Below are 288,358 nucleotides of genomic sequence, written 5' to 3'. Positions count from 1 at the left end.
CACCAAGCATGTCTTGAACACACAATATGGGATTTACAGTAATAATATTTTGGTGTATTTGCACCAAGTTGAATTTGAGACAAAGCTCAATACTGATTGAGCTATCTTTTTTGAAGAAGCCATATTGATCTGACATTTTTTGGTGTCTTAATGCACTGTACATATTTTCTGTAGCCTATTCTTTGTTTGTGTCTTAATAAAGAGACTGAGAAATAAACATTAATGTATTCTCATTACAGCTTTGCTGAAACAAAACTAGTCTGGTAGCCTAAAACCTTTGCACAGTAATGCAGTCATTGCACAAAGTATCTTGTCAGTCTCCATTCTTGTTCTTTGTCGGCAGAAACTTCAGCCTGAGCGGATGATTTGGTGGAAAAGTTGCGCAGGGACTCCCCCGCACGGCCACTTTTTTAAGCTGCATTTGGTCCCCAAGAAATGTCCCTTGGTTCTTGTCCCTTGGCAGTCTAGTACGCCTGGAGCTGCTGCGTCAAGATGAGCTGGCAGCCGCTGTTAACGTGGTCCATGACCTTTTGCTTGAGCAGAGCCAGCTCGTCCCGGAGCACGTTGGCGGAGGAAACCAACTCCGTGTTTTGGCTCTTGAGGTTTTTGACCCTGTCTTCCAAACGTGAGATCCTCTCCAGCTTCCTTTTCCGGCACTTGGACGCGGCCACTCTGTTCCTCATGCGCTTCCTCTCCGCTTTGATGCGCTCCTGGTTCTCCATGTTGATGGGGGAGAGCGGAGGAGTGTCGCCGGACATCTCGGGCACCGTCTGCGGCTCCTCTTTGAGCGCGTGGAGACGTGAGTGCTGCGCCGCCGCGAGGTGCTGGTCCATGTGCTGCGGGGCGACTGGGTAACTTATAGGTGGGTGTCTGTCGGTGGCAGGTGCAGAGCCAACGGCCCGGCTGAAAGCCCCCAAGTTTGTGTACTCTGGAGGGTCCGTGCGCACCGTGCAGCTGTAGGGGCCGCTCTCGGACGCAGCAGAGCCGGATGCCATGCTGCTGGTCTGCGCGTCAGGGAGGACGGCGGGTGTCTGCTGGTGGTAGTGGAGCTCAGCCAGTGCCCGCACAAACCCCTCCGCGAAGCCCTCCTGCTCGTCGGTGATGTTTTTGGGACACACGAACTGGGTCGGGGTGGGAGTTGTGAGCCCGCTGCAGGACTGGATGATCAGCCGTTCCAGTTCAGGCGAGGCCAGCTTCAGTAAGCCCACATCAGGAGACGTGAGGATGTCCAGGGCCTTGGCGCTCAGCTGGGGTTTGAAGTTTTTCGGGTCGTTTAGGTTTAGCGTCATGGTCTGTTTGAGAGTTTTGGGGTTAAAGCCAAACACTGTCTGTGCGTCATGCTGAGAGCTGGACGCACTCACCGATTCGTCGTAAAAGGTCGCTTCCATTTTTCTGGACATAAAGTAATTTTTTATTAAGTCTATTGTCCGTTGTTATTAAAAAAATAAAAAGTCCAAAATCGACTGTTTACATGTGTCCTGAGACTCCCTGTCTCTCGACTGTCTTGTGATAGAGTCCGCCTATTGTTGAAGTTCAACTCACTTGACAACTTCGCGTCCTGCGAAAACTTTTACGAACCGCGCGATCATCAAAAAGATGTTATTCCGCCGCAGCCGAGCCTCCGTGTTTTCACACCTCAGGTATCCGCTTTGATTGATCCTCCTCCCCAAAAAGCAGAAACAGCCTGAACAGGGATAATACTTTCTATCACTTCCAACGTGGAGACGAACTTTATCCACCTCTAAGCTGCAGCTCTACTGAAAATAACAATGATGTCATTTCTACGGCCCCTGATTGGCTGGAGATGATATAGTGGGTGGGGGATGTCTAATGACATGCAGGTTGCTCTGACAACTAGCCATATCCCCGCCCCCCCGCGATGGTTTCTGGGATTAGGTAATGCAGACGGTGGAGCAATGTACTCTGGGATTACGTAGTGTTTTTGAATATTTAGTTACCCGCTCAATTATTAGTTACCCATCCTGGAGTCAGGGCTGCTCCAGATGGCCTGTGCGGTTTGACCTTGATTAATACAAAACAACAAAACATTTTTTTAAAACAGGTTTTTAATAGGCAACACATAATATATGAAGTTCTACAGACATCTACATAAGAGCACATGAAAATTGATATCAGTATGCAGTGATATGAAATTATCAGTCTACATGAATCTAGTTATAGGGGAGCACTGCTGGCTGAAAAAAAGGAGCTGAAGGGTTAAAGGCAGAAGAAGGAAAATGAGGTCACACCTGCACCAGGAACTCTTTTGCTGTAAACACCAGATTAAAAATAATAATAATAATAAAAAGTCTTTCTACAACAATATATGTTTGAAGTGTCTCTTTCAGTTCTTGCAGAGAGTGGAGGAGATGTTAGAAACACAATCAACTTCATTAGGCAAGTATAATAAGTAGCCTACAAGAAACATGGACTGACTATGAGACAATGGACCCCTGGGCACAGATATGCAAAAGCCCTCGTCGCCCCACATTCAGTACATTTACATCATGTGAGAAAAAGTTGAATCACTGTTAGTCCAATGAAAACTGGACTTTTAAAATACATATAAACATGTTAGCCAACTGAAATTGTATGAAATTGAAATTTCTTGAAGTTAGAGTAACACACCTAATTCGGTTCCCAATCGAGCTGCTCTTTCACGTATACGCCTCAGTCGTACCTGAGCTGGCTTAGGTGTTCTGCACATGCTCCTATATTAACAAAACAGGAAAGGCATTTCTAAAAAAAAAAATAAGCACTGGCAAGGGACCTGTGTTTTTTATTTTGGCTTAGGTGAGAGACTTTAAATGGTACTATTCTGTATTTCTTTTAAATTAAAAAAAAAACCTCACACCCGAACAGCCTCAAATCCCTGTAGGTAAGGAATGTTTTTTATAGCAAAGTGGTGAAAATATTCTAATAATAGCAGCCAAAGTTCTGTGGATAAATCAGTTTTCCCCTCATGTTTATGTACTACAAGAACAGTAGTCCATTTAAATGGCCTAATCAAAGTATAACTGTAGCTCAACTTATCTGTGAATGTGTTGTTGTTTTTCGTCTCTGTGTAGTGGTTCTTTGTCTTATTGAGGTCATTTTGTGCCGTCTTTGGTTTTATTGCATCCCTCTGCAGTTCCTTTGTATCTTTTTGTGGTCATTTTGAGTCCCTTCCTGGTCAGTGTGTTAGTTTGAGTGGAATTTTATAGGTGAAGGCTGGGAGGGCACTTTGGGCCCCTGGGCCTGTGTCCAATAGGCCCATTCACTAATCCATCTATGATAAGAATTATGACTGTGGTTTTCAGTGGCTCTTAGTATATTTACTCACAGGTACATGCACACAGTGTACAGAAATGTGGATGTAAAATAATAACCGATAAAAATGTAAATAACAAAAACATTTAAAAAATCACAATGTACATTACAAATAGCCTATGTAAAGCAAATTTAACTGTAATTTTTAAGGTTTATATTGGGTTATAGTAGTTACACTTGCCACTGTAGGATGAACAATTAATTCATATTGCTAAAAGGTGCCCTGAGTCTAAATCAGGGGTAGGCAACCTGAGCCACAGGGCTGATGATGGCAATTTAGCTAAAACGCATCCATTTCGGTTCATTTTTTGGCATATCTTTGCCTAAGATTTTTAGAGTTGTGTGCACCGCTGGTTTTCATTAAAAAAAATACCTTCAAATGAATTGGTTGTTGTTTTCTTTAAACATTTTAATTTTCATTAATCATACTTGTAAGCCTAAAGAAATTCTTACATTCTCCAGTTGTAAAAATGTGTGGCCGCACTAAATAAAAAAAAAAAGTATAACCTTTTGTCAATTTCAGTGTGCGTGATACATCCACAGCCTAGCATCATTTCCTCTACATTTTTTAAATCTTGAGTCTCCCTAGTGAGACGAGCTATGGATTCCAAATCCAAAAAAGGAAAATCGTCAGAGGAATAAAGAGAATTTAATGACTGGACAGATTCATTTGCTTTCACCGCCAACGCTGTAAAGTTAAAGTAATGGATAGTCATAAAGAGCCCACTGCAAAGCAAAATTTATGAATGAATAAAACATATCAGTGAATGCTCATTTGGACCTGTTAGTAATGTTGAGAGGTAACATAGACTTCAGAGGCTGTGTTATCTTTATTATAAGGCTCAAATATGTTTTGCAGCTCCAGACTGACTTTTTTAAGAAATCTAAATAACTACAGTCATAATGATTTTCTTAATGTCCTAAATTTAAATTATATTGCATTTCACAATAAATTGTTCGAATCCCATTATTAAAATGGCAATACTTGCAACAAACAACATTCTTACATGTCAACACAATGAAATGTTACTGCATTTACTGTTATCAGAGTAAATTTATCATGATATAGATTGTAGCTCTAAAACCAACAGGCCATCCATGCGTTTTTTGGCCACTTAAAGGGGAATTATGCTCATTTTTAAAAATTCATACATGTTATTCCTGTAAGACAGTCCAAAACATATAAGTAAACAAGAGAAAGTCTTTCCCAAATCCAAAAACTTGAGTGTGAAAACTCCTATTTGTGATGTCATAGGGTTTAAAGTCTGGAGCTGCTCCAAAGACAATAAATTGGGAAAAATGTTACAAATAAGACTTTGAGCAGCCGAGGGAACGCTTCGAGTACATGGGGACATTTTCTGTTTCAGAACTGGGAACAGTACAATAGAATAATGCTCATTTGGGTATAAAAATAAAATAAAATCAGGATCCCACTCATTATGGAGCAGACTTTATATCCTATGACATCACAAGTTTGAGACTTTCTTCTTTGGTTTCTGGCTTTGACGGATAGTAGCTCATGTTCACAAATATTAATTAAATTTTGCAAGGCCGTGGACATAACATATTTGAATTCTTAATTTAGGTGGTGTTCACCTTTAATCTTTCCTTGTGCTCGTATTTTTTAGACCCCTTTTATCATTTTTTTCTTTCTTTTTTCTAACCATCTATCTCTTTAAGAAGCTGCACTAATGACTGAAGGCTCTGTACAGCTGCAGTCCAGTCTGTCTGGCCTCCCCCATTGTATTATTCAACATGTTCTCCTCAAGCCAACTATAAATAAGTTAACAGCCCCAGACAGCCTGGGAGAACCAGAGCTGCCTGAGGTCAACACTCTCGAGATGACACGTTGTCCTCACAACACGGTGGTGGTGCAACACCCTTTTGGAAGTATTTGACACCCTGAGGTAGAAATCCAGCACTGGAATGCTTCAGAAACTTTTGCGTCAACAGAGGCATTGGTGGCAAAAATGATTTTCTCTTGTCTCTCTGGCTCTCTGAACACATGAACCAATGTAACAATAACTTTCTGAGCCACTTTGCTCTGTGTCTCTCTGAACACCTGTGTTGAGATCCACTGAGGAGTATTTTCCTATAAAACTACCGCTGTGTCCCGGTCTGTGCTTCCTGTTTCTCTGTCAGCTTTTCCCCTCTGCTGGCCTGATGGGGTCGCTTTTAGATAACAGCGCTTCCCTCATCCCTGCTCGGGCCAGCTGTTTCCACTGCATGCAGTTTTCTAATCAGGAGCTGGTCCTGCCTACCTCCCAACAGGCCTGCTTTTGTTGTACAGAGGTGGGACAGTCCAGGGTTCATGGAAACACTCCCCACTCTTTCATGAGAGCAAAAACACAGAGAAAGACTATATATGCATGTGCTGATGTATCAACAGAGCAAAGTTTTGATTACCTTCAGACGTGGACCAGAGGGACACACACACTCACAGATACACACACAGATACACAAAGCAGTGAGAGAGACAGATGAGATTTCAAACACTGTCCGTGCAGTGTTTGTTAAGGACCATCTGTTTCTTCCTGTCCTGCTGCTTGGTTTCTCTCTTTACTCCATCTCTGATGATCGTTCCTGGTCCAAACACGCTGATCACAGCCAGCAGCGCTTCCTTTGGACAGCTGTTGATCTCCTCTAAGAAAAGAACACAATAGAGGAAAGTGACCGGGCAGGATGCACACTAGAAAGTTTGATTACTGTTCGTCAGAGCCAGTGTTTTTAACAACAGGTTAATGTCACTGTCTTCATGCAGCAAATTCCCAGGGTTGGCCCTCGACTTGTCCTAAACAAGATTTGGTTTTCCAGTTGCCACAACACATGACACTAAAGCAGCTTGCTTATTGTAATATGAATAACTCACATTATGTACAAATAATCAAGTATAGACTTAACTGGACCTATTGGCAGCAACACTGTCTTTAAATAGACAGTAATACAGTTCTTGTATATTTTCTGGAAATAAAAATGCACTAAATGCTGTAAGTTTTTGTGCAGGACATTTAATGTTTATGTTGTTATTGTCTCGTTTATTTAAAAAAATATATATATATATATACATATATATATGTATATACATATATATGTATATATATATATACATTTTGGGGGCGCAGAAAATAGAGGGCACTAAGCTTATAGAGCCGGCCCTGCAACGCCCATTTTGCAAAACTACACTACTGTAGTTAAGTTTTTTGACAGAGGACATTTTGACACGTCCCAGCAGGAAAAGCACAGGCGAATTTCAAATAAATAAAGATGGCTGCAGTGCATACTATTTAGTTAGCTGCATAACCCTTGCATTGTGCATGCGAGATTAATGACTTACCATGTGCCACGTTATTAACATTGTGGAATTCAGTAACACACAATGTTTAGATGATTTCTAGATTTACAGAGGATTTATAGTCGTTTTGCATCCTTTTGCCCTTGTTTTGTGCATCCTTTGTGCATCTTTGCATCTATTTTTGGTCTTTGTGTCTCTTTGGGGTCATTCTGAGTCTCCTCCTGGTTGGCACATGCAAATTAAAGATAAGATAATCCTTTAATAGTCCCATAGCAGGAAAATTTGCATTATTACAGCAGCAAAGTATGTACAAGATAAATACAGCAAAAGAACAACATAAGTAGTAAAATAAACAAGACGCAAAACTCAACAGTTCAAAAATTTTTACACCAATTAATATTTACACCAATTGCACATGGAAATAATTGCACATTGTGATAAATAGTCCATTTGGTGTGTGCGGTCTACTGGAAGCAGTGCTGGTTTTGAACATGCTGACAACAGCAAGGAGGAAGAACCTGAGGAATCACTTCTTTTCACACACTTTGGGTGAAGCAGTCTGTCACTGAAGCTTTCCAGTGCAGTGAGGGACACTTTGCAGGTTAAGGCCAGGGAGGACCCCTGACACTTTGGGCCCTGTGCCCAGTAGGCCCCTACAGTTATCCATCCATGATCACACAATTAATATGTATTGAAACTGAAAAGATGCAACAGTGCAACTTTGATGACTTGCGTCTGTCTAAACTGTCCATCAGCAGAGTGATCACACTAATAAAGACATTACTTTCAGTCTCATATTGTGATACAGTTCATATCATGTCCACCGGGTGTCCACACCTTGCAGGCTTACAAAAGGACACATCTGTGATTAACCAACTATACTTTTTAAAAGTATATGCAGCAAGGGGTCAAAATGTCCTGTCCAAAATTACGTTTTTGTACCTTCTTTTTACTCAGAGTTGGTCTGAAAATTTCCCTTAAACACTCCCAAGCTAGGACTCCTTGCCAAAAAAATGTAGGAGCTGTCTGAGAATATTCTGCTTGGACTTTACAAACATTAGTCTACAACGGCGAAAGGACACAGAGAGAGATAGAGAGACACTAAATTAACCATTTCGAGGTGCTGATTGGATCTGCCTTGGACCGTACACGACTCAGCAGAAAAAAAACAAAAACTCGACTTTACCCTTTTTGGCTGCTTTCGCGTTCCGTCGCAGCCACCGTCTCCAGCACAAAGTACGTTTATCCCAAACTCTGAGTGATGTTTTCAGCGCTGAAATAAGAGTTTGATCTGCCGGTAAGGTCCTGAGATTTTATTGTAGTTGGTGTACAAACGTCGCCTGTGTCTGACAGCGTCTGTGATGTGTATTTGAAATGCTATTCTGTGTGAATCATTGGTGGAAAATCTGGGTTTCTTTGCTGCACTGTAACGACGTGCAGCGTTATCACATTCAGCTGAGAAAACACAAACAAATCATCCATTTGAAATTAAATGTACGGTATGCCTGCGTTAATGTCTGTTTTACGTCCAGCTATTGGAAAGAGTTTATTAAATGTGGACACTGACAGTGTAACCTGGTTAATAATCAACCTGTGGGTCCTCTGCTCCCCCTCCTCCTCCTCTCTCTGCTCCCCCTCCTCCTCCTCCTCTCTCAGCTCGCCTCCTCATGGCAGAGGTTTATTATATTGGGGTGGACGTGGGTACTGCCAGTGTGAGGGCTGCACTGGTGACCAGGGCCGGTCTGCTGAAGAGTACAGCAGAGGAGCCCATCAGCATCTGGGAGCCCCAGTCTGACCACTATGTCCAGTCCTCCACTGAGATCTGGGACAGATGCTGCACCGTTGTCAAGGTAGGCTAACCTCAGAGCACTGAAACTTTTACCACCCAACCTGTGCGATCAGATACACTTAAGTACCCCATCACAGACCAGACCCCAGTCACCATGTCCAAAATGTGTTCATTACACTTTGTTTTTATGTATATGTGAAGTAACACAAGACAAAAATATACATTGTCAGCTATTTTTTCATGCAAGATGTGCAATTTTTAAGGTCAAGTTTGGTGAAGTTTGTATTCCCATAATAACCACTGGAGAGAGTACAAAGCTGGGCCCCTATTTAACAGTGTCTTATAGCTAGACCCCATTATTTATATTGACTCTATCAGTTGAATGGCACCAAAAGCTTACTGGCATATTTTTAGAATCTGTTATTATGATTATAAAGTCTTTTGATTTAGGTTTTTAGTGTAGTTCGTATGATAATTACTCATTTTAATATCTCATGCAACATTAATTAAATATAGCTTTTAGTGTATTTACGATGCACTTTAAAGCACTAAAGATTTTGTTCTTTTTGTATTTTTAATATGATAAGCCGCAAGTCAATCTGAATCTATATCAGTAGTTTATTACTTTAAGCTAATATTTCAAACACTTTATCCATTATTTTACGCCAACTGTTAAACATGATGAATTAACTTTAAGGTAGGTTAACCATTGCAGCGGTTTATCCATTACTTTTAGCTAACTCTAACATTACTATTTCACGTTTTTATCAATTACATTTAGCTGATATTTTAACTATTTATCTAAATGTTATCTAAAATCAATTCATTATTTGTTTTTTAGCTCATATAGCAGTAAGTAGTAATACATTTAGTAATTCTCAGTTTCACACCAGATCGTAACTCTGTAAGGGTACTTTTGTTTGCTGTGAAATGTGATTTTATTTTATTTTTTTTAAACAAATTCTACTTTCTATTTTCAAATTGGTTGAGCTGCTTCACGGTCTTTTCACATACCACCTTGCAACTGCAAAGGTAGTCAGGAATAACTTGTTGAAAGGGCAAAGTACATCTGTTTCAGGGTTATTCAAACATGCTGATCATTTGTGAAAATGAATGAGGGCTCATTCCAGTCATTGTAATTATGTCACGGTAACACACACCGTACATTTAACCATGACATGGTGCCTGCTAATTAATTTATAGTGTACATAACCTCTTACAATCACTCCACAGATATTATTTATAAGTATAAGCAGTGATGTAATCTCAGACAATATTTTATATCTGTTCCAGAGAGTAACCCAAAGTGTAGAGAAGACTCAGGTACGAGGAATCGGTTTTGATGCCACCTGCTCACTTGTGGTTTTGGACCAAAGCTTCCAGCCTGTGGCCGTCAGTCAGGATGGTAAATGAGACATTTCTGTCCTGACATTTGGACTTCCCACATCTCTCATATTGCTTGCTTCATGAAGAATTATTTTGAAAACACCATTTTTGTACTCTTTCTGTACGTTTTCTTCAGATTACGGGTTATTAAGGGTGGAATTAATTCTGCTTTTTGAAATGCAGATGGAAAATTTTCAGGTTGTAAAAAGAATGGATTGTAGGAGCACTTTTAGTGCTGAGCCTTTTAGTTGCTGATTTTTTTCTTGAGACAAGTTGTTTAATTTAACAGGATACTTCATTGATCCCTGAAAGTAAAACCACCTCCTCCACAGCAAGGTCAGAGTTCAGGGTCAGTTACTGAACATAACCCCTAGATAAGTAAGGATTCATGTTTTTTTTTTGTTTTTTTTCCAATTGAGCAAGATGCTCCAGGGGTCAGGATACCCAAGTTAACCCTTTAACTCCTGGGGTGCCTTTCACAAGCATTTAAACCGCTGAAACCTGCGAAAATTGGTTTGACTTCTTTTGAGAACACGGGAAAATGCAATGGCCAACTTGGCAAGAAATGCTGTGCAAATTGCAACAAAAAGAAAGTAAATGGTGGGGAATAAATGACCTGAAAATTAGCTGGGGGTGATTATTAGATTTAAAATAAAAACAAGGGAAAAGGGTACAGAAAATATAAATCTTATAATTATACATTTAAAGTGATGTCACACTCTCTTTTGTCTCTCTTTTTAAAGAATTTTCTTAAGGTCATTCAAAAAATTATTTTTATTTATTTATTTTATTAATTCAACTATTTTTCACTTATGTTCTTGTAATTTTCTTGTAACTTTTTACTATTTTCATGCCAATTTTTCCAGCCGTTCCTTATCAAGTTGCTTATTTCCATCTTGCAATGCTTTTGAAAGAAATCAAGTCATTTTACTCAGGTTTCAAAGGGTCAAATGACTTATTACATGCTGCCTATGGAATTACATATATACATAGCAGTCAGAGTTTTGTTTGTCAGCTCTTAATAGACCAGTTTAAATTTAAAATTAAATTAGTCATATTCAGTTTATTTAGTCCTAAAAGCTGATATTCCCCCTCGCTCTCCTGCCTCTCCCAGGTGACAGACAGAGGAACGTGGTGATGTGGATGGACCATCGCGCTGAAGAACAGGCCGCTCGTATAACCAACACCGGCCACCGGGTCCTGAGCAGGGTGGGGGGGGTCATGTCACCAGAGATGCAACCCCCTAAACTGCTCTGGCTCAAAGAGGTGAGAGGTGAGCAAGGTCACCAAAGGACCACCGGTGTTTTATAGTCACCGTGTGTATTGGCCAGTCAGCATGTGTGTGGTGATGTTTTGGTGTTTCAGTCTTTTTCTTGATAAATGGAAGCTTCCTGAAAGCTTTTTATTGTTAAAGAGATATTGGATTTTTTGAAGTGTGGTTGTAAGAGGTACTTACCCATAGACAGCATATTACATACATCACTTCCCCAGTTTGGAGACTCAGGCAGGAGTACCACCATGGAAGCAAAGCAATGTACTGCTGTGGATGGGGGCAGCATCAAACCATATTTATGCACATAAAAAAATCAATATAAGTTTAAGTGTTTTCTGTATTTAGAATATTTTCATGGCTTTACCGTGCTGTCAGACAGTCTTCTCAGACAGGGAAATGAAGATATTATCTATGCTCTCCAAAGTCGCCAGACCCCCTTGAAAAAAACAGCAATTTTACCTCACAGAACATGGGAGTTGTGGGTCTACTGCTGCCTCGATCGGTTGGTTTATTTGCGTTATTGTATGATTTTCATGTTTTAAAGCGTTAGTTTGGATTCACACTGTAACACAAAGAAACTAATGGATCGAGGCAGCAGTAGACCAGCAGCTCCTGTGTTCTGCAAGGTAAAATTACAGTCAAAGGAGCCTGGTGGCCTTGAAGAGAGCATAGATGTTATAACTGCCTATAGGGGCGAAAACACCGAGACCCATCGCACAAAGGCGCGGCCGCTACAAAAACTCCTTGAAAGCCCATCCTGAAAAACAGCTAGAGGCGCCTGGAGAGGGGCTGCGTGTGCTTGACCAAAGGTGACATTGGCGAGCAGTGCAACTCCGCGTCTTGAGCTAAAAAGTTGAAAATACTTTTCTGTGCACCCAAAAAAACCCAGAAAAAAACACATCGCGCAGCAGCAAGATCGGAGCGCCAAACAGGCGCACTGTACCATAGGGAAACAATTGTTTTGCTTGCGACGCTTTTCTAGCAACACATCATGGTGTAATCGGCCCTTAAGTTCCTTGTTTGACATGGCTGACTGATGTTCAGTGTTAAAACTAATCAAAATACAGAGAACATTCCCTTCATTTATTGTTTTAGGTGCCTAAAACTGGTTTTATTGCTGCCTCTGTCCACAGCAGTGTATTGCTCATATTTGTGGTGATACTTTTGTCTGCTTTCCGAAACTGACTGACTGCCATCTTCTGTAGCTCATACACTGGATAAGTTCCTCTAAAAACCCATTAAAAGAATCTGCACTGTTGCTTTAAGATATGTCAATAAATGCATGTGCTGTTTTTACTCACTAATTTGGGATTCATTAGCACATATGTCTCTTGTCTTTTAACCAGAATCTAAAAGAAAGCTGCTGGAACAAAGCTGCCCACTTTTTCGACCTTCCAGACTTCCTGTCTTTTAAGGCAACCGGCTCTTTGACACGGTGAGCTTTTTTGGATGATGGTCATAGTGACTGTCTGATTGTTTTAACCTTCATCTGTTAATTATTTACATTAGTAATGTGTTAAATAGATGAATTTGAGATTAAAAGGGTTCACCGTTACAGTGACCTTCACATTGTTGGTGACTGCAGTGTCATAATAGGGTGTTAACTGTGCCGTCCTGTTTTAAATTCTATCCTTGTATCAAACGTCTGTATAAAAGAAAGACATGAGCTGTCCTCTAAAGCAGGGGGATCTTAAAGATATGTGTCTTTTATGGTTTTGATACTGTAGCCTTCACCTGTGTTTCCATGGTGTACTACTATCACTTTTCTGTAATGTTTCACAGGTCTTTATGTACTCTGGTGTGTAAATGGACATATTGTCCTCCAGAGGGATGGGATGCTGGTTTTTGGACTAGCATTGGACTGGAGGATCTCCTAGAAAACAACTTTTCCAAAATAGGTAAAAGACATTCAAAACAAGATTGTAATATATTTTTATGTTGTAAGTGCTCTAAGAAAATCAGAAAACTTAGAAGAAAACCACACATTTTACTCAGGAGTTCTTTAAACATGAAGCTGTGCTGTTTTGTGTCATCCAGGCAGCATGACGTGCTCTCCAGGGAGCCCACTGGGAGACGGCCTCACCCAGGAGGCAGCGGCAGATTTGGGTTTGGAGCCAGGAACTGCAGTTGGTGCTTCTCTCGTTGATGCTCATGCTGGAGGCCTTGGTATTACATCTTGAATTTGTTAATTGAACCAGTCTTGTTTCCAAATAAATTATTTTTGCCACATGAGGTAACTTTGCAGGTTCCACACAGCTTTAAAGTTAATACATACATATATGTGTAACTCGATGAGATACAAAAGATATCCTGCCAGACGTTGGCAGTTCAAAAGGGAGGAAGGAGGCAGGCAATTTAATGTGTATGTCCAAAGCTGACATTTGGTCTTGGGCGAGTGTGAGCTGAACCCCCTTCAGTGTCAAAAATAAAGATGTTCATCCCCTGGGCAACATAAATAAACACATAAAAACTTCATATCTGGTTAAATGAGGATATTTCTTGTGCAAAAACATAAAATTTAGTATACTTTTCCAAAAGTAAAGGGCTCATTTTTTGCAGTAAATGCAGCCCAGTCAACTGAGGAAAATGTTGGCATGTACATTTCTGCAAACCATGAATATGTTACATTTGCACATTTCACATGCATCATATCATTGTTTCTGAAGTGAAATGGTATTGTAGTATTGATAGGGTGTGTGGATGGTGGTTGGCCTGCCAAACTACAGACAGTTCAAGACCACCAAAAAACAAACTAATTGTAATTTAGCTGCTGTGTTTCTAGTGGCTTTTTAGCCCCCAGTTAGGAGTGTTTTTAATGACCCGTCGCTCTTTTTCCAGCAAGAAAAATACCACAAAAAAGGCCGTTTTTTTACAGAGACATCACTGCTTTTCTTTCCTGGATAGTGCCCCCAAAACCAAATATTTTAAGCCAAAAGATAAACTTTTCCTCACCATAAGCAAGTGGTTTTTGTGCCTAAACCTAACCACAGGTTAAACTTAAAGTTTTAACATATCCACTACATAATAATGTGTAAATGTAACATATTCATAGTTTGCTATATATTGCTTTATACTGTATCTGCGTGCTCGTTTGTAAGCCTCCGAGCAGCAGTAAGCCAGTGCTGTGGCTCAGATATCCTAACCATCTGGTTTTGTTCTGGGAGATAAACTGCTCATGAACTCTGACCTCTGCCCTCCCACTGTGACCTCTGCCTATCACACATTGTTGTATCGGTCGGAGGCTAAAACACTCTGCACTTTTAGTAGTGATGCATGTCATAGTGAAGCACACCCTCTGCCCCCACGCACAGATGAACCCTCCACCTTAAACTCAAACCAGCTTGACAAACATTATTCCAGCAGTTAGTGTCACTGCTGAATTCAGTGTGAAAGTTAGAGAAGCACTTCAAAAGGATTTCAAGCTTTTTATCTGCAAATCACAGTGATTTGTCGCTTGATGGGGCTCCAGCAGGAGTTTTGTGAACTTAAAAATACGATTAATTTTTTCCTTGCAAAATAAAAATGCCGATATTATCAAAATATGATTAAAATGTGTCATTTTGCTCTTTCCAGGTGTGATAGGTGCAGATGTAAAAGGCTTTCACTTGCCCTGTGAGGACCAGCCGATCACTTCACGTATGGCGATGATCTGTGGGACGTCGACCTGTCACATGGCGGTGAGCGGTTTACTGCTACATTTCACATGACTTTTTGAAAAGTGCTCTGAAACATAATATATTATAGATATGGTTTGAGCTTCATGAAGACCTTTCTGACACTTGCACACTTCCTTTCCTGATCTTGGAGGTTGTTTAAAACTTAGCTAATACTAAAACACATGTATGAAGTCTGTTAAAAGTAAATCTCGTTTCCCATTCATGCTGATGACGGGGACACCCTGAATTTTTCCCATTCCATCATTTTACGTGCATCATATTTTTAGTGATTTTTTTAATTGTATTATACTTACATGATCCAGACTGCTCTGGCCAACAGCAGTAACTGTGAGTACTGAATAACTGTAAAAAATAATGGATGCAGCAACCGTGAAGTTGTCCATAGACCTCGAGTTTGGCATTTTGTCCATCACCATCTTGAATTTTTGGAGCCAGATTTTTGAACAAGAGGGTGGAGCTAACCCCCAAAGCCAGCTGCTGGCTTGGTTTGCATGCTGCGTATACAGCTACACTTAACTCTGATAATGCCATTGTTAATTTTTGCTAGCATAAAACAGGCTCAAAACCATTAAAACAAAATGTAATAACCAGGAAAACTGAACATCTGATTTGGTAAAGGGTCTTTTAGTAATAATAAGCTTTATTTGCTCATTTAATACATAAAATGCAGCTCAAAGTGCTTTACATGCAAGAGTGCTAAGATTCAAGAAACAATTTATGAGAAACGTGTATATAAATACATATATAATCTCATACAAACACACAAATACATACGTACATATACATACATAAATCCACATATATACATATACACAAATCAAATCAAATCATTATACAACACATGTATACCATAACTCTGGCAGTAAGTTGCAGAACAGGTCAGAGGTGGAAAACAAATAAAATAAATAAAAAATATAAAAGAGATATTAAACAAGAAGAGTCAAAATTACAAAAGTGCATAAAAAGCATTAAACATGTTTTTACTAGTAGTAGTAGTATCAAACAACAGTTACAGTTAACTTTGGTGAACTGAAAACACACTGAAATAGCTGCAGCTATGGCTACGCCTTTACAAGAATATACTAGGATTACATCGTGGTTATGTAGCCTGACTAGTGTTGTTGCCGTGGTAGCCACCTAACCTGACCTGACCGGCAGTCACCTGTCATTCAAGACTTAATAACGATCAAACAGGTGAACGATCTAAAAATTCTCCCCAGTGCATTTGTCATAAATGGGGAATTTAGTTATAGAGACCAAAACTGTTTGTTTTTTTTTGTTTGGTTTTTTTTACCAGGCTGTAAACATATTTATTTCTGATATAAAGTTGGGCATTTTAACATACGGGTCTATGGGGATTGACTCACTCTTGGAGCTTCAGCTAGCCATTTGAGAAACTACAGTTTTTTGCACTTCCACACTGGCTTCATTTTTGGAGGTTGCCACATGGCAGTGAACCAAATTGTTAAACTGTTGAGCAATGAAAACAGCTGTGGTTTCTAGTATTTCTGTATGCTTTTAATTTCTGCCATAACGGCCTCTTTGTATAATTTACAACGCAACTAAAACATTTAATATATATTCTTGTGCATCAGATCAGCGAGCAGCCGCTGTTTGTGCCCGGAGTGTGGGGGCCCTGCCTGTCTGCCATGGTGCCTGGTTTGTGGCTCAACGAGGGAGGACAGAGTGCAACAGGACGGCTGGTCAGTCCACTGTCGAGCTTTATGCAGGATTTCACTCACATGCTTTTCTGCTGAGCTGCAGCAGAAAACTGGATGCAAAATGTAAACAATCCATTTGTAAATAAACCCAGAAAAAACACCCAGATGTGAGCAACTCATCTGGCAACATAAAAAGTCTGGCTTTTTCATAACATCACTTTGAGCTCTTTATGTGGGAATTTGTAAATATTTCATAAATGAAATGTTTGACCAATAATCAAAAACAATTGATAAACTAATAAAAAATAATCAGTAGTTGCAGTTTCACAAGCTTTACGTCATCAGCTGTGGTCAGCTGTCGCTCTCTCCTCCCTCAGATCGACCACATGGTGAAGGGCCACGCCGCCTACACCCAGCTCCAGGAAGAGGCACGGCAGAGGTCAGCTGATGCTTTTAGTGTTGCTGCTCCTCCCAAAAATGTTTTAGTGCAGCTGTCATCCCTGTTGAGCTGACGTTTGATAATGTTTGAAAAGCTTTGGAAAAGATTATAAGCTTAGTAAGTTTGTGTTTTCTATTCAACTGGATTAATGTGTAATTTATTATTCAATTGTCCATGCTTGCCCACAGATGTGGCCTAATGAAGCATTTAACGAGCCATTGTTAATGTTTTTAATAAAAATCTGTGCTTTTCGTGCTTTGTCCTCTTTAAAAAAAACAGCCTGTAGCACACATACAAAAACATCTTTAATGTTATTTCATCAGACTTCATTTGCTTACTGCTTTTTTTCCCCAGGTTTCCTGTTACGGGCGAGAATATTTACAGCTACCTGAACAGCCATCTGAGCTTAATGGATAACTCCGGTTCTGCTGTTGACCTGCTGGGCTCCAGTCTTCACGTGTGGCCAGACTTCCACGGGAACAGGTCACCCTTGGCAGACCCCACTTTGAAGGGAATGGTGAGGGGACATGAGTCAAGGCTTCATGTGACATGTTACACATCAAATCATTGGTTTTTAAAAGTGTATTCATTGAACTAACCTGCAGAGGTGGAGTGGTCATCATCCTGTAATTTTTCAGTGTGCTAATTTGTGATAACGGACCCTGAATTACACATTTGCCTTCACCAACCATTTTGTTGGTGAATCTCTTATTATTCAGCACTGAGGTATTTTGGCATGAATGGCTCCTAACTGTTTTGCAGGTCATCGGACTGCCGCTCTCCCAAACCTTGGATGACTTGGCCCTGCTCTACTTGGCCACTGTACAAGCCCTCGCTGTGAGTCTGCTGTATTTTATTGGTTATTTGACTTCCTCTGAGTGTCAGTCGGACAACCTTGTACCTTAAAGTGAGAAAGGGAGTTGTATTTGTTTACTAGTTGCCCGACTTCCCTTTTATCTTTGTTTCTGGTTTGTTTCAGCTCGGTACGCTTCATATTCTGGAGGCCATGAAAGAAGCAGGACATGACATCAGAACCCTCTTTCTGTGTGGTGGTTTGAGCAAAAACGCCCTGTTTGTCCAGATTCACGCCAACGCTACAGGTATAAAATGCTAACAATGGACAATGACAACAATGGCTTGCTGTGAATGACTATTTAGATATATAGACATTTTACCCCAAGATATCAAATAACTGTAACCCAAAAGCTTTAGGTTCTCTACAATTACTATCACATATTGTTATGCAATTTTTTTGTTGAAAAGTATCTCCCATGGACGCTTTATCCAATGATAATTTTTTTTTAATCTCGTCTTTTTCAGGATTGCCTGTAGTGTTGCCAGACCAGATGGAGGCTGTGTTAATAGGAGCAGCAGTCCTGGGTGCTTGTGCGTCACGGGACTACAGCTCCATACAGGTGAAGTTGCACACTGACATATACAGTATATAAAATAATGTCAGAAAATTGACAGAGTTTTAGGCAGAAACGGCTTTTTAGACTTACATTCTTGGGTTATATTCGGCCCCGATAGTTTGGAGTATCACTGTGTGCTTTTAAATACATGTTCTTAATGAGTTTTTAAATATTCACACATGTAATTGCAACATGGGCAACTACTGATGAGTCAATGTTACAAATAAAAAAGCTGAAAAATGTGAAGCGCATGTTTTTTTGTACTAGATTCCCAAACGTGTTTGATCTAGTTTTCAAAAAAACATCACATAAATCCTCAAAAACATCATCAATGTCATTAGTCAAAATTTTCTTTGTGTTTACTCCTAAAACAATAACTCACTTGGAAATCTGGTGCACATCTGCAGTAGTCGTGTTTCAGTTGAAATACAGATACATAAATCGTCTTAATGTCTGCACTAACTATTTTATGCAAGTGGGGAAAAAAATTAATAACCAATATCTTTTATATATTGCATGAGAAAGGAGGTGCTGTGTGTTTTGTACCTCAGAATACACTGCTTTGTGCATGTTGTATTATACCCCTTCCTGGACACAATGCAAGTGAGCGACCACCACATTGTTTTAGTTTTTCCCAATAAAGATGTCCTAACCTACTCCGTGTGTCAGCAAACAGGCTAATCCACATGCTGCTTGCTTGAAAAGCAGCTTGCTCTGTTTTTCTGAAGCCTTGTGCATCTCCAACCTATTTTCAGAGCAACAGCAAGCCGTTCCTCAGTGTAATTAGGGCTCTATAGGCTCCATGAATGTTGCGTTTATATCTGTGCAATTTTTTGCACTCCATCCGCCAGAGTTTGCTGGCTAACTAAGTTAGGAAGAGGTATTAAGGCGTATGTCTGTATGTTTTTCTTTGACAGAATAGTGGTGGCAGGGCACTGGAGAGAGCCACTCCCTTTTTTTAATGACGCACAACATGCAGGGTTTGTTTCTATGATAACAATATATTTAAATTAATCTATGTTATCAGAGGGTTGACTACACAGTTAACAACAAGCTTACAGTGCATACAGTGTTTCCATGAAGTTTCTGACTAACTTATCATACAGTTTGGGATAGACACGAGCTAAAGGAGATTTTCAACTACAGCAGGTGCACAGAAAAAGATGCTGGGTGCAGCACTTTTTCTCTAGACGTGGGAACAATTGAAAAGCAACGCCTGCGCTCAGGAAAAAATGCTATGTGGACACCGATCCTTAAACAGCTTGGTTCCCAAAAGCATAAAACACTTGTATATGTTCAAAAACACTGTGGATCCTAAATAGCGCCTTTTATTAGACCGCCTCTGCCTTCTAAATTCCCACTTTTTGCAAAACACACACCTCCAATATGAAAGCAGGCTTGCTGTTAAAATGTTTGAGTCTCAAGCCAAACCCAAAATAACAATTATTTTATTTCCAGAGCCACAGAAGACTTTATACAGTTGTTTCCACAGTCTGTAATACTCCTCATGAGGAGAAAATTGAACTTCATGGGTGGAATTGGTGGCATGCTCCTTTAAAAAGTGTTTATTTTGTAATACATGTTTTCTTATTATTTTGTAGTCTAATAAAACTGACCTCAAAATAACAAAAAAGAAAAACCATTCAAGGCTGAGCCACATGCACACAGCAAGGATCCCAGTATCTGACTCAGTGCCTCCATCTGCTGGATGGAACCAAAATGCAAAGTATTTGTGCTTCAGTCACATAGAAGATTTGTGCACAGTGTGTTTAAGGTATAAAGTGATGATTAAATATTTTTGCTGGGTCAAGCTATCATCCCTCTGTGTCTCAGTCCCAGGGTTCGGAGCATAAGACAATGGCAAGCCTTTAAGCCAGATACTAAAAATAAGACGTTATTGTTTGGACTAGGCTGCACCTGTCAACCCATTTTCAGCCGTAACTACTGCAGGCAGTTGTTGTGTCTGATCCTCTGAGCTGCACACAGTCAACTGGCTGCATTTGGTTGGTTCAGACAGCTGAGATGCCCTGCGCTGCATTAGTCATAAACTCGGCCACACCGAAACCACTGTGGTTGGCTCGTGTTAATACTATAACTGGGTCACGGCTGGACTCAAACTGAATGTGCATAACATGATTTATTAAGTGATCTTTGTCTTTGCGATTCATGTTTTAGGAGGCGATGGAGAGAATGGCTAAAGTGGGGAAAGTTGTTCAGCCTGACCGTGAACTCCAAAGGTGAGAAGTTGTGGTGAAAATTCATAGTTGCACTAATCGTCTATATAGCACAAATATATATGAAGGTCAGTTTAATAAGAATGAAATATATTTACTATTGTTACCAAAAAATAAGAGTTGACTTCTTCAACAGCTTGCCTTTTCATATGAACCATTCTTATAGTAAGTGACAACAAGGAGATTTTAACTGGTCATGAAACATTTCCAATTCAATACTAATGTCTCTGTATGACCTATATAAGCAAATGAGGCCATCAGCAACAATACTGTATATTATTATTTATTTTAAGTGCCCATTCTGCGCCAAATCGGATGACATGATTTACAGAAAATACACTGGAGGAGCCTTTGTTAACATTTTTCTTGGCAAAGTTTTGCAGTGAATCATACGTTGGTCAGTTAAAAGAAAACAAGAGGAGATTCTTCTTTAGAGACTTACATTTTTTTGGAGTCACATTTTGTGATTATGGCTAATATTAGGGCAGGATCAGCAAAGAGAAAGAGGAAAACAATGTCAGAAGAAACAGAAAAAAGCTTAAACGGACAGTGACAGAGTAGCTAAAACAAAATTTACTTTGTTTCACCATTATATTTATTTTATTTTTAATACAGTTACTAATCTTGCATAGCCAAAATAAAACACACATTATGTTATAGCTATGCATCCTGCAATATACATCAGCTATAATTAAAGAAAACAGTCTAATATAAAAAAGTATATTTCCTTCAAAAAACTTTCTTTCACTAGTTTCCAAAACAACAAACAACATGCACGCACCAGCCAGATTAAGATCTTCAAGAGGAAAAAAAAACAAAGCATGGCCTCATTACACAGAAAATATGATAGTGGTGCTGCCTGTAATGCCTGTAAAAAAGATCATTTTGAGTCAGGGTGGAAAAAAACAGCAATATGCTTAAACATCATTCTTTGAAACATGGGCTTAAATTCCAGAAATGCAATGTATTTGACACTCTGCGCACGTTTAGGTTTTTTCTTTGAATGGAAAACCCAAATGAAATCTAATGCTGTAGAAATATTCTTTTATTTCATTGACACTGTGTTCAGAGCTAATAAGAAAGTTGCATTGACGCTGAAAGCCTGTGTAGGCCTACAAAAATTAGAAACATAATCAGTAAGGGAGTTGCTAAAGAATCAGAACAATCAGACCTTAGCGCAGAGCCTATATGGTATTGACATCAGATAACCTTAATAATTCCCTTTCCTATAGATTAGTTGAGTTAGAAGTAAGCAATATGTACAATATTGAACTAGCACACTCAAGTTCAAGTTATGAGGAAACTTTACTATGTAGGAAGTCTGCATGTGTTAGCACAATCAAAACTGAAACATGCAGTTCTGTTCATCATCTCTGTGTAATTATCGTCTGCATTTACCAACTTTTCTCAGCTTCTATGAGAGAAAGTACAAAGTGTTCCTGCGACTGTTCGCCCACCAGAGGGAGTACCAGGCCCTCATGAACCAGAGATGTTGACGCTGCTGCTGGGAGGCAGCCCAGCTGGAAGTGACTCTCTGTGACATAACAGTGATGACAAATCCGCACACTGGAAACCTTGCTGCTTTCCCTGATTTTATTAGTGGTCCAGGTTTTTTGTTTTTTTTTAATTTTCTCAATAACCTCACGGACAGCAGAGTTTAGACTGCACACATGCAGGATTTCAGATCACCAGATAACAGTAGAGAAGACCTCTGTAGAGACTCTCCACAGCTGTCTGCCTTTTAGATGCTGCAGTTTGACCCCAAAATGAAGAGGAGGCTGCAGGAGTGAATGTGGCGAAATCAACTGATTTTACAGCCACTGACTTGCGAGCGGCCCCTCAGCTCTATCCAAAATACTGTCACCTTCAAATGTATTCTTAATGAATAATTAAAACGATAGAGCTGTGCTCATGCCTTTCGCTCTCACTCCAGCCTCGTGTGTTATGATATATAATTTATTGTGCTTCAACTCAACAGTGACACTCATTCATTTTTAAACACTGTATCTTTTGTTCCGTCTTTATTTTTTTTTTCATTCTACCATCTCCTGTTTGTAACACCTCCACTGTCCTTACCCTCCCCTGTCTGCTGGTCACAGAGAGGAGTCTGTCGCCAGCACTTCCCGGGATCACAGTTGATAAGCTCTTCACTGATGCTGTCGACACAGTGAGGGGGGAACGCCAAATCCTGCACAGCTGAGTTAACAGCGGCCTTCAAACAGAACTACCGTATGATAGAGAGAGGACAGGGTGAGCGCTGCTGCGGAGCTAAACCAACTCATGCAGGTGCTTCTCAACGGTAGTGTGTGTTGAGAAGTCAGAACAGAGCGTTTTCATTGTTTGCTAATCTTACTTTAGGCTAAAAATGAACCTTAATGCTATTATTGATACAGTAAATTCAGAAGATTATATATTTAGTGAAATTTATAGATTGGCCTGCCAAAACCACTGCAAGTTCTAGAAATCGGTTAAGTAAGAGTAGATAATTCTACATGTACTAAACAGTCTGTAACTAACTGTTTAAAGGGTCAGTTCACCCCCAAATCAAAAATACATGTCTTTCCTCTTACCTGTAGTGCTGTTAATCAATCTGGATTGTTTTGATGTGAGTTGCCGAGTGTTGGAGATATGGGCCATAAAGATTTCTGCCTTCTGCCCTGTATAATGGAACTAGATGGCACTTGGCTTGTGGTGTTCAAATTGCCAAAAAAATACATTTGAAAACCTCAACAAACCAGAAATCATGACCCAGTTACTAAAGGAAATCCTCAGAACTTGTTGTAAACAGTTTCATGTAGGAACAATTTTCTCTCTACCAAAGTAAACCTGTCAACCACATCACTGCGCAAAAGGCAGCATGCGTCTACTCACAGACGAGAGGGTTTTGCAGTAACGTCAGCTAACTTAGTGGTGCTAGGTGAGTTAGCAGTAGATGCTAACTGTTCATTTATTGACCCCTTAGTATCACTTGCAAAATAAAAACTTCTTTTGCAATACTGCCTTTAATAATTGTTGTATACATAATAATCGTCACTTGGTAGTAATTAAAGGTTAACTGTGTAGGATTTAGTGGCGTCTAGGGGTGAGGTTGCAGAACTGGAACTTCTCCCATGTGCCCAGCATGTAGAAAAACTAAGGTGGCTGGTGCAAAAACACAAACAGCCCTGTCTGGAGCCATTGTTTGGGTTGTCTGTTCTGGGGACCCACTTCAAATATAGAAATCAAAGTGAAGAAACAAAAACCCAACAATTCTTATTTTCAGGTGATTTTAAACTAATAAAAAAATAGTTATTAATACTAAATCGCATATCTGCCAAGAGACGACCCCAAAATCTACACACTGGACCTTTAATTATATGTTCATGGAAGGATTTTCTAGTACGCAGACTCTTTTTTTACTACTTTTCACATGTTCTTCTGGCCAGTGCCTAGTACATATTGCGTGGATGTTCGTGCTTTTGTAAACTTTTTCGCCCATATCACCCCGTACCTCTCCAAAAACAACCCTCCTTTAGAAAAGTAGGTAAAATACTGCAGCTTTTATTTTTGGAGTGTTGTAATATTTAGAAAAGTCCTACATATTCCTGAAGGCACTGGTTTTTACTCCATCCATTTAGTCACAACTGGAATGTGCTGTGACTTGTTTATGACAGAAACTAGCAGTACTCAGAGTCCTTAAGGTCCATGTTCGAGAGCCGCTGTGACACAAGTGAGTGTTGAACAGTGTTGTCTGTTGGTGCTTATTGATGGGGTGTGTAGCGCAGGTACTTCTTGCCAGAGGGCAGGTCTTTGGTGTAGACGCCAGCTGGGAACAAAGAGGCGGCCTCCTCTTCAGACATGCTGGGAGGGACCATCACACAGTCTCCAGGCTGAAAGAGAGAAGAGAAACAAGGTTATTCTGCATAGCAGCAGGTCACTTCCTTGTTTCTATTATCTCTGTCGTCAGCTGCTGGACTGATTGGCACAAACTGAGGTCACTTTCAAAGGTGTTGACATACCCTCCAGTCGGCAGGTGTGGCCACTCGTTTCCCTGCTGTGAGCTGGAGCGAGTCCACCACTCGTAGAATCTCGTCAAAGTTGCGTCCGGTGGTGGCGGGGTAGAGGAGTGACAGCCTCAGCCTTTTGTCTGGACCAATAATAAACACCTGCACACAGGCAGAGAGATGGAGCCAGATAATATCTACTCTCTTGAACATAGAATAATAATTAACCTTGATGCGATAAAATAGGGAAATCAGACTTCGATTATGAACTCTTACACAGCGGGCAGTGAGCGGCAGGCCATCTTTGTCTTTCTCATCTGGGTCCAGCATGCCCAGGGCCACTGCCAGATCCCGTTTACTGTCCGCTATGATGGGAAAGGGCAGCGTGCAGCAAGCAGACTCCTCACAGTTGTATGCCACTATGTCCTGGTTAGTACAGAGACACAAGCCCTTTGTCAGTTATTTCTACCAAATCAATGCTACACTGATATATACTGTATATATATATATATATATAATAAAGAACAGTATTGTGGGTGATAAAATGCATTAGGCGCCATACTAGTTTGAACAATCCATAACTGTTTCTTTTACTTTATTGTGGAAACAGACAATTTTTCACCCCTACTATTTCCAAGCGGAATTTACAACTTTAACTGCATCTTATGCAGTCCAGATTAAGTACCTGGAGGAAAATTTTGCTGCTCACAGTAGTCTTTTCTCTACCTCTTACTTACTAAATTCTGATCTGTTTCTCCTAACCGTTGTTAAGATTGTGATATTCCACATTCAGAACCTTCTGCTCTCCTCGTAAACATTGGGAATTTGTAGGTCACAAGACATCAAGATGTCCATGTTAACACTGGTTTAACACATTTTTTTCAGATATAGATGTATGTTATACATAACCGTATATATAACCATAGTTTAAACAGCATCAACACAGCTGTACTTCAGCGTGTAGTTAGCGCCTGCGACACAAAGTAGCCATTGAACTGTGAAAACAAATGTGTAACTTGTCTAATTCCTGTGCAAAATTAGAATAGATTAAATGTGTCTGACTCGTAGAGCTCACTACATAGCGCTTATACCAGCTGGGAAATCAAAACTTTGATGTCCTGAACATTCCTCCAACACTAGCACACCTTGGTCCAGCCGTGGTGATCCTCCAGGCAGTCGATGGACAGGGCGATCAGTTTGATGCCGCGTTTACTGAACTCACCGCTCAGTCTGGCAACTCGACCTAGCTCTGTGGTGCACACTGGGGTGTAGTCCCTGGGATGGGAGAACAGGATCCCCCATCTGGAAATGAAAAAAGAGACCAGTGAGTTTGTGTCAGGTGCATGTGTGGGTCAGCAATTCTGTGATTTAGCCTGAGGTTTTATAAACAGGTTTCAATCTGACTCATTTTTGCCTCATGATGCTTAAAATTCTAATATTAAGGTTACTATTGCTGTTTTTTGTTTGGTTGCACAATAAGTGATGCACCAAACTGACAGGATGTGATGTCTATGTCACTTAAATGAGTCAGAAATGACAGCAGAGGGGAGTTTTTTTTAATGAGGTCAGCACTGAGATTGTGCACCAATCATGAATTGTGAATTAGGATTGGCCTTTAGGTTGTCTGGTCTTCTTACTGATGCGTTGACTTGAATCGTCTCACCATTTGACCATGAGCCACATAATGGGGTCATAAACAACTTAGTTTGTTATATAAAATTGTCCACAACATGACATGTATCATAGATTTAAGTTTGGATGCTACAGAAAATCCTAGTCAAAGGCCTAAAGCAGAAGTCAGAAAGCAGTAACAGGAACCAGATGCAACCTCACTCTACCTACTCTCTCTCCCTCTTTCTCTCCTGTTAACTGAATTTGAGATAAGCCTACAAATCAATAACCAAAAAAAATAAAATAACTATAATCAAGAAGCCTACTTACGATTCACCGAGAAATTCGTGGAAATTAATTTTGCCATCGGTGGTCTCTGCCTCGAAATCAGGAAATACATCTCCGAGCAGCAGTCCCGGCATGTTCAGTGGAGGTGTTGCGTCTGTTCAGCAGCGGCTCTGATGACAAATGAGAAAAAGAGGAGGCGGAAACTTCCCTTTCTGTGGGCTACTCTGTTGAAAAAGCATGAACTGCACAGGACAGCATATAACAGAGCCGAACTGTTTATGCACGTTGGCAGCCCGGTTTCCCAGGGGCGTAAGTTTGAAAAGTGAGGGGGTGGGGGCACTTTATGAGGGCCAGAAAAAATGTGCAATTTGAATCCCTTTTTTGTTTGTTTTTTGCATTTCTGCATACGTGTAGGAAGTACGGTAACCAAAATAAAATCTGAGATATATTTAGGTTAGATATTAGACTAAATTCTAAGTATGCTACTCTTCTGTGGTAATTTTTTTAGTATATCAGAGCAAAATCAGCAGCGCAATTAATATTCTTAGCTAGAATCTGATGATTGGACAAACTACTGGTAAGCACAACGAAAATCAAAACTCAGCATAGGGTTTATACAATTTAAAGTTAAATTTAAAGTGCAGCACTAAAAAACTTTTCTAATAGAATATGCTCATAAATGAGCAATTTATCATAAAATCAACATTTTAACATTTATAGAAGCAGTGCATTTGTATGTAAAGCAGGGCCATAATCATCTTCTACAACCATATACGGCTGCCCAAAATAATCTTTAGCAAATGTAATCTTGACCATAAATAAAAGTAACAAATTGCCCTATGGTGCAGTTCTGCATTTGGTTTGTCCTGGTGGTGTTGCCATACCCTAGCAGAAGCTGTTGCTCAACAGCTGCAATGTCAAAAACTTTACTGTCTCACTGATTAATTACCTTCAAATGTATTAAAAAGTGGAAAACTAGAGTGTAATATGAATGGTACATGGGCTATATCAGTGTCAACTGTGATATTTCTTGAAAAAATGATAGTATGTCATGAAAACATGTTAAAAAAAATCAGTATTGGCACTTTTCCCATGTGGCTGTTAATCATATGCTGGCTCTCTAAAATGGCACTCAGCCATCAAAACTGTGAGAACCCCTGGTCTAAGAGTTTTGTTTCAAAATGCTTTAGAATGGTCAGTTTTGCTGATAAAGTTTAAAAATAAATTCTCCGGAGGGGGGGGTTCCCCCAGACCGCCCTCAGAGGTTGGGTTGCAGGAGATGTAGATAATTATGGTACTGTGAAATACAATAAGTCAAACTACTAAACTCCCTCCTTACATTCTAGTTTTCCACTTTTTAAGATAGACAGTCAGTAGTGTTTGTCATTGATTGTACCCATAGCAGTAAGCAATGGCTTCTGCTGGGGTGCCACAACACCACCTATATCCACATTGCAAACTAAATAGTAGTAATAGTCAACAATTTTATTTAATTATTAATTCAGTATTTATTTATTTATGGGGTTTGTATGATATGTGCCCCCCATTAAATAAAATAATTTATGTCACAACTCCCAGTTTATTAGTTAGTGTCCCCTCTATTGTTGAAACGAAATCTACGTCCTTGTTATTGCCTATGGTTGAGAAGTTACACTTCAAAAAAGAAACCATACATTTAAAACTCCATGCTGGTTTAATTACATGTGAATTGGGAGGATAATATTACCACGTGACCACAGCAGTCCAGTTCTGAACTGGTCAGGTTTTAACCTGTATCCGCTCTCTCCAGTTTGCGGGATGTTTTGCGTCTGAGCGCAGCAGGATTACAGTGTAGACTGAACACAGGTGGTCGATAAAGAAGGGCGGATACATTAGTGAGTTCACTTTGTCAAACCAAAATGTCCTCACCTCCGTCTAGACGGAATAGCTGCCGTGGAGTCGGGTGTGGAAACCGGGCATCTTCTGAGTGCCATGTCCGCCGCCGGGGCTCCAGCTGCTCTTACTTTTCCTCCGGAGGGCCACCTGAAGACTTTTCCGTCAGTCTGAGCCAGCCGATGATCACAATAACGTTTCGGTTTCTGCTGGCGATAGATCTGTGGCTGTCCAAACGGCTCGGGGTGTGCGCCTGTGAGGAGTCTCCGTGGGGCAGCATACGGCCCCTGGTGCGGCTGCTGGAGTTTTCTGGACATGTCATCCCGTGGCTCGTCGGCACCGTGTACACTATACTCCGGGGAGAGAGTGAGGAGGAGCAGGAGATCATGCTGAATCTGGCTTTGGGTAAGTGTCAGTTTTCCTAAATTTTAGTTATCAAGGACGACTCCAGTAGGGCTATAGACTGTTTGTATTTTTGCTTTCCGGTTATGAATTCATTTTATGCATTATTCTGCTTCTTAAAACAACCACCCATGACCAAAAAAGTATCATTTATTTATTTAGTATGCACGTTTAGGGTATAACATTTTATTACATGTTTCTGCCTCTAATCTCTTGTGTAATTTTACCCTTAATTCTTGGCATTTGTCCGGCATTATTGTCTGGCTTCTATTGATGTATTGCCTCTGGGGTTTCTGGCCTCTGCTTTGCTTTGGTTGTCAGAGCACTTTACAAACTCCTTTAAAGATGCTATATGAATAAAGTTAGCATTATTAGAACATTTCCAACATTTTCACTTGTATTTCACTTACATTGCCTTGCATTTGGCACGTCCGTTTGGACGTTTATAGTCTTTAAAGACGTCTTTTTGTCGTTGAAAAATCTCTTTTCATGAACGCAGCAGTCTTATATGAAAAACATAGACTAATGTATCAACCTGCTATCATTGATGTACCCGCTTATTACGCACTTTCATATTTATCACCACCTAAGCTGCGCGGAAAGCCGATGCGTTATTACGCAAAATTGTGGCAACTCCAAAGTGAACCCTTTGGTCTCCAGACGTGTTTTTTTATGGGAATAATTTTAATTGCTATTGAAATAGCACAACATAACAGGCCAAAGCCGCATCAGTCCGCCCAAGTGTAAAATAATGCATCAGTAGACTGTTGGTGCGCCCCCGTGACCGAGAGACAAACAGCATCAGCTCAGTCATGGAAAGTTTTCTCCTTTGAGCCACAGCTGATAGCACCTGTGGCCACTGAGAGATACGCACGTGACATGGTTGGTGCTTTATTTGCATGCGAAGATTTTATATGTTGACTGACAGCTTTGAGAATAAGTCCTGTGTTGTTAAAGCCTACTGTATTGTGTTGTGGTGAAATGCTGGAGCTATTTTTGGAACATAATAGCCTATAGGAAGGATGCCACTGTGCTCTGGAAATACGGGGGCTGAGATATGAGAAATTAATGAGCTCAGATGACTCATTTAATTATTTCCACAGGAGAGTACTTAGATAATTAAATCAGTGTGTTATTGTCGCCATTTACATTTGTTGCAGTACTCATAACCAAAGTCACACACACTGAATAAAACATATAAACACAGCACTTTTTTTCCATCTCATTTGACATGAGTTGGAATGTAAGAGTATTTTATGCACACAGAAAGCTTATTTCTCTCAAATACTGGTCACAAATTTGTTGAAACCTGTGTCGAAACATTTATATGATACATACAGTATGTGCAAATGGAACATATTTGTAGTTGAATGTACAATGTCAACATTTTCTTTTGGCCACCAGACTGGTTAGCAACAATTAATAAGTACAGACTTAACTTTTTTCATAACTATGAGACCTTTTCTTGTAAATACAACATAATTACAAAATACTGAAAAAATCAGTTGTCTCTCTCTTTCCACAGCTTTGTTGTTGGACCTGTTGTTGGTCAGAGCAGTGAAGACTCTTGTCAGACGTCGCAGGCCCGCCCAGAACCGCTCTGACATCCTCTCCAGCTTCTTCGTGGAGCGCTACTGCTTCCCCTCAGGCCACGCCACACGGGCTGCCATGTGTGCCCGCTTCCTCCTTGCCCAGCTGGTGGACACAGCCTCCATGCGGGTCCTAGTACTGGGTTGGGCCGCTCTGGTGAGCCTGTCCCAGCTGCTGCTCGCCAGACACTATGTGACAGATGTGAGTTTTGGCTTGGCTATGGGATACTGCCAATACAGTCTGGTGGAAAGGCTGTGGGTGAACTGGGACTGCCTGCAGGACCTGCTGCTCCTGCGACTGGCAGAGAGACTCAACAGGGCTTATAGTGGACTCTGGATGGCAGATTGGAAACATTAGGGAAGTGTCAGCCTATATGTGGGGGAGATGTGTAGCATGAGTGTGTTTAATACAGAAATTTCCTGCTGTTGCATTTGTTTATTGGATTATATACAAATGTCTTTGGTACGCTTATATTTTGTTTATCTATATCTGTTTTTATGTATAATTGTGTTTGTTTCAAAAGAATGAAGAGGACATTTTGAAATGGATGGCTCGGGTAGTCACTGAAGGTTGTAGTATTTCCTGTGAAGATGCATATGCATATTGTTTGCACATGATGATAATGCATGGATATAACTTTACAATGCTGAAACCAAAGCTGAATTCAATTAAAGTCTTTTTTTGTAATAAAAAGATGTTACCTTCACGTTGAGTAAGCTTGTGGGTGAGTGTAAAAGGTTACACTACCGTATGTAAATGACACTAGCACACTGCTTCCTGGTAAAGTGAGAATTTCATCTCAGTGTGTGGTGGCAATGTCTCATAAGAGGTATGTGGTTTTGTATTGAGCCAAAACAATCCACAGTGGGTTTACTGTATGCATATGAACACTGGTGGGGGGAAGTCAACTCACACTCACCCAAGTTTCCATCAGCTGCTGCTGAGTCTCCTAACAGCCGTTATAGTACATCCATCTCCTCTTACAGTGTTTTTATACTGCCACTATCTTTAACATACCGCTGCAATATCTAAGCTGAACTGTGCAAATGTGTGGTGATGATTTTTCTTTGCCTTTATATTGCAATATCAAACAAGTAGAATATTTTTGCCAGTGCATGACAGAAGCAAAATAGCCTCATTGTGGTGGCGACGATAAAGTCATGGTACTGTGATGTTATAGACTTTTATAGACTAACATTAGCTTTTTACTTCTGGCAATAGCACTAAGACTCAGAAAATCCAAAGAAATGGTCTTGATTTGTGATGATTATCATGCTGAACAAAACATGTTAGTGTCATTAACTTTTTTTTCATCACAGGGTTTATTTTCTGCAGTAATCCAAAATCCAAAAGCTTTTTGTCAAGGGAACCAGAGTGATAACTTCCAGGTGGGTAACGGGCCAACAAAAAAACTGGCATCCCTGCAGCACTCTATATAAACTCCAGCAAACTAAATTAACACAGGCTTACCAACTACTTTAGTAGTTAAATGTGGGTGAAATTTCAAACATGCTGAAGAAATATTGCATAACAATGAAAGGTGTGCAAACCAAAGCTAGCAACTTTCACACAGCCTAAATTATTGCATTTAAAGAAGTATTTCATTGCTGAAAAGATGGTCTCTTTATGTCAATGCAGATGCAAGAGACAAATACTCTTGAAACTTGTTCTAGAAAACAGAAAAAAATGGCTGTGGCATTTACTTTTCCTCAAAAGGTAGAAAACCGGCAACTACCAGAATGCACAACACACTCCTGGCCTCCTTCTGGTGGGTGATGGGCTGATAATAAACCTAACTCAAATTACAGTCAAACGATAAGCTAAAATGTGTTTCTGAAAGCATTTCTTTGTAAGAAATAGGCAACCCAGTAACAGAATCTTGCTTTATATTAAATCAGCACAGCCTAGTTTTACAGTTTGACCTCAGAATTTTCTGCTTCCGTTTTTACTATACAGAAAGCAGTATGGCGCCCACTTCTTGTTCACATATTCTCATATGGTAGCCAAAATAATGCAATACAATATGTTTCTGAGGACATTTTACATGATAATTATGCAAAACAGTAACAGAATCTTGGTTTATATTTGATTATTACTGCCTAGTTTTACTGCTTGATCTGAGTTTGAGAGACTGAGAGAGATGGAGGCGGATCCTTCTCTTGGTCACTATGTACTCTTTGTTTCTGTGTTGGCGGGAATACGAAAATGCGGAAGTACGATCGGTATCTCGAGTAGCAGCCGAGCACAAGCACAAAGACGGCAGCGGATTTGAGCTGAGAGATGAGCAGCAGGGACACCTGGCCACTGGTAAGAAAGGGAGAAGTTTACCGCAGTTCATTTACACATACTAACCACATGGTTTAGATAGAAAGCTGGCTGAGTATCCCTTTAGCAAGGCTCACTAGCCTCAGCTAAAACCACCAAAACAAACAATAACAATCCACATACTGTACTTTCGGTCACATATACATTATGTTTGGCTGACTGTTGATAACCTCCAATCCGCCAGATGTCTGTTGCTATGGTGATTAATTGGCTCCTTAAAGAACATCTAAGTCTTTTTTTTTTTTTAATAGTTTTGAAGTAAAATGGGAAAGTATGACACAAGCAAGTTTGTATTCTTTTTATTGAGAACTTAAATAACATAAACATTATTAAACTGAACACAAAAATACATCCGGTACATTACTGTTTGAAATAACCACTGAGATCATAAAGGGCTCTGTCATAGCAACATTAACCCTTGGAAAACTGGAACGGCAGCAGTTTTGTTGTGCTGCATTTAGAAGCCTTTCACGTGCATTTAAACTTTGAACCATGAGCAAATTGGTTTGATTAAAAAAAAAGTTTTAACATGGCTAAAAAAGCAATAAACAAGTTGGCAGGAAATGCCCCACAAACTGCAAGAGATCAAGAAAAGTTGACAAGAAAACCTCCAGAAAATTATTTTTAAAAAGAGAGAGTGGGGATTGTTATTAAAAGTTATATTTTTCTTTCGATTATCTTAAGGGAAATTGTTCAGAAAACCATATTTATACTAATTATAATAATGATTAAAAATAGCAATAATAATAATAATTATTATATTAACAATTTTATCTTATTAACCTCTTTTTGTAAATCCTTTTTTTCAGTCTGAGTTTTTTTGGTGCTAAATTTAAGTCATTTTCTCGTAATTCTTACCTTGTAACTTTGTTCTGTGTCTTTGAAAGATATGAAGCCAATATGCTCAGGTTTCAAAGGAATAGTCTGTTTCATGACTACATTTCTGTTGCCATAAGACATCTTATTCACAATAGTAATAAGAAAAAAATATGACGCAACATTAGTACAATGCAAACTATTACTATATTTTATCTCATTCACTTGCTCTCATATCAGTACAGTCCTGTAAACGGCAGCATGTCTCCTCTTTAGCTGCTGCCTTGGCTCGCTCTGCCCAGCCTGATGTCATAGGTGACCATGTGGAAGTTGTCCCAAGCGAACAGCTTCCTCTGAGCGTGGTTGTAGTCCACCATGCTGTTGTAACGGTACTTGTTCTTGAAGGGCACAGCGACAGCCCGCCCCTCGCTGGTGGCTGTGTCAAACACATAGTTGATGGTGGTGTTGGGTGCGGTGTAGCTGGCCACCGTGTACAGGCGTCCACACACCATGAAAGCGTTGGCCACTGTGTTCTTCCTGATGTTGGTCTCCCAGCTCTTCTTCACCTCCAGGCTCTCTGGGTCCAGTTGGGAAATCACAATTGCACCCTTCGCCTTGCTTGTGCTGTAGATGGCCCATAGGCCCTGTTCATCTGCTGCCAGGTCAATGTCGGTGTAGCCGCCCCATGAGTAAGGGTGCTGGCCGTGGAAGCCGGCGTGAGGCAGCTCCCGGCGGGATGCCAGGCTCTCAGAGGTCAGGTCGTAACGGATCAGGGTGCGGCTACGTTTACGCTGGTAGTAAAGCGAGCCGTGGTACATGGTTGCCCCTGTGCTCTCCATAGGCTCTGGCAGGACCAGGACCTTCATAGGGAAGCCTTGGGATAACTGATTCATGTCTTCGTATGCAAAGAGCTGACGGACATCTTTACCAACCGTGTCGATACGCCAAACAGTCTTATTTGAGTAATGATGGCCCTGAGGCTCCGGATCCTGCAGCCACACTCCATACTTCCCTGTGATAGTGTCAGCCTTCCTGTGCAGCACAGGATCTCCCACCGACTGCAGCTCTCCACAGCCTGGAGGGAAAAAAAGAGAATTAAAGGGACGGTTTACCCCAAAATCAAAAGTACATATAGGCCCCACTTAGGTTTTTTTGGACCGCACTGTAAAGTGCCTTTATAGGAGGTTTAATTTTAGGTATCAGTGCAAAATTTGCGAGTGTGGCCATCAGAAGCCCCTTTTCCAACATTTGCCTGGTTTGCCTCTCCTGATGGTGCACCCCTGCTGGAAAGAGACATTGCTGTAGGGATTTACAAAGTTTTTACTTATTTTATTCATTTATTTTTTGGCGGGAGTCACCAAGTGCAGTCTAGTTACATTATATTCAAGAGAAGGCAGACATCTTATGTTCACAATGACTGCGATGAGACACCCCACCACTAGGCGGATACACTTGTACCTGTAAAGTTGTGATTTCCTTCAGGAAGGAGGCGGGATGCTGGAACCTCTGTAACCTCAGCCTTCATCTCCTGGTACGCACCATTCCCAACATCATATGCAGGATCTGGGAGAGATGGAGGGAAGGAGAAATGTGTGTAAAAAAGCAAAATATTACAAAAAACTACAGACCGGGGATGAATGTTGAGTAGAGCATAAGAAAGAAATATCAGTTTATATATATTAGTATTAATCTACAGTTAAACTCATCACACAGACAACATCAAAGTCTAAGTGTCTAATTTATTTGCATGAGTGCACAGCAGGTTCACCTTATAACCGTGCCGTTGCTCTCCTGAAAATGATCACATGCACATAAACAGACACGCATGAGTGACAAAGCCATAAAGAAGAGTCAGTGTTGTAAATTCCAATCCCCTTACCCAACCTGGGCCTGCTAACTGCACCCTGACCTGTTGCCCCAGAACACTTTTCAGAGCTGTACTCAACCACAAATACATTTATTAGAAAAAAAAGCTTAGAAGAGTAGCAGAACATATTTGTTTTCCCACCTTGTTGAATGCCCCAGTGAATATTTAATTGTTAAGCTTGTTTGTGCATGCAAGTCAACGTTCACATTCTGATTTGTGTGTTTTCCCCGCACTGATGTACATACCACTGGCAGGTCTGTTTTCACGCTGACTCCCCCCCGAGGTGTGTGTCTGCTGGCAGGGTTTCTGCCTGAGGCTCTCTGCCTCCCGACCCAGCTCAGCCAGCCTCCTCTGCAGCTCCTGGACCTGCCCGTTCAGACGCTCCTTGTCCTGCTGCAGCTGATTTCTTTCCCTCGTTACCTGGGAGTACGCTTCCTGGAGACCTTCTTCTCCACCGCTTGCCCTCAACCCAGTCCCTGCACCTCCATCCACTCCTGCTATCAGACGGCTGACTAAAGCCTCCAGCAGGGTGAGTCGGGACAAGACTCCATCCATCTCTGGTTTCATGCCGCCTCCAGAGCAGCTGGACTCCTCTGGACTGGCCACAGTGAAGGTGTAGTGGCAGCGCCCGGCGTTGTCATTGGAGCGGCGGAGGGAGGCTCGGTCTTGGACCTGGCTCTGGCTGGGCAGAGTTAGACAGGACAGACAGAGGAAAGACACCTGGAGCCACATTCTGGAGAGTCACACTGAGCAGATGATCTTCTGGTTTGGGGAAATTTTCTGGGAACTGTTTATCCTCCTCTCTTCAGTTGAGAGTGTCTCCACTTGCTTTATATTTTGTCTTTCTTTAGCTGGTCTCTTCCCACCTGAGTATCCCTGGTTAGTGTCTGAATCCCAGCAATGCTGAGAGTGGGATATTTATACAGTTAACTGTCAGAGAGTGGGAGGGGACGACGAGTGTGGCAGGGAGGGAAATAGCCAGGGGGGTGTAGGGTGAAGTGTGTGTGTAAATCCTTGTGTGTTTTCTTTTAAGTTGGGGTGAGGTGAGCTGAAAGTGGAAAAAACAAAATGAAAAAAAACAGTATCAGTGGAAAAATACACCATTTGTTTTTTCCTGTTGAGAATTCTTCATGTGTCTGATGTTTGTTTTGACTGGACAGCATCTCTTTATGTGTCTACTGGCTGTCAGCTGCAGAGCTGTTTACTTCCTGATAGTTTCACTATTAAAGCACCACGTGATTAACTGTAAACTCAGTTTATTATCTGCGTACCAGGTGAAATTTGGGCTCCAGGGTGAGTGTGTGGGAGCCCAGGAATCTGAAGCCACTGTTTCAAACAGGCAAACAGGCTCAACAGCAAGTCAACATGGTCCTTTAGAGGACCTGAGAGCACACTAATGCCCATCTCTCTTTTTCATAACTGGGCAGGATGTCTGGCATATGAGGATACACTGACAGTCTGCATAGGAATGGCTGCGGTCGAGTCATTTTTGATTTGGAAAGAGGTTCCTAACTGATTGAGATGCCCAGGAGTGTATCTGTGACAGCTCTGAGAACAGCTGTTTGAATCCTGTAAATGCTAAGGAGAAGGCCTTCAGTGGTTATTCAGTGTAAGATAACAGGAGTGTCTGTAATGATATCCTTCTTATTCATCAATTGAGGTACATTTCATGAACCTAAAAATATATGGTTATTGTCCACCAGTGGTCCCTGTGACCAGAGGTGCTGTAATGAGAGGAAAGGTAGGACTAATTACCTAGCAAAAAGTCTGGAGTGAAAAGTTTAGTTTAGTTTGGTTGAAAGACTGAACCTTATATAAAAAAATAGTGGAAGCTCTATGAGGCCCCTCTCACCCCTTCGAGATGCGAAATGGTTCAGTCAGCATAAAGATTCATCTCAAAACTCAGTCAGAGCTGAGTGGTGACTGTTGTAAACAGTCATGTATTTCCCTAAAAAATCAATATCAAGTTCCAAAAAATAAAGCAAAGAGAGGAAGGAAAGGGAAAGAAAGCAAACTGACTTAATAAAAAGAAAACTCTAAAGAAGCATGAGAGAGACATGGATCAAGAGAGGACGGGCAGGGGCCCACAGACACCGCTTATGTCTCAGAGAGCCGTGAATGAGAGCAAGCGGCAGGCAGGTGTCAGATCTGTGCAGAAAACCCGAACAAAACCAACGACACATTACCTGCAGAATGATAACAACATCCAGCAGTTTCTGTGACATGATAAATACTTGTCAATTTCAACATGGATGTGTCAATGGACACATTGATAGCGAGTTTATTGCATCCTTTCAGATTTCAGTGCATCAGGGACACAAGATGGTACATTGCAACATTACTGGTCATTAGGATTCATTCTCTGGACACCATGGATATATGCACCAAATTGGATTCCAGTGATCTAATGGTTGTTGAGACACCTTATTAAAAATCTATCATGCCGACCTCATGGTGGCGCTATAGGGGAAGTCTGCAGATCAACACAGAGTCAGTAGGCTTCATGTTCTGGAGACTATGCATTTCTGTATGAAATTTCATAGCATCTCATCCAGCAGTTGTTGATTTATTTCAGTCTAGACTGAAGTAGTGAACCGATTGTCCAACCAACAAACAGATGGACAGACATTGTTAACCCCTAAAGCCATTCTGCTAGCATGCTTTAAGACAGGGCTTGAAAAGCTGATCATAAAAGCCATGGATTTTTATTTGACAGGACACATTATAGTGGAAACTAAACCGTTTTTATAATAAAAACCATCTCCTCCGGCTTTCCTTTCTCTGTTTACAGGAGGCATGGGGTCCACCTGTGTTCCAACTGACTCTGCGTGATACGTCTGGGACTTGGTGATGGACAGAGCGGGCAAAAAGCAAAAACATCTCCGCTGGAGTCCAACGCAAGTGTCTGCATTGTAAGTGTGCAAAGAAAACATTCTGGTCTCTTGGGGGGTAAAGTTGTGAACTAGTAGCCCTTCCTCTCAGTTTTTCTCCAGTCTTTTCAATTTGTCTTTTTCCTTAATTAACATGCCGTGACTGCCTTCTGTGACAAAATATTTCTTATAAATACCAGTAGCAGTGAACCAGTTTCACCTTAAAAAACAGCTAAAAGTGCACATCTGTGTTTGGTTCCACAAGATCAAACTGCTGCAGTTAACCTGTCTGTTTTATGGCCGGTGGAAAGTCACCAGTATTCCACAAAGTTTTTACCACTGAGGTGTGTTTTTCTTATGTAACATAACGACTCTGACAACCAGTGAAAAGAGAACAGGGGATCGTAATGTGCACACAGCCTCTTCCCCAGGGAGCTAAAGTAGCTCTACTGTGAGCTGGACTCAGTGTTTGTCTGCTGAAATGCTCAACATGTACAGCTTGAGCTGAGAATACAGCGTTATAGCGCTTTGGATGCAATACTTCTCTCAGGTTTCTAAAATAATGGACTTCCATGTTACAGCCCAGTGGCCAGAAGAAAATGTTACAAACCACAAAGACTTTACCTTTGCATGTTTCATATGTATTATATCAGTGTTTCTAAAGTGACAAAATCTATGAGCTGACTTTTTCATCACGTAGAGCACTGTTAGAGATCAACAAAGAACAAAACCAGTGGTGATTGTGGTTGATCGGGTTGTCCCTGTACTGTAGCTGCGTTCACATACAGTACAGTGAGATTTCTAGCATGTAGGATTCCTTTAAATATTAAATTTGACCTTTTTTCGAAGTAGCTTTATTACACGCTGTCTGATCGTAACAGATTTAGTATCAGCTTGGTTTTCATCAGAGCTAATTGCCATTTTCAGTGGATATTCAAAACCAAAAATTAATTTCACACTAAGGTTTTTATGGGTAGATTGTTCCATTAAATAAAAACATTATACGTGGCTTATTCATTATTTTATACACTTTACCCAAACAGAGGATAAAGACATTATTGAGTGGAGGGAGACTCCAGCAATTAAGGAGCACTTAACATTAAATTGATATTTAGAGGCCAAAAAAGGTTAGAGTACACTGTATTACCTGAGAAAGGTGTGAAAATTAAAGAGAAGTAAGAAAACAGAAAAAATATTTTTGTGTAAAAGATTACTTTTCTATCTTATCTCTCTAGTCTAGGTGGTGACCCTGCTCTTCATATTTAGAACCACTGTCTTAAAAATACATAGCATGGTTCTCACAAACAGCCTCTAGACTGTAGCATTCATTTCTCAGATAAATAACACGTTTTCAGCTGTTAGCTAATGGAAAAAAAAAGATGAATAGGAAATGAATAAAATAATAAGATGGAAAAATGAGAAAGACACTGTTGACATCATAGTTATTTTGGCAGTCATTTCAAAAAGCCTTTCAGAGTACATTTCCAGGATTCTTGGCAGTTTAGGTTTTCCGATATTTTGTTCTGAAGGGATATTTTACTGCCGCATTTATTTGAATATGAATTACACGATATTATGCAACAGAAAGATGGAGGAGGGGGGATCGACATCACAGAAGAAATACAAAAGAGATGAGAGAAACAGTGTGACTGCTGAATCAGGACAGACACGAGGAGAATGAAAAGCTCACCGTCAGAGTTGTTTTCGTCTGATCAGGGATTCAGAGGACATCAGGCAGAAGGGATTTCATAGGGCAGGAAAGTGGGCTTGGTAGATGACGTGCCACTCCTCTCACTGAGACATTGACGACATAAGTTTTCCGTCGGCCGAGGAATAACAAATTTCGCAGAACAATCATTGGCTGGCCATACTTGCAATTACAGGTGCGAAGTGTTTCATAACGGGCATTTACATGGGTGCCAGTCTGACTTGTTGATTTGAAATGTCATTTAGACATGAAGCATTGAGCGTTCAGCTTGAACATAACCTGCTACCTCAATGTGTAGGTGACATTTTTACGACAGTGCTCAGCCAGAGTTTGAGTCTGAGCTGAACTTTATGAGACACAATGGGGAAAAAGATGGAGGCAGGCTTTGCACATGTTGTGATGTAAGCTACCGAAGCTCAAACGAGTCATTGTGCTCAACTCATAGCGAGCAATCGATGACGTACAATGAAAACCAGTGTTTATATTTCCATAGTGCTCACAGGGGGTCAGATGGAAGTGTTGAAAAAGTGTGAAAAGCACTAAAAATGGCGTGCCGTCTACTACGACTGTGAGGGTATAATCACAGTGGGTCACACGCCCACACACACGAAACCACAGCCTCACAGCAGCACAGTGGGTGTTGTTCGGTCTTTGACGACTCAATACAGGTGTTAACACCAGAGGTTCTCATTACTGACACAGACGTGGCACCAGTGTCTTTTTTGAAAACACAGTCGCACACACAAACAAATAAGACGCAACTGACGTAACACAGCAGTGATGCAACCTGTGAAACACTCTGTCCAAGGAGTCATCTGCCTCACAGGAAGGGATGTGGCTAAGATTTTGGGGGATTTAGTGGCATCTAGTGGTAAGGATTGCAGATAGCAACCAGCTGAAACTTCTCCTGGTTAGGATTCCTACAGTGTTCATTATTAAGGAGGTTTTTACCAGCTGAATTATCCGCAGAGGTCTTTTCCTCTCTAAAACAAACGGATCAGGTGATTTAAACTGTAACAAATCAGTGTTTCTCCTGCACTGTTTGGCTCTTCGCAGACCAGCACCAGCTAATGTATGCTCACTTAATTTCTGATCAAAGCATTCAGGAGGTTTTGAATCAGAGCCAATTTATCCACCAGGGTCTCTTGCTCTCCAAAACAAATAGACCCAGTGATTACAACAGGTAAAAACTGAGATTAAAGCACTTGCATGTGGCAGATGCATTTACCAGGACCCACTCTGTAATTACATATAAACCACACGCTGTCTAAACTCTTGTTTTGAAGCCTCGAGCTCAGCATTTCAGCCAACACTATGTTGGTGTTTTTGGAGCCAGAAGTGACCATATTTGAGCGAGATGTCGGAGTGATGAGTGGATCTGGCACTGTAGCGAAGCCTCACAGACAGCCAGTCAAATGGCCCTGCCCTTAAATGCGTTTAACTTTGGGCCATAATAAAATGTAAAAGGGTGAGTTATCCACCCACCCCCCTCGTACAGTTGTAATGATTGTTGAAATTAGCTAGAGACTTTTTGTACCAGGCTGTAAATATGTTAATTTCTGCTGTAGAGTTGGCCATTTTAACATGGGGGTCTTTTGGGATTGACTCTGTTTTGGAGTCAGCCTCAAGTGGCCATTCAGGGAACTGTAGTTTTTGATACTTCCACATTCGCTTAATTTTTTCAGCTTTTGAGGTTGTCAATTGATATAAACATCCCATTCTAAGGTAAAGAAAACACAACGATTCTTATTTTTTAGGTGATTATACACTACAAGAGGGTACCTATTATTATATTATATTCCATTTTTGCCAATATCCTACACACTGGACCTTTAAAAGTCTCGTGGATTGGTATCATCACCACCTTGTATTTCCAGGTTGTTGATGTTGGAGACAGTAAGTCTTAAGCAGAGATCACTGGGCTGTTATAAAACGGGAATCAGTTTGAATTGATAGGATGTTCAGAAATATGTCATTCTTAAAGGAGTAGCTCGAGAATCGTTTATTCACTCTCTCAGTGTAAGTTAGATGAGGAGATGAAGCTACAACTACTAGATGGTTTAGTAAGCTTAGTTTTGCATAAAGACCGGAAACGAGAAAACAGCTAGCATGGCTCTGTCCAAAGGTAACAAAATCTGCCTACCATTGCCCCTAGGACAGTATAAGTTGTTAGTTTGGACAACAGTGGTGGACTAATGATGATCTTAATTCAGAGAGCTGTGTTAAAAGCATGACTAGTAATGACTATTTGGCTTAGAGGCAGAAAAGATAGCAAACATAATTGATATTTGGCTGAGAAAATTAATATTTTATATTCTGAGGCATTGCCTTGTAAACTGTCCTTAGCTAATGTCCTTGTCTGTCTTCTGGGACATTTCGTCATCTAAATACACAGTGTAAAAATCATGGACTTCCTGCTCATTATAATTCCAGTAATATTTGTCCAAGCATCACCCTCCAGGCATGTTGTTTTTATAAGTATGGGTTTACGGGATTCCTCGGGCTCTAATGTGTACATTCACCAGTGTCAGTAAATTCCTCTTTTCCTACTGTACAAACTGTCGTTCCATCTGTGTGCTGTGCAGTAAGGAGAAGGTGTGCATTACGTAATGGGGCCACTGGTTTTCCCCCATTGATGACAGTTAAACAGCAGGGCCACTCCGCTGTGGTGCAAGTCAAGCTGAGATTTGGCACACCAAATTAGCTGAAAAGAGGAAAATAAAGAGAAATGCCTTTTCATTAAAAAATGTCCCTCAAACATTTGAGCTATGAATAGTTTGCAGCCGTGCACAAGTCAAACACTGCTCTCTTTTCATCTCAAACTGTTCGCTTATTTCTCGGCTTGTCTCACTGGCTTTGTAATCTTGTTTTAAGAAAAAGGAAGAAAGGGCAAGGTCAAGTGAATTCCTTCTTTTTAAGCAGATTGAAATCTAAGGCTGTATCAAATTCAACGGCTGTGTCTGCAGGACTGTCTGGGCTTTGCTATAAAGAAACAATGACCTTATTTGCAAACAGCAGCTCGTGTCCTGGTACCGCTCAGAGTCAGACTGGACACAGCAAGGTCATTTAGTGGTGAGCAGACGGCATCGTCCTGTCCAAACGCTACGCTGCAATGAAGCATGGGTAATGGATGATTCAGGGCGATGATGGGGTGGCGCGTAGAGACCAACATGTTGATAACTACTCTCCCCGTCCTCCCTTTGAGCTGATGCCAATAATTTGTTTTCCACCATCTGTCTCAAAAACACACGTACAATGACAAACATACACACACTAAAGCACAATGTCTTGTATTTCATTTAGTGGATATTCATATTTAACATTTCCAACCCTTCCTCCTGATGAAACCTACAGCGTGCTATACATCTGTTTATACTGCTGGATTTACTGTTCTGGACATGGGCCAATGTAGACAAAAGTAATAGAAGCGCCTCATGGAAAGGACATAAACTCTGAAAGAATTTATTTGCAATCACAAACACACACGGAAACCCGGTAAGTCATGTGCATGTTTTTAGAGCTACATGAGACAACAACACGTTCTCACTCCCAACTTGTTGAGGCTTGATGAGCGGACCTACACGTGTGTCTTTTCAAAATAAACTTCCGTTTTCACATAAAATGTGCAGTTTCTGCTCATTAAATGCACGCAGTCCCTGTCTAAATAAACTTAGAATATAGGGGGAAAAAAATAGTTTTTAGGTTCACTTTCTTAATTTCAGGCAACAAAAATATGTGGTTAGATTATGGGAAAAAACATCACAGTTTAGCTTAAAATAAGTACATTTGTTAATAACTTATGTAATGTCACATGACATACGTCACTAACATAGCATGCTTCACATATTAGCACACTACGATGTGATTATAAATAATTCGATTGACTTTTATTTTCACAAAGTCAGGTGTTTGTTTTGGAATTTCTTGCTCCGTATACTACAGCAGCTGCTTGAAGCGTTAAAAAATGTTTCAGCTCGGGGTGCTTCAGGGAGCCTCAGTGTGTTGCTATCTGACGTCAAGAGCCATTGACCAATTGCAGTAATTGAGTTTGAAGTGAGGCCTAAATCTTATGCATTTGTGTCCGCATTGCAGATGCAAATGTATGCCAATCAGAACCAAAAAAAACCTATAACATTAAAGGGACATTTCACCACCAAATCAAAATACATATTTTTTTCTCTTACCTGTATTACTATCTATCAATCTAGGATTTTTCGGTGTGAGTTGCCGAGTGTTGGAGATATCGGCCGTAGAATAGTCTGCCTTCTCTTCGATATTATGGAACCAGATGGCACTTTGCTTGTAGTGCTCAAAGCACCAAAACTATACTTTTATAAAACAATACTTTTGAAAAACTCAACAGCAATATCTCCTTCCAGAAATCATGTCCGGGTTACTTAGAATAATTCACAGACCTTGTTGTGAGCAGTTTCATGCAGGCGCTACTTTCTTATCTACCGAACTACACCCAACAACCCAGATACAATGCAGATACGTTGTTAACGTTAATCTGCCCGGCAGGAGAGAGTGCGAGGTGGCCCGGCAACCATTTTCCAATTCACAGTGAAATTAACTGATTTACACTGGGATTTTTTTTGTACTTTTAATGTAAATAAGTTGACAGAGTGCATGAAAAAGCATCAAGGTAGAGCTTTTATATCAAAAAGAGAGTGCCACTAAAGGATCACCTTAACTGTTGACAGGGAGCTAATTATTATATCTGTAGTTATACATTAATTATTACAGCTCCTCTCCTTATTACAGCTCATGTTCTCCTCTTCCTTGTAGCTTCAGATGGTATTACCACACGCAAACAAAAGTAATTCAGTTAAATTCAACAGGAAGAAAAGGGCTGTTATTTGGTTGGTTGGGATCTTCAATGATTCTCCTGGCCTTTTTCTCGCAGCGTCTGGTATAAACATCCTTTATGAAGGGTAAAGCAGCGCCTATAGTATGTTCAGCTGAATAAAGAACTCTTTGCAGGGCCTTGGGGTTCTGTTCAATGCTGTTTCCATGCCAGGCAGTGATGTTTCCTGTCAGCACGTGTTTAATGGTGCAGGAGTAGAACATTTTTCAGTATTTGTTTAGCTGTGAATTGAGAAAGTTTGTGACCAAAGGCACCGTGTTGGAAAGAGTGGAGTCGAAAACTCAGCACCACAGACTGGCCGGAGCAAACATCCTTTTACAGCTAAACAGTACATTCAGATATGTCTCTGAAAACATTTGAGAACAGAATCTTGATACTTTTCTTCATTGTTTGTGACTGCAGTTCACAAACAATGACTAACCTGACTGACAGCTGTGTTAGAGACTCCTCCGCTCTGATTAGTTTCTGTATCATGCGCATCTGTGTGGATGTAGCTACAGTTTCAGCAAATATAAGAAAAAGTTATTTTTATTATATTATATGATTTTTTAATTTATTTTTTGTTTTAATGTTCGAAACACAACATTGCAAACATTAAAGTATAAAACACACACATACACACAAACAGTGCTGCTCAGCATAAAAGGACATAAAAAATCAATACAAATTTATATTATATTATTATTATTATTATTATTATTATTATTATTTATATTATAAATTATATTATACCCTCCTAGCACTTCTAATAAAATAGTTCTCACCAATATATCCTATACAAAGGCTCTTATTTATATAGCAGACAGGTTTACATTGACATATTGCAAAAAGGGTCACCATGTTTTATAACTATTTTAGAATGTATTATACATGTTAGAAAGTCCAGTGAAATGTACTTTATGATTAGATTACACCAACCCGAAAGTCCATGGGCCTTATCAGATGTCCAGCAGAGTAACATGTTCTTCCTTGCACAGAAAATCAAGATGTTAAGTTTTTTTTTTCTGATGTGGACTGACAATACAGTTACTGGGGAGGCCTAGGGGGAAAGACACTGGATCAAGTTCAGTATTTATTTTCAAAATCTTGCGTATTTACCCCAGAATAATCAACCAATATACCTTGAGTTTGGGGCAAGTCTGGTAACAATAGGTCATTTTTAGAAAGGTTACTCCAGATTTAATAATGTTTGTGTATTAATTGGCCTCATGCCATTTTGCAAAGTGGCCCCCGGAAAAAGCAAGTTGAGTAAACCTGCTGTATAGTATAGAAATTGATTGAAATGCTGCTGTAGACCATATTACATATAGGACATTGTCCTCTACTTTCATATATAATATGCAGCATCAGATACCATATCATTCTGAGCTGTATCACTTCTGTCAACTTCCAAACTAGTCTGTTACAGGAGTGATCGTCTCATTAAATGCAACCAGCTGCTTGACTTTGAGATACTTTCAAATAGAAGTGTAGGCGTCGCTAGTATATCTAACCCCCCTGAAAATTAAACATAATAAATAATTCCTGGAATGACTTTGAGAGCACATCCAGCTCTGAGACCCTTGAATCATCCTGGGCCTCATTTTAACATTGTGTCCCTGCTGCAGGTGGACATGTCACCGTTGACTCCCAGGTCCCTGTCTAAAAAAAAGCCCACTTATATTTTTAAGCTTTAAAAACTGACTTGAAAACCAACTCTCCTGTTACCCCAGATACCTCAGGAAACAGGATCTTTGGCGTGTGATGAAGGGGATGGTTCAGTCAGAGAGAGTTACTGGATACTTCTGCTCAGGCATCTTGTCTCTGTCCGGTAAGGTCAGGGGTTGAGCAGTCCAGTCAGACAGTTTTTACATCAGTATAACTCTTTATAATATTCTAATGACAGATTTGGTTACTTCCTCTTCTGTTTTCTAAAATTTCTGAAATATGACGACCACCAGACACTTCGCAGCATTTACACAGGCCCAATAATGTTACAAAGATTGCTTTTTATCATTTAAGAAATATCACAAGTTAGACACTACCTCTTTTTTGAAGATGCTTAAAAGCTGACACACGCCTTTGTATTTTCTCACTCAGACTACTCTAATGCACTCCATACAAGATTACACCCCACAAAAACACTGATGGGTTGCAACTGGCTCAAAGTGCAACAGCAGGAAATTTAACACACAAAAAAACAGAAACAAGAACAGGACTAATGTCATTACACTGGCTACCTGTAGCATTAAGGATTGATTTTTAAAAAAAATGTTTTACTTGTTTAAGGCCCTAAATGCATAGCACCTTCATATCTGTCCGATTGCAAATAATATGTCCCAAACCACTCCCTGAGATCAATTAGCGCTGGCTTGCTCAATTTATGAAAAATGAATTACAAAAGGTATGGTGTAGCAGCTCTCTGTGGTTATGCACCAAAGGTTTTATTTTTACAAATAAGACAATATCTTCTTGCTTTTACATTAAAATTCTACCTTTTTATAATATAATTGGTACCATTTTATATTTCTGTTATATTTCTCATACTCGTCTTATAAAATTTTAATGCCTCCGCGATGGCTGTGACCAGAGGCATCATGCTTAAGGCTGTCCTCCAGTCCCATCTCATGAATACGATATTTAAAGAATGCCTTGAGGGAATTTCTTAAAATTTGGCACAAACATCCAATTGGACTCAAGAATGAACTCAAATATTTTGGTGGTTATAGGGAAAAGGTCAAGGTCACTGTGACCTGGTCTGTCCCGGTATCGTGTACACAATATCTAAAGAATGCCTTGAGGGAATTTCATTAAATTTGGCACAAATGTCCACTTTGAATCAAGTATGACCTGATTAGAATTTGGTACTCAAAGATAAAAGATCAAGGTCACTGTGACCTTGCATCTGACTCATTCTTGTGAATGCATATCTCAAGAAGGCATCAAGGGAATTTCCTCAAATTTGGCACAAAAGTCCACTTGGACTCAAGAATTAACTGAATAGAGTCGCTGGTCAAAGGTCGAGGTCATTGTTACCTCACAAAACATGTTTTTGGCCATGACTCAGGAATTCATATGCTAGTTAAGACTAATTGATGACAAAGGCCAACTTTACTGTGACATCATAATGTTTTGCAAAAACACTTTACTGACCATTACTTAATGTTGTAAGTCAGAAACCAAAGGGGAGACATTTGGTCAGATACTGAATTGGTGACTCTTATCTTGGGTGGCCACCTTGAAACCATTTTGACTGCATAGATCTACTGTGCTGCCAGGTTGAAAAATGTGTGTGAAGCATCAGGCATATAAAATATAAGCGCAACTTTACTGGTGTGTGGAGGCATACAATCACAAGGCTATAATTCTAGTTATATCTTAAAATTGTGTTTCTCATTATTAAGTGGATTTATAATTAGTATTTTCCTTTTGAAAATCTCTTTAGGATTATAGTATTGTTGTGTTTTCGCTCCTTATGTATCCTGTTTTTAAATACGTGTGTTATTGGTGTGTTGCTCTTGTTAAGCTCTTTGAGCTGCAAGGGTAATGTCATTAAAGGCACTTTTTTATTGTTACTTGAGTTATTTCTTGGGATGATTGATTGCAATTATTCGACTAATCAGTCATTAAGAATTTAATTGAACATGTGACATTTAATTTATCAGTCGATAGGCTTTGCAGGGCTATCACAGTATATATGTTGCTGCGATCTTTGAGAACAAAAATGCATTTAGTGTTGTTTGAAATTATTTTTTTTTATGGATTTTTTAAAATAAAAATTAATCAAACATTAATGTTACCAAAAATTGATTGAGGTAAGTGCTTACAATTTGTAACCCCCCCCCCATGATTGTGATTTCATTGAACTTTAAAGTGTGTTTACATAACTATATTCCCTCAATATTTTTGGAGGGATTCTGATCTAAAATGTTTTTTCCTCAAATAATGGCAGATAACCACTGCAGATTATAGCAGATAGTAGCATATGGGCCCCCAAATGCAGAGCAACAGTGGTTAGGTCTTTACTGCCACCCAGTGTTCGTCCAGCTCACTACAGCATGATATAGAGCCATCTCCAGAGGCCTGACCATAATGAAAAGGGCAAATACTGACTAAATCGATCAGATTTGACTGTCACAGGCAGACGGAGGGGGTCGCACAGAGTCTGCCTGTTATGTCCTCGGTACATATTGCACATCTTTTCAAGCTCTATGCAGAGAGGCCTGAAAAGCTGATTAGATATCTCCTCACAGATCAACTAATTATGGCGATTTTCACATCCAGCGGAGGAGAGACACTTGTTATCAGACACAGGTTGTCCTGCGAGAGGTGAAGGAAGAATGGCAGCGTCCTTTCCACATGACCGCCTCCACCAGCCTCGGCCTGCAGTGACAATCTGGGACCCAACATCACACTATTTTATTTATTTATTTATTTATTTTTTAAATGTCCACGAGCAAATCCTTTATGTTTTCAAACGTGTGCCGATGGTGTCAAAATCACAACGGATGCGGCTCATCACAGCAGTGTTTGAATATGCGCAAAGCAAAAGGCGACATAAAATGCCTGCACTATGTATGAAATGGTAGTGTATGCGATTTACGACAGCTGCTTTCTGCTCCTACTGCAGGGATCTGAAGGAGCGCATCCACCTCTTCTGTTGCAGCGATGCGCAGCCGTGCCGCATGACTCACAGCGGCACAAATGGCACGGATGTAAACAGGAGGCGGGCTCAGGTAGGCCTAACCTGTACCTGGACAGCCAATGAGAGGCCGCGCTCCTCTGGCTTCGTCTCCAATCCCGCGGCTGTCATTGGTCCTCCGCCGCGTCGCTTTGCTGTAAAGAGCGAGGCGCAGCTTCGCAATTACACCGAGAGGAGAGAGGGGGAAAAATGATTAATCTGTCAAAGGCGAATTTGTGTTCGGGATGACACCGCTCTGACATTCAACCGACCGGAACGAAGCTCACAGACGAGCACAATTAAATGCACAGGAAATTGACATCAAGCCGATGTAGCAGGTGGCGCTTGTATAATCGTCCGGGGTCTTGTCACTTGTCTTTGCTGCCTGATCTGCGCGTCGTTTCAGCACCGGACAGCGACCGGGACCATCGGACGCTGAAAAGGGAATCCTGAGGCGGGGTAAGCTCACAACAACACAGTTATCACCATCATGTATTCACAAGACGCTATTTTATATTGTATATCAGCGTGCTTGTGATTGCAGCGAATGATGCATTGTTTTGCTTTAATTACGCGTCATTCGTGTGTGATTTTTGGAGCCTGGAGCGCATTGGTCTGTTCATATGGAGCCTATGGAGCCCCACGCACCAAATGCCCTTCAAAATGCTTCGTGCTGCTCGCTATGTGTGTGTTTGTGTGAGTGCAGAGAGAGAGAGAGAGGGAGAGAGGTTATGGTGGTTGTGGTAAGCAACTGCGCAATTGTCTGTACAGTGGCGTAAGGTAGTTGCGACGGGCCCTGGTGCACACTATTATGATGGGCCCTAGTGCACGCTATTGTGCACATATCGTTTCGTCACATGATCAAATAGCGACTTGACATTGGACACCAACGTGCATATTACCCAGCAATCATCACTGCATATCTGTATGGCAAAATCTGTAAAAATGCCATACAAAACAAGAAATTATTTGTTTAATTCCATTGTTTGCTTGTGTTGTGTATGAAGAATATGTATCATATTTTGTTATAGATTTCTAATGACTATTTTACAAAAAACAAAAAGAAAACAATGACAGAGTTAGAGTTGCTTTTTGAGGGCAATTATAGCAAAGACTTACTGTACTTATTTAATGGTGGTCTTTTGAATATAGCGTTATTACTATGAGGAAGCTTGTTTTAGTATTCTCATTTTCTATTCAACATATTGTTGGAGCCCCCCCACCCTCCCCCTCACCTCATGGGCCCCAGTGCAACCACACTGCCTGCACTGTCTATATTTACGCCCCTGTGTCTGTCCCTGTCTGTTCATATCTCTTTTCTGCACCTCTCTCTCTCCTCTTGCTTCCACAGTCGGTCCGACCCTCGCTTGGCTCGGGGCAATGCGCGGCTAGATGACTTCACTACATCAACAAGCACCGCGGTATCCTGGACTAATATAGCAGCGCCACATCCCCCCTCCTCCTCCTCCACCACCTCCTCCTCCTCTTCCTCCTCTCTCTCTCTCACTTCCATTCGCTGATCCTGAGTCCATCCGTCTAAAGGCACCATGGGAAACCGTGGCATGGAGGACCTGATCCCGCTGGTCAACAAGCTGCAGGATGCCTTCAGCTCCATCGGCCAGGCCTGCAACCTGGACCTGCCGCAGATCGCTGTAGTAGGCGGGCAGAGTGCAGGGAAGAGCTCCGTGCTGGAGAACTTTGTAGGCAGGTAAAGTTGACCACCAGAAATAGGATAATCCCTGCTCCGGTTAACCTTGAGGATGACATAAGAGGCCTATGGGGCCAATCTCTCTGTGCAGAGTTCAAACAATCTCTCCCCCAAGCTTTAAGTCACTGCTGCTGCACCTTGTGATGAGTTATGTTCTGTGCAGTGTATATTTTTTCAAACACACAACACTGTCTTGTGGCTACTGGCAGAGAAGGGGAGCAGTATTTGGGTTACAGCAGCACCATGGGGAGTTCAGCCCAATCAGCAGCAACTGCAGTCCTTCACAGTCCTAGAAATATCTGTACAGTTCCCAAGCATCCTTTGGAAGGCATTAATATGCCAGTGACCCCTTAAAGGTCCAGGATTTAGGGGGATATATTAGCCAAAATGGAATATAATATAATGTAATACATATTTTTCTTTAGTGTATAATCGCCTGAAAATAAGAATCTTTGTGTTTTCATTACCTTTTTTCATTTTTATTTACATTGGTAGCGAGTCTTCATCCATGGACCCAGCTATGTTGCACCGCTATGTTTCTACAGTAGCCCAGAACAGACAAACCAAACACTGGCTTTGGATAGGGCCTTAATCTTACACACTGTTCTTTTAAAAAAAAAAATTACAGTCTCATTTTGTGAATGCAGATTGTAGAGACACATTGATGCATTTTAAAACACCTTCCTACTGTACATGTCAGCAACCACTCCTGAAATCACATGAATATTCAGTATCTCGCCCTGGATTTTGGTTACTCTCAACAAACATATTATGAGCAGATGAATTGATTTTCTTTTAATGTAAGTATCAAGCCATTCCCAACCAAGAGTGTGGTACTGTTCATCACTTCCATTGTTAAAAGTTGGGTAGGAAACATGGCCATGTCTCACAAAAACTGCCCCACAGCTACTATGTGATGTGTTTTGTTTGCTTCAAGAAGCTTATTTGTTTCCTTCTCAGTAATATGGCACTATTCTGTCATAGAGAAAATGCATTTCATAATTTCAGAATTTTTCAAAAAGTTAACTCTCTAAATTGGTTCATTTACAGTAGTGTTTCTTTTGCAATGCAGTATCTGTACCAGTCGATATAACATGTAGCAAATTAAAGAGTCACTCCAATGATTTCACATGTGAAGGTCAGTATAGTTACCATGGAGAACAATACTCAGCCTGTGAATCCAGCTGTTTAATGTTATCTGTTGCTCTGGAGGGAGCTGATGATACTGTTACTTATGATGTCATCAGAGTTACTTGAATTAGACAACAAATATTTGACGAAAAAAAATGTCTTATGAATATAATATAATATAATTTAATGTAATATAATTTAAATTCTGGCATTGAGTTTGTTTGAGTTTGGTATGTTTAAAGGTCCCATATGTCATTTTCGGGTTCATACTTGGATTTGGGTTTTCTACTAAAACATGTTTACATTCGTTAATGTTCAAAAAACGCATATATTTTTTTAATATTGTCTGCCTAACTATATATCTGTAGTCACCCTCTGTCTAAAATGCTGCCTCAAAAGGCCTGTCCAAAAATAAGGCCCCATCTCATCTTCTCTGATTGGTCAGTGTTTTTGGGTTGTTTACATCTGCGCTCTCAGAGTCTCTGCACCCTCATTTTAACCAGGATATGACTGTAACGTCACTGCATCGTCAATTTCTGCCTTTATATAGAAGAATTGTGAAATCACAAATTCACCTATGTCCTGCGGCACGGTGGCTTTGTGGTTAGCACTGTTGCCTCACAGCAAGAGGGTCCCTGGTTCGAATCCCGGTTGGAACAGGGGTCGGTCCGAGCGGGGCCCTTCTGTGTGGAGTTTGCATGTTCTCCCCGTGTCCGCGTGGGTTCTCTCCGGGGTCTCCGGCTTCCTCCCACGGTCCAAAGACATGCAGCTCAGGTTAATTGATGACTCTAAATTGCCCTTAGGTGTGGTTGTGAGTGTGTATGGTCGTTCGTCTATATGTGTCGGCCCTGTGTCGGCCCTGCAACTGTCCAGGGTGTACCCCGCCTTCCGCCCGATGACAGCTGGGATTGGCTCCAGCCCCCCCGCGACCCTTACGAGGACAAGCGGTTACAGAAAATGACTGACTGACCTATGTCCTGATTAATCATTTAAAGGCACAGTTTCTTAATACAGACTGTGCTCTCTATGGACTGAGCATTTTGAAACGTTCACAGTATTTACATAGCACCTACACCTGCTTTATAATTATTAATGGAAATAGCTGGGGGTTTTTTTACAATGTGGGAAATTAAAATGAAGGGTGCTATTGAATTGTGTTATGGGAAATGTAAGATGCAGTGTTTTGGGAACTTGACTTATCATAGGGACTAAAAATCAGAAAGTCTCGGCCTCTTTTGCTTCAATTTCGACCACTGTTTTTTTTCAATCTGTTGCTTACAAGTCCCCCAAATCTGTGCAAGTGCAAAGCTGCATTAGCAAGATTGCCTTCAGTGTGACCAAACCGGTTCTTTCTTGTGTCGTTTTAGCATGCATGTGTGCATTCCCAGATGGATGCATTGATTTTGTCCTGTTCCATCCTTCATTGAGAGTCGTGATGCTGAGTAATGGTCCATCTGTCTAGAAACTGGCTAAGCACAGCGCTGAATGGACAAGTAGTGGGCTCGTCTTTTTTTTAAACCCATCCCACTTGAGGGAGCTCCGAGGGTCGATATGTGCTAATAAGGTTTTTACGGAACAGACCTTTATCCTAGGAGATGGTTGTGATGGCTGTCAGGTGTTTGGCGTGCTCATACGTACACGCTCACACACATAAAACAAGTTGGTGTGGAACCCCTCAGGAAATGGCAAAGTCATCGTTTTTAAATGAGAGAGCTCCTTGTCAGTGAAGCAGCTCTTCATTTCGACCTGTTGTTTATCAGGTCAGATTGTTCTGTGCTGTCGGAGCACTTAGTTGCAGCAGCAGGAACTGAAAGTACAGGAGGTGCGGCCCCTATTTCACTTCATTTATTGAATCAATGTGCAGTGTACCATATTAGTGATGTTCAAGGGTCTATAGTAGCTGGCATGCTATAATTATAATACATTTGCCCTTCAAGAGTTCAAAGAAAGAAAGCCTCAAGATGAAGATATCATTAAGACCCCAAGAGTCTTTGATAAATGTTTTCATTGGCTGCGATGTGATGTAATGAATTATGATTGACTGTCTTTTCTCAGGGACTTTCTGCCCCGTGGATCTGGTATTGTCACCCGCAGGCCCCTGGTCCTGCAGCTTATCAGCGCCACTGCAGGTGGGCACACTTACACACCCACACATGCTAGCATGCACATACACACATACAAATGCTGCCTCCCCCTCTCCCCTTGTTAAATTGTGCTGTTTTTTTCCTCCTGGCTTTTTTCCTTCTCACACTGGCATTATTTTTCTCTAAGACACATGCAGCACAGCCTCCTCTAATCCCTGCTATATATTCTTCATCCTCTCAGAATGGGCTGAATTCCTTCATTGCAAAGGGAAGAAGTTCACAGACTTCGATGAGGTTCGCCAAGAAATCGAGGCGGAGACAGACCGTGTCACGGGGGCCAACAAAGGCATATCTCCGGTCCCCATCAACCTGCGGGTTTACTCTCCTCACGGTATGATGCTAGACCTTTCTTTTACTGTCAATTAACAGCACATGATGACACTTTTTAAATCAAGCGTGCAAGCTGTGAGTGTGTGTCATAAACCTTAAGCCCTTTGTATTATTAGCTGGGCAGAAAATGTTAAAAACTTGGTCATGAGAAACAAAGAATAGGTTCAGCCAGCAAAATTATTATGAATAAACTTTTATGTTGTTAAAGGGGTTAAAAGGAGGCAGTCAAACAGCTCCTTATTAATATGGCTAAATATGGGTTACGCATACATTATACTGATGTCCTTGTTAGGTGAATGCGGTCTTTTATAACCAAAACCTTGAAATGAAGTGAATTCAGATTCCTGGACTAATTAATTGAGCTTTCTACCATCTTTATTCCTCTACTAACATAAATGGTTTGGAATTAGCTCATATTTTTTATGTTTTCTAGTTGAAAACTGACAGCATGTACACTAAATATCCAAGGACATTGGAATTACATACTGAAATGCTAAGAGAAATATGACCTTAAATGCTTCAACATATTAAACTAAGAACTGGAAAGGATTTTATCCTATTGATGAAAAACCCCACCAATCAGATGTATAAATATATATATATATATATATATATATATATATATATATATATATATATATATATATATATATATATATATATATGAATGAATGAGTTTCGTAGCTTTCTAATGATTTCTACAGTATTTTTGGCAATTTTGATCCAGGGGGTGGTTACACCAGCTGTGAGTAAAAGCAAATGTTGGCAAGTGTGGTTAAGTGATTATCAAATGGAGATTTACGCATCAGTGAATTAAAACAAATTTCATCATACAAACTGTAACATATGTCATCACCAAGGCTGCACCCCCTTTTGCGAGAGAGAAACACATTGTCGCATAAAGATAAAAACAGGAAAATGCTGCTGTGTAGCAGGTTTAGGTTTTCACACTTAGATCTGAGGCACATAAGATAAGATAAGTGAATATTCACTGTCATTGCTGTAAATGGCTAAATGATGCTGGTGGCAGTTAGTGACAGATAGCTCGAGTAGGAGGCTGCTGCAGTTCAGTTATACAGCACAGCGGCTCAGACTGTTGTCTGCACCTAAATCTTAGCCTGTAGATCAATGAGCTGGCTGTTCACAGGTTGGTTATTTACAGACAAAATGTAGCAGAATAAAACCTAATGATTCAATCAAATATGTGGATATTTCTGGATTAGCAATATCTGGCCGCTGTGTTGGGCCATTGAGCCATTTGGATTTGGAAGACTGAACGGAGCATGGTGGTGATCAACCTTAACTGTTTAAGGTATTGCAAACGCTCAGGTGCAAACAAGGTCTCAAAACAATTATTAGATTTATCTATAAAACATATCAAACTCAAAAGGGGTCATTTAATGCCCTTTTTTGCCTTCACCTCTGTGTTTTCGTAGAAGTACAGAATAAAGATCAGTGGAATTTATTGTAATGTGCTGTTTAATAAGTGCCTTATGCTAAATGGCGTTCTATGTCTCTCCAGCTCTGTGATAAAAATGCATAAAGGTGAAATATAAGTGTAGTAACAGTACACACTTTATGGGGGTATTTCATAAATGCCAGATGCATAGAACGCTACATGGTGTACTGTACTTATCTGACAGCGCATTGCAATAAATTGCGCCATTCTGTGTGCAGGTTTTTTAATGAAAACCTGACTGGTGAAGGCGAAAAAACAAACTTTTAAATGACCCCTTTGGCATTTGATATAAAACAAATGTTTGTTTAACACATTAATTCATTTTATATTATATTATTTTATCATTCATACAAACATTTTAAAATCCAAACACACGTCAGATTGCCCTGACATCAATCAGATCTATGGATTTCTATCAGCCAGAAAGGGGCAGGGCCTAAACATTTTGGGAAATATGTGCTGGTCTGGTCTTTTTTTTTTTTTTGTTACTTTATATTCACACTAACCTGCTGCCAGGTTTAGCTAACTGATGTGGTGCCTGGCTAATGGAACCCACTGAGGAAACATGCTAGCTAAGCTAACCTGTTTATTAGCGAAGAGAAGAAAAGGTAACTAATATGGTCAACATATCTGACTAAACTAGATCAACATGCTGTTTAAACTGGGCAGATTTTAATAACCTCGAACTTTAAAACGTTATGCCAACGCCGTTATCTTAAATAGACAAATGTTGCTTAAGTTTACGTTACCATAGTCCTGCTAATCTGCTTTAATACTAGCTGAAAAAAACAGCTAAACGATACCTATATTTACAATGAATGGTTAGTGAACTAGGTTCATAACATAGCTTGTCCCACTAAAACTCATCACTAATATTGACACAAACTAGGATATTTAGTCATAGGTGCAAGCAGACTGTAGCCTAATGACTAGTTTGAAACTAGTCAGTGGTTGCCAGGATCTTAGAAAAGACCCAGATTTGATAAAAAGTTTACAAAAGGCTAGTGCAACCAAATCCTGCAGTTCCATTATTAGTTTATAATTGACTGCATGATATTAATATAAAGATATTTTGGGCAAACAGCTAAAAGCTTCAGCTTCATAGTTTTTCTATTTTTCTTGCTGTAGGGGGCAAAGTTCAAATTACAGGGGATCATCTCAGCTAAAATAACAACATAAAGGAAGTAATGAAGATCCCCTTTCAATAACAATAGGGCCACAGAAAATTCATATAGGCACAGTTACTTTATTGCATTCTGTCTGTGCAGTGCTGAACCTGACTCTCATCGACCTGCCGGGGATCACTAAGGTGCCGGTCGGAGATCAGCCCGTGGACATCGAGCAGCAGATCAGGGAAATGATCATGCAGTTCATCACCAGAGAGAGCTGCTTGATCCTGGCCGTCACTCCCGCCAACACTGACTTGGCCAACTCTGACGCTCTTAAACTGGCAAAGGACGTTGATCCACAGGGTAAGGCGGCCGCATTTAAAGGATAATGAGAGTAAAGAAGGCGGTAGGAGAGACGTAGTAAGAGAAAGGTGGACTCGTGGTTAGTGAGAACAACCTGAACAAGACATGGAGTCTCCATCAGCTGCAGCCAGGGACGATGCTCAGTGTCTGACCTTGTTCTCTGACCTCTCTGAATTGGGAAACAGAAGTTCCCTGCAGGGATCGATCAAGTGTCATGTTATTATTAGAAAGGAGGGGCTGAGAGAAGGGGAAAATGGAGGATAAGGAGGACATTAAAAGATAAATGAGGAGAAGTAAGGAGAGAGAGGAGGAAGAAAATCAAAAAGAGATAGGTGGAGTTAAGGAAACACATATGAGGTGATGCTAAAGAAAAAAGATGCTGGAAGTGGGATACTGAGGAAGGGTAAGAAAGGAATCAGCTTAATTGAATGTTCAAAGAGTCTGACCTTCAGACAGGAGAGGGAGACACAGGAGAGGAGGACAAATTAGCTGGGAATAGGAGGACTTGGACAAAGTGACCTTGTGCAAGGGAAGAATAATACCAGACCAGGAGAGTGAGGTGAAAGTATACAGAAGGGAACAGGGAGAGATGGGATGCTAACAGTCAAAGATGCTTAGGATGACATAGCAGAATTAAATAAAGAAGAAGAAAGAAGTGGAGAAGAGGGACTGAATAAAGGAGAGGAAAAGCAGGACATCTTCAAAGTCCTCATTTTGCTGGAACAGCTGTTCAAAAAAAAAAAAGAATTTGCATTGAGAGAAAACAGAAAACACTGACATTTAAGAAACACTGCATGGCATGTGTTGTATTTTTAGTGAACCCAAAAGATTATGAAAATGGATCCCCTAAAAGAGCCGTATGTTGGACATGGAACTTCGGCTTCTTGCTTTCGGCACCCGTGTTGAGCAGTCAGACTGTTCACGCTTGATGTGCCATGGCCCCGAGCTCTGTGGCAGGCTGACGATCTGCAGCACTAAATACTCAATTATGAACAACATAAAGGATATATTACATGTGATATACATGATGTGACCGCGATAATGATAAAATATGCATCCAGTGCTCCCACAATGCTTGTCAGTTGTGTCTAAACACAGAGGGAGGGGGCAGACACAAAGAGACAGACAGGCACACAGAAATGCACACACACACTCAGACACACAGACACAGATACACAACCAGAGACACACAAGCAAGCAGTGACAGAGAGACAGGGGCAGAGCTCTCTGTGTGATAAGAAAGGAGCAGAGAAGGAGAATCACTGCTGACCAGCACAGAGAATTGCGCTCCTGGTGTGAATGAACAGGCGACTGCTGACGTGCGGTGCCGTGTGGCAATTAACATATCAGGATGCTTAAACATCCAGTGTGAAACCAGCGTTATGGGGCATTCAGAACCTAAATATAGCAGCAATCAACCATTTACTATGAAAAGATATAGAAAAGCATGACACCTATAACCCTTCAGTCATGTATGCTAGTCAAACGGAGGTCTATTAATTCCTATGAGAACCTCCTCGAGGCGTAAGATTTCAGACATACCATATGCAGTGTGCCACAGGAAAACAAATTAGCTAACAGACTGATAAATATGATAACCCTTTCCCACTACAACTAGGGCATGCAGGTGGGTTTTTCAAACACGAGTAAACCTGCTAAAATTGGCTATAGACTACTTTCCAGCTGCCAATAGGAGACCCGTGAACAGGACGCTGCAGCCATGCAGCAGACGAGTTTGCCTTAATGTGCAGTGGGAATGAGGCTTAATACAGCTCCATTCGCAGGGTTCCTACACATTTAAAAACTTTTCCATGACTTTTAAAGGACCCATAATAATAGAAGAAAAAAATACAGACTCACTGTGGAAAAGAGTGTTAACACCATTAGCTTTGTCAGCATTGTTGCAACCGTTAGCTGTTAGCTGCCAGGTCATCAACTTCCATGTTGAAAGCCATGCACAGACAATCCGAACTCAGACTGATAGATGTGCTCTGAATGTGGCATATATCTCCTTTAAACATTCAAAAAGCATTTCTAAATTTCTGTCACATCCTTCCCCCCTCTTTTTGACTCCTTTTGTAGGTTTGAGAACTATTGGAGTAATCACCAAACTGGATTTGATGGACGAGGGCACAGATGCCCGAGATGTTCTGGAGAACAAGTTGCTGCCGCTGCGAAGAGGTGTGTGTGCCAGCCAGATTCACTTCGGCTCTTGTACTCACTCTTTCTCTTGTAACTGTTCACTCTCAGATTCTCTAACCTGCTTTCTTAATCACAGCGTCCAATAACTGTCCTTGTTCTACCTTCTTTCACCTCCACTGCTTATTTATCTCCTGGGATTGCGATTCATTGTTTCTCTCAATTTGTGTCTTTGTTTATTTATTCGCAGGTTATATTGGAGTGGTGAATCGCAGTCAGAAGGACATTGATGGAAAGAAAGATATCAAGGCAGCTTTGGAGGCTGAGAGGAAGTTCTTCTTTTCACACTCATCATACAGGCACATGGCTGATAAAATGGGCACCCCACGACTGCAGAAAGTGCTCAACGAGGTGATCATAGATTTACTCCCGTTGCATTCCCACAAAGCACTTTACATAATTAATAAGAGGGCGGCCTTGTTTTTTTTTTTTTCACTTCCATTGTACGGCACATCAGTGTGGGTGCTACAAGACTGTCAGTAGGTGGGAAATGTGTTCAATCTTTCTAGTTCAGCTCCTAATAATTTATAGTTTCACTCAGACAGGCATTCCACATTTTCTCTGCATTTTTACGCTATGAATGTCACATATTCTACAATTACAGTGAAATGTACAGTCTTAATGGTTAAATCACTGTACAGCCAAAATGCCAATAAAATAATCTATCAATTGATGCTCCTGTGTGATTATAAGTTGTTTCATTTTCCTGCTTTGTGTCTCCACAGCAATTGACCAACCACATCCGGGACACCCTGCCAGCTTTCCGCAGCAAGCTGCAGTCCCAGCTGTTGGCTTTAGACAAGGAGGCTGAGGAATACCGGGGATACCGACCTGATGACCCATCTCGCAAAACCAAGCAGCTGTTGCAGTCAGTGCCCCATTTTTCTCACAAGAGCTTTTACATTAGATTTAGTTCATAAAATGAAGTATCCTGAAAAATATCTAACCGCCAAAGATAGAAATACATTCTTTCACAGGCACCTATTGCTCAGAAGCTTTAATTTTAGATGTCAGAAGCTGGTCTTTTATTTAGCATATTTATTTCATCATTATTTCAGGATGGTGCAGCAGTTCTCAGTGGATTTTGAGAAAAGGATCGAGGGCTCAGGAGACCAGGTGGACACAGTGGAGCTTTCCGGTGGAGCGAAAATCAACCGCATCTTTCATGAGCGTTTCCCCTTTGAGCTGGTCAAGGTGACATGTTGCACATAGAAGGAGATGATGACGTGGTAACAAAACAGCTGGGGAGAAATAATTTAACTGTTTCAAATACAAATGGCAACCCAATCGCCAGAGAAAATGTTGGCATTGTATGTTTCTGCAAACCACAGATATGTTACATTTGCGCGTTATTATATAGCAGATTTATTGAAACTTAATGTTCCAACAATGCTGTGGTTAACTTGAAGCTAAGTTTAGGCACATAAACTAATGGGTTATTGTTAGGAAAATGTCATGTTTTAGCTTAAAATACCCAATTTTGGTGGCACGAATCACCCACACTTGATGCCCAAAAATCTGTTGGAAAAACAGTAATGAGTCGCCACAAAACACCCACGTTTGGTGGCTAAAAAGCCGGAAAAACAGTGATGGGTCTCCAGAAAGCACATATTGATGGCTAAAGAGCTGCATATAAAAACAGCCATGGGTTGCTACAAAACCTGTCATCCATGTTTGGTGGCTTAAAAGCTGATGGAAAAACAGCCACAGGTAGCTACAAAACAACCAAAAAGCTGCTGAAAAAAAACAGAAACAGACTATTAAATCATAACCATTTTTTTGTCTTTGGTCACAAACAGCGGTGACACGCCATCCAACATGATCTCCAAAGCCCACTGACAAAGTCAGCTCATACACTACGTTATTTTAGAAATGATATGATACTTATGAAACCCTCAATGTGTGTGCAGTGTGTATTTACCCTCATCTGTTGTTTGCAGAATCGTACAATGCCAACATTTTTTTCTGGTGACTGGGCTCACAAATGGCCTTTTTGTTTTTTCATTTTAAAGATTTGTTGGCTTAAAGTGGTCATTTTTTGAATATACTGAGTCTTCACTGAAATCCCACCATGAGTCATTTTTACTGTGCAATTGAAACTCTTCTCAGGTTGCTAAAACTCCCAAATTCCCATAAAAATACAGAGTTCATTGTCCTCAATGAGAGCAATGGCAGTGAGTCATCTGCCTGTTATTCTGCCTTGTTCAAAGATACCCTCATCTCTAGAAAATTCCTGATACAAAGGAAAATGTGCAGGGAACAGTGAAATAATAACATCCCCAGTAGATGTTTTTTCTTCTCATTTTAAGATGATTATGTCTCAAAAGCTGAATATGAAACTAAATGACACATTTTGCAGTCTATTTACACCTTTCTTGTTTCCTCCCAACTCCTTGTCACACTGTAAAATGACCACTTACATTCTCTCTTCAGTGGTTTTCTCTTGCGTGATCTCTAAATAGCTTCACTATTATCAATACATGTTTAATCTCATAGTACAATGCACTATTTTCTCTCTCTTTTTTCTCTACCATGCTGTCTCTTCATGCTGTGTCTCATCTTTTACAGTTTTGCAACTCTACTCTGTAGCCGCTGTCTAAATTCCTCCTCTCTGTTCCCCTCAGATGGAGTGTGATGAGAAGGAGATGCGTCGCGAGATTAGTTATGCTATCAAGAACATCCACGGTATCAGGTGGGGATTTGTCTACCAAATTAAATGTGTGATTTCTGAAATATTTTTTTATTTCACACTCTCCTTGCAAATGTACAAGTATCAGTTTTGTTTCCCCAAAGCACACAATTCCTCCAAATATTAATATTAATATTAAAATATACTAATCAGTGAAGCTCTCACTCTTGTCTTTCTGCCTTCTAGCATTATAACAGTATAAATACATCCATTCAAAGCTGGAAAAAAAGTCACATATACAAATGTTAATGTGGAGAACATCATAACAAATAAAAAAAAAGATGCATGTTTGCATTTGGCTTGCAGACAATCTAAAAATACGTCATTTGGACAGGAATTTATGAAGAAGGGAGGAGCATGATGTCTTTCTTTCTCTTTTCATGTTGTGTGCAGGCGTTCTGTGTGTTTCTATTTTGGTTCAGCAGCGGTTAGCCACCACAACCAAAAGAATTGCCACCCAAGCGAGAAATGTAACATTTAAAGAAAAAACAAATTTTAGCATGATTTCCCTCCAAAAACAATAGCAGGTCAAACATCAACTGTTGTTTAGCTCATCAGTAAAAGGTTTTGCACTGGCCCCTGTACTCGTTATTGCAATGACAGACTGTACACGGCACAAAGAATCATTATTGCTTGAGTCAAAAATGTAACAGAAAAGAGAAACCAGTTCTCATCACAATTGTACCCTTTTTTCTCCTCCTCTTGATGGGTTTCAGGACTGGACTTTTCACCCCGGACATGGCGTTTGAGGCTATTGTGAAGAAGCAGGTCATAAAGCTAAAGGAGCCTTGTGTCAAGTGTGTGGACATGGTCATCCAGGAGCTGATAAACACTGTGCGCCAGTGCTCCACCAAGGTAACTAGTGGTTTATGGGAGTTTGGAAATTTTTGGGGAACATAGGGAGGAACAAAAGGAAAGCTCACTGTCTTCAGTTTGTTTCTGAGTTTTTATAATTAGTTTTCCCACATTCATGATGTAGAGTGAGTGCTAAGCTGTGCGATGTGTTTGCAGCTGGAATGCTTCCCCATGCTCCGCGAGGAAACTGAGAGAATTGTGACTTCTCATATCCGAGACAGAGAGAGTCGTGCCAAGGACCAGGTAACACTCATTAGTTTGCAGTTACGACCATACGTGTCTGTTTTTGAGGGATGGCCTGTGACATGTATATCTGTTACTGGAATGTTATGGAATCACAAACAAGGTAGCAATTATGCAGATAATTACACTAAACACTGTAAATACATATATGGTTAAACATATAATAATACATTTAAAAAAGTAGTTTTGGGAAATCAGTTTATTTGAAGACGATCACTCTCATGTCTTGTATAGGGCTTGAACATCTATGTTCATCGAATCACAATGCATCTATATGTCATAGAGCTACTGATACTGTGCATCCTGCATTATACTTTTTTACTCAAAGATGATCGTTTTCATATCATTATTGTTATCCTGGTGGTACGGTGGTGTAGTGGCTAGCACTGTTGCATCAACCCTCAAACAAGGTTCAGATCCTGGATGGGGGCCTTTACTAATGACTCACTTCATGTTGACTGTTCTGTGTTGTTTCAGGTTCTGCTGTTGATAGACATCCAGCTCTCTTACATCAACACTAACCACGAAGACTTCATTGGCTTTGCTAAGTAAAGAATTCATCTATCTATTTGCTTGCCTCCATTATTTATGAATGACCATGTCAGGCTGGTCAAAAACAAATATTTAGAAGATCTCATTTTCCTCTGTCATGTTTTTTCTCCTTCTCTCTCCTCTACATTCACCTCTCCCCCCCCATCGTCCCGTCTCTCCTGCTGTCTCTGTTTTGTTGTTTTCTCCACTGCAGTGCGCAGCAGAGGAGCAGTCAGACTAATAAGAGCCAGAGTTCAGCAGGAAATCAGGTGAGCATTTGTCATGTCTCGTATGTCACACATAAACAGAGGGAGCACAAGGTCAAGGGAGTACTGCACACCCACACAGCAGCAGGATGGCTACTGCAGAGAAAAGAGAGAGATGCTGAAATGAAAGAGATGAGATCCTCTTTCGCTTTAGTACATCTTTTACATAGCACACATTTTCTGTTATATACATTTTAGCCTTATGTTTCTTCTTGTTATGATTTTATATTTTAGTCATGCATGGTGTATTATGTTTAGCGGGGCACCAGTTGTGTACAGTGGTTTGTTTGCTTCTTTGGTTTTATGATTTTATCTCAGTAAAAGAATCACATTGGGTTCTATTACTGTATGCCACCATCATCACTGGTGTTGTTGTTGAGACATTTCCCTTTGTTTGAACCCCTCCTGTGTCATCAAGGTGCCACTTTGCATTTCATCCCCATCCCTTAGTGAGAATCTCAGCTGCCCTCTTATGGGTGTCTGTTGGTGAGTATCGCTCATTGTGGGTTATGGTTTGCAATGTCATTTTGTGCCTGCAGTAACACTTCTGCCCATTGTGTGGTGCTCTCCAGCACCGATGCTTCATAACAAACTGTTTTCCACTTGACGATCCAGAATGGCAAATTGCCTGCTGGGCAAATTCATTTTCTTAAAGACAAGTTGCACTAGAAAAGTTGCCATTTTTTTAGTGCCACAAGGTTTCTTAATCCCCCACATTCCTTCCTGTTGCAGGCCTCCTCTCCTCCCGCATCAGGCCTGATTGTAAGAGTTTACTCTCTAACCGTTTACTCTCTAACACCCCCTCCACCCACCAACGTCCACAGACTACAGGGGGTTGCCAACTTTACAGCACTGTGCAAGAGTCTTAGGCCACCTTAAACTTTGTTATTTTAGCAAGGTTATAATGATAATGCACATTTATTTCTCAGTAGTCTCTTTACTAAAATACAACCACAACATACAGGAAATATGTATACAGAATTGAAAATGCAAATATTTCAGAATAAAGCCACTGAAACGGGGCTAAAGTTGTTAAGTATTTAGTGTGACCTCCCTTTCCACTTAGCATATCTTGAATTCTCTTGGGCAGACAATATGAGATTTACAATACTAATCTACTGATTTATTTACACCAGGCTGCATTCAAGACATGTCCAAAGCTCAATATTGATTGTCTGAGCTACCTTTTGTTATGGTTGTACGATTCCTGAAGAAGCCATTTCATTTTGACTTTTTGGTGTTGTAATGCTTTGTACATCTTCTCTGTATTCTTTGTTTGTTTCTTAACAAATAGACTGAGAAATATATATATACACAGTATATCCTTACTGCAATATTGCTAAAACATCAAATCTATGGTGGCCTAAGACTTAAAGTATCTCTAAGACTTTTAAAGTATCTTTAGTGAGACTAAAAGAATTTCTTTTAGTTTCCTGCCATGAATACAGGGACAGCACAACCCTCTAATGATTGCCTATCACTGAACGGCTTTGTAATGATTTGGGTAACCTCCTTAGTGAGTCTTAGGCGGTGCAAGACTGACAGTAATCTAACCTAATAATCACTTGGCACTGTGCCTGCAGGCCTGTTTATGTAGGGCTTGTGGGGTTAATACACCTGACACAGTCCCCACACACACACACACACACACACAGACAGACAGACACACACATGTGTTTGTGTGTTCGAAAGCACTTAACACAATGGTCACTTAACAAGCTAACACTGGCCTCTGCTTGTGGTGTTGTAAACACGGTTCCTTGAATGAGACTGCACTGACACACGGTCACATGCTCGGCTCGCAGTGAGTCACAAAGACACGACGACACACCTAACCTGACCTTCACACACACATCTCATCGCAAGTCATGCACTGATTATCTGCGCAGATTAATTTGGGCTAGCTTTAGCCATGATGTTTCGTGTGGATTTGTTTTAGAAGCAAGTGAGTTTTTTTTGTCAGAATTATTACGGATGAAGACTCATCCTCTTGTTTTTGTTTTGTTTTATTTACATTTTTTTTACATATTACAACAAATTCTGACTTTCTGACCTCACCTTCCCCGTAGGTCATTCGCAAAGGCTGGTTGACCATCAACAACATCAGCATCATGAAGGGTGGAGCCAAGGAGTACTGGTTTGTGCTGACTGCTGAGAGCCTCTCCTGGTTCAAGGATGATGAGGTGAGTTTAACGTGAAATAGACGTTAAAGCATCCTCAGCTTCTGTACTTTGATGTATTTCTCAAGAAAACAAAATATTTGAACTGGACAAGGATTTAAATCAAATCCTTTGCATTTCATCAGGCCACTAAAAAGTGGGCGGGTTTATAGTTAAGTGGCGCGACAGCGGACTTCGGGCTCCGCAGACACCTCCGTCAGTGTCAGATCAGAATAAGGACGAGGGAGTCATGAATGAATGAATGAGTTAGATGAAAGAATTTGACCTTGGCCACATTTTGGAAATGAAAAAGTTTGATTTTTGAAAAGAGGGTGTGTTATAACAGTGAGGCCTTGATGGCCACACAGAGGTAAGGTTAAGTTAGCTAGCGACAGCATGCTACATCAGTGTGTCTTCATTTCCCCAAAATGCCACGGTTACAGGCCGCAGACTGGAGTATATTGACTTTGAGGACAGTGGTATCTGTGACAGCTTCATATTATGTGCAAGGCGGTGAATAGTGGACTGTCTCAGCCACTAATGTTACATGAAACGTGATGGGCTTCATCTCTCTCTTCCTGACAGATACTGCTATAACTGTCAGTTAAAGTTGTAGATTGATTAATGGGTGGATGTCGTAATATTATATGTTTAAATTGGCTGGTACTAGTAAAATCACTCTTCATGTAAAAGGGGTCACTTAATTCACACTTTTTTCACGTGACTTCTTCAGCTTTACAAAGCTTTTTAGTGTCTCTAGGAACTTAAGTTGTTTAGTTCAGTCTCGCCACTTTCATACAGCAGGCAGACACAGTTAACTCCAGCAGGAGTTTTAGCAGCTAAAGAGACAGATATTTCCCACAGGAGCTCGATGGTTAGCAGTCTTGTCCCTGTTTCATATTTCTTATGCTTTTTAATTGATATTTAGGACTTTGATGTTTAGATCAAGATGAGGATCCAATGAGGGCAGGGTGGTTTATGAGGCAACAGATGCCTCGGTACAGATGTGCAAAAGGCCCCACCAACTGCTGTTTTTTAAATATTTGTGTCTCTTTGCTGTTGGCCAGATATAAATGAATGTCTGTAAGGTGAAAGGTCAAATATTCTTAATATATTTTTAACTCTCTTTTAACTCTTTGAAACCTGTAGTGACATCACTTTTTAGTGCTGCTTTCAGATGCATTTCATGAGTTTTTAAACCTTTGAACCCTGAGCAAATTGGTGTGATTTTGTTTCAAAAACTGTGGGGGAAAAAAGTTAATAAGCACCTTGATAAGAAAAGTTCCACAAATTGGAAGAAATTAGTTAGTTAGATTTAGAAAGTGATTTTTCAAAAAGCTGGGGTAAAATGTCTAGGGAAAAAAAGGAAAAAAGCTAGGGAAAAACCTAATTAAAAATAACAATTAAACATTTAAAATTATGTTACAGAATCATTGGTATCATTTAAGCACTTTTTAAAACTTCCCCTTTCTTTGGTTGTTTGGTTTGTCAGTTTTTTTCAATTTTATTTTTATTTATTTACTTATTTCTACTAATTTTCCAGTTAATTTTCTTATACTTTTTAATCATTTCTTGCTAATGTTTGGGTCATTTCTTCTTTCTTTACTCATTGCCTTTCCAAATATTTAGAAAAGAAATCAAGCCAGCTTGCCCAAGATTTAAAGGGTTTATTCAAATATATTGCAAAAAAAAAAATCAACCAGGACTCATCGATGAAAGTCTGATATTATGCAGAATGAAACCAGCAATTAACATCATACACACAAACGGTGGATAAATGACTCAGATCTTTGGTTATTTTTTGAAAAAGCAGTATTTTTATTATATTTTTATCGTTCATATTTCATCAGAAAGAGCAACAACAGCATACTAATTTCAGAGAACACCGTTTGCACCTCTCTGCATCAGCAGGATGCAGCAGTTGGTCCGTCCTGCTAGCTTATTTGGCGGGCTGATGTCTATCTGCCTGTCTGTGCCTGCTGTACAGGTTGCAGGATATTCTGCACAGCAAGTGTAGATAGGCAGACACACTGCAACTCCTTCAGCCAGTTGGTGTTGTAGCTGCATTATTTGTTTATCGGACCTTGTTTAGTCTCTTGCCAGCGTGCAGTTTCAAGACGGATACACAGAGCAGAATTTAGATTTGTGAAAAAGGACAAGCTGATAGAGACAATAGTGTTCTTTCCAGTCTGGAGTGTAAAATACATTTTGATATGTGGGTCCATTTTAATTAAGGTCTCTTTGTGAGCATTTGGCCTTTGTTGCAGAGTCACCCTGATGCAGCCGTTCATTGTATGAGTTACGTATGTGAAGAGTTTGGCCGTTTTGGTCGTTCACTCTTTTCCATTCATCTTTCCCTTTGTGTTTCCCTTCTTTTCTCTTCCTTCCTTCCTTCCCCACCTCTTTCCACTGGGATTTGCTTCTTTTACTTCAAATTTGGACCAGTCCCAAAATCCCAACCAAATGTTCGCTCACAGACACCCAAAATATATGGACACTCACTCAGTCCTCAGACAGCACATGGGCCGCACAGCACTGAGACTACAGATTGTCATTTGATACGTTAGTGTGGTAATGTAGGAAATTATAGACTCCGCTGGCTTCGCCTTGTATATTTCTGTTTTACACCCCGTGAACTTTCTATAGTCGCATGAACGTGCACACGTGCGGATGCGCACACACTCGCACGCCCTCCTCCCTCTCTTGGTGTGGTTGGCAGTTACTTTGGAACTGCTCGCATTCTTGGCAGGAAAATCACACGTTTTTAATCCAAACATCGGCCTCCAATGTTTCACGAGAGAGAAACCTCTCTATTAAAAATCAATATCCCCCCGTTTCGGTTTCTGACTTTTAACTTGATATCACTTCCTGACACTGAGTCACTGTTTCGGCTTGCTCTAACGCAAATGTTTCACATGCAACAGTGAAAAAGTTGCACGTCCGCTCTTAGACATTTCATCACAAACCAACAACACAAGAGCTTACCTAAAGAAATGGTCATAACTGACTGGTCAAATGTAACACACCCTGTGTGTACATATATTCTCTGTGAACTGGGGCTTTTTGCTGGTGAATTTCTTGCATTACCCTGAACACTTTTCCTACCAGCTTTTTGCAGTTATTTGACACCGAGGCGAACTAGTTTACATCCTTTGCCTTAAGTCTTCAGCTCCATTTTGACCACCCACTGAAATAGCTTCACTGGAGGTGTCTGACTGTATTTTCAAACTGCACTTGATTGATTGGCCCCCGTTCCTTTGGCCTGTGTTAGATGCTTTGCAGCCACATTCGCTCCTCCCCCTTCCAGTGGACCACATCTTCATCAAGAGGCTTGCAGCCTGCACACTTACTCATTCATGCTATAAATTATGTGAGCTCGCTATTTTGTGAGTACATCTTTTATCGTTCCGGCTCAAACTTTAGTTTCTTTTTCACACCTCAGTTTTTCACAGCAAGTTGTCAAATGTGCAGTTAGTGTTGAAAACTGGTGATGTATGTTTATTCCAAAAAGAAGTGAAAGGGAAGTGGTGAGTGTTAGAATGCACTTAGGACAAAATACAGATCACATACAGATTATAAATTGATTAAAAAAAGCAAAAGGTGAGAAGGAAGGAAGAGAAACAAAAAACACATCTCGGAGAGCTGAAACGCCAACAGAGAGAGCGACACAGAAAGACAGACTGACAGAAGAGGGTCCATGCCCAGTCTAACCAATGTGCAGACTACTGTACACCAGTATGATAATGAACAGGTAGTCTGAACACTGGGTGGACGGAGCTGGAGTTAAGAGCCAGGCCTTGTGCGCTGTTCTCCAGATGCTTGCGGGGCGGCTCTGCCCTCCCTTCGCCCCCTCTCCATTTTGGCAGTAAGGATCCCGTCTATCGAAAACCCCCTCAAAACTGCCATTCGCCTCATCCGTGTTTGCCGCCTTCCCCTGGCCTTTTTGGTGCACGTCTCTTGGCGTGTTTATTTGTTTTGGTAGACGTTTGAGCTCTGGGTCCCCTCGCGGTCCGTTTTGGTCACGCCGGCCATGAAGAGTATCCAGCCTTGACGTGGCATATTCGCTCAGACGACTGGGACAGACTGGCTGCACGTTCAGGGAGGGGATATTACAAAAAAGAGGGAAAGAGAGAGACGAAGGGGGGAGCAAGTGAGTGAGGAAGGGAGAGGAAGAGAGAGGAAGAGGGAGGGGACACGTGTGACCATATATGGGCTGTAGTGACCCCTTGGGGGATACAACGCAGAAGAGTCTGCAGAGTTTCTTTTCTTCTCTTCTTTCCTCATCCTCTTTAATTCTTACCTGCGACCATCTACCACCTCTTTCCGGACCTTCAGACCAGATGTGGGCTTTCTTCTGCAAATCTTTTGCAAATCCACTTTAGCGCTTCTTCTTCTGGGTCTCTCCTCCTCCTTTGCCTGCCGTCTCTTTAACTTCTCCCTCCTTTCCTGGTTCTCTGTGTGCTGCTAAGCACTACCAGATGTTGAGTTTTAACGCCAGGCTGTCATTTAATCTCTCCCTCTCTCACTCTCTCTCCCTCCTTCTTTAAAAAAAAAAAAATCAGGCAGGAAGTGGGCCCCTCTGGAATGGAAAGAAAAAATATTGAGAAAATATAGAGGGGGAGGGATAAAAGAAAAAAAGACAGAGTTAAGAAAGATGGAGGCTAGGATGAAGAGTGAAAATGAAGAGCAGAGTTCCTTCAGCATCCGTCACAGGCTCCTGCGTATGTGTCACAGCTGTGCTCAAGCTTCTACCTCAAAGGATGAACATTGTGTTTGAGCACTGGACCTCCAGCGCTCACATACGTCCACGTTTTTCCCCGTCTCACTCCGTTTACTCAGCCTATGGCTACCAGCTCAAAACGCACCGTGAAGAACGACTGTGTCTTGACCCACACTGTAATGACTTCCACATGTGCTCTCCTTCTCTCTTTTCTTTCTCTGTTTCTGCCCCCCCTCCCCTTCTCCACCCCCCCGACCTACCTCCCACTCTCATTTCTCCCCCATTCCTCCTCCCTCCTGTCACCCCCCTTTCTCTCTCCTCACCCCCTCTCTGCCTCTTTAAAAACCCGATTTCACCTTTCTTTTATGAACGTATTCTTACACAATCTTGCGCCAATCTCATTGCACAAGAGTTCAGGAAAACGACAAATTGCATCAGTCATAAAAGCGCTCATGATCCATACCTTCTGTTTTCCTCGTCCGCAGGAGAAAGAGAAGAAGTACATGCTCCCTCTGGACAACCTGAAGGTCCGCGATGTGGAGAAGAGTTTCATGTCCAGCAAGCACATATTCTGTATTTTCAATACAGAGTTAAGGTCAGCTCTTAACATTTGAATTTCTACTTAAGTGCAAATTTAAGAAAGACTTTTGACAGCAATCACATGCAGTATATGGGGTTAGAGAGCTCAAGGCCTGTGTGCTGGAGCAATGGCCAAAATATGTTTTGGATTATGTGTTTTGCACAGTATGCATGCATGAATGTATGCACGATGCAGGCCGGTCCAAACTGGAACTATTTCTAATTGATCTACAGCTCAGTTTATGAGGTTTTTTGTTTATAACTTGTGTGTTTGATAATCACAAAGAAGTGCAAAATAAGTGTTTACAATACCAAACCTGACCTTTGAGTAACTGGTGCAGAACATCCTGCAAAACGCTTCATGGTAATTCAGTTTCTTCATCCTTCTTGACTAGAAACCCAAAAAAGGGTTAAACAAAATATCCCCCATGGAAGGAGGCACATAACCTAATACTATCAATACTTCCAGATGTCAGAGTTTATATCTTTTTGTTGAGATCTTATTGTAACAATGGAGCATTGTCTACATGTTTTTCTTTTTATTTATTCATTCACAGATAATTTAGATGAAATTGTGCATTTTTATTCAATTAAACGCAAATTAATATAATTTCTGGTGGTGTTTAGGAATGTGTACAAGGACAATCGCACTCTGGAGTTGGCCTGTGACTCTCAGGATGATGTGGACAGCTGGAAATCTTCTCTCCTACGTGCCGGTGTCTATCCTGAGAAAGTCACTACGGTTAGAAAACTCATCATTTACCACTAAATCAGTCCATCACTGCCTGAGTGACTGTTTCTTAGCTTTGGTTTCCCTTTTATGTCTGATATCTGTCAAGTTTATAATTACAGTTTATAGTTTTGCTGCTTAAACTTTTAACAATATCTGCTGCAGTGACATTACTGCTCTTGCTGTATTACTCTCTGCACAAAAACGCTTCCTGCTCCAGCTTGTCAAATCCAAGCAGTGCTCTTGTAAAGGAAATAGGAGGTTGAATTAATGTTAGGCCTAAAACACACCTTTAATTACACCTTATTAATTAAGGGACTAAATACAACTTTTACTAGTTGTGCCTTATTATGCACCCAGATTATGCACCGTTTAGTCAGGTGCACTTGTGACAGACATTATAAATCATTTAAAAAGGGCCCTTACACTTTACAGTGCACATGCCATTTTTTCAGAAAAAAACCCTGTATTAAATTGTCAGATTCATAAAACGCACCAAATGTCTTTTGTAAATGTAGGTCTCTTTCTTCTTATTGTCTGTCTTTTCCCTGTTTAAACAGGGTTTCCGGTGCATCCTTAAAATGACTTAAAAGGCATTTAAATTAGTAATTTAAAAATAGGGCCTTGATTGGTATTAAAATGTCTTAAGTCAGTCTATCTAATGTCTTAAAAATACTAAGAAATTGGAAGTAGGATTTTTGTGAATTGCTTTTTCTGACACCTGTGCTGTAAAATCTCAAAATAAATGGTAAAAAACCCCAAGAAGCACTAATTTGCCGCTTGCCTCTTGTATTAACATCACCAAAAAGAAATGGTTTGAGTTGTGATAAAGATCTGGCTGTTAAGGAGTTATTTTATTTTAGGAGTTATTTCAATTTTGGCCTTAAATGTCATTTTGAGTGACTTTTAAAAAAAAGTCTTAAATTCCACTTGTCATAAGCTGTAGGAACCTTGTTGAAAGTACTTCTTCTTTCTCCCTCTGCAGGTTGAGAGTGAGACTACCACTGCCACAGATAACTTCTCCATGGATCCTCAGCTGGAGCGTAAAGTGGAAACCATTCGTAACCTGGTGGACTCCTACATGGCTATTGTCAACAAGTGCATCCGGGACCTCATGCCTAAGACCATCATGCATCTCATGATCAACAATGTGAGAAAACATAAGCAAGATGTTAATTTATGTGGGCCATAAAGATGACTTTCCTCTGTTTTTGTTCAAGAGTCGACTGCTTTTAATTATATTGCATGATAACCTCTGAGAGAAAAAAATGACCATCAGAAGGCCTGTAATTTTTCTTCGTTTTCCCGATTCTGACTCATCATCCTGCACGGCCTCTTCCTGCCACCAGGTGAAGGATTTCATCAATGCTGAGCTGCTGGCCCAGCTGTACTCTGCAGGCGACCAGAACACCCTGATGGACGAGTCCCAGGAGCAGGCCCAGAGAAGGGATGAGGTGCTGAGGACCCACCAGGCCCTGAAGGAGGCCCTGGCCATCATCGGGGACATCTCCACCTCCACCATCACCACCCCCATGCCTCCGCCTGTTGACAACTCCTGGTTGGGAGGATCCACTGGTCGCAGGTAAAGTTACCAGAATTAAACCAGTGGTGAAATGTAACTAACTACATTTAATCAAGTACTGTGCTCAAGTACACATTTCAGGTATTTTTACTTTATTTGAGTCTTTTCTTTTCATCCCACTTTCTACTTTCCTTCCGCTACATTTCAGAGTGAAATATTGTACTTTTTACTGCACCACATTTATCTGAAAGGTTTAGTTAATGGTAACTTTACAAATTAAGATTTTCTTTAAAAAGACGAGGAGAGTGTGTGAAATCTGATGGGTTTTTTTTACAAATTAAACTACCCAATAGTTTATACAAGTAAAGCTGAAATGATTAGTCTGTTAATTAATTAGCTGATTGACAAAAATTAATAGGCAACAATTTTAATAGACATTTGTGGATTTATTCTTTTTGGTTTTTTTTTGTTTTTTGTTTTCTTTTTTTGAGTTCTGAGTTTTTGGGTATTTTACATTTTTCTGAACTGGTACTTTGGTAATTATTTGAATAAATATTTAAGTCATTTTCTTTTTTGTAATACTTTTGAATTTTAATTGATTTTTTTTAGATTTTTCTGAATAGGGTACTTTTACTTTTCATACATTAAGGAAATTTTCCTGAATATACTTACCTACTTATACTTGAGTAACATTTCTAACTTGAGACTTTTATTTATAGTATTTTCACACCATGTATTAGTACTTTTACTTGGGTAAATTATCTGAATATGTCCTCCGCCACTGTCCTTTACCTTCTCCAGGTCTCCTCCGGCCAGCCCCACTGCCCCCAGGAGGATGTCTTCAGGCCAGCGTCCGACTCCCCGAGGGGCCCCACCACCACCAAACCGTCCAGGACCCCTGGGGCCCTTCAATAACAGTGCTGACAGCCCTCAGGCCCCTAGCCGTCCTAACAGGGCCCCTCCTAGCATCCCCAGGTAAGTGTGAACTTCACATAACTTATCTGTCGGGAAGATGCAAAAAATGCTCTTTTGATGTCTTTATGAGGGTAAAGATGATTAAGGCCTCCACATGTGCACGGCTGAGTCCTGCATCGGTCAGATTTTTTTAAACGAACTCCCAAACTGCACACCACACCCACCCTGCCACCTGGACATATCTCAGCCCAGCCTGCCGACACGAGATCCACAGCCTGATCCAAAACTGCAAATCCTATTATAACCACGCGCTGTTCAAATACTTCAGCTGAGCAGCACGTTTAAAGTGATAATTCTGGGACATTTTATACTTGTGAAACTGAGATATTATATTTTTAAATAGAGATAATTCAGGATTATCATGATAGTAAGCAGCTCTTCTCCACGGTTAACTTGCCTGTAACACACCTGATGAAGCGGCTCTCATTTTTCAGCTGAAGCAGACGATAAAGCCGACACACAAAGTCAACAGTCAGAAGATAGAAATGTTTAAACATTCAATTAAATTATTATTTTTATCATTTTATTATAAAATATTTATCACCGAACACCTGCAATCTGACCCGCACATTTCTTTTTATCCACCCACAATCGAACCCACATAAAATTAAGACAAAATACCACAGGCTGAATCAGAATCACCTTTTTTGTGAGTCACCCACTAGGTAATGGTGGCAAGCACTATCTGCTAGCTAAAAACTGATTTTTTTCCTGTCTACACATCAGCACTGACAATTTCTGAAAATCTTCACAGAGTTTTATAAAACGTCCATTTTCAGTGAGCTAAAACGCAGTTTGGATGTAGATGAAAGGCAAAAATGCATAGAAATAACTACGTTTTCAAATATACCCGTGTACACAGTACCAGACTGAGCACATCTGGCACTCGAGACAAGCCCCACTTTCTTCTTCTTCTTTTTCCTCTTCTTCTTTTTCATCTCCTTCTTCTTACTATTATTATTACTATTATTAATGTTATTATTAATTTGTATTACATTCATTACAAACAAGAACAAGAGCTAATGAGAAATCAGCACAAATAAACAACTTAGTTAACAAGCAATAATAACAGAAAGACAAACAATAAAAAAATATAGTATGTGCAATTTTTTTCTTTTTCTTGAACTTTGTTACGGTTTAACCTTTTCATTTTCTTTTACTCTTCGCACTTTTTACACTCATTTTTTAGAATTTCCAAATGTACCAACTACTCATTTTTGTTTTTTAATAATATTCAAACGGTAAATTTTTGGTAATTTTGACTGGTTGTGAAACATTGTAGAGGTTTTAGACTGTCAAACATAGCACAGAGGACTGAAGACTAACCTCTCTTTTCTCGTCTCCTTTTTTCTTCTTCACTGTTTTCTTTTTCTTACCCATTCTCTTTTGGAAACTCTTATGTCACACTTTTTCTTGCACATTCTCCTTTACTCTTCGACCCAAGCCGGCGGCCTCCACCATCTCCTACAAGACAAGCCCCACCATAAACATCTAAATGGGTCCCTCATACATTTTATCTCCCTCCCTCAACCACTCCATCCCACCTCTATTAGCCATGGCTCTGCCGTCCTGGTCTCTTCTTAGTGCAGACACTGAAGTCTTTGACCCCTCGACCCTCAATTTCCTGCCAGGTGACGATGTCCATATATCTATGTACAGTATGGTACTTGTCTTGTGGTGTATGTGTATGTGCGCTTGTTGCTCGCCTGTGGTCCAGGTTTGCTTAGCAGATCCACTACCGAGTATCAGTCCCTGGAGCCTCTACCCTCCCCCTCCTCACAAACCCCTCACCGAGTCAGCCACCACCCCCCCCACTTGCTGCTTCTACATGAAAATACGCTCAGCAGTCGTACTGCCCTACTCATCCCAAAATGCAGCATGGCACATAAGCTGCTTTTATTGCATGGGAGTGTGTGTATGTAGAGTGTGTGCGTGTGTTTCGTGTGTAAGGGGGAGGGACTAATTTGCCTTTATGTAGGCTGGGTTTAATTTAGTATTGTATTAATTTATTGTATAATGCCCCCTTCAGTGTTAATTATCAGCTTAATGTTCTCTTAGGAACACAAGTTGTATCTTAGTATGTGTGTGTACGTGCGTGTTTTGTGCGCGAGTAACTTTGTGTATGAGTGTGTGTGTGTGTGTGTGTGTGTGTGTGTGTGTGTGAGGACTCGTGTGCATGTGTGCCGTCCGTCTGCACGTTTGTTGGCGTTTCAGTTGTATTTGTTTTCATGGTCAAAGCTGTTAATGACGAATCATAAAACCCTCGGGGGTAAATTTAATGTTGGACTTTTGTGAGTTGTTCCTGTGTTGTAGTAGCAGCCATACACACATAGCAAGGCTGAGGAGCACCTTCAGTATTCTCTATATGGAAACAGCCTCAATAATGCATTTAACCTTGTCATAGGTGTCCACCTGTGCTGTTCAAATGGTCAAGTTGTGACCCTTGCAGCCTTAAGCTCAGATTCAGATGCTGACTCGCGAAAAGGAAAAAAAAACAACTTCTTGGACGAACAGGGATCATGCATTCACATGTTTCCATTTAGCCTTTTTCTCAGGTTTAAAACATGCAAACTCCATGCCCATCGCAAACCTTCTCTCCTTCCTCGGCTCTTCTAGCCTCTCTTATTTCCTCTTCTTCCACAACCATCGAAGCCAGTCAGTCAGTCAGCGTCTCCATCAGAGCTTAAGGTGCTATTGTCAATGTTCAAGTGCTTCTCTGTCAGTTTGTTATTGTGTATGTGGGCCTAAACTGTGTTCTGATGTATATAGGTAATGATAAGGAGATACTGTACCTGTGGACTATTAAGACCTCATCAAGGATCCTAGCGCTTTAATCGTTCTCTGTGTCTCTATTCACTAAATGCTCTCTTCTCTCTAATTTAGACTGCCTTATCGGCATGAATTACAATTCTGTATTGCCAAAGCTAAATGTAGAAAGAGAATTGGAAAGTTGAAAAAAAAAATCTGCTGAAGACCAACAACAAAATGTTTCCAGTTGTAGTGAGATGACACTGTAAAGCAGAGGGTATAATGTTAAACTGGGGAATTGCATCAGTTGTTATTTTCTGTGTCTCTGTATCGCTCCTCAATAAACTTTTTCCTCATAATGTCTCACTTTGTCAGCAGAGTGTTTTTGTTGAAGCCGCAGCATATATCCTGACCTCTTACTGGAGTTCAGCGTCGTCATCTGTTCACAAATAATGTGCTGTAGTGGTTGCTTACTAATGGACTCATACTGTAAGTTACTCCTTTGAAACCTGGATCAACATCACTTGTCTTGTAATGCTTTCAGACCCCTTTGACAGGTATTTAAACCTTTGAACCCTGCGCAAATTGCTTTGAGTTCTTTCAAAAACATGGGATAAAAGACAATAAGCTACTTGGTAAGAAAAGACCCACAAAATGTAAGAAATAAGTAGATATAGAAAATTATTTTTTACTATAACTATAATTAGCAGAATTGTATACTTAAAATTAAAATTATTAGAATTAATGCAGAATTATTATCATTTTTAAGCATTTTTTTAACGTCAATATTCAGGTAATTTTGTTGTACTTTTTGCTAATTTTAAAAAGTTTAAATGAACAGTTCTCAAAAATCAAAAAATACATATTTCTCCTCTTACCATCTGTTTATCAATCTAGATCGCTTTGGTGTAAGTTGCCGAGTGTTGGAGATATCAGCTGTAGAGAGATCTGCCTTTTCTCAAAACTAATGGAAATAGATGGCAATCAGCCTGTGGTGCTCAGAGCACCAAAAATAAAATTAAAAAACCCACTGAAACAGACAGATCTCTGTGGCCAATATCTCCAACATTTTGCAACTCACACCAAAATAATCTAAGTTGATAAATAGCACCACAGGTAAGAGATATAAAAGGTAAAATGTATTTTTTGATTTGGGGGTGAACTGTCCCTTTAATGTATTCTGCGGTACAGCATCACCAGCTACTTATCCAAAGAAAACCAGAGGCTTAATTCATTTTTTATACATTCTTCTTATCAAAATGAATTGGCATTTCTTCATAGGAATGCATGCACTGTAGCCACGTATCGAGTCTACAAAACATTTAAACATGAGTCATACTGGCAAAGGTCACTGTGACTCATACTATCTGGCTCTAACACAGTATTTTTCTTATTTGGGATCAACCCCTTGACTGCAGGTGGTAACTTAGTAGGAATTCTTTTTTTTCTGCTCTAGAAATCCAAAGTTATCAAATGTAATGCAAAGACATGTGTATTTGATGATGTTTTTTTTTTGCTTATTTTTGGTAATGTATGAAGACAATGGAAGACAAAGAAAACCCTTCTCTTAAATATTATACCAAAGAGAGTACTGAGGAATTAAACCACATTTCCACATGATGTCAACAGAGGCCTAGCTGAAGGAGCAGTTATCATTTCAAAAAAGGAGGTTGATTTGGCAGGTTAAAGATCCATTGTGTAGGAGATATATTGGCAGAGGTGCAATTATATAATTATAAATGTGTTTTCTTTTGTTTGTAATCACGTGGAATTAAGAATCATTGTGTTTTTGATACCTTAGAATAAGTTGTTTATATCTACATAGGGAGCAGGTCCTTGTCCATGGAGATGACCGTGTTGCATTGCCTTTTTTTTTTTTTTTTTTTTTACAGTGGCAGAGAGCAGAAAAATCAGACACTGACTCTAGATGGGGCCATTTGCGTTTTCATGTCAGCTACCATAGTTGGAAGGCCGTTTGCGACAAGAGAGTCACAGGAACACAGATTTGTATTGTAATACTGTTTTATTCAGTGTTTTTACTGGTTTTAATCACCAGGTGTGTTTATTTCAAAGAGACAGAGTCCTCTGCTGATCATTTTGCCTCCAGTAAAAACCTCCTTAACAATGAACACTGAAGGAGTTTCAGCTGGTTGCAATCTGAGATCCTTACAATCTGTGATGCCACTAAAACCGCATCCCCCTAAATCTTACAGGACCTTTAATAAGGTACAGTAGCTCAGTGCTGCTCTCTGGTATGATCATACATGAAGGTGTGAGCTTTGGGCAAAGCACTGCTCATGTAAAAGCCCGCCCCCCCTTTTTATTTAAGGTTGTGATGTTTCTTCCCTCCCTCAGTTCACTTTTTCTTATGCTGTGTAGATGGCTCCATCTAGTGACTGCATACAGGCATTAAGGCAGGGCTTGCAGCCTGTACATTGTGTACTGCACATGGGCAGGATACTGCAGGGGGATCTGTTCTGAAAAGTGTAAAGTGAAACCTCACGGCCAAATTAGTACAGGACGCTTCTTTCTTTGCAACAGCTCATTGCAGGTTCATACCTGTAATACATCCATGGTTGATACTGTTTTTTGGGTCAAAAACGCTAAGATTGTTGCTTATACATTGTGCAATACTGGTCTTTTTTTTTTTTTTTTTATTCTTGTGGCGCATGCTGATCAGTTCGTGCAAATGGTTTATTTTGAGCAAAAATGTAAAAGACACAGGATAAAGAGGTTTTGGTGAAATATATCTATAATAAACTCAGATTTGGTTAGGTTTTTTTCTGACAGAAGTATTTGCCCCAAATAATGTGTTCAACGACTGATGTAAATTTTAAAATACATCAATTATTTCTGTTTTTTGCATAAATATGGTAATTTTTAGAGCAAACATACATGTTTTCTTTTCAAAATTTTGCAGTTAAGTAAATTCAAAATACAGCCATTTAAGGTTGTATGCACTCCCCCAAGCCAAAAATAAATAACATAAGTCGCTCCCCAGTGCTTAAATAATTATTTGACATGCCTCTTCCTTTTTGCACCACCCCTCCCCTGTCATACATAGCGAACAGTTCCTAACGAATCAGCAGCTGTTGAAACGTCCTCATTGGGATCCACCCACTACACACCACATCGCGGTGACTAGTGTAGCAATCACACTTATCATAATTTGGGACTATTTTGTCATCATGGATCGTAATTATCACAAGTATTAAAACATTTCAAAACAGGAGCAGCACCTCTTATCCAACTTGAATTGACTCACTGAGATAAGCACCGCTCACACGGGCAAGCGGAGCCCACAAAACGAGCGCTCCAAGCACGCGCTCAGTTTGAACTGCGCAACGGCCTCTCTGCCTCCTGATTGGTCGGTCGCCGCTGACACGCACTCACTGACAAACGGCAGCAGGTTGTGTGTGTGGGTGACAGCGGCTAGCATCACACTTCAGCCGTGAAACAGCGCACGTCAGCTAACTTTACAGGAAACAGCGGGCGAATTTGTGTTGTACACAGCTTAAAATACCGCCTGCTAAAAGGATAAAACGTTAATTGTGAGTACGGTGAGGATGTCTGTCCCGGCAGGACAGGGATGAAGATGACACCACTGTTATGGCGAGTTGTGTCAGTGTGGCTATGCTTAACTGCGGTCTGTCGGTGAGTTGATTAATGTTGCCCCATTTGAAATGAGCATTATTATCATGTCATTGAGTGTGAAAAGTTAAAAAGTGTTTGACGAACGTTACTAAAGGCCGAAGAACGTTACATTTCATTAGCTAGTTAGCTAACCTAGCGTTACCGTGATGCTGTGATGTGGCACCTGGCTGACTTCTGAGTTGTTGTGTTAGCTTGAGTTGCTGACCCTAAAGTGCTAAGCTTGTTAGCTAGATTTAACACAGCCAGCTGATAAACAAGTTGCACCTACATTAGTTAATATACCCGTCTAGTCCACTGTAGTCCATTGTACTACTGAGTGATTTAGCAGAATTGTCCACGTTTGTGTCATGTATATCTCCCTTAAACTCATCGTTAAATGTATGAAAGTCCTTGTAGTAAAATGTGGGGCTGGGCGATGTGGCTAAAAATGTATCAGTCGCTAACGATCTTTAATGTGTTACACACGTCAGATCAATATGTTTTCAGGTTTAAAGGCAGAACTTTGCTGCTCAGTGAAATATGAAGAAACAAGAATGTCGGATATAGTTTAAACTATTATTTAATGCCAGAATATGACAATCATTTGCAAAACATTTTACATATAAGTGGTGGATTCGAAAAATCAAATAATGTCAATAAATAAATCCTTAAATAGGAAAATAAATAATTCTGGTAGCATGTAAAACTGTGCAGACTGTTAATTAAAACAGTAAGTGTGTTTTAGCAGACAGTGTTAACAAAATAAATAAACAAAACATACATTTCAGCTGTGGTCAATATTTCTGTACGTTTTACACCCACAGTATTAATTTATGCAATTTCTCAAGCACAACAATAACAAGAGATGGACATGGATGATGTTGTGAAGAAGCGTGGGATCATTTTAGGGCTTGGTGATGTGGATTAAATCTAATATGATATTTTTGACCAAATACCCCAATATCGATATTGCGACAATATTGCAGGGCTGACTATTGGATTTTTGATAAATAATCATCAGTGATGTGGATATGAAAATGACTGCGTAAAGGCAAATAATGGAATGGCTACAACAGTCTGGTAAGTTCAGAAAATTACGATACTTAAATATAACCTTAAAAACAGGAAAAGATAACACTTAAGATATTACAATATCCAAAATCTAACATGATATCTAGTCTCATCACAATATAATATTAACATATTGCCCAGCCCTAAAAATAACTATGATATGCACACAAACTAATCTGCTGAGTCCACACATCAGTGGCTGTTGATTCCCCTGAGTTACTCAGTCCCAGAGTTAACGTTACACAGATTTGGTTCATCAGCCCTTGACAGGATTATTTGCCTGTCACGTCAGTCGCCTTGAAAGATGGAGGCTGTTTGGTGTGTGTAAATCTGACAGGACACAGTAAAGCCAGCAGACAGAGAGAGATTATGTAGGATGATGATGGGCATGATGTTAGAGGATAGTAACAACACGCACAGAGCACTTTGCTAGAGAAGGGAGGGATGGATATGATGTAATATGGTATTAAGATCTATGTTGGTGATGTTGACCTGGCCTACTTTCACCAGCATTTCTCTGGCTCTCATTTAAGCCGTGAGTGGTAGTATTTCTAATCCTTTAGTGTCTGCTATCTCCACTCTTGGCACAGTGCAGTTCAGTAAAATGTAAACATGTTTAGACTGTGGAATTTTACAATTTGTACGTGTTAATTGACTTTTTTCTCCGGGGCTCACTCACACATCATAGCAGGAAAAGCACAGGTGTAATTACTAAAATGATCAATGGTTGTATTGCATTCAGGTTTTAATAGCCTCAGGGCAAACTGGGACACTTGAAGAATTATTTCACTGCTGGAAATTTCAATGCCTTATTGTCATTGTACGGCTGTACAATAAAATTATATGTCTCCAGTGGTACATACAGTCTACAGAACTTCACAGACAAGGAACAGACACATTAAATATGTATACATAAGTATAAAAACACAGTATTAAAGATGTTGATAGTAATTAAGATGTTCAAGATTTATTGCACATATGCAGGATATTCCACTTACTTGTTATTGCACATATCTTTTAGCGTATATTTAACCGTTTATTTCTTTAATGGCACTTGGGTAAAAGAGCAACAGTTGTTACTGTCATTTTATAGCCTTGTTATATTTATATTTGGATAAAAATGTAAAATTGAATGCCTGCAATGTCAATGTTTCACTCTGGTATTGAATACTTATATTCTCCAAGGTTCTGTATCAAAGTTAGAAATTCCACTGCTGTGACAACGCTCATCATAGATGTGATTTGTGATGCCATAACGTCATGCACTAATCTTATCAGATTATTATACAGGTAAAGAGTTGGAGTCATCAATGATGCATCATGTCACGTGACATGTGAGTGACACACACAGAGACTCTCAGGTCACTTGTCAGTAGGAGGTGTGTCTCAAAGACAATCTTGATGAGAGTGGACACATACACATGATCTTTGCACTTGTGGGAAACGTGTTCATCTGTGTAATGGGTTGTGCAGTGGGCAGCTCACTTCCTCATATATCCAACATTCTTTGTTTAAAAACTATTTAAAAAAAGTATTACCTAGGGTCTGCTATCCCTTAAATGCTACATCCTATTCTTACCTTTTCTTGGATTTTATTTATTTTACTCTTGAATATTAAAAAAAACTTATTACTGTATGCTTACCCACAAAGGGTGTATCAGTTTCATCGTAAAGGGTACACCTAAAAAACGCATTTCCTACAAATGTCATTGTAAAGTCTACGCCTTTAAGTCTTTGTCTTTAGCTGCTTAGTTAATTATTGAGCAAGTCATGCCTTAACACCAGTCTTGCCCCTAAGGGACTTTCAATTAGAAACAAATGCTTTGTTGTTCACAAAAGCGTCTGTCACTTGTCTAGCCCTTGGAGTCAGATCAACAAAGCAGTTGCACCAGCCAGCCCAGTGGCCAAGTAAAGTGTTTAACCTGGAATCCAGAATAAAATCCAGATAACGCCTTGGATTGTTGACAAGGAGCAGTCACTGTTGGAGTGTGGCCTTTGAGACTGCACAGGGACGACCTTCTTTCCTCCCCTGTTATTATTGCAGTTATTTTAAGCCTTGTTACAGCTAATTATTGTTGTTTTCCTGCCAGGAGTGTGCATAGTCACTGTGCACCTGACCATTGTTTCTAGCTCAGTGTCAGACAGAACTGTGGCGCTTAAAGCAAAACAAAGAGGCTTTTAATATATCTGTACACTGAAACTTATCTCTATTTAGAAAAAAAAGTGGCAAAAGAAGTTATTGTTATTCGTTCTTTACTTTCACTTGTCTATTTTCACTAAACAAGTGATACATACAATAGGCTTCAGACAGCAGACAAAAACAAAACATTGAAATATAATAACGGTTTTAAAAAAAATATTGCACTGTTCATGTTTGTTTTTCAAGACTTCACATTCAGGTTAAGCAATATGCAACTTGTTTGAGGTGTGTCCTTTACTTTCACAATATTCTCTGACTGCATACAGATAAGACACATTTTCTACATTGGGGTACAGGTCGCAGAGACTGTATCGATGTGTCACAGTGTGACATTGGGCTGCAGCTTCCACTTTGTATGTGTGACCAGAAGGGAAGGTAGGTAAGACTCAAAGTCTACCTAGAGTACCTGACGATTTTATAAAATGCAGACTCGTTTGAAGAAAGATGACAAAGACGTGGCTTCAAGTGCAAATATTTGAATGATTTATTTAACGGTTGTGGTTGTAAATAACTGTTAAAAATTAGATTAAAAGGTGCATAAAAACTTTATTAACTTTAATAATAAAAAACTTTATTAAAACAGCAAAAACAATTTAAAAAGTCCAAGTTAAATGTTAAAAAGGCTCCAAAATGGCAAATAAAAAAAGGGTTACAAGAAATGCTGCAAGGGATTTAAAACTATGCTGGTTCTGAGTAGTAATATAAAGTATAAAATGTAAAAAAGACCGTGAGGAGCTGGATCCCAAAAAAAAGAGCACAAAAAAAGCTTAAACTAATTTCGCCACACGTGCTACCCTCGAACACACAACACAACACAAAACACCCTTACCCTAAAGTAACAAAGCAGCACACCATGGGCCAGCTCAACACACGGGGCTGCCTGGAAAAATAAAATAAAAAAGAGTAAATAAAACCCCCAGAGACAGCAAAGGGATAAAACCACATCCTGGGGGTATAGTGCAGTGGTTTTACCTCACAGGCACTAAAAACACCAGAAATAAAGTATCAGGATAAAATCAGCTGACCTATAGACATAAAAGAAAAAAATACTAAAACAGTAGCAGGCCACTCCTAATCAGGCATCAGTCCGCTCTCCTCCTCACCTCTACAGGGGAAATAGCACTCACATCACATATGACTCACTGCAGTCAAATAAATGTTCAGTATGCTACATTTAAGAGTTTATGAATACCCCATATACAATACTTGTACTTCTTTCCCAGATATTCAGACATTTTTCTGTAATAAACAAGTTACCTACGTATATTCAGACGAATTAAGTTGTTATGTTATTATGACACTGATCGTCTTTCTCTTCGTCTCTTAGGTATCCTAGTTACTATGTCAGTTGCGTGGAGTCGCACCAAGAGGCCCAGAGGCCCGTGTCCTCACAGGACGTCGGTACGGAGGAAGAGTCAGGAGAAAATATTCATCATCAGAAGGTACAATCAGCTGTATACTATCATTGTACAACCCACCTCATTGCCCAGAAGTTGCTATATTAAATATCGTGTGAACAAATGTTTCATTACAGATTTTATAGCTCATTTAACCACACAGGAAACCTTTTGTCGCGTTAGACTTGTATCATGTTAACTGTAGTTGCACAACAATATGTAAATATATGGACTAGCAAAAAAACATTTTCCTGCTTGTTCAGATTTGCTGGTGATTTTGCTTCTGTGACTGAACTCTGTATGTTTGGATTTTTGTGTGTTTTCTTTAGGTTGAGGAAAGCTTGGTCTTGCCTGCCCAGCCCCTTCCTGAAGACGAGCAGTTGATAGAAGATGATCAGCAAAAACAGGAGCACACAATACAGGAGGTGCACAAAAGACAATATTTAGAGGTACGTTATAGTTGTAGCGTTTTACATGAATTAAAAATTAGATTTGACAATTCCCCAGAAATGAACTTAATACTACAAATAAACTCTGTGCTGTGATATATGCTCAATCCATATGAGTAAGGTAAGATTCCCAAAGGTTTTACCATTGGGTTTCCTTCAGAGCAGCATGGCAGTTTCTAACCTGGATAAGAATTCATGTGCATGGTACCATCCAGTCCTTTTTATTGATCGCTCCTGGAGCATTTTAAGCTTTAAGTGTTTTGTTGATAGATCCAACTCTGGGTAATGGGCCAACAGCTCAAACATCTCTCTGCTTATCCATCAGGCCTTTGAAGCGGAGGAGCTCGCTGTAGAGGAAGAGTTGGAGGAAAACACAGTTTCACAGTCTGAACTAGAACATGAGCAAAGTTCCGAAAATCAGCATCCTGAAACCTTCGTCATTCAAGACCAGACCCCCCCGCTGCCTTCATCTGAGCCTGTCTCCGATTTTGCTGCTGAGCTTGAAGATAACTCAGACACACTTAACCTTCAAGACAACATCCCAGATAGGCAAGATATTATTATCTTCATGTTAAAAAAAAGAAAAAAAAAGTCTCTCTCTCTCTCTCTTTTTTTTAATCAGTCATTTATTTTTTTAAAAATGGCACAAAATGCTGCCGTTGTTGCTGTGTTTCAGAACATGCATATTGCTACAGGTTGCGACACTGTATTAGAGCCCGTTCCTTTAAAGTATATATTTTTTTATGATTCTCTGCAAAATGAAGGGCAAAGCAAATACATGAATATTGCAGATTTTTGTTGTTCACGTCATTTGCATCTCTCAATATGAATTCGCAACTATTTGTGTCTTTGCGTTGAGTTTGCATGTATCATCGCCACGCAAAATGCTCATTTAGCATTTGATCGGCACACACGATAACATGGATTGTTTTATATTTCAGTGTTTCCAGTGATTCAGACGACACAGCTGCACCTGAGGTCATTGATTCTGACCTGCCTCCAGCTGACTGTGAAGAGGAAGAGAACAACCCATATGACAATGATAGGTGGGTACCGTTCATTTTGTACCGTACTTAGTGAAATAAAACTATCTGTATAGCGTTTCTCTGGCATTGTTGTGAAGTTAGCTTTGACTGTTAGTGGTGAGCCTGACCACCACTGAATTTGGTTATAGTTCAACTCAAAAGACAAATGTGAATTTTGACACAACAATATTTTTCTGTTCCCACAGCAGTCCTCCCATTGTTCTGGAGAACACTTCTAATGTTCACACTGCAGGTACTAAAACCCACACTGACCCACCCCTGAGTCCTCAGCCTGGTCACAGCACACAGCATCATGAGGCCAACACGTCACACATGCTGAAAGAGCCAGTAAGGAACTCGGATACTGCGTGATCTATTTTCCTCTCTACCAAAGGAGGTGCCCCAGCTTTCATTTTTCTCATTATCCTCGACAGGACCCGAGCTCCCCTGTTACCACAGGCACAGATTCCACTGTGGGCAGCAAAGACCCTGAGGACATCCCCACTTTTGATGAGTGGACTCGGAAGATGATGGAGGTTGAGAATGAAAAGAGTAAGATTAAAAGTTTATCGTTTACACACCCACCCCCAAATGATTATTTGTATATTATTACTCACCCTGTGTTATGTTGAATTTGTGGGGAAAACATCTTTTATTCTTTAAAGATGAACGGATAATTTAAAAATTGAGAAAATTCCTGATAAATTGGAGGGAAAGGGGTCAGCATTATACAGAAACAAAACTATATCAAATCATTTGTTTACATGCTCTCACACAGCCCACGCAGAAGACTCCAAGTCTCAATTATCGAGTCGTATGCTCAGTTCTTCTCAAAAAGACAGCCTTTTCTGAACTGAACTGAAAGGAAGGAAGGAAGGTAGATTTATTAGTCATTTTTTAAGTTTAAAAAAACTAAATTACATTTGTCCCTGATCCTGCTACATCTTTGGAGTTGAAGAATGAGTTGATAAAAAATCAGCAGCTACTATGAAAATTCCATCCACTTGCTTGCTGATGTTGCTTCTGATGGCATCATTCAGTTCCTGCAGTGCATTTTTTTTTCAATTTGCATCCGAGTCTTGTGTCCTTATGAAAGTGAAACTTGTCCATGTGTTCTTTGATGCCAGACTCCATTGACAGAAACAATCGTATTTTCCGCGCTGAACAGGAGAGCTGCTGGAGTCTGGCCTCAGAGAGAGCACAGATAAAGCCTAACTTTTCGTCAGAAAGGGCCTTCTGTTTTGGAAGTACAGATCATACAAAAGGAAAAATTAGACCTGATCCTGCAATAGGTGTGAGAGTTTGTAAATAGATGTTTTGATCTAGTTTTGCTGTTGTTGAATGTGACCCGCTGACTGAAATTCACCAGAATTTGTTCTTCACAAATTCAGTGTAACATGGGGTGAATAAATGATCATTTTGTGGGTGAATTATTTTTACAAGCCGCGTTTACACTGATGATTCAGGACATAGCATGTTCCGTTTCATGTATTAAACCAAGTGCTGAATTTTAAAACTCCCCCATAATTCTTTGTAATGTTGGTCCTCTCAATAGCTCAGTCTACTCACTCCTCTAACATCGGGGCTTCTCATACGGCGAAGAAGGTCCAGAAGAACTTCAATAACTACGCCTCAGTGGAGTGTGGAGCCAAGATCCTTGGCGCTAACTCAGAGGCAAAGGTACTGAATATGTCTGATACCACATCCTACTGATGAATCTGCCTGTTGGGATGGATGTTGACATAATGACAAATACAAGCTCATATCGATTTGTGAATTTTTTCCATACAGAGCACTTCAGCAATATTGAAAGAGAACATGGACTTGTACATGTTAAACCCCTGCAGTAATAAAATCTGGTATGTACTGTAGTACATATTCATCTGTGCACGCATGCTGAAAAACATTTATTTCCACCCCCACGTGAAACCACTTTTTGAAGCCTTGTTTTTCGCTCTCACTCAGGTTCATCATTGAGCTTTGTGAGCCCATCCAGGTGAAGCAGCTGGACATCGCTAACTTTGAGCTATTTTCTTCTACTCCCAAAGACTTTCTTGTCTCCATCAGTGATAGGTATGATCAGCAGCTACCATTCACAATAATATCTACCAGTATATTACCAATCTTGACAGTCTTTAAAATGTTTTGGTTGGACTGCAGCAAAGCATTAAATGTTTTATATTGCCAGTTGGCATTGATAAACACTGCGCCATGTGTATCCACAAGCAAGGCTGAATGTCTTCTGTTACTATAACTACTGTGCCAGTGTGCACCTGTTTACACCAGTGAAATTCAAGGAAAAAATATGCCTCTGTGTTGGCGACTGCCTCGGCCAGGAGCATTATGTTTTTGGGTTGTCTATTCCATTCTTGTGAGTGCCATATCTCATAAATGCCTTGAAAGGATTTCTACAAATGTGTTGCAAACATCCTCTTGGACTTAAGGATGAACCGAAAACAACATTTGGAGAGATTACACATTTAATTTAAAGGTTCACTTCAACCCACAATACAAAACACATTTTTTTTCCTGAGACCTGTCATGCTATTTATCAGTCTAAATTGATTTGGTGTGAGTTGCAGAGTGTTGGAGATATCAGCTGTAGAGATGTCTGCCTTCTCTTAAATGTAATGGAACTAGATGGCACTAGGCTTGTGATGCACCGATGTCTCTTTCCAGAAATCACGACCCGGTTACTCAAGATAATCCACAAGCGTAGGAAGTATTTTCTTTCTACCGGACTACATCCGCCAATCATATCACTTCACTGAAGGAAGGCGTTTATCTACTCATGTATGAGAGGCTTGTGCTCCTGACAGCACCAGATGTAAACATTAATGTCGTCCTCCTCAGCTGAGCTGCAATGTTAATACTGAGACACTCCCACTGATTATCCATCTCACTGAACTGATTGTGTTGTTCATACCTGCTTCTGTAGATATCCAACAAACAAGTGGCTAAAGCTGGGAACCTTTCATGCCCGGGATGAACGCACAGTCCAGAGCTTCCCTTTAGATGAGCATCTCTATGCTAAATATGTGAAGGTGAGTTTTTATAGTCACACTACCATTCAGTGTGTCTGGATTCTACATTATGTTAAATCAGTGCAGAGGACTTGCTGTAATCTCTGAATGCTGCAAGTGAGCTTTCAACTGTTTTAACTGTTTAACTGTTGTATTACTGCACATGTTCTCTTCGAATTTCTGTTCTTCCTTTCTCTCACAGTCACACTGTGTATGGTCTATAGAATAATAAAACAGCACTACAGGACCTGTTTTGACCTGTATATAATAGCTTCAGTTTTGACCATATGATATGATATTCTAGATAAGAGCATCAGCAAATTTCTAAAATGTAAAATCTAACTTGGCTAGTTTGGACAGGGTTTGACATTTTATATTTGGACATTTTGCATCTGAGGTGACTCAGGTGAAAACCAACATACACTCTTTGGTCCTGTTTTGATTGCATGTATACATCTCTTTAATTGTTTTCTCTTTTTTTCTGTCTCTCTTGCTTCAGATGTTCACCAAGTACATAAAGGTTAGCCTGCTTTTCTTGTAGAGGTCTGTGGTTGAGTGAGCTAAGTGGTAGACATGGAGAGGGATGTATTTTGTGTTTTTATTTTGTCTTAAGTGGTGTGATCAACCCTTAACATATTCAGATCTAACTTGCTATGCCAGCTGCCAATGCATTCTAACTTTAATAAATACTCTTGGCATACAATCACATCACAAACAATCTACATTTGATAACTCATGAAATGATACCCACTAGTTTTCACTCAAATAATAAAACGCTCCTCACATTCATTTACATTGCAAATCAATCTCTCAGTTTCATTTTAGTCCACTGTATTGATTTTACGACAAAACTAAATCATGGCTTTGCTTTTTGTAATAATACAACCCCTGCTCAGAGGATTTATTTACGGGTGTTTAATGCAGCGCCCATTTCCATTATAAAATGTGAATAATCTTTGTTTTTGTTTTTTCTCTTTTCTTTTCCAGGTAGAGCTGGTCTCTCACTTTGGCTCTGAACATTTCTGCCCCCTCAGTCTCATAAGGTACGTTTTCTCAGGCAAGGTTTTCTAACATATTACTCAGTCAAACGGTTACTACATATACCGGACTGTGTTTTTTACAGAATAGAAATACAGCAACAAAAATAACAAATGGCAACAAATAATCATTCTTCTGTCTAGCGTTCTACAACGAAGCGACCGGGCACAGTTGCTTCCTCAGCTGGTCAATCCTAAATCTATGTAGTCTCTTTTTGTTTCTTTTGTGGCATCTTTGTGTTTTGTTTTTTTTATCATTGTATGAAAATGTCTCACACATCTGTCCGTTCTCAGCCTGGCACATGTTAATCGATTTCAAATTGGCAGATGCCCTCTTCAGCTCCATGTCAGATGTGACAACAGGTGACTAGCAATGTCATGCAGTCACTGCTGTGTATTTATAGAGTATTTTACAACGGCCACTCACAATCAAGGACTAGAAGTATCCATTTTATTTACTTGATTGTAATATTGTAAGCTATTTTTAAAGGTAGGATAAAAACTACTAATAGAACAAATGAATGAAAGTGTGTTTTCCAAATTATAGCTTGTAGTTTACTGCATAAGCTCTAGATGGTGTCACCTGGTATCAGGTAATGTTTTGCATGTGGTCACGGTCAGTTCACCCTTGACCCCTGAACACGCTATCATGCCTTTGGTGGGAGAAAGGAAAGCTAATACAAATGTTAGCAGCTGTTATGCTCCTGCCAAATTCAAAGATAAATCTGGTTGAAACGTCTGCACAAAAAGGGTGGCAGAAACTGAAACTGTGTAATGTTGAGAAAAGGAGCAGCTGTTGGAGGTCGGCCCGTAAAGATAAATGTGTTAATGAGTTATCGAGGTCGGCAAAAATGATCTAGGTCATGTTCATGTATAGTATGCTGTTTCCCTTTGTGTTTACATGCGTGTTTGTTTATATAAAAATTTCATGAACATTTTAGCCGATATGATGCCAGAATAAACAGCAGGGTTTTCCAGACCATATTAAGACTAATTATTTATTTATTTATTTATTTTTGCAGCACCCAAGCAGAATAAATAGAAATAATCACACTTATTTCCAGGACAATATATCGTCTAACAAAAGTATTTATCATGCAGACCTAGTTAGAGGGCTCCCTAATACTCCATGACCTGTGTGTGTCTGTGTTGCAGGCTTTTAGTTTAATTCTGCCCCTTACAGACTTTGAAAGACTTGAGAGTGGATCAAGTGGTCAGATAAAACAGATTTGATTTCACTGTTACATGAACTTGGTTATAGAATGATTTTTGAATTTGCCAGGGTGTTTGGCACAAGCATGGTGGAAGAGTACGAGGAGATAGCTGATCCCGCAGAGAGACAAGAAGATCAGGATGATGACTTGGGTAAGAACTGTGGACATCATATTTGATGTAGTTGGAGTTTTTCCCAGTATGCAAGACAAACTGTCACATTGAAATGAACCCATTTGTGTGTGTGTGTGTGTTCATGCTTTGTGTGCCAAAATCTCCTAAATTAATGTGGTTTTACTGTCACATTTATTATTGTACTTTCATTTTTAGTCACAGGATGATGATGTTTGTTATTAAATGCACCGCTTCCTACAGATTATCCTCCTGGATATGCACCTGGTGAAGTCAAGTTATCCAAGAATCTGATTGGATCAGCCAAGGGTAATTATAGCAAACATGTTTTTTTTTTTATTCATACAGATATCTACACTGATTCCAATCCTTTATTACTTTATTAACTTGTAACTTGTGTATACATTTTCTCTTCAGATGTCATTTTGAACATGGTAAATAATATTGCCGTCAATGTTCTTGGTGGAAGCCCAGAGATGCAAGGTATGGCCAACACAGTCAGCTGGATAATAATAAATAATAATATTGTTGTTCTGCATTGTGTACGTTTTTGGAGTTATACAGATCTAGCTACATGATCACAATCAGCTTGACATTTTTGCCCAGTAGCTTGTTGAGATACAGTCACCATGTTGTTTTCCCCAATTTTTGGGTGTTGACAATATGTTGGCAAAGATTTTTGTAAATATAACAAATAGACCTAATCTGTATGTTCACTCTCAATGTTGTTAATCTTATTCACATTTTGTAGGCAACCTTTCATCACAGGAAGTGAACGTGACTGAGCCATCACCCCAACTTGAAACCACTTCTCAAACTGTCACTACAGACCTCACCTCAGTGTGAGTACATGTCATTAGTCTTATAACATCTTTCATAACTGTAAATTCACCTTCAACAAACCTTTACTGCAGGCATGTCAAACTGGTCCACAGGGGGGCCGGTGTGGCTGCAGGTTTTGTTTCCAACCAAGTAGCAGCACACCAGACTGTGCTCTTGGTTGGTTGGCACAAAAACCTGCAGCCACACCGGCCCCCCTGTGGACCAGTTTGACATGCCTGCCTTTACTGCATCATTGTTTTTTGGAGTTGCCTTAATAATTGGCTTAATTTTAAAGCCGGGGTGGGCAGTTTTCTGGAAAAGGCAAAAGAACATCAGAATTTCCTCTTGCAGTTTTCGCTTCTCTGTTCTTGGTGAGTCAAGAGGAGGTGCTGAAGTCCAGTTTTGTCTAAGACCACTTCAATTGCAATATACTCAAAGTTTATTGTTTTTACCCAATGATACAGAAATGAAACTGCCTACCACAGCTTTAATTTCATATTATCAACAGATTAAAATGTTATTTATTTCTGTTTGAAGGGAGGTAAAGTGGTAGGTGGACCTAGTGTCATGAATACTCTGAGACTTAAAATCTTACATACAGTCTTTCTGCATGTGGGTTGGAAAGTTTGTGCAAGCTAACAGTGGTATAATATTATGAAAATCCCATAAACTAATGCAGGTAGTTAGGATTTATCAAATTTGTCATCTTTTATTGATTTCTCATATTTGGAAATCTTTTTCATTAATGCATGCTTCGTGAAATAATGGATAAGGTTTCTCTTCATGTTCTTTAGATGTTATATAATGAGTTTAAATGTTCTTTTCTGTCCTTTTCTGTATTTAATATGTACTATAATGTCCTTCTCCTTCTGTAGTCCAGACTCTGATGTGGAGGAGATTTTACCTGATCCTGATGTCCCTCCAACTATAGCCCCATCCTCAGAGACCCCAGAGTCAGAGTCACAGACCGCTGATACAATCAGACAAGAGCTCCCCCTAGTGGAGGAAAAAATTATCATTCCTTTAGAGAAAGATGAGGAGGAACCTATCAGCTCTACGATCACCCTTTTGGATAAGGAGGAGGAGTTAGATGAAGAAAAAGAGAAAAGAGATCAACATGAGCAACAGCAAGAAATCCAAAACTATTGTTCACTACTTCCCTCACTTTCTTCCTCCTGCTCTTGTGCAGCTTCCCTCCAGGAGTATCTCCATCGCCACTGTTCGGCCCTGCTGTCTAAAAAAAGAAAATGCCAAACTGTGAACAGAAAGCAAACAGTTCCTCCCATTCAAACACCCACTTGGCACCTACCCCTGTCCCCATCTGCTTGCCCTGAACCTGAGCAGGACCACAGTGAGGTACATCAGCCTCCTGAACAAGAACAAGCTTCTGTCCAGGAGCCAGAGAGCGGAGCCAGCCCGCCGGAAACGCCTCCGGGGAACACAGTTGAATCTCATAAAGAGTCTATGTCCGATGCTCCTCTGCTGGAACCCAGTCAAAGCTCGAACCTTCCCACAGCCAGTGCGACTGACTCATCCTCTGCCAAACCTACCCCTATTGTGGAGACACCACAGCTGTCTTCTGAGGAACTGGCAAGGGAGCTGAAGCCAGAAAAAAGCCAGGATGTGCTGCCTGAAGAGAAGCACATTGAGCCTTCAGCCTCTCTCACCAGCTCCATCTATGTGAAACCTGGCGACAGCGCCACAGTTGTCGACGCCTCAGTAGCACCAACAGAAGAAAAGTCTGACATTGAGGTTTATAAACCAGAGATAAACGCCCCCATCCAAACCCCAGAGAAGACGGAAGAATCCCAAGTTATCCATCCCACCACTGCCCCCCAGTTACAACATCACCCTGAACCTCCAGCTGTTTCTGACGGTAGTACTGCTCCCACTGAGCCATCACACCCTGCTCCAGACACCATTACAGAACTCGAGCCCTCTGGTGGTCACTCGGTCATCACAGAAACTAAAACAGAAGACTTTGCCGAAGACATCTCTGCATCGTCAAGTGGGAAACCCTCCTCGCCTACCTCCCTGTCTGTCTCGGACATCTATGCAGATCCCCCCAACGGCACCGAGCAGAACGGGAATCCGGTGCACGGATCCAGCCAGAAGGAGTCTGTGTTCATGAGACTCAATAACCGCATCAAGGCCCTGGAGATGAACATGTCACTCAGCGGACGCTACCTGGAGCAGCTCAGCCAGAGGTGAGAAACAGGGACAGATACCAGTGCTGCAAAGGGGGAAGAAAGCAGAGTATGTTTGTGTATAAACTGAGTCGAGGCTGAGACTTAGATTTCTCCCATGTTTTGATTCAAGGTATCGGAAGCAGATGGAGGAGATGCAGAAGGCTTTCAACAAAACCATCATCAAGCTCCAGAACACCTCCAGAATAGCGGAGGAGCAGGTGAGCAATGAAAGCGCACCAATGTTTGTCCAGACAACTGCCATGTAGAGCAGGGATGATCAGCTGATATTTGTCTTGCGGACTGCCATCAGCCTATCAGCAAACAGACAACATTCATGGTTGGCAGTGGCCGATGTTTCCTGTTGTGTCACATGTTTTGTGCAGGCTAAAAATCAGGGCTCAAGACTAGCCGCCCTGTCGCCCCTGGGACGTTAGAAAATGTGTTTGGGATGAACAGAGGTCTTATAGGGATACCTTTGGGGCGAAAGGACGCAATTAATTCAATATTGACGCGTCAAAGGATGCACCCCTGATAATGCTATGTTATGAGCAACAAATCTGAATAATTTGTTGTTTTCACGACAATATAAAATAGGTATTAGAGACAGAATTATGATCGATATAAGTGAAGGGCTTTCAAAAAATAAGATGTTTTATGTCAAAGAAATTTAATTTAAAGGTTGTTTGATAAATTTGTATAATTGAAATTGTGCCCATGAATTACTTAATTCACTCTGCTAATAATAGATAATACATTTATAATCAAGATTTTTTGTCTCCCTGGCACAAAGGGGGAATAAACAACCACTAAAACTAGCAGCTGTCAGCCGACTATTATTTTAGATATCAGTGTTGGCACATAATTTCACAATCGGCGCATCCCTGATGTAGAGTGATGTGCTTTTTGTCTGACTTTGAGGGAGTTGCCCCAGGTTCATTTGTTATATTGATTCAAAATGGAATTGAAAGTGTGAAAAAGCTGAATACAACATTGTCATGCTTTCTGCTTTAGGTTTAAAGCTCCATTAATCCATATTTTTCTATTAGCAATCAGTTGAATGATCATGAATCATGAATCATTGAATGATTATGTGATGCGAAAAGAGTCAGTCATGGTGACAAAATTACAGAAAAACAATGATGAACCTTCAAATATTTAATAGCATCACATATCATTTCAGTTATGTGAGTGTGTTTTTGCATAAATTGTTTAATTTGTTGTCCTCTTCCTCCTGTAGGATCAGCGTCAGACTGAGTCCATTCACTTGCTACAGGGCCAGCTGGAGAATGTGACTCAGCTGGTTCTCAACCTGTCTGTCAGAGTCAGCCAGCTGCAGAATGAGGTAGATACAATGCTCCGGGCACAAAGCCTTCATCTGTAATCAGGAGGTTTTCAGCCTGATATCAAACTGAGTAAATTTAGTCTTTTTCTGGGACCAAGTCATTAGGATGAATCGTGGGTCGTGACGCATAATTTAAGAAACATCTTTTTGGCTACTGAATGTGTTGGTACCTAACTGATTTAACCTCTGAAATACAAGAGGTTCACAGAGGTCATGGTTCGTTTCATACCCTGATGTGGGAATCACAGTTTAGTACAAGTTGGCACAGCAAAACAAACAAAAATGGAGCCAAATGCATTAGGATACGTTTTTTGTCATTTATTTTTACAACTTTGATAAACTATTTTTATACACATTTTATACACTTATTCTGTCAATAGTTCCACAGTGGCTAAATTTAAACATTGAAAGCACCCAAACACGTATTATTCCAGTGTTTGACACATCTGGGTGATGCAGCGGATAGAGCGTTAGCGTCACTTTTTACCCAAACATTCATTTATTTTTGGCGGGCTGCAAAAATTTGTAAGTATTAAAGCTGGACCGTTCATTAGGAAACTTTGGAGTTTGGTTATGCATTGCACCACACTCAGAGCGCAGAGTGTAGTCTTGGCGGAAATGGAGCAGTAGAACTTCAGGTGCAGTGAAAGTGAAACTTACTAAGATTGTGCTTATTCAAACAGCTGCTGGAGAAAAAAAAACTCCTGAAGAGTTTAGCTAGCATTGCTTTCATGGACTGGCAAAAACAAATTACAAAAAAGATTAAAAAATAATAGAAAAATGGTGCTAACCTCAGCATATGGTGCTAACCTCAGCATATAATGCTAACCTCAGCATATGATGCTAACGGCGTGCAGCTACAATTTCCAGGCAGAACTCGGGCTTATAAACTCTGGTTCAACATTACATGCATCAGTCCAGATATCCTGCATTCTTCATGCACTGGACATCAATTCCCCTACCAAAACGGTTCCATACAAATACATGCACTGTTATAGTCCCACGAAATACGTAAATGTGAAATTGTTTCAGTACATTAAGTGTATTTTTATGTCTCTCATTTTTCACATCAGACATTACTGATGTTTTGCTAATGATATAATCAATGGTTTGTCTCCAAGGTGTCGGACAGGCAGAACTACCTGCTGCTGTCTCTTGCGCTGTGTCTGTGTCTCGGCCTGCTGCTGTGTGCCATCCACTGCCGCATCTCAGCTATTCCTCCAACTGCAGAACCAGAGCCACCCATACCTAAGAGCTACACCTACTGCTGTCCTGACAGGTAGCAACACAATCATACAGTGTGATTTTCTGCTAAAAAATCATATATATGAAAAAATATTACCATGCACACATACTAATTTTACAGCAAGATTATGTTGAGTAAAAATGAAATGTGTCTTTATGTACGTGGTGGTGAAAAAAACTGGCTCTAGTGGAGAGGGTAAGTGTGAATAAGATCTGAGTGGCATCTCAGAATGGGCTCTAACAGCTAATGGGCAGAGGTTACTGTGGCTTGAACGGCTTTTAGTCATTAAACCAGTTTATCGATACAATTAATCATCAGGAGAGTCGCAGCTTGAATCTTAAGTGATGATATGAGTCATAACCTAATAACGGTGTTACATGCAGTCTTTCCCTTCAACTATTACTGTTACTTTAATAGGCAGTTCTCTTCCTGTGATGAGACGGGCTTGAAGAGGAGTGCTTCCTATCCACTCATACACTCACTTGGCACCACTGAAGGTACACTTCTACTACATAAGTGCTGTCATGGTAATAATACTTATCTGTTTTAAGGGTTCCCTCATATATCTTGAATAATGGCTAATCAATCCTGAATTGAACCATTCCTTATCTTGGGAGAAATTAATCTCAATCTTTGGCTCACAGGCCCAGAAATGCTGCACGCAGAGGAGACACAGAGTCTTTGTCCAGCCAACAGAAAGGTGTGTAAAATGAATTTAGAGTTAGGAAAGATCCAATCCAATATTGATACCAGGTTCTGGTACTGACTTAATTCACTAATAGGATATCAGACTGACGACACTGATCCAGATTCCATCGTCTGATGTCGGTTACCACGCATAGCGCACCTTGCGTTTATTCATAGAGGTCATGTCAGCCTGTCTATTCACATGACGAGCACAGTGGTGGCATGCAGGCGGAGTGTCGCTAACAGTCTGAAAAGACGTTTGTGGCATCAGACACAACTCAAATGAAGAGTGTCTTGCTTTTTCCTCAAGGTGAGTCCAACTCTAGGGCCCATAAACATATCATCAGCTGCAGTTACACGGACAGTATTTCCTCAGTCTGATTTGAAATCACTGTGATTAGATATTCCAACGTAACTCTTTACAAAAAACCCCAAATAAAGCGATCCAATAGGATGTGCGTATTCTTGCCCCAAAGCATTTATATCACTTTTTTGACTTGTGCAAAGTGGTTCCACCTGCTTTAAAGTGTCTAACCTGCTGGAACTTTTTTTGTATAGAAGAAGAAGAATAGTTCCACCTGTAAATACAAAGTAGTAGTAATTTTAGTGTAAACCAGGTTTTTTTTCTGTCACTACAAATTACAGATAATCCCTACACACCTCACTTGCAGACTTTACAATTGACTGATGTTCCCCAAAAGTCTCATATGAAGGCTACTGCTGGTGATGGTTGCCCATCGACTCCACAATTCAGCCCTGCCGACATATAATGTAAGCCCCATGTTGAACAAACATGCACAGAAAGATTGTATTTACTTCAACCAGAGAGAAACTTAGATACTATTAGGCACTAATATTTTCCAATTGAACAGATTATCAAAGGTTTACACCACCTCTCTTTTTTTAAAAATTAGTTTTTGGGGGCATTTTCCCTTTATTGACAGGACAGTTTTAGATAGACAGGAAGGGTGGGAGAGAGGGGGAATGACACGCACCAAAGGGCCGCTGCAGACGCCTCAGAGGGGATACCTATCAGGTGAGCTAGAGGTCGCCCCTACACCACCTCTCTTACCACAACAGTAAATTCCCTCTGATCGGGCCGGATCAGAATAGACTCTTTGATTCAGGTGGTGGCATGAGATATTTTATTGTGATAATTAGATATTAGGGGCCATGTAAACGGGCCTGGTACTAACATTTCACAGTGACAGTCTTGCGGCTGTCAACTGGGCAATTATAGCCTGCCGTTTGTTTTATCACAGTGAAAGTCTTTCAGCTCTTTAAACCTGCAATGACAGTCAAAAGCGATGCTCTCAACAAAATTCATTCAAATGCTCTGCATGGTAACCATAGAAACTGCTTATCACCTGTTATTTTTAACTTACGTGATGGGTTTTTTGATAGTGTTGGTAATTATTTGTTTGGTAATTATTATTTTGAGCAGTTGATAATGCATCGCTGTGCACTTGATATGTTAAAACCACAGCACTTTAAACTCCGTATTTTTGTATATAAAGCCTACCTAACCTACAATTTAATTAAATTGCTTTGGAATACATTTAAATTTAATATAAAATTACAGTGCAAATTTATGCAAAAAGAGCTCTAGATCAGTATTGGATTGGAACTGGAAAAATCTTAACAATTGCATCTCTAGATGAGTTCACTGCAGTGCACAAGAGTGAAATGCCAGTTTGAAATATGGTTGTTGAAAGTTGTTCTTTCTACTGTATCTCTCACTCCACGCAGAAGAGACGCCGTAAGATGAAACCTACAGAGAAAGTGGAGACTCTGAAACCCTCTTTTCATGCTGCTTCAGAACTGCGTAACGGAGCTGTTGTTTGTAACGGTGCACCTGTCACCACAAACCCGGCCCCCCTCACAAGAAGGTTACTCTCGCCTCTGTTCAGAGACTCACCATCAGAGGGCAGCTCGGAGGGATCTTCTCATTCAGACGACCCCTCCTTCTGTGGCATCACCACAGCTTGCAGCCGAATCTGTGATGGCCTCCCTCCACCCAAGACCCGGGCGGAGAAACGGGCACTAAGACGCAGGCGTCCAAAGCCCGGTTGCGCAGTGGTGGACTTACTTCAGGCCCCAAGGAGGGACAGGAGCGAACCATTGCCCATCTCTACCATACAGGGCATCATGAACAGGAAAAGTGAGCAGAGCTCTGGGGCATGTGGGGTCAATGTGGCCCTCTCAGGTCCTGTTTGACAGGACTCCACTCCTTTTCACTGACTGCGCAACTCTTTCTAAAAGAGGATGGTTGTTGATATCTGTAGCCACAGGCAGCTTCAAGCTTCAATATGAGACAATCCCTTCACTCTTACATTTGTTTTCTGTCCATGTCCTCGTCAGATGTTTATATTTGTTATACTTCAAATCAAAGAAATGTCTTCCCAGCTTTCCATTAAAGCTTTTCTCTTTTGTTTGGAAATATCCACTGTGACTATAGACCTGAGCAAAATGATTCAGTTTTATCGTCCACATGCTGCACACTGACGCTGCAGAAACATTTCTAGTGTGAAGAAATGCCTGTTAAAAAAAAATCTCCATCTCAGTTTTCCATTTTTACCTCTTAATATGTCATAAAAATTCAGTTTTTACCTGTAAGTAAACTGTCAGAACATTGCTCAAATTTATAAAACAAGCACAGGAATTTTTTTGTAGTTAGTTCATCTTCAAAGTAAAAGCACATAATCTGTTACTGAAAATGCATTTAGGATGTAAAGCACATAACAAAGTGTTTGGGATTTTTTTATATTGAAAGTGGAAAGTTAAAATAGCTTCAAACTCATAAAAATAAGACACTGTATAGAGATATGTTCTATTATTACTGATCCACTGAACCTGAAAGAGGAGAAAAACATAAAACATGAAAGGACTCAAATGAAAAAGTAAATTTAATTCTAGTGATACTTCACATAGAAACTGGTGCTTGAAAAAAGTTCAAAAACAGGGTCCACTCAACCTCAAAATGATACATTCCCAAGAAAAGCGATTATTCTACCGTCAACTGTCAAGTTCAAATTCTCAAATTGTTTGAGCAATATTAGATTATAAATTTGTCTTTGGCTTCTCCAGCACACAGCAAAGGTACATATAGTCACATTCCACAATACACCATCATATACAAAAATATACAGTTTACACGATATAATAGTGCCAATAGGCAGGTAGCAGCAATAACTTGTATAAATAATAAAAGATAGCAAATCTTACAAAATAATAGTTCCCCTTATACAATCAGTAATACAAAATAATTATAGTTTTAAGCCATTTTTTGACATGCCATTTCTCTTTTTCCTTTTTTTACTTTCCTGTTTTTTTTTGGGTGGAGGCTGGGGGGTTGTGAACTATATTTATGATTATCATAATTCTATATGTAAAATTATTTTTACGGAACTAGTACATCTTTTACACATTTAAAAAAGTCCTTTATTTTGTAAAATATCAGGTAATTTTCTTGTACTTTTGACTAATTTCTGGGTCATTTTGTTTTAAGTTTCTCATTTCCTCCTCCCATTGTTTTTGAAAGAAAGCCTGCCAATTTGCTCAGGTTTCAAGGGGTTAATAGAGTCCATGGGTCATTTGGGGACAATTTGATAAAGCCCCACCAGCTGGAAGCAGAAAAAAATGTAATTTTGGATTAATGCAAAACATAGAACAATCGAGGCTGATGCTGTAATTTACCATGATTCTACACTTCAAGGTCGGTGGCTGGATAAAATAGTTTCAAAACTATATTTTTATTGCACTTGGCTTTAGGTCACGCGCCCTCCGTTGGGGAAAACTACAGTGCGCATGCGCGAAGCCCCACTGCTCGTAGTTGTGCGCCGTTCGCGTTACTTTTAAATAAGCTAATAACTGCGGTCACTATGAAGCGGAGCTGAAAATGTGGGTTGTTTTCTACAGCATACATCTGAAAGTCTGCGTTTTTAAGAAAAACTTTAACACATCGCTGCCCGTCCGCCACAAGATGTTGTTTTAACCAAAAACTCTGGTTAAAATAATCAGATTTTTAGGGGAGATGGCTAACTGCTAACGTTAGCTTGTCAACGAAGACTTTTTGCTTCCGGTATGTGTTTATGGATGGAGTGCTGTCTGCTGGTCTAATACAAACTTTCGAAATCTCCATAATGATTCCAAGAGGATTACCAAACATGAAAGCAGCAGGACAATGCGGTAAAATTAGGATAAACTACACTAACAGCGCAGACAAACGAGGACTCGAGCAGGCTAACGGCACGTTGAAGAGAACAGGTATGTCAGTCACATTTTTACCTGTGTTAAAGTGTGTGGGGAATGTAAAATACTACAATGTTGTTGCTCCACCTAAACACCACTACAGGTGACACGCAGCTTACTGACTTACTGTCACTTTACGTGTTTTTCTAAGTATATATTCATATCAGTGCTTGTAAGGATAAGGCTGGCTGGTTGGGATGAATGCTAAGCCAAAACCCCTGCAAAGATTTGAAGTTTGAAGTTTTTGATGGTTTCTGCATGGCTACAAGGTAATTGTATTATGCAATATGTACTAATATACTATTTTATGCGTCATGTTGATGGAAGTGAACTCTTTGTTGTGGCTGAGACTGATAGACTGTGAGGCATTGTAGCTTTAGAAAATGAATCAGCAATCAATCAATTATTAATCAAAATACTAGTTTACAGTGAGGTGCTTTGCATGTTGTGGGCTCAACTTTTGGTCTTTTATTAGAATTTAATTGTGTTTAAATCAGTGTCAAATTTGGCATCTCTAGTATATGTATTATTTATTTATGTATATATATATATGTATGTATGTGGCGCCAAATCATGATAAAGATTATCTCTGGACACTTCTCATGTAGAGAAGGTCTAGAAAATACTGTCTTAATTAACAGATACCCAACAATTCAAACGAGCACATTTTTACTTATTTAAAGGAAAAACTTTTTTTTTTTAACTGGCAGAAATCTTGAGCTGAATCAATGCTTTTTAGTGACAGGCCATCTGTCACACTGTTAAACTAAGCACCAATAAAAATATTCTTACACATTTATTTAGATTTTTTTTTTTTTTACATCAATTTGAGTATATATATTCACGAAAAAAAATCTGGTAAAAATAAGAATGTATGACAATCATTTCAGGGCTGCAGGTAACAAAAAACTTCAGTAATATAACGTCTCTTATGTAAGTTTTTCATTGCTATGCCCAGCAGGGGGCAGTGCAATCCTTAAAAAAACCCTCTGTGTATAGTTTTGATCCGACCATCACCATCATTTTCCATGTGATGAGTCATTACTCAGGATGGAAGTAAATTAGTTCAAGGGCTAATACAGCTCTCTGCCATGCATATTCATTTGCTTTTGTCTCTGCCACCATGGAGCCAAAGAAACGGCTGTCCTTATTATCATATTTGTGTCCTTTTATTAAAATGCACTTGTTAGACTCTCAAACAAGGAATATTCAGAGCCAAATGTGCTCACTGTTCTGTGGTGCACATTTGAAGTGTTTCACAGAACAAACAGAACACTGACGGAAAAACGTGTTTGAAGACAGCATCTTTTGATGTGCGGCCTCAACCAAAAAGCATTTATTGTATGGCTCCAGCTGTGTTTTCAAGTCAAAAAACTGGATTAATTCCATTACTTTTACACACACTGTCTCTTGCTCACTGCGGTCAGGCACGGTCAGAGTGATGGTGGATGTGAGAAATTAGGTTAAAACCTCTTTATTCATGTGACCCGGTTGGGTAGCAGGAGCCTTTCAGAGATAAGCATGCCTGATGCTCTTTTTTTTTCTCCCTTCATTTTGTTAACAGAATTCCTAGGTTTCTCTTTGCCCTGCCTCGTTCCAAAGATTATCTGTAAATGCAGGGCTGCAATCCTCTTTTCCCGGGCACTTTATCCGAGGTCTGTTATGGACTGAATATTCTCAGTGTGCTGTTGTATGGGAATGTTTTTATTTTGGTATACAGGTGTCTGTTTTATGAATGTTAGCCAGCTCATTCTCTTACTGGATTTGTCTCAAATACAGTAAATAAAAGAAATCCTAACTCTTGGCCAAATTGGTTTTCAAACACTCCAAATACTTATTCATGGGGTATTCCACCAATTTTACACAAAAAGGTCAATTCAGTGCTGTGAGAAATACTACTTAACCCATGAAAACACTTTTTTAGTGTCTTCTATTTCTCTGAAGAGAGCTTTTTGAAGGCTTAGGTGTGTTCAGATTAAAACAAAGCAAATTTCTCCTTGTATTATTTGCTTGAATTTAACCACTGCATGAAATATTTTCTGCAGTCTGAGTTTTTAGCCCCGAACTGATCTTAAAAATTTGCCCATTCATTCTGTTATTACCATTGCTTTCCGATTTCCTTTGGTCTCTGTATGTTTATGATGTAACACTTCATGAAGCCTCAAGATAAGTGAAATTTTTCTTCTTTCTCAAGTCAATTTTAACTGGCACCCACACATCTTCGCCTGCATTTGCGCCTCCCTGGGCAAGTTGGCATCTATTCACGCCCACTCACGTCTCTTCATTGACTTAACATTAATTTCATAGCCTCTAAAACTCCTCTTTTGTTCTGTCTGAACACAGCATGAGAAAATAACCTTTGGTGATGTCATCAGGGTTATCTCGATTTGGGCTTAAATACTAAAGTCTAATTTATTCTTCTGTGCACTTGCGGGTTGGTGCGGGGATGTGTGTGCAAGATACATAGTGCTGCGACAGATTGCATGTAGCATGTAATATCACCGTGTGAAATTTGCACGACTTGCCTCGACTGTAGCTCCATGAACCCCCCATTTCCCTGCGCTTGATCAAAGGGGGAAGCCAGGGCAGCACTATATAACAGATGGGTATCTTCTCTGCCCCCTGCACTTCCCTTTTTGCTAACTTTTTTTTTTTTTTTTTTAATTTCTAAGAATTTGTCTCTCTGAAGCTTCCATTTTCGGATACACACTTCGATATTACTCTCCAGCTCTTTGGCAGTCTCCCTTCAGGAACTGTGATCTGTAGAAGTGGGATCATACAAGTGATGACATCTCCGAGCTTGCTCCGCCAGGCTTTCCTCGATCCGGTTCATGCCTGTTGTTCTTGTTGCTGTGACAGATGCGAGGTACTTGTTCGGAAATGCCACCTCCCGGCTCTGATGACAAATCGAACTTCTGTGGTGCTTAAGGCGTAGTCACATTTTTCCGGAGGTGCGCGGCACGTCCTATAAACCATCTCTGCATGAGCGTTTGAAGAAAAAGTATAAATTAGACAGCAGAACAAAAGATGACAGAATGAAATTGAGAGCTACAGTACAAATTGGGAGCATAGGGGCATGGAAATGTGTGGATGTATCCCAGGCATGAAGGGTCAAATGAAATTACACTGTTGGTTGCACTATGGGAAATGTGTTTTTGAAGCTTGACAAATTATAGAGACTAAAAATCAGAATTTCTTAGCCTCTTGCTTAGATTCTGACCTTTACAAAAAAAATCTGTCTCAAGTGAGTTTCTGAAATTGTTGATGCAATAGAAAATTGCTCCAATGATGGCTATATCAGTCTCGTTTGCTCCACCACTTTGGTCCAGACTGAAATATCTGGACCACTCTTAAATGTATTGGATTTCTCCAGATACCCATGGTTTACCCACACTGCTTATGTGTAGCACATACAAACCAGGGCTCAACAACAAGGATTACTCAGGGCAAGTTAATTGCCACTTGCAGGATTTTTCAATAGGTAAAAAGGAATTAAGCACATTATTTTTTTTGCAGAGCTGATGATGGAAGTAGCTTAGACATGAGACATCTCGCTTCCTTCTTGTCTCTGTTAAGAGACGGTTATGTGCAGGATCGAAAGGTCACCCACTGAAAAATGGCAGCAGGTAAAGACAAAGTTTATGAGCTGAAACACATGTGAAACTTTCGATTATCCTGTAAACAGGAGTTAAGTTGGGTGATACTAAAGGATTTGGGCAAAACTCCAACCATGTATTGCTGCACATTTTAGAGAGAGGCAGATAAAAAGGAGTGTTTTTTTCCCATAGGCCAACACTGTAAAAGGCACATCTGTAAATTTGTTGAAAGGACACTTAAAACTTCAAACAAGGGCAATTATGAATCTTTCTACTGTAACTTTTTGAGTCATGGGAGGTTTATATTTGTGAAACTTTCTTTGAGCCAAGAAAAGTGATTAAAAAATCTGATACACCATCACAATGTAAAGTCTATGAGCTGAGCGGGAACCCACGGATGGAGCTGATGGGAGAAACACTACTGCAAAAATTCAGTGGGTTGGATACTGTGGAAATAAACCTGGAAGCTAGGAAACTTGTTTGGCATATGTGCCTGGGGAATCTCGGTGTTATTAAAATCTATGGTGCTCCTCCTAGTGAAAAAACACTAATGTTGAATCTTGGTATAAAAACTCTTAACATACCTTTTTTTGCTGAAAGTAAATCTGATATTCACAGTATGTTTCATGTGGTTTTCAAAGGAATTAATATTACTCTAAAAATAAGGATTTTTGGATGTTGTAAGACAAATCTGGTGAGCATCAAGAGGACAAAGTTCACCCACCAATGTGTGTGTGTGTGTGTGTTTGTTTGTGTGTTTAGGTAGTTAAAGCTATCCAAGTGCCAGTTTTCATGCAGCCTGAATACTCATCTGTCCTTTTAAAGGGCAAACACACTTATTTTATTTATTTATTTTATTTATTTATTATATTCTTCTGTCTAGTTTCCTCATTACTTCTTCATATCCTTACATCGCTTTATGGATCGACTCACACCTTTTAGATTTATATTTTTTTTCCCGAAGCTCTTACCTTCCTTTAGCTCTCCTCTTTTTTTTCTCACCATGCATACTTGTCTCTCGGTGTGGGAGGGGGTCTGTTAGTGTGGAGTGGAGGATTCTGTCAGTGTGAACGTATATGCGATTGGAGGAGGCTAATCCTCTGAGTGCTTTGCTTTCTTAGATTTTTTTTTGTGAGAAGGGAGTAGGGGGATTCTTTGATGTTCTGCGGATACCATTTGAGACCGTGGCATTAAATGCGGATTTACAACTTCTGTCATAGATTCTCCCATCCCCTCCCTCTGCCGCCTTCATGAACGTTATTGCTAATTTCCTCCTTTTTCTTTAAATTGCCCTACTCATTATATTTCTACGACCCAATTTCCTGCACTTCCTTCCAGTGTCGGACGTCACAATAAACACACTTGTAGTCGTGATTTAGGAGCAGTTAAATCTTCTTCATGGTTGAGCTACAATGGCATTCTGACAGGCCGTTTAGCAGGGTGCTTAGCAAGAGGCCGATAAGACGTTGGCAGCCACTTGGAATCAATTCGGCCATGCCTTAACCTCAGTAAGCCCACTGTCGCAGAAGTCCCATTCCCATGCGCTTGTGATTAAGCCCGGTGCGTAGGGCTGAAGTAGACATTCAAGAAGCTGCAGCAGACATGCCACATTGGATAAGCCTTTGGTTGGAGATGCATGTATATGAATAACATTCTCCTCCAGGGAAGCTTCTGCTTAATGTTTCATGGACTTATTTCCTCTGTGCCTCTTCTTCATCTGAGATTTGCTGCTGTCTGATGCAGCGCACAGAAACACGAGGTGTTCCCCACGATCACGACTCATCTTACACAGAAGCCTGGGGTGCGCGAGGGGCAATGACGGATCTACTTTCACACACACACACACGTATATCCTGCGTCGATGTGGCACGAGTGCAGACGTCCAATATTGAGTCCACATTCACTGGGTCACACGGTGTTCTCATGCGAAGCCCACATGGGTGAGACACAGCTGAGACACACATACACACAGATGAGATGTGACATGTTGACTAAATACAGGAGAGGATGCACACCATTCAGCCTGGAGTAAAGAATGATCATGCATGACGTGCACTTTCACAGAAGCGTGCAGCCTAACCTTTCCCCCGCTGATGAATGAGTCACAACCCAGATGCCAAAGGTGACTTTACTCTGACTGTAGCTGAGACCTGTCTGCAGCTCCACGTCTCCAGACTCTTCAAACCATGTCTCACAGTGTTGTTTGTTTGTTGGTTTCATTTTGAATCTTCTCATATAGGGGCTTTTTAACTTATTTAAATATCACATTTACATATCGGAGCACACATATGATCTCGACTGCATCATTGAACCCACATCCAGTGTCAGTGTTCGCAGTAATTAACACACAGTATGTATTGAATTTTAATGTTAATGGTTTATGTCATTCATGAATTAATAGCAGATTCATAGTTAAAAATAAGATACCGCTCTACTTAACATGAGGTAATGTGGAATAAAGATAACAATTCAGACCATGTCCACTAAATTTAGAACACAATCATAACACTTCATGCATAGACCCACAGTTTAGTGTAAATAATGCAGCCACAATTTTACATTACAAAGTCATATGAAAACGTACACATAAATGCACACATGTATATTGATATATCCAATCAGTATTGAGAATATATAATCTATATACAATGATCTATATTATTATTTGCTATTTTGACTATAAAAGTGATCATCGAGAGGCTTACAGGCAGTGTTGAGTCCTAAAAGCTGGAATGAGTTAGCATTTTATTACTCCTGGTTCCCTCGTCTCAAAGTCAGTGGGGTTTTTGAACGGGTTTTTAGTGAGATGGCTGAAATTAGGTCTGTGGTTAACACAAGCTTAATAGACTTTCATGTTTTCTTCTGTGATGTAAAATGTGTCAGTAAATACTCCACTTGTGAATTTTGAAGCTTTTATGTGTCTTAAAAAAGGCTGTTACTAACAAATGGCTAAATGAGACTATGACATCTGGGTATGGAGATTTTGGAGCTGGCCTGAGTAACAAAACTACTTTGCGACTGACAAAGTGTAATTTTTGTGGAGTTTTCAAATAACTTTCCTAACTTTGGTAACAGGTGATGGAAAGGCTTGTGTTACAGTTTTCCAAAAAGTCAGTTTTCCTTTCCAGTAGACTGTTTTCAAAAAACTCAGTATGGAAAAATGTTGGCTTAGTGCTCATTTGTGCTCAATGTTAGATGCACATACAAACACAGACAGTTTTCTGTCCATAATCTGCTTTAATTTGTGCATGCTTTCTGAAAATTTATGGACATGAATGAAAGAGAGCAGTACCACTGGAGATCGTGGGGGCAGTGTGGCGTAGTCAAAGCAAGGTACGACTGTAGGACACGACGAAGGCATTTGAAAGATTTTTGAACGGAATGAATCAGTAATACAGTAAAAAGAATTCTCCGTCCACATGTTGCTATGCATTTAGTAACCTCACAGATCACTGCCATCTACAATGCAGCCTCTATAAAGGACGCATGGAAGTACAAGGACGGTGACAGTTGCAGAGTTTGAAAAATATATCTATTGTCATATGATAAGGGATCATAAATGAGCCTTCAGTGTAACTACCAAAAGGAAAGAAACCACGTTTTCAAATTTAGCCTGGCAAAGTGTGGACGTACAGTTACTATGATGCTCCAATTTAAAGGAGAGTACTCAGGAAAAAGTTACCAAAATGTACATTGTTTGTCTGACATCTAGCAGCTAATTTAAAGTTGAGCAGGAAAGACTGAAAAGTCAGATGCAGTAATCAAACATCTCATTTTTACTGATAAATTAATAAAGTACATTATATCAGATTAACAGAAACACCATGCAAATCTTTGTAGGCCTAAGAGCCTGGCAGTAAATACCATTTCATTTCAACACAAATTTTTGTTCTGTGTTGAAACTAAATTAACTCGATTATCACACCTGACATTCCATTGTTGCTAGGCAAACCTAATTCAGCAGAAGTATAAACAATGACTGTATGGTCTCATGTGTCTCTGTAATGTGCTAATTAGTATTTAAATTAATATGAGTCTCTGGTGTAGCTGCCTTCGTAATTGTGATTATAGCGCTTGGAACAAACACTGCAATATTATGTAATGGAGCTAGGGGAAAAGCATAAAATAAAAATGACATACATACTGTGTGTCATGACAGAAAAGCTGTACAAACAAAGAAATTGTGTGCTGTTTCAGCTTTTTTCATTTATTGTAGATCCAAATGGAGTGCAGATATAAAAACACTGAAAATGTGCTACACGAAAGCCTCCAATGTGTTGTGAATGTCACTGGATCTCCAACTTGGACTGATGAGTCATTCTACACATGGCAAACAATAATCTGCTGTGAGTCAAAAGGGAAAAATACCCACAACCTGTTCATGGTGTTTGATAAAAGGGAATGCCATTTTAGTCAATATTAAGTAAATGAAAAAAGGCATCAATGAATTAATATGAGCAGGAAATAAATAAATAAATTTGACTATGAAATAAATAAATATGACTATGAAATAAATCCATAAATAAGAGAATTAATTCAGCAAAAATAGATTAACAAATTGAAATATATCTGGTCATATTTTTTTTGTTGATTGATTTATTATTGACAAAAATGGCATTCTATGTGATAAGAGGTCTTTCGCTTTCTAATGAAGTCCTTTTAAACAAGTTGTTTTCCATACAGTGCGTGTAGAACGGCGGTTTGAAGGCCACTGCACTGACCCTGACACTGCACCAACCGCAAGGGCTACTGGCCCCCTCTAGCTTAGATTGTCGCCATGGTTACACACAATGTGGGGTTCCTACAGATGAAGATGTGATGATCATGATGATGATGATGATGGTGTTTGTTGTCATAGTTTGTCCCCGGGGCTTCTGCTTTCACATCATACTCCCACCATCCTCCCCATCATGACCTCTGTCACCTCCCCTGGGGAGACACTTGCCAGGTGAGAAAAGCACGCAGCAGGAATTAGAAGGACCAGGTCGACTGCATGTGTGCTCCCCCGAGCAAGGTTGTGTTTGGCTGATATGTGCGCTCATTTTATAAAAACGAGGCAGGCTATTTTCTTCCAACTAACCCAGGGAACGGGATGTACGAGCTGATATATAACTAGCAGAATGGAGTTATTTTTAATGAGATTTTACTGTCTGATCATGTTGAGTTAGCTTCAACGAAAAGATGCTTTCGGGGTGTGAGGATGTTTTTGTCTCAGTAACTGAATGAGGACGTTTTTACAAGGTTTAGAAGGAAACATGCAAATTTGGTTCATGTAAATACTGAGACACTAAGAACTTCAATTAACCCGAAAAATCATTTTCACAATCAGGCTCTTACAATGAGTGATAGGATCTTTCTGCATTATTGTTTTTGTAAAAACACGACGTCACATCTGTACACGAATCAGGTTTTACCTGTATATAGACTGTATATAAAGATGGACAATGCGTCTCCACGTATCCCCACTGCAAAAATGTGTCAAACTATCCTGGATATTGCTGCCGTCACCTTGCACTGGACATCATTCAGTGCCAGTTTCTGCACATTAATGATCTGCGAGGTCTTAGGATCGCCTCCGAAAAACAATTGCAAACAGTAAAATCAGTTGATTGGGACACCGATTGGCACACAGCTGTCAATCACATGGTAAAATGGACTGCACTTGTTTGGCACTTTTCTAGTCTTCTGACAATTCAAAGCACTTTATACGAGTAACATTCACCCATTCACACACACATCTACACATTGGTGGCCGAGGCTACTGTACATGGTGCCACCTGCTACTCAGTAACTATTCATACACACTCACACACTGATGGAGCAGCCATCAGGGTCAATTTGGGGTTCAGTATTTTGCCCAAGGATATTACGACATGTTGACTGGAGGAGCCGGGGATCGAATTGCCCATCTTCTAATTCGTGGAAGACCCGCTCCACCTCTGAACCACAGCCCCCCTGCAAAAACATCTGGCTCTTCAGCTGCTTAAATGCTCCATTATGTATGTACCCTAGCTGGTTGCCAACTTTGTGTGTCCTCCATTAACGTCACGTGAACCAAAACACTAATGTTCGTAAAAACGAAACAATGAGGTGAAAGATGCCTAAAAAGATGGAGGTAAACTGCAGTCAGGTGATATTTATCTGTGGGGTCACCAAAAGGAACAACACCTTTTACAGTACACATTTGACTTGTTTAAATAAAAATATGAAAGTGCAGCTTCATAGGAAGAACTGATGCTAGACCATCTGACATATATTTGCACAAAATCTGTGGCTGTCCTTTAATGTTTAGTGGAGTTTTTAAATCCAAAGACGATTTTATGGTGATTGTTATAAACCAGAAAACCTGCACAGGAAGTCACCTTGGAGTGCTGATGCCGTATATCCATGCTGGCACTCTGCCATGTCAGTGCAATAGCTCCAAGACTCTGCTGTGATGACTCGTCACCATTTTGGCTCTGTATTTTCTATGTTTGAGTGAGAGATGTTAATGTTCACACATTAGAAGTGAACTTTTCAGGATCACAAACAGCTCAAGTGACCAATTTTTCTCTGTAATTGTTACAAAAGAGTTAAAGGAGCATTAACCTGACTAAAAAAAGCCTTAGTTGATATGCATCTAGAGTGAAACAGAGCCCCACGGTGCTCTCTGAGACCGTCATAATTAAGCCTCTCTCACTGCCTCTTTAGTTTTGGGAATGCAGGAGGATGTTACGCAGGTTCATATCCACTAGTCTTGTGTTGGATCATGTTGATGCCATGTTGGCCCTCTGCTCATACATAATATAAATGAGGGTGATTATTTGGTTTCAGGCTACAATAAGAAGGTGGTAGAGGAGAATAAGTCTCTGCAGGCTTACCGCTTTGGTCCAGACTGATGCAACTCAACAACTGAACAAAAAAATTTCCCGGCAGCAAGACATTCATGGTCCCTAGTGGTTGGATCCCATTGACTTTGAAAATCCTGTAATTTCTGGTATACTGCCATCATTAGGATAAAATGTCAACCATTAAATACTTTTGCTGTTGACCAGACACCTGCAAAATGAATAACAATGTCAGCCTTAAGGCTCACTGATACTCCCTACACGCACAAAAATAAATACATACATCTGTTTCAAAAGTTTCAAAAGTTGTAAACGTCACTGCCCTCAAAACCATGCATCCTTCATGTTGGCAAGGATACAGCCAATAGATGATACTAGAGGGCAGAGCCAAAAGTTTATGCAATAACAATGAGGCGACAGTGGACGAGGTTGTAATAATGTACCTTTTAACGGAGGCAGAGTTGGAAATGGTGTTGGTCTGGTAAGCCGTTAAATACATCCTGATGTGGATGGAGGATTCTTTTCACTATATTACCGATTCGTTCTGTTGCGTCATTTCTTAAATGTCTTCCTTGTGTCTTACAGTCGTGTCATTTGAACACTACACTGCCCTCACAATACTGCTCCGTTTCTTCCATATCTGTAAGCTTTCAGAAAATGTGCACAAATACAGACAAAATGAACACAGGTTATGGACAAATGGATCCGTCGGTCATCATATGGGTATCTAATGTTGAGCATAAATGAGCCCGCAGGTATACTCTGTGTTAATCAGCAAAATGTTAGCGTGCTAACACTCTAAAATAAGATGGTGAGATAAACACAGACACTATTTAGCACTGACGTGAGCATATTTAAGGTTCAGGTTGTTTTGTTTTTTTCCCTTGACCAAGTCTGACTCCATTTTTATTTGCCAAATACAACATATACAACTTACAACAATACAACTTTTTTAGTGATTATCAAATAACAACAAAGACTGAAGTTAATAGTTATCTTGTATACACTGCCAGCTAGGCCCTGGAGGAGGAGTTTTTGGCAACATCTAAGCTGCCATGCATGCAAGATGCTGTTGAAAAAAAACCCCATTTTATCTGCCTTGCTCTCAAAATTGCAGCTAACTGCACAATTCATAGTTTTAGTCTCACCCACATCCTCCAGTGGCGCACAACTAAATTCAGGTTTCCTGGATAATAAAACACATACTTGTGTTTTAGCTCACCTATACAGGGTTCCAACGTCATGGAAAACCTGGAAAAATAACGGAATTTCACAATCACATTTTCCAGGCATGGAAAAGTCATGGAATTTTTGTCATGTTTAATGAAATTGTTACAGTAATCCATACCATAAATCTTCACATGACCACCTCTGTAACCGTCTCGATGACTTGTAACTGTCTTAATGACATAAACATTTGTAAGGAATCTTTGCCGTCTCTACGATCATGTGATGTGAACAGGCATAAAAACATATTCACACTCCTATAAATTAGCATGGATATAAACTCTAAAGTCTTGTTTTACGGCCAACGAAAGGCTCTCAGCTCACAGGAAACTAAATCCATGCCATTTGATAAATATTTGTGGTCTCTAGAGTTGCATTTTTTCCTGAACCACATGGTCTCATCTCTGTATGCGTGATTGCATGTATATGTGTCGGCCCACAGAGACCTTCAGTCTGTTGGGCCAGCTACTCTGCTATTTTCTATCAAATGATCAGGCACTTTATAGCTGTTTTCAGACATTAATGCTAAAGTTCACATGTGAACTGTGCTTGGAGAAAAAGACAATAGGCTGTCTAATAAACTTCCTCCTGCCAAAATGATTAATTCAGTCGTTTGCCTTCGGGCCCGAGTTCATTAAAACGCTGTGTTAATCTTCTTGTGTTGGGGCCAATCAGAAATAGGCCTATGACTTATTTTGGATTTGTACTCTTTGGCTATGACTAATCACTGCATGCTGACTGGGTGATCAGTGATGTTGTATGTGACCATACATAATGCTGTATCCCTGGGTGAGCTTTTAGAAACAATTTGCCATTCCAAGGGCGTAGGGGGGGGGTTTGAGGTCTTATGTCAGAAAATTTTTAGCGTCAAACAGCTAATTTCCTCCATTCTGGTAATTTTTATGTACGAAAAGGTGCCTTTTATGTGTCAGTTTATGGTGTGAAAGTTAAGTCCTTTGCTACTTTCTTGGTACTCATGGGTGGGACAAATGCACATGTTCTCACCATTGAGAGAGGCGGGGCAGGTCCTCAGCAACACTGTGGGTTGTGTCATACATTGAGCAAAACTTGTTTCAGTAGCCCTTTTACACAGAGATCGCCCAACAGGGCCACTACGTAGTCCCGACTTTACACAGCCTTTGCAGTTTCACAGAGAACCAAAAATTGGGTGTGATTTTAGTTAGTTAGTTAGTTATGACATGTAACATATGCATCTGCACTGCTTTATAAACAATAACAATAGCCATAACATGGCAACAACAAAAATGTACCATCCTTACTAAATGTCCTCCGCGTTTAGGGTAAGGAGCTCCCGCACCTCATTGTTTTCCCAATTTGTGGGCATTTCCAGCAGCTGCTCTTCTTAGCTGCTAACTGCTACGAGCTGTGTTGTGAATCTCCCAAAAGTGGTTCGCACAAACAAAGCAATTGTCTTTTGCTAGCACCCATTAATAACTAAAGCACTTTTCTTTGCATAAATTAGCCTAGCGGCCAGCTGACTTTTCCTCTACTTATAGCTTAAGAAATGACATACATGATTTTTACTTTTTCTTATTCACTCTTGTTTAAAGTCACAACATTGCCTGACAGATTAGTACGTTCGAATTTTAGCTTGCATGCACATTTTGTCAGGCTAACATCTTTAAAACAGAGCAGCTAATGTTGCTGTAGAGTGAAGTTAGCGGAGCGAGATGCCAGGCAGGTATGTCAGCATTGTTTACATATGACGTGTGGTCTGTCTGTTGACCCTTTTCTCTCCAAAATCCAAAATATTTCTACACTGCTGATTTACAACCAGAGTAAATGATACTATACTCATCGTGCTGTCCATCTGCTTGGCGCTGTTTTAAGGTGACAGAATTTCAAATTGAAGGCATATCCTAAAGTTGATGTTACGAATCGTTGTTTTTATACATATCGATCTGGATCAGTGGACCGTTACATCACTAACTCATATTGTACAGTACTGTGTACTGTATGTAGAGAAAAGTCAAACAAGGAATATAAAAAGTAACGTTAATGCATCGTGGGTAAAAAAGACTGCACAGAAGTGGGTTGCTCCACATTATCACCGCTACTATACTAGCAGACTCCTCAGGCTTGCTTTCTGACATACACCATACGCAATTTAACTTCTCCAGAGTTACTTTGTGCTACAGTCCTATTCACTTGAGAGCCTTGACATCATTAATCCATTAAACTTTAAATTCCAGAGGATTTTTAGCCCTCCTGCTCCCAGATTAGCAGTTCAGTGCGTTTCTGTGTCAGTTCACTGGGTTGAAATTAATTTCTCGACTAATTTAGTAATTGCACGCCAAAGCTTTTCTATCTGTGTGGAGGATGAGTTGCATCACACTGCTGCTGTACTGCAGGCAGGTTGGATGTTTGGAAAAATTGTGGTTAACTCTGCAGTACAGTCTTACTATGACTGTTTTGGCATCAATGCTACAGTAGTCTGCTCATAACGCCTCATGCACGGGGAAATAACTGACTGACTGCATCAAAACCGGGAGAAAATCTGTTTTTTTTTTTTAAATTCAGCATTAGAAATCCAGATTGTAGAATATTGCACGCTGTGACCTGTCACTGCGAGAAAAGCAGGAATCAGCATGTAGACACTGAAACATGATAATTTGCACAAGCTTTTAACCACTTTCTCTGAATGTCTACTCTAATTGTGAGCACTGTATTATACAGGATGGCTGCTCTGAATAAGTGCTTGATTCACTGCTACAGCCTGCTTTACCCATTATTGATAAGCTCCCCTGACACACTGATGTAGAGGCTACTTCTTTCATATGCTGTCACGTGTGCGGCGTGAACACGCTCTTAGTGGTGTGGGTGGTGTGGGATGTAATGAGGGAGGGGGTTGATGTGGGCACATGTGTGATGATGAGTGACTCTCAATCCGTCGCGCTCTCCCTCACTCTCCTCCTCATCTACAGTGTGAGTCATTGTGTCTCCCTCAGCACCCCCCTCCACTCTCCAGAGAGAATGTAGACACACACATACACCCCCAATGACAGTTTTGTGCTGGCACGGGACGGCTGGACACTGTCCCCGCTGATCACCCACCACGTCTGACATCCCTGCCTCTCAGCGTGACTCTCGCTCACAGGGGTCGGAGGGGGCGTCATACAAGCACATCACCCAGAAAACATGGTGTCTCCTCGGCTGTGGATCCACAAGCTTGCAGCTTCTGAAAAAAAGAAAAATGACAGTGCTTGAAATGCACATCGTCGCTGTTGTGACACTGACTAGAATTACACTAAATTACCGGTTTGTAGAGAGGTGTAATAACAGCATTGCTAGTCATTGTTCCCATGATGCCGGCTGCGCTGCTTCACTCATATGAGGCCCATCTGCTGGCGGAGATGTGCAGCTCTGTCTTACAAGGCGCGTGTGAACATTAGGTGTACCCTGTTATCATGCCTTGCACGCACATACACACACACACACACACACACACACACACACACACACACACACACACACACACACACACAAACACAAGCTACTTGCCTGAGGTGCGAGAGTCGTGATAATGGTGTGTCTTGCAAACCCAGTCATCACGCGTCACATCTGACAGTCGTTGCTCACCTCCTCCGCTGGCAAACACAGGCATACACACCCACCGTCACAAATGTGTGATTGTTGTCACAAAGGTATGAACAACAGAAAGGGGAAAGCTGACAGGTTGTGATGAGGAAATGTGTCGTCTTCTCACACTAAACTCAGGAGCTGAGCTATTGGGGTATTTAGGAATAAGTATTGCAGCCATTAGGAATGCATAGATTGTGAAAACCTTGGGTTGATACTGATGTTTAAAATTACAGTTTGGCCGATAGCTGATACTGATGTTATTTGTGGTTGCTATTTATTTTGTTTTTGTTGTTATTTATTCCGCCTTTTGTGCAGGGAATTAAAAAAATCTTCGTTGAAAATGGCTCATAAACTTCATGCTTGTAAGTCAGGTGTTTTCTGATCAAACAGTTCTGGGGACTCCCTGAAATGATCTGCCAACTTGGGAGCTCTCCTGAGAAATAAACATCCTTCAAGGGCTTTTTGCTGTCATTCACTTTAATTTTTATGTCTACATGCTAGGGATAGCTGAGGCATGTTTTCGAGTTGTCCGTCCGTCCATCCGGCACGTTCTTTTTGAACGCAATCTCTCAAGAACGCCTTAAGGGAATTTCCTCAGATTTCATGCAAACATTCACATCCTCTCAACTATGAGCTGGTTAGATTTTGGTTGTCATAGGTCAAAGGTCAAGGTGCCTATGACCTTGTCTGTCTCATTCTTGTAAACGCAATAACTCAGGAATACCTAGAGGGAATTTCCTCCAATTTGGCACAAACGTTTGGCAGTCAGTCAAGAACCTTGGGAGCCCACCTTTAAACTGTGCTGATCGGAGCGATCTACTGTGCTGGGTCACAGACATGGATGTAAACAGTAATTGCATCTTGACGGGTGCACAGAGGCATACAACCACATGGCGGTATATGTAGTTTGAGTTATAAGCTGTTGTCATCTTATGCTGTCAACGGCTAACAGGTACCTACTCTGAAAAACAAACTGAAAACCACTGCCTCTGTGAATGTCATCTTATTTGTTAATAGGCGGGTGGCAGTCAACCCCCATCACACCGGCCGATAAATCGGAGCATTCTTAGGAGCCATAATAGGGCTGGGTGATTAATTGAGTGTTATTTTTACTTCATTTTTATCCATTGATTATTGAAAAATATATTTGAGACCATTTAGCATCTCAGGAATAAAAAGCAAGAAACAATTTAAAATATATTATATTTGAATTCATTCTAATGTGATCTGGGAAGCTACTCAGTATAAATGCAGTCCAGAGCTCTTCTGTCAGCATCGTGGGGCCTTTCCCTCTTCTCTTACATTGTGTTTATATTTCTATATTATTAATCACATTCATTGATATACTTTTTATTTGTTTTACAATTGAATTACATTTAAACTATCAAGGTTCAAAAAATGCACATTGTTTCCATAATCAGTGAGTAATCATGTTAAATAACTGTGCTCTCAGTGTTGACCAAAACAATCATGATTATGACTTTTGCCATAATCAAACAGCCCTACCACTTTGAGAAATTTTTGTTTCTCTGCTCTGTGTCTTTCCTCTGACATCTTTTAGGGCACATATTTTTCCTAGAAACAGATGCATGACGTTATCATCTGTTGATAATACTCAGGGTATGGTCTCAGGTCTGTCTAAGCTGGCGTTTGTAGAGCGAGTGCCTGGTGTTGTGCAGTTGGTTAGAACGGTGTTTTCTCTGCCATCATCCCTAGTCATCCCTAATCCTGTGACTGCAGCTGTACACACAATGGGTAATCCCATCATGACTCAATTGTGTGTGGAAATAAAGACACACGTTGGCCACGAAGAGGAGTTATTTGTTATAGCTCAAAGGGGGCAGGGACTGTTGTTGTGTGTTCACTGGGGAAGGGTGAATAGTATTAAATGTTCACCTGCCAATATGCCTCCTCTTGGATGTGATCCAACGTGGCTCCTGCTGCTGCAAGAGGAGTAGAAATGATTTTTGTCTCCATAAAAAGAGAATGTCACTCATTTCAAATAATTGAAGTTTCTTGATAATGCAGACTAAAGCGAGATGTATAATTTTATATTGAATCAATAGGGTGTAGGCTCTGCACAGACGAGTACCCTAAGCCTTACACGTTGCAGCAGCCTGTTTATCTTTGAAAGTTAAGAATGATTTCCCTAAATGGAAACTGAGCTTTTATTGACTATCATTTCACAGATAAGTAAAAATACATTGTGAAGATAATAAAGCCGCAAAAAAAAAAAGCATTTCAGGTCTTATGTGTAAATTATGCTGGCTTCAAATGAGTCTTGGAAAGTCCGCTAGCTGCTAATTTACGCTAAAAGAAATGTCATATGCTAACAACATTAGCATGCATTATATGTAGTAAAAAATGTGTCTAACAATGAGCTATTATTTTGTCTGTTAACCTTTCAAGTTATAATGAAGCCGGATTTTGTAACGTGACCTTTTTGAAATGTTGCTGTTGTTCCTGGTTTTGTATGAGCAGAGGAAAATTGCTAGCCTTTAGGCCTATTTGTGCAACGTAAAATGTCATTGGCTTATGCTATTAATATTAGAATGCAGAATTCGTGGGGAAAACATTTAGGACAATTGTCTGGTTTGTGAACCTTTTGAGTTATAATGGAGCCAAATTTTGTAGGATACTTTTGTATTTTCTTTAGCAATAGATTCTGATGCAACAGCCTCTGTCATGGTCAATTGTTTTGTCTGTTGTCGACACGTTCAAGCCAAACTGAGGGTGTGTTTTGCGGTAGAAAAGTGTCAATCGATGTGTTCGAATGTGTTCCACCACAACGTTGCACATGCTGCAAAAACAGTATACCCCTCGCTTTGGTGCAGAACACCAGGGAATTGCCTTGCATGGTCTTTAGCTGTAGTTTTTGTTGCAAAATGTGAGACATTTGTGTTGAATGTGTCTGCATCCTCTAGTGTTGCATGGTATACCAAAATAAAGTAGGTACTTTTTCAGTACTTTCTAAGTTAAAAAAACAAAAGTTAGGTATTCAAATTTCTCAATGTCAGTACTTGGTCAAATGTGTCATGATTAGGGGATAAGTGGCTGTGCATTCATCCCCATTGTTATATTTACATACCTAATAAATGTAGCTAGACTAGACTAGAAATTTGCCCAGATATATATGAAATTAAATTTAAATAGATAAGATTTAATTGTACTTTTATGTTGTACACTCAAGATGTGATCAACCCTTGGGCATTGTGTTCCTGATCGATAGTGTGTCAAGCATTGCATCAGTATCATTAGTTTCAAGTTTCAATTTTGTGCCGAATATCATGATATTCTTAATACTGGCATCAAAGTCAAAATGACACCATCATCTTTACAACCAGAAAGAACGTGAATTTGTTGACATTATGTGGTGAACTGCTGTGATTTTCAAACTCACTGGACATTCCGATTATTGGCCACATTTGCGGTGATTGAACAAAACTGTAGTGTTGTGCAGAATTTATGGTGATTGGTTGAAATTACGTTGCTGCAATCGATATTGCATCCTGGAGGGACTGCACATTACACCTCATAATGCAAACACCAGTTCTCGTCAGAGGGTGGAAGAGCTTTTTTATCCGGTCTGTGCCTTCTGCAAAATGTATGAGTGAAGAGACAAAAGTGAATTATAATATTGAAGTGAATTTTAGATTTTTGCAAGCAGGTTATGTGCCTAAGAAAAAAAGCCCACACCAGTAATTTCACAGAGGGATTTCCTGTTTACAGAGCGATACCAGGCACAGCGTGGAGGCTCGGTACAACCAAGGGCTGTCTGTGTTGATGCCTGTTTGTGCATTACGGAGCAACTGACCATGCTTGTATGTGTCAGCCTGCCGTGGCCTCTATTTCTGCTCCTGCTTCACTGAATTCTGTGCACTGGCTCAGATAATGAACAGTCCAACCCAAGGGGGACAATTAGCGTCTTAATGTGTCTGATCTGATAGACGTTTGCTCTGGTGAGTGGAAAGCCTGTGGAGGAGTGAGTGCTGCCACGCTAAGGCCGCTTCAGCCTATGAGGCTGGCGCCGTGACACAGAAAAGATCAAACTTAAAACACAAGCTCCTCTGTCTGACACCGCTATGTCTCTCCGTTGTACAAGGAACACGAACTCTACAATGCATTTGGGATTTGCTGTCTGAAGATTTTTTTTTTTTCTTTTTTGCACAGTGCACCCCCACAGATTCCCACTGCACTTAACACTCGAAACTGGCAATTGCCTCAAGGAGTTGAATCCCTACCTTTGTCTGGAAACCCCCTTGACACACCAATCAGGCGAAGAGGCAGGGCAGACGCTTGGAATTTTAATCAAAAAGGGAATATTGAGTTTGTAGAATTTGGAAATGTGCCTCTCAAACAAAATGCTGCCCAACCCTCTTTGATATGGAAAGCTACTACTCCTCCCTCCCTTCTTCATGAATTAAATTATTTTTCCTGTCTGTACAGTTGAGTAGCCCGGGGCACTATGACCCTCATTACATGAGCTGTACATATGGGAGAAAAGCCTCCACGTCTCTTTATTTGCCCTTCATCTTTTAGACTATTTATTTTCTCCTGAGTCTCTACTGTACAGTGAGTGTCCAGCTGAGCAGACAGGGTGGTGCTTCGTGCTGACAGGGTGTTAAATAGGTTATGAGGAGGTCTGGAGGTTATATGAGATTAACAGTTGAGTGTAATTAATTACTGTGTAGGTCATGATGTGTACGTCAACTTATATTGTGATTAAACCCTACAGCCAAAAAAGGGGGGAAAAGAGCAGTACATGCTCTGTTGTTAATCAAAATCAAACCAGCCAAGTTTCTTTTAGAAGTCAGAGATATTGTGAAACAGCTTTCCATTTGATCTTAACAGCTTTCTGTGTTCCTGAATGCCTCCAGTTTTCTCCTCTAACTAGTTTTAAAAAATAATGAAAATTTTGTCTTTTTAGCTAAATTTGTCTTTTTTTGTTGTTGTTCATTGCTTTTGATTTTAGTGCAGTGGAGTCTCTTATTTTTTCCAAATAAAAAGACTTTCTACAGTATATATGGCAACACTAAAGGCATGCTTATTACCTACCGGAGAGTCAGAACTCTCGCATTACTTCAGTAAATGTAGAGTCTAAAGCCCTATTCGCAAGGCACTATCATTAGCTGGAGACCATAAGTAATTTGTGATAATTTCAGAGGTCATTTTTCAGTCTTCCTGCACAAATCTGCTATGTCCGTGGTTTGTCAAATGAAAATTCCACCGTGAATTAGCTACCACGTTTCACCAAACACAGAGGTCGTGATTATATTCCGTGCACATCAGAATCTTGTATAGTTAGGGTCATATTTATTTACTTATTTATGCATTTTTTTTAATCTGCACCTTTTTTTTCTGCTACTTTGTTGGTTGAGAGTTATGGAGGCTGCATTGGCAATTAGAAATGAAGAGTTTTGACTGTTTTTTAGATACAAATTCAGAAGGCTAGTCTCACTACACAGCATGCAGACCCATTCTCAGACAGAGTCTGCTTTCAGGTACCTTTAAAGTTAAGGTTTAAGACAGCAACATAGGACAGAAATTCAGCTAATGCCTGTGAATTCTGCACAACCTTGCAATTTTTTCCAATCACAGTAACTTAACTGCAAATATGACTATTAAAAATTAGTAAGATCTTCAGCAATCAGCTGCTGCACCCCCCCTCCCCTCACCCCCTGCCATCACAAATAGAAAAAGCTGAGATGAAATTAGGCATTTCAGAGCTCAACAATCCCCAGGACAGACCAGATCTTGGAGGGACTGAAATCAAAGAAATCTATAGATTTCTTAATAGGTTGGACATGATACGCTGAGCCGCAACATCATAACTGGACAGACATTATTTATCCCGTACAAACTGAGGCGTGTGCGTGCATGTGTGTGTCTGTGTGATATAGTTAGCATTTTCACATACTGTGTATTGGCCCACAGTATGAAGAAAGTAACTTTCATGTATAAAATTAGAGCTCTTTAAACATGCCTCAAAAACCTTAATTTTAAACTTATAACACACATGTTCATGTGTTCATATTGATTTTTCAGAGTTGTGTCAGATCTGTCTGTTATTTTGGATTGTATTTAAAGATTTGATCTATAATTTTGAAGCTTTGCACCTGGTCCTTAGTTCTTTCTAAGGCTTTTTGCTCTCTTATGAGCCTGCGAGCTCTCTGCAAGGCTCAGCTGAAGCTCCTTTCACTTTCCTTTAATGGAGACTAAAGATTAAAGGCGACCGGTGCTCATGCCGTCAGGGCCCCTATAGGCTCTGTCGCCTAAGGAGCTCTGGATGCCGGAGCAAGTATCATGTCTTAAATCACTGTTTTTTGGGATACCTCTTGCAGTCTTTTTTTGTCTTATCCCCTTTATTTGTTTCTATGCCTATTGCAATTACTTTTTTTTTAACCTTTTGTACAATGCACAATGACGCAGTTGTTGTTACGCACCATAAAAGAACGATATGACACACATCAAATGGGTATTAATTAAAGGAGATTCTCTGATTTGGTTGAGGTGAGCAGAAGGCTGTAATGTATTTCGGTTCTGCTCTAACAGCTCCAGTATGTCTGATGCTCCAGGTTGTGACACTCTGGAGTTACTGTCGGCTAGAGCATATGGTGGGCTCTTACTCTGGTTTGTGGACCCTTTAATTAGCCCAGCGGTCCAAATGAGGTTACTGCAGCGAAGGAAAGGAAAATCAAATGAAAACATGCAGGGGAGAGAGAAATTGTGTGTGTGTGTGTGTGTGTGTGTGTGTGTGTGTGTGTGTGTGTGTGTGTGTGTGTGTGTGTGTGTGTGGATGGGGTGATGTGGGGCAGCCATGGGGGTTGGGTATCCCAAGAGCACCAAATGTTATGTAATAGTGCTTGGTTATGTAATGGATCAATAGTGTAACTGCAAGAGAACTCAAGTTCCCCCTTCTTAACAGTATGCTCACATGCTAATCATTGTTCTCCTCTGAAATTCATGACTAATTGTTTCTCAAGAGAGGTGCCTGGCATCCTCTGCTGCTCCTGCTGTGGAAACGGAGATGGTGTTGCATGCTGTGTTGTCAGACATGCACAGGAAGAACTGCACGACTTTATTAGACGGGTTTCCCCCAGTGCTTTTTAACATTAAAGAGACGGGTCACAGGGAATTTGCTGCCTTATGTCTGACCTTCTGAAGTCCAGCTACAGAATCAACGTCTACTCTGAGAATCGCATGTCCTTTGCTCTCCTTTGAAAATCAAAAACCAAAAGGGATACATTTATATTTCATACTTTTTGTTTCATGATTGCGCTCCTTGCACAGCTAGCAAGAGATACGCGGGTCAGCAGTGGCAGATTTTCAGCTCTCAGCAGGCGGCCAACAAGATGCCTCACCGGATTTGCCAGTGTGATTCAATGCAGACCGACTTTATGGTCCAACATCAGCTCTGAGTAGGTGAGACGGCAGATCTTGAACAGTACGTGGTCGGCCCTTTTTCGGCATGTTGCTCAGAATGCAAGCAACCCAAATTTAATATGAAATTAAATTACTCTAATTATTACTCAACACTTTCTAAAGTACTGTTAATAGTTTCATCATATGAGTTTCAAACCAAGGACGCAATCAGACTGACTTTGGCTCTACGTGAAAAAACACAGCCTCCTCATTACTTTCAGTGATCGTTCAGTCAACACAGCAGGGGAGATGGAGAGAAGTTTGAATACAGCCCATCAAATAATCTCACTATAAAATGCCGCCCATCCATCCATTTTCATCTGCATTCAGGGAAGGGTTGCTGGGGCAGCAGTCTGAGCAAAGTAGTCTAGATATCCCTCTCCCCAGCAATGCTTCCAGCTCCTCCACATGACCATAGGTGAGCACATGGCCATAGGTGAGGGTTGGGACGTACTGTAGATGGACCAGTAAATCGAAAGATTTGCCTTCTGGCTCAGCTCTCTCTTAACCATAATTGTCCGGCACACCGCCCATGTCACTGCGGATGCCTCACCAGACCGTAGACAAGACCCCGAGATACTTGAACTGCTTCGCTTGGGGAGAAATAGATGTTTGGAGCTGGACTGGTTATGGCACTATTGGAGTATATACACATTGCTGGGTTATTTATAGCGCACTTGGGGCAGAGCTGGCACAATAGGACGTTGGGCACAAGTAAAACTTAAACGTTCATTCTCCTGGGTCTAAAAGTTTACCTATACTTAAAAGAACCTGCTCCCCTCATCTATCCATGCGATCTGCTCTGCTTTGAATTATCCACCCTGAGAGTGACAAACTGCTGCTGAGGAAAAAAGATTTCATAAAGAACTCTTCCTGCTGCAATGCATTCATGGACCCGCAAAAACTTCCAAATGTGGCGAGAGAGGACACAGAATGATATAAAGGAACACCCAGGCATTTCAATGATTTCATGGCGATATCACAAACAGATATTTAATTTTATTTATTTTTTGTTTGACAAAGTGAACATGAACAAAAATAAACCATAAGTTTAATTATTTTCTTATTTTGCACAATAAAAAAATACATAAATTGATTGATTAATTGTATTTCTTATCTCCATCTGCTGGTGGGCCATCATGATAAGAGTATGCATAATATGATGATAATTCTAGTACAGAAGAGACTTAATCATCACTTAAATTAGGTGGTGAAAAAAAATTGCATATTGATATCAGTAGTGGTTATCAGCCAAATGAGTTGTGATATATCGGCATATCGGCAAAAAATCCAATATCGTGCATCCCTAATTGTGTTTTGAGTTAATGGATAACCTACATAATTACCTTCCAAAAGCTTATACATGGAAAATTAAAAAAAACTATCCAGATTTTGAATGCTGTTGGGAACCTCAGCTGAGTACAGTGCAGGGAAGCATTGGCATTTCACTTCAACTGAATGTCTATATATGTGTGTCAGAAAGCCAACATCATGCACCGTGGAACTCTACATGACACCTGTCAAGACCGGGAAATGGCTGTTCTCTGTTTTCCAATTCCCCTGCTCCATCAGGACGGCCTCGTTCCTTTTCTCACTGTAGGGAGACAGAAGATCACAGCGTTTTCCTTCTCCTCACATCTCTCTTTCATTCTCGCTCTCTTGTCTTATTTCTGCACTTTTGCTCTCTGTTTTGCACTCTTACATCTCTCTTTTGTTCCCCTTTTCTTTTGTCTTATTTCCCAGCTTTTGCTCTGTCTTGCACTCTGTTGCCTTCTGTCTCTTCATGTTTTCTGTCTCTCTCTCTCTCTCTTTCTCTCTCTCTCTCTATCTCTGTCTTTCTGGCTCGCACGGCTTCACCTCCATCCTCTCAGCTCAGCTGCTCTGGGATTGTCCGTGATCATTCGACATCAAAATATCTTCTCCTCACTGTTGCCCTGTGTTCGCCTCATCTCGACCATGTAATATTAAAGTCAGAGGGGACAGCCCTGCTGTTTTCAATGAGTGCTTGTTCGCTGCTGAGGGAAAAAGACCAAGAGCGGGAAGAGGGGAAAGGGATGTCACCCACAGCCGAGCCAGCGAGATGAATGCACTCTGACTAAATCTCCCCTTTAGCCACTTATTATTATTCAGAAAGTCCAAACCCTGCTCTACCGCAGCTCTAAAACTGCATATAAAATGTGAGGGATGCATTTGTAGACGGTCAACAAAAGCTTTTTAAAGCAAGGCTGAGAATGAGAAGAAGCTTTTTGATTGATTGTGCACTTTGATTACTGCTGCACAACTGATGCAAATGAATGTGAATAACGAGTGTCTTCTCTTTTTCTGTCGAGATTTCAAATTGGGATCAGTCATTGAAATCCATGCCTCTGCTTGACAGGTGACCGACTGTGTTTGGGAGTAAATTAACCACTCACATTCACCCATTATCAAGAAAACCATCAGGGACTGCCTGCTGGGAGAAAAAACACAGACTTTTATTGCGAGTTGCTCTGTAGTGCAGCCCACCAATGAGGCTACATAGCAGCACATGTGCAATTAACGCAGGACAGATGGTCCAAGTTCACATCAAATCAATGCCGGGAATGAAGTGATGGGGAGGGAAGCCCGCATCGCCCCACGAGGCCGCCGCGGCTTCGCTGCCACTGATGCATGGTTCAATTTGACATGTTTGATCAGGTGACTCCATGCAAAGTGTATCCACTTTGAAATTGAAATGCATGCCAGAGAGTACTTACAGCACCTCTCTGTGTTTTATAACACAGGTGGATCCGCATTACAAAATCTATAATATTATATTACTCTCATACATTATGCATGCGACATGCCATTAATGGAGACAGGTAGGGGTAGGGCCAGTGGGGTTTTAATGAATTTTTCAGATGATGATGATGATAGGAGGATTTGCATTTGTGGGAGGTGACATTGTGTTTGTTCTGGAAAATTGGTTGAGATTAAGGTTCATGGTCATGGTGTGCCTGTACCAGCTAATACTGTTATAAGAACTGGGAAACATCAGGTTGTAGTGTGTGTTTGAGTGTGTGTTGTGATCCTTGTATTTGGTTAAATTAATTAATCTCTGCAGTAATCCTGACCTCTTTAATTTCCATGCCAATGAAAAATGTCATACTGATTTCCAAGACTGATTAAATGCAAGTATGACATGTTGGGTCATACAGTGTTGCCTCACATTATGTTTTAGGGATGTGCAGATTGATACTGCGGGACCTATATTTTGATTAAGCTAGTCATTTAGTATCGACCCTTTAAAGCCTGGAGTGACATCTTTTCTTGTGCTGCTTTCAGGCACCTATATAGTATTAAGTATTAAACCTCTGAGCCCTGATCAAAGTTGTGCGATTTCTTTAAAAAAAGATGGGTAAAAAGGCAATTATTACCTTGGTAAGAAATGTCCCACAAATTGCAAGAAAAAACTTAGATAGTTATTTTTAAAATCTAGGAAAAATGTTTAGGGGGGGAAAAAAAAGAAAAAAGCCAGGGAAAACTATATTTAAAATTAAAACTATGTTACAGAATTATTAAATGTTGATTGCATGATGGTAATGGCTAAAAAATAATGACAACATCTGTAAGTCGCAAAAGCCTCTCTTTCACGTTGCAGTTCTGTCTGATAGGATCTTCTGTGACAATGAAGGGTCGATTTATGGAACTATCGCAGTGCGTCAACCACTGCGCCATCAAAACAAAGAGGAGTGTTTTACGCTTGCTTTCCCTGGTACCTACTGGAAGCTATCCCCAGTTACCAAAGAGTAGAAATGTCAGTTTTGTACAGTTACTTTTCCCAGTAGTGAAAACAAAGTAGACAGTGGAACAACCAAAAACAGAAAGCAATGTGGTCGTCTCTGTGACCGTGGTAACCAATAATACCACCTCTAAATGCCAGGGGGGTAGAAGTTGAAAAGTTGCTTGTTTCCACTTTAAAGTAAAACCAATGTATTGTAGGATAAAAATATGATGCTTGAAAACATCCATCATGAAAGTGTTTCAGCTTTGTAAAAGACTTCTCCTCTGTCATTACTCCTCACTGCAGTATCAACCACTTACATGAAGGGTAGACGGACACTTAATGAGCTCTCACACGAAACAAAAGGATCTGTCTCACTCCTACACCCCAAAGCTATGCTTAGTGGCTGAGTGAGGTGCAGTGATGGTTTGAGCTAAATGCTGACATCAGCATGTTAACATGCTCACAAGGACATGCAAACATGCTGATGTTTTTTTTTTGCATGTATAATACATGCATGTTCACCATCTTAGACTAGCATTTTAACATGCTAACATTTGCTAACATGCACTAAACACAATTCAGATCTGAGGCTGATATGTGGAAAAGTTTTGCAGGTGCTTGCTATCAACACCAAAGTATTAAACACATTTACATTTTTAAGTGACGATTGATGGAACACCAGGCAATCACTAAAGTCATGACAATTCATCCGAATGGTAACAATGGACCTCATGCAACAACCTTCTCTTAAAACTTGTGTGTATTTTATCTTAATATTCCGTTCAGAGAAGATATAAGAGGGCAACTCCGCCGCCATTTAGCCGCCTCATCAAAGATTTTGTGTGATCTTTGACAATGCGTTCTCTTTGTGAGGCCTTGATGGCTGAACATCTAAAAGCAGTATGTAGGCCATTCAGATGTAAGGCTGCAACTAACAATTATTTTCCATCGATGATTAATCTGTTGATTATTTTCTCGTTCAGTTGATTGGCCTATGAAATGTCAGAAAATAGTGAAAAATGTCGATCAGCTCATGATGACCTCCTCAAAAGTCGTGTTTTGTCTGCAGAGAGAGGAGTCGTAGAGGAGTAAAGAAACCAGAAAATATTCACCTTTTAAGAGGGTTGAATTGAAGAAAAAATTAGCTGCATCCCCCAGTTAGCTACTTTGCAAAACTGTAGCAAAAGTTCTTCTCCAGCAGTTGTGTACATGTGAGTAATGTGGTGCCAAAGTTTGCATGGTGTTTGTTCCGAACATCATTATTCAAAAGCTGAAAGCATGCAATATCATCCACGGGTTTTTATAGCTTTTATTGGGATCAGTGGACCAATAATGTTTTATTAGCCCATAAAAAATAACTACTCGAAAACATAATATAGTCTGCATTTGATAATAAACAATATTTATGCATTTTTTTTAATGTACCTTAGTCTAAAACTTGTCTGTCCTCATATGAGACAATAATTTGTGGACTGAAAACAAGATGTTTTTTCTGTTGTTTAGTGCACTCAACCATACTTACCCAAAAGAAGAGAAAAAAATGTGAAAACATCGGTGAATCTTAGAAATCAGTACACAATAACCAAATAAGAACAAATTCTGGATACAAAGAAAATGGGAGCAAATTTGTTAATGTAATACTTCCTGTGTGAGGCCCAATGTCTGTATCAATCCAGTGTTTTTTGTCAGACCACCGAGCAATCAAGATTCATATTCATGGTATTCAAAATCAAACGTCACAGTCAGAGATAGCCAAGGATTCATCCCCGTGGGAGCATGAATACCGTCACCTAATTTCCAGTTGTTCTTTAAATACTTAGTCTTGTTGATTTTATATATAGTTTAGAAGGACAGAGAGCACTTTAGAAACAGCTCTTAATCTGATTTAATCAGAATAACAGACTGCTCTGTTATAGAAATATACTGCTATACAACTACATAGAAAACACGTTCAATGGTTTATTAATGCAAATTTATTTCAAAACTAACTCTGGATGGTAAATATTTTATACTGCCCTGCCATTGGCAGCTGAACCAAAAACTTAATTTCAAACTCTGTCAGTCATCGGTTTGTTATACACGATAATGGTGTAGCCTGCTCCTTCCTCCAACAATGAAAAAGACATCAGAGGTTATAAACGGGTTCCTCCATTCGCTACAGACTGTTAATATTCTACCAGAGGCTGTAGTTTAAAATCAAACAGCCTTCACCGAGAAGAACAGAATATTTATATCTCACCCGCTGCCTGTACGGCGTCAGAGCTGAGCAGCCGTGATTACAACTGAAGTGTTGCGATAATGACCTTGCTTCGGGTACTCAACAAAATATTAATTAGAGGTTGCTGTGTTTATGAGTCAGCTGTGGTCGTTATGCAACCCGGGCGAGCGAAACAGCCAACTGTTTGGACGTGAATTCACCAGAAACACAAATCTGTGAGGTCGCTCTTTGTCTGTATCTGCTGCTACAGAAACCACATCATCATTAGTCAGTTGCTTTCTTGACACGCGTTCATCAATAATGTAAAAGCTGCGAGGTGATGAAAAATCAATACAGTTTAAAAAAAGAAGTCTGTTCATCATGAGTTTTAAGAGCTTGTTGCGTGAGTCTGTCATCCTGGTGATTTCCTCCAGCACCTGCAGTCACTGAGGAAGCTGTTTGCAGGGGAGGGGAGGCGTCAGAGTAGCATTATGAGCATCCTTGCTAATTAACTGTTTCTAGTTCCCTAACTGAAGCCTGCAGTCTCTCCATCTCTGTCTCCCTATCATCCCTGCCCCTCCTTGTGCTCAACAGTCTGATTTGTATTCAGGTGGCTTCCTCTCCTCCCTGTGTGTGACTCTGCAGAGCAGGTGTCCATGGCTGTGGCTCAGACAATGATAGGCCACTGATAAGCTGCCTCGCACACACTGATAGATAGGCAGAGGCTCTGTGTTTCCCTCTGACGGGAATGACATGTTTTCAGCTGCTGTTTTGCAGTTATGGAAGGTCATTTAAATGCAGGCTACATAAACTTGCAAATCCTCAATGGATGTGTTCTGTATGCATACACACATTGGTATGTGTGACAGCTATATAATACACACAATCGTTTTACTGCAGCTAAATTCACACGTTTCAACTATTTGTAGATAAAAATGCAGCCTTGTGTAAATGGAATAATGTATCAGTTTCCATGTGCAATTATTGCTTTCTAACTGAGATTTGAATAGACTCCACTCTTATGTCTTAATGACAAACATGAAGCTACAGCAAGCAGCTGGTTAGCTTAACATCACATAAGAACTGAAACAGGACTCCTGTCTGTCCACCAGCACCTCTAAAGATCACAATTTATCCTGTAATATCTCATTAGTATACATTTATTCAAAAACCAGAAGCCCAACTCTCTCAAAAATATGTTATATGTTATATGTTATATAAATATTTTTTTTATTTCCCTTAAAAACTCTGACCTTGACTATACGATATTATACTGACTTGTGTGCAAAGCTTGTCACTCGAGAAGTGTTTTAACATTCCTCTACTGAAGGGGGCGATGTCTGTGCACTTCCGTAAAATCTGGGATTCAAACGTATGATGGACAAACTAGATTAGGTATGTCACTAATACGAAAGCCGTCCAATAAGGAAAACACAGACTTCAATGTTACACCAGCAAAGAAACCTGAAACCTCCATCACAGAGAGGGCTTGTCTGAAAGGTTTTGTTTTTGCATTAGCATTGTGAAAGTTTTGACTGCAAAGCTGGGAGAGTGTGCAGTTTTTGGATATAAACCGAATCCTATACGCTATCTACCAAAAACCACATCAAAGCAGATATTATTGTATGTTTCAGGATCACCAATTCAGTGTTAGCCGCTGACATTTAGCCCATAAGCTAAGAAAGAGACGGAAGGCAGACTTGTCTATGGCCGATATCTCCAACACTCGGCAACTCACACCAAAACAAGTTAGATTCATTTGTCAGTCTATTTGTGAGTCTTAGCAGCAGCTGTGTTTTGAATGAATTAGTGAATTTTTATTGATCGATTGGCCCTTTTGTATAAACATGGATCGTAGACTGTACCTTTAAGCCCCCTGACACCACGTCTGGCAGCGCAGTGTTATCGTTTAACAGTTGTCGGACTTATGGGTAGATCCCACACGTCAAAGCAGTCCAGTATTCCCCAAGTGAACTGCTCTGGATGTGATGATATTGTGCTTCCTGATCCCAGCATCCGGCATGATACCATGGCGATTATCTTCTGTAATCTTTAATAATGTCCCAGGGAGGAAGACAGAGTGCAATAAGCTGCATCTGTTGTAGCTGGCCGTGGTCAAACAAGGTGACAGAGAGATGTGTTCACCTTGAGTCCCCTGTAGCTTTTCTGAGGCAATGAATCCTGTAACCTTCCTGTACCTCTGCTGGTGTTATTCATTTTGCCAATGAATTGGGTAGCAAAATCAATTTTTCTGTCCACACAGCTCAGCTGGTACAAAGCAGTGGCCTCAGGGTCATTGTTTTTCTAAAATGTTTACGATTTATCATTTTTTAAAAATTAGTCAAGGCTTTGGGTGAACCAGTGCTCCAAAATTAATTTATTCTGGTTTCCGAGTGTTGTAGCTTCAAGATCAGCTTTCTCATTAAAACAAACGAACTTTCTGACTTTGGTCACAGGAGCGATGTTTGTGTCTGAGTTTCTCTAACAAATGAGGCCTCAGGGTTTGTCACTCCCCACTGAGCTGCAGCGTTAATGTCAGTGTGTGCATCTGGGTGTATAATTGAAAAATGACTACATATAAATTAAGGATGCCAAAGTAACAGCGTGGAAATGTGATGTAAATGGGAACTGAAGGAAAAGTAGCAAAACCCTGAAATACTAACAGTTTTAAACAGAACCAGAAACATGTAGTTTATACCAACCATCCATCGAGAGTAAAACCTTTGAAATCTGTCTCTATCACTGTATTCATGCGCTGTGAAACATGTCACTCTTCATGACGAACCTACAGAGAATTATCACTCCAGCTCTGCCCTCAGCTCTTTGTTGATTTTTGCATCTTTCAAATCAATATTTTGCTTTTATGGTCAACATATAAACTCTTAATGCCCGCTGTACACTGCCTGCTCAGCACCATATGACAGACTAAGTTAGCAACTATCTATGGTAAACTCAGTAGGTTATTTAGCTGCAGTTACAGATATTTCACCTCAGGAGTTGGTGGAGACCAAATTGGAGCTAAAAAGAGTAAGTATTGATGATGTTGATGACAATGATAGAGTGACTGTAACAATACATATTTTACTTGTGAGCTATATTGCGGCATCGGCCTTATGGTGCCGGTCCTGATGCTGCATCATTGTGACTGTCATGACCTGTTGATGATGCTGTATAGAATATCTGTTGACTTCATCAGATCAACCTGAAATAATGACACTCAGCCACAGAGGCTTTAGTGTAATCAGACGCTAGCCAATGGGTTCCAAGATGGCCTTTGCCAAGAAGGTTATGTTTTTGTTGGTTTGTCTGTCTGTTTGTCAGCAGGATTATGGAAAAACAGCTGGCCTGATTTTCATTGAACTTGGAGGAGGGGTGTAGCCAAGGAAGAACCCAGTCAGTTTTGGAGCGGATCCAAATCACAGGGCAGATACACTAATTATTTTTCACTTTTGTTAATGTTTACATTGACAGGCACAGGGCATTTGACCTTGGTCTGCACTCTCCAAGTACTTTTCTAATACTTATATTTGTTTTGGTTGTGACTTAATTGTTGTCAGTGTGGAAAGAAGAGCATACAGAAATGTTGACTGGAGCTACCAGTCAAAATATGATAACAGGAAATGCCGGGTGTGACCTTCAAACTTAGGAGTTACCTTTGCAATGTATTTATTTAATTTTTTGTCTTATTATTACTTTCACTGATCTCTGTGGACGTTTAGACTTGATGGGTAAAGGACTTGAGTTTGACTGAAGATCCCTGCATTACAATGTATGCAGATATAGGGCCTACAAAAATGTTTAAGCTTGTTTCAGGAAGAAAGCCACTGGGAGACACGGCAGGCTGTCTGTATTATCCGCCTGTGCGGAAATAAAAATGGGCAAACAATCAAGAGCAAGCACCAAACTGACAGTATTGATCATGTAGTTTGCAGAAGGGAGGGGGATGATGGTGGCGTCTGCGGGTGAAGGCGAGGTTTTCAGCAATGCTGATGGGCTCCTGTTTTTCCACCTGTGATCATGGATGAAGATTCATGGTGGCCATGGCTGCTCCATGTCCGCCACGAATCCAGGAAGGATATTTATGTTGACAGCCCTCCTTCTCCCACCAAGCCCCGAAGGAGGATCACACAACCTGTCACTCAGATTGATGTCTCCCCTGACGGCACAAGTTAAAAGGAAAGGAGGAGAAGGTAATGAAGAGAGGATAGAGGATGCAGAATGCTCTCAGGGTTAGAGACGTATAAAGATGATCTCTCACCGCCACATCATCGGTATTCAATTTATCACATTGACATTCACATACAAACACAAACCATACTGTATGTACTGGGAGTTGCACCCAGAGCAATGTTTCATAGAGCAAAGCTGCTCTATTTCACAGAGGATTTGTTGAATATGTCTTTGATGTGTAGCCCGTTCATGAGAGGGGGGAAAAAGCATGTAGGGAAGAGCTCAGTCATACAATATGGATCAAACGGAAACAGAATAAAAAGATGCAGTGTATTGTCATATGCGTGACCTCATTGTATAATGTTGCAATATTTATTCTTTGGGATATGGTTAGATGGGCAGCTGCACAGAGTGGCGTAACTGTTATCCAGTCACATCATCTTCAAAATGGGATGTCGTTTGCTTGTGCAGGTGCGTCATTCAACTGCAACCAAGAATGAGTTTCCCGTCCTCTGCGTGCTTTGATACCAGAAATGATTTGTTTTCATATCATGGCCCTGCATTGTTTGCAACAGGCAATTTTGTTACATGGCGAGTGCCTCTATTTAATGAGGAGTGCAAACATAATCTAATTTCTACTGTCATTTACAGGAAAGATTGTTCAAACGGAGTAATAACGATCTCCTTTCTCATCCTCACTTCTGTCCCCCTCTCGCTCTCTGCCTGCTTCTGTCCTATTCATTCCTTCAAGAATACATTTGAAACCATGCAAATGAGAACAAGTGAACAAATGAATGTTTCATGAATGCTTTTATGATGAGAAAATGCAAATGAGGATGAGTGAATGAATGAATGTTTAATGAACGCTTGTTTAATGAAAAGGACTTATTAACTAGAGCGCTGACTTAGCACTGCGCCACAACCCCGGCCCTACCATGCATGAAAGGATCACATTATATTTTGGCAAGGAGGTGATACAACACATTTAGGCGAACAAGCACCGCTAATCAGTTGGACCTGATTGACAGGACTGAGACATATTGAATTAGCATTTAACTGTCACTTTCCCCTTGCCCGCCTCTATTTGTTTTGGATATTAGTGCACAAACATACAATCTGATGGAGTTAAATTGGTTGGGCCGTGCCAGCCGAGCCACATTTTTGGCTTCTGTGGCTGAGCTGGGGATAGAGGCCACACACATGAGGGAGATATATCATTCGCTTCATTAGCTGTTGTTGTCATATTTCCCCGAATCTCACACAGAGAGGTGCAGAAAAATAATATTTAATTTCACCCTCATGTCCTCTAGAAGATGCTTGGGAGAGTGAGAAGTTGTGTGTGTGTGTGTTTGGAGTGTGTTTGTGTGCCTCTTTCACCTCAGCCTGTGCCTCTGCGTGTGTTTGTGCAAAGGCTATCAACTAATGTACGCATGCTCGTGCATGATGAATGCGCGTGCACGCCGTCAAATGAGTACAGCCTTGGGTGTGAGTATTTGTGTTTGCCTCTGCTTGAAAGCGTCTTTTATTGTAATGTTAAAAGCCATCGTGGTGCAACTTCTCTCTCTTTATGGGATCTTCCTGCCGCCTCCATCACTCTCTCTAGACTGGTCTCACCTCAGACGTGAACCCAGAAGGAATTATCGGCTGATAAGCTGGAGCCGACTGGAGTGTAGTTTCTTTTTTTTTCCACTTAGATCTTTAATGGCAAGAGGTTCACAATATTTTTCCCATCATTAATATTGTCCTGTGGATGAATTCATTCGTGGCTCTGGACCAGTATCACTGATGTCTTGTAAAATATTCCCCATTTTCTTCCAGCTCTTGCAATCTCAATATATGAGTATTTTTTTCCACAATAATTACAAGTTGCGCTGTATATGGGTACTCGATACCTAGGTTTGGTTCTTTTTTCACCAGGGGTCTGATCCCAGACTGTCCTGACTCCCTGCTGGATCAGCAAGCATTCTGTTGCTGCCGTCTCTGGAAGTGCTCTCCTCTCAGCAAACTAATGTCAGCCCGGTTATCTGAAGCTAACACAGCGGCGACGGCTCTCACACTCCCAACAAACTCCCAACAAAATGGCTTGACTCTGTCAGTAATCATTCATTTCTTTTTTTTGTTAGTTTCTAATTTACACCATTAGTGAGTTGGCTGTTACACCTCATCAGACCAGCTGTTCTGGTGACATTTGTTACTAAAACCCATATCTTCATGAATATGAATACGAAAGATGACAATTGTGTTTATTAAGATACAACAGATAAGAACGATGTTGATAAGAACATTTTATTCTTTTTTAATGGAAAAAACTGTCACAAGCTTAAAGTGTATTCACAGAGAGGGAGAAAATTGGTACACATGTCCTCTTATCAAGCCCTGCAAAACAGCCATTCTTGTCTGACACTGAGCTCTAGATGCCAGCGTCAGGAAAAAAATAGAAACGTGCCGTGCAACAAAAGCGATGCTCAAAATGGCTGGCCGCTTAGCGTAATACTGCGTCATGACAGGACAGTCCAATAGGAAAAACGTAATCAAACAGATTTAGTCACTGACGCTCCCTTGCGTCGCGTCCAGTTAGCACACTGTAAAAGTTCTGTGTGGCTTCATAACTGTGGGCAACACCTTTCACCTTACACATAGTTATTTCATACATTTTTCTCTTGAGGAGATAATAGTTGCATTCTGGAAATTTAACTGAAAACAGTATGATAGTTCAGTTGTATACGGCGTCCCTCAGGTCAGCCAGGGAATGTAAAACAAAAAAAAAAGGCTCATCGTCTAATGGCAGGGTGGCACTGTTTTATAATCCCTCAATGAATTTAAACCTTTCAGCTTTAAATGGAACCATATTATTCCAATAACAGTCATTATCCCTTATATTAGCTTAGCGGAGAGAACACGCCAAATGGCAAGGGCCACTCTGTCTCCTATTTGACCTTCCACACTAACACTCGCTGCATATGCTGCCTCTCCCTCCTTCCCCCCGCCCTCCCCTCTATCTACCCATCTCCTCTCTCTCCCCCGTTGCTACAGTTGCGTTAGGGGGAAATGGGGCTTAACAAAAATATTGTCAAACTGCCTGGAAAGCCGAGGGGAGGAAGCTGGGCGAGCATATCCAAATAGCCTCCATTTGAATTGCTAATTTGAGCTCCAACATAAAAAAAAAGTGTTGACAGAGCTGAGAGTGGAGCAGAGAAGAGTAGGTCCTTAATAAAGCAACAGTGTTAACTCTTGGGTGAGCGGCCTCAGAGTGAGATCAAAGCGTTTTAAAACAGGGCGGACTTAAGCTTCTTCAGGGGACCTTTCTCACCCATACACACCTCTCTCTCTCCCTCCCTCTCTGTTTCCCACTAATTCTGTCCCCTCAGTCGCTTGCCTCCACAATCCCCTTTTTCTCACAGCTTGGGCTTTTGGATGAGAACCGCCACTTCCTCAAAGAGCATGCAAATGTGCGAATGTATGTGAGACAGAGACAGAGGCAGAGGGGAGAGGGAGGAAGAAGGAGAGCTTTGTTAGAGATGTCTAAATTGGGTTGCCTTTGTGCAAATCCACTGATCTCTTTCAAATGAAAAGGGAAACATGTGCTTTTGTCCCACTAATAGGCTCTCCACAAAGGAGGGACCTACACATCAAAACACATAGTTACACATGTGGAATAGGATTCAGTCAGTGGTGGAGGCACGCAAACACAACAACACATGCATGTCTTTACCCACATGTTTACTTTACAAGTTATCCGTGCACTGCAGTTGTTTTAAGTGCTATCAGCAGTCTGAGGTTTTTTATTCAAAAATAAGAACTCGAGAGTGTCATCTCTCATCTTTAGGGGGTAATATAACAAAAAATCACTATGGACTTTTGCTTTACTTTCTTGCAAGTTTGATTTACATTGCACACTTATTAAGAGCAGCGGTTAAAGGGCGAGTTGATCTCATGGATGTATGAAGAGAACTGGGTACAGCATCGACCACGAGGCCCCATTCATTTTTCTGATAGTCCGTCAGTGGTGCATGAAGCAAAAATGGTTCAAGTGCAGCTTTTGAAATTACCGGGATGATCTGGGGATAATCGGCTCTACTACCCTAAATAACATGGTAGTTTCTGTCAACCACTGCCTCGATTAGTTGGTTTGTTTCTGTTATTGTGTGACTTTTGGAACCAAATGTGGTGTCCATAGTTTAATATGGCTAATTTGGAAGATCGACAACCCACAATTATCAAAGAATGCTTTTTACAGTCACAAAGGGGCCAGTGAGGTGGGCCGTAGGTTATGTGTAGCAACGTCATCATGCAAAAACCTTTCGTCAGGTCAGGTAAGCACAGAGAAACTTCCCACCTTCATGAACTGCATGTTAAAAAAATATGCACACACATCATCCTGCACAGTAAAGGTGAAACATTCAAGTGGAGTAACAACAAGCAAAACACATTTTTGAATGGAGCGGGACTTTAAAGCTGTAATGGACTAAAGAAGTGTAACACACCCACAACACCTGCAGCACCCTCCTTTCATTTCACTCCATTTCATTTATAGGAACATCACACATTAATCAACACTTCTGTCAATGTGCCAGTGTTAGCCATCAGGCTAATTTTCAACTGTAGTCCTGTGGAAAGATGTTTGGAAACCTGTAAAATGGTAAGATTCACATAGCAATAAGAACGGCAGCAGGACACCATAGAGACAGCAACAGCCAAAACAAACAGGAGCTCCCAAGACAGAACACAAGCCATGCGAAGCAACAAGAAACAGTAGAACAACAGTTCATAACAACAGCACAGCAACAACATATAGCATTTTAGCACAAAATAGCCTCGTACACAGCATGAAGCAACAACACACACTAAGCATAGCATGCAGACATGCAAAGCAGCAATAGCAACGTGAAACGGAAACCAAACATTTCAGGAAAAATATCATAAAGATTCAAAACTACACATTTCTCCATCATCATCCACACTCATATTTCCTTCACTCTCACTTATCCCACTTCTCCCCTTATGAGGGGCACACATTACAACCAAAATAAATCTGTCTGCTGTGGGATCACACAGAATATTGTGTCTAACCACAACACGACTCGAGACTACACTGATCTTTCCTCTGTGAATAAATAAGTCTGCTCACATATCATTCTGTGTTACTGCCATATTGATTTTTTTTTTTTTTGGATCACAGCCTCAATGAGGATTAGAGTATTTTATATTTTAAAAGGAAATTGTAAGGGAAGAAATGCAGAATCTGAAAAAAATGTGTAAAAATAAGTTGTTTTTTTAATCATTAAATGGCCCATATTGTTAAAAATGACAGATTTGAATTTGAAATTTATTTAAAACTTTTTTTTTTTTTTACCATAAAGCAGATGTAGGTGCTAATACTGTGAAAGTATCAAAATGTTCAACCCACAGGCAAATGCACACAGTCCGAACTCAGAAACTTTGCTTTTAAATGAGCCATGACAGCTATACTGAATAAAGGTAGAAAGTATAGTTACAATGCAGTTATGGTCATAACCCGGTTGCAGTGACAATGCGGATGCCGGAAGCACAGATGCAGAAAACCCGTAAACACTGACCAATCAGAGCTGTCTGGGCTTTTTTGAGAGGGGAGCTTAAAGAGACAGATGCTAAAATGGAGCATTTCACACAGTGGGTGTATATTGGTATATTCATTCAGGTAGTGTAAGAAAAAATCAGTATTTTTTAGCATTAATCCATGTTCCAGTTGAAACCCAAAATACATGGATGAACCTGAAAATGAGCATAATATCAGTTAACAAATTGTGCCAGTACATATGATGTGTAATTATAAGTTTTTTTTCTTGTTTGTCTGTGCACAATTACCCCAAATTTAATTGTAAATGAGACCTAGGCACAGCAATATTTGGAAAATACCTCAAAATCATCATGCTTAATGGGAATTAATGTTGCATGTTTTGTTTCTTAGATTAGATCCTAGTCAGTGTGATAATTCTTTAAAAGTAGTGATGTGTAGCCTGGCGCTTTTTGACAGGAAGGTCGCAAACATTAAGAAAAACACAAGAAGCTTAAATCAATAGGAATATAACAATGAAATATCACTATCCTAAAAGAAATAAAAGCATGAGCAATTGAAGTAACTATACTCATCAGCTACACTCTTCAGTCCAGCAGTACTGTAGCACATGTGATGTTTTCCAAACTCTGTCTAGAGACTCCTGTACACCGGAGCGCAGCTCGTCCAGGCTACGTGAAGCATAATGTAGGTCAGATGTGTGAGCCGCAGTGCCGGTTCACAGCGCTGACCCAGTAACGAGCCCTCTGTCCTGCTCTGCTGTCAGCCCACCTCACCTGGCACACGAGGTTAGGTTAGTTCCTCTGACTGTGTCATACAGCGTCCAGAGGAGCGACATGGCAGCAGCTTCCAGCTGTCTGATCATCCGCGGGATCAGCAGATGAAGGCATCCAGGATGTCAGTGTGTCGACAGCTGCTTCTCAGTGTAGGGTCTGGAAAACCCAGTGGGTGTAGGGATTTTATTACATGCTTATTATAAGTAATGATACACAAGACTTTTTTTTTTTTTTGAGGGGCAAGGCTGTGGGTGTGTGGATCTTAATGGTTACAGGTACAGCCTGTCCACATACTCCCCAAACATAATCATCATTGCCTGTTAAATTAAAGCTGGTGAGAAACTGTGAGAAAAACATAATTTTCTCAACTCAAACACAGTAATGGCTAGTAAATATTAATATATCAGACATGTTTTAGCAAGCATGTGTGATAGCTGTTTATTATTATAACAAAGCAGTAAGGTAGAATACATTTACATTTCTAATACATTTCTAATTTCTAATACATTCAATACATTTCTAATAAAAAATCAAAAAACACTAATCAGGTAAAGTAAGATAATATTATGGTATTTTTTAATAAAGAGGGAAAAGGTTTTTAGAGTCATAATCTAATGCCTGTAGTATTAATAGAGGGTCAGTCTCGAGGCTCGAGCACTTGAGGCTATTCTTCTGTAATTCTCTAGCAAACCATCCAATATTTATATAGACATTTCACTATCAAACAAAAATGTGCCACTGTGGTGGCAGTAGAGGAGAATATTGAGCTATTTTTGTCCGGACCAAGGGGTTGAGACTGAAGCCAATGCAGAAGTGTCTTGAAACATTCATTTTTTCTATAGGGACGCACAGGAAACCCTTTAGCACATTTATGTGACACACAGATTAAACACATAGTAGCAAGTAGTTAATGTTGTGAAGTGTTTGTGGTTAGGTTTAGGCAACAAAACTGTTACATTTAAGAAAAGATCATGTGGGTTAAAAGAAGTAAATTTGTTACATAACGTGACAAAAATACATCACGTGAATGACAACTGTATGTACAATAAAGAAATGATGATTTCTGGTTTTACACTGGACACAAGCTGCAGAGACCTGGTTGAAAGTCCTTTTTTGTTTGACTCATCAGCCTCACCTCCCTCCTGCCCTACAAAGACTTTCTCGTTGCATTGGATTTACAGTTTCAGTTAGCTGAAAGCCTGCTGTGTCTCACAGAGGTACTTAAGGAAGCCTTTGGCGTCATTATCACACACTGAGAAGCATGACAAAGCACGGGTGTTTGATAACCTGTGTCCTCGGGTTCTCAGTCAGATCCATCCCTCACTCCTCTACAGCTCCACCTTCACACCAAATATGAAAACTTCTGGCTTTAAATTTGTGGTCCATAAACCAATGGGTGACGTTACAAAAACATCCAGTTCTTATACAGACTTAACATCTGGACTTAAGTGGTTTCTGACATTGTCATCCATAGAGCAACACTGTTACTGCTGCTAAAAGAGACATTTGTTAGTATTTCCTCTCACTTCCATCTTATTGTGTCTGTCGTCTGGGAAAAGCAGTGCTTAGATTATTTTTTATCGTTCAGTTTATGTTGAGGTTTGAACTTCTGTGGGGGCAGGAGTAGCCACGGTGTGTATTTCTGCTCATCTTAACTTGACAGTTTTACTTATAGCAAACAAATTGCCGCTGTTCCTTTTGCTGCTTCTTTAAAAAGACTTTATTACTTTCTACAAACCACACAGATGTTTTTTTTTTTATCAGGAAAATGTTATCTGCCACAGGATTGTATGTTGTGTGTAGTATGAAGATTTTGTGAGATATACTTAATGGTTTTCTTGCAGAGAATTAGATGAGAAGGTTGTAGCTATGCTCTCATGTCTACACAGTAAATTTGAAGCTACTGTCGGCAGCTGGTTAGCTTAGCTTGACACAGAGACTGGAAACAGAGGGAAACAGCTAGCCTGGCTCCGTCCAAAGTCTCTGACTTTAAAAGCTTTGGCCGCGGTTAAAAAGAACTAATTCAAAAAGCGATCCTCTTCAAATCCCAACTCTAGTTCATGCTGCTTTTTATTTATCATTTGCCTCATAAAACTTATAGCTCCAAAAATAAGCACATAATAATTTGAAATTCAGATCTTATGTATTTTTAAAAAAAAAAACGCAATATAGAGATTTCTTTTTTAGAAATCAAAACATGCAATTACATCTTAAAGTTTAAACTGTTAAAAAAAAAAGTTTTACAATTTTATGGTATGAGATTATGATTCTAAAAACCCTTTCCCTGTTTATTAGAAATGCCATCTGTTTCATGTGATATTAATTGCAAACATGGTCTATATTTGCTGCACAGGAGGACAAAAATACCCCACCGATATGAGCTGCAGTCAAACCCAACGTCTTGAAAAAAGGTCAACCTCTCTGAACATGACAACATCACCATGAAGAGGTAAATATGCAGGGGTTCACGTGTCTTTTCGCCATACCTGTCTCTTCTCCTGTGAAAAATTGAATTAGCAGGTGGTACATTAAGCAGCTTATGTTTAGTTTACGATGATCGCCCTCCCCCCTCTTTTTACCCCCGTTCCTCGCTCCCACTTTTCTGACAGATGTCGAGTCTCTCCCCGAGCTTCTCCACCTTACTCCTGTACCTGCCTGCGAGGCTCCGCGACGGCTCTGTGTGTTTGTCGACTTAATGCCGGAGCAAGGCACTAATCTGCCATTAAGACAGGGGGAGCGAGGGGCTTACTGGTGTTTCTCTTACAAATCCACTTCCAGAAAACCCCGGCAGAGATGCTGCACTGCATCCCAACGGATTAGTGATGGGGCTACCACTGACAGGAGGAGTGGAGAGCAGAGGGGAGGAGAAATAAAAGGTCATAAAGAAATGATGTGATGAGGGAAAGGAGAGGTGAATGGAAAGAGGGCTACGACGGACAGGAAACCTAGGTGAGAAAATGAAGTGGGTTTGTGTGTTCAAATGTTGCTTATGTGGGAGCACACAAGAGACAGCAGTGAAAAGGAAAATGACACAGGAAGGCAGGGGTGTAAGAGCAAGAAAACGAGGACAAAAGGGAGAGAGGTGGTGGTGCTGTGTGGGTGCTGAAAGTAAAATGAGGGGTTGTAGGCTGTTGTATTTAAAGGTCGAGTCTGTAGGATTTAAGAAGATATATAAGCAGAAATGGAATATAATATAATAAGTATGATTCTTTAGTATTTGATAATCACCTAAAAATAAGAATTCATTACCTTAGAATGAGCCTTTATCTACAAAGGGAGCGCGGCCTTGTCAGTGGAGATCACAATGTTGTCACTGTCATTCCTCTACAGGGTTTCCCCACACAGTCATTTATTTGTAGCAACCAGCCACAATAGAGCACCTGCTGCCACAAATAGATTTTCTTTTTTTGGAGCTGGGCCATTGATTACAAATGCTGTTGAAATAATTGTTGTTCAGTTATTCATTGCACCACACTGTCGGAGCGCAGAGTGTACTCTGTGCACTGATGGAATCGCAGAAAGTCAGGTGCATTAAAAGTGAAACTTAACTGTTCTTTCTACTGGGTCTAAAAGTTTGCATTCCCTCACAAACAACTGCTCCTCTCATACATTTATCTGATCAGCTCTTAACGAATCAACGTATCAATTATCCTTCCCATGAGTGACAAACTGCTGCCTGCACAATGTTCAAGGACCTGCAGAAACCTTCAGATTAATGGCGGGAACACAGAATGATACAAAGGGACACACACACATTTAAAAGGAAAAAAAAAGTATACTGCAATGTTCCAAACAGCGTCAGAAAAACAGATTTGTAACGTAAAACTCTGTTATTCTGTGTTTTTACAGGTTTAAATCAACAGGTCTGTTTGACTTGGAGAAGAAGATAATTCGGCTGATAATTCTGCTTCTGGATAAAACTCCTGAACATTTGGATCAGAAATAAGGTGAGCACACATTAAGCTACTAGACAAAATAGGTGAGTACAAATTAGCAGCCTGTCAGTGACGTGCCAATCAGCATCAGGAAAACACTGATTTGTAATGTAACACTGCTTAATTCAGCGTTTTTATCGGTTAAAATCACCTGGATCGTTTGCTTTGGAGAAACAAAGACCTCTGTGGGTAATTTGACACCTGCTAAAAACCTCTTAAAGGATGAACACTGAAGGAACACTAACCAGGAGAAGTTCCAACTGGTTGCAATCTGCAATCCTCACCTTTGTTTCTTACACACTGTTCCTTTGATATCTGACATGCACACGCCGTTTACTTAATGTTGTGTGCAAATATCAGTTACTGACAGGTCCCCGCCATGCCTTGTAACCCCTTTCAACCTGTTCAAATACACAACCGATTTACTCCTCCCTCCATCCTCCTTTCTTCACTCAGCCTTTGCTTTAATGATAGCCAGACTGTACGGCCCTCCTAGTGTCACTGTGATGCAGCCCAGGCATGACTAACACCTTTCTGAAGGCTGTCCATCTGTGGTGGGAACACTGGAGAGCCAGAGCAGGGGTCTGAAATGGAGCAGTCCTGACAGGCAGATGGCTCGGCTCCTCCATGCCAGGACTGTGCCCAGTTCCCTCCACCCCCGCAACTCACCCCCTTTTGGCTCAGCCCATCTGTGGACTGGCCTTGAGGGGGAATGAATATGGCCCACCTGGGCTGACGGGGGGCAGCGAGCAGTGTCCATTTTGTTCTGAGTCAGAGGTCCGTCAGAGCCTAAAACACACTTAGCGAAGGAGAAATCGCCCACGCTCATCAAGGAGCTGCCCCTCTAAAGGTAAGTGAAGGTTTTTTTTTTTCTCTACTCCGCCAAACACAGTTGCCATGGCTACGATAAAGTAAGCGACCACCTGTGGGCTCGCTTCTGATGTAAAAGGCAAAAAGAGACAAATCAACAGACTGCAAACTGATTGACCGAGAGTTGCCTGGAATAAATCCAGCATTTCCGAGTCCTCTGATGTTTCAGGACAATCACACAAGCAGATAAAAAACATCTTGATTCAGCAGACAGGAAAGCCTCTGCATCAGTCAGATAGGCACTCAGTCACAGTGGGCATGGGCAGCAGATTTTAGCCTGGGTCAGAGCAGCCTGAACCCCCCAAAGCAACTTGCTCTATGGATTCTTCTCCTGCTGGACATCAATCTTCAGAGCTGCTGTCTAGGCAAAGAGCAGATTTGATTTCTCCACTGAACAGAACTCAACCCTTGACCTTCCTCCCCTCAAAACCCTGGTAGCCCCAAGTAGTTGCTATGGTTACTGTGAAGCGGGCGGTAGTAGTAGCTGCAGCCCTGCAGGATGCTGAGCTGCGGTGAGCATTACAGGAATAAATATAAATTTCTACAAGCCCCTCGCAAAGTGTAATTGAATGTAGTCAGGTAAGCCGCCCCTGTCAATAAATTACCTATTTATTTCTGGCCTTGAACAAGGTGACTGCGTGTAATACATGCCAGCACACTGTGCAGCGAGATGCTCCGAGTCTGAGCAGAGGTGCATTCTGTTTGAAAACACAGTCATGTCTGAGCACTCTCCAGCCGTGTGTGTGTGTGTGTGTGTGTGTGTGTGTGTGTGTGTGGGGGTGTGGGGGTGTGTGTGTGTGTGTGTGTGTATGTGTGCGCACACTAGCATGTACTGTATGTGTACGTACATGTGTCCAAGCATGTGAGTATGTGTTGACTTGGTGCCAGTGGGCTCCTCGTGCCAGCGCTGCAGTGTGGTGAGGCAGAGCGGCATGTCGGCTGCACAGCTGCACGCGGGCAGCTCCCATTGGTCGAGGTTAACGAGGTAGAGAGCACATCTGCATCGGAGCAGGCCACGGATGAGTGAGGCCACAGCAGAAGCTGACATGCTCTCTCTTTCACTCTCTCTCTGACGTGCCTGCATGTGTTCTCGTGTGTGAGAAGTGCTCGACTGTGGGTTTATTTTAATGTCAGGAAGGGTGTCAGTATGTCAGCGGAAGGGAAATATAATTTATTCTAGTACAGGATAACTTGCATTAGGCTCCCAAAGCATTTACTGCATGTGTGTGCATATATGCTACGCAAGTACACCAATGTGAAGTCAGGAAATAAAGTCTTTTAAATGCAAATAGCAGTTAAATGTACTGGAGATGTTCTAAAACAAATGATTTTTTTAAAACAAATTTTACCTGGTTTGACAAAACAATCCCAATATAACTTCCACTTTATTATGGTTATTTTGAAAAGTGCAGGGCAACCCTACAATTGGATTTGCCACATAACTACAAGATAACATGGATATCCATGTTGTGTTAGTTGCAGCTACTAGTTGGAGTTACTGGTAGCTTCAACTAACAAAACATGGATATCCGCTGGTTACACCAGAGCCAACTTCCCAACTTCTAAAATTGCTTAATCTGCGAATGGAGTTTGCTCAGTTGACATAGTGATGAATCTATTGACATGTTTGCTATTATAGGAAGGTCATCAGTAGCACTGTTTGTGCTTGTCATCCATTGTTGTTATTTAAGAAAACAAGAAATTTCATTCTTTAACTTGGATGGTAGTTTGACAAAGCAATCCAATCCCAAAATCTGCCTACTGGCTTTTCCACAGCTTTCATCAAATGGTCTGCATCAGCAGAGCTCAGTACTGTACTGTACTGAGGTATCTTTTGAACTGTTCACCTCAGAACAACTGTATTTTAAACCTCAGTTATATGTAAAGCTCTATGGTTCTGACATAAATCAGTGCATTTCAGTATTTACTGGTCTCCAAGTAATGATCTGGTTCTTGGGTAATAATGTAAAAAATAGCACAAGTGTAAATGATCAAATTAATGACTTTAAGACTCAAGAGAGCTCCAGCATTATTCCAAATTGAGGAGCTCACTGCTAAACACTGCTAAAATTTTAAAAAATCGGAGGAAAAAAAGTCATAATTTATGAGATAAAAACTTGGATATTCCCTGAAGTTTAAGTGGTAAATTTACCACAGAAAAATCAACAGAATGTATTGTATCACTGTTAATAAAGGATTTTGTTCACATATAACTACAAGCAGTTGTGGCTCTACAACCATTTTTAAAAGGTTTTTTGGCACCTCTGTAGTTCGTTTCATATAGTGGGAGATAACGCTGCTGCAAGAACTGTCTGATCTCTGCAACTCATTGAATTACAACTTTGTAGATACCATTAACATTTCTCCCCTCTGCTGCTAAAATAATTACAGTGTTAAAGATGTTAATGTGGCATATGACAAGTCAAACTGTCTGTGGTAAAAAAAAAAAAAAAATAGATTACTTGCTAGCTGGAGTACTCCAAAAGAAACCAGGCTCCTGTGATCCCCTGCAAACACTGCATGCTGTGTTTGCAGTGCTTCCTCAACTTAAATTATGTAATAGTCAGTCAGTAAAACAAAAAATATGATCATAAATGATGCAATGATGGGCTACATGCTGAAATGAAAGTGTATGTCTGACACTGGTAATGTGGAGGATAGACTGTGTCTTTGCTCTTACTGGGGATCAGATATAGAGGAACCTCATTCCAGCAGCACAGTAAAAGCAGCAAAGGCCAGGAAGTCAGAACTGGGTTCATCCTCAGCTGCTGCAGTAACTAAATTGGTACAAAAACGACAGAGAGGAATTCACCTGCACTGGAACAGATGATCCGAAACCTGGATAATGTCGGAATCATGTATGAATAGCCAGGCTGCTCTATGTAGCGTGTAAATGTCATTTCCCAGATATGATCAAAAACAGGATAAGATTAAAAAACAGGAAACTGCGTATGAATGTATCCCATGTCATCTTGAAATCAAAAAATCCCTACTTTTGTGCAGCGATTTTCAATGCAACATGAGCGGGTAAACAAGGAGTCGCTCCTCGAATTACAGGTGCACCGGTTTGAAAATCAAAAAATCAGAAAACTTAACACGGCGAGGGGTGCAGTCATGCAAAGGTAACACATCCTGGGAATAAACAGGCTCACACTGCCTTTGCAAAGAAAAGGAAGTGATGATATGCCTCCATTCACTGCTCATCAAATTTGAGTGGTTTCATAAATACCAGGATTTATTCACACACCTTCTGTGAACATTTACATCCCCCCCAAGAAGTGGAGTTTTTTTATTGTGGAAATACTATATCCCACTACAAACAGTTCACGACACTAAAAGATGCTCAGTACACTTTAGTTTAAATGCACAGTAATATTCCACTGTTATTTCAAATATTACAATATTCTAAATTTGATACATTCAGTTTAGATAGTCCGAATTTTTCCTCATATAGCATTTTAGATTTAGGACTTGCTGGATATGCTAAAATTTATTCGGGTTTTGGGAGCATTCTTTGAACATGTATGCAGTGTATGCGGAATATACCTCTCAATTAAGGTTTCTAACGTACTTTGCCACACTAGGCATCATGCTTGTTTACTGTTAGCTCTGTGCGTTGGGCACAAACCAACTAGTCAGCAGTTTTTAAAGCTAGAGTAGAAATGCATTCCCAAAAGAAAAGCCCACAGTTCTGGTTGGGGGGAGAAACACACATTCGTTTAAACATTATGAAAGCTCAGATATCAACAGATTTTTGAATATGCACAAATATTGCATGAACAACCTTTTCAGCAGGATGATTGAAGGAATAAAAGACGGAGGCTACAGCCCTTTTTGCACTGCCAGTTCAAGGCAGGAATATTGCATTGTTATGCCGCATCACCGTTCTGTAAAGTATGATTGTGGGATGTAGGGATAGAGCAGTCCTGCCTATGCGCCATCATGGGAGGTAGAAATAGTATTGAAACAGTGTCTATATAAACAAGACAATCAGCAGGACTGGAACATGGGCAGGGTGGGTTTTATGTTTTGATGCCATGTTAAGGTAAATGACTCTTATTGCCATGTTAATGCCAGTCGTATTGTTTCTAAAGCGTTGCCGACACATATGTTATATGTCACACCCATCAGGCCTCTTTTGATTCTACGATGCCGGCATACTGTTGAAAATCCCACATTGGAGCGGGATGATGTTGCCAATGTTTGGCTCTGTATTAAAATGCAAATTATGCTTAAAGGAGGTACTTGGTTGTGATGATATTAGTGTTAAAAAGAGCTTGTGTTTGCTTGTAAAAACAAATAGAAAACTTAGAAGTTGATATTTTGATGCAATGAAGCAAAATGGAACGAGAATGTCACTTTTCCATATTTTGATGTGATAAATGACATGTTACGGCACATTAATCTGAGTGTGCATGGCTGCATGTAATCATGAATATTAGTGGAATTCATTTTCATTAGTCATGTGAACAAAAAAGTGAATATTTTGTGCATGTAAACATAGTCCCTGTGAACTTTATCAAAAAGAGAGTTCATGCTTGTTTATGCATGTGCTGTCCTCGGCCTCGCCACGGTCTACTGGAACTTATGAATGTGTGTGTAGTCAGTCATGCATAAATATGTCTTTGTGCTTAATGGTGTTGCGGTCCACAGTAGTATCTATCTAGGACAGTAGCATGTAGTGATTGTTGTTTACACTGCCTATTTACATTAGAAAGCCCCGCAACAATAGACAGTCTCACCATGTAGATCCGATAGCCAGGGGTTTTAACGTTGAAGCCTATCGTCCTTATTGTCTGTCTCACCCAGGGAATGTAGAATTAACAGATTAACAAACTGGAGGGGGTAGAGGAAGAAAACGCCTGCATCTGCTGTTTGATTTAGAAAAGGAAAGACAGTAGTGATTGTTTGAGCAAGCATGCGTGAATTCATATGTCTATTTGAGGACAGTGAGTGAAATCGTATGTACCCGATGAATGTAAGCAGGCCTTGATAATGTGCTAAAGCAAGTGTCTCCCTTTTCCGTCTGTGCGGACACGAGTCTATGAGCTAGAGCGTGTGTGGAGAGTGAGACGGAGAGACAGACAGAGAGAGAGAGCGTGGAGATGAGAGGAGAAAGAGAGAGGGCAAACATATTCCTCTTTACCTTGGATTCACTGGCTGAGTCACTGCAGATGGAGGGCATTTTTCATGCTGCATTGCTACACAGTTCTCTTTACTGCGTTATTTTTTATGACACTCCTCCCAAAGGATGTTGGAGTCTTAAGGAGGCCCCTGACTGAGATTAATATAACAGGCTGCCCATTACCGACTGACATTTGAGTTCTCCTACAACATTACGCATCTGCCTTGTTCTTCATCGGGCGGGTTACAGCGACAACGGCACGTCACGCCACAGTACATGTGGAGGGATGGCAGTTAGCAGAATATTCAAACCTCCATCTGGCTCTTTCTGTATCTATTTTTCATTTTTACTTGTGTTGTCTTCTACCTTTGTCTCTCCCTCTGTCACTCACTGCTCCCCTCAGATCCCGTTTCTCTCCTCCTCCTTCAAAGACACTCGCACACATGTAGCATCTCCCTCAATCTGGCTGATTCCTCATGTACCTGCAAATCGTTTCCTTTCCAAGTAGGTGGCAAATATCACACTTGGCCGGCCGGCTTAGACGAAATCCAGCAATCCACCATCAAACATCACTTGTTTGTGGCGAGGAAAGTTTGTGGTGTAATTATAGAGCGGATTCACTGTTTATTAGGATTAGAGTTGTGTTCTGAAGCGATGTATCGCAGTAACGCCCCCCGTGGAACAAATCAAAACTGGGTCAGAGCCTCGAAATATCAGAAGAGGAGCCTTATTATCATTTCTGTGTATTGTCAAGCTTCATATTCTGCCAGATAAAAACTCTCTAAACAAAAGGTTGGCACATTTAGGATGGAGATGAGGATTCGGGGGGAGGAGAGGGAAACCCAGACTCTTGATGCCAGAGAAGCGGGCTCAGTCTGTTGTGGTGTGTGTTTGTCCAAAGCAGCCTCCAGCTTCTAAATAACCCATCGTCAACATTTTGGTGAGCTGACTCTTGCATGACGATCAAAGCCTCCAATCTGGGCCCTGCACCAGTTAAACTCCCAAATCTCTGGTGAATATCTCAGGGCAGCCCTGCACACGTGGAGCAGTGAGTGGAAAAGCCTGCCTGTGTGTCAGTGTGCCTTGATTTGCATCTTGCGTGCGTGTGTGTCATGTAAAGTACGTGTGGGTGGTTAAATATATATGTCAGTTAGACACAGGGAGGTGTGCAGCAGCTGCACCCATCTGTCTGCATGTGCACAGGAGTGTGATGATGTGAAGATGTGTATGTAGGTGTGCCTGTCAGGGCTGTGAAGGGGAGGTCTGAAGGCATTTGGAGGTTCTTGATGGGAAATCAAATGCTCCCAGGCTCCCTCCTCCCTCGTCTTGACTCACCGTGCGGAGCTCCACTTTTCTGGCGCATTCCTAAAAGACCGGTGTGGCATCTGGGTGCCGTGGTGCAAAATCCACCCATCTTAGCTCATTTATCTAGGATTGAGTCTTAACATCTTGTTTTCCTCAAAAAAAGTGAGCACATGTGGCAAGGAATGAGAAATCTGACTTGTTTACAAAGCTTGTTACCTGTTTCAAAAATGTTGATGTCTTAAAATATGGCAAACTACTGCATTAAAAATGTAGGGGCAAAAATTCCATAAGAAACTTCAGCATAAACACGACTTCTGAACCTCCTCTTTGCTCTGTTTTCAGGTGTTAGAAAAATCTCGCCTGTGAGGAAAGACTGGCCTCGTCGCTAACATTAGCTAGACATCAGTGTGTTATCTCAAAGAACTGTATAGGCCCACAAGCAATGTTTGGAAGAAACTATTAAGATACGATGGACTTACATGATAAAATGAATTGATTACATTTATTTTGTAAAGTAACTTTAAAAAAAAGTAATTTAATTACTATTAGAAATCAAGATGTTGATGATTACAAAAAAGTTCTACCCGAACGTATTCTTTCTGGTAAAACGTTCATTTTCAGGAGGAGACTGTATTTTCAGAATACGCCGTTTATGTTTTTTGTATTTCTTAGAAAACTCCCTATCCCAGATTTAATGTCAGGAGAGTCACAAAACTGCATAAACCATGTTAATTTGATTCATGTGTGCATGACTAAAATAATCTCCACCCTACTATGCTTATAAGGAGCCATGAAATGTATCTTTTATTACATTATAAGACAGGTCAAAAAATATATGAATACATAAATAAATAATATTGGTTGGTTAAATAATTAAAATGCAGTGTAGAAAGGAATGTGAAGAAAGCAAGTGCATGCATTTGTTCTACTCTCCCATTTATGTGTCACTATCTTATTTTATTTTATTTTTTTGTCTTGGTGCACAGTTAATTATTAAAGCCCCCCCCTCCTCATACTTATATAATAATACAATAATAATAAAATAGTTTTTGTCCATGAACGTTCAGGTCAGAGATTGGTCCTGGATCAGCTCAGTCACCGATGAAAACATTGGCATTGTACATTTCTGCAAACCACAAATATGTTGCACATTTTATACATATTATATCAAGTTTTTTGAAAAGATGTAGTATATGAGCTGACTGCATGGAGGGCATGGTGGATGACAGTCGAGATGGCTGCCAAGCTGTAGTCCGCTGCAGACTACTGAATGAGAAAACAAACAAAACTATGTGAGTTATCGAGTCATTGCTGGGTTACCAGTGGCTTTTTAGGCAACGAATGTGGCATCTATTCAGTGACCCGTAGCTATTTTTCTTCCAGACAGGTTAGTGCCACAAAATGTGGATGTTTTTTACAGAAACATTGCTGTATATCTTGCCTGGATTGTGCCCTTACTAGGTATTTCAAGCCAGACATGATCTTTTCCTAACCGCTACAAAGTGTTTTGTGCCTAAACCTAACAACACATTAATCACAGTGTTCTGGCAAGTCTACATACAACATGCAAATGTTGTTTTTTTAAAAAACTTTTATTTATTTATTTTCCACATTATCACAAAAGGTCCAGTTACAGTCAGTTATTCAATAAGCAATTATTGTTATTTATGAACAGCTCAGCCCCAACCACCAGCCTGCATGAGTAACCAAGGCTTTCCACTTTAACAACATCAGTCTCTTAACTAACATGCAAATGTGACATATCTGTGGATTGCAGAAATGTACAATGTACAACGTACAAACCAACATTTATTCTGGCAACTGCGTTGCCTGGATTTAAATGTGTGTGTTTATATATGCAAAACATCAATAGAGCAATGGAGACAGCTAGCAGTGGGTAAACATGTTGGAATAACGCATGAACACTCAATCCAAAACAGTACTCTTTTCTTGTTTTTATGATTCTACAGTTATTGCATGAATGCACAAGGACTGTATAAACTCTTGTAACAGTAGCTAAAGTATTACACCATCCTTCTATCGTCATAACATTATTTTCATCTTTCAGTGCAAGTCTTTTTTTTTTGCCAGTTTCAGGGCTCTGTAACGTCTTGTCAAGATGGGCATTTTGCTGTGTAGCAGTGACAGACATGATATACAATTTGTGAGGCTTATTTCCGAAAGTAGAGAGGCCTGGCTGATGCTGTGGTTCCCTCCTGTCCTGCATTTACTGTCTTCAATTTGTCCCTCTCTGATGCATCGCTTTAAAGAGTGTCAGGGAAACCCATTTCTCTCTCTTTCTCTGGATTCATTTGACACTTGCGTGTGTGCGCGTGTGTGTGTGTGTCTCTTGGGATTTTACGCGTCGAGATGTGCAACACACACCCACACGGCCCAAAGAAAAGCACACACACATACACAGGCGGAGGCGCACGTTGTTAAATGCATCTATACATATACACAAACACTCTCCCTCTATGCAGTGCAGTAAATACAATGATTGTATTTTTTGGCTCCATTTTCTCCAGGGTGGTGACAAGTCTTTTTTCCACTCACATGGTTGAAATGAAATCCAATTATATCTGTAATGGCTCTCCAACTCTTCTTCTGCTTTGAAGGAGTCAGCTTGCTTGAGTCACCACTGTTGGACCCAAATGTGCTCAGTAAATCAGTGATGCGCAATGGCGCAAATGTGCAATGGAGACAGATGTAGAGAGTGTGTGTGTGTGTGTGTGTGTGTGTGTGTGTGTGTGTGTGTGTGTGTGTGTGTGTGTGTGTGTGTGTGTGTGTGTGTGTGTGGTCTGTGGCTCTTTTTTTAGACAGCTAATGTTCAGAAGTGACTGCACTCCCATCAAACTTTGTTACTCTGCTGAGTGTGTCGCATGTTAGGACGATGGCTGTCTATTTGCATATTTTAATTAAATAGCTGGAATTTAGAATTAATCACTTCCTAAATTTATGGGGTAATTATATGGTGTTTGTCCTTGACTTGGCAGCGTCACCCACCCATGAATAAATTCATCATAGTCCTTTTGATGGCAGACAAAGTTACGCTGACACCTGCAAACTTTGTTTCCTTCGCTCACCCCTCAATTACCCTCTTTTACTTTCTCTTGTGACACAATAAATCACATACTGTCACATTGTCTCTGTCATCGGGCCCTTGTGACAATCTGATCACAGTGATGTGTGGGTGGAAGGAGCGCGTACAATACGTGCTTGTGTGTGAAATACTAAATACTCAGTGCACTTGCTAAAATAAAGGGCCTCTTTGACAAACCGGACATGAGCAGGGTGTCGCGTGTTTCCATGGTACCCCGAAGAAGCTGCTGTGTGCTCAGAGTTGCTGGTTGGGCAAAGACAGTGCAACCTCACTGTTTCTTCACATGTAATAGAATATTTAGACTTATATCGCAAAGAGATGGTTGATCAACTTATTTGTGAGTTAAACAGAGAAGTGACAAAATATCTCTGGTATAGATCATTTCTTAATTGTATACCTGCAGGATTGTCCCTTAAAAACGAATGAATAGACTCATACAAAAGTAATCTAGCAAAAATCAGAAATAGCTCCCATCATAGTTAACTATAGCTGGAAATGCACTGTGCTAACCAAGCTAGCAGCTAGCATTAGGGTTACCCTCTCACCCAAATATGGTCACTTATGGCAACAAAAATGCAAGTTAGCGACAGACAAAATGTTAAATTTTAGGCTTCGAAACAGGAGTCCACAAACCAGTGGGTGACATCACGGTGGCTATGTTCAGTATTTTGTCATCTATTGGTGAAAAGCCAAGCAGACAAGCTGGTATTGGCTTTTACTTTTGCAAGAAATACCGTTTACAAACAGTAGCTGTCAATTCCTGCATAATTCACCTTAACCATATTGTATCTACAATCTCTGTCACACTGACATGAGACAAACACTTGTATATCGTTTTTAATAATGTAGAAAAATGCAAGTCTGTTCATATAGTGTCATCAAACAATGAGAAAGTGAGATGAATGCAAGAGCAAAAAAAAAAGAAGCTGCAAATGGTGTGAGGAGTTTGCCAAATAAGACAATAATCAAGATGTTCAGATCTCAAATAACTGGCAGAAGATAAATCTGTATACTATCCTGTATCCAAATATTGTACAGATGCAATGTAACCGCGTTGTGTTTGTGCTTCTAATTAAAAATGCAAGTTCAGCAGATGGAAATGAATCCATTGCCTTTTCCCTCCCAAAATGAAAACTGGCACCTGTCATTGTCCATCTGCTTTATTTCCTGTTCTTGTCATTTAATATCAGCATCTAATAAACAGTCACACTGTGGGCTGAGGCTTCAACCACATGTATCCATCATGCTGAGGTTAGACTGAGTGCTTCCATACTGCACAAGCATTTAAAGGGACAGTTCAACCCAAAATCAAAAATATTACATCTAATATATTAAAACATTGTTTTCCACTTACCTATGGTGCTGTTTATCGACCTAGATTCTTTTGGTGTGAGTTGCCAAGTGTTGAAACAATTTTCTTGACACCTAACTAAATTTGTATCAGTGTGCAGAAGGAAGCGTGCATCTACTCATGGACGAGAGGCTCATGCATGTGACAGAGCGATATGGTAACATCAAAGGTGTCCTCCCCGGCTGAGCTGTAACGTTTGCTCAGTGGTGCTAGGTGAGCTAGCAGTAGATTAACACTTTCTTCTGTAGGGTGATATGGTTGGTGGGTGTAGTTCAGTATAAAGAAAATAGTTCCTAAATGAAACTGCTCACAACAAGGTTTGTGGATTACCGTAACAGGCTCATGATTTCTGAAAAGGAACATTGCTGTTGAGTTTTCTATTGATTTATTTATTTATTTATTTATTTTTTGCACCACAAGCAGAGTGCCATCTAGCTCCATTATATTGAAGAGAAGAAGACATCTCTACGGCTAATAGCTCCAACACTCTGCAATTGACACAAACCATTTAGATTCCTAGCACTACAGGCAAAAATATGTTTGGTTGGGGTTTTTTTGCTTGTTTTTTCTTGGTGTGAGTTGTCCCTTTTACCTGTTAGGTGGAGTACAGAGTTCACATTTTGTATTTTGCCTCATAAGAATGATGCATTTATAGTTGAAAACCATCACAGTTTACTGCTGATGTTTTGAAAAATTCAACATTGACTTTCAGGAACATTTAAGAAATCCAAGGTTAGTTAGAAGATACTCAAGCCTTGATTTTCTTCCCTGCTTAAACATAAAAGAAAGCAGAGGTCCCATTTTCACAAGCAAGGGTTTTTCAAAGAAAGTAGAACGGCTGCATCCGAGTTTCCACTGTCTGATTATCTGTTGTTTTATGAGCAAGATTTTCTCCAGACCTCCACGACCTTGACAAGACAGCTGGTCTGGCTACATGAGATTAATGAGCTGGTGTTGTGGCTCTTAGACTCAGACAAGACACAACAATGGCAGAGAGCATTACGCACAAAGCTAAACATGTGGCACAAGGCACACACACATTTTAAAACCCTGGTGAGCATCAGCACTGCATATGTTTTATAGCAGTCTGGTTGCATTAATTGTCTGCCTATTTAATAACTTGCTGTTTCAAAGTACACGTCTTAAGTGACAACTGAGTGGGGGAAAAAGAGGGGACTAATTACACACCTAGTATTTCAAGGTGGAAAGTTGCTTAAAGCAGTATTAAAAGATTTTTGGCCACTCTGGAGCACTGGGACCAGCTGTAAACTTACTCAAAATTGAAAAGTTGATATGGTGAACTTGTTAGCAAACAGCTGGCTTTTTACACTTCTAGCGCACATGAAATAACATTAACTGTAATTTTGAGTCATGCTGGCAAATATAAGTCCAATACTTATATTAGGCTATGTATGAATTATACGCTCAGTAGGCTACTTCATTTACTAAGGATAAGCGTAATACGATTAAACACTTGTATTTAAATGTTATTTAGTATAAAGTAAGCGCGATAAACACATGATTTTTCCACCATGAGTCCTGGGGATGGAGATGGGTCCCAGCGCTGTTTCAGTAGTCATGCTGCCACGAGTTTCTCACTTGAAAGATTCTTTGCTAAATGTTAGCATGGCACACATTTGTTAATAATCTACAAATGACAGTTGGCTTGTACAACTTTCTTATCTCCCTCACTAAAAATGGGTGTATTACTTTACTACAGGTGCTCCCCGCTCTGTCCCCTAAGGAGGGTGGCCTCCAGACCTGCTGGTGTCTGGGTACATTATGATTAGCCGTGCTACAGGAAATGAAGAGGCCTGGGGTGAGGCTGATAAATGGAGAGGAACTTTTCAGCAGCCGGAGCACTCGGGGGTCAAGGGTCACATGTCATTTATCGATGTCAGGCTTCTCCCCTCCGCCGTTGCTCTCTGAATGCTAATCACTTGCACACTGATACGACAATACGATTAGACTCGATTAAAACAGTCCATTAGCATAGAAGTCAGTGTAGGCTGAGCACAATACTGAGAAAACGGGCCTCTCTCCTGGAGAGCACGCTTATTCTGTTTACTGTTTACTTGTGTAAAGAAAACAGCTCAATGACCTAATCAGTGGTCAAGTCTTTAGCAAGTGACAAGCCTAGAAAACAGTGTGGCTGTCAGCAGTGCGTCTTTGTGTGCGTGTGCAATAAGCACTGCCATTGAAGTACATGTGTCGTGATGCCAAAGCTGCTACTCTGTCATTGTAACCAGGAACTAGTTATTGATCAGCTTTCACTCCAAGATTTCATGGTGAGGGGAGGGGAAGGGGGGGAGCACCAGTTAACCTCTCCTTTGGGAATGACTAATCATTTGCTGGGTGCAGCGATGAGAATTTTGACTGCGGTAATCTCTGGATTGAATGGAGATTAACCGCCATGTGGGGTGATGACTCTCCTCTTTGTCTTTTTTGTCTGGATTGGGATCTGCTCGCCTTATCTTATCGCTCTGCCTCATTTCTCCGGGGCAGTTCCCCGACGTTATCAACACGGCTCCATCTACATGGAAATCAAAGCCTTTGCAGAAGTGGAATACGATTAGGGAGGGGGAGAAAAGTCTAATCTTTTCTTCCCTCTTTATTGGTGCTAATAATGCACTGTAGCAACCTACGAAGAACCTGAACGACAACGCACTCACTATGTTGTTGTGAAAGTGGACGGATGGATGGATGGATGAACAAGGTGGCACAAGAGCAACGTGTTCATGTGTAACTCATGAAACATTTCATCTGTGAGGCTTCTTTTTGTCTGTGGGCCTTGAAAATGAGGATTAACTCGCGCTTCACAGGACCCAGCTGCCTGATACTGACCTCCTTTGTTTTTTTAATGACCAAAGAGTAGATGCATATGTGTGTGTGTGCGTGTGTTTGTGTGTGTGTGTGTGTGTGTGTGTGTGTGTGTGTATCAGGGGTGGCCGCTAAGGGGAGGGCGGGTTACAGAGGGGGATTAGAACCCACACAGCAGCCTGCCTTCCTAGTAAACAAAAGTACATGGTACTGTACAGTGTGTGTGTGTGTGTGTGTGTCTTTGTGTGAATGTATAACATGCCGCTGCTGGTGACACCAGACAAAAAGAGGAAGACTGAGTCCATCTGTGAAAGCAGCGGGATTAAGCTGTGTTCAAGCCAAGAGCTACATGTCAATCAACCGCTAAGTGTATGTGCGAGTGTGTGTACTTCTGCCCATGTGTGTGTGTTGCACACACAACTGTACACCCACCCACACACACGCGCACAGCTTTCGTCCGGCAGTGGGGGAGGGAGGACCCCAACACTGTTGTTTTCATTTGTAATCTGTGGGATGGAGCGAAGCCAGCGATGCATCAATCACACTCAGCGGCTGCAACACAACAACAAAAAATGAGAAGATAAACTTTTTTTTAAGCGTGTGTGAACTCTTTTTGCACCAAAGGATGAATCAGATCTGACTGACATCTTGTGTAATGTGGAATAAAAAATGTAGCTTTTAAATGGCTTTAAGGACATTTAAAGGAACATTGTGTAGAATCTCGTGGCGTCTAGCAGGGAGGCTTGTAGACGCCAACCAGCTGAAACTTCTACCATGTGTCAAGCTTGAACTCCGAGTTAGAATTCCTTCAGTGTTCATTGTTCAGGAGGTTTTTGCTGGGAGCCGAATTAACCGTTGAGGACTCTTCATCTCTAAAACAAACAGACCCGGTGATTTGAACTGGTAAAAACGCTTCAAATGTTGTTTGGTATGTCAAAGATGGGAAACTTCCATATGTGTGCTCATCTTTTTTCTCTGATAAGTGAAGATCCAGACATTTTTACCTGGAACCAAATTATCCACAGAGGTCTCTTTCTCTCCAAAACAAATGGACCCAGTGATTTTAACCAGTAAATACAATGAATAAAGCAGTTTTACGTTAAATGTTTTGTGTATTTCCGAAGCAGAGGGGATTCTATTGACGGTAAATAACACAAAACACAGATGGCCCTATCTAGTGCCAGTGTTTGGTTTGTTCATTCTGGGCTACTTCAGAAACACAGCGGTATACTATATATCCTTGTAGAATGAATTGTATATCCTATGAAAATGCACAGACAACAGTTTGTATGATATCCTTTAAATTGGTGCCCCACAAATGACATTACGTCCTTTGTAAAATGGCGAGTTCAGTCGCTGTGGTTCGGTTTAGGGAAAGAAACACGGTGAGCAGGTATCTTAAAATTCACTCAAAATTTACACAGTTCCGGACAACCGTCTCTGGGGGAAAGTCAGTGGTTTTGAGGCCCATACAAAACCCCAGCCTGCCTTGTTATGGGATTGCTTCCTTGCTTACTAATGTCAACACATTGGTCATGTGATTACAGCCCTCCAAAATACATAAGTTATGTACAAATTACTGGCTTATGATTACATGTACAACTTTGGGTGCATTACTTTTCGTCGGAAAACTTACAAACCATAGACTATATATAAAGATGGACAACATGACAGCTCCCCCATAGTGAAGCCAACACGTCTCAGTCACCCCCTGGTGGCTGGTTGTAGTATAGGCCATAAAGCCTACCCCCTCCATGTTAGTGTATGGGACATAGGCCAAACAAAGAACTCAAATTAGATGCTAGATAAATTTTTCCCAAAGACGTATTCTGCAACTGAAGGTAGTTTTCATCACTCTGATGTTTGTTCAAGTGATTGTTTTTAGTTATTCAGTTATACAAAAAGGGGATTTTACGCCACGATTGACAGTTGTGTCAGCCAGTCCATTCACTCACATTCAGTGGAGCTGCTTGCGACTGGTCCGACGGGTGTTTTGGTGGGAACTTCCCTACTGCAGACAACACTACTGCACAGATTCCCTCTCTGAACCAGCACAAGATGGCAGCGGCCATATCAGGAATATGGTAGCATCACTTAAGCACAGCGGGGTGAAGTGGGGACATGTTGTGCATCTTTCTATACAGTCTATGGTACGAACAGTTTATGAGGACAGCCTGTGGTGTAAAATGATGAACTACGTAGATGAGGACCCACTTCTTATGTAGGTAACGGCTATTCTAAGGTAATGAAAACATGACAATTCTTACTTTCAGGTTATTATGCGCTAAAGACGACATATTATATTCAATGTCTGCCAGTATATCCCCCTAAATCCTCAGTGGACCTTAAAAATATAAAAAATGCTCACTTTTATCTGCTGGAATGTCCCAGACAGTCACATGCATGCCCTCACGCATGGGTCACCCCCCTCCTACTGTCTCTTTGAGAAGCTTGTCGTCGTGTTGTCACGACCCCCGACTGTTCCCCCATAATGCACTGGCACTTCTGCACAGCTCCCTGTTGGGGACAGTGTGAAGCCACCGGTGTGGCGGCTGCAGCCACTCACAAAGGTCAAGGCTGTCATACAGTAGGTGCGTGCGAGGGGGCTTGACCTGGATGTATCAGCAGAGAGTGAGGGTGGGGGGTCATTATGCCCCCACGTGCCGTGTACCGGTGATTGAAGCTGGCTCGCTCCCCTACACCTTTCACCCCGGCTGGAGGGGGGGAATTGAAATCAATACGGCCCATGATGAGGCGACTGGAGTAGGACAGGGGTGAGGGAAGAGGGAGGGGTCTGAGAGAGAGAGAGTTGACGGATGGCTGGTTAAAGGGGGGGCGATCAATTACCCTGATGGATTGCTTTTTGGGGATTTCAGAAATGAGACGGATTTCTACTCCTTTAACCCTTTAAAACCTGAGCAAATTGGCCTGATTTCTCTTAAAAACATGGGAAGAAGGTAATGAGCAACTAAAGGAGAAATGACCCAAAAAGGTGCAAGAAATTTGTAAAAAGTACAAAAAGAACCTAAATTTTTACTTAAACAAAAAAGAAGAAAGGTTAAATGAGCTGGAAAAAAGTGCTTAAAATGTATGATAATTTTGTCACATGATTTAAAAAATGTTAAATGAAATGATAAATTATAAATATAGCCTTCTAAAAATATAAATATTATATTATATAAATATTTTTCCCTAGGTTTTTTTTTTTTATCCCCCAGACATTTTACCCTAGCTTTTTTTTTTCTTCTCTTAAATCTACTAATTTCTTGCAATCTGAAACATCTATTACCAGTTAATTTTTTCTGTGTTTCTATGAGAAAAATGCCACCATTTTTTAGGGTTCAAAGGTATCTGAAAGCAGCACAGAAAAATGATGTTGCATAAGGTTTCAGCAGGGGTGTGTCTAGGAAGTGGCCTGGGGTGACATGGGCCACCACTGAAATCTGATTGGGCACCCCAAGTCCCAACCCTGAATTTTTGTTTGTAGTTGTCCATTCTTAAACCTGAGAGGCAGTAATGTACCAGAGTAATGTCTGGCCTGACTAATTTTACATACAAATAAATCAATACAACTGTTAAAAAAATTGTTTATTTTAAATCTGTCTGCACTTTACACTTGGTATTGAACTATTTATTTTTGAAGGAGCATTTTCTTTAACAAAGTGTGGAAGCTTTAGTTTATATTTGCCTGGTGTCACTCTGTTGTGTTGTGATTGGTAGGTCTATTTATCTGTTAAACTAAATTATAAACCGGATTGTAAGACACTGCAATGGTAGTAATTAAGAAGGTATGGGTAGTGGAGACAAAAATGGTAAGTTAAAGCTATGCCAACACATGTGCCTACAGCAGTCAGTGCCCCACTTGGGCCACCCCAGTTAAATAAAAGTCTGGAAACGCCACTGGGTTTGAAAGGGTTAAGAGTCCACTGAAGGAGGCTGCTCCACTGCAGTTTGCATAACATCCTGCGAAGCTGGAATATCACTCACTTACATCTTTGTTGTAGTGAGAAGTGGCAACTGGTCCCTCCTCCTCTTCCCAATCCTTTATTTTTCAAAAAATGTTTAATCCCCTCCGTCCCCTCCCCCCTCTTCCACACATTCTCCCTCTAACGGATCCCCTCTCTCTACATTATTCTCTGTGCATTTTAATTTTTTTTTTCTGTCACCGGGGGCCCAGTTTCCCCGCCCACTCTCCTCATTTTCGCCTGAGTCTAGAATAGTGGAGCCAAGAAATAGTTAATCTCTCCGGCTGCTGCTATGATTGGCCGCTGTATGCAGCCCTCAGCCTCCTTGAATGAGAAACAGGGGTAACCAGGCAACTTCAGAGCTGGAGAGAGAGGAGGGGGAAAAAAAGAAGATAGAGCTTTACGGGATCTTAAAATTGTGGAAGAATTTTGTAAAAAAGCGAGGCAATGTGATTTCACCTTGTGTGTCCGGCAAATGGAATTAACAAATGGATTTTCTTAAACACGCTCTCTCCCCTCTCCCTCTCTCTCTCTCTCTCATTGGGGGGAAAAATAGAGCGCTCAAATGAAGGGGACACAGATGTGGATTAAAACGCATAAATGGGACACTCCAGAGAAGCATCCGCTGAGAAAAGGTGAGTGGCATCTCGAGCTTCTCTATTAACCAGGAGTGTTAAAAAACTGTGAAACTGTAGAGCTGTTTAAGGATGCGAGGCAGCTCCCGCGACATGTCAGGATTTATGGATAGGATGCTGTTGGCCGCTGAATTAAAATGGGTTGCGGAACAGTCCGCTATGCATGACTGAGAAACAGTCACATATGTGGTGAAAATGACACAGGTGACATCAGAAATGAGCTCGTGAAGGAGATCATCGATGGTGCTTTGGTGGATTTGAATGTGGAGTCCTTAAAAGCGCAAACGCCGGTCGCCTGTCAACCTGCTGTCCCATATTGAATTGCGCACAAATTGGAAATGGACATGTCGTTTTGAAATGATTTCGACGCATGACTTTCACGTGTGGTTCATGTTGCTGTGTGAGATGTCATCTAAATATAAAAGCTTAAAGCTTGTCCAGCCTCGTCTGCCCCCCCCCCTATTCCCCCCTTCCTCCACAAATATTCAAATGAAGAGATGTCCTACTGCAACAGCAGTAAGTCATCTTCAAACGACTGCGTGTTAAACGGCTCTGATGCTGAGTGCATGATGACGCATATGTTGATAAACGTATTGATCGCTGTTCAGAAACGGGTAGAAAATGCTCAGCGGGCTGCATTGGGGGGGATGATGAGTACCTGTGGATGGAGGCTTGGATGGGAGCGCGCTGCGCAGCGCAGCGGCACCGGTCTGACTGGCAGCGCTGAGCCAAAGTCTGCCACAAACCGGCGCATAGGCCTGTAGAGGAGTGAGTCCTCTGGTCTTCAGTCATGGGTCATTGTCGGGATAAAAACCATCCTGTTAATTTTGGAAGCGTCTGTCGTGGGGGAAGTCTTAACTGCGTCAGGGCTGCAGTTGCGCCCGCATTTGGATTTTCCCGATGAGAGATGGATGGATGTCAGGCCAATGATTTGCTTTTTTTGCATAGAGTACTCTTGGTTTAAACTTTTTATTATCTGTCATAGTTTTTGGTAATATGTGTACCCATACTGACCCACCAGGAGCTTATCAGCACTGTAAAATATACATATTTTATTATGAAAATTTCAGATTCAAATTGTATGAATCTGAACTATTCATATCACTGACTAATTATTTGAATCTTGATCACTTAATCATATCATCCTTTGACATATGAAATATGCAATTTTATTATTTTGATCTGTTCTATACACATAACATCTATTGCAAGTCCCTCTGTCCTGTTAGAGGGATCCCTCCACAGTTGCTCTTCCTGAGGTTTCTACATTTTTTTTCTCTATTAAAGTTTTTTTTTAGGAGGAGTTTTGCCTTATTGACTGTGAGGGTCCAAGGACAGAGGGATGTCCTAAGTTGTAAAGCCCCCCAAGGCTAATTATGATCTGTGACATTAGACACTGAAATTGAATTGAAATTACCATTTGTACAGCCCCTTGGGGCATGCTTTGTGATTTGGCAACAATTAACTTTAACTTGATTAATCTGTAAGCTAAAGCACTTTGGGTTTCCTTTGGGTTTGAAATATGCTATACAAATAAATTGGCCTTGTCTTGCCTAATGAAAGTGAAAAATAGGACTTATGCTTTGCAGAATATTTTGTTGTAAGACTGGTGTTGAACCATTTCTGAAGTCGTCCTTATGAGGGGCTACTAATGGAGTGTCTGACCCTTTCCTTTCATGGTTTTCAATGCATTTAACCTCTCAAAACTCAAATCCCCCCACGGTTAAAAACTGAATATGAGCCAACACGACCAGTTCAAACGCACATGACCATATGTCTATCATGATGCCCTGTGTTTTCTGCTTGAGTGCTTATGTAAGAGCAGGCCTAGATGGAAATGGGCTTGACTATTGCTGTGGAAAAGCAGCAACAAAACAGCTAGCAGCTATAAAACAAGCTGCTGGAGAAACAATGTAACTTGCGTACATCTCATCAGCTCAAATGACCACAAGTCTTGTTTATGTTTTGGCTCGGCGGGGTGTAAGCAAACGCTAGCGTTAGCATTTTTGACATTGATGCCAAAGTTCATCGGCGACTTCTGCCGATGGCCCAAACTGCCCATAGTAATCTCCTTACAGAGGATGTTCTGCAACAGATCCTAAGCTGCACTCACTGCTGGCTCGATTGTAGGACACATGTGTTGCACGCACGCGTGCGCGCACACACACACACACACACACACACACACACACACACACACACACACACACACACACACACACACACACACACACACACACTACAATTTCCAGTTGTCATCCCAAGATAGTTCTTTGCAGCCCAGTGTGAGTTGTGGGGCTTAAGATGGAGCTGAACAAAACACTAGAGAGCATTAACTTCTCCAGTAAGGGCTTCTTTGTTGGGACTCCCAGTGGAATCAAGACACTTAATTTAGCTCCTGACAGCAAAAGCAGCATGTGGATATGCAAGCTATATCTTATCCGATTAAGACCATAATGCCTTTTCCCCCTTTTGCAATTACTGTAAAATGGTGAAAGTGGTGCGATTATTTCTTTTTCATGTTATCGCAGCGCAATTACAACAAAGCAGGGACAACATTTGGGCCAGTTGTTGTTTTGCACTCCTGAAATCCTTTGGGTTCGTCTAACCCATTTGCTGTAGTGTTACCTCCTGCCTTTTGTCTCGCTGAAAGCCTGGTGTGTTATCACATTTGTTGTTTGTCTTCATATTGCAACGGCATTACCTCAAGTTGAACTCCCTTAAGATTTCTCCAAGTGCTCAGAGATAATGCATCTAACGAACAGGGGTTACACTGACATCAATGTAGCATTTCAGCGTTAGACACACGATTGCCTGAGTGGCCTAAATATTTCATAAAAGTAGTTTTAATGAGCTTGCAAGATAGTGTCTGAGTTCTCATTTTGCTGGTGGCTTTATCGCATCCAGCCTCCTCATTAATGAAGATGTGGCCTCTGGCAGAAGCAGGTCAGAGGTGATCTCAGTTGTCCCTGTTGAACAAAAGAGAAAGATTGCTCAGATAGTGGTGCATTCAGGATGCTGAATGATGCACATGCTCCATTGGGAGTGTAATCAACATGACAGGTGCATCTGAAGTTGAGAGTGCAACGGGAGGGTGGTGACAACCAAATGTGTCAGAAGCAAAGACTCGAGCTACAAGCTGTAAAAAAAAAAAAAAAAAAAGGAACTCAGATCTCCCTCATGGGAAGTTTAAAGAAATATTTTGACATTTTGGGAAATACTTAAATTGACTTTCTTGCCAACAGTTAGATAGGAACATCCTCACAAAAATCGCAGTGCAAAATAGTTTGCTATTTTATGGGTGTTATGTGCCAGATTATTTCTTGACCAGGACCACTTCCTGGAGTCTCCACTGGTTGCCTCACAATTGACCCAGGAAAAAAAATGGTCTGGCACATAACCCCCGTAAAACAGTCCTTTTTACATTTAAGCTTTTGTATAGATTAAACAAACAAGCTATAAAGTTTTAATTAGTAAGCTTTAGAGGTGCTGGTAAGCAGATTTTCTTACTTTTGGATGGAGCCGGCTGAGGCTCAGGAGGTAGAGCAGGCTGTCCACTGTCGGAAGAATGGTGGTTTGATCCCCAGCTCCTCCAGTCTGCATGTCAAAGTACCCTCGAGCAAGATACTGAACCCCACATTGCTCCTGATGGCTGTGTGAGTGTGTGAGAAGGGTGACTTGAGTAGCAGGTGGCACCTTGTACGGGAGCCTTGGCCATCAGTGTGTGAATAGATGTGACATATAGTGTAAAAGCACTCTGAGTGGTCTTGAGCGTAGAAAGGCACTCTCCAAGTCCAGGTCCATTTACAGTTTACCACCGCGCCAGGCTATCAGTGTCCCCGTGTGTACAGTCTTTATGCTAAGCTAAGCTTGCCATGTGTTTGCTTGAGCTCTGCATATAGTGTAACACGTTGACACTCTCAGCAAGAATAAGTGTATTCCCCAAAATGTCTGTTACTAAAACTTTTATCAGGAGAATCATCTTGCAAAGAATCAGTCTTGTGGCCAAAAGAAAAGGCTGGAATGTTATATTCCTGCAAATCTTGGATACGTTACATGTGTACGTTTCATACATGTCATATCCTATACCCAGATGAGAAGCATGCCAAGCTGCAGACCACTGTTCGAGACCAACAAATAACATTTTGTTTGTTTGTTTGTTTGTTTTGTGAGTAATTGTGCATTGTTTAAATGCTGTTGTTAAATGTAAAATGTCAAAATATACACTGCGTAATAATGCACAAATGTAACGTTTCAATGCTTAGCAAAAACTTACAATACCTACATTTTTTTCAGGCAATTGGGTTGACAGAATAAAATAGCTTATTTGGACAGACAGGTTAATATAACAGAAACAGTCCCCACATATAACTCAGTCTCTCACTGACATCAGCAAGCAGCTGTGCAAAATGTAAAACCTGAAATTGGAAAATGTTTATACAAGCATTGGCTTTACAGTATGTTTGGGCTGGACCTGTTTCAGTAATAAAATTAGACATAAGCCCACACTTTTAAAACTGAATACTGCCCCCAGAGAATAGAAGATATTATCTTGCATATTAAACTATGTTTTTTTTCCCACATTATAACCAGACTGTAAATTGCAACTCTATTTTCATTCATATCTTGTTACATATGAATTCATTAAGTTCAGACATTTAGACATTATGCAATGAGACCATTCTGTTTACAGAAGCATCAGACCTTATCAGAGTGCACTTTATTATTGAATTATATGTTGAAAAATGAGAAAAGTGTAAGTTATCTGAACAGTAATAATAATTGTTGCTAATGGCAGTCAAAGCTTAATTAATGTTTCCATCATGTCATATGGAGTTTGGTCAATTATAGATATATATGTAAATTGCGCAGAAACAGCGGCCAGACACCATTAACGACAAGTGTTTTCCCACAGTTATTTCCCTTATCGCACTGACCCTGTTGAGTTGACAATGAGGCTGCGACCTCGCCACTATAGAGAGTGTTACTGGAATCAAATGGGCCAGTGAATTGCCAGCCCATCACACAATTATTTCCATTGTGTGGAGCCGGGCAGCTGGTAATCCTTGTGCCTTGACCTGTAACATCTGGTGAGTGAGTGAAGTGTTCAGTGTGAAGCCGGCAGTGTCGGCCTGCCTCCCATGTTCAGTCTCCGCAGCCGTCACTGCCCGCTTCACGTCCAGAGGACTGGGCATCTACAATGCATCAATGACACCAGCCATCACAAGGGACATGTAGCATGCCAAACCAGTGATTCATTAGGACTCAATTAGCTGGGAGGCATGGGGCGCCCTGCCATATGCCTCGAGGTTCTACGGCAATCTGTACCCACTCCCTACTACTGTACTCTCAACTGTCTTTGGCACTGTAAACGCTGTACATGTGTGTTGCACCAGTGCTGTACAGCACTTCTTTTCTTTGTACTATTAAAACAAGTCAGTAGTAGAGATTTAGCGGCTCTGTCTCTAGCCACCCAGCTTCCGTGCTTGAAATGAGTCACAATGACCTTCAGCTCAACTCATGTTGCGCCAGTTGGCTCAGAATGAAATGCTCATCCATCTACTGAAGTATGAGGCTGTGGAGCTCCAGATACTGTAAATCTTAGGAGGTAAGAAAGCCCCCCCCGCTCAATATCGACTTCGCCTCGCTTGCCAAGAGGCGGCGTGTGCTGCCGACAAGATCTATCCGCCCTCAAATCTAGTTTGTCTTCTTATCTGTGCCAAGGTAAAGGACCCCCTCACCCCTGTCCTCTGTGCCCCCACCGCCCAGTCAAACTCCTCCACAACCCCAAATTAATGAAATTAGATGGGAGCAGAGAGAACAAGGGCAACAAACACACTAACCTCCATATATGTGATGTGATATGATGTGGAATATCAAACATACACGTCAGCTGGCATTTGAGATGTGTTAATGATTGATGTTTACACAGTTTTTAAAGGTCAGAAATGCAAATTTGCTATCAAAGCTGCCACAGCTATACTGACATGAAGTATTTCAATTCAGGTACATTTAAAGGCCCAGTGAAACAGCAGTTTGGGCTTTTTTTTTTTGTTTTTTTGAGTGAAACAAAATATGTGGATGGGGTCTCATTTCCAAAGGGATTTGATCAAACCAGGATCAGTGTGTGCAGAGAACTGTTGGCCTCCATCCACACCTCCCTCGCCTGTTTTGTTCATTCTGTTGTCATGCACCTCATTTTCCATGATTTTGTGTGTAAGTAACTCATGGAAACAACAATTTTGGTCCAGTGTGAGAGCAAAATAGGTTGCAATCTAATCTTTAATGCAGTAGCCTTGAACCCACACTGTCTTTGGTGAAAGTGCTTTTCAAGTTTTTGCTCCCTCATCTTGCTGTCAGCTACAGACTCACCTTAAACTGGATTCTGTTAGAAGCCTGGGAGATTTTAAAAACTCAATTAAGGAATTTTTGACCACAGAATGCACATGTCCAGTTTCTGAACACTGCTAATTTTAATTGTTATAAATTGGCAGTTTTCTGTAAGTCTGTTGTTTTATTTTTGTCTGTGAAAATTTCAATGCCATTTGTTTTTGCTTCTTTTTGCTTTTGTGTTTTTGGTGTGTTTGTTCTTTTATGTGAAATTCCCAATGCTGTTGTCTAGGCCAGATGTCCCTTGAAAAGGAGATTTTGAAACTCTATAGGACTATTAAAGGTTAAATTAAGTTGTAAAAAAATGCATAATATATATCCACTGCTCAGATTGTTTAAAGTGTCTGACAACATTATGGAAAAGATGCCCATAGAGAAATTTTCTTTTACCTTTTACTTGATCTGGTCTGTTTTGTGACTGCGTTGAACCAATTCTCGCTCATAGAGAAGTCTTGCGAGTTGAGATCTTACAGGGAAACAATAACAAACAGACTGGATCAAAGGTAAAGAAAAACATTTATTTGTCTGCAGGGATCCTTTCCATAATGTTGTGAGACATTCAAAAAAACAAACTGAGCCTGTCAACGGCAAAAAACAAGCACTTCAAGTGGATGTACATTGACAGTGTGAACATGCGCTTTTACAGCCTGTTTGCCATTGCCAGCTGCAGCCCTCTCTCTGTATACTAGACCATGTCCAAAAATAGCTGTTTCCATTAGTCACTTAGACACAAAATCATAGGAAATAGGATGAAACTTGGAAACTTGTTTCCTTTTAGTGTTGAATTTTCAAGAAATAATTTCCTGCAAAATTTAATGACATGAAAAAATGCTGCACATTTTCTGACATACTTATGGTCAGATAACAAGTCAAATATGGATATCTGCCCCATACAGTATGCATTTGCAATAGGTATTAATACTATTTGCCTAAATATATGGATCAACTGATTCGTGTCCGCAGTTTGTCAGTTGCAAAAAAAAAAGACAAAAGCCATAACTATCAACAAAAACAGGCTGTTTTCCATTTGGGTCCATTTGAATTTCATTTGGTTGTTTTGAGGGAGAGACTTCGAGAAATAGAAAAAAAACCAGAGCATGTTTTTGCAAATTAAAAGCGTAACTTTTCAATAATGCCAGGAGCGCGAGAGGAGCCAGAGAAAGGAAATCGAGTCAAGTTGGAGCAGCTCTGCCCCAGTTGTAAGCACGTGCAGCCACCCAACTGCTCTCCTCCAGCGTTTTCACCGCATTACCCAGAAACGCTACGTTCGTGTGACCCAATTTATCAGCCTCTCCTCCCCATTCATCTGCTCTCACAGATGCACTACAGGAGGCTCCATAAGCAGCGGAGCATTCATCACCTCTGAGTAGTGAGGTCCTTTCGGTTTCATCCCGTTGGCCCGTTCTACAGCCCTATTCCCCACAGGCGGGACAGCAGCCCCATATGTGGCTGATGATTATAATAGTGTGGCGAGCTGGCAGCAGCAGGCACTACAGTAGCTGAGATGCATTTGTGCGTGCATTTATGTTTGTGTTCTATAAAATATGTAATCAAATATAAGCTTAGCAGGGTTTTTTTCTCCACTGGCAGTCAATTTAAATATTGTATCTGCCACATCTCCTTACAGCAGTGCTTTTTCAAACCCCTGGAGGTAATTGAGATGTTTAGTTCAGCCTAGAGGAGCTATCAAACTCAATTCTCATGTGATTTTACATCCCCTGCTTCATGTTTTTTCTTATTGAGCGAAGCACATTCCCCCTGTTTGGATCATTTACAGTTTTGAATAATCAAACATTAAATGACAGTAAAAGTTTATTCACTCCCACAAAATCAAAGCAGAAAAAAGTGTTGATTTAACATCATGATCATTTTGGAGAGTGTTTGTTAAGAAACTCCTGTCAGAGGAATGCAACACAAATTACCAGTACCCAAAACTGCAGCCTCCAAACTAACCATAAAGTTGTATCAACAATAACAGAACGTTATAATCTTGATGACGGTTGAATTTATTGCAGGACTGTTGTGTTAGACTACATTAGTTTTAGTTTCGTGTGTCAGATAAACTGGCAGTTGAGCCTATAATGAATTAGATTAAGCCAGTAGGTTGTCTGTTGGTGTTACTTTCAAGTGGCCAATGTGGAAGACAAGGTGAAAGAAAGCTCTGTTCTCTTTGACTGTTTAATGCATCTTTCAGTAGCTACGCTATAAAAATGTAGCAAAATGTAAATAGTAGCCAACTGAAGAATTCTATTTATTAGCATTTATTGAAATTCAGAAGCATCCTCTGGCACTAAAAGTCAACTCACTCTAACCCCACCCTAAAAATTACAACCATGCACTACTTATCTCATAACCCAATGGGCCATCAGTCTGAGGATGATTTATCCTCTGGGCCCAGTGGCTAATGTTTTGGCAGCTGTTCTGGTGTAGCCAGCGAATATCGAATAACGGATATCCTCCTCCGTAATGGTCATTGTTTACAGTCCAGCTGGCAACTTGAGGTGTAAGAATTGCTCTAGACAACATTTCAGCTCGTCACTGTAAAGCGATATTTAAAATGAATGCAGATTGTAAAAAAAGATAATAAAAAGCAATGCAGGTGCTGAGATTGCATTTTGACTGGTTAGCTTATGCATCACAATTATCCTTCATTTATTCATGATATTATTAGAAAAATGGTGAGGGATATTTGAAGGAGTACTTCATCTTTCAAACGACTATTTGTATATTAATAACTCAAGCTGATATATGCTGAATTTGTAAAGAAAACGTTTTTTCTCACATTCCTCCACGTTGAACAAAGAATCCAAAGATGGAGAAAATTCTTGATAATTTGAAGTCATAGAGGTCTGTGTTTAATTACAGAAAACTATATAAAAACATCTGTTTACAAACTCATAGAATTCATGCAGCATAAACATACATTTTCACTGAAACCTTACTTTTTAAAACTGAACTGAACATGAAACTTACCTAAATCACACAATAAAACAAACAAACTGATTGAGGCAGCAGTAGACCGGCAACTCTAGTGTTCAGTGAGGTAAAATTATTGTTTTGTCAGTGGAGTCTGGCTTTAAAGAGAGACTAGACTAAGTTTCAGTTTTAGTTGAGTTCCCTTTTAGAGAGGACTACATGTGTGGCAAGTACTGAGCATACAGCTGGATAAATGAGAATTTGATCATCCTGTACGAGCTGTGTGAGAGTTTGTAAAAAGATGTTTTGATATAGTTTTGCTGATGTTAAACATGGACCTCTTCTGCTTCATTTTTTGAATTCTGAACTTACTGTGAAAGCATGTGGGAAAAACAAAGCTTTCTTCACAAATTCAGTGTAACACAGGGTGAGTAACTGATATAAAAATGATCATTTTTGGGGTAGTAAGTATTCCTTTAAATCGGTGACTTATCTGAAATGTAAGTAAAATGTAGAATGAATGCTTCACACTTAATGACTGCTGACATTTCATTTTCCTTAATGTCTGCCCAGGCTGAGTAATTGCAGCTGCTCTAAGGTGTAACTTTGTACCTTTTTTAATTAAATGGAGATCTCTCTTGTCGTGGCGCCTGCAGGAAGCAGATTCTTTATTTTTGATGTGGAGCTGCACTGACGAAAAGCATCTGGCACAGCATCAGCGGTCAGCATGACGTCTTCTGACGAGACCCTTTGGATCACTTCTCATCAGAGCGTCACAGTTGGAGGCTACCCTGATGTTTTGCTCTAATCAGCCATCAAGTGTCATATTCAGAAGGCTTCACTGAGGCTCGTACCCGGCCTCTGCTCTGGGTTTACACAAAACACAAGCGACTGAAGAAGCAGCGGCTCAGAGTCAGCAGTGGCACTGCTTATGTATGTTTGTGATTTGTGGGCGATCTTGACCTTGCGATGCCATTGTAATGAGAGGCAGTCGAATATTTCACTTATCATTAGCGGCATGATTAGCTGCCAATGGGCTGTGCCCGGCGTGGTTTAATCCTCCCGGTCTCCGGAGTGCGATAACATATGAGATGACAACAGTTTCACACCCGGTTTCACACCTCCCGCGGTTCCATACGTCGCGGCAGCCTAATCACTCATGAGAGATTAATGAGAGACGTTGAGGTGTGGTGGGAGATTCACTAATTACACCCGCACATACTGTATTGTAGTCGGGGGAATAGACAGTTTATGTGTGAGTCTGTGTGTAAGCTTCTTTTAAAGTACAATTTTACGAGATACCTGTTACTTCACAGTGGGAGAAGTTGAGCTTCAACAAAGGTGCCCTCAAGAGAAAATAAGTTAAAAGTACTTTATGGAAATAATGATATCTTCGGCACAGCTGCAAAAACAAAATCCCCTCACTGCAAAATACCACTAATTGGGATGTTAACAAGAGTTGTAGAATTCTTTCCGTGTTTTGAAGAGCTCCTACAGCTGCCTGTAAGAAACTATGAAAGCGAACCAAATAACCCATCTGCGTTATCACAGCAAGAAGTGTAACAAGTGCTAACTTTCCTTTGGTTGTAATGCCTGTCAATCCTATATTTTCTCTCAAATATATTTCTGCCAAACACATCAGTGTGACAGGAACCAACTGTGGAGTTTTCATATAGCGGAAGAAAAGATAGATGGGGGATTTGTAACACCCGAATTAAACTTTGACGAAATAAGTGACCAAAGAAGAAGATAATCTCCTTTTTTTCTTACAAAACAAACAAGTTTGGCCTTCAGGGAATTTATGAAACTTACTGGTGTGGAACAGGCGGCTGAATCTCATGGTTCACTTTTTTAAAGGAGCAAGACCCTCAACAGCTTTAATAAGATTTTAAGCAGACCTTTCCTTTGACATAGAAAAAAATGGAACATCCTCCTTTTTAATGTTGTAAAATAATGTTACAGATTTAAATAGGTATGAGTTTAATCAAAAAACATAATAACTTGTTTTATAGTGAGTTTTGAGTCATTGCTCCACTGTGTGACCTGCAGCTTCCCAGCCATTGTCAATGCCAGTTTAAACATCAAATCAAATACTCAATCAAACACTGTCACCCTGTCACACCCCTCAGTGTCTGATACCGATGCATAGGGCATCTGTATGAGACACACTGGACTTTCAGTTAACTCTAATGTAAACCTTAATATGGTATTCTGAGAGCTACAGGAGACGACAGTTCGTGTCCTGTGAGAAACCAAAAGCCAATGTCATTTAAACTCAAACCATGATGTTTTTATGAACCTGACCAAGTAGTTGTGTTGTCTAATCTTAAAGTAGTTTTGGTGTCACAACCTACATGTCCTGGGAAGTTTATTCTGAAAAAATACTGTATGCATGTAATAAGGAAAAACTGACACATCTAAAAGTGACGCAAGAGGGTTGCTTAGAGCTTGTGTTGAAAGGCCACTTCAACTTTCAACTTCAACTTTCAGTGTTATTGTCCCCTCAGGGAAATTTGTTTTGCAGCCAGGTAAAACAAAACGCAGAATAAAACAATCACATAGAGTCAGCCATAAGGAACAGTGACATACATAAATCCAAAAATACACTGACTAAGCTGCTGTATTTGATGTATTGGGAGTGAGAATGTGTTGGAACTCTGCTGTTTTGGTTGCCTCCCACAGCTTTCATGATTGTTTTTGGGTGTAGTTTTCAACGAAAACCATTTGAAACTCCATATTTTTAATGGAACAACAATTTTCACAATATTCACTAAATTGAAAAGAAAAATTATGGAAAATATGGAAGCCCCAATTGCCTTTCTGAAAACCATGGATATGTTACATTTGTATGTTTCATATGTAGGGGACATGTTGAAAACGTACGCTTCAGTATTCAATTTAATGTGACAGTGCTGTGGTTAACGTGTGGTTAGGTGTAGGCGCAAAACCCGCTTGGTCAAGGCAAGGAGCATATCATGTTTTGGCTTAAAATACCCTGTTTTGTCACCACAAACACAGCTGGAAATGTCTTGATGTCTTTCTGGAAATGTCTGATGTATTGCTAAACATTATGGCTTTTGTTGTTTGAGGACGAGGAACAGCGGTCTACGGCTGTTTGCTGCTTGGCAACTGTCACACCATCCACCATCCTCTCCTTTACTAATGAGAAACTCAACTCATATACATGTAGTTTGCATGTTGATACATATTAAATATAAAAATGTAACATATTCGCAGTTTGCAGTAATGTACAATGCCAACATTTATTCTGGCAACTGGACTGATGACTAATTCAGCAGCTGTAACCACTGTCAGTGAGCAAACGAACCAGGCAGCAGCTCTTTGCTTAAAGGTCCAGTGTGTAGGATTTAGGGACATCTATTGGCAGGAAACGTACATAATATTCAGAACTATGTTTTCATTAGTTTATAATCATCTTAAACTAAGAATTGTGTTTTCGTTTCTAAAAATGAGCTGTTTATGTTCCTATACAGAGCGAGTCCTATTCCACAGAATTCAGAATGTTTTTACAGTAGCCCAGAACGGATAAACCAAACACTGGCTCTAGATGTGGTCTTTCATTTTTCCCATCAGCCACTGTAGTCCCCCAACACGCTTAGCACATGAGAGAAGTTTCAGTTCTGCAACTTCACTGCTAGATACCACAAAATCCTACATACTGGACCTTCAGGAGGAGGCTGAAAGAAAATATAAATCTGGGAAGAACAAAATCAAAAGACCTCTCCTTCTCAGACTACCCTCATCAAAAGAAAAAATATACATAGCCCATCCATTTTTCAACCCCCCTCTCCATCTCCAGTAATTTCCATACAGTCCCTTAGTTGGCTCAAAATGACAACAGTAATTAAGACCTAAAAACTAAAGTTTGACTTTTGTTAGTCCAAAATATGTCACATTACTGTTTCATTTACATTAAGTGAAACTACTCCTCAACATATTGTGTGTGTGAGTGTGTGTGTGTGTGTGTGGTATGTCACATCATGACAACATCAATAAGATAGTGTGACAGTAAGTAGAAAAACCAGAAGGTTCCTGTTTTGAAACGGCTGTCTGGTGCTTCCCTTCAGCTTCATTAATGCCATCCTGCAGACTGCAGGTAATGTTTTTGTGCTCCACCGTTTTGATCATGGCAACTTTTATCTTGGCTACGCTGGGATCTCTGTTGAGCTTGATAGTCATATTGCCTGTCCACGGCGCTGCTGAATCAAATTTGTGTCTTTTTTTAGGACATGAATTCAGTCAGGACAACAAACGGTGAAACAGTTATTCACAGTTTCATAGAGAGGCTGCTTGTGTATCTAAATTATATCCATGACCCATGTGCAATTAAAGAGGACACCTTTTGGCTATTTATTTAGTTCAAAGGGAACACAGAGGGAGGGAAAAGCCCCTAATTGTCTCATTAATTACTCTCTGCATGAAATAATGACCAAACCAAGGTATCCACAGTTCTTTTGTAACTCACAAAGGAAAGCAGGGGTGGGGGTGGCAGCAAAATAAAACATGCTTCAACCTCTTTTCACAAATAGGCATTATGTTGGAAGAGAGGGAGACAAAGAAAAAGAGGACAGGGGAGAACAGGGGTGGGAGGGAGCAAAAAAAGAGGTTACGATGAAATTGAAAGAGTAAAAAAAAAGTCTGTTGAGATAAAAAAAAAAAAAAGGATAAATAGGGAGCAAATCAAAAAGCGAGGAGCGAGAGACAGAAGGAGAAAAGCTTGGCTGTGAGGTAACATGGTGTTTGTCCAGGCCTTCTGGAGCCCGCCCAGTTCTCTCTCCCACCGAACGTGGTAAATAGGCTGTTTTAACACACTGTTCAGACGCTGAGACACAGCACAACAACAAACCAAATCAACAGTGAATTAAAGACTCCTCGGGGAAGCCACAGAGTAACATCAGAGGAGGTGTTTTGGAGAGACAGATCCACCAATTAACTGTTCTGAGAGGGGTCCGTGAGTCTCACACCGGCTATGTTTCCAGACCGGCTGCATTCGGTGGGTGGAATTAGATGAATAAAAGAACGGAAATGTATCTTGTTTTCACGCTATTGTTTACTGTCACCATAGGGAGCTAGTGACACTTTATTAGCCTGAATATGTCTGTTATTGAGGCAGAAGCAGCCAAAGAAATGCAAACTTTCAAAATAAACCCCATTAATATTTGCATCTTGAGACCTCTGCTGTGTGAGCGCGAGTGTATTTGTTCATTTATGTCATGTCTCAGACTTGAAGAGACCACACACACACACACTCATACACACACACTCTCCTCGCTCTTCTTCCATCTTAAATTGGGCCCAGTTATCCTGCAGCTGAGCTGGTAAAAAGGATAATGCAGGAGCACTTCAGAGGGCAGCTCCTCACTGCCCTCTGTGTAGCTCTGCCCGGCCATGTTGGAGCCACGCCTAACTGAGTGCACAGCTCCAAGGCCTGTACTGACATAAATCTGCACGGCAAAGCAACTGTGTGGCAACGCTTATTTAGTTTACCAGCTGTAGCCGCTGAACCTGAAGCAATGAGGCCTCCCTTTTCCCTCAGAAAAGTAGATGAGAGCGGTTCAAATGCCCAAACTGAATTTTTTTGTATGTATTTTCTTCCCTCCCCTCCTCCTCTGCTCGCACACTTGACTGTTCCCTCGTCAGAGGCCCTCCATCTTGTCAGAATGAGGTGAACTAATGGGCCGTGGCTGAACAGCCTGAGCTCAGAGGCTATCAGTTCCCCCTGGAAGGCCAGGGAGGCAGAGGAGGAGGAGAAGAAGAAAGGAGAGGTCCTTCTTTGGCTACACTATTTCAGCTTTCCCTCACATAAATCCTTGTGGAAATCAAAAGGAATTGTTTAGTTTACAGTACGATGTCAACACAAAGTAGCTGTCCGATTTTCTTCTGCTTCTTTTTTATGTGCTAAAAGAAAGCTTGGTGATTTACTGAGTGTCATCACTGACTGTCATTAGCATGTCCTCTCTGTCCCTTGATGCTCCCAACATCATTTGGTTTTTAGTCATGCTAGCTTTGTGGCTCTGCGAGCAGTCTTCCGGCCTGCCTTTCGCTGTACCACTTATTGAAATATCTCTTCAAATATTGGATGAATTGTTATGAAATTCTGCACAGGTATTCATGGTCCTCAGACGATGAATCCTACTGACTTTGGTGATCTCTCAACCTTTCCTGTAGCACCACCAAGAGGTTCACATTAATGGCTTTGAGTGAAATATCTCAAGAACTGTTGGATGAATTGCCATGAAATTTGGAACACACGTTCATGTTCTTCCTCAGGATTAATTTGTATAACTTTGAAATTATTAACATTCTTCTTGAGGTAGAGCTGGTAGCTCTTCTAAGTGTTCATCCAACACCATTAAACTTGTGAAACTAATAACATTTCCATTAGCCTCAGCTGTACTTCCTGCTAAATAGCATATACTAGCATGCTAACAGTGCGGGGCTTCAAAGTCAGTATGACAATATCACAATGTGATAACAAGTTGTGGTTCCATCATGTTTCTTTTGGCCCAAAAACACTTTTTCCAGTAGACTAATTTTGTGAAATAGATGTCTGCAAATCATGGGTTATGTTGGGTTTTTTTTGAGCAACACAACCTCCCAGTGCAAGCATTTATGTAGCCCTAGTTTAAATCATTATGTCCTAAAGATTTTAAAATTCACTAATAGATAAATCTTACTCTATTTTCCTACTGAAAGTCATGTGAGAGAGCCCAAGGCCAAATGGCTGGGAGGCAGGGATAAAAGAAATGCTAGTGCACTTGCTCTATAGGATGCTGTAGGGATTGTGTTTTTTGGAAGTTATCAGCGCTCTATCTGGTTCTGCAAAGCCAATGCCATATTTTCGTTGGATTTTGGGCAACTGCAGAAAATAAGCTCTGTGGATAAAAGCGTTTATTATACTTACATGTTTTGTTTTCAGCAACATAATTTTCACAAATGAACACCACTTTTATGATTTTTGCAGCCCAAATGCAATTCCCAGAAGTTAAAAAAACTGTACCATGGTTGCATGACTATCGTAAAGCTGTGTTTGGCATCATGACATTCTCTAGTCGCATTTGGCCACTTGCTAGTTACAGCCTTTTTTAATACACAGAAAAGCTTCCAAATACATGAGTGGGGTAATTACTGATGTATTTTAAGTCATAGAATAAAACATGAAAGTTTCTTAAGCTAGTGTTAACCACAGACCGTATTTCATTTAACTAACCGCCCCCCCAAAACCTGGGATTTAGTTAACTTGGATTGACTTTGAGATGTAGAACCAGGAATTGCTCAAATGCTAACTCATTTCCAGGTTTCTTCTCATTCCTGCACCACTCTGTGGGGCCATGGATGCGGAAGATCCTGGTAATTTTATGACCAAAAGTCAAACTCTTATTTTTTTTTATTCACCACTGAGCAACTTTCAAAGGAACGAATGGGACCCCTCCAACACTTCATCCGGTTCTCTTTATACATCCATGTGTTAACCATATACCTACTGAATATCAGCATGGTAACATGTTTACGTCAGCATTTAGCTGAAAGCACAGCTGTGCTTCACAGAGCTGCTGGCATGATAGACTCTTAGTCTTGTCACTGACATATTTTTCTGTGTCTCTGCGGCCTTATAGCTTGCCATGACTGTGTGCATTATGATTAACCTACTGATTCAGATCTTCAGAAGTGTTAATAGATTACAGCGTTACTTACTACTACTAACCACTTACTAGTCAGAAGTCTTATTCAGCCTACTCACAAGATGAAAATATTGGTATTGAACATTGTTGCAAACCTTAAATACCTAAGTGACGTAGTATTGGAGCTGACTGTGTCACCGGGAGGTTGAGGGGATGGTGGATTGTACGTCAGCTAGGTGAGACACCTGCCAAGCTGTAAACCGCTTTTCTCGACTAACAACAAAACTGGTTATGATTTTGTTTCTAGTGGCTTGTTAAGCTACAAACATGGGTATTTTGTAGCAGCTCACTGCTGTGTTTCCAGCTGCGATAGTGTCACAAAAAGTGTTTTTTTTTATCAAGAAATTGCTGTATTTCCAGCTAGGATTGTGCCCCCAAAACCAGGTATTTGAGCCAAAACAAGATCTTTTCCAAATCATAACTAAGTGAAATTTGTGTCCAAATCCAACCACATGTTAAACGCAGTATTGTTAATACATGAAATGTCAATATATGCACTATGCAATAATGTGTAAATGTATTGTATCTGTGGTTTGCAGAAATGCACAGTGACAATTTTTTTTTGGTGACTGGGTTATCTAATTAGTCCAAATAGAGCAAATTAACCTTATCTTGGATTGAGGGCTATCAGGCCAGATGAGAGAACCTTATTGCTGACACTGCGATAAGAGCTGATGGTAGAATACAGCAAAATGTCCAGCCCCGTAGAAATAAACACAACAGTACATATTAAAGGCTTTAGGTATGGAGAGGATATAGCAGTAGTTGACCGGCCTACGCTGCCATAGATGACACAAGGTAACACAGCAGGGCTATTCAGAGGAGCATTGCTAGGCCAGGTTGTGACAGTTGTGTCCCACTCCATAAGCTGGGGGGCATTTTGTAACAAAGATGACCAGCGCGAGGTGCCAAAGCCGGTCTGTCGAACAAACGTTCCACCAGCCCCGAGCCATGCCAGCCTTGGCCAGGAAGAGATGGAGACAGTCCGGAGGACGGGGGGCGTCCCCGCTCTTCAGCAGTTGCACGCAAACTAGAGAGCACAGACTGCGCCTTCCGTGGGGACACAGTGAATGGAGGTGTAATTGGCCATATCCAGTGATAGATGGATGTTCAACCTTTGTTAGTCATTGGTGGAAGGATGCACGGAGGCTCGTCTCACAATATGAGGTTGATTGTGAAGTCTATTAAACACCGGTCTCAGGAGGAATGTGACTTACAAGAATGCTGGAGCTTAAAAAAAAAATCTGAAGAATGATCTGATTTAAAAATCAGCATGTGTTTCGTGATTGCCCATTATATTTTGGAGACAGGGAACATGACTGAAAATTTGATCAAACTTAATTAATCATTTTCATCCATTAAGGGGACTTGGAAGATAGAGCTCTTTAATTGTTGTAAATTACAACCCTTTGTCCCTCAGCAACATAAATCTAAATTATAGTTTTTATTTCATTGCAACCAAATTATCATGTCGAGCAAATTCCCTCATTGTATGTGCATTTATTACATAATCATGGAGTACTGAAAGCAGTTACTATATGTTATTTTTGAGCGGGAGGCCAGGTTACAGTGTGACTGGTAGTGCTTTGATCAACCTGTACATCAGCTCACTAAAGGTTATAGGCATCTTTCTGACAAATCTGATCAAAACAACGAAAAAAAGAATTGTTCCTCTTCTTCTCATCACACCACGCTGATGCTACATGACAAGATATATACACCTGCATGTAGCCCAGGGGGTTGAGTTCGTCTTGTGAAGGTATACACTCAGATCTACTCCTGAGAAATCAATGGTCTGCAGGATGGATATACTCAATGTTAGGTGGGGAGACTTGCCATACATCAGTTTTTTTTTCACTGCATGCCTGTTTTTGTTCAGTAATCCGGTTACGGGGTAAAGAGTCTGACGCAAGCAGGAAACAAACATCTCAAGAGATGATTTGTGAAACGCTGGCGGACGGAGACAAAGACGGCGGTGGGCTGATGGAAGGGAATAAAGAAATCCAAGCAGAAATGAAATTGACTTCCCTCAAGGAACTTTTCCCTCGCACTTGAGAGAGGTAGTACTAAAATGAACAAATTAATAAATAAAGGGTGGCTTTTGTCAAGGGCTTTTGACATCCCCTAGCAGTTGAGAGTAGCTGGAGAAACGAGTGATGCTCGTTAACTCTGACCCAAATCATAAGAGACACTGGGAGCTGTTAAAACACAGAGCAGATTGGGGAGTCTGGGTGACCTAGATAGCATTGGTTTTGACAAGCAGCCGTACATCACATTAAATCGCTCTTCCGTCTAATACAATGAGGCATATCTCCCTCGTTGTTAATGAAAATTACATTCTGATAAGGTTCTTTGTGACATGGAAAATACCTCTCCCATTGCTGACACTCCAAGGCTCTGTCTGAGACTTACTTATGGGGAGATTGCCCCTTCGCCCGGACCTGGGTGACATTATCTGCCTCATAAGCACACATGAGGGGTGACACATGGTCTAGACGGCGAGCACAAGGAGAGCCGGTGGTAATGAAGCAAACGCAATGACCTGTTCTTAAAGAAAATTAAATGTGTCTTAACATCATAGTTCATTTTGGAATAATGGCAGGGTTGAAGGACCTGTCTGTGGGAGGAGAAGGAGGCAGATAGCTGTAGAGATCATTTTTGCTTAATATATATACATACAGGAATGCACATAGCTATGCATTTGTACGCTGAAAAAAAGGATACCTGAGAGGTTTCCCAAACCCACATTGCAAAAAACCCAACATATTTTCCACTTACCCCTAGCACATGTAGTCCCATTTGTGGCCTTAGCACTTTGTACATTAGTGTCCAGTGCCGTATGTAATAATATAGTATTTAAATGTTGGTTTAGCACTGGGCTGATATTTCTATCTTTTCGGGCAGACATTAGACACCTGTGGGATCAAAAAAAATACTTACAGTTTGTTGTTTATAATTTAGTTAGTATAGTTAAGTATTGTTTAGTATAGTTTGCAGGAGACTGCTGTTTGTGTCCTGTGTGAAACCAAAAGTAAATGTTGTGTAAGTCATGTAATGGAAATATTTATTTTTTACCCAAACCATGATCTTTTTCTCTAGTGGTTCTGGTGCCTAACTGCAAACCTTTTTATAACGTGAACCATGTGTTTAAAACCATGTCTGTTACTGTTACTTTCCAGTGTTCATATATGTTGTTTTAAGAGTCATTTTTTGCCATCTCTGGTTTCTTTTTATTAATAAAACCCTAAATAGCAACATGCCTTTATATATCACCTCTTTTTAAACTGGTCTAACAGTCATGTTTCATTTAAGGAGTCATTAGCAGTCAACTAATCCTTTTGTTTAGACATGAGGATGTGTTGGGATAAATGGAACCACTGAGGTATTTTTCATTTTATCATCCTAGGTTTTAAGATAAATATCTCTTAGATTTTTGTCACAACCACAACACAGTGGAGGTGGATTTCCACATTGAAAAGTGACATTTGAAAAATTCAACAGCAACATCTCTATCCAGAGACAGTGTCCTAGTTACTCTGGATAATCCACAATTCTCACTGTGATAGGCCCTAAGAATAGCTTTCTTAGGAACTATTTATTGATGGAGACAAGTTCCAATGAAAACTGCTCACACTGAGGTGTGTGGATTATCCTGATTTAACGGGGACACTTTTTATGGAGCATTGTCTCAAGCGGGGCAAAAATAACAAGGTACAGTAAGAGAGAGGATGGGCTGTTTGTAATTTGGGTGACCATTTAACAAGTCATCTCTCTGTCACTCACTGGAAGAGGCACAGCATTGAAATGATATGGAGTATCAAAATAACATGACTTGAAAAAAAAAGTTAAAATACATTTAAAATGACACTCAGATCACACTCATTCTCACCACATAGACTTACAATGTCGAACAATGTCAAACAGGATAATGCGTGCCCGGTGCTCGATGTGCAGCAGCTCTTTTCAGGCCGGGGTAAGCTGAAGGCCTCTTTCTCCAACAATGGCCCATCACCATGCCAACAGAAGCGGTGCCAGCCGTGGTGCCAGCTTGGCACGGCCCCCGTGTTAGCAGTGGATGATTCAAGGGCATTAAAGCACAATGTGGGGGGTTCCAGTTTATAGACGGCTGTGCCAGGATTTCCACCACAGTTTGCTTTGAAACACCCTGTCATTCATCGCTCTCTGCTACTTTCCCTCCTCTCGTGCCGCTGGCCTGAGCTGTGAGCGTTAACAATCCATCTTCTGAAAATTAGCTTTTTATGCACAGAAGCACCGGTCATGCTTTAACGTTTTGTGTTGACTGTACTTAAAGCAAAATATGTCACCACAGGTCTCCTTACAGATGGGCATGCGTTTTCTGCTCTTGTTAAGGATTGATGATCCAGAAGAGATAATAACATCTTTGTTGATTTGTTAAAGTGGTGCCTGCCATTTTGTGTTTGAAATTAATGTTGCAATGAGTGATCAAGGGGCATGTGTTTGTCGTTATTAATTTCTTAAGCACCGTCATCTTAACATTAACTGTCATCCCTGTCTCCTCGCCTTGCAGTGCTCAGAGCAAGTGACTGTGATGGGCTGTCGGACTGCATCTGAAGTGCTCCACCAAAGAATAATATCCACTCCTGACCTACTCTGAAGAACAATATTTGATTCAATCGATATTGCGGTCTCCCCCCGGAGGGAATTACTCCTGAGTAATAGGTGGACCCTCAGAAAAGAGCAACGGTGGACCATGTGATACTTGACCTTCAAGGAGAGAACTCAGGTACACTCCAGAAGATGTCAAATTTGATCTGAGGCTGCTCTCGAGAGGATCGCCCAGCTCGTGATTCAATCATCTTTTCATGTGTTGTTCAGCAAGACTCAAACACCATGGGCCAACAGTGACGGAGCCTAGTTATCAATGCCGGGTTTTCATTTATTGAGGAGTACCAGACATCTCATCATGGATTTGAATGAGATTTTCTGCTCCAAAGAGCGACTGTAAGAGAGACTGGAGTGTGGGGGAATTGGACACTGGGTGTTTGGAAGGATCAGCTAGTGTGCTGCTAACCCATGGTGGATCTGCTGTGAGCAGGACAAGGGACCCAGCAGTGGAGGATGTCAGCGGAGGCCGAGCTCCAGCCGGGTGTCAAAACCAGCCAGCGAAAGGAGTCCAGGAGGATCAAAGGTACGTGTGGTGCCACTTAGCAGACAAATGCATTGATGGACCAAATCTGCATTGTAAATTTTTCTGAGAAAAAAGTCTGATGTTAAAGCAGGGTTTGTACTGTCACCTTAAAAAGTCACGGAATTTGCAAATAGCTATTTCCTGGCCTGGAAAAGTTTTGAAAAACTAAATCTATCCTAAAAGGTTTTGAAAAAGTCATGGGAATGTTTCCAGGGGCTGTCGCAAATTTGAAAATTCAACAATCATTTCTGTTTTTGCAGTTTCTGGCTATGATAAAAGGTGTCAGTAGGTGAGATTCCATAAATCCTCATATTGCGCAAATTGAAATTGTGAATACAAAATATGCTTAATGGAAACACGTCAATTTAGAAAAAAACTCTTGTTTATCGCAAAAAAAGTTTTTACGCTTGCATGAGGTGGTCTTTCAGGAGATTTGAAAAAGCCATATTTCGTAAAGCTGCAATGGAAATACTTTGTTTGCTTTTATAGCTCATATGATGTACAACACCGGGTGGCAGTAATGCGACTTTATGGATGCCAACCGCCATTAAACCTAAAGAAGAAGAAAAAGTACAACAAAATCACATGATATTCTACAAACATTGCTCGGTATGTGTGGACAGAGGAAGAGAGCGAGATCTTCTGAGAGAACCGAGAACTCTTATACGAGACAAAGAAATTGGTTGCAATATAAATAAACATTAGCAATGTTTTGAACATCCATTACCATGCTTCTTGAAATGCTATCATAAGAGGAAAGTTGCGTAACATTGCGAGAGAAGTCGCATAATATCACTCGGTGAAAGCGCAGTCACCTTGCAATTGTGTTTAATCAAAATTTGGAAAAATATCACTCAGGTTTTGTGCAAATCTGTAATGGAAACCCATCTATTATGGTCATTTTTGAGGAAAACATGCACAAGGTGGAAGGCATGCTTTAAAGCAAAAAAGAAAAAAAGCCAGAATATGCTCTTAAAAAAATCGCCATTTTTTAAATCAAATGTTTTCTTTAAGAATCCCCCCCCCCAAAGAAATGGCCCAAAAGATTGTCTTTAGAAACTGCCAAAATGTTTTCTTCAAAAATCACCTTTTTTTCATCTTTAAATCACCAAAAATTTGAACATTTTTTAAAGAAACCATGCCCTCCAAAACCCACAGGCTCAAGCTATTTGAAACTGTTATCACCTAAGCCAAAATAAAAAACTTCCCACTGCTTAAAAGATTATTCGACATGCCTCCCCCTTTTTGCATTACCCCTTCTCCTCTCATAAATAACAAACACTCCCTTAGTTATTTTTAAATATTCAGTCAATATCCAGTTCATATCCTCTTCTGAATTCATTTTTTAAAAAAATATATATTTAAAAAAGCTACCATAAGGCAGTGAAAAAGAACTAATAAGGACTACTGAAGGTCATTGCAGAAAATCCGTGGTCTTGAAAATTTGCCTTAAATCATGGAAAAGTCATTGGAGTTTTTTGGTAAAAATGTGTATGAGCCATAAAGGAAAAGTACGCAGAAGCATGCAGAAAAGAGAGTCAGGACAAAATGGTTAAGTGGCGGTTTTCTCATGTTTGGCAGGCAGTAAACATAACTTTAAGTCATGTTTGGCTTGAGCTAAATAACGCTGGACTACATGGAGAGCAGCTTCACTCAGTCAAGCCTGTCGAGGGGCTTCCTGTCTCATCCCGGGGATCCAGATGTAGTAACAGCTACTCCATGTAGCCCCAGGGTTTGGTGGCACCATGATTTAGGTGTCATGGACAGGGTAATTCACACCCTGTCGCTTTGATGAACAGCATAAGTGATGTAATAGGACGAGGCATTCTCTGAAACTTCACTGGGAGATTGAAATGGGATTGAATTGGCTGAAAGGAGGAAAGAAGAGGAGATAGAGTGGTAGAAAGAATGAGATCCACAGGGAAGGGGGGAAGGATGTGAGCAAGAGGAGGATGCTGTCGCGTTTGCCCTCCCCTCTCGCCATCCTTTTTTTCCCCTCATTTCTTCATCTATGAATAAAGCCACTCCAGCTAGTCCAGTAAATCTGGCTTCTGCAGGCTGGCTGTAACGAGGCCGCGGGGCCAGGTCCTCTGTGGCTGTTTCACTGGCCCTGTCGGCTTGCTCAGATAAATGGCCAGGCTGGAGGAGGGCCCATTGATTTGAGTTAAGTGGAGGGGGGAGAGCGGAGGGAGGGAGCGATTACACACGTGGCCATGCGGCTCATTGGCGGGGGCTATCAGCACAGGCTATCAGCCCCATGTTAATCACATGTGCTGCAGGGACCATTGTCACAATCAGCAAAGATGCTATTTAGATCCATATAAATGGAAATGGGGGGCAACACAGTAAATGCATGCAGAGTGCCAGGCAGCACAGCTAGAAGTGTTTGTGAGCAGGATGGGTCCAGGTGAAGGACACCTCTGAGCATCATGTTGATGTTATGTATTTAGACAAAGCACTGTTCGCATTCATATGAGGTGTGATTTAAAAAATAAGGTTGCCACTGTTGATTTTTCATCTTGTCAACCATTCCCATGAAAAGACCCAAAATCAAGCATGTGTGTATCTGTTTCTGATTTCTGACGACTAATGGCAAAGAAGGCTCGCCCCCCTGGCTCCGTGATTGGATAGTGAAATTATGTTCCTGGTTGTACAGCCAAAGATTGGCTATAGACCCAATCACCATGATGTCATGCTAACAACAAAAGTCACTTCGGCATAGAAAACTGGTTACTGTTTTCAATTGTGGAGATATGTAAATTCTGCAAACTTCTACAAAAATGACTGTCTGTCTGAATGGAGTCTGATGTTTTAAATACAACAGCTTCAGATCCCCATTGGTAAGGGCTGCCCTACATCAAGGTAAACCGTGAAAATATTCTAAATATAGCATACACTGAAACTGATGTTGATTATTTCCGGAGGCCTTTTTTTAGGTGGCTTAAAACTAGTCAATTCAGACAAAGTTTGTTCTGTGCTGTTTGATTATAGGTACACGATGCGGCAGGTTTCTACCCAGAAATTATTGTAAACAAACATAATGATTCAGTTTATTTAGGTGGAAGTGTGAAATGTGGGACAAAAGTATTGGTACTTGAAGGTTTGATTTGTACTTGTAGATATGATTTGTAGTTGTAAACTTGCTGTTCACACATGCAGTCGAGTTCTGTTTCAACTTTTTTCACCCACAAACAGATGGATGTGCAACTGCAGACGTTTTGTATCTGTAAACCTTGTGCACTCACCTATTAGAAATGAGTGTGTATAAAGGTGGTTGTTAGCATGATGATACATTCATTGTTAGTTTTGTTCTCTTTATACCTCCAAATAAAGCAATAGCTGTAGCTGAAGGCATATTCTCTTCAGGTTGTATGTCCATGCATCCATCTGTCCGTCTGTCCATCTGTCCATCTGTCCCAGTCTTGTGAACATGATATTTTAGGACCGCTGTGATGTAATTTCTTAAAATTTGGCACAAAAAGCCACTCGCACTCAATAATAAACTGATTAGATTTTGGTGGTCATAAGTCAAAGGTCAAGGTCACTGTGACTGTATATATCTGTCTCATTCCTGTGAATGTAATATCTCAAGAACACTTAGAGGGAATTTCTTCGAATTTGGCACTAACGTCCACTTGGACTCAACAAACTGATAAGATTTGGATCACAGATCAAAGGTTAAGGTTACTGTGACCTCATCTGTCTCATTCTTTTGAACTTGATAACTCAAGAACACCTTGAGGGAATTTCCTCAAATTTCGTATAAATGACTACTTGGACTCAACTATAAACTGATAAGATTTTAGTGGTCAAAGGGTTAAGGACACTGTGACCTTGTGTCTATCTTATTCCTAACATGATATCTCAAGAATACAATTTCAAGTTCAAAACATGCCTGTTTGGATCAGGCCAATGGCTTGGCCTGTGGTATTGCTGCTTCCAGCTTTCTTGAGAACTGATCTTCCAAACAACTTCAGACTCGTCACTGCGGCTCTGTGGATCCAGAGTAGTACACCTGTCATGACATAGTTGCATCCCCCAACAGTGCTCGAGTAAAGGTGTCATTTATGAACAGTTAGCTTTGTGGGATCAGGCTGGAAACAAAAGCGCTCATTCAGAAAGTTACATCATTGTTGCATTAAATGTTTGAGCTTGCTGTAATGTAACATCTCTGGCTTTTCTTTCTTCAGCTGTTCTTTAATGTACTGTAGCGAGTTAGAGGAAGCTGTACCCAACATGCCTTTCAGTTGTGTAACAGGGGGTCCCCTCTCAATACACTACACAAAGTGCGCATAAGGCAGTACTGATGAATATGTCCCATTGATCTCAAGAGCTCATACTCAACCCTTCACTTTGTTGGGCCCTCACTAATACAGCCGCCAAGTGTGAAGTCCTTAGATGAGCAATTGATAAGAAAATTCAAGGACAGACATTCAGAATAGGATCCCTTCTGATTTAGTTAAATTTGTTAATGATAAGCTAATCTAGAATATCCACAGCCTTATCCTTTAATGCAGGTGCTGCTTTTTTAAAACATATTTTTTATTATTCTCTTAAAGAACATTTTTCAGAGGAAAAGAGAACAGTTCAGGTGACATGCACACACTATCTTGTGTTTTAGTTTAGAGATGTCATAGATTGTCATTCCTTTCAAAACCTTACAGCAGAAACTCTGACTGCCACGGTAAAGCCAAAGCTCCCCTCTATCCATCAACAGAATTGCTTTACATGCGTGACTTTGCTCTATCTCCATAGCAACTGTTGCTCTCCCACTGTAATCTGTGCAAAAAAAAAAAGATTCATTTCAAAAAGAGATACAAGGAATAGAGGAATAGAGGACAGAGAGACATTGAAAGAGAGGAGGAGAAGGACTGAGACACAGCAAACAGAAAGAGGGAGGGGAAAAAAAGAAGAAATCACCAGTCACCTCTCATACTGAATGTATGACATTGGAAAGATTGTAAGAGGCAGTACAAATAGTAACCATTTCGCCCTATTCAAACACTACTTCCCACATTTGACCAAATCATTTTCTGGTACGCTCATCCGGCTGTTCACCCCTCTGTGTCACCATGAATGTGGTAATAGCGCAGTGGAGCTCCTACCTAAAGAATGATCTCGCCCACCACCATCCAGCACACATCAATAACTCTACAGTGATTCAATGGTCTGCATTGACGATGTGCACAATGCCCCTCATTAACTCTGTAACTGCTTTCACGATCAGTCATTAAACCAAAACCTCGATCCGTTTGGTAATGCTGAAGTCGGGTGAAGGAATTTTGACATGGGCGCGGGTTGGACGAGGGAACACGTGCTGCTGTTAATGTTTGTAAGCGTGTGTCTGTGTGTTTGCTGAGGCTTATGAAAGTTATTTCGTGCACATGGGGGAGGCAGATGGCGGGGACAGATTTGCCTTCCTCAGACATCCATTCTCTTTACTGCTGCTTAAAGTCATCAGCCCCCTGCGCTGATAGGACGTACCTCGTGTTTTCATTTTAGGGACGTCAAATTGTCCTGTGCAGACAGGCACAAAATAATGGTTAACATTGTGCAGTGCATGTAGGTGAACTCATGACTGAGTATGCATCGCTATACACATTATGGCTAGACTCATTATAACTCAATGCAGTGCGTGTGGGGCCATCTAGTAGACAGGGACGATGACAGGAAGAGACAGGCAGACACATACACACTCGGAAAGGTTCAAAGGTTAAGCTGCCTTGATGCCCAGATCCCCAACAAAAAGTTTCTAGTTGCCAAGTCCTTATATCTGGAGGGGCACTTCTGACTCTCCATCTGTTGCCATCTGTCCCTTCACTGTCCCCATTCTAGTGTGGCAAGGAGGAGGATGCAACACTGTGATCACAGACAAGCCCTGAAACAGTATGGAGCAGGGCGAACAGTAATTGTTCTCTCCATGGTCCTGGTGCAGGGCCTGTGTGTCAGGTGGGTGATAGTAGTGTTTGATTTGAGGCCCTCTGATGTCCTGGCACTTAAATCTCAGCTTCATTTTCAAAAAAAAATTATGGTCAAGGTATGGTTAAGTCTTCGGTAGATCGTTTGAAAATGAGGGCAACAGAAGGCCTGTCACCGTGATTACATTGTTGTCTTACTGAATGATAAATGGACATGACCTTGATCATTTGGCTGACCTTGATAATGCCCATTGTTTTTACATGCCTGTTTGCTTACATAAGAATGTGGCCAACGTGGAGCTAACACATTTTCAAACCCAACTCCTCAAATACCAATGCTTTGTCAGTAGCCTTGCCAAGCTCCTAGGAAAGGAACAGTGTGGGGCTTTGAACCCAATTTTACACAGTGGCCAAAAGTGGAATTACACCGTCAGAGTCTGTCATGTGAAGCCATGAGCCCAAAAAGGCTTTTTCACATTGACTTACTTACATAATGCAAAAGATCATAGCACAGAAATAGAGCTTTTTTGGCTCAATGCACCACTGAACGGCTTTCATTAAAGGGGCCCACCTCCAATGCTGTATCCACTTCTCTTAAAGCATCCATGGACCCTGCACATGAAACTATGATGCCCTAAGTAGCCCTCCTGTATCGGTTTTAGATGCTCAAGGATGGCATATCAATTTCTGATACATGCATTGCATCTTTTCAGAATAAACATTTTTTTTTACAGTACATGTACAGTTTCCATTTGTTAAATGCACATGGTTTCTTTTCAAAGTAAACTAGGTAAAAAAAATGTTCTTAGGTTTACTTCCTTAGGTTTAGGCAACAAAAGCACAGGGTTAGATTTAGATAAAAAAAAACATTGTGGTTTGGCTTGAAATAAGTGTTTGTTAATGTAATGTAATTTCACTTGACAGGTCCCATATGCCATGTGACATACATCACTCATGTAACATGCTACACATTCTAGCACACTATGTTGTTTTCAGTCACTCGATTGGCCTTTGATTTCACACAGGAAATGAGCAGTGAGCTCCTGGCTGAATGTCTGGAGTTTGTTAGATCCATCCACCTCCCCTTCCATCCCACCTTCCTTGCCCATAGTATGGCAGTTCAAGGTACAAGGTACAAGATAATTTTATTGTCATTTTGCTTAAAAGTAGTTTTTTTTAAGTTGCTCATAGCCTCAAAAAATGCTATTGTCTGCTGCGTTTCATACTGTCACTACAGGGTGCTGTGGTGCTTTTCCATGTGAAGCCAACAGAGACTAACCAAGCGTCAGTATTTGACAAGTTTGGAGTGAGACCGGAGTAATTAAGCCAGAATAAACAGCTGGAGTTTTCAACAATTATAACACTTGTGTGTAGCGACTCTCCCTTTCTTTCTTTCTTTCTTGCGCACAAGTAAGCAAAAAACACAAAACAACACTTCAGAGACAACACAGTGTAGCTTACAGGTAGCCTGCAGCTGCACTTTTGGAGTAGAAGAGGCCAAGTCCTCATAGCTGTTAGTTTGCCAACACCTGACGACAAGCCAAGCAGTCCGTTGTTTGTAGTTTTATCTTCCAACAACTTTGTCCTTCCTGCTCTGTAAATCCACCTGCAAAGTGCCCAGCTTCAAGGCCGTCCATCCTGTGGAGCTAAGTGCAGCACACTATTTACCTCCACTATTATTGAGGTAAATGTGAACTTTCTGTAGTTTAGCTAAGCTTGTCTATTAGTCACAAGCGTATCGTCATTGTTATGCTATTAAAATATCATTGTATCAGTGACATAAAATGGTCTCCAAAAGACAACACTATCATTTATCGCAGTTATTTCTGGGACAGTATATCGTATATAAGGTGCAGGCGACAGGAAAATTTGGGAGGAACGAGAAAGTCCCAGGCTGGATTTTAACCCAGCATCTCAGACCACCAGGACTCCCAAACGGCAGGCATGTTGTCCCATGTGTAGGACACACTTAGACGCAGACTAACAGTAGACAATGCTGTAGGCATCCCTCTGTCAGACAAATTATAAGCATCAGGCTTATGGGCCTGAAATATTGTGAGGACCATTCAACCTTGGGTAATTGTAAATCCAGAAAGCCAGAGGAATATGTGTCACCCCCCCTCACATACACACACCTTCTCCCGCTCTCTTCTCCTTTCTTACAGTGTGTAACAACATGAAACAGCATGCCCCACAGCTCTTTAGTTTTCAAATACAGCACACTCGCTTGTCTTGATCTGAACCCTGAGCACGTAGCGTACGAGTTATGCCACTGTGTCAAGACTCTCATTCGGTATGCAAGGCCTACTTTTTAGAGGATCTGTGCATAAACCTCTAAATCTCTCCTGAAGTGTTATTAGGGGAAATGGCGCTCTGTATGTAAAGAAACAAATGGCACAGAACATCTGGTTAGAGCTCATCTGAGAGAGCCGCACTGAATTGGACCAATCGTGTTTAAAATGCAACTGGAGCAACATGCATTTTACATTACATTAGTGTATGAGTCAGTAAAATCTGGATGGAATACATAATACTGTATGAATAGACTACAGTCGCTGTATGAGGGATGCTTTGAATAAGGTACAGCAATAATTGTCGTAGGAGTCCGCCCTCTCTTGCATCTGTCCTGCAGGGTTTTAGCAAAAGCACATACGTACATAGCAGTGTCTTTTTAGTGAGTTTGTCATCACAGTGGGACTGTTCATTTCTCAACATGTGTGCTGCGTGCATGCCAGGCTGCGTCTGGTTAATGTGCAGAGGTACACAGTGGCTGTATATAAGACTCATTATCCTCTGGCTTGGAAACAAGTCTGAATTAGACCCAGATTTGACATTCACTTGCTTAGAGACTTTAATGACTTGAGCATCGTGGAGCCCTCCCCCCCTTTAGAGAATTGTGCCCTCATGAATTAGTGAGAGGGTGTGCATAGCCAAGACAAGTGCTTGCATTCAAACATTATGATGTTTTTTGCACAAGCCACGTAATTTGCTCTTTTTCAATATTTCTAATTTTACTTTTTGATTTTTCATGAAAATTGGAGAGATGGAAGAAGAAATACGGATGTGTTCAGGTATATGGAGTACGGCAAGGGCGTAGGTTTTGTTTGAACATTTAGGGGGGACACATATGAAACTGGATGGTTTTGGGGGTAAACCAGCAAAATTTTACACACTTAAAGGGATAGTTCTGATTTGATGACGTGGGGTTGTATGGGGTGCTTATTGATAGACAGTACATTACAAAACAGTAGATTTCAGCCGGCACAACCCTAGTTTGAAGAGGCAGGCTTGAGTTTGACAAGGAAGCTATGCAATGTAGTCCTACAAAGGGGTCAGCAACAAAGCATATTCTAGCCACCTTTAAAAATTCACACCTAAATACATATTATCAGTATAACTGTATGCTGTATTGAGAGGTTTTTTTACAGCTTTGTCTTGCTGTCAGATTGTGATTTTCAACAGGAAAATTAAGCCATTATTAGGGCTGTACTGGACTGGAATTATGCCAGTTGAATTGGATTTGGCTGCTCAATATGAATATTGGAAGATTCGTGTTGTTTTCTGTTCAAAGTTTTGAAGTTTGAAAAGGCTCCGTGGGACATTCAGTGTGACAGGTATTCACGTAATATAGTCAACATACGTAAGTGCACTAATGAGGGGTTGTAAATGTGCAACATTTTTTGCTGACACTAGACATCAGACTGTATCGTATTAATTTGCTGTGAGCTGTAAATTCACCACATCTAAGCAGAAGGTCTCTCCTCTGCACCGCTGCCTGCATGTCTGCACTTTCATGTATCAATGAGTAGTGTGAAAGTCATGAGCACTCACTCTGCAGCAAAATCTGGAAACAAACAATCCCGAGAGAACACTGCACAGCACGCCAACCAGCAAACAAAACAAAAACAAAAAACGACTGCTCGACTTGAAGCAGTCTCAGTCAACTGAGGGTCTCTGACTGATGATTTGAATCTGTGACTTTCAAGGGGCAGCCTTAACTGTTTTATCTCTCTGTTTAAACCCAGACTCTATTGAGAGAAACAGTGATTTAACACTGCTGAACACAGGAGCTGCTGGCCCACCACTGCCTTGATCAGTTATTTTATTTGTGTTATTGTTTGACTTCAGCTTTTAAAAGGATTATTTTGAATTCACCAAAGTCACACAATAAAACTTACTAACTAACTGATCAAAGCGGAGTTAGACCAGCAGCTCCTGTGTTCAGCAAAGTAAAATTGCTATTTTTTATCAATGGAGTCTGGTGGCTTTGACGAGAGTATGGATGGGGAACTAAAGCTGTTTGCAGCTTTCCTGTCAGAACAGGCTGTCTGACTGTAAGGTAAACTATGAAAATACTCTCAGTATAACATACACTGAAACTGAAATTGATTTTTTTAGGTGGCTAAAATATGTTTAATTGCTGACCTCCATGCATGGCATAACATTGCTTTGCTGCTGTGTCGGACTCCAGCCTGTTTTGCCAAACTTTTTTTCCTGTACCAGAATTTTAAATATATATTTCTAAGATTTACCAATAAGGGTTTCTGGACATTTTTTCTTATTTTTTATATCTAATAATTCCCCCTGCTACTTTTCAAATAATTGTCATCTTTAACTATTTTTGCGCAGTTTGGGGGATATTCTTGCCAATTTGCTCATAATGGGGGTTTTTTTTTGCATGTTTTTGGATAAATAAATTTAAATAAATTTAATTACAATTGTGTGCATTTTCTTAATCAGTTCATGGTGTAAATTTCTTTCATTTTGTCAAAAAAGATGTTCTCTGCTACTTTCCTGTTTTTATTAGTGGGGATAAATGCACATGTTCTAAATGATCAAGGGGACATGTACCCTGCATTCCCCCCAAAATCTACGCCTATCAAGTATGAATGGCAGTACTTTGTGTTTCTGGGTGGAATAAGGTCATTTGAGTGTAATGTGGTCTTTGAGTGCAGCCTGACAGTCTCTGTTAGGGATATTAAACCGTCTCGCACACAGCTTAGCCAGCCACTTAAATGTGCCGTTAACTGATGCACAGTGCTGGGCTCATGACCTAGAATTGAGTGAGTAGGGCCTGAAAACTGTTATATTCTCAAAGGTGATGGTGACCTTGATTTTGCTATCTCGTCGTGTAAATGCGACGCGAGTCTGTTTTTCGCGGGCTGACAAACCCTGCACAGGTTAGGAGGGGATCGTTATACATTTGCACGAGACAGCGCTCGAGGCTCACACCCTCATAATCAAAACAGCACGAAGGCAGATAGCGGCGAGACAAAATGAGGAAGGTGTCGGTGTCAAGGTGGTGTCAGGGCGGCTGCAGAGATTGACAGACAGAATAATCAGTGACAGGGATGGGAGGGAGGATGGGAGGGGATGACATTAAAAAGCCTGAGGCCAACCAGACACACATTTGCAAATGCTCCACCCTGTGTCACACCACCATCCCACCACCCTACATCCATCACCCTGGGAGGGCCCGGTGGATTATGGGTGAGCGCTGGACCGAGATGATTCCTCTCAATAGTGGCCATTCAAGCTGGTGTGTCACCACCCGATCGCACCCATGGGAACTGTGGGCGTTGGTGAGGCGTAGCAGTGAGCACCCCCCGACTCAGCCACCCCAGTAACCTTCCACCCGAGTTTTTCTGTGTGAATGGTGTGCAATATGAAGGCAAAGTGTTCTCAATGTTCCAGTTGTTTTCTCATTTAGTCCACCGGCTTTGTCCAACTTCATTTTCAATCTCGAGTTCAATTTTCTTTCAATCTTTGCTCGCTGCTGCTAATTTGCAATTCATTCTGCATTTCCTATTCCATAAATATTTATACCGGAGCAGCCAACAGACACATGCACGCACGCACACACGCACGCACACACGCACACACACACACACACACACACACACACACACACAGTAGCCTCTATTCCTCCAGCAGGGCCTGATACTAAAGTTGTTGGATTCAGTTGGGCTCCCATCCTTGTTTCCTGTGATCACTCGCTTTCATTTTCACCTCCTTATTTCTCATCCTCTCTTTCTCTCTCCTGCTGCAGGTCAGGACCGCAGTGAGGCGGGGCTTATTAAGCGTTTCCGTGGAGATGGCGTGCGCTACAAGGCCAAGCTGATCGGGATTGATGAGGTGACAGCGGCGCGCGGGGACAAGCTGTGCCAGGACTCCATGATGAAGTTGAAGGTACAGACTTCTTTGTGTGTGTGTGTGTGTGTGTGTGTGTGTGTGTGTGTGTGTGTGTGTGTGTGTGTGTGTGTGTGTGTGTGTGTTGGGGGGGGGGACATCATTGAGTCTCTTCACTCATCACAGTCAGATTTGGAAAAGGCATGCTCGGCCATGTCTGTATTGTCTTTTGAATGAGTCATGGGAGCTGTCTTGTCCTGTATGTGACTCACCGGCGCTCTGTAAAGAACTGACCAGACGGAACAAATAAAAGTCCAACCGTGTTACTCGGCAGCTCTTTGTCATGTAGCTACTGTAACGTTGGCTTTTATATCTTTTGCAAAATGGATGCTGCTTTGTACTTTATTTTCCCTCTAATAGGCTGCTGTATTTTTAGTATTGCTCAAAGCTCTCCGCATTTATTCATACAGCTTTTTTGACCTTGGAGGCAAACTGGCTCCTCATTCTGAGACGCTTATATCACTTAAGTAGGAAATTTTCACTTTTTAGTGTGTGACTGCAACAACACTAACCCCCCTCCAATTTGTCTGCCTCTTGAATGTCTTCTCATGTCAGTCACAGCCTTCTATTTTTACAACAAAGTCCACAATGTTATACTTGTAGCACATATGCAAACTGTGATAATGTGACCCAGATAATACTTTAGCCAGTGTTCTTTACAGAATGTTGCAAGAAAATTAGGTCAAATTCAACCTCACAGTACACTGGAAAAAAGTCTGATTGTGGATCAAAGGGTTGAGTATTATTGAAGTTCTTCTGAATGTAAGTGTGTGGACTAGCATGCACTAAAACTTTTCGCTCTCATTCACGTGCAGTTCACAGTGATATCAGGCTTTAAATTTTACTGCTTGAAATTCTGAGTAATATTCATAGCAGCACATCCTTAATTTTAGACAGTGGTAGACTAGAGCAGTCATTCTCAACCTTTGTCGTGTCAAGGATCCGTAAAGTGATACAGATGTAGCTTCAGGGATCCCCAGATGAAAAGTTTTTGTTATTAGATCTGGATAAGACCAGAATTTAGTTGTCAGCATCCAGTCTGTTATCACTCCCAACTCATCAAATCCCGACACTCTGTTAGTGATGTCGGTGTATGACACTTACCAGGCAGAGTCAGTTTGTAAATCTGCCACTACCAACTATAATATTAAGAGCTGAAAAGTCCCTATAGGAGGGACAGGAGGAGAGGTGGATCGGTTCAACAAACCCCTGACTGTCACCCAGGGGCCTGCTGCTCACTTTCTGTGAATTTTGAGCCCAACTATATTTTTCTCATCCTAATCACGTGCTTTAGTTGCACAGGGAAATAAACATTAAAATGTAGAGTTTTGCCTATGTTGTAAGTGTATTTTCAAATACTGGATGCATGTAACAAGTGTAAATTGACTGAAACTTTAAAACAGATGCAGGAGGGTACCTAACATGTCATATGTAGATGTGACAAAGTGGTGGCTCGTGACAAGTTTTAATGAGAATGTGTTGCAACTAAAGTTGAGAAGACAACGGCGGAGGAGGTGAAACCTGTGATAAGACACAGACAATCCTCTCTCACTCTGATTCCTAGATGTGCTCTGAATGTTGCATTCAGCTCCTTTAAACCAGTATAAACTTAATGCTGGGTGCAAAATGCCATCTCCTGCTGATTTTGTAAATGTTTTCAGCTGACTCTTTTTAAAACCAAGATCTTGTTAAAAGGGCCTCAAACATGCTCTTCATGGCTACACCCAGTACAACATACAAGAGACTGAAGGTAAAGCTTGATATCCAGGTAAAAGGTTAGTATCTTCACCAATTGACCCAACTCGACTCCGGATAAGCGGAAGAAAATGGATGGATAAATGGATGGATGAATAAAGAAACTGCATTGATCTTGTATTGAAAAGTGAATCTAAATACTCCTAGTTTTATGAATATGATGAGGGAAAATGTAAGACCTGACTGTCATTTATGCTAACGTAAACGTGTTCGTCTACTTAGCTTATACTTAGACATAAAAGATTTATTTGTGACTGTTCCTGTTTTCTACATGAACTTGGACTAATATGGCATACGTAAATCTTTCTGTGATAACCACTTCATCCAAACTTCCATAAGCAAATACGCCAAGTAAACCACTGCAACATGTGGAGAAATCCCAAAGCTTGACAGACCTGCCGTGCGTAGTTACGGTTGCTAAGCTATGATTGGACACTTAGTGTTCAGGGGAGGAGTTTAGCAAGCTGTCATTTATCAATGTGACATATTACTCTGAATAAGAATGCTTCCTCTTCTCAAAAGTTTATTCTGTATCCTCTTAAAAGCCAACTTTGTTTACTGGCTCCAAAGTAAAAAGCAGGAAATACTTATCACTCTATTTGTTGGGGGAAAAAAGCAGCACATAAGCATCTTTGCAGTAGGTGGCTACGGGATAAATCCTCCTCCAAAGGAGGACGTATATGCATGGCTTTTTAAGCATCTTCTCACACTTTGCTGCAGCTTAAATGTGTGGGCAGCCCCAAGAGTAGAGCAGTATAGCCGCAAGGCAAAGCCTCTCATCACCCATATCCATTCCAAGTGATATGTCCAATAAAACAACTTTTTTGCTGCCTCGATCTGACATTTCAGCGCTGCCCTCCATATGACTCCCGTACTCACCAGCCACTAGCCAGTTACAGTCAATGGGGCAGTCGATACAGACCTGCTATTATCTGGACAGGGGATAGAGGAGGGGACCGGGTCTCTATTGAGCTGCCTCTCGTTGCCTTGAGGACTAATCCACCAAATGGAGAAGCCGATCGCTGATTGACAACATCTATCGACTCGCTCGCCCACCCGCCTCTTTCTCACTTACTTCATCTCTTCCTTATCCCTGTTGCTTGTTCTGCTCTTTATCCTCCTCTCTTTACCCTTCCCCTCTTTACACTCCCTTTATCCCTTCAGCTCATCCTTTTCTCATATGAATGTCTGTTTATGTATGTAAAGATAGAGGGATAGTTTTCCTTTAAATGGACAGTTTGTGCCAAAATCAAAAATACCTTTTGTCCTTATACGTGTAGTGCTATGTATCAGTCAAGATTATTTTGGTGTGAGTTGTAGAGTGTTTGAGATATCAGCTGTAGAGATGTCTGCCTTCTCTCAGATATATTGGAACTATATGCCATTTAGCTTGTGGTGCTCAAAGCGCCAAAAAAATACATTTGAAAAACTCAACAGCAATGTGTCCAGAAATCACGACCTGGTTACTCAAGACAATCCACAAACAGTTTTATGTAGAAGCTATTTTCTTTCTACTGAACTACACCCACCAACCACATCACTCCTCCCACTTTTTGTTGACAAAATACATAAAACGACATAAACCATCTTTGGGAAAATTATATAACGTGCACTTTGAGTTTTCAATCAATGTGCCATCTACTAACAAACAGGAGGTGCGATTTATGACCGATGCTACAGCCAGCCACTAGGTGGCGATAAAGCTGTTTTAACTACACTTTTTGGGACCTGTCACGCTGTCCATCTTTACATACAGTCAATAATTGTAACTAATCGTTCAATACTGCTGGCTCACCCATGGATGTATTAAGATAACTCGATATGGCGTTGGAGACAGGACCTCATTCATTCCTTTTAAAGTTGCACACAAAGCCAAAAAAAGCTCTTTTTCGGAAAAATGAAATAACCCGAACCTTCGGCAATGTGGGGCCCATAGAGCAAGTGCACCAGAAACTGACAGCGCCAGCTAACTTCTGGTTTGTCGCTCGGGCCAACTTGAATGAGGATGAAATGATTTGATCTTGTGGCTCTTCTAGACTTTCAAAATGTTATCACATCAAACACGAGTAATTTTGCAGGGGTTTGGATGCACAAAAAAAGTATCCACTGATAAAGAGACATCCCTTCAAAAATGTCTAAAAAAGTCGTTTGGGCCCCATGGCATCACGTGATGGACCTCTTGATTAGATACACGCTTCTTTCTGTACCGTGACTAAGGTGAGTCATGATTTCTGGAGAGAGAAATTGATGTTGAGATTTTCAAATGTATTTTATGAAACTTTGGGCACAACAAGCCGAGTGTCATTTAGATCCATGACATTGGAGAAAAGGCGGATATCTCTACAGATGATATTTTCAACACCTCACTCCAAAACAATCTGGACTGATTAATAACACTAGAGGTAAGAGGACAAATATGTATTTTTGATTGTCCCTTTAACATCTCCCTTTGGAACCAGAGCTTGATTGTGATTAATGCGACCTGTTACGGCTTGAGTATTAAATATTAGCTTTAAAAGAAAAAGATGTGAAGTGGAGTTTAGCTGATGTAGAGAAAGAGGTGGACCACTCATCAATGTAACTGGGCCTGCAGTTTTGTCAGACAAGTCGGCACAGCAGGCAGGTCTTTCTTCTCCTCTTATCTCCTCTCCTCTCTTCCCTTCTTCTCTCCTCTTTTCTCCTGCAGGCTTTGTTCTATGAAAGACATGTCAAGCACACAGGTCGCGTCAAATGGAACACGGTGGAAATGTTAATTGTTTTCTTTATTAGAGCTGAGAATATAAGAAAATGGGGAGCTGCCGAAATCCATGGGAAAAACGTACTTCAAAGGCTGGATTGGATGTTCAGTCAGCACTATGTGAAGTTGTCGGAGCGAGCCGGTCGGTCAGCAGCGCGATCCATTCTGTCAGCAAATCTCACCTTATTGTTGTTAGCTAGCACTTGAGTGTGTCACGTTGAAGTGCAGTAAACCTACTTCAAGAAAAGGGAGAGAAAAAAAGGGTGCTTGGGGAAAAAATAGGCCGCAATAATAATAAGACTCGCTGCACAAGTCGACGTGTGAATTCCTGTGAGAGTGAAGCTTCAAGAAACGGCACATGAAAGAACATTCTGTCCTATCACACTTTATGTAACTCCTGTCACCCTTCCTCCCCCCTGAAACTCCCACCACCAATCTCTCCCCCCATCTCCCACTGTCACACTCACCTGAGTCGGAAGAGAAGAAGGCTCACTGTCTCTCACGCTGAGCTCATATCCTTTCATCTCCTCATGTTGTTTCCTTTAATCTCCTGCAGGGAATGGCGTCCTCGGCACGTTCCAAAGGGGAGCACAAGCAGAGAGTGTTCTTGACGGTCTCTTTCGGCGGGATCAAGATTTACTGTGAAAGATCAGGGGTGAGTAGCATGTCAGCGAGCGGGCCTCGTGGCAGAGCCGCACAGCCGGGCCTACGCCAGCTGCTGTACTGTGAGCCTACAGTATAGGACATCCAGAGGGCAGACGCTCGCACGGTTCAGTTCACCACGGCTGCCAAGGCCGCCATCTTGTAAGCCCGGCTGGCACGGTTGACATATCAGTGCAATACCTGAGCAGAGGGAAGATGATTCACAAGGTTGCACTCAAATAAAACTGTTGCTGCATGTGCCAAAAATCCAAATTACTTGGCAAATATCAATGCAAAATAAGTAAGGGACTGTGCTTTATTTTTCACAGTAGGGGGGATGCTGGGTGTAACTTTGCTTTTTATGTATCATGACTAGAGTTCAATCTCAACCTGAGCCTGTGGGTTCAGGCTAAAAAAATCTTTTTTAAAAATAGATAAATATATAATATTAAAAGTGAGCATTATGCAGTTAAATATTTACTTAATATTTAAAATATAAACCCCACCTTTAGTTTGTTTAAAGTTTTTTTTTTTTTTTAATTTCTGGCTTTTTGCCTTTATTTGATAGAGTGAAAGGGGAAAGTAGGAGGGGATGACATGCAGTAAAGGTGTAATTAAACCTGCAGCTGCTGCAGCAAGGACGCTACGCGGTGTACATGGGGTGCCTGCTCTACCTAGTGAACTACAAGGCACCCCAGTAAATCCCACATGTATTATCAACATACGATAATAGATATTACATATTCATTGATTGTTCGATTGATTGATAGACATCATCTCTGTTTTTTTTTTTGCTGTTGCCTCGTGGCTTTTGATCATTGACCGGCCAATGGAACAACAGAGGAGGTGGGGTTAAGGAGCTGTCAGTGTCCTGCAGGCAGAGAGAGAAGGAAGGGGAGCAGTCAGGCCCTGCGCCGGGCCCTCTGTCCTTCCTTCTGCCCGCAGCAGGGAGCTTCTCTAGCGGCGAAATACAGCGTGGAGAGTCGGTGATCCACCAAGCTGCTCCATTTTCTGCTGGAGATGCATGTGGCTTGCATTGCCACACAGCCAGTGTGTCCCGGGCGTTAGACACTGACTAGTGCTTTATGGGGGGGCTGGCTAGGGCTCAGTATTTCATGTGATGATCTTGGAAGGGTTGTGTGTGTGCTTCACTTCACACAGGCTGGTTTGGTTTGGTTTGTCTGGCCTCTTGGAACTCTGATCATGACCCTCCTTTACTATAAATAACCATATTTCACAGTTTCACAGTTGTGTGATTTTTGAGATTTATAAAGAAAACATGCCTTTAAAACACACTTGCTGGTTTTGGGGGTTCTGAGGGTATTTACAGGGTTCCCTGTAAAAAGGCATTAAATTCATTCATCTTATCATCAATAAGGCCTTAATTGGCATTAAAATTTCCGATATCAATCTTTCAAAAGTCTTAAAAATGCTGAGACATAGGAAATAGGATATTCTGAATCCTTTTTTTTTTTTTAACGTTGAATTGTAAAATCTGAAAATAATTGGTATTCTCTATTTTTGAAATACCTACAGTTGCCTCTCTCATTTATGTCACGTTGGAATTAGAAAGTTTAATGTTTTTTCAACATTTGAAGTATTTTGTCTGACTTTTTATTCTGACATGTTAAAATAAACATTTGTGTAGAACTGTCCCAAACCGAGAGTAATTCATGTCAGTTCTTGTTTTTTTCTTTCAGTTTTAATTTTTTTTAAAATTTGTCTTAAATTTAGTTCAGAGTGGCACTAAAAACGTCTCAAAAAGTCTTAAATCTAAGTTTCCATAAACTGAAGGAACCCTGTATTTAAAAGAAATACAAAATATGACCATGTAAAAGTTCCTCTCTTAAGGCAAATAAAAGAACAAAACTCCCTCCGCAATGCTTAAAAAATTATTTGAAGTGCCTCCCCCATTTTGCACCACCCTATCCCCCCTCATAAATAATGACCAGTCCCTAATAACATGCTTACGACCGGACAGCTTGCCCTTTAGCTCAGAGAGATTGAATTTGACAGCATTAAATTACAGGTCTTGCCTTTGATTTTTGACCCTCAGTAAGCTGGTTTAACACATACTAAGATTAGGGGGACGCTGCAGGACCTACTTAAGATCACTGAGGCCCTGTCTGCCTGCTAATGATAGCACAGTGAGCAATGTTATGGTGATGTTATGAGACGGGCTGTTTCCGCCTCCATCCTGGCTTCCATCCCCCTGGCGGACTCGGAGGCCTGCTGTTCTATTACAGGATGATCGAGGGGCTCGGCTCTCCCCCGTCCTGCGGCGTTGTGTTGGCTAGATAGGCCCACTCTGCTCATCAGCGCTAACCGATAATTAGCACTCAGTTCCACCCCTTAATGATCATTGCCGCTAATGCTAATTACACCACGGCTCCACCTCAGCTGTCGTTAGAGCTAAACTGATAATTATACAACGGCGTTTGTCCCATGGCTGCTGACCCCCACCCCACCACCAGCCGTCTACTCCCCCAAAAAAACCACCCATCTTTGATAATATCTCTTTTTAGTATGACTGGTGGTGATAGTGGCGTGTCTTTCGGCTGCGATGAAAAAGAACATTAAACCTCCTGCCACCACCAACCAGCTCCCTAGCTTTTTGACAAGCTCATTTGTTGTTTTGGAAATCATGCCCCCTAATGCTCCTCATTTTATTTACTGATTACTGGCAGTGAATAACACTCCACACTTAATATCCCTCTTGAGTTATTATGGGGAAATGGGGATCACTCCAGCGCAGGCCGCGTCAGCAAGCATTTAGATGGAAATACTTTATGTAAAGCTGACTTGATTCTCCGCTGAATCGAGTAGACTAGTCATATTAGTTTTGTATTTTACATTAATCTGAGGCGTTACTAGCGACGCTCCCCGCTGAATATCGGCTAATATTCAAATGAAGGCTCCTCCCCAGCGCCTGAGCTTATCTCTGCTAATAGTGGAGCAGCAAGGGGGTGTTCCTGAGTGACAGCTGAATTACTCTCAGTGTGTATATATGGGTGTGTGTTTATGTTTTGTGACATTTCTATTTTTTGAGTGTTTCAGAGCTGCCCGTCAGTAAAAAATGTTGGGGAGACATCTTACAGATGATTTTGAAACTGGAATTGCCTCCTGACTTCTCAATCATCAGTATCTCACATCCTGCTGATATCAAAGATGGACTCAGTCTGACAGAGCAAATATCATGCAACTAGATTACAAGTTCCCTAGTAATTATAGTGTGTATATGTAGGGTACTGTGTAATTTAGATTTGAACAGCCTTGAACCCCCCCCCCTCTGTCAGAGACTTTTCTGCTCCCTCTGTGTTGGTTGGTTGCGTTTGGCTCAACAATATGCAAAGATGTTTAAAGTAGGTTTGACCTACTTTTCCTGCCAACACAGTGTACAGTACTTTTACTTGTGAAAAAAAGGCAGAAATGAAACAAGACATGTTTTATGCATCCTTAAAGAAACAGTTCACCCCCAAAATCAAAAACACATATTTCCCTCTTACCTAGCTATTTATCAGTCTAGATTGTTTTGGTGTGAGCTGCCAAGTGTTGAAGATATCGGCCGTAGAGATTTCTGCCATCTGTTTATTATAATGGCCAACTGTATCACTATGCAGAAGGAGGGGTGCATCTACTCATAGATGAGCGGCTCATGCTCATGACACTGACAGATGTAAACATTAATGGCTTCCTCCTCTACTGAGCTGCAACGTTATATTGCTCAGCAGTGTTAGGTAAGCTAGCAGGAGATACATGCTTCCTCCTGCAGGGTGATGCGGTTGTTGGATGTAGTTTGGTAGAAAAAAAAAGTTTCTTTATGAAACTGCTTACAATAAGGTCTATGGATTATCTTGAGTAACCAGGTCATGATTTCTGGAAAGAGACATTGGAGTGTTTCAGATGCAGGTTTTTTTGTGCTTTGAGCACCGCAAGTCGAGTGCTATCAAGTTCCATTATATTGGAGAGAAGGCAGAAATCTCTGCGGCCGATATCCCCAACACTCAACAACTCCTACTAAAGCAATCTAGACTGATAAATACCACTACAGGTAACAGGAAACATATATTTTTTTGATTGGGGGATGAAGTGTTCCTTTAAGGGGAGTAAGACATACAGTAGATTAAGATTCACCTGGCCTACATGGTCGTTCCTGTAACAGTGTACATCTCTGCCACGTAGGTGCTTATGCATCACCACTCAGTCCACGAGATCAGCTACATCGCCAAAGACACCAGGGACCACCGGGCATTTGGTTACGTCTGTGGGAAGGAGGGCCACCACAAGTTTGTGGCCATCAAGACTGCGCAGTCGGTAAGTATTTTTCCACTCTGCTAAGTTATTTAAGGCAAGTCAAAGTCATGTCTCAAGTCTTGAAGTGCAATTTCAAACTGTTGTATTACCTACAGTAGATGGCAGTCAGCACACCGAAAACTGAAGCTAAGCAATGTGCTGCTGTGGATGAGGGCAGCAGCAAAACATATTTTAGCAACCTAAAAAAATGTATTTTCAGTTTTATGTGTTTGCTATATTTGGAATATTTTCATTTCCACCAGACAGCAATTTCCACCAGGAACTGAAGCCTTTATATCACTCTCTTCAAAGCCAGACCGCACAACAAAAACAGCTATTTTACCTCACAGAACACAGGTGTTAGCGGTCTTCTGTTGCTTCGATCGATTAGTTTGTTTGTGTAATTGTGTGACTTTGGTGTTTCAAAAGGTTTGTTCAGATTCAATTAAGCTATTCAATAACACAAACTAACTAACCAATCAAGGCAGCAGTAGACCAGCAACTCCTGTGTTCTGCAAAGTAAAATTAATATTTTTGTCAGTAGAATCTGGTGGCCTTTGGCTGCTGACCTGGTCCACTGCAGTACGTTGCTTCGCTTCCAGGGTGGTTCTCCTGCCTGCTTCTCCAAATTAGGAGCGTACCAGCTGCCATCTACTGTAGATTATTGAGTGCCTATGGATGAGTACGTCAGTCAACCTCACTTTAAAAAAAATCTGAATTGTCCTTTTGAGATAATTTCTCAAATATGTAAGCAACTTCCTGCACTGCTTTTTTACCCCTATATCCTCTGGATTGCCCAGTATTCCTTCTTCCTACATGTTGATCTTCCCAGGCACTACTCCTCATTGACCTGGATTTTATTGTTTGACTGCTTCCTTTCTTTTCCTGTGTCTCTGTTTGTATTTGTCCATGTCTTCTTCCTAATTTTTTCTTCTTCTTCCTTCTCTCATCCAGGCGGAGCCTCTCATCATCGACCTGCGCGACCTCTTCACGCTCATCTACGACATTAAACAGCGGGAGGAGATGGAGAAGAAGGCCCAGAAGGACAAACAGTGTGAGCAGGCAGTCTACCAGGTAGAAGCGCATTTTCTGCTTTCTTTTTTTTCTCAGTTTCATTTCCCATTCGGAGGCGAGATCACACATTATAACTCAGCCAGCAATTCATTCACACAACGGAAATCTTAACGCTCTCAAGCTTCCTCTGAAATGCGTCGCAGACTGTGTTTGTCTGCACCATTGAATTCCACGTTGAATATCTAAATATAATGGAAACGCAACAGGTTTGGGTGCTTTTTTTTTCTCAAAGGAGTCAGGTATGTGTGACAGAAAATGTATGCATTGGTGCATCAGCAATATACCAAAACGCTGTTTCATTAAAAGGCAACACACTGTCAGTGTGTAATTATGCTTACTTGCAGGAAAAGACAGACTGAGATGAATGTATTTAAATGTTGTTGGTGCTTTCCGTTGTTTTTCCATTTATTTTCTAATGAGACTCTAAATTGGGCTGCACTATCTTACTGATGAAAAAACAAATTGTGTCATCTGCCTTCTGTCCCACCACCGCACAGACCATCCTGGAGGACGAAGTGGACGATCCAGTTTACCAGGTAGGTCTGTGGGCACACAGAGCAGGAAGGAAACACTGCTGACTTTGATGCTTTTCTTGCTTCACTGGTGCTGTTTTCACTCTTAAAGCTTGGAATAAACAACAACAATTAATCCTTAATTTAAATATCTCCTCCAGTCACTGATCTGCTTGAATTAATGATTCATGATATTCCACCATTCCAGTAATACACAGTAGACCATCCTAGTGGACAGTTTTGTTCAACCATTCAACTCCCATTTGCCAGTGCAGTGTTGTAAAACCATATTTTTTAAGTTGATCTGTGTCAATGTTCTGATTTCTTCCAAAGACATGCCCCCCTGACTGGTTGTTACCCCCTCCTCTTTTTGCCCTGTGCATTTATTTGGCTGAACATGACTTTTTTTTTTCTCTGTGTTTGCTCACACTGAATACAGACAACACTAACTCTTACTCTGAATGCTATGTTCAGTGGTACGTCCAACCACCTCCCAGATCACCTCTGTTCTTTGCTCTTGAAGTGTGTTTTGCATAAAGTCATTCCATTTGCAGCTTTCGATTATGTTGATGTTGGTTGACAAAACTCCAGACTGTGGCTAGATTCTTAAAAGACTGCTTCACCCACAAAATGACAATTTGTATATTAGTTACTCACCCCTCCGTTACGCTGAATTTCTGAAGAAAACTTTTTCTCTCATGCCTCCATGGTGAACGAAGAATCCAGAAACTGAGAAAATTCTTGATAAATTTAGGTTGTGGGGGTCCATATTTCACAACAGCATAACTTTATCAAAAGTTATCTGTTAACCAGCTCTCACATTACAGTATAATCCAACTCTCATTTTTCTTTTTTTTTTTTTGTCTTATGTTGAGTACTTCCCCAAATACATGCAATTTTGCTAAAACCTTACTATTTAAAACACTTCACTTATTAATGTACTTTCAATAAGGTTTTAGCAAAAATGCACATGTTCTGGAGGTACTGAACATACAACTGGATAAATATAGTAATAGAATTGTTAAAATACTTTTGCTGTTGTTAAATGCAGTTGCCCATGACTTAAATTCATCAAGAATTTTCTCAGTTTTTGGATTCTTCGTTCACCGTGGACGAATGCAAGAAAAACAAAGTTTTCTTCATGAATTTATGTAACACGGTAACAGCAACTGATATAGAAACTGTCATTTGTGAGTGAAGCATTCCTTTTATACTCTGACATTTTGGGAAATGCACTTACTCTTTTCAGTTGTTGATAAGATCAACGCCACCCTCAAGTCCGTGCAGTGAATATGTAGCTAGAGCCAACGGCCAATTAGCCTAGTTTAGCATAAAGACTGGAAAAAGATCTGCCTACCAGCACCCAATCCAAGCTGCAGTGTTAACTCTGGCACTTAAATTAATTTTAATCTTTTTCTTTCAACAATGTATTTCAAGTTTAGTCCAATTTCAGTCATTCGGGTTTGTTAGTTTTAGTCAACAAAAAGTAAAGATATTTTATTTTTTGTCATGAAATTTTAGTTTTATTTTTGTCTTTTTTCAATGTATTCTAAGCATTTTGAGACAGCTATCACCATCTTTGTTGTGTACAGTTGCCCAGGCTACAGGTGTCATTCTCATCTATCGTAAGTTAGTGGTAAAGACATTGTTTGGCTGTTTACACAGTGGTGCACACAGAGTCCATGGTACTCTGGACTGCACTAACACAACAGACTCTCCAGTAAATCTGGTTGTCATGTGCATACTCTGGCTATTTAAACAGAACAACTCACTCTCTGTCGTTCCTGCTCACCAGCATTAGCATTAGCATTAGCATTAGCATTACTGCTGCTGTCTGTTCTCACCACTGCAGAGCAGCTCATCACTCAGACGCTGGATACACTCAGTTGTTCATTTCAGGAGCTTTATGCGACATTGAGAGCTTATTTATGATTTAGAGTCTGAGCTAGAATTTCTCTCTCACAGTTGGCAGCTTGAAGCTAACGTTGATAATCGTAACTAATGACGGCAAAAGTGCTGACAGAGCTAATGGTGGTAACATTGGGGTAACTGGAGGATGAGCGTTTTGCTTCTGGGTTATACATCTGTCCATTAAGGGTTGGGATGGGGTTTCAGTCCTGCTTGTTTTCAGGGTTAAGATGGAGAAAAGAAACTAAAATATCAGATAGTGTTGCAATATTTCTTCAGCGAACATCCATTGGAAGTTTTAGATACTTGGCTGTCCAGAGCACTTTATCATGTTATGTTATTTAACTGTTTTGCTGCCATTGTCCTTTTAACCTCAGTGGATTATGGAAGAATTAGGCCATAAATTTGTTTCTTTTCCAAGAACTAGTGACAAGAGTGAGATATTTTGGAGCGGCGGAATTTTTATTTTTTATTCTTTATTTTTTGAAGAGGTAGGCAACAGTGTGATTTTGCAGACTTGGGATTCATTTAGCTTTTTATTAGTTGACAAAAATATAGTTTATTTGTAATAATTATTGTTTTTCTTTAGTTTTAATCTCATAAATATGAAAATAACACTGCTAAGATGGTAGACAAATTTTATTATAGTTGGTCAAAGCCAGGCTAGTTGTTTCCTTCCTTAATGCTAAGCTAACTTTAGCAACTGCTGGCTCCGGCTACATATTTGCCACACAGATATGAGAAAGGTGTCCATCTTCTTGTCTTACTCTCTACAAAAGGGAATAAGGTTGTTTCCCAAAATGTCAAACAATTCCTTCAACTTGAGAGCCACAAAGGCCATTTATCTACATCAGTTTTAAGAGGAGATACTGACCGATCTGAGACTTCACTCATGGATCTCAAGCGAACATTATGACCTGAGGGTCTATTTTCTCAAGAAGGTGGAGCATCATATAGCTGATGTTGAAGGGAGACCTCTAACTAAGACCTCCACATTGCCTTGAACGACTACTGCCTGACCTATTATACTTGTGCTCTTTCCTCTTCCCACCTCACTCTTTTTTTCTTTCTCTCCACATCTCCTCCATTCCTCTTTCCCATGCCCCATTTTTTTACACCCCCCATATGCGTGATCTCATTTCACTCCCCACTCGACACCATCCTCACTCCCCTGTGCTTTCATTTATTCTCGTCATGTTTCAACCCCTCGTTCGTATCTCCACATTTTATACGCCAACCGCTCTCTCTGTCTTCCCATCTCATTATTCTCTGCACCTCTACACCTTGCCCACTACTTCTGTTCTGTAGTACATAGTGTTTGAGGCTGGACACGAACCCCTCCGTGGCCCCCAGTCAGAGGAGAGCGTTTATCAGGTACAAAGACAAGCATTGCCCCCTTTTCTTCTTCCTCTTCATACCCTGTAATAGATGATTATAGTAACGATACTAACAACATGACTTTCTTAAAGAAGTTCCAAGTTGTTTTTTGGAGAAACGATTTTCTGAGAATTCAGGAGCAGATCAAACAAAGCTTTCTGTTTGAATGTAGCTGAAGATGAAAAACATTCAGGAAAGAACCAAATGAAGCTGTGAGAAAAAAGGTTGAGAGGGTTTAGTTCATGTTAAAGTTATACAAGTTATAATTCATAAGACTTTAGTCCATTACTCCTTGCAATAATTTAAACAGTCAAAAAATGCATAAATTATGTCTTTTTCTTTATCTCATCAGCACTCACTGCGGTGACAAATGCATTGAGTTTCCCATGGCTCCTTCACAATAAAAGCCACCCTGTTAGTGCCAGTTAAACGCTTTTATAGATATTTGTAGCATTTCCACATTGAAATGTCTAAAAGCAGTTAGACCAATGTTTTATAGTTTTTTGAGTTGTGTACTTACAAAATACCAAATGTTTCCAACAATGTTCAAACCCAAAGAAAGCTGTCATTTCATTTAAAATAACGGTGCGCTGGATTTGGTCGTATGTCAGTAGTGTCATGTCCCCTTCACTTACTCTAGTTGCTCCCACTTCCAGGGAAACCCTGCATGATATGAGACTTCTAGTCCTGTAATGTCACAGAATTTTACTCAAAAACAATATTACAGCATTTTTTTCTGCCACACAGCATTGATTATAAGTCATTTTGCAACACAGTTATCCAATACAGACCTAATTTATTGATACGATATGATATTTTGTTAAACATTACAGATTAGTTACAGTAGCACGACAGGTAGCAGACTCATCGAATGCTAATGGTAAGTTAGAAAGCCAATGGTACGTTAAGTTGTGGCTATTTCATTAGAATGAAAAAACATAACAATAAAAAAAACAATAAATGTAGCATGAATAGAACTTAAATATATTTCATCGTCCCTACATCAGATAGATTTTTATTGACAGTAGTTACTACACTGAAGACTCCCATGATCCCACGCTACCTCATGATGTCATCAAAGTCTGTATTTTTTTTAGTTATTTTATTTGTGAAACCCCTAGTGGTATAAATTGCATATTTGCTTTTAATGTGAAGCAGTAGGTCGTTTACGGCTGTTACTAATTACAGCTCTGATACATTTTAATGGTGGCGTACAATAAACAATGAACCTATTGATGGGATAAAATTACACTGGATTACATGTATACATCATTTCCTGTGTGTGTGAATCCAGTGCACCAATGGCGGACCCCGCCACTACCAATTAAAATAGCTATATAGAAAGGGAATTACTGAAGGTAAAAACTTGACAACCATCGGATATCATGAAATCCTACGGAATGTGACTTTAAAAGAATCTGAAAATAAAAGACAGCAGCCTTATGTTTAAAATTATGCGTTGCATGTAGCGTCGAGTAGACGAGTCAAGGTCAGTTGTTCAGTCTGGTTAGTTCATCCGCAGCCTGTATCCCAGGCTCCTTTTATATATCCCGCATTTTGACCTTTTGGCTTTAGACCATTTGAAGGACCAGCCAGGACTCCAGGGACCCGTCGTACGGTTTAATCCCACCCCACTCCCTCCCTTTCTCCCCCTCTCTCCCTCCTCCTCCTCCTCCTCTTTTTGCCTCTCTGTATCTTGCGTTCCTCTGAAGATGAAAGATGCAGAGAGAGAGATTAATCACTTGCCATGCCATTTGATCTCAGAATGAAACAAGATCAATAGGCTTGGGGAAAATGTAACGGAAAGTTAACCAATGGAGGGAGCGATAGGAAAGACAGGCAGGGAGGTTAAGAGCAACAGATAGTTCGAATAAATGTGAGAGAAATATACAAAGGAGGCCAGAGTGGAGGCATTTTTTTCTTTACATATCATCAGATGAACCAGTTGAGACGTACTGTTGCAGAATAACAATAGGCTTCCTTAAAACTCACAGAACCAGCACGCACCATCCTCAAGCATTGTTTGCAATCAATATTGATTTAAGTAGAATTGATTCCACAAAACAGCTGTAGAATTAGCATAATCCCATTGCTCTAAAAAATAAAAACAAATGACATCTTAAAAAGAAAAAAATCAAAATTGATTCAGAAAGCTTTTTCTTTTTCAACAGACATGTTTCAGTTCTTCTGTTTTTTTTTAATAACACAGCCTGTTTAAAAGAGAACATAAAAAAGAGGTGTTGCTCTGTGACTCACGTCTGAATCGACCTCCAACCCAATGCAGGTCCCAACCAGTCAGCAGAAGGAAGGGATCTATGATGTCCCAAAACGCCATTTCATGACTGTAGGTGTTTCTTTTACATTTTTTATTATTTGTTTCTTTACTCTTCTACTTGCAAACCTCTCTCTAAGATCCTCTTGAAGGAAGTGCCTTAAGCCCCCTTTGTCGCTGTCCATTCGTCATATTTTGTGTATTTAATAGTTATGTATCACAGCCTACAGGCTCTAAAATGGATTTCCCACACCTAGAAAATGGTTCAGATGGGGATCTATGTCTGCATCCGCTTTCTGTGATGACGATGAAACAAAGCTACATTGGTCATGCCCAGCCTGCTTGAAGAGATAAGACTAATTGATTGGTCAACCAAAGTCAGACACGTCAGCAATTTCACAGGACATTAGAGAGGCAGGCTTCGTATCCAAAATCCAATCCTGTGCAGAATCTGACGCATGTCGTGACCAGATGGTCGAGGCAAAATCAGCTCGGAGTCGGCAATGTGTTGGACCGACTTTATGAGTAAAAGGGGTGGCTGTTCCGTCTTCCTCAGAGGGTGAGGACGAGAGGTTTGTAGACGGGGTGGGTTGCTGGGTTAAGCTGCATGCAGTGTAGTCACAGCCGCCAAACACTCATAAAAGCTGTATAAATAGCTATATTCTGATCAGAAAACAGCACAAAATTTTGATCCCACTCCCCTTCTTTCATCAAACTGAAAGTATATTTCATCTCATCCTGGTAGGTTTTATGAGTTCCTCACCACCATGCAGTGACCACGCTATTACATCTCTCAAATCGCTTATAAAAAACATTCATTCAAGCCTATTTCGCCAAACATTCACCCGGAGACAATTTCCACGCAACTTTTGAAAACAGCCCTAGCAAAGTGCTTCTCTGCTCTCCGCTGTTTGTGTTGCTTGTTGCTCAACATATCAAACAGATAAACTGTCCCGGCCCCGGCGCTATCTCGCCCAAACAGCCCATGCCAGTATAAGTAGCAGCAGCGCTTCCATATCTCTAAGTGTTACTGCTTGTCTGTTCATTCAGTTGGAGCCTTTTTGAGAGCCTCGAGCTCCCCTGATGTGTGTCAGTGCCTGCAGGGAGAGACCTCTGTGTACAATGTTTACCTTTTTTTTTTTTTCCAAAATCAGACTCATTCTGTGCCCCTCAATGGTTCCAAAGTGCCGTATGCAATCCACCGTGTCCTGGCTTATTCAAGGAGGACATACACACCCTGTTAGCAGCATCACTGATTGCTGCTATTCCTCCCTTTTCTTTCTTTTGTTTCAATGTGTGTATTTGTGTATGTGTTTATTTAAAGCATGCAATTCCTGTATGTTTTTGTGCCTTTTTTTTGTAACGATGATTCATTGTCTGCTTGTGCATGGCCCCAGAGACATTTCATGCAACTTAGCCATTCCATAGCCGCGTCCCCCTCTCTCCTTTAAGTAGTGCGAGTGGAGGACAGAGGAGACTAGAGCAGGGGTCACGTCTGCCTATAGGGTGAGGTGGCCCCATTGTCTCGGTTGGGTGGTTTCAGGAGCGTCTTCCTTTCATTGATTTGATGAAATAAACACACTCCTCTGTGTATGTATCTGCTCACAGAGTGGAATCAGCATGATAAAGCGGGCCCGGGCTCTCACGGGGGCCCCTGTTGATTGGCAGACATAAGAATATCTAATCAGAGCCTGTTTTATGGGACTGAATAGCCTTTTACCCACTCAATTATAGCGAGCCATGAAAGATTCATTTTAGATCCATTTTCTGATAATGAAACGAGGGGATAGTTGTTTCTTGCCATCCGCAGCACAAACTGCCTTTGTGAATAGGTTTCACTCCCCGCACCTACCCACCCATGCAACCACCATACCCTATCTGGAGATGATTTCAGGGTTTCATGACTTTGCAGATCTTATTGTCATGATGTATCACTGGACTTTGTCTCTCTCTCTCTCTCCTTCACCCCTCGGTTCAACTTGCAGAACATTAACCACTTTGATCTTTTCGGCGACATGTCCACTCCTCCCTCGGTGAGTACCACCACACGAAACCGAACCCCTATTAACTTTGTGTAATTGATACAAGTTTATAGCATTGTGTGGAGAAATTGCATTATTTTATCTGCAATGTGAGGTCATTTCATTAGGACAGCCGCAGTGATCTAAATTACCCGAATAGCTGACAGTACTGCAGATTAAAGATAAATGTGCAGCGCAGTGACTTTTAGGTGACTTTGATAGCAGTGACATCTGTGTGTGTGCGTGTGTGTGTGTGTGTGTGCGCGCTTTGCCTCCCAGATGCCCCCATCACCTGCCAACACACTGGACCCCAGCAGGAGCAGCCGCCAGCAGCAACACACTCCTGCTGAGTTGTACGCCCCCTTCAGCCCCACCTCCGTGCCGTCAGGTAGCTACCCCCAGACTGAAACGCTGCGTCTTTTCCACAATACAAAACATAAAAGAGAATAAAGTGCTGGTGGGGATGTGTTTCTTTGATGTGCAGTTTGTGGAAAGCTGTGCCAAGATTTTGCAGGATGTGGATTTATCTCCGTTTTTATAAGGACCACACATCGAGCAGCAGTATGCTGTAACCCACGGAGATGCTGAAAAGCGATGTTTCTTAAAGGGATAGTTTGGATTTTTTGAAGTGGGGTTGTATGAGGTACTTATCCATAGTCTGTATTACAGTTGAAGGCGGTCAGTGTGCCCGCAGTTTGGAAGCGCAGGCAGTACTGCTATGAACAGAGGCAGCAAAAAAATATATATTTTAGCCACCTAAAATTTAAGTGTATGCTGTATTTAGGATATTTTCACAGCTTTACCTTACAGGCAGACAGCAATTTCCAACAAGGAATGTAAGTCGCCATCTATGCTGCTGACTCCATTAAGAAACACTGAAACTTAACATTGCTGAACACAGGAGCTGCTAGTGAACTACTGTCTCCATCAGTTAGTTTGTTTGTGTTATTTTATGACTCGTGTTTTCAAGGGTTAGTTCAGATTTCCCAAAGTCACACTATAACAAAAACTAGCCAACACTGAGGCAGCAGTAGACCAGCAGAACCTGTATTCAGCAACGTTAAATTACTGTTTTTCTCAATGCCGTCTGATGGCTTTGACAAGTGCATATATGGGAAAACTAAAGCCATTAATGGCGTCCCTGTCCCTCGCTGCATGAGTCAAGGTAAAGCAGTGAAAATATTCTCTATAGAAAATTAACTCTCAGTGTTTTTTTAAAAGAAAATTTTAGGTGAGAGTTTTTTGGTGACTTTTTTTAGGTTTTGCTGCTTCTCCATCCACAGCAGTACACTTCCGTGTCGGTACTCCTGCCAGCTTCTCCAAACTGGTGGCATTGTGACCTTCACCTACAGGGCTATATGTGATACACTAATGAGGGATAACTACCTCATGCATCCTCACTTCATAAAATCCAAACTATACCTTTCACCAATCAGTGGTTATGCATATTTACTTACAGAGCCAATTTCAGAGCAAACTTTTTCATTCAAGACAAAACATAATTCATATCATCCTTTTCACAATGTGCCGCTCCACAGTAACACAGCTTATTAAGTCAATGCTTTTTGGCAGCTCAGTCTCAAATCTCAGATGTTGTCCTTTAACACTTCAACAAGGAATCAATATGAAATCCTTGATTGCTAATGCATCACCATGCAACAGTTACATTAATCAGACAAAAATATGAATGTGTGTTTGTGATTACTGATCTCAAGCAAGCTGAGTAGTCTCAAAAAATATTTTATCAAGTACAAAATTTTCAATGTTCAAGTGTTGTAGCCAATGGCCTGAATCATTCAGTACAACTCCCAGACTACTGTATTCATATGGTCTGTGGTATCATTATTTGGTATTTCGATTAAAGAAACAGGCCTTAAATAGGATGATTACTTCCATGGTGCACTGTGGATGGAAGATGCAATTATGTTTATATCACACGCTGTCACATGCACAAACCTCATGTCCATGAGTAGATGCACACTTCCTTCTGCGGGTGTAGTTTGGTAGAAAGAAAATAGTTCCTACATGAAACTGCTCACAACAGGGTCTGTGGATTATCTTGAGTAACCAGGCCGTGATTTTTGGCTAGAGACATTACTTCTGAGTTTTTCAAATGTATTTTTTTTTTTGGCGCTTCAAGCACCACAAGATGAGTGCCATCCAGTTCCAATATGTTGGAGAGAAGGCAGACATCTCTACAGCTGATATCTCCAACACTCAACACCTCACACCAAAACCAAAATAAATAGCAGTAAAAATTCTATATTTTTGATTTTGGGATGAACTGTCCCTTTAAAGACCGTATAGCTCCAGAATGCTGCCCTGAAATACACCTTTCTGTTATTTAGCTCAGCATTAAATAGCTCTCATTGTTAGTCAAAGATTGCAAAACAGCTAAATTAATAGAGGAACATTCTTTAGTTTTGAAAATCGATGTATCGTACTTCTACTCAGAGAAAACAAAATGTTTTTTTTTTTTTTTTTAACAATCCCCAGTTCCTTTTTCTCTTTTAATGTACTTTTGTCATGTTTTCTCTCGTTCTTCTCCCTCCTCCTCTTGTTCCAGGTTATATGACCATGGGTCCGGTGCAGGCAGCTCAGTGGGCGCAGCAGCCGTTTCCTGGCCAGGCCCAGACTCTGGCCTTCCCTGTGCAGGGGCCCCTCCAGGTGGCTCAGGTCCTCCCCGGTGGTCAGCCGGTCATCTGGAGCCAGGCCAACATTTTTCCGGCCACTCAGCAGCAGTGGGCGGCCATGGCGGCCTACATGCCGGCCCAGACCGTGGGCGTGGGAGGGCACGCCATACCAGCTGCCATGCTGCAAGGCCTGGTACCCATTACCACCATGTGCCCCCAAGCCTGCGACATATCGGCCCCTTCCTCTGCCATCACCAGCCCCCAGCACACGGCGGACCCCACCTTGCTTCAGAGGCAGCTCAGCCTGGGGAAGGAAGGCCTCGCCGTGGACTCAGATGCAGGTGAGGGCCCCTCTACATCAGGAGCCGCAGCAGCAGGTGTGGGACCTGGCGTAGCGTCAGCAGCAGTGAGCAGGTGTGGGACCCCAGGCCTCATGACTGTACCGGACACACTGGTCTGCAGTCAGCTGCTGCCACCTTCAGCTGCTGCGACCCAGGAAGAGGAAGGGAGCTGTAGTGACCTTGATCTCTCTAGGATGACCTTGAGCCCAGGTACATCCACATCACCGTCTACTGAATCTCGTAAGTGGTCTTCATTTTTGTCCCTCTACATAATAGCATTTTACTAAACCATCTGTACTTCTTTACATGAAAAGCATAAAGCATCTGAAAGAGCAGGATTAGCCTTTGAAGCAGTGTGTCTCTGTGGGTGGGGATGTCACAGGCTGGCCTTTATTAACATCTATACGATCCATTGCCATGAAATTTTGTACAGGCATTCTTTGTTCCTACATGACATATCATAAAGACTTCAGTGAGCCCACGACTTTTCCTCCAGCACCACCACGAGGTTCACATTTGTGGTTTTAATTTAGATGTCTCTTGAAGTATCGTCAGCATTGCTATAAAATGTTGCACTACAGTAGAAGTCAATAGAAGAAACCCCAGAAGGAGCAACTGAGGAGGGATTTCTCTCACAGGACGCACAGATGTGCAGTAGACGTCGTGTTGACAGAATACACCAACACAGTAAATCTACACTCTAGATAATCAGGATGACAAAGTTATGGATTGTAAACATATATGAAGAATATGGATCAACTTCTGATGACAGACTACACAAACACAGAAGAGGCAGAGCTCAAGAGCACCATCCACACAGACTGGAGGACTGGAGTAAGAAAACAAGTACACAGCAGGAGACAAGGACAACATGCATCTTTTTTCCCTTTTTTCTTTTTCCTTTTTCCTCAGCAGCAGTTTGTGACTTGTGAGCTGATAAGATTGATGGATGAAAAAAGCAGCTGTTGCAAGTGAAGGCAAACTTTAAGACATAGCAGAATAAACAGGAAGTTTTACTTTCAATGCACCTGACATTCTGCTTCTCTGTTCTGTTTATGAAGATGGACAACATGCCCCCACTTACCCCCCTTATGCTTAAGTGAAGCTAAAATATCCCAGATACAGCTGCTGTCATCTTGCACTGGTGACCTCATTCAGAGCAGAATTGAATAACTTACTAAAGCCGAACTTATCATTAAAAAGGATCACTTGAACAAACATCAGGGTGATGAGAACTACCTTCAATGACAGAAACCATATTTGGGAAATATTTATATGGTGTGTACTTTTAGTTTTTAGGTTGGCCCATCTCCCATTCACTAACATGGAGGGGTGGGCATTATGACCTATACTAATAATAATAATGATACATTGTGTTTATAAAACGCTTTTCTGGAAACTCAGCTACTTTACATATATAAAAAAAAGGCATACTGCAGCCAGCCGCCAGGAGGCGATCGAGACTCAAAAGCTACACTTGAGGGGAAATGTCAAGTTGTCCGTCTTTAAATACAGTCTATGGTTTGTGCCCAGAGTATGCTCTGTGCTCTTCGATTGTGGTGCAATGAACAACCTAACAGTAAATATATTTTAACAGAGCTCCTAATAAGAGGTTGAGCTCCGAAAATAGAACATCTGTTTATGGTGGCAGATGTTTTAATCGTGGCAGGCTGCCAAAAATGAATGATGGGAAGCCTGGTAGTCAGAATGTCTGATGTCCAGGGGGAGGTTATTCAAGTGGAAAGGGGCATGATAGAAAAAGGCCCTATAGCCAGCTTTTAACTTTGGCTATAGACCAGACAGCAAAGGATGGAATATAATATTTAAGGAGATTAGACGGGTTTGAAGGAGCATGCACTTTTAGAATGTTGTTCTTTATCTGATATCGCACAGAATACAGAACGTCAGGTATAATAGAAAACAAGGTGGAGAGGATGACATGCAGTAAAGGTCAAATTCTGGATTTGAATCCGCTGCTTCTCAGTATAGGTTATGCACGTTACTAGCTTGATGCTAAAATATATTCACAGAGCAGATTAGCATTTAACAGTTAACACTTTGAAAAGTGGTACAAAACAAAGCTGAAATCTGATCATGTGTCCTGTTACTGCATTCACTGAGTGTTTCATATTTCCTCTCTCTGCAGCATCCACTCCAGCGCCTCAGCAGAGCTCATCTTCGGACTGCCCCCCCTCCCAGGCCAGTGACCCCCCCACGGATCACTCCCCTGTAGACCCGGAGGGAAACGCCAGCAACACTAAGGAGGAAGACTCAGTAAGTTCTGTCCCTGTAGGTCACATCCCCGTCAATAAGATTCATGGATCTGATTTAACCAGTGACTGGCACAATGCTATAATCAATTATCGTCATATGGATGTTCTGTTCTCAAGCGCATTGCATGCAATCACACACAGGAGAATGTCATGTGATTACTGGGACCAAATGGGATTGATTTTACCCTTTTTCAGGAATAATGTCAAGTCAATTAAATATGAAAGGTCAAAGATGATTTAGGTGATTAGATGGTATATAATAAGGTGTTTCGAGATAATTACAGTCATTATCCTAAATGTTTGGATGATGTTTTTTGGGGAAATGTGGGTGGATAAAAGATGCACTTTTTATAAGTGTTCACGGGCTGGGGGATCGTTGATTCTGCCAAAGCATGTCACCTGCAAATTATACACCTCTCTCTCTCTCCGTCTCAGGGCTCTGTTGTTGCAAGGTCGATCTCTCCGGCGCCCAGTGGAGCTCCTGATCCTCCGCAGGATCAGACCTGTCCACAAGAAGACAGCTAGAGAACAACAGAAACTGAGTGGGTATTTCACGGTCCCTCTTATTTGCCTGTTTAATCCATCAACTACCTTCACATTGTGCCGTGTCACATTGTGTCCTGCTCTTTTCATCTCTTTTCTGTCCTTCTACTCCCACTGCTCAAATGTTTTCACAACCCTGCTTTCCTTATTCACTTTTTATTTCCATTTGTCTGCCTTTTCTTTGCTGATGAGTGGTTTGCTGCCAATTGGAAAACAGCCTTGGTTCAGTTTTTGTCATGATGCCTCTCTGCATCACCCAAACCAAAGAGGAGGAAGGCACAATGTTGCCACCTGGTGGTCAGAGTTCGAACCTCACAAATACAGCTTCATGAATGGATGAATGAATTGGAAAATGGAAAATGAAACAACCATTCTAGCTTTCAGTCATCTGAGCATCAGAATATGTTGAGGTTTATTTAAGCCATTTCATTGAACATTGTGTAGGATTTAGGGGGATATATAGGCAGAAACGGAATATAATACATATGTATAGCTTATAATCACCTGAAAAAAAGAACTGTTGTATTTTCATTCTTAGAATGAGCAGTTTATATCTATAATCGCAGCGAGTCGTAGAGATCACCATGTTGCTCGTCCATCTTTCGACAGTAGCTCAAAACGGACAAACCAAACACTGGCTCCGGACAGGAACATCATACAACATAAGCATTGGAAAAACAATGATTTCTTAAAGTGAAACTGCTTTATTCGGTGTTTTCACCGATTTTGATCACAAGGTCCATTTGTTTTGGAGCGAAAGAGAACGATCTCTACAGATAATTTGGCTACAAGCTCTCAGCTGTGCAATAAAAGATCTCTGACTTCTAGATACAAATATGTCCTTAAATTTGGCATTGACAGGTTTTTTTGGAATCCCTTTTCTTTAAATTTCAACAACAGCTCATTTTTAATTTACATAAATTTACAACATAAATTATTCTTGTAAATAAACAGCATGTCTCCTCGGAGATCGAGTTCTCCTGCCCACAGAGAGCTATACTCCACATCAACACCTTATCATTTATTTATTTGTGTTTTTCTTTGTTTGTTAATTCATTATGTGGTCTGCCATTGCCATGAAAACATTATTTCACAATTGGATCTTTTCACATATTCATTGCCTGTTTCTCCCTGAGTTGCTGGAATCGGAGCAAATCTATAAACCCAGAAAACATTGTGTGACTCTGCTCTGTAGTGTCCTGATTTGGTCACTTGATTTTTTATTTTTAGGGGATGGAAGCTCTGAAAGGCAAAAAGACAGAAGCTCACAAGAAAGAGAAGAAGAGAGGGATGAGTGTAAACAGCAGCGTCTCTCACAGCTGGATTACACAGACTTGTTCTGTTTTTTTTCAACCTTTAAAGGATATTTTGGCAGGTCTGTACTAAGCTGGCTATCCTAGGATCTGCTCTCCTCCAGAGGGCCACACTGTACTGTACTCCTCAGCATGACAACCAGACTTTGGCTTCATTGTCAAATCACATAACCTTTCAACCAGGAAGTGACCTTTGATCTTTGACAGGAACCTACAGCGGAAACTGATGGCGCCGTCCTGCAACAGTTTAATGAGTTTATACCTGTGAGGATACGGCCATGGTGACGCTGATGATGCAAATTATTTTTCGGAACCTTTCAAGAGGAGCAGCGTCCTACTGTACGTGGCTGACCTTGGGTTTGTCCACCGCCACCAGCAGAGACTGCACACTGCAGATGGATTTTGCCAAATGTCCTCAGTGTTGCTTCACCGATTTTGCATGAACAGACTCGATGTGGATTCAGCGGACTCAGCTGTGAGCAAAACTGTTCTCTGCAGCTTCCTTCAAGACCCGAAACAAATGAAGAAATAATTTCTTTTTTTTATTTTATAAGCTGTGAATTCTTAGTCGATGACGCCGAGTCATTAGAGGGATCGAAATGACTTTGAGGCATCAAAATCAAAATTTGCCAAACATCTATTTTGTAAATAAGAATCTCCCCGGTCCCCCATACCTGAGCCTCTGTGCCATAAGATAGCTCTCTGCCTCTTGGATGCCAACTACCTGTGTTTCTCTCAAAGCAATGCCCTACCAGCACCTCCATCTTTGACGTCTGGATGTTTGTTTCACTTTTGCAGCCGTTAATTTCTCATTTCTGAAAACGTCTTATGTTTGGTTGGTGAGATATGAACTGTGAATCTGTGTTACATGGTCATTCAAAATAAAACCTGCTGTACCCGTCTCACTCATTTTTGAGCTTGAAAGAAACGAAAGGGGTTGACAAACATAAAAATAGCTACAAAAATCCTGCTTCTCCTTAAAGGTTACAGGTTTTTTTTAGTGAGCAGGAGGCAGATTTTCTTGCATCTTTGTGTTTCGATATTCTGCATTTCCAGCTAAGGTCGCTTTGTTTACAATTTGCCTCCTTGAATCATAACTGTTTGGTTTCTTGAATAAATAGCAGAATAAACCCACACTGATATGGCACGGCTTCTCAACCGCCAGTTCAGAGACAGTAGAGTGCATTTCGATGCCTTATCAGGTTTATTTTTGTTGTCCAGTCACTGTTCTTCTTGTCAGGTCATTTGTATACAGTAAACAGGTCATTGTTGTAACAAAGCACTTGGGCATATTGTAGGTCTGCTCCACCGAGTCCAAACGGTCAAAAAGCAAGGCAACTTTATATAACATGAACAATAGAGATATCACTATTAACTGCTAGACTTACAATAACAAATGGTAACCGTACCCCTGCTCGTGTAAGAAAAATGAGAAATAGTCCAAAATATTTTGTAAATTTTATTTATGGAATTAAGAATTGTCATGAAAAAGAGAAAAAAAGGACTTTTGTACGTCTATGACTTCCCCATACACTGTACCCATGCCACTGTTCAGTCACAAATAAAATATCATGTGATTCCCATTTTTCTGTCCAAGTTTCCTTACTTTCTTTAAAGATGTTAAATCTAACTTAACCACGTTAAAATTTCTAAAACAACTAAACCAATGTTTTATATTTTGTTGAGTTGTATTCCAGAGTTGTTATAATTTTGTTGGCTATTATTCATTAGTTTTTTTGTTTTTAATTTTTGTTTGCAATTCAGTTCAGTTTCACGTCAAGTCTATAGTTTGAAAATGTTTACTTAAAGTTAAGTTTTTCAGTCTTTGGGTATAGTCTCACAGGAGCGAAAATTAACATGGGCAGATATTTGACTTGTTGACGTTCACTTCCATTCAATGCAAGCAAAGAGGCGAATAAAACATTTGCTTCCAGTGGCAAAGCAAATTCTTATCTTTGCATTGCATGGACTTTTTGAAATTTGACCAGTGAGGTTGCAGCTTTAACAGATAGCAAAGAAATATTTGTTGAGGAGCCATTGTGTTTAACCAGCTGATATTGCATAATATCGGCTTTGAAAAATACAAACTGCCTCTGGTGAAAGATGCTGCCTGGTTGAGTGTGAAGACAGACATGACACAGAAGAAAATGGAAAATGTTCCAATAACATCATATTTCACCATATTTGTTAGCAAGCTATCATTACAGTAGCTACCAAGCTAACATGTATGTCACACCCGGCACTGCCCACATTCATCACGAATATTGCTTCGGCAGGTGATAGTCAAACGCGTGCATTGGCTCATATGTGACCGTACCCATACTTGTGCTGAATGTGGGCTGTGATGGGCATGAAGCACATGGAAAGCTAGCTTGCTAGTTAATGTAAGCTAGCTTGCTTCTTTAGCTTACCAAGAAATTATGTTACATTTTCTTCACATTTCATGTCTGTCTTTTGACTCAGTTTCAACATGGTTGTGTCTCCCATGTGAGGCATTTTTCATGGCCAATATCAGACAGTGTCAATTTAATATGGCAAACAATGTTTCCTTCACACGTTTTGCTATCTGTTGAAGCTGCACCTTCGCTGGTCAAAATTCACCAAAGTTAAACCAGAGGCAAATATGCAAACTTGCTTTGCCTCTGGAAGCAATTTTTTTGATGTGACCCTTTTCTCGCATTGAATGTATGTGAAAAGGAGGCAACATTTGCATGCATTAATTTGGTTCATGTGTGACCATGACGTTAGTTTTAGGTTGTTTTTTTTTTATTAGGTGACGAACCCTCTGCTTGGTTCCTTCGCTGTGTCTGTGCTTTCCCATTCCAGGACTGCAGACCTTGATTGAGATCGTCAGCGTCATGGGACACACCTGGGCCCCGTGTGATCCATGCACATAACTCAGCTCAGCAGTCAGTCCATGCTGGCAGACGTCCTCACTACACCTCTTTGCTTTGTGTTTCCTTTTTCCTTGTGTTTCCAACACCCATACAGCACATTTTCACTCATCCACTCCCTACATCACTGACTCCACAGATTTATCCCATCTGTCTGTGACTTATATTGATTATACTTTTTGTTGATAAATCACTTTATTTGTTAATGTCTCCCACTTTTTATCCAGCCTAAGAGCTGGGGTGTGACAGGGCATTTATCAGAGGCGAGCTTTAAGAGGTTCAGGAGGCAATTGACTTTCTTATTTAGATGTCCCATTCTCAATAAAAATATGCACCAATGCCTACGCTTCTGCTTCAAAGACCACAAGTATATCTAACAGAGGCTGCTCTCCTCACACATACTCTGCAGTAATGCTCCATGCAGTCAGTCATTGTCATGAGATACGTGTTTGGGGTATATTAGTGTAGTCATTACTTGTTCTCCTCAGTGCTGATTTGATCACATAAAGAGTAGCACAGTGTGAGAATAATTACAGAAGCATTTAAAATGTACTTTAAGTATCAAAAGTAAAAGTACACATTATATTTGCCCCTATATATTTATTATGTATTTTGTATGCAGCATTTATTGTAGCTGGTCCAGGTGGAGTTTGATTACTTTTTATACAGAAATAATTTTTGATGAATCTGCCAACAACACATTTTAGGGATAATATTATTAATAATATTAGTTGTAGCGGTATTTGTACCAGTTGTTAGATATTAGTCGGTATTAGTGTTGTTTTGATTTTCAATAAGTAAACGACAGCTGAGTCACAGGATTGTGTCATTCTGTTAAATCCCAAATCGCCGACAGTAGGCAAAGTTTAAAGGTCATTGGTACACAAACATGACTGAAATGTTTTCAGCTTTGTTACAGGAATTTACCAAATTATAAAGCCGTCATGTTCCGCCACTGACGTGTTATCTACAGCTTTTCACATTCATCACATTTCTCCCTGTGATACATGATAAAGTTTACAATAACTGGAAAACATCCAAACCTCCTGGGTCGCCTGTTAAACTTTCTGATTCTGCTTCACTACAAACCTGATGTCTGTGTCACAGCTGAGTTAAATACACTCTGACAGTCGACCTGGTACCACAACGCCTTGTCTTGCAGCTCCGAGGCCTGCAGCAGTGTTGTGTGTTCAGCTCCACCTCTGAGTCTTATGGCAGCACTGACTTCATATCCAGGCCAGTATTGATCAGTGTGTGTTTACACAGAGAGCCGAGCAGTGTCGTCTCCTCGTTCAGTCAGTCATATTAACTTGTAAGCATGCTTCCTGTGGTGACACGGATGAGTGCGCTCAGTTTGCAGAGCTATGTACTCTATGTTGCCTTGAGCTTGGTGCTGCTAAGGTAGGTACACGTTTTTTATTGGTCTGTTTATTAACAGATTGCTCAGATATTTTCAATTTTCTGATTCAAATTTCCACTGAGGTTAACTAATGTACCAATCTTTCTGTCAAAGACATGTTGATTTCTGATAATGATCAAAAATAGTTTTCAAAATGTTTTCACTCTGAGATTAAATGTGATTTATTGAACACTTTTCGAACTAAATTGGCTGTCTTAAGATCTGTCATTAGTTCTTCATGTAGCCTAAAACACTTTTGCTTCCAAAAATGTCTGTTAAAATAAATGTCACTTTGTTTTTGACTTGTTTCTCATCTACATGTCACAGTGAAGTTGGCGTCACCACAGCGAGCGATGAGGGGCCCGGTGTTCGTGAAACTCGGTCGGTGGGCGATCAGGTGGTAGTTCATCCAGTGGACTGTGTTTTATCAGAGTGGAGCTCGTGGTCGCGCTGTGACACCTGTCAGAAAAAAAGAGTAAGTATGATGGCACCCAACAGGTGATGGTGGGCCCTGAGGGACATAACAGCTACGATTCATGGCATGCGTTTGTTAGCCCAGCAGGACTCCACAATGTTTGTCTGATAATCTGTTATCAAGAGGGAATCACTCATAGACTGGATTTTGTGCTCATGTTCAACATACCAAAAATGCTATGCAGCAGTGTTAGCGTGAGCTGATCAACTTTGTAATAGTGAAAAGTGTAAACCTGAATGTTCACTCTTGAATACCATGTTAATGGTATCATCTGATGTTAGCAGCTTCTTGTGCTCCTTAACATTCTTATATTCAAATAGCAGGAAAAAATTAATTATTTGCATTAGAAAACATTTTTTTAAAAAGCTTTCTTGCTGAGCGTTATGAGAAGATTTGTGCCACACTCATTTCACCAGGTAAATAAGAAGATACAGCTAGCAACTGGCTAACTTAGCTTAGCATAAAGACTTGAAACAGTTTAACAACTGGCCTAGATCTGTCTGATCCAAAGACACTGTAAAAGTTGACATAGCCTTCAGGTCTGAATAGTGAAGCCATTGCCCAAGCGCCTTTAACCTGCATTATGTCTAATGGCCAGCAGGAGGCGAATCCACTGGTTGCAAAAAGGGGTCTGTTTGTTTACAAATCAATGTGAAAAAGGACCCTTCCTCTCACTTGATTTAATACTGTACATCAGTTAAAATTTTCCAATGAGCTGAAGTTCTCAATCTCTAATTTCAAATCGTCTTCAATATAGTTTGATGTTCACCTGGTAAATTATGGCCCCATTTAGAGTAAAATTGACCATAAAGCAAGGTAGTGTGGTTAGCTTGTGACAGACAAATCGTGGTGTTCAGATCCACCTCTCGCTCTTCTGCCTCAAGAAAAACAAAAGCAAGATGGCAACGGCCAAAAAATTCCAAACTCGAGGCAACAGTAGTTTACAAACCAATGAGTGATATTCACAGACTGTAAAAATAATGGACGTAGCTACCCATTAAGTTGTGGACTCCCGTTTTGAGTCCTCGACTTTGACATGTTGGCCGTGGATGAGCTGTGGCGACGCCTCTCAGACAGCCCGTCACCCTGAGCAGCCCTGCCCGTAAACAAGCATAATATAATGATAAGTATAGGGACTATATAATGATAAGCAGTGGACCAAAGATGGCACCTAACCATTCCAACTGAGTTGCTTACCTGGTGAATACGCTATGCGGCTCACTTAATATGCGTTGTGGTGTTCCTCCCACTTGTCTCATAGACTCGTGTAATTTTTTGCTGCAAATACCACCTGTGGCCATCGGGAAAAATTTGCTGCAGTGGCTGAGTGGCTTACCTGGGGGCCTGGTGATAGATGGCAGTAGATGGCAGCTTTAGCACAAAAAGACTTTTATCAATCTTTCACTTTATAGTCAATAAAGTAAATAAATATATTTCCCAAATTGGCAAAGTTTTTCTTTAATTGAAAACTATTGACATTAACAATCAAGCAAAACCAGTGGTAATGTTGTGGTAATCATAAGTAAGATTAGATTTGGATACAGTCAAAATAGATTTGGTTAAATAAATCGTTTTTACGTTACAGTGCAGGATTGAGACATAACTCTGCAGTCTGAGGCGTTCAACATCGTGACCCTTGTGGGCTGTTTTTTCTGTGAGGCAGAGAGCTCCACTGCTGGCAAAGGTCTCAGCTGATGTACTTCAGTGCTCAATCTCATCCACTTTACAGGAGGGGGATTAATAACCTTGACATGACAAAGTGAAAACAGTCCTCTAATGGGATTTCAGCTGTTATAGTTCCCCGGAGCGGTTTCTGAGCTCTTCCACCACCTTTATTGGGTAGTGCTGAGCCTTCCTCTTTGTTGCTCTGACCGTTTGTATGTTTTTTCTCTCTCAACCTTCCAGTTTCGCTATGCTAAACTTGAGCAGCCGTCCCAGTTTGGAGGGCAGCCGTGCAATTTTCACGGCAGGGAGGAGGAGGCCTGTAAGGTTCCAACCCGCTACACCTGCGACAACGTTCCTCTGTGTGAGGGATTCCTCTGCACCCAAACAGGTATCTCCTGCACCCTTATACCTCTATGCTCCATCCTGCCCCACCGCCTACGTCTTCTAAGCTAATCGGCTGTAGCTTCATATATAGCAATCTAACTTTCAGCAAGAAAGCAAAGAAGCATATTTCCAAGATGTCAAAATATTGAGTTCATTAATATGTTTTAGATTTTGTTTTGAATATTAACCGTTGCTAAATGCCATGTTAACAGTGTCTAAAATGGCTGTTGTCACAATACTTTGGGCCATTTCCAGCTGCTTTTATAGCAAACAAAAGTCCATATTATTTAACAAGAATTGGACATTTCCAGCCATGTTTATGCCTACAAAAGCAGTTATTATTACCATGTTTATAACGACAAAAGCTGTTATTTTGTACAGAGTGGGAGTTTTTCTGCCATGTATATAACAACGTAACCGGGTATTTTTGAGAAAGAGCTTGGATCGCTTTCTGCCGGGTTTACGGCAACAAAAAAGTACATTTAAGTAGAAGCTAAAACACTTTCAGCTGTGTTTATAGCAATAGAAAGTGGGTACATGTAACAACAGTTTGGGACATTTCCAGCCATGTTTATAGCCACAAAAAATGATACATTTTAAGAAGAGGTAGGCACATTTCAAGTTGTGTTTATATCAACAAAAACAGGTATGGTTGGCCCATCTTCGTAATAACCAAAATGGGATTTGGCACTGATTCTAAGCCAAAAAAATGATGTTTTCTTAACCCCAGCCATGTGTTTTTGTGCCTAAACCTATCAACATGTTAACTACAACATTGTCACAACATAAATTGAAAACTAAAACATAAAGTTTTAACGTATCTGCTTCAAAAGTAATATATCCGTGGTTTACAGAATTGTACCATGGCTATATTTATTTTGATGAATGGATTGAAATGCCGTCCACGTCTTTCCTCTCCCTCAGGTCGCTGTATTCCCAGGACTCTGCAGTGTAGCGGGGAGGATGACTGTGGGGACATGTCAGATGAAGCCGGCTGTAAGAAGGTTTCCAAGCCCTGCAGGGAGGAAGCTGAAGAGTATTGGGGAATTGAAAACCTTGCCAAAGGGTGAGTCACATTCCCATTAGTCTGCAGTGTGAGTCCCAGATATTTTCGAGGACTTGGATTCGTAAACATGTTGCTCTCCTCAAATCAATCTGCTCACTGTCAATGCTGCTGCTCTTCTTTCAGGATCAACATCTTGAACAGTAACCTGGGGGGAGTGGTGCTTGATAACAGATACTACGCTGGCAGCTGCTTGCCTCACTACATCCAGGATGTCAGATTCAGGAAGCCTTATAACCTGCAACAGTACACAGTGCAGGTGATACCGGCTGCTAATTACACTTTTCTATATTGACAGATGAGTTGATGAACAAGATTGTAGTTTTTTTGGTATCACTACCTGATCCGTCATACTTTTTCAGAAGTCGAAAAAAGGTATAACTACTGTCTTTATTAACTATTAATAAGTCAATTACATATTCAATTACTTTATAAATCAGCTATGAACCATTAAGAACAACATTTTTTAGGTTGCGAAACTGTGGAAAATCCCTTTGACCGATTGGACCATATTACTTCTGGAAAAGGGCTGCAGAGGACCTGTATTAAAATGTATCAATCAGTGACTTTATTAACAGATTACCAACATTTAAAACTTAATTATTACTATATATAGAGGCAAAACACCAGCCAACCTGGCAAACTAAACGTTGGTCTTATTAACCCTTTAACACCTGCACTGACAGCTGTTTTCCTGTGCTTCATTCACATACTTTTCAGGAACAGGCAATGAGAACTTGGCAAGAGATGTTCCACAAATTGCAAAAAAACCCAACCAAAAACCAAAAAAAACAGTGTCAGGTGAAAAGGACATGACCTTTGAGCGAATTAGCGGAGTGGGATTATTAGATATTATCAAAAAAATTGTTCATAGTTCTTATAATTATACTGTATGTTCAAAATTTTGTTACAAAAATATGTACATATATTATTATTTTTAACGCTTTTTGAGGCCATTTTTGTTCATTTTTTCTTACTTTTAATTTCCTTTTTTTGTTGCTTATTTTTGGATGATATTCCTTTTTACTAATTTCTTGCTATTTTTTGGGCCCTTTTCTTGTTAAGTGTCTCATTGCCCTCTTCCCATGTTTTTGAAGAAATAAAGCCAATTTGCTTGGGTTTTAAAGGGTTATTTGTTTATAATTGCTCTGTGGAGAATTAGCAAATGATTTGTTCATATGAATAAGGCTATTAGTTAAGTGGTGCCATTTTTTTGCTTATGTTTTCAACCAGTAATATTAATGGTTTGTCTTTTATCTATTATCCCATATTCTAAACATAGCTGTCAGTATTTTTTTAAGTAATATTGCATTGTTGTAGTAAGCAAGATTAGTCTCTGCTCCACTTTTCAAAGGTCTCTGTCTTGTCTCAGACTTGACTGCATTTTTTACTTCTCTCAGTGTGGGATAAAGACGACTTGGGATTTTATTTCAAGACCAGAGTGTTGAATACAGATGGTTACGTTTGTTTAAGCTTCTCAGTGTTTGTTTGTATTTGTTTGTCGTAGAAAACAAAAGAAAATTCCCGTAGGACAATATAAAATTCACCTCTTTAATGCCTTTTAATTATTTTATCAACAAAGCATTTCTCGTGATACACTTACACACAGACACACACTCACACACACACACACACACACAAACACACACACACACACATATACACTCTGCAATAAAAGAGGTGAATGAATGAGGAATGTTCATTTGTTTTATGTGGGTGTTTTTATGGAAATGAGAATCTTTCAGATCAGTTTGAGGAGTGCTATTTATGACCTGAATGTTCCATATTTCATCCTAAGTGTGTCATGCAGCGTGGGACTCATAATGATCCAGTCTTGGTCTTGTCTCTGTCTGGATACACTCTGATCTTGGTCTCGGTTTAGGTGGTCTTGACCACTATGCTGTAATACGATCCTGCCTATGAGACACTTAAAAGTAAAATTTTCTCCTTGTGTATTTACAGACAAAAGGCTCATATGATTTCACCATGGAGTCTTTTGAGTCATACTCTAACTACAGGGAGCACACCATAAATGAGCGCATGTCCCAAACCGTTGTTTCCTTTGGCTTCGCCATTCCGGGGATAGTTGAATTTGGCTTCAACCATAAGAATTCCAAATACACCAGAGCAGAAAAGAAGATTCGCCGTGCATCAGGCAAGGTGAGATTTCTTTTCTCCTGACCTCTGCACAACCTAACAGATTTACGATTTATAGCCTACAAGTCATTAAAAAACCTGAAAGCAGTAAACTATTCATCACCTGCCTCCTGCTGATTCACCCCTCAGACTAACAGCTTTGTGAGGGCCAAAGCTGAACTGGAGTTGGCCCAGTACATGCTGAAGTCAGATGATTTGATGCTGCACCCTGAGTTCCTGCAGCGCCTGCGCTCCTTGCCACAGACCTATGTTTACGGGGAATACAGACAGATCTATAGGGACTACGGCACACACTACATCACAGAGGCTGCCCTTGGAGGAGACTTTGAGCACACCATCATCCTCAACAAGGAGAAGCTCGCAAAAACAGGTAAATATAATACAATAAATATTAGCGGCTGCTGAACTGGAGTCACAGGGGTCTCAGGTAATACACATTTGGTTTAATTTCTCCGCCTGTTGCAAGAATGCATAAAGATACTTATAATGATCTGATACTGTGGTTTGGCAATAGCAGTGACATCATCTATAGTATCATCCTTAAAGGGACAGCTTGCCCCAAAATCAATAATACATATTTAGCCGCAACGATTCTGCATTTTAATGGAGAAGCATGGCATTTCTAACACAATCAGTGCATGCTATAATGTTTATTTTCAGATGTGCAGGGAAGCTTTACCTCTGAGAAACAATAAAGGTCAAATCCATGATGGCCACTCCACTGCGTCTGATGTTCAAACACGTTTAATTGTTTTGAAACAAACAGTGAAGAAAAACATACAGGGTGTCATTTCCAGTGTCTAATGTAATGGAACTAGATGGCACTCGACTAGTGGTGCTCAAAGTACAAAAAAAACGTAGCGTGCACAGGAAGCGTGCATCGACTCATGGACGAGAGGTTTGTGCTCATGGGAGCACAAGATGTAAACATTAATGGCGTCCTTCTCGGCTGAGCTGTAATGTTAGCTAGGTCAGTGGTGTTAGGTGAGCTAGCAGTAGATGCATGCTTCCTTCTCCACAGTAATGCGGTCGGTGGCTGTAGTTTGGTGGAAAAAACTGTTCAAAATAAGGTATATGGATTATCTTTAGTATTCAAGTCATGATTTCTGGAAAGAGACATTGCTGTTGAGTTTTTCGAATGTTTTTTTTTTTTTTGCGCTTTGAGCATCGTAAGCTGAGTGCCATCTATGTCCATTATAATGGAGAGAAGGCAGACATCTCTATGGCTGATCTCCAAAACTCGATGCCTCACACCAAAACAATTTAGCCTGATAAATAGCACCTAAGTTAAGAGGGGAAATATGCATTTTTAATTTTTTGGGTGAACTGTCCCTTAACACTGACACCAAGTGATAAATAGGTGATAGATAAACCATTGCATTCAAAAGTTGACCCTCATGGCCCAATTTCCTGAGTGATAATACAATGTTGCAGTAACCACTCCGTGACTCCTCTGGTTCCTCTAGATTATACTTTAGACGACTACAAACGCTGTACACAGTCAGGCCTCAAGGTCGGGGCCAACATTTTCGGCGTTTATGTGTCTGCTGGTGTTCACGGTGGATCCTGTAATGGCCTGCTGAATGAGATGGGAGGTGAGGTTTTAACCAAACGCCCTGCAGAATGTTTTCTGTTATACATCAAACAACAAGAACTGATGGTAAAAGTCTGAAGTAATTCTGTCTCTTTCCAGAGGACACTGAGCACGGCAGCATGGTGGAGGACTTTTTTGCAATTGTCAGGGGTGGAAGTAGTGAATCCATCACTGCTTTGGTGTCTAAAAAGCTTCCGACCCCGCAGCTGATGGGGCTGTGGGGTGAAAGCGTGCGTTTTAACCCTGACTTCATTCGCCAAACAGTGAGTTTTTCTGTCTCAAACAAGTTTTGCCTCAAGCTCTTTTTCTAACTTACCTTGGCTGTTTGTTTTCATTCATATTACATGCTATTATCCCATTCGTTATTCTCTCTTATCTCTGTGTTTCCTGTCTCCCACAAACTATTGTACAATTAAGACATTTTTTTCTTCTTCTTTAATGTTTCACCAAACCAATTTCCCGCTGTAATTAAACCATCTACAAGGAGTCTGACCTGGCTAATTGACGCAGAAACATTTACAAAAGAGTTGGTCAGTGGTGGTTACAGCATTGGCACAGTTACAAACAGGCAAAGTACAGCTAGGCTGATCAACAGCGAGTTGGAGAACAAACAGCAAAAGATGCCAAATAGCAACTGAGCCAAATACGAATAAGCTGGGTCAAGTTTCAGCACTTGTGGGGCTTTCCAGTTGGCTCTATAAATAAATACAGGAACTGAATTTGAACGGTATGAAGATAGTTCACTAATAACATTTGTTTCTCATTAGACACGGCCGCTGTATGAGCTGGTGACCTCCAGGGACTTCTTCCATGATGCCACCCTGAAGAGAAACCTGAAGAGAGCGCTGTCAGAGTACCTGGAGGAGAATAGTCCATGTCGATGTGCTCCCTGTAAAAACAATGGAAAGGCTGTTTTGAGAGGTACTGCAGGGTATATTATTTTAGGGTGTTTATGACAAATTTTATGGTCCTATTTCCATCAGTTATTGACTGAAAGCTCACTGCATTAATTATTTCCCAATCTGTGTTTTGTTTTCACTCACAGTTTGTGCCAAAGCTTAAAGGGATAGTTTGGATTTTTTTAGGTGGGATTTTATGAGGTACGCATCTATAGTCAGTGTGTTACACTGCCTCAGTTTGGGGAGGCAGGCAGAAATCGGACATGGAGGCTAAGTGATGCACTGTTGTGTTGGGGGGCCGCAGCAAAACACATTTTAGCCATCTAAATCATCAGCATCAGTTTTGGCGTTCTCTATATTCAGAATATTTCCATCACTTTACCAGCAATTTCCGGATGGAAACCGCAGCCCTTTTATCGCTCTCTTCAAAGCCAGACTTCATGAAGAAAGACAGCAATTTAACATCACTGAGCATAGAGCTGCTGTTTTATCATGCCTCAATACATTTATTTTTTGACTTTGGTGTTTTGAAAGGATACATTTGGATACACTTAAGTCACACCATAATACCAACTAACTAACTGATCGAGACAGCCTTAGACCAACATTTACCATATTTGGCAAACTAAAATTACTGTTTTTATTAATGGAGTCTGGTAGTTTTGATGAGAGCATAGATGAACTGCTTCTCCAAAAGAACAGGCTGTCTGCGTCAAGGTAACGTGATAAAAATGTTCTAAATATAGCATACTTTTAAACTGATGTTGATTTTTTTAGTTGGCTAAAATACATTTTGCTACTGCCCCAGCCCAGACCTTCGAATCCAAACGCTCCACTGTATTTGAGCTGACTGATTTGTCTGGCATAGTGACATGAAAGCTGTTTCATGGTTAAAATTTAAAAAATGACCAATGAGGGATGCGATGGGGACTGATGCTGTTTTCAGGCTGTTGTTAGGCAGTGCATTGGAACCACTGTGGACTAATAACAACAATGGCAAACACTCCAGACAAAGTAGACGCTGCTGTTGTATCATAGTTTGTTTTATTTCACTCTGAACCACTCTTAAAATCCTTCATAAAATCAGTATGTTGGCATGGCTACACATCAGTGTGGACTTAAAAATGCATTAGATTCAGTCGGATACGTTGTTTGCTGTAATTGGTTTGGGAAAATTAAATCCCACAGAAATGGGATTTCATTTTCTCACATCTACTGTAGGTAATAACACACTGGCTATAGATGAATATCTCAAACTTCCTGACTTAAAAAAGCTGAACTTTCCCTTTAATTTTTAGTTATACTTAAAGAAACATTGACTGTCATTTTTAGAGTTTATGTTCACAAACACAAAATAATAGTGCAGAAAGGGACTCTGATGATGTTTACAGTGGTGCTAATGATATAAGTGATGATGAGTGTGAAGGACATATCTCAATGTCTCTCAACAGGGACCAGGTGTGACTGTGTGTGTCCGACTGGATACTCTGGACAAGGCTGTGAGATCACAAATAGACGAAAAGGTTAGCTTTCAAGATCCAAAACACAAAACACTGCAAGCAGCATTATTTTATTTATTTGTGATAAAACCTACTGAAATACAGAAACAATGATATGAGATATGATGTGGCCCCTTCTGACAGATATAGCCACCGATGGCAGCTGGAGCTGCTGGGGTGCGTGGTCATCCTGCAGTGGAGGAAAAAAGACGAGGAGTCGACAGTGTAACAATCCAGCACCCAGCGATGGAGGCCTGGCATGCAGAGGACTGCAGCAAGAGTCCACCGATTGTTTTTAAAATTGTCTCAATAGCCCTGACATAAAGATTTATAAGTAAAATCCTCATTTAAAAATAGCTCAGTCTGTGGTGTGTTTCTCTTTTGACTTCTTGGTGCTACATAATGTATCATATTTTAACAGAAACAGACCTGACCTCAATGCAATATCCTCAATTGATATAATATAAAAAATATTAAATTGAGTGTTTCTGAATATGTCTTCTCCTCTGTGCAACTGCAGTATCGTAGCATTTAAGCACTGACCAAAATTTAATCTTCATATTCAAGGCAATCTCATACAAAGCATCTAAAGCACTTTGACTCTTGTACTTTGATAAGGTTCAGAGAGAAACACACACACACACACACACACACACAAAGTAAAGTCTTCACATCAAAATATTTTATTGCTACTTGATATAAACAACATCATATTGTGTGTCCTGATAAAGGCAAACAATTTGTTTTCTCTTTGAGAGTTCAGACAAATAAAATTATTGTGGAAGAGCAGCTTTTATTCATGAAAGCACACATATTATGCTCAGCATTATAACCCTGAAACCCGAGTGACTTTAACAGTGCTGAGTCTGAGAGGAGGAGCCTAGGCAGGTTGCTCCGCCCCCATCAGGTGCAGGATTATCACAGGTTCTTGTCCGAGTCTTTCTCCCCGATGCACACGATGACCAGGTCCCCCAACAAGACCATGAGCCATCTGTCTTTGCATCTGTCAAGGAAAATCAAAGGGGTTTGAGATATAGACAGAGAAAAAGATATCTGTTTTGAAACAAGAGGTGTCTGCACAGTTATTACTCCATCACATCCTCTGATGGGAGATAGTTCCTATTAATCTGCACAAGAAAACACTGCTGCACACGCATGAGAAATCTTACACTAATCTTACACTAATCTACACAGTTAGCATAGCTTTGCACGACGACAGCTCTCCTGGCTCTGACTAACACATTATCTGTTAAATTTGTTTAAAACAGCAGGCATAGTGACTTCATGGAGCCTCTGCTGGTTGCCTGAAAGACATCATACTTGCTTCACAAAGAAGCTTGTCAATTTTACCTTCTTGGTTATAGTACGAGTTTAACAATCAGGAAAAAAAAATGCTTTTGTTTGAAAGCAGAGATTTGTACTGTTCGACTCAGACCACCCAGCCGGCATCAGATGCCACTATGACATCAGAGAGATGTTGGACTCTTACATCAGACAGGTTTAATACTTTGGTTGAAATGACACCGGCGTGGCATCCTCTTAAATGTCCACACACAAAATTAGAATTTCATGCTGTGTGGAGGCTAGCATGATGTTTTGCGAACGCTGTGTTTTATTCTCCATATCTTCCGACTAAATGTCGGTTTAAATCAAGATGATATTTGCATGTGACATTTGGCAGACATTGTATTTTGGATATTTTACAACACAACTTAAAACCAACAAAATATCAAAGTCATTGATCATCAGTCATCTACCTCAAATTGTTGTTAACATCAAATTTTTCTGCTTTGCAAAATAGATGGACACTATTTTGTGGCAGCGCAGATCAGAGCTGGAGCCAATAAATATCTGCGGCTGCTGCCTTTCCCCTTAAATACAAAAGTCAGATCTTAGCACATGTTGGTGCACTTTTTGTGCACAGAGAAAAGGGATCTACTCTTTATGCTCAGCTAAGCTAACCATGTCCTGTCTCTAGCTTCATGTGCAAAGGCCTGATGTAAGAGCGTTATTGAACTTCTCTTGTAACTCACAGCAAGAATGCAAAAAAAATGTTTAGCCCAAAATATAAAACTATTCCTTTATTTAAAGATTGATTTGAATGTGTTTACCTCAACTGTTTTTAATTGTGATAAAAGTCTCACCTCTTCTAAGAGTCTCTTCACAGGCCTCCCCATGGTAGCCCAACTTACAGATGCAGTTACAGGAGGTACCTGTGAGGACAGGGATGCCGTTGTGCCTGCAGGGGGCACAGCGACAGGAGTCAAACTGCTGCAGATATTCTTCCCAACCCCTCTGCAAGTTGGCAAGCCTTGTGCCGACATGGTCAGCAGCTGTGCTGAGGCGCACTAGCTCATAAATTGGCATGATCTGGGTCATAAGGGAGGAAGGACAGAGACAGGGAGAGGAGAAAATGTAATAAAAAGCAGATGACCACACCATAAAAGGCACCAAAACAGTGTGAGGTCATAAATGAATAAATTCAAATGTAATTTTTTTTGTGGTGTTCTTTTGTTTAAGAGCATAAAATGTCCAATTGTGTTAAGTCACCTCGTATTCGATGAGTGTTGGGTTGTATTTGAGGGATGCTCCCCAGTTCCTGTAGGTGTTCGGGTTTCTGATAGCCAACACGCCACTGCTGCTGACTGTGACTCCCCCCTTCACCAAAGTAACAATATCCTCAATGACAGCTGAATCAGAGTCTTTGGCTACATTTCAAAAGGAAAGAGGAATAACATTTGTAATACGAGCTCTGACAGACAGCACTACAATAGTCCCTCATCTTATATGTCGAATGGAAATGAGATATAGTTACAAATAAAGAAATGATGAACTCAAATTCAAAACTCTGTAATGATTTGATGTCTCACCTTGATTAAATGATCCTTTTTTATTGCATGGATTCACACCCACTTTTAGATCTGTTGATATAGCGTCGGCGGAGGGATAGCTTAAACCGATAGAGGCTCCAAAGCATCTTCCAGCTTGTTTACCCTCCAGCTCTGTGAAAGTGAGACAAGAGAATGAAACTAAGGGTAGTTTGCATTGTATTTTCTCTAGGATGACAGTGATTAACAAACTGCAAAAGCCCACAGTACTTGATTCTGCCATAGCTGTTTTGTTGACAACCACGACATATTCGAGGGTTCCCCCCATCGTTCCCTCTGTGACGTAGTGGGTGCCAAATGTGCTGAAGAAGCGGGAGTACGTCCCAAAGTCATACTGCTCTGGTAGCTCCATGAGTGAAATGTAGAAATCTTCATGAAGCATCAGATTATTACTTCTCATCTTGAAGTGGGCTGTTTGCACCTTGGACCAAAGCCTAATGAACCCAAGGTCCTGAAAACAAAGGGAAAGATTTTATAGGCAATTTTTCTTTTTCTTTTTTTTTTTTGGAGGTGGAAATAGTAATAATACTAACAATGAAAAAAGTTTTGTAATTTTTAAGTAAAATGAATAAAGTAAAATGAAACTAACTTATTTATACCCTAAATACTGTCCTTTCTTTTGGCATTGACACTTAGAACTGTTTTAAGCGGAAATAGCAGTTTTTCACTGTAACTTACCAATATGATGTAAATGTTAACGGCACCATTTAATGGCTATAGAACAATGAAATCGTCTGCATTTAGACCGGTTTCCTACTAGCCTCACTTTCACTGTGCGGCTCTGTCGGCTACCAGGTGATGGCTTGATTTACATCACAAAGGAAGTGTGTCAATCATTGCACAACCAAAACAGCAGGAGGATAACACTTTCATTTTCCCCGCTAGCTATCACCAGTTACCAAAGCGTGTCAATGTCAGTTCTTGGCAGTTACCACCTCAAGAAATGGAGATGACAAATAGTAGAACAACCAAAGTAACTGTTTAAAACAAACACACTGATTCAATAGATCGCAAAACAAAACACATATTTCCCAGAATCTTTTTAAAAACCCGACAAACTCCCACCTCAACTGATTGCACTTCACTTGTCATGTGACACACGTTGACCCTTGGATCAGGAGATCGTACCTGATTTTTATGCTGCGTTAAGTTCTTGAGAAAGTCCGATTCTCTGCTTCCACTCAGTCCCACTTCAACATAATAGATCCCAACGGAGACGCCGCCATTGGAAGAATGCATAGTTTTCCTCGCATTCAGCAGGCTCACCACATCTTCATAGTATTCTTGAGAGCCCTCTGACGTAGCTTCAGCCTGTAACAGGTTAAACGTTATGTCAAAATGTCTTTATTCAAACGGGTCATTTATTTAGCGTAGAGATCAATCATAGCTTTACCACAAACTGGTAGGTATGGTAGTTGTAAGGTTTCCTGTAGTTCTTCTCATCGTCATTGTAGTGCAGGTTCTCGCAGAACGCATCATAAATAAATTTCCTCCATTCACCGTTATAGACATATTCACACTTTCCTCCAAAGTACCTCGGGTCAAGTACATGATCCACAAGGTCTCCAGTCAAGATGTTGAAGCTGGGCAAAGTAGAATTCAAATTTCAATTCAATTAGTAATTATTAAGAAAAATTAATTAAGATTAATTGTCAAGCAAAAGAAGTAATGGTATGATTTGTGTATATTTCCAGTGTTTCAAAGCAATCTGTTGGACAAGGAATCATGATTTTTAATGAGTTGATGATGTATGTGCTTATTGGTTTGTTTTTTGTTTTTGTTTTTTTACAATGGACCTGGTGATTCATTTGCATTACTTTAAAACCTCCTTAGATGTGATATAAACTACGTTAAGTAAATAACATCACAAAAATCCTAACGATATTTACCCCTGAGTGCCACGTTCAGCACCAGGAATCGGCATTAGCTTTGAACACTTGTCGTCTCTCTGGTTGAAGTGTTCACAGTCATCTTCATCAGAAAAATCATCACAGTCTGGCTCTCCGTTACAGCGAAGAGACTGGCTGATGCAGCGCCCTAAATAAACAGAAATAGATTTATATTTCCTGCACAAACCAACAGACAAAACATCCTTCATGTGAAAGAGACTGTGTAATGTGAGTGGTCGCTGATGGGACTTGCCTGTTTCTTTGCAGGTGAAGCTCTCTCCACAGTAATCTGTCACCAGACACTGTGTTGTTGCTGTTGGACATGCCAACTTTTCCCATAGTGTGTCAATGCATACTGTGCCGCCAAACTGTGAGGGCTTCTCCAAGTATCGGAAACGGACCTGAGACAGAGTTAACAATGAGTTAGCACTTGAAATCACCCAGTCTATTCCCTTATACCAGTGATGGGCAACCCGTGGCTCTGAGGCCACTGATAGCCGTTAAGCACCTCTATAGTGGCTCACTTGGGCTTTTACAAAACAAATATATCCATATGGTGTGTTTTTTTTACATTTTAATTTTCATTATCATTGTTGAAGCTAAAAAAGCGAAAAAGTGATCTTACATTCCCCAGTTGCAAAAAAATGTGTCGTCTATACACTGAAAAAAAAAGATGATTCAACATTTATACGACTAAAATGTGTTTATAGCCTGGTGTCTTTTCCTCTAAATTTTGCAAATAGCAGTGACAAGACTTTAGCCCCCCCCTTGCGTGGTTAGCTGTGAATTCAAGATATGTAATAATGCTTGGACACATGTTTTTGCTTTGACCACTAACCCTGCAAAATTTGAGTACCCAGCAGTCACAAATAGCTCATTGCAGAAACACATATCATTACCTTGTGGTAAAATATATTAATGAATGCTTATTCAGACCCATTAGTAATGTTGATAGGAAAATTTAGACCTAGCAGGCAGTGTTACCTTCATTATAGGGCTCAAAGGCAACTCTAGACTGATTTTTATTTGGCCAATATGACTCTTTTCATAGTACAGGAAGTAGGCCCAGCATGGTATTATGTTTGTAATAGTGCAGTTAAAATCACATAAATTAAATGTTAAGTTTTGCATTCCATAATATCTAACATTTGAACTGTAGGATATACAAGTGATTTTAAAGATCCTAAATGAGTGGAGTACTTTTAAGCCTAAAATACCAGGAACACTGTAAAACCAGGGTGCAATTTTACTGGCCTTATTGTAGCAGAAGAACTGATATAGTGAAATCATTATTCCCTTTGGACCTGTTGATCATCTAATCTATGTATTGATCTGAACTACAAGATACAAAACTGTCTCAATTGCAGTGTTTCTACTCAGAGTTTTCTAGTTTTACTTTTCCAGGAATTGAACACGTAATGTAAACTTTGCATATCACTAATCATTACTTGCATTCAAAACCTAAGAATTACTTATGCATACAATTTTTTGAGAAAAATATTATTACCTTTTGGTCTGTGCAGGAGTTACAAGGAGTCCAAGATGACCAGCTCCCCAGCCTACAGTTGATGGGTATCGGCCTGTTTACAGCTCTGGACCTCCTCGTCCCAGCCCCACTGAAACCCCCAAAACACAATGATCATCTCAGTTATGTTTCTAATACCCATGGTATATATGAGTAACAATGCTATCAAGACATATTTAAGCACATGTTATAGATATTGAAGCGAAGAATACAGCACCTGTTATAAGCAGCTGTCCATGGCCTCCTGGATGCATTCACAACTGGGCTAAAATAGACAGACAGATGCAGTGTGTATAAAGTTAGCAGTAACTTTAGAAATATCTCCATAATGAGTAGCTAGTCCTTTAGATTAAAATGCCACATCACAAAACAGCCGTTGTGTTGTGACTTCTACCCCTGCAGTCTTGACCAACTAACCACAGTGAATGATTGATCAAGAGTAAACACATGCTCTTACAACAGTTGGGAAAGTTTTTTTTTTAATGATCTGTAACTTACATTTCTCATCTTCACCCCTGTGAACAATTCAGCCAGAACATGGTGTTCTAATTTACACTTTGAAAGTAAAAACAGTAGAAAGGAAAACAGTCCCGCAAACACCTTAAACTAAAACACAAATGTTTTCCTTTTTACAAAAAATCTGCAGTGAGATGACACATTATCAGTTTTATTCTTATTGTTTTACAATAATAATAATCTAATTGAATAAATAGTTATGCGATTTTACAAACTATCACTCAAACCAGAGAGAGATATTAGCTAGAACAGAAGGTAATATACACAATGATAATAACCATAAAAATAAAATTAAAATAATTAGAATCATTTTGTGACAAACATCTCCGGTTAAATTTAACTACTGATATGTATTTACTATTTGTTTTAAATGTAAGAGACTCAAAATAACATTCAATTTCAATTAAAAACAACTAACATACAATAATGCCTATCAACATACAAAGTGGCCTCTGTCACTTGTGATTTTTTCCTCCACTTTCTTTATTGCACACAAGTTCATATACAGAGGTACAGATAAATACATAGACAACAAACAAAACAAAACAAAGAACAAAATAAAATGACCAAATACTACTACTACTACTACTACTACTACTAATAATAATAATAATAATAATTATTATTATTATTATTATAACATGTATAATGCCAGACTTTGTGTTATATACATCACATTATGATAATTTAATAACTTAAAGGTCTTATTAGCTTAGTTTTATTCTACGATTAGATAAGGTGGTGCTATAATGTTGAAATTTATCAATAAAATAAGCTTCAGAAAGTCAATCTTATCTTGACTAAAATTTAGCATGAATTCAAACATTTTTTAGCATTCACCTTAATTTCGGTAAGTTGTTTTTTTTTTGTAAAGGTAACTACATTGATCTGAAACATTCCTGAAAACAGAAAAATGAAAAACCCGTAATAGTCCGTCGCTTCGAAACAGCATGAACGTGCACGTCATCAGGTCACGCGCAGCACGCAGGCGCGTGCCGCAGCGGCGCGTTCAAATAGTTTGTTTGAGCGTCTGAACAGTTTGTTGGATTCTCTTTGCTAAATTTATCATCGTACAGCGTCCACAGCATTTCAGTTGCAACCGTTTTGCAAATGTACAAACCTGAACAGTGATGAACGAAACGAGCTACAATGGAAAAGGTAACTTTTAAAGTCTTTTGTAAATGAGTAACTTTAACTTCAGCACTGTTAGAGGATAGCTAAATTTAAGTGACGTTAGCTTCCCTAGCATGACCTGTGCTAGCTTTTACCCCATGCTTAATTAGTTCACCGTTTTAATAGAGTTTGTTCAACTAGTCTGTACCGTTAAAGTTTATGGCTTAACAAGGTTATCATAACTCTAAATTCTACAGTACATTAAAGAGTTGTTTCACCCGCATTACAAAACATTATGCCACTTTAAATCAGAGGTGAAAGAAGTACTCATATCTTGTACTAATGAAATATCAATGTAGAAATACACTGGTACAAATCAGAGTCTTGCGTTCAAACTTTTACTTAATTAAAACTACAAAAGTAAAAGCGCTCATTAAGTAGAAGGGCCCATTTTAGAATAATTTGGAGTATAAATATTGATGTATTTATTTAATGTGCTCATAGCTTTAATGTTGCAGCTGCAGTGGTGGTGCTAATTTTAATTACTTTATATACTACAAGGTACCTCATGAATGTCCTCCAGGGAATCACCAGAGATTTATCTTAACCTAAAATAATTAATCACAATTTATTTATTGATGATATTTTGTGTAAGTAATCATGGTCTGCAAAATAACCAAGGTATGAAATTAATTTAGTGAAAAAACAAAATGTTTGCCGCTGAAATATGGTTAGAAGTAGAGTAGAAGTAAAAAGTAGCAGAAAATAAAAATACTCAAGTGCAGGTACATCAAAATGATGCTTAAGTAGTACAGTATTTGAGTAAATGCTGCTTTTCACCACTGCTTTCAGTGATATCTAGCCATGTTTTTTTTTTCCTTTTTAATTATTATGTGCCTAGGTTTTAATATCTCTCTCTGAGATATTAGTGGCTACAAATGGAAATTCTTCTCTGATGCTTACAGCTTTGAGATATAACATTTTTTAAAAAATCAGCAGAAACATCTTTTGTGAGACCCATGGGTCTCAATGTAAACATTCACAGCGTGATTTGTGGGCTAACAATCATTTTCATTTGTGATAAATCCATCCAATATTTTCTTGGTTTCTCAGTTAATAATTTAGGTTTATCAAATGACAGAAAACTGAAAAATGACAATTCCCCAAACCCCAAGTTGATTCCTTAAAAAACTCTTGATTTGTCCATCCATCAGTCCAGCCCCCAAACATATCCAGTTTACAGTCAAAGAAGACTGAGGAAAACAGCAAATGTTCCCATTTAAGAAATTCGAACAAAGGATTTTGAATTTTTTTCTCTGAAAAAATATAACGTATCAATTATTAGGTGTAGGCTTTGGGGCTTCTAACACACCAAATGCAGTGACATCTGGTGGTTTGCAAAATGTATAGCGCCCCTTTGAGACAATTTGCAAATTGTGTTTTTTATAGTTTTAGTGTCATGCTTGCAGAAGAAGTTTAACTACTCTGTGCATTAATATTAAAACTGTAACATGTTTTATCAGAAGTGGTGAATCAACTCTAGATGGCACTGTGCAGTATGCTACAATAAAATAATGCATCATCCATAAAAGCCTACATATAACACATTTTGTTTAGGCAAAAAACTTTGATTTTCATTACTGGTTATTTAGGTTCAGTGTCACTGTGTTTTTCTATGGCTTTAACTTAATGATAGATATTTATGTACGATTTCAAATGAATTGCAATGAAATATGATTGAGGAATAATTAAATTAACTTATTAAACTATTACCTTTATACTTGGTGTAAGGTGAAAATGTTGCACTATTTATGATTGTCTTTGTGGTACAATAGTATTTCTCATTAGATACAAGCTCTGCCACAGTGTATTGAATTGGTGCGTTCACAGCAATGAAACAAGCTTCAGAGTTTTAGTATGATTCACCCATCTCCATCATCTAAATTGTAGTCAGCAAATCAATTACACATCTGGTCACAGACGTTCTGCTCTGTTTCTGGAAAGAGATATTCAAAGACAAATACTGTTCACCTTCATTGTATTGGGGTGACGGCAAAAATCTCAGAGACAGATGTTTCAAAACCTCAGCACACAAACCCGAAACTATCTGCATAACTAGATACCACTGGGGAATGAGTAAGAAATCGCTTTTTGTAATTTTGGTAAACCAACCTTTAAATTACATTGTGTCAGCAGCATTGGGGTTTGGCTCTCTAAATTCACCATCAAGTAAATTGTCTGTGAAAGTCATGGCATTTCTATTAATCCAATGATTCTTGATTTCTCTCTCTCTCTCTCTCTCTCTCTCTCTCTCTCTCTTTTTTTTTTTTTTTTTTCAAGGAGGGACCGATCAACGTCAAAGCTCTGAGGGCCAAGTTTCAGGAGGACGCTCTCCTAGCTCAATCCAAAACTAGTCGACCAGCTGTTGCAGAGAAACCCAGACACCTTCCGCCTCCTGGAGGTCACTGTAGCTCTGTGGTCAGCAGTATTAATATCGCTGTGGAAAACAAGACACCAGTGGTTCCCCGGGTCATCTTCAGAGATGGGCTGCGTGCATCTGGAGGCAAGCGACCAATTTCCTTTCCACCACAACCTCCACAGACTTCCCCCTCATCCCAGCTGGCTAACGGAGATGGCACAACAAGGCAGTCCCTCAAAGACAGGCACATGCCTCTGGTGCTTCCTGTCCTGCCTGTGAGGGAGAAAAAGACAGAACCGCCAGCCAAGAAGGAGCACAAACTGGAACCAGATCCAGGGAAAGAAGCCCTGCCACAAACTAAAATCAAGAAGAAAGGTTTGCTTCTTCCTTTCAAGTCTGCTAAAGCATCAAAGGTCAATGCAGAAAACGTGGAGGAGCCTACGTACGCTGATTTGACAACCAGACCTTCCAGTGCTCCTGGTGATTTGCCCTCTTTGGAAAAACAAACCACAGAAGATGGGGGATCGCTCCACAGTGACCAATCAACCGCTGAGCTCCCTCTCTCCAGCCCAGAGATCCCAGTCACTCCTCCTTCTGCTGATACAAGCGTCAACTCTGAAAGAAAAATTATAAGCACCTTGGAGAGGGCCAGGAAGAAGTTTTCGCGCAGTCAGATGTTGATCTCTGCTAAATCTAGGAGCTTACGTTCCCCCGACTACGTCTCAAGAGACAAAGTGTTCCCTTCGCTGCCAAACAACAATGAATGCGTTGACCCTGAGCCACCAGTACCCCCACCGTTGTGTCTTCCACAACTGGCCTGTCTGTCGGCCCGGCCTTTCTTCAAAGCCAACCACTCTGCACACAGTAAGTTATATGTAGTCCAGATCAATCACGCTTATCTTCTCACACCATTCATTCAAATTTAATTTACAATATTTTATTTCACAGAGTCGACATTGGATAAGCAGTTTGAAAGAGACAAGGCACTGTCGTCTGTCAAGACTGGTGAAACTCATCCCCCCTCTGCTCCTCAAAAGAAGCCTCTGCCTGACTTGAAGTCCCTGGGGCCATTGCCACCAAAGCCCCCCAGACCTCCAGTAGTAGATCTCAGCTGTTACCTCCAACCCACAGATGACGGTATGTTAACTTGCTAATCTGGCTACAAAAAAATTTTTATTTGGACAAAACTCACTGTTAGGGCTGCTCAATTATGGAAAAAATCATAGTCCTGATTATTTAACACGATTACTTATTGACTTTGGAAACATCGTGCCTTTATTAAACTTTCTAAAATTATTTTATCATTGCTTACTGGTGGGTTAATGTCCTGAACACAGAAAACAAGAAGACAATAAGAAAATACAGGCATAGAGCAGAGTCTCTGCAGAAAAAATACACCAGAACACACTTCTGGTGGGCCATAGTTGATGATTTAGTGGAATTACTTCTGTTTACTTCTGAGTTTATTATTTTCTTCTTGAGGTAAATCCTGCAATGTATAACTTAAAACTTTTTAATGTTGGATTTTCTTGAACTTTGATTATAATTGTTAGAGTGAGATTAGGCTTTAAGGGGGATTTTTTTTTACATCTGTTAAGACTGTGGGCGTACATGTATGAGTACATGACAAGGCCAATCGTCTGGTGTGCTCAGAGGGAGAGCACACTGTTGGAGTTTGTCCCTGTCTTTTTCTTGTACATTTCACTGGTTAGGCTGCTGTTGACACCAGAAAACGAAAAATCTCACCACTTCTTTGACATGCTATCATGACTGCGTAACAGCTGTGACAGGTACACTGCTTTTAGATGCTGCCTGTCTCTGTTCATCTTAATGCTGAGTTTCACAGAGAACTTTGTACTCTCTTGCAATTCTACATTGACAGCTTTGTCAGAAAATAATGTTATGGTGCACTCAAACCATAACATTACTCTCTTGATTAAGTTGTCAATTATCAGTTGTATTGCTTTTTAGTTTTTAGTTTTTTAAGGAATAGTAATTGAAAATAAAACAGGATAAATCGCCCAGCCCTGCTCACTGTGTATTGTCCATACTGCAGTACTTATTTATGGTAAACATCTGTTTAAGTGCTGATTTTTTTTTTTTTTTTTTTTAAATAGAGGTGTCCCCAGGTCTTAGCCAAGGACCAAACGCAGAACCAGTGTCTGAGCTTCCATCCGTCTCCAACTCTGTGCTCGATGCTCCAGAGTTCCCAGACTTTGAGAATTCAGAGATGGAAACATCAGAGGGTGAAGCTGTTGTTGACATTGGTGCACTAGAACTGGAGGCCTTAGACCTAGTCAGCACTGACCCGCCTGTACCAGAAGACTGCGGCGTCAGCGATTTCGAGGATCCACAACCAGACTTTTCAGAGTGTGATCCCATAGAGCCTCTTATGAGCACCTGCGGCATCCAAGACCTGAACCTTGGCAGCCAAAACATAATACCCCTCGACCCAGACAGCTTCCCAGAACCAATAAACCTTTCAGAGTTCCCAGAGCCTGCTGTGTCGGAGCAGTGGTCTCAGAGTGAGGAGGCCATCATGGATCCTCTCTCTAGCACTCAGGCTGATGAGACTGATCTGGGAGCTGCTGAGTCTCACTCTGCTGCATGGGAAACAGACAACCACTCGGCATTATATGATGAGCTTCAACAACATTGCAAGTGAGTTTTATAGTACCTGCAATCACATTTTTCCACATTTCAGTATGTTTATAACATTTCCTGTTTGTACCATTTGACTGTTTTCCTTCTCTCTAGTGTATCTCAACAGGACAGTTACCATGAAGCATACAATAATGTGTATGAGGATGTTGAGAAAGTCAACAAGCTTATCTTGGGCCAGAACTCACGTAAAAGAAAAGGTGGTCTGAAAAGTAAGAATATTTACCCAAAACAGTGACTACATTTACATGCACACTAATATTCCACTATTATTACGAATGTGAACATTTTCTGAATGTGATGCGCATCATTTAAACAGCATATTCTGTTGGAATATTCTGAATTATACCATTTTCTGAATGTAGCATGTCGTGATTAAGACATGTGATATATGCCTGTATTATTTGGGTTTAGGGCCTTTCTTTGGACATGTATTCAGTGTATTTGGATAATGTGTCTCAGTTGAGGTTTTAAACACAGTGTGTGACACATGGCCTCTCGTCATGGATACGTCGTACTCAGACAGACCAGCCAACAGTTTGCATGGCTGGGGTAGAGATGTTTGCTCAAAAGACAAACCCACGTTTCTGGTCAGAGGGAGAAAAGCAACTCGTTTTCTAAATTTTGACTTGAATATTAACAGGTTTGTGGATACACAAACAAATATATACAAATATATTGTACCGCAGACCTTCTTACTTCTTTTCAAGAAGGTAGTTGAAGAAATGAAAGCGGGAGGCTGTGTTTGCACGGTCAAACAAGTCTGCTCAGAAGAAACTCTGACAAAATATATATTTATGTTTGAGTAAAAGAATCAAAATGACACAAGCTTTTCAGCTGTTCAACTTTTCCATATTTTGACGTGGTAAACAACATGTCAGGGCACATTAATTAGAATATACACAGCTGCATGCAAACAAGAATATTAGTGGAATATTAATTTCAGTAGCCATGTAAACACCTTTGTAGGAACATTGTCTTTTTTTTTGCAGAATTTCTGCAGATTCCTGAAAAGTCTTAAAACATTGAATTGTAGCAAACCTGTTTTTTGGAATAAGGGCAAAAAAATTATATATATATATATATATATATATATATATATATATATATATATATATATATATATATATATATATATATATATATATATATATATATATGTATGTATATATATATATATATATATATATATATATAATTATAATTATAATTATATAAATTAATAGACATTGCTTTACCCTATCTAACTTTGTTGTTAACTGCTTTTTACAGATCCATATGTTGATAACCATCCTATGGTAAGCCTTTTTTTTAAAATCTAATTGAGTATATAATCATCTTTAGTGAGTAACTAATAATTGAACAGTTAAGTTTATGGTCAGAGAAGCATCCTGTGCCGTGCAGAAACAAAGTGATTCACTCTCTTTAACAATCATCTGTGATAAATTGTATGTGTTTATTTGCAGAAAGAGGAGGCGTCTCTCAACATATGGCCGCGGAATCCGTGGTATGTTCTTTTCGCAAACATGGAAGTCCTGTTTTTTATCATTGACATTGGCTTTTGCCAGATGGAAGGCAGCCATTGATTTTTCTCTTACTGTGGTAATCAAACTGCAGGGGCAATGTATCAGGAGAACACTCTCTTTCATCCCATAATCACATCCACAGGTATGTTCGACATCTCCCCTCTCTTACAGCTCGCCATACCCCGGTCCCTCTGCTTTCACATATAAAACAAAGCTTTTGTTTTTTTCTTATTCAGTTTTTTTCTAGCATATGGTTCAGTTTATTTTCCAGGTGGTACAAATAATCTTTAAAGAGGATAAGTTTTCTTTTTTTTGCCACTGAACAGTCCGATTTGTTTCAGTAAAGAACGCCAAAGCCCCAACACTGCTGACCACAAAGAACAGAAGAAGAGGGAGAAGCAGCGACTGGAGAAGGAGAAGAAGGAGCAAAAAGAAAGGGAGAAGAAGGAAAATGAAATGAAAAAAAAGTTCAAAGTAAGGCTGATCATTTTTTCGGTCTTGCAGAGCAGTATTTCTTCTCTAGTGCGCTTTTGAAAAGGCCTGCATTATTCAGTTTTTATTTAGCTTGACATGTTTAAAAATTGCTTGAAAATATTAAATTTGGCTTTTTTTAATATAGATATTTTGCTATTTTTATTTTGCTAGACATTTACATATCATCTCAAGGTACAAATAAACAAATATAAAAAATGGAAAGAAAAGAAAGATACAAACATCACCAAAAAGCCAATAAAACTAAATACCAAGCAAACAAAAACATGCATCATATTGTATTTAATCACATATAAGACAGACCAACTGTAGATGTTTGAGTCCATAGTTATAGCCAGGTAAATTATTATTAATGCGCACCAGGTGCTTTATGAAATGTCTTAATGGAGCTGTTTAGGGTGCATCTGAGTTTTTAATTGAGCTTGATTTTCTGCGTCACATTTTCAATCCATTGAATCTATCCAGTGTGACAGAGGGGTAACATCCCTCCAGTTAAATAGAACTGAGTGTCTAGCTAGAAGAGAGGAAAAGGTCATGACCTTCAGGAAGTGAGCAAGGAGATTTAATCATCTGAAACAAATATATATAATATTCCAAAAATAGCAATTGAAGGAGATGGAATATAATTACAGCCATATGTATTTGAAGTTGTGTCAAAAAAGGATAACCAGAAAGTTCTGGGCAAGACCACAACACATGATGGGTAGTTATTGGGGTCTCTTTGCACCTGTCAGGTAAAGGAAATCCTGCATTTTAATGAACATCATAATATCACAATGATGGTCAATGAACAGCAGTAACCAATGCACTGCTAAGCTGCTCTGAAATCAGTCCGACCACCGCTTCTCTGAAATTTGACTCTCTAGGTGACGGGAGAAGAGGAGCCCATGTACCACGCCAAGGTGATGGTGGCTAGCAAGGTCCGCAAGAACGACCTGCCAGTGAAGAACGGGGAAACAGTTAGCATCATTCGCACCACCAACTGCCCTAAAGGCAAATGGTTGGCCCGAGATGCTAACCACAAGTGTGAGTATAGAAATGTTTTTTGTGGTTTTATGTGATTATGAGCACAAGAATTGAAATCAGGATTAGCGATACAAGCAGACACCAGGTTGTGTCAAGTATTTCACCTTAAATCTAAGGGTCTAAGAATGTATTTAAGGCTTTTCTGAATATGATTTTATTTGCATTCTAAGCTTCTTTTGAAGTTTTTGAATGAAGCTTTGAAGTCTGTCATCATATTTTATGCTGTCACCAACCTAAAAAAACTCAAATTAATTGCTCAGTTTGAATAAAGTTATTAATTAGATTCAATGGTCTATCTTTTTTACTGTAATAGTGTTAGAGCAAATCTTTTTTCTAATTGTGGTTATGTCAGTTATGGTGCTTTTCGTTTGCTCTTAGACCGTTCCATCAATACAGGTGCACACCTCCCTTTTTGTGGTGAAGGGACTGTTTTTCTGACCGCAGTGAACTTGTTTTTGAAAGGCTAAATGCCAACAAATATGTATTAAAGCAGAATATTTTGTTTGATAAAAACATGTTGTAACATTTGGAAATGAGTTATTAGAAATGTTTGGCTCACACGAATTGGAAACAATCCTACGTGACCACCACCTGAACTCTACAAATAGTGTAACATTAATGTTACTGTAGCCTAATCTTTATCTGCAACTGTGCAGAAATACTGGGTTTTAATAGAATAAACAGACATGAAAAATACAATAAAGCTGTGCACTATTCAAATGTTGATTCAGAGGGTGAATGTCAGCGTAATGTATGAAGTTTTGAATTATTCGGTACAGTCCTACATATGTTAATCTTACCTGAATTTTGGACTGCAAGCAGGCTCAGACTAACATTTTTTTGATATGTTGAAGTAATGAAGTAATTCTTAACAGAAATGTTTTCTTTCTTTTTCACATTAACACCACAGTGCCATTGTTTTTAGTAACTGTTCTATCCTGGGTATTGCAGATGGTTACATTTCAGTGATGAACGTAGAACTGAATATCAAAGAGATGGTGGAACTTGGCAAGAAAGCTCAAGCAGCTGGACGAGGAGGCAACATGGAGGGAGACACCATCAGCATTGGGAGCAGGTACTGGATAGCTAGCTCGCTGATAAAAATTCTTTGGTTTCTCAGTTTAAAACTATTTGTAACCAGCCCATGCTTACCAGTCCATCAGTTTGTCATGATCAATAGCTCATAACATTCCTCTTTGTTTTCCAGATCTTCGAGCCACCCTGTACTAACAAGCAGTTGTAAGTGTCAGTAGCCTCTGCATGGAAACATTAAAGGGATAGTTTGGATTTTTTGAAGTGGGGTTGTATGAGGTGGTCAGTGTATTACATACAATAGGTGCCGGTCAGCACACTCCCAGTTTGGAGATGCAGGCAGGAGGGCCAACACAAAAGCTCAGCAATGTGGACGGGGGCAGCAGCAAAATGTGTTTTAGCCACCTAAAAAAAATCAGTATCATTTTAAGTGCGTGCTATACTGAGAATTGCCATCAGAAGCCTTTTCTAAAGGAAAGCAGTAACATCCTGTTACATCCATCTGTGCTCTCTTCAAAGCCGCCAGACTCCTTTTGAAAAAAAAGTAATTTTACAGCACAGAACACAGGAGTTGCTGGCTCAATCCTACACAGTATGGAAAAGTATTTAATTTGATTTAAGTAATTTCTAGGTCTGGATAAGAAAAAGAACAGAGATGATGAAAAAAATAGCTTTTTCAAATTTGGTTGTGATAACGGTCACTTGGCTCAACAATTTTGGTGTTCAAAAGTCAAGGTCACTGTGATCTTGCATCCTTTCTGCATTCTTGTGAATGCAGTACCTTAAGAACATCTTGAGGGAATTTCTTCAAATTTGGCTTGAGCAACACTGTTTTGCACGCTGACTGCCATGTCCTGTTAGTAATACACTGACTATGTTTAAGTACCTCATGCAACCTTAACTCAGAAAATCCCAATGCTTTAAATTCTTTTGTTAACTCACTATTATTTGACTGCTTGTAGCCTAACAAATACAGAAAACACAAAGTTAACTGGTTGATATGGTGCATGGAATCGTTGACTGACAGAGAACAGTTGCACAGAGGTTGGCTACCAGCCCAGTGACTTACACGACGCAGCGCCTGGCCTGAATAATTTAACTAGTTGTCATCTGTTTGACAGCCATGTGTTGTTTTATGATTGTGAAGGAATTCCATGTAAGCTGAGGGTTTGAGTTTCCACCCTGCCAAACATCTATCATCAGCATGCGCACTGAGCTTAATCAAATTAATTTGTTTTCCCACAGTCACAGATGACAGTGAGGAGTGGGCATGTGAAGATGAGACCCTCTCACCCGCCAGCGAAAGCCAGTAAGTCTTTTACTGTGGCTTAAAGTTGCTTTAAAATCAGTGTTATTTCTAAGAAGATCGGCAGTAACCATTGACCACATGAGAGTACTTTAAACTAATCCCGTCTGAAAGATGTGATAGAATTTATGTGGCTCACAATGTATGTTATTATTTTCTTTCTCTTTATTTCTGTGTAGTAGCTTTCCCCATCAGACTGCCTCCCTGACTGAGATGTGTGAGTACATTTTATATCCGGTCCTTTTGAAGTGAAAACATGAGAACAGAACATGGGTCCCCCCCCCTTCGCAGCGTTGTGGTTTGAATGGAAATGCAAACTCTGCCTGTGGTTGTTTTATGTTATGCATTGACATAGGGCAGACTGTAACATGCCTTTGATGTGCACTTTTACCATTCTGCTTCCCCCTACCCATCCACCTCTGCCCTTCATGTGTTTGCTCTGACAGCATGTGGCCATGTCAGCGCCCAGCACACTCTGAGTGATGCCAACCTGGAGGACCTGCACACACAGTAAGTCCCAAAGCAGATTCCTGGGTACATTTCTCTTTCGCTTCCCCATATGTACATACTGTCAATCTCATTTCTTCCCCCTCTTGTGAAGGCATTGAGTATGTACATATCTATGTATTTTTCATGAGTAAATGTTTAACTTTGAAAAGAAGAACATTAATGTGGAGAGCTAAATTATTCAAATATTATACATTGGTCCTCTATATAATTACAGTGGAAACCAAAGACACAATAGTTTGTGTATTGGATGACACCATAGACTTTATATGAAGATGGGCGACACGTCTCCACTTGAGTGCCATTGAACATAAGTACACCGATTGGCACACACAGCTGTCAATCATGTCATCTAATCCCCGTTTTATGGCAGAAAATAACTACTTAAAACCAAACTTATCAGGAAAACTAACAATTTAACATAAACCAAGGTGGGGGGTGGGGTTAATGATCAATACTGCATCCAGCCACCAGGGGGTGATTTGAAATGTTATGGCTTCACTTTTTGGGAGCTGAAATGACATCCATGTTTATATACAGTCTATGGTTGACACTAAGTCAGGGAACAAACCAAACTAGGGCTGCAGCTAACAATTAGTTTAACTTTTGATCAATTTAAAGATAATTTTCTTAATCTATTGATAATTTCTCCAATAAAATACAATTCATTTATTTATAAAGCACATTCAACAGAAACAGTTAAACAAATTGCTGTACAATTAGAGACAACAAAAACCTAACAAAAGCACAATAAACACACAAAAACCAGTTTACACGACAAAGGCACAATAAAACAATAAAAGCAATAAAGCTACAACTGCACAGGCGTCATCTCCCATGTGATCTTCATTCCAGATTTTGGGCGAACAAGAAGTAACTGATCAGCATTGTTGTTAAAAATGCCCCATTATAATCTCCCAGAGCCTAAGATGAGGTATGCAAAGGGTTTATCATGTTCAACCAGCAGTCTAAATCCCCCAAATTTCCATCTTACTTTAATATGTAACACAGAAAAGCATCAAATCAGCACATTGGAGAAGTTGAAATAAGCAAATATTTAGCTGTTTTGATTAAAAAATGTTGAATTGATAATATTACCCCTTAAACCTTCTATTCAACTAATAGTTTCAGCTCTACACCAAAAAGCTTAACTGTTTGTACAAAGCTGAAAATCTGATGCTTCCAGGTCAGCGTGGCCAGGTTTAGATGGAACCAAATACTATAATCAGCCCAACTGTCATGAAAGTAGCACAAATGTTTTGGTGTTGGTTTTATGCAGCATTGTATATATGAAAATAATTATGCATGAAGTGGGTTATAATAATTATTTTTACCTCCTTTTTTATTAGTCCAGTTTATTTGTTAGAGGGATTACAAAAAGCCTTGTTTTGATGCAAATGGAAAAGGGCGTAGCATAAGCCAAGAAAGAACCCATTGACTTTTGGAGCAAATCTGAATCAGTTTGGCTACTCAAATGACTTTTTATTTTTGCTTTTGTTAACATTGTGAGACAGGGCATTTGGCCTTGGCGAAATGAAAGCCATACATCTTAATATAGTTGATGGTGGTAAAGTTTCAATAGTGACATAAAATGACATCAAATATTTCCACATTAGAAGTACATCATGTATGCCTGGCTGAGATGACGAGGCTCCAGTGAGGCGCAATAGAATTTTCTAATTAATAAAGTTTGTACTTATTTCAGGGTTATGTTATATTTTATTTAGACGCGTCTTGTACGCTGTACACCCCTTGTTAGTATGCTGCCCCACAAAGGCTAACCGCAGTAATGATGCTAAAATTGAAACTAAGAAAAATGATTTCAAATTTATTTGACTGTGCAGCCAAATGCAGGTAGAAAAGTGGCAATACACTTATTAATTAATTTTAAGTAAAGTAAGTAATTTAATGCTTTTTATTACCTTAAACAGCAACATGGGTAATGCTAAGGCAAAGAGCAGTAACTATAATTTTAGTGGCTTATCTTTTCAGTATCAGTTTTCAATTGTTATCAGATGTAATTTGCATTTGTTTTATTTAATGATATAGTTAAAGTAGTATTGGTGAGAATTTTAAGTAACCCTCGGGTATTTTGTTGTAATATTCAGTTCATCAGGTGTGACCTTGGTTGAGATAACTTGATATCATCTTCATCCATGATCAGGCTATGGTCATTGTCACAGGATCAATTATTTTATTGTTGGCAGCATCCTCACACTCAAGTTTACCACTCTTTGTAATACAATTACTGCAGTTTTCTTGTTCTGATATAATGCCATACCTACGGGAACCCAAAGCAGAGCACAGTTACGGTTACTACATTGCATTAAGATTACATTACACTGCCTTCTGTTTGGTTGGATTTTGTAGTTACACCAATTTTACACTCTGTTTCTATAACAGAACAAGAAAAATGCTTTAACCAGAGCATTTTTGTCACAAGCAAGAACAGATATCCAAAGGTTTATTTCAGTCGTAACTCTCATTTGAGCAAAATTGTAGTTACTGTGGTTAGCCTTTGTAGGGCAATATGGATAGTAATTTTTATAGTAGTAAAACTAGTCCCAATGGTTTCTTGTTTTTCACCTTTAGGACTAGACACGAGGCCCTGCAGAAACTTACCATCTTCTTTCAGCACAACAAAGATGACTTTGGTGACATCCCTGGAAGTGGCGAAGCAACACCTACAAAGTACAGTATTCTCTGATCCATGGCCTCAGATATTTCTCTGTAGAGTGCTCCAGGGATGATGCTTGTCTTTAGGCTGGCGCAAAAGCTAGCATTGTCCTGGTTCCCTCGTCAAAAAGCCTATGGGATTTTTTCATTGGATTTTATATCATTGCAGAAAAAAAGATCTGTGGCAAGAAAAATGTTTAGTCAGTGTCTGAGCTCCATCTAAATATCACATTTCGCCACCCCAATGGATCCCCATGTACGCCAAAGTGCTCATAAAGTTTAATGTTTAATACCTCATCACGTCATTGGATCGCCGAATAGGTTGACGCCAGCTCAACTTTTGTTTGTAGTGTGTCACGCCCATCAGCAGCGTCAAGTGTCGGGTTTGTCACTTCATGTCACCGGCTTCCATTGAAAATGACTAGTAGCCTGTTGCTGTTTAGCTTATAGTGTGAACGCAGCATAAATGCCCCAACAAGGTTGTAAAATCGGGTTTGGCGTTCTCTAGTCTAACTTTGCGGCTTGATAGCAACCGCCATTATTAAGACACATAAAAGCTTCAGATTTCCCAAGTGGGGTGCTTACTAACGTATTTAATGTCATAGAGCAATACATGAAAGTCCCTTAGGCTTTTTGTCAACCACAGACATTATTTAAGGCTTCTAACCAAAAACGTGTTCAAAAAACACATTGACTTCAAGATGAGGGAACTGGGAGTACAAACATGCTAACTCTTTTCTGAGTTTTAGGTCTCATTCCTGCACCACTCTTGTAAATTATGTTTGTAACTCCACTGATGCTGTCATATTTACAATCTGTAATCAATGACTGTTAATGACATAAAAATGTTTGCTTCATTTTATCCACTCTATCCAATGCAAAGTGCTGAGCCGTCAAGTAAGTTTACAGAGTTTCATTTTTTTTCCCATGACTCCACTGTTGTCACCACTTGTGTCACTCTCACTGATAATGGTGAAGCTAAAAGGAGGGTACCCACAAATCTCTTTTAGGACTCTCTAGTCAGGTTGGCGTCTTGCCTGTAATGGAAAATCACTTGTAGGGTGCATTTATCTGATTGCTGTAACCTGGTGACACGGTGCAGAGACGGTTCAAAGTAAATGTGATGTTTGTATCTGCTCGTCTTTATCCAGACTTCTTGTGTGCTGTTGAGGAGCCTCCATATCCGTAAGTGTTGACAGGTTTCCTCCTAATCAGCGAGTGAAGCTTGCCTCTGTTTGATCTTTATTTATATTAGCACTCACAGATTGCACATCCAGTACTTCAGGTTGTTTGGCATTCTCCTCTTGAACTGTGGTGTGTTTTATGACAGTGAACAGGTGGTTGACTTCACAGAGCTGGAGCTTCTTCCTCCCCCGCCGCTCTATGCTGACACCTTCTGAACTTGAGCTGTGCTGTTCACTTTTTGGAACCGTGAAGAATATCTGCCATCGGGACCAGTGTGCCATGTGTTTGAAAATGTCTTTGGATCCTGTACAGTGTAAAAAAAGGAAACAATCATGAATGGAGCTGCTGATGTGACTGCATTATGATTCTGAGTTAACCCTTTTGTTTAATTTTGTTGTGCACATTTCACGTTGTGTTCTGCACTTTACTTTCCTCTGATGGTACTCTTCATGAAGCACAAATTGAATCTTTGCTCTTCATGCAAAGAACAATGACATGAAGTAGCCAACTGTTCACTTGTAGAGGCTTACATTTAAGGATTTGTTGGGGAATGTGTTCTTTTGAATTTGGATTTTCTTTTGATTCTGTTATATCTAATAAATATTTGTTATAATATTTAATATTTGTTTGATTTATTCTTTCAATGGCATTGTTTGTCCCTTAAATGAGGAACGACATAGTAGGAAAAGGGGTAAAACTTTTAACCAATATCATCATAAAACTTAAACAGTTTATCACCTACATAATAATGATAATAATAATAACAACAATTATTATTATTATTATAAATATTAATAGTATGTTTATAATAATAATATATAATAAATATATAATTGCTGAAATATACCTGACAGACGCAGCATTCATAGGGTGTCGGAATATTCTGAAAAAATTAGCACCCAACGGGGAAAATTGCATTGCATAGCTTGCATATAAGTGGAATTGAACGCTGTGAGAAATAAAATACAACACATTTCGTCTGTGTTGTTTCCACGTTATGACTCAAAGCTCATGAACACACCAAGTCGGAAAAACATTTCCCAGCTCTTCAATCGAACCATCCGAGGAGCACGTGAATGCAGCCCATAGGCCTTTTAAATCAAGAGCGCGTGCTGCGCTCACATGGTTGTCCTGGAGTAGAAAATACCAGGGAAAGCTGTGAGACACTTTGATTTTGAAGCCAATGATGTAACAAAACAAGCAAAGCCAACACCACGGTGAAGAGAAAGCCGGGAAAATAGGTTCGTTCGAGCTGAACTTCGCTTCAGATCTGATCATATCGTTTATCAGTCTGTTTACAGTCTCCAATTATTGTGTTGATGGACAATGTAAACTTTTGAAATATTATACTGGCGATCTATGATTTCAGTTCGTGGTTCAGCCTCATTTACATGAATTCTAATGTATAGCAGCATTATATCATTTTGCTGCTGTACATAAATCCGCTTAGCGATTCTGTCACCCTCAAACTACATCAATAAATCAAAACCATCACAACAGCACTCAGATCAGTCAGACAGCCTATGGCCAGGGCCTCACATCTGCACACGTGTTATTTTAAGAAACCTCACATCCCGTTTAGACTATTGACCACAAACTGTGCTGTTTAATCCTTAATCCCTCTTTTCATTCCTTCTTCAAAATAATTTATATACTATACAATAGACTCTGTATAGTCTATGTATTTAGTCTTTGTGACTGCAAAACATCACCATCAGTAACAACACGTACTTTGTCAACAGAAAAAACCCTTCAAATAAGACAAATAAATCCCAACTCTATGAAATTCAACAAAAATAAAGTTTATGTGACACGTCATATTGGTGAGTCAACATCTGAACCAATCAGCTGTTCGATCAGCTGATAGCCAATAGATCCGTGGTTAGCAGCCGGCGGAGATTATCGCCGTCCACTTTTGCATGACGTCAGAGCAAGTCGGGCTAGAGACTTTACTACATGGGTTTATAAAAAAAAAAACTACATGGGTTTATTATGCTTTATTATATAATACATCGATGGGCCAGGGTCGGACACAAATCTAACCGGCATGCATTGCTCTTCGATCGCCGGTGATCGGTTATGCACAGAGGTGGGTAGGCCCATGGATGTACCCGAACGAACCTCATAAAAAGTTTGACAGACGAAGCTAGCATTCACAGTTAGCCATGGACCTCACTCGACAATATCCACAACTTGGATTATTTTTTTTACAGAAAACACTTTCACTGAATTTCACTGTTGGACACGTATGGACTAAAGGAATATAAATACCCGAGGATTGGACGCATATTCTGGTTTAAGGACCGCTTCAAAGGTAGGGAGCTACCGCATGTTTTCTACCTGTTTACCTTGCTGGTGCTGTATCTAAATGTGTTCTCCATTTAATAGTGGATTGTGGTTGGGTGTGTAACAAAGTCCACCATCCCTCTTTAAAACGATTCGCCTGACGTTGCTGCTTTTCACCAATTACAAAGCTCTGTAATGAGTTAAACAACAGTATTTAAACATGTTTTACAAAAGTTTAAAAACAGATCTGACCACATGAATGGAGGCTGCACTTTGTTTGTTATTTGTGACTTTGCTTTGTGAGATCCAGGTATTAGTAGGCTATTTGGTTATTTAAGTTAAAGTATTATCATCAAAATGTACTGAAAACGGGGTTCCCACGATCACTGAAAACCTGAGATAGTGATGGAATTTCACAAACTTAATTTCCACGCGTGGAAAAGTCATGGCATTTTGCTGTGTGAAAACAAATGTAAACAAATATTAGAGTTGGAAAAAGGTTGCTGTTTAATTTTCACACAATAATTAACATTTGGAGTACACAGCACAGTTCTGTACATGTTTATACATCGTGAATGGTCATCAAATTTTATTAAAGGTCCTAGAAAATCATGGAAATGTTAAGGTACACTGTGTAAGTAAAAGTGTTGCGCAGTAAAATGTTCCCTGACAGTGTTTACTTTTATAAAGGCATGATATTTTATGATTAACAGGCTATAACTTTTGCATAAATGTGTATGTTGCATTTGACTTAAAAATTGTCCTAATTTTAACTCTACATACTGCTGTATAGTTAAACATCTCCACATATCTCCAAAAGGTCAACTTTTTATAGTGTCAGAAAAACAGCATTCAGTTTATCACAAACATTCAAAATCAGCACATCTGGAGATACTTGGTTTTCACTGGTCAGGAAGGGAATTAAAAACTGGGGAAAAAAAGCTGTCAGACAAGTATATTGGCATGTAAAGTACAACATTTGCCTCAGAGGTATATTAGTGTAACAGAAATTCATTAAAACCTTTATTTTAGATTCGGGAAAATCAATTGAGGGAGACCTTTGTGATATCAGTGATGCCGAGCATGAACAAAACATTGAAAACAATTAATAAGCAAAGAAATACCAGTTAAAGTAAAAATAAAATCATACGAAGCAACAAACAACAATAGCAAAACATAATAGGTCAAAAATAAAAAATACAGGATAATCAACATGTAATGGTTTAGAAGTATTATTACAAACATTTACACTCAATTAAAACTAGATCTAAAATAAGGCATTTAATAATGGAGGAGTGTCTAAGTTCAGGTTTCTTTGCAGGTTATTCCATGTATAAGGAGCACTGTAGGAGAATGACATGTTCCATAGTTCAGGTCTGATTAAGGGAATGTGGAGCAACAAGCTATTCATGCCACCAAGTGCCAAGATTATGAGAGTTCAGAGTTAAAAGGGATGAAATATAGATCTGAAGCATTTAGCAAGGGGCAAGTACCTTGAACTTGTACTTAAGTACAGCACTTAAACAAATGTACTTAGTCATATTTCAGCACTGGTGAAATCCCCCTTGTTACCACTAAGTTGCAGTGAGCATGAGGAGGTGAGTGTGGGAATGAGTTTGTGTGCAGGAGCTGCCATATGGCATTAATTGAAAGGGGAGGAGTTGCAGGAGGAGTGGCTTTCTTGGAAGGCTGTCACAGGACTCCCACTACCCCTCTGGACAGGAGCAAAGGATGGTTAGAAAGTAGAAGAAAGCGAGCAGGGCTTGTCTAAAGAGAGACAGGAAGTATAGTTAGAGAGTATTTTCTGAACAGCAGATTAGTACAGACCTGCATGACGACTCCTCCACAGGATTCAAGTAGCATCGGTAGCCAGTTGTAGATAGAAATACAGCAAACGCTCTGCGATAGCTTGCAACGAGATTTTTTTTTATTATTCCCTTTTAACTGAACCACACAACACGTTTTAAATGCAACGCTGTTTGATATATGAGAAAAGTATGGCAGCCGAGACGAGGAACGGCGGGAGTTCACTGAACAACAATAACTGCAAAGACCACAGCAGGAGAAAGTTACTGGTCGGAGTGGATCTCTTCTGCTTGTTTTTAGGTAAGAGACCCACCGTGTTACCGTCATCTATTACATGCACGATTTATGTATTTATGTGTATTACTACGGGGACTTTTGTTACTCTGCGGGGAATTTATGGCTTTTTTTACTCTTCATATTTATTGTAATATCAGTTTAACTTAGAGCACTTAAGACAAGATAGAGCTTTTACTGTCTCTCTTTGTCATATGATTTCTGTTTTTCAGAGTAACGATATAATATGATATTTCCTGTTGTTTATTTGTGTTATTTAGCTAACGTTTTTGCTCAAAGGGAGGTTTACTTAGCTAGAGGTCATTTAAATTATTGAAATGCACCTTAATTGAAACTATTAAGCTACTAGAAAATAAAGCTAATCATCAGATTGAACTAAACATGTCAGTTTAATTATTAAACGTAATCGACAACATAAAGATACAAAACAACAAAGCTAATTATCATATTAAAGTAAGCACTTATGTTAGCGGAGATGTTATAGCAAGCTAGCTCGACAAGCTGCGTTACCTAAGCAACAAGACATGATGCCCAGTTAGCCTACATATTTAGCTGTAACAGCTAGTATTAAGCTAACATATTTTCCAGAAAATTCCTTTTGTAGCTAGTGGAAGTATTTTTTTCCTCAGCCAGCCACCCTTGAAAAAATAGTGCAGGCACAGGGGAAACTAATAAATTGCTCCGGGAGGAATATATTTCTTTGGTCTCTGCAGCCACACCTGTACTGTACCTCTGCTTTGACTCCTCATTATGTTTTCCAGAATGGCTCACATTCCACACCAGCAGGAATTCTCTTGATCTCAACATCTGGCATAATATATATGTGTGTGTGTGTGTGTGTGTGTGTGTGTGTGTGTGTGTGTGCATGCGTGTATGTGTGTGTGGAGTAATTAAGGTACGTGGTGAAAAGGTCAGACCTGTGTGTGTGTTTGTGTGTGTGCATGTTCATCAGCTCAGGTTCTGTGATGTTCAGCAGCTGCAGACACAGAGTTAAGGCTGTTATTGTGGGTGATTTTTTTTTTTTTTTTGGACACTGAAGCTGTAGGGTTTCAGCAGTATGGCGGTTTCAAGGTATAGAGTGGCACAGGTATAACGTTTTTTTCTGTAGGCTGACACAGAAGTAAGCGACAGCCTTGTTCCCTATGGAATATTTTCCATTGGATTTTGGATTAAAAGTAAGAAAATAAGCTCTGTAGCAAACATTTGCTTATGATACTTACACATTCTGTTCAGTGAGATAATCTTCACATATGAACACAAATTTTTGGGGCCTAAATGCAATCGCCAGAAGTAAAAAGTTAACATAGGGTTATAAACAAACTACACATGGCTATAAACAAACTACATAAAGGTTACATGACTAAATGTGGCTTCCACAGCAAGGCTGTAAAGCCATGTTTTGCCGGATGATGCCCTGTAGTCTCATTTAGCCACCGACATGTCTTATGTTGTAGAACATAACATGAAAGTTTCAAAAACTTGTGTGAACCACAGACCTTATTTCTGTCTTCTAACCAAAAAATCATTCAAAAACCCATTGAGTTTGAGACGAGGGAACCGGAGATGCAAAAATCCTAACCCATTCTCAGGTTTCAAGACTCATTCCAGGTGCACTCCATACCATGGTGTGAAAATGGTGATTATCACACCGTGTGCAAGTGCTTATCTACGGTATTGTGGATAAAATGCAACTGGATGTTGAAACTCGCTGGCGCATGCACATCTCCTTTCTCCTTGACGGCCTGTTAGACTTTATACACATAGTTCCAGTACAAAAATGGTTTGATTTGAAAAAAGGTCTGTTTAACCTAAAAAAAAACCCTCTGTTTTCATTCATTTAAGATAATGCTTGGATGTTAGTACCAGGCACTATCCAATTGCTGGTAAAATATGCAAGTGGCTGCTAAATTTGCTTTACTCGCCATCCAAAATACAATGGTAATCTGCTGAGTGGTTTGTAGATTTTGGAATCCACAGCCACAGTGGCAGGTGGACAAAAAAAAAGTAATTTTCCAACTGTGTTTAAGGGTCATTGTAACTCATAATGATACAAGTGTGTTTTACTGAAACCATAATATTTTCTTAGACAGGTAGACACTTGCATCTTAAAAATCTCATACCGTTGCAACCTTAGTTTGAACCCAAAAGTCCTACAAAGGCTTTCCAATCGTTGGGGCTTATACCTTTGCGAAATGAACAAATTTCACTCAGTTATTTTCTTCTATAATGATATGTTTCCAGTGAGTTGTTCTGTGGAAGGTTAGTGCAGGAGCATGATTACAAACAGCAAAGCAGTGTTCAACAATTAAAACAAAATTGTTGAGGCTGCATGGGAAGAGTCCAGCTATAGTTAAAACAACCCCATAGATCTACAGTATAAACAGTCTTTTTCTGACAAGTTATACTTAGTTTTAGTCTAGTTCTTGTCTACACGGAGGGTAAATCCCCATGATTTGCTTGGTACACAGAGACGCTTGTCAACAAACCAGCTGTGTTTTTCTGGCTGAAGATGTGGTTTGAAGAGAGCGACCACAAGGAGGAAATGTTGGCCAGTGCTGGTAATCACCACTCCTTCACTCTCTCACACTGATTGCAGTGTTACTGCATCTGGGGATATCTCTCTCCTGCCCTGTCATGCACATGAACTATTATCTCTGGTCACTGTGATCCCAGTAGACCCACAGTGCCAGTAAAGATAACATTAGTCAATACACTGGAGGAGAAACTCACCCTGATTCAGTGGTGACTGCATTATTTGTCGGGATTAAGTTCCAGAGTAAAGCAGAGGGCTGTTGTTTAGTGTTTAGCTTGAACCCTGGTGAGGCGATTAGGTTCAGTTTACATTGAGTCATAGCAGGTGACTTTCATGTTTTCCAGCTAATCGTCTCATAACGGCTCTGTGTAGTTTTGCCGCCGTTCAGCACTTGGTAAAAGTTGGTTAATCGGCCTCAATTGCACCTATATTTAGTTTTGTAAACATAAGTTTGTCTTTTTTTTTTTAGGTATACAGGAAACTGGACAGCAGGAGTTAAATGGTCAGCTCACCCAAATTACAAAATAATCCTTACTTTTTTGTAATGTTGATGGTATCTCATACAAGTTTTTATGTTGAGGTAGTCTCAAATATCTCAAAACTTCATACACCAAAAGCATGACCAGGACTCCCTGGAAGAAGAGATCTTAAACCGTAGCTTTTGGAACCGGGTAAAGACAACACCTATGAAATTATGATATCCAAAATCTAAGATGATATTTAGGCCCATATCATGATATTGATGTAATATTGACATAAAGCCCAGCCCTGGTGAGAACAGCCAGTGTGTGATTGTTTTTAGTCTTGCGAGTCAAGAAGTTAAATCACAGACAGTTAAAAATGACACTGGGACATTATTGTCAATCAAAGAAAAAAGTCAAACATATAGTAGCTGTATAGACATTTTAATTGGTCACACTTAACAACTAATCACACACTAAAAAAAACAAAAGACGTGAGAGTTATATGTAATACCTTTATTGCATATGGAGATAGTGGAAGACAGAGGCACACTATAATATCTGCTGTTTGAAATGCTTAAATTGAATAAACCTTAAAAGGCATGAACCCTCCGCGTACAGTTTGTGCATACAAGGTCATATATGTGTATTAATGTACATGTATTTATTTGCATTATTATTATGGCATTATTTTGTATGTAGACAACATTATGGCTGTAACAAAGTTAATGTATTTTTATTGTCAGTGAATCTGTTGAGTACTTTCTTGATTAATCAGTTAGTTGTTTGGTCTTAAGAAATGTCAAAAAGTGGTAAACATTTTTGTTCAGTCTTTCCCAAAACCCAAGACGACATCCTCGGATGTCTCGTTTTGTCCTCAACCCAAGGATATTTTCATTTGCTGTCATAGAGGAGTGAAGAAACCAGAAGATACTCACATTAATAAACTGTAATCAGAGAACATTTCATGTTTTTTTTCTCATAACATCACTCAGACGGATTATAGGATTATCAGATTAGCTGCCGGTTATTTCAGTTGTTGACTGCTAATCAATTCTTGCAGCTGTGATGTTGCTACATATATCGTTAGTGCTAATGTACTGTCAAAATTACATTAGTGTGTGTCTGTATTTGGTGGCTGTGTTAATAGAGCAGGAACAGATATGTAAGTGTAAACTGTCTTGTGTTTAAAACAGGCTCCTCCTTAAACATGTGGATATAAAATGGAGAAAAAAAACAGAAGGAAAGCTGCACTTATAGCCACTAGCAATTCAATGCAAATGCACTTTTATTTAATCCAAGCAGGCAGACCCAGTTTTCCTTCCGCAGTGGAACTATGAACTAAGTTTTTCTGCAGACAAGACAGACACAGACAGGCGGACGGACAGACAGGGGGCAGGTTATGTGGGGGCTGCGAGTAAAAACAACTGCATCTGTGTATACACCACAACTGCCTCAGACATGTATACATTTCTACGCCAGACAGTGAGAGATCCCTGCGAGTGGAAAATGTGCGTCTGTTTGTTTTAACAGTCACACTTGGTGTCTTGGCGAATGCCTCCAAAATATGGTGGGGATTTAATTCAGCGTGAGGGTTATACATCGATTTTACTTTCCACAAACTGCAGCTACATGGAGCTGCCAGTGCTGCTGAACTGGGGGAAAGGCAAACGGGCAGGCGCTGGAAAAATTCTAACAAGTGTGTCTTAACGATACGTTAGCTCTCATATTTTTGATGTGAGACGGACGGCACTCTGTCACGTGCTGAAATACTCATCATCATTCTTCATTTACAGTGTTTGCTTATTTTCCAGTCAGGGTTCCCCAGCTGATTATTAAGCAAACTGCTTTAGGGCTAAATTGAATAGAAGACACCTGATGTTGACATTAGCAACTGAAAACGTTCAGGGAGAAAAAAAATCTGCCTCCATCTTCAAACCCATTTTGTTTGTTTCTGCTGTCTTTGGGTTGATGTTGAGTTATTGCTAAAGACTTAACCATGCCTGCTGAGTGGTGTTGTTGTTGGCAGGACGAGGACACCCTCCTCCTCCTCCTCGCCCCCTGGCTGTTAGAAGCGGTAAGGGAGGAAGAGGGTAGGAAGGGAAAATCCTAACATTCTGCACTTAATGCTGATGCTGCACTGTGAAGTCGGATGAAAGGGGTTGGAGGACTGAGCGGGCAAGAAATCCCAGTTGAGTATCTGGAAAACAGGACCTCAGAGTCACTTATTGTGGTTGTGTTTCTTTTTTCTCTTTACAATCAGCTATTTGAAGCACTTGACCTGTGCAGGTTCCTTGAAAGCTGTGGTCATTTTATTTTGTCAGTCCATTTGCCACCGCTCTGTCTCTATAAATCTTTGCCCTCTGCCTTTGGCCTCGAGGTGCAGTCAGGTCCGCTGATGGGTTTAGATGTGTTTGCAGAGGTTTTTTAAACATTTTTATTCCAGTTAAGTACCCATGGCCCCACTGATTGAAAGCTGCTTTATTAAATGAACTTTACTTACATATTTAAATGCATGTTACATGTACAATACAAAGAATAGAAAATGTATTCTTTATGAAATGCCACATATAGCTGTCCATGCGGTGTTTCCCATGCATTGATTTATATGTGGTGGCTGCTGCTGCAATATCAATAGTGCTATTTTCTTTATAAACTATTAATATTGCACCTACAAATAAAACCTTTGGAAGCCTAGTTAAATAAAAAAAATCGGATGTTTTTTTTTTAGTACGCTAGATACATTTTGCAACAATAAAAAAAACAAAGTGAGAAACTTTATTTTTAAAACTTAAATTTATTAGATGAAAAAAAATGTTTCTGCCCTCTGGGAAAGTATTAACAGTTAAAAAGAAAGGTATTGAATCACAGTATATTGCATTATATAATATTGCAACACTCAGCATATCTCAAAACGTTTAAAACCGCAATTATATTGTATCGTGACTTAAGTAACGTGATAATGTTTCGCAAGGCCTCTGGGGCTCGGCTGGCTGAATTCGAGTAGCAATTTATGAGGCTGAATTCTCGTGTCCTCAGACCTTGTGCCATTTTCTGCTCTCACTTCGGCTTCATTTTTCTTGAAACAGATATGACTTTGAGTTGCTCGTAGGTTACCCCAATAAAAGCGTCTATTTCTTTCCGCTCCTGCACTTGAAATATATTCATACAGGCATTAAAAGAAATGTTTGAAAAAATAGCAATATTAAAGTGAATCTTAATTTTTTTCAAACCCCTAGTATATATCAGCAGTTTAGGAAGCTAAAGTCCCTGTTTTTGGAAGTCCTATGTGGTTCTGTTCATGGCCAGGCTAAGCAAACTGAAGGGGTCAGACATTCAGGATGTAGGGTACTGTAAAGTACTGTATATTTTTACAGTTACAGAACTCTGAGACAGACCGTACCACCCTGCTCTGTCTCTCGCCATCAGACTTGCTCTGGAGGTGATTGTAGCTCCATCCAGGTTCTTTGTTTACAGAGCGTGAAAAAAAACGACAAAGTTAATAATGTGAATCTTGCTGAATGTAAAGGGAAAGCCATCATCCTGGAGTTCCCATCAGGCAGCAGAGCTCTGTCTGTAACCTGAGCTCAACCCAGCTGGACCTTCAAAGGCCAAAGTCAGCTCTCTCTGTGTGTGTGTGTGTGTGTGTGTGTGTGTGTGTGTGCGTGCGTGTGTGTGTGTGTGTGTGTGTGTGCGTGTGTGTGTGTGTGTGAGTGTGCGTGTGTGTGTGGATATAAGGGGTTGAGGGGCTCAGCAGTCAGCAACTGAAGCGTGTGTTGACATTTGGTTTGAGAAATCATGCCCCCCTCACCACAGCCATCTTGCCTTCAGCGGCTCTCAGCGCTGACCTCTGCACCCCGGTACTTTTTAGTTTTTGACACTGAGAGACAGAGGAAGAGAGCGTGCGAGAGAGAGTGCCAGTGTTTGTTTTCCTTTGTATTGGCAGACTGCAGAATTATTCAAAGAGCGACTTGAAAGCTCCGCCATCAGTTAAGTGGTGCTTTGAAGTGATTTGAAAGTGTGTTTTCCAAATTCTGTCAGATTTGAGGCCTCTCCTGGGTACCACGTCCACACTCAAATTTCAAAGTCCTCCAGTGAAGCCTTTGGTAAATGGAGGAAATAAGCTTTCCATTTTGGCTTGCATCTCAGTAACACCCACTCTGTTTGTTGAGAGGAGATAAATAAGATCTTTTTGCCACTTTAAGTGGCGAAAGACGCTAAATTGATCAGACGCAGATACCCCCCCCTCCTCCAGGGATATTTAAGTGAGCCTTTTTAAGTGTACTTGAAAGCCGTAGCAGGAAAGGAAGGATGTCTCTGATACTGTTTGTGTTTTTTTCTTGTCAACTTGCAGCAGTGGTCTCTCTCTGAAGAACATTACACATTCAATCCTTTTAGCGCTAACTCAGCCTGTTAGAGATCAGTTGATGCTATTCTAAGCACAAAAGGTTCACTAAAGTCCAAAACAATGATGTAGCTTTGATTTTTGGCATTAATTCCAACACATTTTGTTCTGTTTATTTTGGCTCACTTTCTCATGACAGCATCAGTGTCTGTTATGAAAACAGGAAGAGACACACGAATACATGTCTGCTGTAAGTTTTTTAAATGTTTGGATGAATGTGTGAGATTTTTTGCCTGTCTGTGCCTTTGTCTGCTTTTCTATTTGTCTTCCTGTTGAAATGTCCATTGATGCAGCTGTCCACTGTGTGTCCAACCATACAGTGTTGCTCGTTGCCGTGTTTTTGCACAAATCTCCCTTCCCGCCTTACCAGAGAGGATTCTTCTGCAATGACAACAGCATCAGGCTGACCTATAAAAGCAGCACGGTGTCCACCACCATGCTCACAGCCGTGGGCGTCTCTGTGCCCGTGGTCTCAGTAAGTCCTGCTGTGGTACTGCAAGAGAACTAAAGAGCATATGTTGGGACACTCAGTTCATTCGATGGTTGGCTTGTGACACCTCAAAAGACATGATTGGTTCGACAGGCTCTGACTCACAGTCAGTGGTTTTGCATGTTGTACCTCATTAGCTGCAAATCATGTATACTGTGCATTACTGCCAAACATTTTCCAAAGCTACTGTGTATTATCATAAGCTTTAAGATCAATTTCCTACCCTAGAGATGAGGCAGCCATTGCTTTCCATTTCTTCACAACTGTGAGAAAATGTATGGACTGTAAAGGTAGCCAAATTTATCTAGGTTTACTCTAGACCTTAAAAATTGTCATTTGTAGAGATGCAACTGCTTTTTTTGAATAATTGAATACATTTTTTCTTTTTAGAGCACAGCTTAATTTATCTAAATTGCTTGTTTTGTTTGACTAGCAGTCTAAAACATAGAGATATTCAACGTATTTCCATAGACAACTAAAAAAAATAGATAATATTCGCATTTCAGAAGCTGGAACTGTTTTTGGGACATACAGGGCATTAATATAGCAGCAAACAACTATTTGCTTTGTAAAAACATCTCCAACGATTTAGCTGTTAGCTCTATCAGCACTTTTGCTGTTTGTAGCAGTGTTTGCACTGTTATGACAGTTAGCTGTTAGCCACCTCCTCAGTGCTGAGAGCAGTGTGCAGGCAATCTCAGCTCAGACTCTGCATCATACATGTGCTCTGAATCTTGCATACAGTTCCTTAAATAACATCTATTTTGACTTTGTAATGTCCTATCTTACACTGATTGTCACCTATATGTCAGTAGCTGGTCCAACAGTGACAAAAAACAGTTTTTGTATTTATTCTTATTTGTATTTTAGAGTTTGTCATTTACGAGATAAGATGAAAAAATGCGTAAAAACGTGGTGTGCTTTGGAAAATGATGCTCCTTGAAGACATCCACAGGTGCGCTTAAAAGTCACCACTAATACTGAATATTGAACAAAGCTGGCGTCATTATTTCTTAATTGGTCACAGATAACAGCCACAGAATGGACTGAGCCTGTCCCAGATGCGCCCTAGTTGCCTCTTGCTTGTACCCGCAACCTTTTGTAATTTGCGTATCATTAACCCAGCACCTCCATCTCTCTCCCTCCCTCACTCATCCCCACCCCCTTCTTTCTCTCTGTGCCGCTCACTGCTTCTTCACACTAGCCGGCCTGCCTTTCTTGGTCATTGAGACCAGCGCTGTTCAGCCTTACCGTAGAGGGTTTTACTGCGATGATGAGTCCATCAAGTACCCGGCCAAAAATGGAGACACCATTAGCGACGGTGTGCTTAGTGCTGCTGGCATTCTTATCACCATCCTCTCTGTAAGTCACCTCACTGATCACTAATGTCATCACTCTTTGTGTTTCAGCAGCCTTCACCATTACTAGCAGCACCAACTGACACCTTATACCAGATGTTAACACAATTTCTCATCCTCAGTGCATTGTAGTATTTCTTAAAAAGCCCAGTAAGGGGTTCTTATTTGTTTCTGATAACATCTCAAGCTGTACATAAGAATGTGGAAATTATATAGAAATTTTAAACTACTGGATCAGTTACTGTAAAACATTTCTCCAACCAAACCAAGCACATTTCTACTGCACTCATGTTGAGAGAAAAACTATCGTGCACAATCCTTCAGAGGGCTTTATCTGACTGTTGACTCATTGTGGTTATAAACTAAGATTATCCTCCATGATAACTGAAACAACACCTCCCCGAACCTGTGCTATCACTCCCTCCGATTGGCTTCAGCACATGCCAGATAAAAACCCGTCAACAGCATTTGTCCGAAGCTTCTCTCCTCAGGGACTTAAGATGACTCGTTGATTAAGGCACTTTAGCAAGTGAAGTGTTGAGTTGTGTGCTGCAAATCTCATGGGAGAAAACAGTGAGGCTGTATTCAAGATCTGCAAACTGAACTGTCATCCCAACCTCCTGTAATCGAAATTCATTTTTCTCCATTTGCCACTGCTCAGAGGTTCAAGCATAAATCTGCTCCGTACATTTTGCCACCACTGTTTTCCGACATGCTTTCCATTTTGAGTAATGCATCTGTCTACACAGCTTTGTAATGGCTAGCTGTTCAGTAAGAGTCTACACAGATAACTGTGACCTGAAGTGTTTTTGGCTGTCGCCCCCCACCCCCACCCCCACCCCACCCCCACTTATCTGTAGTGCAATTTATATAGATATATAGATATATAGTTTTGGTGTGAGGCGCTGAGTGTTAGAAATATCGGCTGTAGAGATGTCTTCCTTCATTCAAATATAATGGAACTAGATGGCACAACAGTTTGTGGTGCACGAAGCGCCCAAAATACACATTTGAAAAACACAACAGCAATGTTGCTTTCCTGAAACCATGACCTGGTTACTCAAGATAATCCACAGACTTTGTTATGTTTCATGTAGGAACTCTTTTCTTTCTACCAAACTACACCCACCAACTGTATCATCGCGCAGAAGAAAGTGTGCATCTACTTACGTGACAGTTTGGCATGTAAACATTAACGGTGGCCTCCTTGGCTGAGAAGTAGCCAGCTCAGTGATGCTAGGAGAGCTAACAAAAGAAGCATGCTTCCCTCTGCGTGTTGATACAATTGGTGGATGTAATTTAGTGGAAAGAAAATAGTCCTTACATGAAACTGCTCAAAACAAGGTCTGTGAATTATCTTAAGTAAAGGGTCATGATATCTGAAGAGAGACACTGCTGTTGAGCTGTCAGATGTTTTTTTTTGTTTTTGTTTTTTTGCCATATATACGGCAGATATCTCCCACACTGACTCACACCAAAACAATTGAGAGTGATAAATAGTACTACAGATAAGAGGTAAAATATGTGTTTTTGATTTGGGGGTAAACTAAACCTTTAATATAATTTGTAAAGTGATTTGACCTTTGGACCGTGACACCTTAGCATCCCCTCTGAATAACCACTTTATTAAAACTCTAGAAATCATCCCAAAAGCCATAGCAACCATTTGGCAACCACCATTTAGGAACTACTGCTTACTGGAGCAACCAACTAGCCACTGCATTGGAAACCTTAGCAACTATTAAGATACAATGTGCTAGACACCTAACAACATCGAGCAATGTGTCACTGGCTGCTAATACATTAGCCTCTAATTGACAATGTCACTTGATAGGTTTTGCATTAGCAGACCCCCAGAGGGAAGGTGCCTTACTCATGGCATGACCTGTCTCTCCCCATAGCCAGCAGTGCCCTCCTCCTGGAGAGCAGACTACTATACAGGCTTGGGGCCACAGGGGTTTTCATGGTGAGAAGGCTTTCTGGCCCTGTGTAATTATGGTTGACGCAATGGTTGTTAGGTTAAATACTGTAATTGGTAGGGTGGAATTGTGGTGAAGGCCCAAAACAAGAAGACTTTGCCAGATATCTAATTTTCCCCTCGAAAAACGTGACTTTACAATCCATCTCACCCCCTGGAGCGCTCTTGCTTATCTTTGTGTTTTTTTTAAACCAGAAAACACCAACATTCGGTCATTTAATGCTTCGTTTCCCACTAAACACAGACGAGAAAGACAAGAGGCCACATCCTTTATAATTTATGCAGATCTTTTTTAGAAGGAATGAAAACACCGCAGTGTCATTTCGAAATACATGGCGTTTGTCAAAAGCCACAAATCAGCATCTTGACTATCTCTTGAGGTCTCAGTGTAACAGCTACATATCCTACAACACCGATTCATTTATTCATTCACACAGTTAAATCTTTCTCACAGGGGGGAACCAGATGTGTTTGCTCCCCCTCCCCTCTTTCCCATGGAAGCAGCTGGGTTTTATCGAGCTGGCTCTAAAGGCCTGGATGGTGGAAAACAACGCTCTCTATCAGCTTGTTAAATCTCCGTGAGGGCTATCCCTCTGCAGAGAGTGTTTCCCAGAATGAGACTTAATTCTGCGCCCCTCAAAAGAATGTCTGATGAAACTGAGATACTAACATGAAAACAGCCAGACATCCCTTGTGAAATCGGAGCTGTTTCAGAGAGGCAGCCTGAGCGGTGAAAAACAAACGTGCCCCCGACGTGCGCCTGGTGGAGTCTGGCCACCCGAATCAGACATGTCGCCTAGCTCAGCATTTCTGCTGATTAGAACCAGCGGTGCCTCCCCCGCTCCCTCCCTCTCCACTCCTCATTCCTCCCCTCACCTTCATCTTTCTCCTCCTCTCCTCTTCTCTTTTAGCTTTCTGTCCTCCCCTCCTGTCACTCTGCCCTCCATCCCTCCACTCTCTCCTCCGAACACCTCCACGCTCGTTCCAACTCGTCTTCCACACTTTCATTTGTGACTTTGCTGGAAGACAACAGGGGTTGGGGGGGTTGAGGGGGTTGGGAAGGCGTTTTTTGGAGCTGGAACAGCTGTTGTGAGTTATGGCTACCTCCCCCCTAAGTCCGCCTCACACGTCAGTCGTCGGTTTTAGACGGTGGTTTATTTACACACTTATAGAAAACTATACATGGCGGACAGTTTAAGTTGCCTCCCACGTCGCCTCACTGTTTTCTCTCAGAAGTAGAACAGCACAGGTAAACACTTTCAGCTGTAAAGTAGCCCTTTTCAAACCACTTCAGAAGAAATCACTGAATTCTGTTTAAGTAACCATAGTAACATCTTGATCCTGTAAAAAGTTATTTTAGTCAAATACATTACTTCTCTGTAGCACATATCCACCCTCACCAAATCACACACTTTGATGTACTTTTCCACAAGAGCTAACTGCTGTTTATTCTGTGAAATTTGGTGAGCACAATTTACAGTGTTCTTGTGTTAAAAAGGGTGATGACAGGGAATGTCTAAAATTGCGGAAAATTACTGTACAACTTGTCCACATGACTTTTTCAAAACATCTCTGTCCACAGTAGAAAGCAAAAACGACTCAAAACGCTCACCAGCGTTAGCTCCTTTCCACATTCTCCCGTTGTCACAAAGGTAGTAAAGTGTACAGGCTACCCTTTTCAAAAACACATTGAAATCTCATTAGCATTGATTCCCCTTTGATATAAGGATAAATACTCTCAGTCAAAGATACGATCGATACTCTGGACATGTGAAAGTTTTTCTTCTACTCTTCATCCGCAGCAACAATCCCACTCTCAAAATTTTCCCACCATTTGCTAGTTTGACCAGGCCTGACCTGAAACCTTTGTTTCTGTCAGACTGTAAACTGCAGATGCTTAGATGGACCAAATAACTCTGGGTGCAGCAGACGCTTCCATTTTTCAAAGAAGTGCTGCAGCAATACTAAGCTTCAGTGAAAAGTTGTCCCAACAAAATTTCAGAAACTGGTAATCTGCTGTTGTTATTGTTCCAGGCTCATGCTCATTACACAAAGGAACAAAGGGCAAGTGCACCCTGAGGAGATGAAGTTTCCCAAATGCTCCGATTTACTTGTTCACATGGATACAGAGTAACTTCCATTTGAAACAATTTCCACCTCAGAGGGCTTTCTATAATATCTCTGTTTTAGTGACCTAAAACTCTGTTTAGATTTGGACGAGAAAATATCAATATTGAAAATATCAATCAACAAAATGATCTGTATGTGTTGAGAATGTCTAAGTTGAGTATAAAATAATGAGAAATATGACACATGTTACTTGCCAAACACATTCCTCTGTCCAAGTAACATCATTTCAAAGTGCTATGCCTGTCCTCTTGAAATATTTTGGCTCTTCTGCAGTCGCACATTTTCACAGAGCACTCAGGAGATGTGATTTGAATGCTTAGGAATTAGGGTGGACATTGAGACTGGGACTTGAAATCATGATATCCGCTGACATCACCATCACTTCTGTCTCTTCAGATCATCATTGGGGAGAGCTACAGGATCTACTTTCTGAACGAGGGATCCAAGTCTTTTGTAGGGAACCCCTATATATCTGCTCTATACAAGCAGGTGGGCGTGTTCATTTTTGGCTGCGCCATCAGCCAGTCCTTCACTGACATCGCCAAAGTATCAGTGGGCCGCATGCGTCCCCATTTCCTCGATGTGTGCAAACCTGACTTCTCCACTATCAACTGCTCCCTGGGTTACATCACTGACTACCAGTGTCAGGGGCCAGAGAGCAAAGTTCAGGAGGCCAGGTATTAAGATGAATTGAGAGAAACATATTGAAATCTTCTGAAAATGTTTTGCATTAAAAATGGTTTGTTTTAGTTTACATTATTTTTTACATTATTTGTGAATATTGTGGTACAATGCTGACTGTCTTCTGTTCCTCTCAGGAAGTCTTTCTTCTCTGGACATGCATCATTCTCCATGTACACCATGCTATACCTGGTGGTGAGTCACTGAATCGTTTAAACTCACATTCTGTTGTATTGTATATAAATACACACCATATTACTAAGAAATTTCTCGTCCTAGAGTACGACGTTTTTCTATCTATATCACCTCATGATTCTCTTTTACAGTTTTACCTGCAGTCTCGTTTCACTTGGCATGGAGCTCGCCTTCTGCGACCTCTGACCCAGTTCACCCTCATCATGATGTCTTTCTACACCGGCCTGTCCCGTGTCTCTGATCACAAGCACCACCCCACTGATGTCCTGGCGGGCTTTGTGCAGGGAGCCCTGGTGGCCTATTGCATAGTGAGTGTTTCTATTATGTAATATTGTAATCCTCCATATTAGAAAAGATCAGAAACTATCAAGAGTTTGAATGGCCTTTAAAGTTACACAAGGCAGGACTATCCTATAAAACAATTTATAGAGGCATACAAAAGTAATCCCCTTCAGTCATCACCTATGACCCGCTAGAGTGTGGCAATGTATTTATCTGCAGAGACCCTGCCCTATGCCTGTATTTTCTCATTTTCCTTTTATTTTGCTACGTTGGGTGTAGTGTAAAGGTAAGGTGAGGACTTTGTAAAAAGGTAACGACCAGATGTCAGACAGTAAACAGCATGAGCTCAAGAGAAAGCAAAAAAAAAAAAAAAATCAAGGACAGTGTTGGATATATAATTGCATTGATTCTTACTTTGAAGCTGCCACTTAACAGTGAGTGACATGTTGAAGGTTTTTTTTCTGTTCCCTCCACAGGTATTCTTTGTGTCAGATCTGTTCAAGCCCAGAGGCAGACGTTCTAATCTGTCGCCAACCCCTGTGAAGAAAGATCTTGTTCCTCCAGCAGACATCAGAGAGCGGAGCAACCATCTCATTATGGCATAGAGAAGACTGCACACTGACTGTACAGAGCCCTGACCTGTGCCATTTAAATCACTACTACAGCCACTGGTAAATACTGGATAAAATAAACTCACAACAATCTGGATAATGCAGACAAATATGGAATCTCGGAGGATGAGAAGAGCCTACGGAAAACAGTCAACCAAGTTTTGCTCTCTCAGCGGAAAGTTTCATCTTTTTCCTCATGCTCACCAGACATTTTAATGTGGAAAAGAGAGAGGACAAGGGGTATTTGCACCTCTTCTATTATGAAGATTATTATATTTTCTCCTCTGTCAAGGCCTTTCCATGGACAAAAGTCTGACATGAACCAAAACTGAGAAATGGCAGCTGTACACAAAGCTGTGTGTGGCTTTTGTGCCTTCTCCCCTCAGCTGCATCCAGCATGGGAGCTACACTAATATTCCTGCCACTTCCTCACTGTGAGACTAATACGAACAAATCACGACGAAAAAACAAATTCCTAGATTTCATAAAGGATGTTGTTTTTGCTTGGTTTTATTAAAAACATAATATGTGTGTTTTATAGCACTATTTTAGCTAAACTCAGTACTGTTTGTCACCACTTGAATTACCTGAAGTGAAGCTTTTGGAAAGCTTTGTAAGACTTTTTTAAGCTTTTGTTTTGCCCATAATGTCCTGTTCCTTAGAAGGTGCACATTAGTCACAGTAGGTGGAAAGTACAGTGAGAGCGTATGCGTTAGACGTGGGCCTCTTTCTGCTGGATAGGACGAGCCCCCACTGAGCCATTTAATGAAATGACTGTTATATGTACCACACGGGTGCTCACAAGTGTTAGGTCGAAGTGTGCGTCAGAGTGTGTTTGTCCCTTGCATGTGCTCACATGCAGTGTATGTCTTTGTGTGTGTCTTTTGTTGAGGCCTTTCTGAGAGTGAGTGCCAGTGTATCTTAATGTCATGTCTATATATTTCAGTGTTTATAGCCTACAAGTGTGCCTCTCTTCAGCCAGAGGTTAGGCACCTGCTCCAACAGACACATGTAACACGAGACGGGAAGACTGTGGAAAAAAAGCATCACAAGCAGCTTATGTACTTTACTGTTAACAATCATAGTGACGATTCATGTCGCTGAGGAATCCTGTTATATACTGTATGCCACACAGGCATATATGTACTTAAAGGGGGCCTATTTTGCTTATATTCCGGTTCATACTTGTATTTTGAGTTTCTACTAAAACGTGTTTACATGCTTTAATAGTCCAAAAACAATTATTCTGTCTGAGAGAACGTGTCTGAAATGCTTCATTTCAGTGGCTGTTTCTCTAAGACCCCCCCCCAAAAAAAAGCCCAGTCTGATTGGATTTGTCAGTATTTCCGGGTCTTTTGTATCTATGCTCTCAGCGTCTCTGCACCCTCTTTGCAGCTGAGGACATGACTGTAAGTGCGACTAGCAACACTTTCTACCATGAAAAGTCACCTATTAGAATGTCTAAACACAACCTGACAAGTTCAAGCAGGAATGTAATCCAAAATCAGGGTCAAAATAACAATATCAGCAACCAAGATAGCATGTTTCCCTGAAATTGATATGGGAATCATATATGTAGTGCACATGAGAGAAGTTTGCCTTCAAGGTTTTTAACCCATACCATCATTGTTTCCTAAACCTAACCAAAAAAGGACTTTCTAACAGAAAGCCCCGAAGGCGATCGTCTCCCAACAGAGCATGTAGCTACCTGTAGCATTGTACTTGTAGTGGGGGAATGACTGTGTAGAGTGACACTCAACTGATAAAAATCACCAACAAAACCTTCTAAACACAAACATAAGACATGTTCCAGCAGGAATAAGATCAAAAAATGGGAAGAAATTAGCAACACTGGCAACCAGTATTCCATGTTTCCCTGATGTTAGTATGTACCTAAATGCAGCAGAATGTAAACACTTGCAGTAGCATGTCTGGAGCAGATAAACATAAAAATAAATTATTAATTATAGTCTGACATCAGCTCGTAGCCAGAGTAGAAAACTTTGGCCACAATATCTGTCATTATAACATTCAATATTCTTAACATATATATGACAGATATGGAAAAATATGGAAAAAGCATAATCGGCCCCCTTAAATGGTATATCTCATTAAGTCTTGTAAAGTAATACAATAGGGCTGGCTATAAGGGTCTGCATTATAATAGACAAAAATCTTTATCTTGAATTTTAAGCAATACTGATGCTACATTTGCATGACATTAATGTTATGAACTTTTTAGTAAAAAAACAAAACAAACAAAAACACTTAAAACCACTGACTGGAAGCATCTTCCTAACTCAGTTTTAAGTTACTGAGACTAGGGATGGGACGATACACGATTGTAATGAAAATCGTGATTTAAAAAAACACAAGCTGACAGAGGTGAATTTCCATTAATGGGATAATTGTGAATAATATGTTCAGCAGCATCCAAAGAGACTGCTGGGAAACCAAGAATTAAAGAGACTGCAAAACAGGCTGCATACACACCAACCACAAAAAATAGCAAAAGATCTTACCCAAGCATTGAAGTATTTAATATCGAAAGATATAATTTCATTTAAAAATGTTTTTAAAGAAAGCCTGACTTTTTAAGATTGTTTAGTTTTCTGTAAAAGAGATGTTCACTAAAAGAAGATGTGGGTCCCATCCATAATGTAATGAAAATATATCTTTCTTAACAAAATGTAAGGTAAATTGATTCCAAAATGTTTTAGTGCCATGTTTAGAGTTTTCAGCATATTTTGATATTATCCGGATATCTTAAATTGCAATTATTTTGACCAGGATAATTGTGACATCAAAATTTCTCATCGTCCCATGCCTGTAACTGAGACAAACTTTATAGACGTTAATAAGGAAACCCTTTTCTTCTTAACACATCTTGAATATTTGCTATATATGGGATCAGAAAATTCCATACTTGTATAATACTGTATCATGTATATATATACAGTATATTTTTTGAAATGGCCACTATGACTTGTGTGTTGAGACCTGTGTAAATGTCAAACATGCTGCTTTAAAGAGGCAAAGCTTGGCAAATGTCATCTAGTGAAGTTGACAACTTGTGAATATTAAGTTCAATGAAAAACAAAGCTCTCAAAGCAGACAGCTTCAGTACATGTTTATTAAGATAAATGCCTTTCAGTATTTTTGTAATGTCGTGAAATTTTGTACTATGCAACTGTAAGACGTATGAAAGATAAAATATCTTTAATAAAACACAAAAGATCAACAGCAGCATACTGTGATCTTTATTTCACTCTTTGGGTCATACATGACTTTTGTACTATATTTCAGTAGCCGGCCAACTGTGCGTGCGATGGAGAGATCTGGGCGTGGGGCAATGGTTGACTTCCATGCTCAGCTTCCTGTGGGGAAATAGTGCACATTCCAGGCTTTAACCCCTCTCCCCAATGGCTCTCTGGAATAATATAGACTCCACACAGAAAGTATGCTAGAGTGGCAAAGAACATTCACATATGAGAATGCTTAAAGGCAATGTACAGTAATTTGCCTTTAGTGTCTTTTATTATCCTTATATACCACTTCATCTCCACGTAAAACCTGAATAAACCTTCGGCTAAATATATATAGACCATCCGCAGGTTGTACCATGTAAAGAAACTGCACGGTTCAGCATATCATGAGCTGGCTAATTGCGCCAGTGTGTTCACATGGTGTCTTAAGCTGATTGATTTCACTGGATCAGGCACAGTGCCCAGAAGGAGATTAGAGTTGATTAGTTTAATAAGCTGCAAAATGTGTTTTGTTTTTAAGAACATGCCAGGGGTGATACTATTGTGCAGCAGCTGTCTTGTGTTATGACTACTACTAAATTACTGTTTCCAGTGTCTTAATTGGGCACAAGACTACACCCGGCAGAGTGGAGGCTCTGTGGAAGAGTTTAGTTTTTTCACAACTTTGGCCCAAACTGAAAAATCTCAACGATGGGTTACATGAAATTTGGTACCTATATCCATTCATTGTCCCCAGTGGATGAAACCTAATGACACTGGCAATCCCTTGATTCCTCAGCATCACCAGCAGGCTGTAACTTTATATCATCCCATTAAATATTGCAACATCTGCGGGATGGGATGTCAGAAAGTTTTGTACACATATTCATGGTCCCCAGACCATGTATCCCAATAGCTTTGTTAATCTCCTGTAGTTATGAGTGAAATCTTGTGACAACTATAGAGTTCATTTATAGCCTAACACTAGCTTTTTACTTCTGGCGATTGCATTTGGCTTCAAAAATCCTGTGTGGTGTTCTTTGTTTATAAAAATGATCTTGAACAAAACGTGCAATTGTGATAAACTTTTGTTAACCAAAGAGCTTTTTTTCCTGTAATTATTCAAAATCCAATGGAAAAAATTCATAGGCTTTTGGACATGGGAACTTGGGCGATGCTAACTTTCGTGTCAGCCAACAGAAAATTTAATCACTGGCGCTCTCTATAGGATATACAGCCATAAAATTATACAGACATGGGCCCTTGAAAATAATTTGTAAAAATGTATCTAACCACAAGTTATCTTGCTCTAAATGAATGTTGACTTGATGATAGTACAAGATTCTTGAGGAGGAGGCTTTGTTTACGTGGTTGAAAAGTCAACCAATGGTGGAAAAAATCGTATTTTGATTCAAAGTAGCACAGCCTTCACTCTCCATGTTATGACAGAAATGTAAGGGCATATTAATCAGAGTATGTATCTAAACAGGAATATTGATTTTCGTTAGCAATGTAAACAGCTTAGCAGGGGTAGCCTTTTTTTTGTTTGTTTTTGTGCATGTAAACAAAGTCACTGTTGTGTAGCAGTTTTCTGGTGTTATGACTACCATTAAATGACTTTTTCCACTTTTTCTACTGGGTACAAGACTACACCCATACAGGGTGTGTGTTCCTTTTGGAAGATGTGTTTTCAGCCCTTTTACTAATATCGACCTTCTTCTGAGTTTCCATCTCTTGCTGCCTCTTCTTCTTGCTAATCCAAACATGGAGCGTGTTTGATTAACAGATCTAATGAAGGTGTAAAGACTCCTCTGCTTCCAAACATGGCAGTGCCTTTAAGTCCATGAGTGTTGCTCTCTCTGTTCAACAAATGTCTGCATCCAGTGCCAAATGCTTGACATAATGTTTATCTTTGTGAACCAGTCCTGACCCACTCCATTAAACCATCAGTGGTGAGAGATTTTCTCAAAGATATCTTCAGTTGTAATTGGAAGTGATAGCGGCAGCATGCTGAGTATATTTTTAGTATTCACTAGACCAACGAATGGCACAGGCCAAGATTTTTTTTCCACGTTTTTAGCTGGACCCATTTTTCTTCTCGGGGTTCAAAGAGGCTTTCTTGATCAGCAGTACTTAACATTCTAATAATGGAATCCTTCTCATGTGGTTCGGAGGAAAAAACTGTTGTTGTGTTTTCCCACCGCAGTTTAACCCCCATTATTTGTCAAGTAATTACCCTCAGTGATTTACACATTCTTCTCATGAACTCTGTAGCACTTATGTGGTTGCTCTGAAGTGATGACTTATTTTCTTTCTTGTTTACTCCCTAAACACACACACACATACACACACACGCGCACACACACAATTTAACCACCATCCATTTCCCCACTCACATTGTTGCAACTGTTATCGCTTAAACTACTAAACAGATGTATTTTCTCATCACTCAAACACATTAAACTGCATATGTGCGTCTTTGAATCGGTTTTTACAGCGAGAACAGTTTTAAGCTGTTCTCATGGTGCTTTAATTTGGCAAAAAACAAACAAACATACAATCCCCCCCTCAACTGACCTCAGGCAGAGGGAGCAAAGACTGGCCCACAATAAACAGATGTTTTAAGCGTGAGAGATCCTATACATCACGAAACATAACCATATAATATATTTAATTTTTTTGTTCCTATAGTGTGTGGCGAGCAACAATTTGGCCAAAACAGTGGACCACACACTAACAGATTCCATGCTCAAACCACCAGAGTCCTGACCAAGCCTCCAGGAACAGCCCTGGGCTTTGAAACTAATTTGGCATAGTGGCCAAAGTGTGGATTTATTACTTCCATGTCCATCACGTGGTGTCATGGGATCCAAAAAAATGTTACCATAGACTTACATTGTGAAAGAGACTGCTATAAATCAATGGGCAGTTGTTTTTTTTAGCATTACAACATCCACAAAATGACTTCTTTCACTATCAGAATTTGATCCATTTGGTCCTATAACATTTTAAAAGGCTAGAAGCATTGTGTGATTAAATAATTTTATCACCGTTCAAGTTAGTGGAGTGCTAAAACGAAAGTTCACTAAGCTGACAAAAA

At 40.4% G+C, this 288,358-nt stretch overlaps 12 protein-coding genes across 20 annotated transcripts in view; 8 read left to right on the top strand and 4 right to left on the bottom strand.

Moving 5' to 3' along the window:
• Positions 1-1,771, bottom strand: part of LOC121951914 (transcription factor Jun-like) — a 2,572-nt gene extending 801 nt beyond the window's left edge. The window contains exon 1 of the mRNA XM_042498407.2: positions 1-1,771. This exon is cut by the window's left edge and continues 801 nt beyond it. Within this exon, the coding sequence (XP_042354341.1) occupies positions 465-1,400 (936 nt within the window). The 5' untranslated portion in view covers positions 1,401-1,771 and the 3' untranslated portion in view covers positions 1-464.
• A 5,972-nt stretch (positions 1,772-7,743) lies between these two features.
• On the top strand, positions 7,744-22,399 carry fggy (FGGY carbohydrate kinase domain containing). Its single transcript, XM_042498195.2, has 16 exons — positions 7,744-7,898; positions 8,258-8,451; positions 9,684-9,795; positions 10,891-11,042; positions 12,396-12,484; positions 12,832-12,947; positions 13,087-13,215; positions 14,623-14,726; positions 16,322-16,429; positions 16,765-16,826; positions 17,181-17,343; positions 17,589-17,663; positions 17,806-17,926; positions 18,147-18,241; positions 20,414-20,475; positions 21,884-22,399. Exons 2-16 carry the CDS (start codon positions 8,269-8,271, stop codon positions 21,966-21,968), a joined length of 1,656 nt encoding a protein of 551 aa, XP_042354129.2. The 5' UTR covers positions 7,744-7,898; positions 8,258-8,268; the 3' UTR covers positions 21,969-22,399.
• Positions 22,400-23,982: 1,583 nt separating this feature from the next.
• LOC121951742 (peroxiredoxin-6-like) lies at positions 23,983-26,628 on the bottom strand. The gene is made up of 5 exons (XM_042498196.2): positions 26,397-26,628; positions 25,601-25,757; positions 24,732-24,881; positions 24,471-24,617; positions 23,983-24,341 (listed from the first exon to the last, which is right to left on the bottom strand). The coding sequence occupies exons 1-5, from the start codon at positions 26,486-26,488 to the stop codon at positions 24,213-24,215; spliced, it is 675 nt and encodes a 224-aa protein (XP_042354130.1). The 5' UTR covers positions 26,489-26,628; the 3' UTR covers positions 23,983-24,212.
• Positions 26,629-26,848: 220 nt separating this feature from the next.
• LOC121951909 (polyisoprenoid diphosphate/phosphate phosphohydrolase PLPP6-like) lies at positions 26,849-30,924 on the top strand. The gene is made up of 2 exons (XM_042498401.2): positions 26,849-28,631; positions 30,154-30,924. Exons 1-2 carry the CDS (start codon positions 28,253-28,255, stop codon positions 30,573-30,575), a joined length of 801 nt encoding a protein of 266 aa, XP_042354335.2. The 5' UTR covers positions 26,849-28,252; the 3' UTR covers positions 30,576-30,924.
• Positions 30,925-32,826: 1,902 nt separating this feature from the next.
• Positions 32,827-36,368, bottom strand: LOC121951920 (myocilin-like). The gene is made up of 3 exons (XM_042498414.2): positions 35,472-36,368; positions 34,818-34,922; positions 32,827-34,434 (listed from the first exon to the last, which is right to left on the bottom strand). The coding sequence occupies exons 1-3, from the start codon at positions 35,956-35,958 to the stop codon at positions 33,632-33,634; spliced, it is 1,395 nt and encodes a 464-aa protein (XP_042354348.2). The 5' UTR covers positions 35,959-36,368; the 3' UTR covers positions 32,827-33,631.
• A 13,115-nt stretch (positions 36,369-49,483) lies between these two features.
• On the top strand, positions 49,484-78,154 carry dnm3b (dynamin 3b). Its single transcript, XM_042497342.2, has 21 exons — positions 49,484-49,790; positions 50,683-51,039; positions 54,226-54,299; positions 54,496-54,645; positions 57,372-57,575; positions 59,658-59,756; positions 59,965-60,125; positions 60,500-60,642; positions 60,833-60,968; positions 62,399-62,466; positions 63,180-63,318; positions 63,475-63,561; positions 64,039-64,109; positions 64,307-64,361; positions 66,428-66,541; positions 71,723-71,832; positions 72,444-72,558; positions 73,532-73,696; positions 73,896-74,128; positions 74,870-75,043; positions 76,488-78,154. Exons 2-21 carry the CDS (start codon positions 50,879-50,881, stop codon positions 76,528-76,530), a joined length of 2,502 nt encoding a protein of 833 aa, XP_042353276.2. The 5' UTR covers positions 49,484-49,790; positions 50,683-50,878; the 3' UTR covers positions 76,531-78,154.
• Positions 78,155-81,170: 3,016 nt separating this feature from the next.
• LOC121951308 (SUN domain-containing ossification factor) lies at positions 81,171-101,715 on the top strand. Of its 2 annotated transcripts, XM_042497580.2 has the most exons (24): positions 81,171-81,445; positions 86,023-86,137; positions 86,422-86,541; positions 86,867-87,090; positions 87,483-87,587; positions 87,773-87,914; positions 88,001-88,118; positions 89,122-89,246; positions 89,358-89,425; positions 89,532-89,639; positions 90,505-90,610; positions 91,089-91,109; positions 91,577-91,632; positions 92,909-92,991; positions 93,214-93,279; positions 93,388-93,453; positions 93,722-93,812; positions 94,668-95,999; positions 96,112-96,199; positions 97,219-97,323; positions 98,445-98,602; positions 98,987-99,066; positions 99,214-99,269; positions 101,006-101,715. In XM_042497580.2, the coding sequence occupies exons 1-24, from the start codon at positions 81,381-81,383 to the stop codon at positions 101,471-101,473; spliced, it is 3,966 nt and encodes a 1,321-aa protein (XP_042353514.2). In that variant the 5' UTR covers positions 81,171-81,380; the 3' UTR covers positions 101,474-101,715. The 2 variants fall into 2 exon arrangements, with proteins under 2 accessions (XP_042353514.2, XP_042353515.2); XM_042497581.2 differs by lacking the exon at positions 91,089-91,109.
• Positions 101,716-103,016: 1,301 nt separating this feature from the next.
• On the top strand, positions 103,017-227,296 carry dab1b (DAB adaptor protein 1b). 4 transcript variants are annotated; one of them, XM_088085148.1, is made up of 18 exons: positions 103,017-103,522; positions 144,978-145,073; positions 146,474-146,571; positions 165,655-165,733; positions 187,292-187,912; positions 199,880-200,019; positions 205,068-205,166; positions 209,336-209,467; positions 210,401-210,520; positions 211,018-211,056; positions 214,249-214,314; positions 216,602-216,661; positions 218,575-218,622; positions 218,890-218,998; positions 221,177-221,824; positions 223,731-223,858; positions 224,293-224,399; positions 225,631-227,296. In XM_088085148.1, the coding sequence occupies exons 5-17, from the start codon at positions 187,843-187,845 to the stop codon at positions 224,380-224,382; spliced, it is 1,749 nt and encodes a 582-aa protein (XP_087941274.1). In that variant the 5' UTR covers positions 103,017-103,522; positions 144,978-145,073; positions 146,474-146,571; positions 165,655-165,733; positions 187,292-187,842; the 3' UTR covers positions 224,383-224,399; positions 225,631-227,296. The 4 variants fall into 4 exon arrangements, with proteins under 4 accessions (XP_087941274.1, XP_087941277.1, XP_087941273.1 ...); XM_088085147.1 differs by lacking the exons at positions 103,017-103,522; positions 144,978-145,073; positions 146,474-146,571 and having other exon boundaries at positions 165,338-165,733; XM_088085150.1 differs by lacking the exons at positions 103,017-103,522; positions 144,978-145,073; positions 146,474-146,571; positions 165,655-165,733 and adding an exon at positions 179,916-180,053.
• A 2,448-nt stretch (positions 227,297-229,744) lies between these two features.
• c8b (complement C8 beta chain) lies at positions 229,745-240,098 on the top strand. The gene is made up of 12 exons (XM_088085146.1): positions 229,745-230,008; positions 230,334-230,481; positions 232,387-232,534; positions 233,455-233,596; positions 233,720-233,852; positions 235,556-235,753; positions 235,880-236,120; positions 237,217-237,345; positions 237,444-237,607; positions 238,112-238,265; positions 239,695-239,766; positions 239,887-240,098. The coding sequence occupies exons 1-12, from the start codon at positions 229,926-229,928 to the stop codon at positions 240,039-240,041; spliced, it is 1,767 nt and encodes a 588-aa protein (XP_087941272.1). The 5' UTR covers positions 229,745-229,925; the 3' UTR covers positions 240,042-240,098.
• Positions 240,099-240,402: 304 nt separating this feature from the next.
• On the bottom strand, positions 240,403-246,447 carry c8a (complement C8 alpha chain). Its single transcript, XM_042497084.2, has 11 exons — positions 246,262-246,447; positions 246,027-246,135; positions 244,773-244,920; positions 244,520-244,667; positions 244,024-244,213; positions 243,759-243,941; positions 242,841-243,081; positions 242,613-242,744; positions 242,293-242,450; positions 241,887-242,112; positions 240,403-240,745 (listed from the first exon to the last, which is right to left on the bottom strand). The coding sequence occupies exons 1-11, from the start codon at positions 246,369-246,371 to the stop codon at positions 240,594-240,596; spliced, it is 1,797 nt and encodes a 598-aa protein (XP_042353018.1). The 5' UTR covers positions 246,372-246,447; the 3' UTR covers positions 240,403-240,593.
• Positions 246,448-247,539: 1,092 nt separating this feature from the next.
• LOC121963527 (uncharacterized) lies at positions 247,540-263,118 on the top strand. 4 transcript variants are annotated; one of them, XM_088085612.1, is made up of 19 exons: positions 247,541-247,718; positions 250,014-250,956; positions 251,041-251,229; positions 252,210-252,753; positions 252,850-252,965; positions 254,026-254,051; positions 254,220-254,260; positions 254,371-254,421; positions 254,621-254,753; positions 255,638-255,797; positions 256,749-256,872; positions 257,005-257,036; positions 258,075-258,138; positions 258,318-258,352; positions 258,582-258,645; positions 261,235-261,333; positions 262,202-262,215; positions 262,470-262,503; positions 262,649-263,118. In XM_088085612.1, the coding sequence occupies exons 1-19, from the start codon at positions 247,710-247,712 to the stop codon at positions 262,716-262,718; spliced, it is 2,748 nt and encodes a 915-aa protein (XP_087941738.1). In that variant the 5' UTR covers positions 247,541-247,709; the 3' UTR covers positions 262,719-263,118. The 4 variants fall into 4 exon arrangements, with proteins under 4 accessions (XP_087941739.1, XP_087941738.1, XP_087941737.1 ...); XM_088085611.1 differs by having other exon boundaries at positions 247,542-247,718; positions 258,315-258,352; XM_088085613.1 differs by lacking the exon at positions 254,371-254,421 and having other exon boundaries at positions 247,540-247,718; positions 258,315-258,352.
• Positions 263,119-266,481: 3,363 nt separating this feature from the next.
• Positions 266,482-285,259, top strand: LOC121951529 (phospholipid phosphatase 3-like). 2 transcript variants are annotated; one of them, XM_088085165.1, is made up of 6 exons: positions 266,482-266,895; positions 275,983-276,140; positions 280,641-280,921; positions 281,063-281,120; positions 281,252-281,428; positions 281,879-285,259. In XM_088085165.1, exons 1-6 carry the CDS (start codon positions 266,757-266,759, stop codon positions 282,005-282,007), a joined length of 942 nt encoding a protein of 313 aa, XP_087941291.1. In that variant the 5' UTR covers positions 266,482-266,756; the 3' UTR covers positions 282,008-285,259. The 2 variants fall into 2 exon arrangements, with proteins under 2 accessions (XP_087941291.1, XP_087941292.1); XM_088085166.1 differs by lacking the exon at positions 275,983-276,140 and adding an exon at positions 274,609-274,763 and having other exon boundaries at positions 266,485-266,895.
• The last annotated feature ends 3,099 nt before the right edge of the window (positions 285,260-288,358 follow it).

Source organism: Plectropomus leopardus, chromosome 12 (assembly GCF_026936395.1).
Source record: "Plectropomus leopardus strain MGB_pleo_1.0 chromosome 12, ASM2693639v1, whole genome shotgun sequence".
Classification (NCBI taxonomy): Eukaryota; Metazoa; Chordata; class Actinopteri; order Perciformes; family Serranidae; genus Plectropomus; species Plectropomus leopardus.
This window is presented reverse-complemented; position numbering and strand designations above follow the sequence as displayed.

Bases quoted from the DNA above. Each gene is read 5' to 3' on its own strand.
- LOC121951909 (XM_042498401.2), top strand. From the start codon at position 28,253: ATGTCCTCACCTCCGTCTAGACGGAATAGCTGCCGTGGAGTCGGGTGT. The intron at 28,632-30,153 runs GTAAGTGTCAGT...CTCTTTCCACAG, and splicing joins CATGCTGAATCTGGCTTTGG to CTTTGTTGTTGGACCTGTTG.
- c8a (XM_042497084.2), bottom strand. From the start codon at position 246,371: ATGGAGATATTTCTAAAGTTACTGCTAACTTTATACACACTGCATCTG. The intron at 242,745-242,840 runs GTACTGTGGGCT...TCACTTTCACAG, and splicing joins AACAGCTATGGCAGAATCAA to AGCTGGAGGGTAAACAAGCT. The intron at 240,746-241,886 runs GTGAGACTTTTA...TTTCCTTGACAG, and splicing joins TGAAGAGACTCTTAGAAGAG to ATGCAAAGACAGATGGCTCA.
- dab1b (XM_088085148.1), top strand. From the start codon at position 187,843: ATGTCAGCGGAGGCCGAGCTCCAGCCGGGTGTCAAAACCAGCCAGCGA. The intron at 200,020-205,067 runs GTACAGACTTCT...AATCTCCTGCAG, and splicing joins ACTCCATGATGAAGTTGAAG to GGAATGGCGTCCTCGGCACG. The intron at 210,521-211,017 runs GTAGAAGCGCAT...ACCACCGCACAG, and splicing joins GTGAGCAGGCAGTCTACCAG to ACCATCCTGGAGGACGAAGT.
- LOC121951529 (XM_088085165.1), top strand. From the start codon at position 266,757: ATGCAACGCTGTTTGATATATGAGAAAAGTATGGCAGCCGAGACGAGG. The intron at 266,896-275,982 runs GTAAGAGACCCA...TCTTCACACTAG, and splicing joins TCTCTTCTGCTTGTTTTTAG to CCGGCCTGCCTTTCTTGGTC. The intron at 280,922-281,062 runs GTATTAAGATGA...TGTTCCTCTCAG, and splicing joins AGCAAAGTTCAGGAGGCCAG to GAAGTCTTTCTTCTCTGGAC.
- LOC121951308 (XM_042497580.2), top strand. From the start codon at position 81,381: ATGAAGATGACACCACTGTTATGGCGAGTTGTGTCAGTGTGGCTATGC. The intron at 97,324-98,444 runs GTAGATACAATG...TTTGTCTCCAAG, and splicing joins TCAGCCAGCTGCAGAATGAG to GTGTCGGACAGGCAGAACTA. The intron at 99,270-101,005 runs GTGTGTAAAATG...CACTCCACGCAG, and splicing joins TTTGTCCAGCCAACAGAAAG to AAGAGACGCCGTAAGATGAA.
- c8b (XM_088085146.1), top strand. From the start codon at position 229,926: ATGCTTCCTGTGGTGACACGGATGAGTGCGCTCAGTTTGCAGAGCTAT. The intron at 230,482-232,386 runs GTAAGTATGATG...TCAACCTTCCAG, and splicing joins ACACCTGTCAGAAAAAAAGA to TTTCGCTATGCTAAACTTGA. The intron at 236,121-237,216 runs GTAAATATAATA...TGGTTCCTCTAG, and splicing joins GGAGAAGCTCGCAAAAACAG to ATTATACTTTAGACGACTAC.
- dnm3b (XM_042497342.2), top strand. From the start codon at position 50,879: ATGGGAAACCGTGGCATGGAGGACCTGATCCCGCTGGTCAACAAGCTG. The intron at 54,300-54,495 runs GTGGGCACACTT...TCATCCTCTCAG, and splicing joins GCTTATCAGCGCCACTGCAG to AATGGGCTGAATTCCTTCAT. The intron at 63,319-63,474 runs GTAACTAGTGGT...ATGTGTTTGCAG, and splicing joins TGCGCCAGTGCTCCACCAAG to CTGGAATGCTTCCCCATGCT.
- LOC121951920 (XM_042498414.2), bottom strand. From the start codon at position 35,958: ATGTGGCTCCAGGTGTCTTTCCTCTGTCTGTCCTGTCTAACTCTGCCC. The intron at 34,923-35,471 runs GTATGTACATCA...CATCTCTCCCAG, and splicing joins TGAAAACAGACCTGCCAGTG to ATCCTGCATATGATGTTGGG. The intron at 34,435-34,817 runs GTACAAGTGTAT...TTTTCCCTCCAG, and splicing joins AGGAAATCACAACTTTACAG to GCTGTGGAGAGCTGCAGTCG.
- LOC121951742 (XM_042498196.2), bottom strand. From the start codon at position 26,488: ATGCCGGGACTGCTGCTCGGAGATGTATTTCCTGATTTCGAGGCAGAG. The intron at 25,758-26,396 runs GTAAGTAGGCTT...TTTCATTTCCAG, and splicing joins CACGAATTTCTCGGTGAATC to ATGGGGGATCCTGTTCTCCC. The intron at 24,618-24,731 runs GTAAGAGTTCAT...GCCTGTGTGCAG, and splicing joins TGCCGCTCACTGCCCGCTGT to GTGTTTATTATTGGTCCAGA.
- fggy (XM_042498195.2), top strand. From the start codon at position 8,269: ATGGCAGAGGTTTATTATATTGGGGTGGACGTGGGTACTGCCAGTGTG. The intron at 13,216-14,622 runs GTATTACATCTT...TGCTCTTTCCAG, and splicing joins TGCTCATGCTGGAGGCCTTG to GTGTGATAGGTGCAGATGTA. The intron at 14,727-16,321 runs GTGAGCGGTTTA...CTTGTGCATCAG, and splicing joins CGTCGACCTGTCACATGGCG to ATCAGCGAGCAGCCGCTGTT.
- LOC121963527 (XM_088085611.1), top strand. The intron at 254,261-254,370 runs GTATGTTCTTTT...ATCAAACTGCAG, and splicing joins ATATGGCCGCGGAATCCGTG to GGGCAATGTATCAGGAGAAC. The intron at 255,798-256,748 runs GTGAGTATAGAA...TGGGTATTGCAG, and splicing joins CCGAGATGCTAACCACAAGT to ATGGTTACATTTCAGTGATG.